The sequence below is a fragment of the Oryzias latipes genome, chromosome 4, assembly GCF_002234675.1.
Source record: "Oryzias latipes chromosome 4, ASM223467v1".
Classification (NCBI taxonomy): domain Eukaryota; kingdom Metazoa; phylum Chordata; class Actinopteri; order Beloniformes; family Adrianichthyidae; genus Oryzias; species Oryzias latipes.
This window is the reverse complement of record NC_019862.2, coordinates 23,021,699-23,310,056: the sequence shown is the minus strand read 5'-3', so window position 1 is coordinate 23,310,056 and position 288,358 is coordinate 23,021,699. Positions and strand designations below refer to the sequence as shown.

The following is a 288,358-nucleotide window of genomic DNA, read 5'->3' as shown; positions in this document are numbered from 1 at the left end:
TTAAAAGTTATACGTACATGTTTACTGTCAAACATCTGCTGTTGTTAAATAAATCTGTTTTTAGTTCATCAAACTTTCTAGTTTCCCTAACTTAAACAACCCTGTTTCATGAACTGAGATTACTCACGGTTCAGAAATAAAAGTTTTGCCTAAAAAATCTTTAAAAGTATAAAAAAGATATTTAAGTAGAAACCAGACAAAAGTACTTTTCAGTGTTTTTGCAATGTAAAAGACTGATTACAATGACCCTCTTGAGTTCCTCTGTTGACTAAACAGTTATTTGTAGAATCTGCGGCATGTCATGACTAATAACTGACCGTTTAGTGCAGGTCACTGTCACAACCAGCTGTTTGATTCGTTTTATTAAGTTTACATTTTTCAATTCTGAGACTTTTTGTCTCAATTTTTTTCCACAATTTGAATATTTTTACCAGCAGAGGCAAGTAAAACTGCAGCTGAACTAGTGCTTTTAGAAATAATCCTCATTTCTAGTGATTCTTTTTCTTTAACATTACTGATATGTTATCATTTCTGATCAGGTGACACACTTCAGCACTTTAAAACAGTTTGGAAATTGAAGTTTCCTTTGCTCATCTTCCTCAATATTAATCTTCAGGTGTAATATTTGTAAATAAAGCCACGCTAAATTAGGAGATGCTTCTTTATTTGAAAATTCAACACTTTAATGCTCTGATTAAAGTTTGATCTTTTGATTTAATTTAAAAGTGTTCCCAGCGGTCTTTTAATGATGATTCCACCATTGAAAACCTGCAGTTTTCTACTGGACATAGTTTCTGCGGAAATTCGTTTCTGCGTTGTGTGCAAGGCTGTTGGTGTGGCGCAACCCCACCTCTCCTTCCTCCACCTATTGGGGAGCGGATAAGGGAGCTTGTGACCCGCCCAGTGTATTTTCTACGTCACAAATGAGCTTTTTTTCCAACAGCATTTTTCCATCTGCTCCTTATTCACACTGATAGGGCTAGAGAAATACTCAGAAATTCATCTCTGAGCTTTAAACTCCTGTGGTTTGGAAAAACTCTGGTTGGATTTGACCCGTTTCCCTTCTTTGTGCAGATTTCTCCTTTGAGGAAACGGACAAAGGCCCGCCAGTGCAGATGCACAGCCTCAGAGAGTTTGAGCAGGTGAGTTTGACTTTTTCTTAGCTGAAGGAACTAATTTACAAAGAGATTGGTTGTGTGGAGTTGTGGTGTAAGTTGCGGCAGGAAAAGAGTTCCACTTTTGTCTAAAAAGCTCCACTAATTTTAGCTTTCAGCTGGGTTGGAGCTGTGCATCTTGCCTCTTGTCTCACTGGTAATCACTATTTTGGTGTGTTTGGGAGAATGATGTGGCGGCTAAGAGAACGCACAGGCCTTTGCTCTGCACTGATGTCCCCTGGTGTACGTACATTTTAGTGCACCCTAAATTCCGGAGTGCCTGTAAATGAATTAATTCTGATTGAGTTCACTGATGTCGCAGCGATTTTGAGAAGTACACGCCGCTCTGTCGAAATGTTTGGTTGGATGTTATTGTGAATATGCTAAAGTGGCTATCATGTAGGACTGTGTATTTTATGTATTACAAACAAGGTGGGGAGTTAGTGTAGTCACAGTGATGTTTGTCTTAGTGTCTGTTTTTTTACGTGTTGCAAACGAGTTAGGGGGTTGTAGGTGTTGTGAATTTGCTAACGTGGCTTATGTGTCGCTTTGACTGTGCCTTTTTTGTCTTTTTATGTGTTACTAACAATGTGGGAATTATAGACCATTCAAACATAGGCCATTCATTGATGGAGAGCCCTATAGTGTGGAAAATACTGTGCACTTATGGTGATTAATCTTCTGAGAAATTATTTGTTTTCAAAATGTTTGGGGGAAACTTTTAACTATTTTGAGCTAACAGAGGACTAAATCACACAGGACTGGAGGCATATCTGAAGACCCTTTAAAAAGATGACCAGAACAGTTTTTTCTGGCCCCCTTTGCTGTACCGGGCTAATGGATTCTGGGAGCTCTGCCAGGTGCATTATGGGTCGACTGTACCTCTGCTTGTGCTTACTGCAATGACCCTTTCTCTCACTCAGTAAAGGCATGAAACAGAGTGGGCGGTGGCGACGTATGCGTCACTACTCAGGGTTCCATGCACCAGGATGTGTTTGCAATGTGAGTTTTCATCAGCTGCAGTCATGACAGCAGATACTGAGAAGTAACTTCTGTTTGTCATGAAATCAGACAAAAATACAAGTGAACTTGTTGACTCAAACAGATTCCGACCAATCCCTGCTTAGTGATTCTGTCTGATTCCAATATGTCGGTGTCCATATTACAAAAAAAAAATGTAACTGAATTGACTTCATTTTGGTCTCAGATATGAACAACAAATGTTCAATTAAGCAATAATACTATGTTTCAGGCTAAGATGGAATATCTTTATTCTAAAGTAAATATTACACAAACAGTTTTTCAACAACAGTATTTCTGTTTTTGGAAAACATGATGTTTTATTTAGTAGGTTTTGATGCTAAGTTTTTCCAATCGACTGGATCCCCCTGAAGTATTTGGTAGTAAAAATGCATACTGATAACAAAGGTGTCAAAACTGCATAGGAAAACAGATGTTTGTTTTTGTTGTGTTGAGCAACAAATAGATTGGATTGTTTCTTCACCATTTGAAACAAACTTCATCTTGTGACACTTTTTTTTTAAGTTCCACTCAGATCATCTTTTGATCTATTTTCAAAGCGTTCCCAGTAGTCTTTTAATTATGTTTATGATGTTTTTAGTCAAAATAAAAAAAAATGTCGTTTTCTATGACAGTTTCTGCGGAGCAGCAGTGGTTAAATAGAAATGTACCTTTGAGTTGGTACGTCTAAACTTACTGCATATTTGCATCTGCTTCTGATTCCCAATGATTTGATTAAAGTTGAACTACAATTTTAAGCTTAATTTTTTTAGTATATTTCCTCCGTCATCAGAGAAATGCCACACGAACATGTTAAAAACGCCAAAAACACTATTTTTTAACAGAGTGGGCCTTTTAGAGTCTGGTTTCCTCTTTTTCTGAAGTTTTCTACTGTGTTGTGAGTCTCATGATTTTATGTTTTGGTTTTACCTGTGTTGGAAAGTCCTATAAAGAATGTACTATTATGGCCTTTTTGTTTCCAGTTTCAGTTTGATAATGGTGGCACAGAAGACGAACTATTTTAAAGATGATCAGTAAATGTTGGTCTAAAATGTTTTGTTTCTGGTCCATTCAAATAAGAGTGTATTGAGAATGGACACATTGGGTTTGATTAAAGTGAACCAGACTTTGTTTTCCCCGATCATCCGGAATAAATGTTCAGTTTCATTACACCCAAGCGGACCCTGGTCTAGGACTAAGAACTGCTCTCTGACCAATCCTTCAAGGCGGTCTCTGTTCATTTTCAGTCAGACTGAGCTTCAGTTGGCTTCGGTTGGCTTCCTCAGTCTAAATAGGCTCTGTGCTCAGAGCGTAACAACTGGACCAAAACGGCCGCCGTAGCTGGGCGTTAACGGATGTAAACAGAGTAGTGGCACAACAACAACACACAGCAACTCATTGAAATGTAGTTGGATGAATGCAGGCTCATTGAAATAACTTTTAACATGATACACATCGCATCTCGCTGTTTTCCCTACAATCTATATGTCATAAACATGGATCAGCAACTTTCATAGCTATCGTCTCCTCGGTTACAACCTTGCAGCATGCCTTCTTGGTACCAAAGTTGTCCCTGACGTTAATACAGACCTTCAAATTTTTGTCCGGGAAATGTATAGTTTGAATGAGTGAACTATCCCGACAAGTATTGTAAAGTACAGGACTTCCATTATTTTTTCCCTCGGTGCTTTAACCCGCCCTCGTAATTCCTGGCCAATGAGTAAAAAGATCTTTGGTCAGATGTTTTTTTCTTACAAGCTTTGGTTCAAAACAAAAAAATCCACATGTCGGCAGGCTGAATATAGACCAAACACAAGGTTGAGGACTCAATTCAGACCAAAGGATTTTTCTAGTCTGAATACATCGTAGGTTTTATTCTGATTCTGTAATGAAATGCAAGTTAAAGCCCACACTCTCTGACACCCCATGGAAGTGTAAGTTTAAGATTTTTTTATAGCTAAAACTCATTAAGTTAAAGATATTTTGAGCTTTATAAAGCCAAAAATATTGAGTACTGTAATGTGCAAGATACATTTTCCTTTTTTCTTTTTTTTTGTCTTCTGGGATTTGTCTAATTTCTCTGGAAATGTTTATAAGGAGTCAAACCCTACAGATTCCCAGCATCTATATTTCCAAATGGAAGAAATCTTTTGTGAATTTAAGTAGACAAGAACTTCTTGACCTTTTCAGCTCTGCTGTGGCATAAACGTGTTGAGCATGAATGAACATTCCCCTACACGTTAGTACAAGAAGAGGGAAAGGTCATAAAATGCCTTTAGATAAAAACATTTAAATGTTGGAGTGTGTGCAGGAAGATTGGACTGCACGCATGTGTTCATCTCTGTGCGGATACATTGTGGTTTAATCCCTTAAACACAAAACCTTCGGAATTTCTTCACATTCACGGGAAGAAAATTGACGCTCTGTTTAATTAAAGAGAATTGGATTAGCTGGAGTTTTGGTTTCAAACTTCACCTTTTCATGCAAAAATGGCATGTGACTGCGAGTCTTGGGTTTTTAGGCTGCATTACGGCTTTTCTTTGAAGCTCTGCTGTGCAGGTCCCATTGGGGGCGGGAGAGATGAGTCACTCTGCATGCAGACATGCAGCATAGAAGGTAGACCGGGAGGCGGCTGAAACAGGGCTCCGTACTGAAGGGGGGGGGGGGGGGACAGAGACTGCAGATGTTTTGTGTCTGTATCCTTGCTGCTACATGCAGAAATGCAAAATTGTCTTTTCAACCGACTTTTCAATGTTTTCACCTTTGAGACGGTTTACTAAATGCTGTGTGGAGGCTGTCATTAGTTAGAATTGCAAAAAGAAATAATATTTAGTGCAAAAAGTTGTTTCCTTTCAATTCATTCATCTTCTTCAGTTTATTCCATTTTGGGGTTTACGGGGCTGCTGAGTCTATCCCGGCCACTTGTGGGCGAAGGCAGGAGGCACCATGTACAGGTCTCCAGTCTGTCGCAGGGTAGAGTCCACAATCACACACCCAGGCACTCTCACATTCACACCTAGGGACAATTCAGATTAACAAATTAACCTGAATAATTTCAATAATTTGTTCATTTTCAATAATTTGTTCATTTTAGGACCAAACTATGGAGTAAGAGCCACTTAAAGGTGTTTTCCACGTTAAGGAGCTCCCAAAACATTCAGTCCAGCTCCCTTAAGAAATCCAAGGTTTTATTCAATTAAGTGAAACTCTTTAAAGTCCCACTCCAATCATCATTTGATCTACTTTAAATGTGTTCCAAGTGGTCTTTGCCATTTTTGACCAAAAAGAAAAAGAAACTGTCATTTTCTAGGACATATTTTCTGGAGAGCGGCAGGAGTTCAGTCTAAAATTCACTTCAAAGTTGTGGGCAGGACTGTCGGCACGGAATAAGTCCACCCCCACTTACCGTCACCTTGGTGAAGGTCACAATAGCCATCAATGGCAATAAATTCAGTTTATTCTGATTTTGATCATCTGAAAAATGCCACAAGAACATGTTTAAAGTTAAAAAAAAAAAGCTTTTACTGCCTTTTTGGTGACATATTTTTAAACTAAAGAGAAAGGATTCTATTTTTTTTTATTGCAAAAAATCAATTTTAAGTGTATTTTCAGCTGTGTTCTTCCAACATGGTCAAGTTTTTAGCATTTTTTGATTGAAAATAATTCTAGAAGAAAAATGTTTAATTTACAAACAATTTTAAAGTTTAACAAAAACAACAAATTTTTTTTTCAAGGTCATGTAAATTGTAAAAAACTAACTGACTACAATAAATGACAAAACATGTAACAACATTTTATACATTTTTTTAAAGTTATTACTCATTTATTGTACTTTCTTTTAACAAAACATTCCAACTCTAAGTAATCGGAACTGTTTTCCAAATAGAGGGGGAAAAGCTAAAAAACTTCCGTTTTAACCCAAATCCAAGGTTAAAAAGGAACTAAGTTTTTCTGGATTATTTCAACTCAGAAAAAAATACATAAATTGGGTTAAATTGAAACCACTGTAACCCAAAAATGTGTGTCACTCAAAAAAGTAACCCACTCCCAACATGACCCAAGAATAGAAGAAATAGCTCAAGTGTTTAAGGGTGCAAAAGGTGCATTTAAAGGCAAAATAAAAAAAAGTAACGCAAGTGACGATAGGCACACCAACACACAAAGTTTAACACAAATGTTCAACTTTTGTTGAACTTTACTGTAAGACATTTTATGAAGGATGGATGGATGGATGGATGGATGGATGGATGGATGGATGGATGGATGGATGGATGGATGGATGGAGAGCTGCTTTCATTCAACATCACTAACAATCAGAGAAAAAAATGAGTAACTAAAACTATAAAAACAAAAATTAATCAAATTTATTAATTAAAAATATTACAAAACCATAAAACTCTAACAAAAAAAGATTCAAATCTGGTAATCAAAAATACGTTCAAACAAAAAAAATTAAACTAAAATTTAATATGTTTTTTTCTTAAATAATGATTTTCTTTTGTCCGTCCTCACAAAATTGTCATTTTTGCTTCCCATTAAAAAGAAAAACAAAAAAATAATCATAATATTTTTCATAAAATTTGGGCTAAAATGTATTTAGGGACAAATTACGGTGGCCCAGAAGGGTCACAACACAACACATTAACTTTACACACAACACACTAACTTTACACACAACACACTAACTTTACACACAACAGATTAACTTTACACACAACACATTAACTTTACACACAACACATTAACTTAACACACAACACATTAACTCACAACACAACACAATAACTCACAACACAACACAATAACTCACAACACAACACATTAACTCACAACACAACACAATAACTCACAACACAACACATTAACTCATGGCCCAGAAGGGTCACAACACAACACATTAACTTACCTCACAACACATTAACTCACAACGGAAGTAAAGCAGCAATTGAAATGCTTTTATTCTGAAATTTCTACTGGGCTGAGCAGCTAACTACCTAACAGAAAGTAATGTCACAGTGAGCTGTGGAGGGAGCTGCACGCGCGCTCCTCTCCTCTCCTTTTTTCCGCTCTGTCCTCTCACACAGGCACGTGCAGTCCCCAACACACACGCACACACAGGACTGAGCGGAAAAAAGGAGAGGAGAGGAGCGCGCGTGCAGCGACAGAGGGGGGTGTCAGAGCGGAGGGAGGAGTGTGTGTTCATATTGTGTGTTTAGAGGAAGGAGAACCGTAGTAAAGACAAAGTTTCTGGCAACACTGCTGCTAGCTTCTCTTGTAGCAATAACATGCTCCCTCCACAGCTCACTGTGACATTACTTTCTGTTAGGTAGTTAGCTGCTCAGCCCAGTAGAAATTTCAGAATAAAAGCACTTCAATTGCTGCTTTACTTCCGTTGTGAGTTAATGTGTTGTGAGGTAAGTTAATGTGTTGTGTTGTGACCCTTCTGGGCCATGAGTTAATGTGTTGTGTTGTGAGTTATTGTGTTGTGTTGTGAGTTATTGTGTTGTGTTGTGAGTTAATGTGTTGTGTTGTGAGTTAATGTGTTGTGTTGTGAGTTATTGTGTTGTGTTGTGAGTTAATGTGTTGTGTTGTGAGTTAATGTGTTGTGTTGTGAGTTAATGTGTTGTGTTGTGAGTTAATGTGTTGTGTTGTGAGTTAATGTGTTGTGTTGTGAGTTAATGTGTTGTGTGTTAAGTTAATGTGTTGTGTGTAAAGTTAATGTGTTGTGTGTAAAGTTAGTGTGTTGTGTGTAAAGTTAGTGTGTTGTGTGTAAAGTTAGTGTGTTGTGTATAAAGTTAATGTGTTGTGTGTAAAGTTAGTGTGTTGTGTATAAAGTTAATGTGTTGTGTTGTGACCCTTCTGGGCCACCGTAACAAATAAATGTTGTGTTCCATCAGGATTTTGCTGCATATTTTGTGACATCATCACAAAGTACATATTTTTGAAATGTACAGAAACTAAATGTACAATAAAAAAGTTCAAGCACAACATAAAGTTAAGCAAAATGACATCTGAGCCTGCGATTCCTGAGAAAAATAAAGATTTCTTACACACTTTGAGACATTTTTGCCTCTCACACATTAAGGCTGCTCGCAATATGGACGATGACAGTTGATGACAGTTTGAAGGTACTGCATGGAAAACAGACAGAAAAACAGTCAAATAATCCAACATCATGGAATACTGTCATTAACTTGAAGAGGAAAAACCTTATGAAGTTAGAGGGAAAAATCTGTCCGATAAATATGACTCCATGCTATTTAGTATTTAGACGTAGTCATGTTTGGCCTTCCAAGTCCCAGCGTACGCTGAGTAATCTGCCAGAGATACTTAAAACTCCTCCAAAGTGTGAGACTTTCAGACACAAGCTCATAGCACGGTTTATCAGATTTACAGAGTATTTACAGAATCTCCAACTGGAACCGGCGGAAACGAGCGATTTTCAATAAAAACCAGAGACAGACCCGTCTGAAAAATGTCCACATTCTGACGGAGCGCATTAAGGTTTGTCCACCTTTTGTGGTCTCTGTAGTTTTACATTAAGCTCTCCTGACAGTGGCAGCGTTTGTTGGCCCCCTCATCTTAATAGAGCAGTCGGGATTATTGGATCCAGGTTCTGTTGGGTTGCGAGCGTGCCTCTGCACGGTTTATCCTCTCCTCACATTTGTGTCAGTTTAAGGAATCAATCCTCCCCCCTGCGCCTCAGAAGAAACGGGAACCTGCCAGAGCAGCGTTTGTAACTGTCAAACATCCCCACTGTTCTGTCCCGATGTTTTCAAAAAGAAAAAAAAAGATAAAAAAATCTCCCAATCAAAGTGCTTCCTTGCTCCCCGCACAAGAGCAATTGAAAGCACATGCTTGCCTACGCATACAGACTGTGGAGACGCTAAGATTGATAGAAAAAGGGGCCGGATTGCATTTAATTTTGGCCATTAAAACCTCAGGACAAATTATGGTTGTTAATCTGTTATTTTTGCCCCTGCTCAGTTTTTTTTTTTTAAAAAGCCCCAAAGATCTGTCAGAGATGGATTAGCTGAGTGGCAGTAATGGGTGGCGCTGGTGAGAGGACCAAACCCAAGAAAACATCCGACCCCAGCGGCCGACAGCAGAGCAGAGCGAGATTTGAACCCCCCCATTTATTTTAGTTTCTTTCATCTCCTTCTCTCTTCTCATTTCGTTGGCGTTTGGAAAAATAGGTCAGAATATTGTTTGCGCACCCTCGAGCTGATTTGCAGCGTTCTGCAGTAACCCATATATGACACTGCGTTGGTGGCACACACACACACACACAAAAGAAAAGAAAACACAACCAGTAGTGTATTATCTTTGATCAAGTAAGGACATATTTAGGTTTGGGAGGAGAGAAAGATTACATTTATGGGCTGAAACTATAAAAAAATTTATGCTGAAGCAAATGTTTTAAAAAGTGATCTGCCCAGTCTCCATTATTGTTGTTTTGTTGGTAATCCTCTAAATCAGCAGCAGATACAGCTGGATTTCTGGTCTATTTACAAAATTATCTAATTTATAAGGCGCACCGAGACAAAAGTCAGAGTGCAATCTGTCTGTCAGACTTTAACTGTGTTCACAGTTACTCTAGAATTTACCTTGATACATAACAGAGTTAGAAGTGTTGGCGTATTCACAGTAATCTGTACTGTGAATACGTTAAATCGCAACCTTGTTGGCAACACGTGAAACACAGCCCTAACTGCTGAACGTCAGCCGCGTTGGCGTATTCCCAAAACACCCAACCAACCATTTTGACAGACCTCTCAAAATAACTTCCACACTAGTAAACACAACCAGAATTAATTCCCATAAAAATTCTCGGGACCATAGGGTGCACTGTCGTTTTTTGATTAAAGTGTACACTTTTAAGTGCACCTTTATAGTAATGATACAGTGATTGTATATTTCCCTTTTATACGATGTAAAGTAGTTTTTTTTTTTATTCCTTTAAATGTTTTGCTCTTGCATACATGATTCATTCTACTAAAACAACCCACATCATGCCTCCCTAATTCAATCTCAACCTCGTATACCTTCACACCTGTAATTGGTTTTGCTGTCTGTCACATTTTCTTTTTTTTTTTTAACGTTTTGGCTTTGTCAACGATTGTTTCAAGCTTCTTCAAGAGATTAAATGGTTTTATTGTTAACTTGTCCAGTTACCACATGGAGCCTGTCTTTGAATTCAATTCAATTTTATTTATATAGCCCAATATTACAATAGTCCTCTCAATGGGCTTCATACCGTTAATTGTAAGAACATGAAATCAGTCATAAAATACAATAATAATTGCTAAACCAAACTGACTTTGAATAAACTTTCTGTTTAGAGGCGTGTCCTGTTCAACCAGTGGCACAGAAACAGCAAAAAAGGCTGCTTGGCTCATTACAAACCAGGATCTTCTGACCTCAGGGGCCTGAGGTCATCCCCCAGGAACATGACAAACTCAGGTTTGTGTAGCATTGTGGCAGGACGTCGATCATTTCCAAATCAGAGTAGCTGGGGGCAAGAACCTAAAAATATAAATTAATTATGAGGTCAACAGTTATTGATGCGTCTGGTTTTTCTTCCTTTTTTATTGTCCAGTTTTAGTTTGTGTTTTTCCTTTTCTCGTCCCTCATTTTTCATGTTCATTTTTTGATACCTTCATCTTTTTACACATTTTTACACATTGCTAAGTTTGTATGGTGGTTTTTGGACTTTTTGCAGCATTTTGCGATATCACACGGTTAATTCACACTACAAGTTTGAAGTTTCCACAACAATAAAATGCAGCCTGCATCACTGCAGGAGATATAAACACATTTTTATGTCTGTAAATCAGAATATTATGGTCTTAAATCCCTAAACAGTGAACAAAGGCAAAATGATTCTGCAATATTCAGAAGCTGAAACAAAATAAAAACAGATTCCAGATTGTTGATATATTACAAACATGCGTTTTTAGGGTGTAAAGTCATGCCTTATTTTTCTCTACAGTTTATCTGGTCAGCAAACTACAATAGCAATGGCAACTATTTCTGACAAAAAAATATCTGGTACATGATATGCAACACTGCAGACATAAGCAAAATAATTAAGCTTTACCTGCTAGAATAGTTGATTTGTTAATGGAAAATTACGAGTTTTGTTTCAATATTAACTGATACAATTTTAGTATGAGTACTCACAGTACTCTCACAACAAAAAGTCCATTTATTATTGCAGCTCCAGAATGCAGAAGAAAGAACGATGCCAAGCAGCTCGAGTAGGGCGTTGCTCGCGGGGCGGTCGGGTTGGGTTGATGCACACTACCAGGCGTTGGACTTTAACTTTGACTCTGACAGATGATGATCCAGGTTTTACTGTTATGCTATGTTCAGTCCGGGCATGCATTCCACATTTGGCATACGGTGTTCACACTGGACTGTCGCTACACGACACTCACGCATGCACCTACAACTGGTAGAGGCTTGGTGCAAAATGTCAAAGGGGTGCAAATCTGGCGAATCTTGCTTCAGTCCTTTTTCTTTTTACAGCTCTATTCTGATATATAAAAGACTTGGTGTCACATAATTCCAGCCGGGCTCAAACCGCAAATATTAATTTCTCTTTCATGGTTGAATTTTCAAACGGTTGGCATTTCTGTTAATAAAAATCCATACATCACTACGAAATCCAAGTCTCTGATTGGTTAAATTTTGATTTGTTTTCATTTTAAATGCGTATTCTACGGCCACGAGTTCTATGATTCTTATCCAAGTTCTAATCCGAAGACTATCATGGAAAGTTTTGAACGCGGAAGGCCAAATGTGCTTTTACATGACTCACTGAAAGTAATTCATTCAACGCACATTTCCGAGGGGATGTGAACGTAGCTTTAGGTTTCCTTCAGTCCTCTGAGCTCATGACCTCATCCTGTCTGAGACCTTTACGCTGTAAAAAATATGTGATCAAATCTTGAAGTTTTATCTTCTGTTGATGCATGAATAGGTCAGGAAATAGTGTCTGAAACTAAAAACTGTTTGCCTTGACCTATTCATTCAAACAGAGATATCTAGACGTTTGCTTTAAGATTATTTTTTCTCTTGCAGCTCTATTATAAAGATGACAGTTTTTCAGCACAAACATGCATTTTTTTTCATATATGATTCAAGAGAAGAGTGTTTCTCTGTGACTTCATCAGAAGAAGCCTTAGAAAATGAAAACCCGGTGCAGCTCACCGGACTCTGTTTCCAGCAGTGGTGGACAGGCTGATGAGCTGGAATGGACGCGCTGACAGCAGGGATGTCGATTACAGAGCAGCAGCAAATCAATAAACAGAGGCTCAGCTTTCAGCTCAGCAAACTCACTGTCCTGCATGGACACACTCACAAAAACCAGTTTCAGCGCATTTTTAAACCTCAAAATGCATCTTTCCATGAAATTTCACCTTGAACTTTACCTTTTGCAGGTCTGCACAGACGGGGCCTGCTCACATGTATTGTCATTAAAGGTGCAATCTTTAGCATAGCTGTACGTGTTTCAACAACGTGTTGGTTGTCAGACCTTTTGTTATTTGTTTTATTTTAAGCCATAGCCTGAAATATTAACAGAGAGCAGGACCGAGTGAGTCTGATGTCACCCATGAAAATGGCTTATTTCAGTGTTATAGAATGAAAACAAACGCAATCAAAGATTTATGTAAATGTGGAAACTGCACAGGAGACACAGGATAGAGAAGATTGATTGACAAGGCCAACAACCAATCAGTAAGCAGAACACTGCAGCGTAAAACAGAAATAAAATATTACACTCAAAGAAAATCTTGCAAACAGCAAAAGGTGAACTGCGGTAAAGCGAGGGACCATTGTTTTGACTGCTTTCAGCAATTATGAAAATTAAGATTTGAACTAAAAAACATGACTTGTTAAATGTAATTCCTGACCCCACTATGATAAAGTGTCTGTTTCTGTTGGTTTTCCTAAATAGTTTTCAGTGCACCCTCACTCATCACATCCCCACACATGCATGCTCAAAGCTTTGTAAATATAGGAACACATGAGTTCATTTGCTCTTCCATTCTTTCCTCCCTGCATTTTTCTGCACACATGTTGGTTTCTGTTCATCTGAATGAAGGACACACATACATGAAGAAGCTATAGATTGCGCATCAGCAAAGAGTTATGACTTCAAGTCCGCCTTTGAGTGAAAAACCGAGCAGAAAACGGAGGATTTTCACGTCCGTCACGTTGATTCAAAGTAACATGAAGACGTCACAAATGCTTCCCAGCATCTGTGCAAAGTCTGGCCCCAGACGCGCTTCTTATTGCACTGCACTGCAGCGCCACCATCTGGAAGGGACACCTGAACGTCTGCACCACAATCTTTGCTTTACTTGTTAATTGACTCCAGGCGTGTGCAGTAAATTTGCACTCCTTTCGACTGGGTCAATGAAGACATATTGACTTGATCACAGGGTCGGTCATGGATGATAATTGTTAAGTTAAAGTGTGCATTAATATGCTCCCAGTGGTAACAACTGTTCAGACAACCTGACTGGCACTTTGTGTGTTTTAGTTTGTTCAAAGTGCGATCGGCAGCGCCTCTGAGGGAGTCTGCGGCTCCTGATGTGTGTGCAGATGACGCTTTTAGCACATTTTCCTCGCCATAAATACCAGAGAAACTGAAAGTGTTTTTCTGTTATTTAGGAAGTATTTATGTGGGATGTCTCAACATCTGACCCCCCTCTGAGCCTACGGATCATATGGAAGCAGTTACAAACTGTATTTCATGTGACTCGGCCTGAGTTGCGTGCCGAATCCTGTAATTACACCAACATTACAGACCATCGTTAATGTCAGGGTCAGGTAATCCGAGTCCACATTTCCTCCACAAATCCAACCAAGGAAAATAAGGGAGTACGGGACGAGCTGTCACATGACTTGGACTGCAATTTCAGCAACAACAAGCATGAAACCTGCAAAGGAGCAGGAGATTAAATCACGTCCAGTACGTTTAAAGATGCGGGGATTTGACAAACACAGGAGCAGTCCCAGAATTTACACATGGCCATGTTTAAAATCATTTGTGGATACGCTCAAATGTGGATTTGATTTACCTCTGATTAGACATGAAATATTTAAATGCATTATTAGGTTAAAGCAAACAATTCAATATCAAAGAGATAATTCTTTGATTATAAGTGAGATTTTTTTTTAAAAAGTGGTATCATTTTTGCTTTGGATTTCTGTTTAGTATTTGCTTTGTTAGTATCACGTTTATTTTTTACGTTTATATGTTTACATGATCTGTTTTTGTGATGTGTATTTTCTTTTTATACAAGTCAGTAAAAAGCAGCTTTTGCATTTTTTTTCCTTTTTTTGAGCTTGTATTATTATTTGTTTCAAATGCTCTCTTCTTCGCGTGCTGTACCTTTAAAATGTATAAGGAAAAAATATATATGTTGTGAAGAAAATAATGTATAACCAAAATATTTCTACAAAAAAAAATGAAGATCAGGTCGCACATTAAAAATTTTAGTAAATTTGAAGCTTTTTTTGACTTTCCTAACTCACATGAATAATAAAAGTTTACAATTGTGTAACTTATAGGTAATTTTTCTACTGTATCAAGTTGATCAGTTAGTTTTGTGATAATCATCATTGGTATTGTTACTGTTAATATCTTTAGGATTAGATTTAAGCATAATTTACATGAACTCAAATTTCTGGAAAAACGTCTTTTTCGGTTACAATTGAAAAGCAAAGTTGTGTAAATACAACATTTCAATTAATCAAACATGATATATAATTATGATTTTTTAACTTTAAAAAAATTGCCAAAATTACCACAAAACACAACTGATTTTCTGTCATCTTACAGATTTTAAAAGTTTGTAAAGTTGATTTTTTAAAGGATAATATACATAAATGTATAATGTTAATTTATTTTTAAAAAATAGCTTTGCCTTAAGCTTGTAAATAGCCACCATAAAAATAGTTCATAAAAATGGCACTTCACAGTTGGAGTGTCTCAGATTTAAACAATAGAAATTTAAAGAATAGAAAAGAATATATATTGTGTATATATATAAATATATAATAAGGTTAAAAAAATCACTAAATCTGTGCAAAAAACGCCACATACATAATATTAAAATATAGATTATGTGCACACAATAATGGAAGAAAAAAATGTATTTTGCAGATTTAAAAAAATAACCAAATAAGTGAAAACAAACCATTTTGTACTGTTTACTGTAACACTTGAGTCATTTTTCTCTGATGTCCTCTAACTTTTGAGTGTAAAGTGCTGCTGTTTGCAGTTTGGAGACGTTTCACTGGATGAGGATTAGCTGTGATAGAATGTGTGTTCTTGTTACTACCTGTGCAGGTGGGGGGAAAAGCCTTTTGGTCCATCTACTAGTGTCTGCTGTCATTGCATCAGGAAAGGGTCATTATTTTTAACTTAAGAAATGGAAAAAAATTGGTTGATGGAAGGCTGTCTCTCTTTTGAATATCTAAATTGTACGGTGGCCCTGAAGTGCAACAAACAGATTCACCATTCACACCATTCACACATGAAAAAACATATTAAAAATCACAGCAGAAGTGAAAAAAAGTATAACAATTAATTAAAAATCAGCATTACTTTGTAAATATTAGCACGAATTTCCAGAAATCTAAATGTTAAAAAAAAGAAGTTCAGAAAATAAAAGTTAAAAATAAAATTAATTTCCAGAAATCAAAACAAAACTACGAAAAAAATCATTTTGATTTATTGGAACTTTGTTTTCTAAAACCTTTCCTTTGTATTTTGTTTCTCTTTTTTTGTATTTACATTCAGTTTTACTTAATATTATGTTTAATATTATGTTTGAAGTATGATTTCTAAAATGTAATGTTGCTTATTTTATATTATTTATTTTGCTTTTTAAATTGTTGTTGTGATCTTAAATCTGCATTGAGTGATTTGTTGATGTAACTGGCACTTATGGGCCACCGTAGCATTGGGGTTAAAACTGCCAGAAAGAGAACAGAATGAGAGCCTTTTCCTTTTCAGTAGAGTGGTGGGGATGTAAATCTTTGTGAGGTTTTTCAGCCTCAGTCAGTGTGTTTCCCATCACTTTTCTGGTTGTAGAGGGTTTTTTTCATGATGTTCTCCATTTGTTTTTGTTTTAAAGAGTCTCTTTGTGGGCCTGTAATGGAGAAGTGTAATCAAAGCCATTTCTGCGTCTCTGCCATCCTTCTCCACTAGAATACATTCAGCAGATCTTCTCCTGTTGTCTCCTCATCCTCCTCCTCATCTTCCTTCTTATTCTTTATCTTAAAAACCCTTTAATTCTCCTTTTTTTTTCTTCAGAAATGGTAAAAGGTTTTTGAAAGAGAAACATGTGTGGAGCAGATTCCTCCCATCTTGACATACCAGAGAAAACTCACCCGGTTGCCAAAAAAATGAAGAAAAAGAAAAGATGTTTAAAAAACTTGGAGCGGCGTTCTGCAGCCATGTGTCATCGTTTATTTCCAACGCGGGGTTCCTGGAATCAGCGTATTAGAGAGGAGTGAGAGGTTTCTGTGCTTTGAGAACAGGTGCTTTCTGGTTAAAAAAAAAAACCTTCTGGCGTTGGTGATTTAAAGACCTCTACATGGAGAAACTGTGAGCAGAGGAGCAGAAACTAAATCTCCCGATTTTCATCGCTTGTTTGCTTTTCTAGTTGACACGCCTCCTTGGTGTTACTCAGCAGCTTCTCCTTCATGTGATCGCTCTGCTGACATGTTTTCGCACCTGATTAAAGCCCTGCTCAGCAGGAATAGGGCCGCACTTTTCTGCTCCTATAAAAGTTTCATCAATGGCTTTTCTTTTAAAACGCAGCAGCTGTTTTCCTCAGAGGTTTGTCCATTTCAGTCCCATTTTTATGTTTTTTTTTTTCTCTGTCTTCAAATCAACTTTAAAGGAGTCTGTAATGTCTACCACCCCTTCCACCCTGGTTTAAAGAAAAATATTTTCCTTTTGGCCGAGAAGCATTTAGAAGTGAACCATCACATTTGAGGCTGCAGAACCTGCAGCTTTCACTGCACGATTCAGCTGAGAGAAGCTTCACCATCCAAGAAAAACCCCACATCTCCAACAAGGTCTCTGCAGAACACGTATGCAGGAGTTTCTACATCAAAAGTTTATATGTTTAGCCCTGGAAACCATACATGTCATCATAATATCAATATATCTGGATTAAACAAAATTTATAGTTGTTTTTAATTGAAAGATCAACACCAAGGTGACATTGGTGACTAGGTGTGTGCATAGTATGTTTAATATGTAAAAATGTATTATAAAACAGTAAGATTAGGGTTGGGAATTAATAAAAAAAATTTTCTATCCTCTCCTTTTTCAAGCACTTTATCACTTTCTGCTTATCTTGTTTATTGAACTATTTTACTTTGTTTGAAAATAAAAGGCAATCAAATGAAAAAATTACACGTTTTTCTAAGTCCCCAATCTTATTAGCATGATCCAAACTTTCCTTGAAAACAAAAAAAGATTGTATCTAACTAGGTCCATGTTTTCTGCCCTGTAGTTCATTTTCATTCCAGTAGGGGCCATAGAGGAGGGCTTTTCCTGCTCATTTCAAAATGGCACTTTTGGGGGGGAAGGGTTTGCAAATTTTTTTATTTCATATGCAAAATGTTGTTGAATAATTCTTTATAATACAATTACAGCATATTAAATATGTGTGGATCAAATTTGAGGCAGTGGGTATGTTGATTTTTTATTTATTTTTTACTATAGTTTGGCGTTTTAAACTAAGATTAGCTGCGCTTCTGTTACACATATGTGTGCAGAACTTTATCAAATTTCTAGAAATGTCTAGAAAACACAATTTCGCAGTTACAATTTTTCCATTAAATTGTGACAGATGTGAACAATACTTTGATTTGAAACCTTCACATTTCTGCCACGGCACTAGCGCTCATCATCTATGAAAGGAGACGTCGGCGTCTTATTCAGGCCATGAAGCGGTGAGCTTCTTGCACGTCGGAGCGGCTACGGATGAAGCCATTTTGGGAAATCATGGCTGGTGAATTTACAGAGGAGCTGTGGATCCAACAACTCCGCATGACAGGCTCAACTGTGCGACACTGTGGGGCCTCTTGTGGCGCAGTGCCATTCGTTGTTGGTCATGCAGTTATGCAAAATATGACAATTTCGATACGCCACAAAAGCTCCCTCCTCCAATTGCAAAAACGTTTTTTCAATATATGCAAGTTTTTTTTTAATTGTCGTGTTTATGTCAGGTGAACTTCTTATTGCAAATCTAATTTGCACAAGTTCATAGTTAATGGAAACGCAGCTAGTGTTGAGAAAAAAAACTAACCAAGTTACCCAACACATGATAATCAATACTATGGAACAGGATATTGCAGAAACCATCTTGATTCTAAAAAAGAAAAATAATTGTCAATTCTTTGTAGTAATATATATATATATATATACATTTTCCCTATATATATATATATATATATAAAATTTTCTTCTCCTAAAATGATTAGCTTGCATCAGAGCGATTGTCTAAACCAGGCGGCTTTTAGTGGCTGTTGAAAACACGCAGCCATGTGAGCAGCTACACAAGAGCAGCCCTCCTGCAGACGACAGCGTTTGAGTTTTTAGTTCTTTACTTGGACCAAACCTGTTGTTTTTAGGCCGTTAGCTGCCAGGTTCTGTGTTTTCCTTCCCATTGTGTGCCAAATAGTTCTCTAAAAGTTCAAGGGAAAATGTTAGTTCAGGAAATAATTGAGCTGTTAAACAAAAGCTGTTTTTTTTAAGTTATTAATGCTCATGGGGAAATGTATCCTTGAAAAGTCATTAAAAAAAATATATAAAAAAAACTTTTTCTGAATCAGAACCAGAAACCCTGATCTCTTATCTGCACTTGAAACAGAATTTACTTTGTCATTATTTAACATGGCTGCACGGTGGTCCCTGGTTCAAGTCCCGGCTGGGGGACCTGAAACAGAACATCACTGGGGGACCTTTCTGTGTGGAGTTTGCATGTTCTCCCTGTGCATGCGTGGGTTTTCTCCTGGGACTCCGGCTTCCTCCCACTGTCCAAAAACATGCTTCATAGGTTAATTGGTTACTTTAAACTGTCCCAAGGAGTAAATGTGGGAGTGGGAGACTGGCGACCTGTCCAGGATGTACTCTGCCTTCGCCTGCAAGTGGCTAGGATAGGCTCCAGCGGCCCCGTGACCTCGAAAGGGAAAAAACGGATTAGAAGATGAATTATGTAACATGGGGTAACTTTAGAAGGGTATAGCTTAGCTCTTGACAATATAGTCAAGAGTATAACAGGAAAGACAATGCCCTTAAACAATGTCTTATTTGTATGGAAAAAAGAAGAAATAATATATTTTAACAAATATAAAAGAGTGACAGTTGTAGACGCAGGACTTTCTTGGCACCTTGGTTACAATGGCCCATCGTAACCCATCGTGACCAGAGATGTCACCTATGATGCCGAAAGAACACACGCTCTTTGACCTACTATAACTCTTTGACTGTTTATGCGATCAACATAAATCCGCTGATTCTGACTTTGCCTGGCTTTGAACAATGCCGCAAATGCTGCAACACAAACTGAAACTATTACATTCTCTTTTGTGATCGATTTTCAAACTGTTGGTATTTCCGTGAATACTATACGTCACTACCTGATACAAAACCCTGAATAGTCAAAGTTCAACTAGTACAGTTTTTCGCGTTCAATTGTTTTATATGTAAAACACAAAAACGGTCATAAAAACTTGCAAAGCAATCCAACAGTTTTGAACGCAAAAGCCCAAAAAGCGCATTTACATACACATTTGATTAAAAGTGGTTGTTTGAACGCATGTTGTCGACCGGCGAGAAAAACCAAAACGTTTTATAGAAACAATACATTTTTTATATCTGAAAAATTCTTGGGTTTTATGTTAATTATCTTGGTGTGAAGCACTTTGTGTTATCAAGTCTGAAAAATGCTAATAAGGGGAAAAATGGCTGGGTTGATTGATTGATTGATTGATTGATTGATTGATTGATTGATTGATTGATTGATTGATTGATTGATTGATTGATTGATTGATTGATTGATTGATTGATTGATTGATTGATTGATTGATTGATTGAACGTGTTTGGGAAACAATAAGACTGCTATGTTTACAGGTTTCCCTAAAAAAAGTAAAATCTTTACATTCTTTTTACTGCTAACAAATAATTATGACTTTGGGAAGAGAACGCTACTCTTAAATAAAGTGAGAACTGTGGTGTCACGGCTAAATTAACAGACTCTACAATGGGGAATATCAATTAGTCCATTTTCGTTTTTTTCAGGATGTTTTGCCAATTTCAGTTTGCTAGTATTTGAAGTTGTAGGAAAAAACCACAGCAGAGAAACGTGTCTTGAATGAAACAAAGGAATTGTTTTGTTTTTGTTTTTTTCTGTGAAAATACAGTAAAAAGAAAAAGGATTTGTGGGAAAAAAAACAGTCAGGGGACTTACAAATTGTGCAAAGTTGACTTTTTTTGTGAATCTGTAGGGTGGACTCGATTGGCAGGTGACTAACAAGCCCAGAAGGCTGAGTGTAGGCCTGGCTCGGATCAGAGCGGCCCAGCCTGCGCCAGCGAGTGCAGAGTAATGCTGTTAGTAAATACCAAGCCAATTACTGCTAACAAGGGCCTAATTGGAGCCAGATGAAAGTTTATTGAATTTGTCAGAGAAAGGTAGAGGGGAGATAGCTAATGAAGTGCAGCCACAGCGAAGGGTGAGGTAGCCAGGCGCTGCAGAGCTCCTCTGGCGTTGCCACAATGTTTTTCCAGGTTTGCATTTTTCCCTATTTAATAGCAGTTTTTTGAGGGATGAAAGAGGGATGAAAAACCAAGTCCTTACTTTGAGTCTGATGTAATGTGTTTTCCTTAAGCTCCAGTCCAACAGAGCTTGACAAAGAAGTTTGGAGAAGGCCGGTATTGTTTCTACGGCAGCCTCTGATCTCCGAAGCCTTTAAAGATTTTATGAAACTCAAAAGCAGCAAAGTCGTCCTTAAACTCACATTTGAACCTTCCATTCAGGCCTCAAAGTTTGAACCAAACCCCAAACCTAACCCTAACATCTATTGATGCATCAGACCAAATCCACACACAACCGCAGAAACTGTGTTTCTGGGCTTATTTGAGCCGAGCTGTGCCTCCAGTGGAAAAATGTCAGTGGATGTTGTACCAGTGCAGATCCCAGTGAGCGGCCAAAAACAGGAAACTGTTTCATCGACTGTCTTTAATTTTTATCAAAGAAAAGCAGGAGAAAAAATGAACACACAGTTTGATTTTGGATTTTCCAGATCACACTCCAACATAGTAATATTTTTTTCATTACTAAAAATTACAATGCAATAATAGATCCAGTTCAACGTGTTTATCTTTTGATACTTAAAAATTTACAAATTCATATCAAAAACTAAAAAAAAAATCAAATTTACAACTATGTAGATTGAAGTCACAATAAACAGCATTTTTGTTCAATATTCTGAAATTACACAACAGATCTACGAAAAGTTAGTAATGTTCAGGTATATGATATCTGCATAAACCACAACTCTGTTTTATTTTGAATTCATATATACTGTCAATAAATAATAAAACATGTCAATTCAAGTATTTAAAAAGTATTAAAACCTGTTTATATAATTAATCAGTCAAAAACTAACATGTTAAAACTTAAATCTGTTTGATTTATAAAGTTCCAATTCACATCCTTTTTTTTAAAAAAGAAACTTAAATTCATAGAACAATCAATTGTTCTATTCCATATAACTTTGTGAAAATCGTGTTAATAAAACACGACACGACATTGCTACACGTTAGCTGCACGTAAGCGTATTCACAGTACCACCCTACTTTGTTTGTAATTTCTTAAAAAAACACTGACAGAGTGCCACAAACCTCTTAAAATCACTTAAACATCAGTAAACTCGGGCCGAAGTAATCCATCTATAGGGCCCATTGTCATTATGAAAGAAATTAAGGTTTTTACATGTGGAAAGCAGAGAATAAAATAAGTTTTTTTTTCATACAAAATAAAGGAAAATTGAAAGTTTAAATACAAGTATTATTATCTGACAGTAAGTCAGTCTCCATAAATGGAACGGTGAAGACCAGTTTGCACAGACCAGTTGTAGATGGCTAGAACAGCACCGCTGTAACGACCAGCGTGTCACACCAATTTTTATATGCTTTGGTCTCAGGATTTTCCAGGAGGAGGCAGTTACGCTGCAACAACCCAACGCTGACACAGCAATATTTCTGCAGTTAAAGAGCATGCAGCAGCAGATTTCTGCCCCAATTAGTAACCACAACTGAAGGAACACAAACTCAAAAGAAAAGATCAGATCTCTTTATTATCAGTTGCTTGAAACAATTTCTTTGGATTTCTTGAATGTCGTTTGTTGATGTGGATCAAATCAAATTAATTCAATTAAATTGTATTTATGTAGCCCAATATTACAGAAATAGTCGTCTTAATGGGCTTCATTATCCATTATCATATCCAGTAATTGGATAAGAAAATAAAGTCAGAGGTCATAAAATATAATAAGCAATTTGAAACTGAACTAAAGAGACTAAGCTAAACTGGGCATCCCTGCCTTTAGAACCTTCTTATTGTAATCAGCGCAGATAATCAAAATGTTTGGAAGTAGAAATATTGGACACTAATTATTAACATTTGAATGTAACATCCTTATCAAATTAGTCCCACAAAGACAAACCAAACCAACAGATTCATCTGGTCTGATTTACAAACGAATTAGGGTTAGACCTTTGCTCTGATTCATGGCTCCTCTCCCTTCTTCTGTCACATCGCGTATTCCTCCCCCCTGACCCCGTTTCCCACCCACCTCCTCCACTTTACCTCTTTTGTGTCATTACACAGTCGTCTCTTATCCTTCCAGCTGATGGTTCACTGCATGGAGGCCTTCGGGCTCCACTGGCTGTTGCTTTGATTTCTACCCACCGACAAAACAGAAAGCGGGGCAGACGTCCAGAGCACACAAAGCAAGGAGTTCTCTGATTTTATTCCTTCATTAGGTCTGTTTAAAAATACATCTCAGAAAGAAGACTTTCCAGCTGGAAATTATATAAAAACAAGCTTTAACCCACATGAATTAAAATAAGTCTGTGTTAAATTTAGCTTTTCAAGCATTAACCTCTGTGAATTTTTATTCTTTCGACAACCGTAACTTCAACTGTTTAAGGTCATTCCAGCAAATTCTGAAGCAGAGGAAAGTAGCTTAGCACAATACACAGATCATCAACATAAATCAGCTGATTCTGTTGTGGAGAAAACCGGCAATCTACATATGAACATAAAGTGTTCGTCCACAAACATAAGGTGCTTCTTAACTGCGCACAACTGCTTCTCTTTGAGGTTTCTTCGTTTTTTCCAGATTCTGGTGTTTTTAGGAGTTTTTTCCTTACCGCGAAGGAGGGTCTGAGGGCAGGAATGTCAGTTTAGTTTAGTCTGTTTAGTTAAAGTTCAGTATTATCCGATTGAATTCGATGCATTTATGATCCTTTTTGATTGTATGTTTACCTTACAATTACCGTTACGAAGCCCATTGAGATGACTGTTGTTTTGAATTTGGGCTATACAAATAAAATTGAATTGAATTGTGTCAGAATTATCTTAATCCCGTTAATCGCATAAACAGTCTGAAAGTTACAGTGCGTTAAAAAGTGTGCTGTATTTAGGTGTTACCGGCGACATCTCGGGTGTTAAAGGGTTAAATTAGCATCGTAGCTCTGTTTAGCATTTCAATGATGTCTTATAATTCCAATTGGGTACAAACTCCAAATATTAATTTCTCCTCTATAATCAATTTTCAAAGGGTTGGCGCTTCCTTGAATTGAAAGGGACGCCATCCGTACGTCACTACCAAATTCAAATGCCTGACTGGTCACAGTTTGAACAGGCTTAACTTTCAACATGCCGTGTTTTTGTGGGTGGATCCCAAAAATGGTCATAGCAACTCTAGAGTTTTGAAGCTCACGCATTAATGAGGACTGTTCATCGGAAGTGGTCGCTTGAACGAGCGTTGCAGAGGGTGGTGTGAACGTAGCTTAAAACAAAACCACCCTTTAGACCAGGGTTTTTTAAAGTTTTTGTAGCGGAGGGTCAAATTAAGAACTCAACATTAGACTGGGGCCAATTTTGGTTGAAAAAAGGTTGTTTTTAATAACTTTATTGACCAAGTGTCATTTGTACAGTTAACGAGGCCCTCCAGATGTTTTCCCAGTTGCTGTCGGAGGATGCTGCGCAGATCTTCTACTCTTCTAGTAATTGTATCTGTGAGGAATTGCGGCCAGGGTGGTTTTTGTTCTGCTTTTATTTTTTTACTTTCAGTTTCTCACATGTTCTCTCATTTCAGGTGTCCTGATTTCTCCCCAGTGTAATTTTCCCTCAGTGTCATCACCTATTCTCCCTGATGTACACACCTGTTTGTAATTGTTAATCTGTCCTCATTTTTATAGTCTGCGTCTCCCCTGCACTTGTTGCCGGATTGTTTTGTGCATTTCTAAGCGTTACGAGTATTTTTGTCATCCGAGCAGGTCTGCCAATTAAAGTTGGACTTTACCTTGAGAAATCAGGAGTCCTGCGTTTGTGTCCACACGGCATCCTTGACAGTATAATTTGATAGACTTGGTTCTTCAACCTTTTGTTTTGCTCTGGACAAACAATGTCAGCTACTTTCAGCTTACATTCTTTTTACAAACTCCCCGTCACTTAAGGGCTTGCTACAGCACCCCTTGCTACAGCATAGCCTCGTTGTAGTTTATGGAGCTTATTGTTGCGCTCCTCGGTGGTAAGTTTGTCATAGTTTTTATGATTTGTAACATAATGACGATTTATAATGAATTCTTTGAGCATTGCATTTACCTGCTTGCAAATCAGGCACCTGACTTTATCCATCCCTTGAGGTACGACAAAGTAAGCAGTTGTCCATTCAGCTTGAATGCGCCTTGTCTTCTCGCCTACACAACGTTTTTCTTCAAAGGAACCTGCTCTGGCTCTCTTTTCCTGCTGGCTGCCATTGGCCCCTGGGCCGCACTTTGAGAACCCCTCCTTTAGACAAAGCTTCAGTTCAAACACAGATCACTGCAGATGATGATTCTGCCATTTCTTTGTTTTAAAAGCTGCTTTTTGTTTGGACTCAAATGCGCACATTTTCAAAAGACCTTAACGTATCCTCTTTTTCTCAGCAGGACTTCATTCATAAAACATTGCTCTGCTGCGTTTTCTATTTTGGGGAAAAATCCAAAGCAAAGCTGTGTTCTAGGGGTCTGTGTGTGTTTTCTCAGTTTTCCCAGGTCTGCCTGCTCATTTTCTCTGCATACGTTAAAAATAAATCCAAGCTTCAAATTCACGCAGGATTAGATTACACGACTTCCCGGAGAATGAAAGCGGCCTGTATTGGAGGGACGGCCGTGATCGTCGGTTGGGTTTTCGGGGGGAATTTGATCCCATAATTTAGATCTGCCATAAACACATGGAATGAGACACAGACCGTGCTCTCCACCGAGCACAATGATGGGAAATCTTGGGCTTCTTGGCAGCAAAAACTCTGCCCCGACTCCAGCATGAATTACATGCTCTTATGATTAGATGTAATGTGTTTATCATTGCTTACATAAACTGATGAAAAGTATTTGCTGGGTCTAGCCGTGTTGCCTGCACGAGTATAGAGCAGAGCTTTGGAGACAGGTATTTTGCGCTGTGCCATGGTTTGTTAATGAGCGGCTGTTTAGACTGCAGACACTCAAGACTCCTTTTGCTTCCTGGTTGTCTCCGAGGTTCAGAACACACGTTTGTCTGAAGATAAATGAACTGTCAGAATCCATCTAACCAACGGTTTGGATGGAGGATGTGTTCTGACTCGACCGCACGCTCATTACCAAATGTGTACGCGTGTTGATGTCTGCTGATTGACTCTAGCACCACAGCAGGGCAGATGGAGGTTGGACAAGGCTGAGCTCAACCGGAGGGTTTCTGGTCAAACGGGTTTTCGGTTGTGTTTGTTGCGCGATGGAGAGCCTGGAAGATGTTCACAAAGATACAGTACTTTCAACTGCCAATAGGGATATTAAGCTAAATGGAAGTAAGCCATTATCAATTGGTGTAAAATCAACCATTGAACACGGCTGACTTCAGGCTCCAACAAAATTAAGTCAGTTCAGTCACCAATTGTTTGCAGTACGGACACCGCCATGTTGGACGTCATTAGTAAGCAGTTATTTGTCTGAGTCAGTCTGTCATCATTTCTATGGCAACCACTCTTGCCAGTCAATATAGTAAGCCTGTTTGAAGGCCACACCCTTACCACTTGAAAGCTGGCCACACAAAATCTGTCAAACCTTTCGAACATTCGACGCAAGACCACCTACTTCTACTGAGGCATCTGATTGGTCAGTTTGTAAATGGAATAACCTGCACCACAGATATAACAGAACATGTCTGACAAATGTAATGACTGAGTAATAGCTGGTTATTCCTCAATATAAGTCTATGGATTATAGCTTCATGAGCAAGCGGGTTCTTCCTGTTTAGAACACGATAGGGGTAGGGGTCACTCAGTCCAAGTGTCGCTTACAGTCAATGTTTGAATATAGATAAAACAAAAATATAGAGTTTTTTGTTGCAAGCTGTGAATTCAAAATAGAAAGGAAAGGATTTCTTTCAAACGGAATTAGAAATTTGGCATCTTAAGTTCACAAAAACTGAAAATTTAAAGTTACTTTTTAAAAAATGTTTTTGTTTTTTGTTGGTTTGTGTCAATTTTGAATGAATATGTCAGTGAATACAAAAAATATTTACCCAGAATTCTACGGTGGCCGAGAAGGGTCACAAAACAACACATTAACTTACCACACAACACAATAACTCACCACACAACACATTAACTCATAACACAACACAATAACTCACAACACAATAACTCACAACACAACACATTAACTCACAACACATTAACTCACAACACAACACATTAACTCACAACACAATATATTAACTCACAACACAACACATTAACTCACAATGGAAGTAAAGCTGCAATGGAAGTGCTTTTATTCTGAAATTTCCACTGGGCTGAGCGGTTAACAGAAAGTAACGTTACAATGAGCTGTGGAGGGAGCATGTTTTTTCTACAAGAGAAGATTGCAGCAGTGTTGCCAGATTGGGCGGTTTTGGTTCTAAATTTGTGGGTAAAAGTGGCTTTAGTATGCATAATTTGGGCGGTTTTAGGGTCGGTTTGGCGGGTTTTTTCCCTCATGAATATATAATAGCTGACTATGTTGGGCCGTGTGGCCGTTGGAGTTCTACTGAAGCTCCGTGAACGGCAGAGACGCTTAATAGACCGGGCTCTGTCATCTAACCTTTTGTTGGGGGTGTGCAACGCCCCGCCCCTTAGAAATTGTGTTCTTAAAAGCCTGACAATGCGGCTGCGTGTGGGCAGAGCTACCAGCTAAAGTAATCGTCTGATCGCTACATGGAGCGGTGTCTTTGTTTATCAATGCACGGTAGACATGGAGAATGTGGAGAGATCGGGTTTATTATTTTTGAAGATTTCTACTTGGTAATCATGTTTCCATGTTTGAGTTCATAAAATTATCCCAGAGAAAGTATCTGCTTCAACTCCCGCAGTGAAAGCTGTGTCTGAATCTGACCCCCGTGTTTCCATCTCTCTGACAGAGTTTGAAGCCAAAGCCCCTCCCTCGCCTCTCTACCTGCTTTTCCTCTCTACCTGTTCACCTGTTCATATCCTCTGCAGCTGAGAGTTGTTTCCCCCCGCGCTCCTCAGTGTATTACACAGAGAACGCAAAATACGGTCATCATCGCAGCAGGTTAACACAAGGATGAAAGAGCCGCACGCAGGTTATAGTGGGTATATAGAGGATTAAGAAAATGAATGGAAGGAGGCTGGTCCGCTGAAGAAATATTCAATACTGTACTCCTTTTATTAATAGTCTGAAGTATATTTTATTTTGAAAAATCATCGGATCGGGTGCTAAATCAGTCCAGTAGGGGAAAAAAATTAACGAAAGCTGTGTAGTCTTGTTTCTCCTGATCTAATACAAGGAGTGCAGTATTTAATATTTCTTCAGCGGACCAGCCTGCTTTCATTCATTTTCTCAACCCGCGAAATTAGAAAATTTGGCATCTTAAGTTCACAAATTTAAAGTTACATTTTAAAAAAAATCTGTTTGTTTTTTGTTGGCTTGTGTCAATTTTGAATGAATACGACTTGTCAGTGAATACAAAGAAATATTTACCCAGATTTCTATTTTTTTTCTTTTTTGTTTTTACATTTAATGTAAAATTCTTATGAAATTATGTATTTAAACATTAAATAGGATGTGTTTTAACTGAAGAGCCAGTCAAAAATATACAAACCGTTGACTGTTTCTTAATAAAACGATTTATTTTGAAGTTTTTAATGCTCTGTTGCATCTTTTCTTTTTCCAAGACTCTTCGGTTTACCCTCTAATGTGCTTCTGACCCCTTTGTGGTGTCAGTTTTACCCCCAGTCCCCCATCCTGCCTCCAATACCTCCTGCTTTTATCTTTTTAATCGATCCCCGTCCCCCTCCCTCGGTCCCTGATGAGGTCATTTCCTGTCTGCCAGAGCTGTGAAGGTTTTTGGTTTCACATTCTGCATCCAGAAAAAGCTTTTTATCATCTCTGCTTTCAGATTCTCTGAGGTCTGCATCCTGTTGGTGAAACGTGCCTCCATTTATACCCGGATATGCACACACACAGGTTAAATGACAGCATGTCTGCAGGCAGTGAAACATACATTCACACCCTTTTTCAGGTATTCTCTATTCATATGGGGACACAAAATAGCCCTGGAAAGGAGCCTGAAGGCACCTCTCTTTTGGCCGCATTAATTTGAGCCCTTACAGAGGCTCCAGAGAACCGCTGATGTTGACATTTCGTCCTCACTGGACCGATCGCAGTTAAAACCTTAAGCAGCAGCTGTGCATCAGCCGCAGGAGCCGCCAGCGTCAGGCCCCTGTTCCCCGCTCTCCTCCTCTCTGGGAGTATCATCAACACGAGCTTTGAGCTGCAAACTCTGAGCCATCCGTCACACCCCGTGCATGCTTTCAGGGGTCAGGTATCTCTGACAGTCCAGGTCAGGAGGGAAACATCTGATCCCGATCCAGCGCCCCTGTAGTCCCAGAGTCGGTTCCAGCCTTTTAAAGTCACTGGTCCGCTGGACCTGTGCAGCTTTGTGTTCCAGCTGGCAGAAAGTGGTCTTTGTGAGTCTGCTCTGTGGGATATAAAATACTAGCTCAGTTTGGAATAGATGTGCCGCCTTGTTGATTACCCTCAGATGGCCTTTCAGTCTCACAGCAGGGATCAAAAGTCCTTTTAGCCTTCATTTGTGCAGAAAAGAGTGCAAGTGATTTTTCCCACCATTTATCAAATTAGAGAAATAAAAATTTTGAATTATTCAATGCTGTTTAAAGGCTCTTCAAACTATTTTTTTAACTATAGTCATTTGAAGTCCCACTCTGATCATCCATCGATCTATTGTAAAGTGATCCCAGTGGTCTTTTAATTATGTCATTTTCTAGGACGAAGCAACCCCACCTACCTTCAACGTTGCTGAGAGCGCTCTGTTTACATACTCTCCCGCTAGCTTACAGCCTCTAATGCTATGTTCACACCAGGCTTGGAAACGCACATTAAAGTCTCCTTTTTCACTGAAAAGTCTATGTGAACATGCGTTTCGGGCTTCTGTGTTCAAAAGCTTCTCGTTTATGCATTGCTACGCACACCTTTAAGCCAGATTTGGGGCTGTATGTACAAAATGCACAGGCATTGAACACGCGTTGGAGATTCAACCGGTTGAACTTTGACCAATCAGGGACTCAGATTTGGTAGTGACATAAGTAGGCATCCTTTTTAATTCACTGAAGTGCCAACTGTTTGAAAATGATGGAGGAATTAATGATTATGCTTTGTGTCCGGCTGGAATTCTATCACACCAGGCCTTCCATATTTCAAAATAAAGCTGTGAAAAGAAACCTAATGTTACCGGTTGCTGAGCAGTAGTGGAGCTATCCAGCTCTACAGTTCTGCTGCAGTTCAGACTAGGAAACCACAGACATATGTATCTATTTGTCCGCAATTGGACGCATCAGAATGGAGCAAAGCAGAATCTAGCCACAGGGGTTGCAAGCCAGTTGCCTCTGTGCCGGTCCCAAGCCCGGATAAATAGAGAGGGTTGCGTCAGGAAGGGCATCCGGCGTAAAAATTGCCAAAATAACCATGCGAATCATCCACAACACTTTAGACATACCGGATCGGTCGAGGCCCGGGTTAACAACGACCGCCACCGATGCTGTTAACCTACAGGGTGTCGGTGGAAATTTGACTACTGTTGGTCGAAGAAAGAGGGGAGGCAGAAGGGCCCGTGGCCAGAGAGAGAAGGGAAAAGGCAGGAACATAGGTTTGAGAATAGGGACTCTTAACGTTGGCACAATGACAGGGAAAGGCAGAGAGCTGGCAGACATGATGGAGAGAAGGAAGGTAGATGTACTGTGTGTGCAGGAGACAAGGTGGAAGGGCAGCAAGGCACGTAGTATTGGAGGAGGATACAAACTGTTCTATCATGGCGTTGATAGGAAGAGAAACGGGGTAGGAGTGATTCTGAAGGGGGAGTTTGTAAACAGTGTTCTAGAGGTGAAAAGAGTCTCAGACAGGATGATGAGCTTAAAGTTAGAAATCGAAGGGGTGATGGTGAATGTAGTCAGTGGGTATGCGCCACAGGTTGGCTGTGAGTTAGAAGTGAAGGAGAGATTCTGGAGTGAGTTGGATGAGGTCATACAGAGTTTCCCCAGAGGAGAGAGAGTTGTTATTGGAGCAGACTTTAATGGGCATGTTGGTGAGGGCAATAGAGGTGATGAGGAGGTGATGGGCAGGTTTGGTGTGAAGGAAAGGAATCTGGAGGGACAGATGGTGGTGGACTTTGCGAAGAGGATGGAAATGGCTGTAGTCAACACTTACTTCCAGAAGAGAGAGGAACATAGAGTGACATACAGAAGTGGAGGTAGGAGTACCCAGGTGGACTACATCCTATGTAGACGAGGTCATTTGAGAGAGGTTATTGACTGCAAAGTGGTGGTAGGAGAGAGTGTAGCCAGACAGCACCGCATGGTGGTGTGTAAGATGACTCTGGAGGTCAGGAAGAAGAAGAGAGGGAAAACAGAAAAGAAGACCAAGTGGTGGAAGCTACAGAATGAAGAAACTTGTGAGGAATTTAGGCAGAAGTTGAGACAGGGTCTGGGTGGTCAGGATGAGCTTCCAGATGACTGGGAAACTACAGCAGAAATTATCAGGGAAACAGGTAGGAAGGTGCTAGGTGTGTCATCTGGAAAGAGGAAAGACGGTAAAGAGACTTGGTGGTGGAATGAGGAAGTACAGGAATGCGTCCAGAGGAAGAGGTTGGCTAAAAAGAAGTGGGATGTAGAAAGGACTGAGGAAGGTAGACAGGAGTACAAGGAAGCGCAGCGTAGAGTGAAGAGAGAGGTGGCAAAGGCCAAACAGAAAGCTTACGATGAGCTATATGACAGGTTAGACACAAAGGAAGGAGAGAAGGACTTGTACAGGCTAGCCAGACAGAGAGACAGAGATGGGAAGGACGTGCAACAGATAAGGGTGATTAAGGACAGAGATGGAAAGGTGCTAACAACCCAGGAGAGTGTACAGAAAAGATGGAAGGAGTATTTTGAGGAGCTGATGAACGTGGAAAATGACAGGGAAAGAAGGGAGGAAGATGTGGTTGTTGTGGAGCAGGAAGTAGCAGAGATTGGAAAGGATGAGGTTAGGAAGGCTCTGAAAAGGATGAAGAGCGGAAAGGCCGTTGGTCCTGATGACGTTCCTGTGGAGGTATGGAAGTGCTTAGGAGAGGCAGCAGTGGAATTTCTAACAAGGTTGTTCAATAGGATTTTAGAGAGTGAGAAGATGCCTGAGGAATGGAGGAGAAGCGTTCTGGTCCCCATCTTTAAGAACAAGGGTGACACGCAGAACTGCAGCAACTATAGAGGAATAAAGTTGATGAGCCACACAATGAAGCTGTGGGAAAGAGTAGTGGAAGCCAGGCTTAGGAAGAAGGTGGAGATCTGTGAGCAGCAGTATGGTTTCATGCCCCGTAAGAGCACCACTGATGCCATTTTTGCTTTGAGAATGTTGATGGAAAAGTACAGAGAAGGTCAGAAGGAGCTGCATTGTGTGTTCGTAGATTTAGAGAAGGCGTATGACAGGGTGCCGAGGGAGGAGCTGTGGTACTGTATGAGGTCGTCTGGAGTGGCAGAGAAGTATGTCAGAGTGGTTCAGGACATGTATGAGAGAAGTATGACGGTGGTGAGATGTGCTGTAGGTCAGACAGAGGAGTTCAAGGTGGAGGTGGGACTACACCAAGGATCAGCTTTGAGTCCTTTTTTGTTTGCTATGCTGATGGACAGGCTGACAGATGAGGTAAGACAGGAATCTCCCTGGACAATGATGTTTGCGGATGACATTGTAATTTGCAGTGAGAGTAGAGAGCAGGTGGAGGAACAGCTAGAGAGGTGGAGGTTTGCTCTGGAAAGAAGAGGCATGAAGGTCAGTCGTAGTAAGACAGAATACATGTGTCTGAACGAGAGGGATCAAGGCAGAAGCGTTAGGTTACAGGGGGCTGAGGTGAAGAAGGTGCAGGAGTTTAAGTACTTGGGGTCAACAGTTCAGTGTGATGGGGATTGTGGAAAAGAGGTGAAGAGGCGAGTGCAGGCAGGTTGGAGCGGTTGGAGGAAAGTGTCAGGAGTGTTGTGTGACAGAAGAGTGCCAGCAAGACTCAAAGGAAAGGTGTACAAGACAGTGGTGAGACCAGCTCTGCTCTATGGGTTAGAGACGGTAGCAGTGAGACAGAGACAAGAGGCTGATATGGAGGTAGCGGAGATGAAGATGTTGAGGTTCTCCTTAGGAGTGACCAGGTTAGACAGGATAAGGAACGAGTACATCAGAGGGACGGCTCATGTTGCCTGTGTTAGCGACAAAGTCAGAGAAGCCAGACTGAGATGGTTTGGACATGTTCAGAGGAGGGATAGTGGATATATTGGTAGAAGGATGTTGGAGATGGAGCTGCCTGGCAGGAGGGCAAGAGGACGGCCAAAGAGGAGATACATGGATGTCTTAACAGAGGACATGAAGTTGGCTAATGTTAGGGTAGAAGATGTCCATGATAGAGTGAGGTGGAAAAGGATGATTCGCTGTGGCGACCCCTGATGGGAAAAGCCGAAAGAGAAAGAAGAGAATGGAGCAAAGCAGGGAGCTTTCTGCCCGCCCATTGTATTTATGACATCACAGATACAAACGCTCTTTTTTCATGTGCTTGTGATTTATAACATTTTGAATAAAGAATTAGTTTTTACATAAATATATGTCCCTATATATGTCCCCCAGCGTGACAAAAATGCCACAAGAACATGTTAAAACACCAAAAACACAATTTTCATCAGTCTTAAGAGAGCCTCAGAAAAGGGAGCTTTTAGCCTCACCTGCTGTAATGAGTTATGTGTGCAGGTTGATGCATTTCAAATCTGTATGAAGATGGGGATGTAGAGGTGAAAAGGTTTGAATCAATGATGAGATGAAGTTCCTGAGTTACAGTTAAAATTGAGCTAGCTACATGAGCTGCAGGGATGCTTGTAAAAACTGGATTCATGTCCCCGTTTGAGCTCGGTTCTCTCCATGGAGCTTTAAGGGGACAAAAATCAATTTTGTTCCTTGTTATTTATGTCCATTGCCTCCTATCAAACTGCCTTTTAATGAGGCTTCATTCCTGTCAGCTGAGAGGATTTGTAGTCTGGATTCAGTTTCATACGACGTGTTTGATCCTGGAAGTTGGCTCCTACTTGTCCCGAGACATGAAGGACAGAAGAAACCGGCTTCCAAGCAGATTTTTTGGAGCATCTGGCTGGAGTGGGGGTAGCCACATATCCTGTGCTTAGCCGGCACTCCTTCCTTGTGATACTGCTATTGCTGCAAGGCAGCATGCATGCACCGCCCTGACATCATCACCACTGTTCAGCATTCGGAGATGCACTAATGGTTTGGAGGAACCAGGCACCTAACAGCCTCCGTGTTTTTGAGGCTGAGGGCCGCTCTCCTGCAGACATAGTTTTGATTGATAATGGGAATGCTGTGAAAGACCGAGCTTCCTGAACTTCGTGTTTGTTTGTCAGCTGGATTGTTTGAGGCCCAAACGGAGGCGGGATAAGGCCTAGTGCTCCCTTCTAATCTAGTTTCAGAGTTCTACTCCGATCCACTTTTCTCTTTGTTGTGTGTGTTTGTTAGGCTATGAAGACACTGTTTCCATGTGTGTAGTTTGACTGTAGTTAATCTTCCTCTTGTGTTGACCTTCTTGACCTTTGGGTCCTGGACTGCAAGGACCATATTGTTTTGGCAATTCTTCTTTCCCATGTGGTTTTGAGCGAATACCACAAGCTTAAGTCTAACCCTAACCCTAACCCTAACCGCAACTGAAGTTTCATTGACCTTTGACCTCGGGAGGAGGTGGCCGTCTTTAATACATAATTAAAAAACACCTTTAGTAGCAGCTACAAATGTAAACTTACTGTGACTCACTTCTATATTTTCAGGTTTAGTCTTGATTGTGACGCACAGTGTTTATTCTTCAAGATAATTTGGCATTTTGTGGCTTTTTTGTTGACTCTAGTCTACAGTTTATTACTTTAGTGTGTCATTTTGTTTTTAGGAAACCCTCTCTGGTCAACAACCGTTTATCCGCAAGATTTTTTAATGAACATGTTACTTAGTGGTCTCCTGGACAAGAGTGCACCAGTTTTGTGGGTATATTTCTATTTACAGCTCTGCTTAAAGTTTTGCACAAAATCTTTTTAGTTTTTTTTAGTTTTTGCAAACAGTGAAGGAATAGTAGCCTGCTGCTGGTCTTGTGTGATGCAACTGAGCTGTGACTTCTGCACTCAGAGGTCAGGGAGGCTGATGCTGAATCGTGTTGCATGCAGGGAATGCAGCATTGAACAGGAAGGTTAAAAGTAATTAAGTAATAAAAGTTAAATTGGGTTTAATAGGAACCACTATGAACCAAAAAAAATTATGTCTCAGAAATGTACCCCAGCATGAATAGCCCAGGAACTGGGTTGAAGAAATAAATGTTGTAAGAGAGCATGATGCTTCTCCTCCTTAAGCCCCTCCCCCTGGCTTTGCATCCACAGCATCACTTCTTCCACTGTGACTCTGCAGGTTGTTACCTGGTGTCACCGCCTGCCTGGGTGTCAGATTATGTGGGCCTTCTCTTCTTTCAAGTTTTGATGATGTAATTAGGTTTGCACGTTGTAATTTTTAAACCGCCTCGTCTACCGTGACAGAACATTAAACCCAATCAGACATCCACCCTGCAGAACGCCATCAGGGGCTTTGGCACCACCAAGGAGTGAGGACTGGAAAATGTTGCATTAGCTGGCATGGAGGAGCTTCTGTTACCAGTAAAGAAGGAAAACTCCAAGCGTTCTGCCAGTTGAAAGTGCTTCTCGTCTCACCGCTGCATGCAAAATCAAAGTCCCCGCTGGAGGCTGCACAGTGGAAAACTGCTACGCCCTGCAAAAATGGGAACTTTGATATTTTAGGTTTCAAAACTTTCCAGGTTTGCTCTACAATAACATAAGACAGAGCAGAATAGAAGAAGAGGGGGCAGCAGGAGCCTGGAAAAATCCTTTTTTGTCTCTTCTCTTTAATGGACTATGAGACAAAGCAGAAATCAGATCTCGGTTGTTTCTCCTTTAGTGACCTCTGGATGAGCCGCTCAGGTTCTCCTCCAACTCTTTGCAGCTGCAGATATATTTTTTTCTGTTCAGTCATGTCTTTGGTCCAAAAATGTCCTTTTCATGTTCGTGTTTGAGGGTGTCCACATGAAGTTCTGACCCATGCTTGCTACACGTCTACCAACACTGACAGCAAGCGTCTCAGAGGGATGCTGTCATCTTTTTTCATGTGGTTTTCAGACTCCATCATAGTGAGACTACAAAGATCTTCAGAATAAAAAAGTGTTCCCTGGAAGAATTGATGCTGCTCAGATTCTTTCTTAATGACAAACAGTGCAGATGAAGTTGCTATCGTTGAGGTTTGGTGGGACAGTCGATCAAAAGATTTTTAGAATCCTATTTTGTGTCTGAACTCCTTCACTTCTCACTACGTAGCGCACTATATAGTGCGTTCGCCATTTCGTAGAGCTGTCCGAATCTTAGATCAAAAACCAGGGCCCTAAAATTTCCCAGAAGTCTCTTCAAAAAACTAGTGTGCTCACTAGATTAGCACATTTAGACCACAACTCATTGTTTGATTTTTTTTTCAGGATAAAGTTGTTTAAATTATTTTTTTTAATAATCCATCCACGTTTTCATCATCAATACACAGTGGATTCATAAAAAAAACATTGTAAAATCGCAGGATTTTAACATTTAAAAAAAGAACTCACTTTTCTACTTAAAGAAGATTAATAAGCCTATATTGATGTAATGCTACTTATTGATGTCAAAAGGACACATATAAACACCTTTGGAAATTAAAAGTTTTACTGATTTAGTTTTTTTGATATATAGAGGGATAAAAATGACATTTTCTCTGTTTTTTTATGAAAATTACACCGATCTGAAGCAGATGTGCCTCATGCTGCAGCACAAACTGACACTAAATGACAAGCTCAGACATATTTACTTGAATGATGCACAGAAACTGACATTTAATGTAGTTTGAATAATGAAATATTAAAAATCTGTTTTTTATTTGTTGCACACAGACTGTTTCACTTAATTTCCCCCTCCTAGGGAAGCCTTTTTTTTTATTTTTTATTTATGCACATACAGATCACTACATGTGTCCTGCGCTCTGTGGGATCCTCCTGGCTCTGTGAATGCCTCCTCAGAATTCTTCAGTGACAGCTACTGGGTGAAGGCTTCCTCATATAGCTGCTGTTCCTCCAACTGTCAACAGACCTTTGGAGCCTCCTGAGCTCCGGTGGAGCTTTAGTGCCTCCATGTGGACACAGATCTTTACCAACTTCTGTTAATAATCTAATGTTAAATGCCTTTTTTTTGCAAAGATTTGAAGAACAGAAAGATTAGCTCAGTGGCCTTTTAGTACAATGTATGCTCTGAGACTGGAAGGTCGTGTGTTCAAATCCGTACAAAAGTAACTAACGTTGGGACCCAATGCCTCCCCTGCTTGACACATTAAGGGATTGTCTTGGGAGGGTTAAACCCCTAAATGTTTCCTGGCTGTTTCTGCAGCTCACCGCTTCCCGAGGGGATGGGTCAAACACAGAAAACAAATTTCACACACTCAGCCAATGTGACTTTAACTTTGAAAACAGCACAATTTCTCCACTTTCACGTGTTCTGTATCCATGGCGTGCACACGAAACATCAATCTGGTAGTAAATGTTATCGAGAGTTCCTTTCTCTTCTGCAAAGGGGAACAGTCAGAGCACGCTCACTTTACAGACTAAACAGGAAATGCGCACTCTGTCTGCTGCGAGTTGTCTCTGAAAACTCTGGTCTGGAGGTGTTGGAGTCTCATCTGGTGGGAACCATCAGATCTCACATCAACACACTCTTCAGCGCTCACACGAGTCTGTTTGGTCAGCCAGTGCGCTGAGAGGCTCCTGGCTCGGCTCAGCACCTGTGCTCCGTCTGGTTTTAGATTCCTGGCGTGGCTTCGTCCTTGTAAAAAAGGAAACACCCTTTGCTTCCAGCTCTCCCACACCCACCCCCCGCCTGTGTGCCATCCCCTCTCTGAGGGGAGCTCACTGTTCATGTTGACCCATCACAAGTCACTGAGCTTGTGTGTCATGAGAACTTCTTGAATCGAACTGCTTTATTCATTAATTTATTTAACCCTGTCTTTACACGAATTATGTCGTCTTAAATGGGGGGCTTCAGGCCCCCCCGTGATACCTTCCCATCATGTCTAACTTTGGTTTCCGTGGTTACCGCACTATGTCGCAGCACCTGAATGACCTGAAGAAAGAGAACTTCAGCCTGAAGCTCAGGATCTACTTCCTGGAGGAGAAGATCCAGCAGAAGTTTGAGGCGAGCAGCGATGACGTTCACAGGAGGGTGAGTGACAACGAGTCAGAATGATCTTTGTCCTTCTTTTACAAAAAATGAATGCATGTACGAGTCTACAAAGTCAAAACAGCTTTTTAAAAATTGCAATTTTGAATCTGCTGCGTCTAAATCTTCACCAAACAAAAGCATGCTCCCAGCATCTTTATCGAAAGGATTTCCTCAAATTTCTTTTCAAAATATTCAGGTTGATAGCATTTCCAAAGACATCTAAGTCAGTGACCTGCTTTCTGTAATTTAAAACTGACTTAAGATGACATCTGTTGGTTTCTGTGCCCAAGATTGAGAGAAATTAAAAAATTGATCCGGGAGGAGATTTCTAGTGTTTCTCCTTGATTCATGGATCAAATAAGCACGTCACAACTGGAGAAACTGACATTTTCTCAGTGCCACTGACCTGATCATAAGCATGCAGATAGCAGCCCTCGAGGTGCAGTTTTATGGAATACGTTTTACTGTTTGACAAAAAGAAAGGTTTCCTCAAAAATATGAGCTTAACAATTTTGGTGAAATCCAGAAAGCTCTGTGTGCAGATTGTGCATCCAAACCAAAAAAGTCACAAGGGAGTCGTTCAAACTGCACATACTCATCTGTCTGACCTGCTTTCTCTCTGCATCCCAATGACCCACATTGTCCTCTGCACTGGTGCAGTTTGCATTCATAAGTTTAATGTGTGCACACGGCAAACTGGTTTTAACGAATGAAAATAAGATTCTGGTTCTGCAGGACCGGCTTTGACCTGCCACCGAATCACCCACCGGAGAGATGTGCAAAGCCCGGTTCAGACAGGTTTGCTGCAAACGGAGCCAGCATCTAAATGTGGAGATGTTTGGGGGGGGGGGGTTAAAGGGTGACAAATGCAGCAGGTGCTCGGATCCCGTCTCCATATTTATAGACCCCGCTGAGATCCAGGTCAGCACGTGAGATCTAGAAGCTGAGTTTAGTTTGGTTGTCCCCCTGTGCTTCCAATGGAGTTAAATGTACAATTAATCACATCACTGACTGAGCCTTAAGGGGGGGAAGGGGGTTGTTTTAACACTGTAACCTTAACCCTTTTATGCCTGAATTTATTTCCAATTAACATATTTTTGTACTATAAGTTGCACCTGAGTATAAGTCGCGTCAACGGCCAAAATATGCAAAAAAACAACTTATATTCCTAAAAATATGGTTTATAAAAAAACATTTTTCAAATTGATTTAAATTAAGTGAAATCCTACATTTAATGGTTCGTTGCAAGTTAGCAAAGCGTCACTTAAAAGTTTTTTACAAAGAACATCAACAGCTACGTCATAATTGTTGTTGAAACCAAAACGTTGTGTTCAATATAATCACGAATCTGTGAAGAGCATAAATATTTATTCATTAAAAACATAATAAATACACTTTTGCATTATGGCATGAAAAATCCAGCAGATGAAAGATAAATCAATGGGCAAAAAACGTCTTTTTTCAGGAAACAAGAAAAATGTTTCAAACATTCCAGTCAGTCCTGATTTTTGTGACCGTATGTGATAAAAAGGGCAGGATTTGCTTGCAGATTCACTAGAAATGTGGAGATATCCTCTGTTCTCACCGTTTAATGGAAAAACTTAAAATTTAAAAGTTTGCAAATAGGAAACTTGTATTTCTGCCATTGATATAAATGCATGGCTGTGATGAATGTGCAGATTAAGTCAGATCCATGAATTGGTCAGTTTAGTGCCAACAGATAAGTGTTATTTTGTTTTATTTTGTTCTTATTTTTCACACTTCAAATACATTTATACAGTTCAGCTGTGGATAAACGTGAGCTTCTGAAGATAAGTTTGAGCTAAATCTGGAACCTAAAACCAGACCGAGCACAGGTGTTGAGCCGAGCCAGGAGCCTCTCAGCACTAAGGCTGACCAAACAAACCCGTGTGAGCGCTGAAGTCTTTTATCTAAAAAATAATCTTGTAATCTGAGTTATGAAACGCTCCTGATGGAACCTTAAGTTGTTCTTATCGTGGGCCAGAAATAGAACACAACAAGATAAAGAGATGCTTTCCACTTGTGGCAACAGTGTTTTTATCTAACGGTGCTTTAAACCTTTCACAATAAAAGTATTTTTAATTGTCCTACTGTGCACTCTAAGTACTACCTTGTTCAATTTATAGTGCAGAAACAAGATGAGTGTTTAGGGCATATACATTTCCATCCATGCACTTTCTAAACCCACTTCACTCCTGTTGTTGCAGGGCCACACACTCGCAAATTTAAACATAAAGACAATGTAGATTCATCAATGAACCTATGATGCTTGCTTTTGGTATGTGGGAGGAAGCTGGAGTGCCCAGAGAAAACCCACACATACGTGGGGAGAACAGGCAAACTCCACACAGAAAGGTCCCATCCGGGATTCAAAACAGGGTTCACTTGATGTGGGTGCTGACCACTACACCACTGTGCAGCTCCAAATATAAACAGAAAAACATCCATTTTTTTCTTTTACTTTATTTGATCTAACACAACATCACACATAGACATCACAACAAAAGTAAAGTTTGATTAGCTCAACTTGACTTTGGTAAACGTCAATTGTTGAGCAACAAAACCTTTTAAAATGGATTTCTGCTCCCCAAAGCTTCTTATGGTTTCTAATCAATCTCTTGCAGAACATTGAGCTGAAGGTTGAAGTTGAAAGTTTGAAGAAGGAGCTGCAGGACAAACAGGAGCTTCTGGATGAAGCTGTGTGAGTAATGAGTCACATCTCCTCATTGAAAGTCTGATCGGAATATTTAGCCGCCTGCCTTTTTTTTGTTTGACTAACTGCTCATTCATTCACAGTTGATGTCATCCTGTGAAAGGTCTACGACAAAAACATAGATTTGTTCAAACCCTTTCCTCTGCGGTGCGTTTCTCATGAGTCTATCAGCATCTGACAGCCTCTCATCAAGCTTCCAGCATCACCTCGCTATCGAAACACAGACTGAGCAGAGAGGAATGCATGGACTCACACTCGTATATCTGTGAGGAGGGTGGCTCAGGGTTGAAAAGAGGCTCCTACTTTGAGGGGTTTTTGTGTGTAGGGGGTAGTATAAAGGGCAGTGTGGTGTGTCGCGTTGCTGACTGGAGGAATATTTAGATCCCAGCACCTGTTTGTAGGGCAGCTGCCTGTCTCTGTGTCGGTCAGGGTTTCTGTAGAAACTAAGTGGGATTGAAAACCTTCAACTCCACAACCTACAGACCTACTCCAATTAAAAAGGTGTTTTTGGAGTTTTCAACCTGATCTTGTGGCATTTTATGATGATGAAGGAAATAATTGAGGAAAATAAGATGAAACTGCATTTTTAAGTATCTCTTTCTGTAAATCATTGTGAATCAGGAGCAGAGGAAAAAATGCAGCTTTAAAAAAACAGAGTTTATGACATAGAAAATACGCTGGGTAGGCCACAAGCTCCCTGCTCCATTCTGATGTAACCACTTGTAGATGGCAAAAATCTACATCTGGCTTGGCATCTGGTTCAAAACTGTACGGCTGGATAGCTCAAATATTGCTCACCATTTTTTTTTGCATATGTAATGTTAGGTTGGGGCTGTAAGCTAGCAGGAGCACTTAGAAACAGGTGGGTGATGTAATTGGGGGCGGGGTTGATTTCTTTGGAATTATTTTCAATGCAAAAACTGAAAGACAGAAAATTGATGAATTGCACACCTCCCCTCATTTCCTAGGATATTCCTCCTCCATCCATCTTCAGTTCTTTCCATTTATCTAACCACCATTGAGGGAAGAGCCTTCAGCTTTTCTGCTCCTAGACTGTGAACCACGTAGCTGCAATTTAGACTTAAAACTTTTAGAATCTAGCCTCAAAACAAATTCATTTAAATCAGCATCTGCCCGTTTGCCAGATGGCATTTGTTGCGATTTTCTTAAAGGGTGCTTATAAATAAAAAGAGTTATTTTTTTGATTGGGAATAATAATTCATATACTCATTATTTGCTTCCATCAGACAGATGCTGGAACAGCTCCATTAGTTTACTCTTGCGGTGTTATTGTGCAGAATCAGCACCAATGAGGCATGTTAGCACTTTGTCAGAATAATGAAAAGTGTGGGAGTGGCGTTTGGGGGTGGGGGTCCTGCCTTTGAGGAGCAAAAACGTTGAACTTTGGAGTCTGAACTGAGATTCCCAGTGCGCCCTGCCGCTTTATAAATAAACTGTGCAGCCACAGTTTATCATCTGAGCTGTTAGCAGAGCTGAGCTGATAGATGTGATGAGGAAACACTGAGGGTGACCTTCTGGCTGTTTGAACCGCCGTGTGCAAGAGCAGAGACAGACCATAATAATCTGACTTCATCATTCAGAGTGCTGTAAGACATATTTCCCCAAGAAATAACTGTTTCTTGTTATCCATATGGAGGCTAAAGCACTATTGTTTTGACTTCTGCATTGGTTTCTGTGAAATGTTCATTTTTAAAATAAAAGCATTTTGTAACCTTCAGTCCATATTTCTGTCTGTGCAGATCAACAGCAGAGAGCCTGTCCAGCCAGAATGAGGCAGAGCTGCAGCGCCGCCTGGCGGAGCGGCAGGAGGAGATCAGCCACGTGCAGCAGGTCCTGCAAACCAAAGTGCAGCTGCTGCAAGAGGTGCACCCTCAGGGGAAAAAAGCCCCGACTGATGGACTTTAAAGATCAACGATCAGAACCAAAAGCCATTTCTTTCCGTGTTGTTTCTGCAGGAGGCTGAGCTGGCCAGAGAACAGGCCCAGCAGATGGCCTCACTGGCAGCCTCTGAGGCCCAGCGCTGTCTGGCTCTGGAAAGAGAGATGGAAGAGATGGGAGACTCAGATGGACCTCGCAACCGCAACACCGGGACTGACACAGACGGGTAACTTCATGTTGGACTTTGCAAAGCAACTCTAACGAAGAAAAAGAAAACTTAAGTATTTTAATACTTAAAAATTTCATTTTGTTGTTGAGATTTAAGGCCATGATCAAAAAACAAAGCTCATCAAGTCCAAGTAGTAAATATACCTTAACTGTGATAACACAGCATTTTTTAATTTTTCTTGAATGTTGCTGAGGCAACCAACATCCAACTCTGTATATTCAGATTTTGAAACAGGGTTGTTGTTCACTTTTTCGCATATACTTTCAGGGGTCGCCATACCCCTTTCAGGAAAAGCTGATTTGCTTAATCCAGGCTGGGGACTGGCACAGGGAGACCCAGACTTGGGCCCCCTTGTGGGCAACATAGATAGCAGGGATGTAGAAAAAATTGATTTGGCGACACATCGTCATATTTCATTTGCGATACTTGCATCGCCTGAAAATGCTTTTAAGGCAATGGTTTTTTTTATTTTTTTATTTATTTATGAGCGTCCTCCAGCATCTGGCTCTTGTTTTCCACTTAAACTCCCAACTGCTAGTTGGCAGCAGAGCACATTGAGCCTCTTTGAGCAGCACTGCACCAGAACAACAAGATCTGACGAGAACCACCTCATGTTAAATGCTAATTGTTAGTCAGCAAAGCAGTTTTTGTTGTTATGGTTGTCATGTACTACTTAGTTTTTGCTTGGGATAGGTACCGAACCAAATCTCTATGATGCCAATACTATATAAAAAAATGCCAATCACTGTGCTTCTTAGTGGCCTCCAGATGAGAACGAGTGACTCTTGTAATGTATCACAATGAATATTATATCGGTAACTGCGTATCGAGATCATATTGCCAGACTCTTGCCAATACTCATCCCTGATAGTTTGGCAGTGGCATGGAGGTAGTTGCCCGGGGACCAAGGTGCCAGTGCTACACACAGACACCTAAACCATCCATGTGTTAAAATAGGGTATAGAGCAAAAAAGTTGATCAAATTATAAAAATTTTTGGAATAGAATTGTTGAGAAGCTAACCATTTAAACCACACAAATGTTTTTGAATAAATGTTCTTTTCCTGTGTTTCTAAATAAAAGGGACAGAAAGGCAAATTCATGGTTTCATTTTGAAAGACAAGTATAGTGTAGACAAGTTTTGTCCCCAAGCATGGTGCCTTCCATTAAAGGGGAATCCTCTTCCCATACAGTTTTTATTTTTCATGTGATGATCATGTGTTGAGATTTTCAGGATTATAGAATGTGAAACACTGAGATCTCTTCTGGTATCAATTTAGCTAGCATGGCTGACATGGCAACAAGCAGTAGAAATGGCGACCCGCCCTGTAAATCTTCTATGTCACATCTATGCTCTTTTTTCCAACTGCATTTTTTTCGTCTGCTCCTGTTTGAATTATGAAATATTCAGAAATGCAATTTTAAGCTTATTTTCTTCATACTTGTCCCCCATCATGAGAAAAAATCCACAAGAACATATTAAAAACAGCCTTTTTATTGGAGTGGGCCTTTAAAAACTTCAAAAATTTCATTTGTTTTTTGAAAAATATACTCCACTGTGTTGCTCGACAAAATTGTAAGTATTGATTTTTCTGGTCTACTGCATGGGCTGAGGTCTTACGTCTTTGACCGACGGACCTCTGCTGAGCCCAGCTCAGGTCTTTGGTCAGGTCTGTGAAGTGCAGTATATGTCACTCTCACCCTCAACCCCTCCTCCTCTGTGTCGTTGTCCACAACAGGCTAATTGAGGAGTTAACGCAGCAGAAACACTCTCTGGGTCTCCAAGTGGAAGAGCTGCAGGTCAAAGTTCATGACCTCTCATCCTCGCTGAAGAAGAGTGAACGAGAAGCGGAGGTATTTTTTACAGATTCCTCTAGATTTATGAGCAATAAACTCAGCAGAAAATGCATACATTTCAAAATTAATGTCTTTCCATTTTCACACAGTCTTGAACAGTTATCTAAAAACAAGTTTCTAAGTCGAAATTAACTTTCTTAAATACATTTGTGTTCTATTAATTACTGTACATTAATCATCTTGCTATCACTAATTTGGAATATTTACGAACATTTTTGATTATTAATTTACCAAACACTTAAACAGATTTAACAAAAATCTAATTTTCCTGTAATTGTTGTTATTATAATTTTATTATTAAAACGTTTAATGAGGATCATTCTGAACACTGAAAAAAAAGATCCTTAAGTTTTCTTGAACATTTTTTACAGTATTTTGTTTAATACTTGATGTGCTGTTGTATATTTAGATTTTTATCTGTCAGCTTGGCATTTTTAGCGGTGGTTTCTTCATAGTTTAATTTCAATCAATTTGATCTATTAGGCATCTGGAATATTTAGCTGTAGTATCTGTAAGTATTTAATTTAGCACTTTTAAATTGTTAAGTATAGTTGTTTTTTTCTTTAAAATGTACTTTGACTCATTTATCACTTAATTTGTAGTGTATAGCATTATAATGATTTCATATTTTATGCATTGATTTCCTAAATAATCTTTTTGTGTGTGTTTAATGCCTTATGCAACTTTTGCAACTTTTTCCTGTTATTTCTCAACCTTTTGCACTTTAAAAAAATGTATTTAGGAATAATTGCTTTTAGTACTGTCCAGTACACTGTTCAAACTATATATTTTCAATTTCTTTTCAATTTCAACAAATCAACAAAAAACAAAAGATCTTGCACAGGTTCTAATACAGGGGAAATTGAAGGAAACAATAGGAAGAAAACTCGTTTATCTCCCCTTTTTAAGTTTTTGGGATAAGCAAATTTAAAGTAAAATAAAGAAAAAAACACATGTAAATAATATATGCAAAAAAAATAAATAAAAGATACTTTAATTTGTATACGATATGTGTGTTTGTACATATACAGTATATACATATAATCCCAATCCCAATATATATATATATATATATATACACACACACATTTCTGCATTATTCCATATGAGTATGTTTGTGGCTTACATTAAAATGTTTTGCTTTTATATAAATCTATAGACATTTTAACAAGGAGGGAGTTTTTCTTTTCTGACAACTCTTACTGCTACTTTGACTGATGGCATTCGCTGCAATTGGTTTACATTTCAAGCCAAGAACAAGTCCTGTTACAATAAGATTTAACAGGCAACATTACAACATTACAATGACAGACAGCAGTGCTGTGTTTGGAAAAGTTCAGAATTCTGCTGTTACAGGAGGACCCCTACATTTTATTTTCACTCAATAACGTTTTTTGACTGGTTCAACTGTTGGGTTGATGGTTTGATTCCTGGTTTCTCTGGTCACATGCAGATGTGTCCTTTGTCATGAAGTCTATGTGGTTTAAAATGTATTTATTTTTTAAAAATCATGTCAACATGGTGGATTGGCAGAAATAAGTGTTGCTTTTTTTGACAAATGTGTTCATAAAATGTGTTCACTTCATGTAATTTTATTAGCTACAATGAGAAACTTGTTACAGTGTTTAGAATTCATTGACTGTATAAAAGAACTGGACTCATTGAGTGTGACGTCATATAGAAAATAGTTTACTTCTGATTCCAGCCAAGTGAAGTCAATTCAGTCGCTATTTTTTCATGAATTGTAATTTCATGTTGGAGCCAAACAATGTCAGTAAGCAGTGATCTGAGTCACCATTTCAATGGCAACAACTCTCACTACACCCCTACCGCTTGAAAGCAAGAACCTGGGAGGCAGCGGGCACCACATACTTTTACTGAGGCATCTGATTGGCCAGTTTTACTTTAAAAAGTTGCACTACAGAAAAACAAAAAAATCATGAAAGATTTGGGATTAGGAAGAACGTGTTAAGAAGGGTTTCAGAGCCAGAAAGGTTATTCTGACAAACAGACTGACTTTGTAATGGCTGTTTATTTCATTACAGAAGTCTATAGATTTGGCTTCTTGGAGCTAGCGGGTACTTCCTGTTTGGACGCCAGGGGGGAAGGGTCACTCAGTCCAGTTCTCATATTCAGCCAATAATAGAATTTTATCTTAATTGGGAATGGGAGTTTTCAGCTGTTTGTGTCCAAACCCACAAGCCTGTGAATTTAAAGAGACAAATCGCCACCCTGTGGCGCCAAAGCAGAACTTCACATCTTTCTTAATGTACTTTATATCTTTTTTTTCTTTTACTACGTCTCATAAGAAATGCCTAAAAAACAAAAAAAACTGAAAAAATAATTTAGTTTGAATTTAGTTTGTTGAAAGTTTACTATCAATAGAGAAAGGTAAACTCATCTGCATTCAGGAGATTTATCAGTGCAGCTTGTACCCCGTCAGCAGATCTCCTTCTGTGCGGACAGCCGTCATAAGTGAGCGTCCGCTGGCCGTTTTTTACGCCCCGGCAAGCACAGAGAGAGGGGAAACGGTAGAAACACCTCATCTGTCGGCCTCAACATTCATTCCCCGCTGTCGCCATGTTGCACTGTTGCTTTGAGTAAAGTAAACAGTGGGTGCAGCTGTTCCGCAGTGTTTGACACCCATCCCTGATTGGGATTAATTGATATTTGATTGCAAGTCGATCTATGTTTGGTGTGGCATCTCCAGGGGCCCCCGAGGTGACAGATGCATTCAGAGTCTGCCGGCACTGCAGAGTAAATCAGATCCCGCCCAGGCTGGTGGGATGGATGCAGGATGGATGTCCATGAGGCAGTGAGGGGGAAAGAAACGAGGTTCTTGGAAAGTGACATCACCTTTTTAAAACTCTGCTCCTTACAAAATGCTGAGATTCACTGGCTCCTCTCTTTTTCATCCTGTGTGACATGCATGTGAAGGCTGCCGCGTTGCCCTGGGAGAGGCATGAACTCATTCCTGACTATTTAGAGAATTTAATGAACCCAACAGAAAGCCTACAGGCCTGTTTTTTACCCTGCTGGCCTGGCACAAGATTTACTTCCCAACAGTGGAAAGTTATTCAACACAAAAGCACAAAAGTGAGCTAAGAGACACGTGTGTGTGCGTCGCTGATGGCAAAATGCCAGCAGGGCTAACGTATAAAAGCCTTATTTAGACAAGGAAAAAGAATGGCTGGAAATATACAAAATACGTCAAATCAAACTTTATTTATAAAGCACTTTCATATATTTCTTCCAATTAAAAAAAAGCAAAAACCTTCAAACATACACATACAAAACCCCCCTGACCCCTACTCACACAACATAATGAAGCAGTAGACACCTGGCTCCACCTGAAGTGGAGATTGGAAGTTTGGGCACCCCAGGTAAGACATTATAGTATTGTCCATAAAGAAGGAAAGATGGAAACATCTTCCAAAGGCATCAGATTACAGAGGAGACATTCTTGTAATATGTAAACGAAAACCTTGCTTTATTTCTATCAATTACCCTTTCAAACTAACAGAAAATAGAATAATGACATGTGCAAAAGTTTGGGCACCCTGCAGAGTTGGTATCTTCTGTGACCCCTTTCAATTATGTTTTATTATTAATGGATTGAATCAATTCAGTATTTTTGATAGAACGTTTTCAATTAAAATACAAAAAGTGACAGATAAAGACAAATGTATTTTTAATAGCACTGAAAAAGTTCCTCCGTAGAAAAGAAAACACAAGACTCACACAAAACTTTTAAATATTTTTTAGACTTTTTGACAAAAATAAAGACTGAACGTTTCTAAAAAGGAAATGTTGAGAAACTGTTGGGTTGATGGTTAGATTCCTGGTTTCTCTGGTCACATGCAGATATGTCCTTTGACAAGACACTAAACATTTGATGGCAGATGGGGGAAAAAAAGTGTGAAGTCACACATGCAGAAAGATTTGTTTAACAAAAAAGAATTAAAGCAAAAAAAAAAATGTTTTTAAATAAAAGACAATTAAGACTCTGTTAGATAGGAAAATATGCCTACATCCTAACTGAAAGGAGTCCAAACTTCACCAATTTTATTAATATTCACAAAACAATCAAACATTAAGAACCAGGCACCACAAAGACCATTTTCAGGGGGGAGAGACGAAAAGAATGTGGAGACTCATATGACAATTGTTAGTATTTTAAAGGGAATTTTGCATTTATAAGTTCACATAAAAAAAATCTCAGATCAAATGCCTTTTTTTTTATCTGGTCGTCCATTTAGATCGAGGCTATTATTAATATTTCAGGAAAGACGTCATTTTGGGCCAGTGAAAGCAGGAGTCTCATGTTTATCTTAACAGGATGACAGTGCAGAGAGAAGCTGACCAATGAGATCAGACTTTCAGTCCCTCCCTGCTTCCTGTTAGTGTTACATTCCAGCTTTAGATAAGACGTCTCACTCCTCCACTAATTTCTGAACAGAAAAAAACGCAGGTTGTTCTGTTTGTGTAGCGACAGTAACCTTTTAGAAGCCAATTAAAACCTATATGTTTTAGTTATGAATACTCGTAAATATTACAGTAAAAACTAAAAAAATTATAATGTCGTAAAAAAACTGAAAAGCTAAATAATGCTTTTATTTTGTGTACTAATTTGTTTGGGTAATACTAAGCAAGAGACAGTGGAATTTCAGGAACTATCAAGTGTATTTATCAAAGCACTTTTTAAAAAATGTATTCTAATTTAAAGTCATACTTTTTGAAAGAGTAAACAAGAAGAACGTTAGCATTTTTGATACGTACTTTTTACAGATACAGAGTGAGGGTTCCTCCTAGAGATAGACGATCTTTGTATACAAGAGCAGAATCTCTGACAGCCTCTCCCTCCATCCGCAACTGATGCGGCCGCTGGCGGACAGCAGAACCGGCACCGGAGCGGGGTCCAAAGGTCCCAAGACCCAAACACACAGTATCGTGTTTGGAGAACGAGCTGCGTTCGTGTCGGCCGGAGACACGCGGCGTGGGGACGTTGACAGGCGGACGGCGCGGCAGATACACAGTGAGGCGCAGGAAGCGGCGCTCTAGTATCTATGGCGGATCTGTGAGGAGAAAAAACAAGGTTCAAGTCTGATGGACTTCTAGAGGAAGCGAAAGGGGAACTGTGGCAGCTCCAGGGAGCGGTTTGAGGAAAAGACTCCGAAAATCATCCACAAATGCAATGCATTAGATGATGCTATTACCCAGAAATCTTTGGGGTTCTGCAGGTTCTGCTCGCCCAAGCCATAAATAGCGAAACTGCTGTTTCCTGATTGTCATTAAGCTCCTGACATCATACCTTCATTCATTTGGGGATCAAAGGTCATTGTCAGATTGAAGGTTCTGGTTGGGTTGGAGATTCAGAACTTGCAAGGATCCGGGATGCTGGACGTGCTAAAGATGAAGGAGTCCTGCAGGATCTGTGCCAGAGAGCTCTGTGGCAACCAGCGCCGCTGGATCTTCCACCCGGGCGCTAAGCTCAACCTGCAGGTCCTGCTCTCCCACGCCCTGGGCCGGGAGTTGACCCGGGACGGGCGAGGCGAGTTCGCCTGCTCCAAGTGCGCCTTCATGCTGGACCGCATGTACCGCTTTGACACGGTGATCGCCCGGGTGGAGGCGCTGTCCCTGGAGCGCCTGCAGAAGCTGCTGCTGGAGAAAGAGCGGCTGCGGCAGTGCATCGGGGGGTTGTACAGGAAGAACAACGCAGAGGACGGGGGCACGGGCCCCCCTGGATCGGGAGCTGGAGCCGGGCCTGACGCCGGCGGTGAGCACTGCCCTGTCGTGGACCTGTCTGCTCTGCACGAGGGCAGATACTCAGACATGGTCCAGGAGGACCTGGCTTACTCTGTGTACGAGTCTTGGGCCGAGAAGGAGGACCCGGCTCTGGACCACCGCCCCCTCCACCAGTGTCCAGGAGCAGACTCCTGCTCCGGCCTGAAGCCGAGGCGCTGCAGGGGTTGTGCCACGCTACGAGTAGCAGACTCCGACTATGAGGCTGTGTGTAAGGTTCCGAGGAGGATTGGACGCAGGAGCACATCATGTGGACCTTCGACTCGCTACTCCGCCGCCACAGGAGTGGAGGAGCCACCGAGAACCTCCACCATGTCAGAAACAACCGGGCTGGAGACGGATAAGACCACGTGTGACCAGCGGAGCCCAAGCCCCGCCTCTTCTGCTGAGTTCCTGGATGCTGGCTACACCTCCCTAAAAGAGACCGAGGAGCAACCTCCTGAAGAAGCAACAGCGAGGGGGGACAAACCCCTAAACGAGAGCATCATCTCCGGGGTGGAGGTGATGCTGGGCCTCCTGCGAGGCTGGGAGTACCGGCCCGTGAAGCCCCTCCGGAGCAGCAAACTGCCAGTTTTAGTCAAAGCCAGCCTGTCTCCGCACTTGACCATCTCAACGCACTGTGAACTCTGCCCCCACCTGACCGTCCCAGAGGTCGTGACCCCTCAGGACCTGCAGGCCGAGCTGGCAGAGATGGAGGAGCAGTGGGAGGACGATTACATTCGGTGCTGCCCCTTTCGCTTCCAGCAGGTAGATTGGCACCTCAGAGGGGCGGGGTGTCCTTCCTGAAGCTGCAGTCAGGGACGTTTGATTGATGGGAATGTTTTTGATAGATTTTGCACAAAAACTTCTCAAATTGAGGGTCTAGAGGTGAAGCAAAAACCTGGACTCGGGCTCTCCCTGCTGCAGACGGAGCTGGATCATCTCTTGCTCATCTCCCTCCTTGCAGACAAAACCTCACACACCCGCTGCTTTGATTGACCCTCCGGGAGAGGAGGGGGAGCATGAATACCGCTCTTCACTGGTATCCTAGCAACCCCAGGCTGCTGTGGCAACAGTCTCTGGAGTTTTGTAGCAGTTGTTCATATCTGCCACTGTCATGTTAATGAGGGAATCCAGTTCAGTGGGTCAGCAGATGTGTTTCTGTTCCAGAACAGGATCAACTTGATGGCAACATATATTTGCTTTAAAGTAAAGAAAATATTGAAATCTGTTGCACAAATTGCACAAGATGAAGAAAAAACCTTAAAGATATACTCTGCTAGAAAAGGTGATTTTAACACGGCCTTTTGGCACTTTTCTGATGAAGGACATATAAAAAAAATGAAAATGGAAATTGCATTTCAGCAGACGAACAAATGTTGTTTTTGTGATGCAGAAAATATTCTGATCCATTCTGATGCATCCACCTGTAGACCAATAGACCCACGAACGTCTTTGTTTTCCTCGTCTGAGCTGGAATCTGCATCAGAACTGTACGGCTGGCTGGATAGCTCCATTTTTTTTAACACCGCTAATGTTAGGTCGGGTTAGTGAGGGGTTGTAAGCTAGCGGGAAGGAATGTAAACAGAGAGCTCTCAGGAGGGGTAGAGGAGGCGGGGGTTCCTCCACGGTGCCGTCCACAACTTAAAGGGGAATTTCTAATGATCTTCTGCAGCTCTGCAGAAAATATGTCCTAGAAAACCTCAGTTTTTCTTTTGTTTTTGGCTAAAAACTGCATAATCATTACTAAAAGACCACTGGAAACGCTTTTACAATAGATCAAAAGATCAGAGTGGAACTTTAACCACTTTTTCTTTTGCATTCAAAATATTCATCAAGTGTGGTTTGGACTTTAAAACACTCCTCCTCCTTTCTATAAAAAAACCTGAAAGCTAAGCAAAACAAAAAAAGTCTGAAAATTTCATAAAGAATGAAAACATTTTCTTGGTTTATTTGACATAACCATCAAAACCAATGAAACAGAAAATGTTTTACTCACTTCTGTGTTAAATGTAAAGCCGGGCAACAGAGAGCTCTCAGGAACGGGGGGGGGGACTGCAAACTCTTTAATGTGATACGATGCTTTGGTTAAGCCTTGTTCGACTACACCTGCATGTAAGGGATTGTTTTGATTTATAAGAGGTAAAGATTCTTTAAAATCATGCATGTCACATTTATTTTCAAAGAAAAGAACTTTTTCTAGCAGACATGAAGTGAATTGTTGGCAGCGACAGTCATGTGAAAACACAAACAAGGAAGTCAACGATTGGCTTCTGTGGCAGCTGGCTTTTCCTGAGGAAGTCATCCAACTCTTTCACTCAGACAGCTGCACAGACACAGGCGACTGTTTATCTGCAGACATGTTGTTTTATCAGGGATTTCATCCAAACACAGTCGTAGAGCCACAAACGGAGCAGATATCTTTGTTCTTGTTTTCCAGCGTGTGGTTGGTGAGCAGCAGGATCAGCTGGGTCAGTATGAGAGCGCCACGGGTCAGTGTGTCGCAGAGCTGCAGAAGGCCCAGAACCAGGTCTGCTCTCTGCACGCAAAAATCCGGGAGAGCGAGAGCAGAAACCAGGTACTGCTGCAGGACGCAATACCCTCTGTCCTTTCCTTTAGTGACACCTTTTTTTATTGTCGTGCACGCAGAAGATGCAGGAGCGTCTCGCTGAGATGGAGCTGGAGCTCCGCTCGGCCCGGGAGGAGGCCCAGCAGCAGGAGCGAAACACCCAGAACCTCAACGATGTGCTCAACTCTAAGGAGGCAGAGGTATAGAAGGGGGTTGAACTGCATAAATGGAGTTTAAAAAAAATGATAGTTTCTAAAGAAATTTGGGTTCTGTATGTTTTTTTTTTTGTGCAGGCTGCAGAGCTGTGCCAAGTCATTGATGAGCAGAACCGGATGCTGTGCTCCCTCAGAGAGCTGGCGGGCCGCAGCCAGCTTCAGCAGCTGCAGGTTTGTCCTCCTCCTCGCTCCCAGCCTCAGACGGCGTTCGTTGGCGATCTGATGAAAGATCGATGTCTTCCGGTTCCGCAGGTGTCCGGCGCAGAGACGGGACGGGGTCAGGCCGAGGTCCTGGCCCTGCAGGCATCCCTCTTCCAGGCTCAGCTGGAGCTGCAGGCCGGCCAGCGCTCGCAGCGGCAGGCGGCTAGAGCTCAGGAGGATCAGAGCCGGGCCCTCCAGAGGCTGGAGAAAGACCTGCAGGGGTCGTTGTTGCACGGTAGGGAAACCGAGAGACACAACCAGGTAAGAAACGCCTTTTTTTTATCTGTCATTTCCGTGCTACCTTATAACTGTCGGGAACGTGTTCAGGAGCTGCAGCTGGCTCTGCAGAGAGTGCAGTCGGCTCTGCAGGAGAAAGAAGAGCAGCTGAGGAAGCGTGACCACGACAGAAGCCAGGCAGATATGGAGAACGAGAGGACCATCAGGGAGTTGAGGACATCTCTGCAGACTAAAGAGCAGCTGCTGGAGGTCAGCTTTGAGAAAGAAAAACACACTCTCTTCATACATTTTCCAAAACTTTTTTTTAAAATTCAGTTATTTAACCTAAATTCTGACAGATAGAGCTGTTTTTTTTTTGCTCTGTTTTCCTGCAGGAGTACAGTGAGATGCTGGAGGACCCGAAGGAGCAGAGGGATTCACTGCTTCAGAAGCTTCGCCAGCGTATTAAAGAGAGAGACCAGGCTTTGGAGGTCTGTGTTGCTGGAAGCTTCACTTTATCGTTTAACATCAGTGGTCCCCAAACCCCAGGCCATGGACCGGTACCAAACTGTGGGACAGTTGGTTCCGGGCTGCAGAAAGGAAGAAAAAACATGACCTGCTTTTTTTAAAATTTTATCTATAATCTTTATTTTGGGAAACTTCTGGTTTCTCTCCACCACATCCGAATCATTCTTGATATAAGTTGCTTGGTCACGTGTGGAAAATCCGTCCGCTACTTTTTTAAAGCGGCTGCACTCACTGCTTAACTGAAACCCCCAAGCTAGCAAAGTTAACAGAAAACAAACATATTTGGAAAGTTTCTTTTTGCAGAGATTGTGAGGAAACAGGAGAAGATCCTTTGACCTCAAAATAAAAGAAATCTGCATTTATTAGACAAAAACCAAAGGTCTTTACTCCAAATATGGTTTTCTTGTCACAGTTGTTCCCACACAATGTAATAATAATGCAGAATATCCTAAACCAACTGTCTTAATGTTGCAAGGATGCTGCTAATAAAGTTGCATAAAGAGTAAATTCACATTTTAATTATTATATTCACAAATATCAGTCTAAGTGACCTTTTTTTTTGTTATTTATTTATCTGTCACTAGGCCTGCACAATATACTGCAAATTTATCGTTATCGCAACATTAAGCTGTGCAATATGCATACCGCACAAGATGGCGAAAATTGCAATAAATGGTTACCTTAAATGTGCTGAAACAAACTCATGGCAGACAAATGAAATTAATCCCTTTATGCATTTAACCAATCGGAAGGACCCGTTTACGTTGTTGATCAATCAGATGAGCCCTTTTATGTTTCATGTTTGCCTCCTACGTCAGCAAGGGTCATTTGGAGTATAATTTTTAAACTATTGCAGTGAAATGGAAATGATGTTTTTGGTTGTTTTGCTATTTGTTTATACACCGCAAATTATATCTTTATCGCAATATTAATCACCAATATCGCATATCGCGAGTTTTCCTCATATCGTGCAGCCCTACTCTGTCACACTTTAAAAGTCAGACGAGGCGGAAGTTGCCATCTGATCTTGTAGCTTTCACGTTGACAGATATGGGTTAAGGGAAAATCTATATCATGGTTTAATGGTTCCTACATGAAATCTATTGAATAAAAATAGTTGAATGCAGCTGCAGATATTTTAAGGAGGATTGAGCTTATCAAGTTTTAATTAAATGAAATAGACTTCACATATTTAGTTTTACGCCCAAATAGGTTAAAAAAACCTTTTTTTTACTAAATCCATGGAAAGTTTTGTGATCCTTTCTGGAAAAAGCTCTGGTGTTGGCTTTGACGATGAGCTTCCCTCTTCTCTACAGAAAGCTGTAGATGACAGGTTTCGCTGCGTGGAGGAGAAGGAGGAGGCGACCCGCCACCTGCAGCTGCTGATCCGAGAGAAAGACAGAGATCTGGAGAGGCAGCGCTGCGTCCTGACCAACAACGAGGAGACCATTGTTGTGAGAGGGCGCGCTCGTACGCCACGCCCACTGCTCTCTGAGGTGTTTTGTCCTGACCGCTGGCTGTTTTGCGTCAGAGCTTGGAGATGCTGGTGCGGGGGAAGGCCCTGCAGCTGGAGCAGGTGAGCGACGCCTGGAGGAGCGCCCAGCAGCAGAGACGGGACCTGGAGGACAGACAAGGCTGCGCTCTGAAAGAGAGGGACGGTGTCATCGAGCAGCTGCAGACGGCGCTGCAGGCGCTCACGCAGGAGGCGCAGGTACGACCAGACAAAACCCTAGAACACTCAAAAGTGCTGGTTTGTCTTTCTCCAAAACTTAAACCCGCTTTGATGAAAATGGTGTTTTCGTGTTCTCGTGGCATTTTTCTGATGATGGAGGGCATATTTAAAGAAAACTACGCTCAAAATAACATAATCATGGTTAAACGACCACTGGGAATGCTTGGAAAATAGATTAAAAAAGGATTGGAGTGGGTCTTTTAGATGAATTTATCACCTGGACTAATTTTAGGTAAAATCGTTAAGGGACACTTGATCTGTTCTGTTTGTTCAGAGTGTGGTTTCATTCAGACTTCCTGTTTTCAGGGTCTTCGCTCCTCCCTGCTGGCTCAGATCCACTCCATTCCAGGAGACATCATGGAGGAGCTGAAGCTCCGCCTCCAGCTGAAAGACCGCCTCCTCAAAGAAGTGCTCGCTGACCGCACCCATCAGGCCCAGCAGCACGAAGAACAAGTCCAGGATCTGCTTAGAACCATTAACTCCAAGGATCAGTACATTCAGGTGGGGCGGAGCAGCCGAGCGGTGAAAGTCGGCCGGTGTCTGAGTGAAATACCAACGCGGTTTCTCCCTGCAGGAGTCGGCGGCTCAGCTGAGTCAAGTCATTGCTGAGCAGACAACCAGGCTCCAGGAGCTCCGCAGACAGCTCGGCTCCGGTTTCGGACCGAATCCCGACTCTGAGGCAGATCTGGGTGTGGAACTCCAGGCGCTGAAGGAGGAGCTGAGTCTGGCTCTGAGAAGGGAGAAGGAGAGCGAGGAGCTGAGCAGGAGTCGGGTTGCCCGGATCGAGTCCCTCTGCAGGACTCTGCATGTCAAGGAGGAGATCATTGGGGTCAGCAGGAGAGATTTTAAAGAAAGATCCTAAAGAAAAAAACATCTTAAATGTCTCTCTGAAACTCAAGGTTCTAAGCAGAACCAATCTGTTGTGTTCACTCATGTTCGGGTTCTCTGATGCCTGCAGGACTTTCAGAGGCAGCTGGCAGATCCATCCCACCTTCCTCTGGTGGAGCAGCTCACCCAGGAGGTCCAGGAGCTCAGGGAGGCTCTGGTCCAGCTTGACTCTCTGTCAGCCAGAGGCTCAGTTCGGGTCAGCGGCGGGCCGGCCGAGTTCGGAGGTGGGGATCAGAGAAGTGGGGGCCAGTTTGCCTAACAGCAGCTTCTTCTGCAGCAGCATCAGTGTGTGTGTGTGTGTGTGTGTGTGTGTGTGTGTGCCTGATGATCCTACTAACAAGGAGTCCTGACGTCTGAACTATATGACATCGTATTAGGGCAACCATGATGGAAAAAAAACAAATACACGAAAAAAAAGACCTTAAGTGTCAAAACTTTACAGTAAAAAATGTGTAAAATTAAGGAAAAAAAGTCAAAAACGTATGTGAATAAAGTCAGAAAATTACCAGAACAAATGAGTAAAATTATGAACAAATGTCAAAACTAAAAGAGAATAAAGTCAGAAAATGATGAGGAAAAAAGTAAACTTTATTAGACGAATTATGTAAAATTATTAAAAAATAAAGTCAAAATTTTCAGGAAAATTTGTAAATTTTTTAGATGAAGTCACAAGAAAACGAGGAAAAAAGAGTCACTTTTCGAAATCTTTTCTGTATACTTTTATAATTTGAAAAAAAAACAATGAATTTCTTAATGTAAAATTGCGACTTTTATATTGTAAAGTTGGGATTTTATTCTCATAAGAATGTTGACTATTCTAAATCATAATTCTCCGACTTTTTATCGCGTAAAATTTATTTTTCTTTCTATAACTCTACAGTTTTACTCTTATAATATTTTGACTGTTTTCTCTTGATTTTACACATTTATTCTCATATACGGTATTCATTTTTAAAATAATTTTTCTTTTATGGGGATCCTTCACCAGACTTCGAGGTAGAACTGTAACTGCCTTACAAAGATAAAACTCCGAGCCTTGAAATTTTTTTTTTTACTATAAAACCTCAAAACAAATATTAATACATTCTTCTTTTCTGAGGTAATTCTGTGTCTATAAGATCAATCAAATTGATTCTGTGGGACGAAATTCCAAATGCAAAGAAGGGGTCAGACAATGGGAGCAGGGTGCGAGGAGGCGGAGCAACATGCATCTAAATTATTTAGATTGAAGCACTTTGAGGAAAAAAATGAAAGGGAAAAAAAAAACCTAACGACTGCCTTTAGATTTATAAAAAAGAACAATATGTTATACTCAAGATAACAGTCAGCCCCATGGGTAGTAGCATAACAAAAAAATGTAACATGCTTAAGTGCATTTCTTAATACGGTGTCACACATATATTGTTTATTTATTTTTTCTGAACCAAATTTATAATTTTAATGTTGTTTTTTCCTGTAAATAAAGTCCAGCTCAATTATAAGGACAATTTAAGAAGAATTCTTAATTAAAATATGTATTTTTTAAAAATCTTTGTCATCAGTGAATTTTGTCCAGCTTTTATTTTGTTAATGTAAAAGCTTCCTTTGTTGTTTTTCAATGTTTCCTCACATGCTTGTTTTAATGCATGTTTCTAAACCTGGTCAGGAAATGTCACTCATCTGCACTCTTGTGCGTTTAGTTCACCAGTTTTAATTGTTTGCTTAACGAAGCTTTGCCCAATCATTAAAAAATGGCTAAATTATTATTATTAGAATGGAGTCACACTGGAACACAGTAAGTATGGAACTTTGTTTTGCTGCTTTTTATCCTGAAAATGAAGACTGTTTTAACATGTTCTGGAGTACTTCATAATAAACGTTAAATTTACTGAGTGCATTTTGTTCTTTTTGGAGTGTTTCCTCTCGGTTTGCACTGGTTTGTATTGTCTCCTCTGATCCGTTACCACATGTGCAGCTTTCCTGCACCGATTTCCCTGCAAAAAAAGTAACTGAAGCACCCTGATTCAAGCAGCCCTGATCACATTATTCTTTTACCTATTAATTGTTTTTATACATTCTGAAAAAAGCAGAGCATGCTTTTTATTTATTTATTTTAGTTAAAATAGAAAAAGTGAACACAATAAAAACTCACAAATGGGCAATCTTAGAAAGAAAATACACCTTTGTATTTCTGTAGAGTTTAAATCCAAAACATAAGTTCAAGTTTAGACGTATATTTAGAAGTTTTATAAACCTAACAAACCTGGTTATAAAAATAAAATAAAAATCACCTAAAAATAAAGAAAAATCACTTAAGTTTTTGCTTCCAAGTAGAAGCTAAATTAAGGTAATTTTGGAATATGATGTGCACTTGCATCAATAGGGATAAAGGGGTTAAAATGCACAAAGGCAACACACGGGGTGGTTCAATTTCACTGCCATGTCCTCCTCCTTTAGCAAACTCCATGCTATTTTTGTTTCCATGGAGACCAGAATTGTGCATTAGATTCTATGATTTGTATTTGAAATCTTTTCTGCAGCTTGAAAGTTTAGAGCAGCTACAGCAGATGTAGTGATGGAGCTGCATCTTTATGTGTAAAATCTGTGCAGCATCACATGGTTCTGCTTTCCAACTCGGCACCTCCACCCGAAAAGCAAAAAATATTAGGACAATTGGTGTTTTATTCCTTTTAGGAATGAGTCCAGATCCATAAAGTTCTCTCATCTTCTGCCCACAGAACTGAGCTCTGAGGGAGATGAGGAGGCAGATGAAGGTCTGAACAGCGAGTACACAGAGAGTGTTGATGAAGAGGAAGCCAACATGGAGGTGTGTATGCACACACTTTTAGTTTGTTACAAAATGACCTGAAATGCTAAAACGTAGTGATAAAGAAAATGTAATGTATCTCTTTAAATTCTGCAGTTGTCAGAAGATTGAAGGTCAAAATCCTAAAGTCCTGATGACTCCATGTTTCTTACTTAGACATCAGCTCAGCAACGTTAATATTATAACAGTTTAATATTTCAAACAGGGGTTGGTGCGTTTTTTTTTTTCCCCCTTTGTTATAAGAAATGCTCCAGAAAAGGAAATTGACAGCCGATCGCCTCATCAAGTTCAACAGTCCTTTAGTTTCCATCACTGGACCAGCAAGAAATTCGTAAATTATTTTTCTAACAAACCAATAGAAGTAGTTAAATTTTTTTAAAAGTTTCTCCGAATTTTTAAGAGTCGAGAAAATAATATGAATATATGGCCCTCGGGCGCCCCTCACCCCATGCTCCTGCCACTCTGCTCAGAGCTGCATGTGACAAATTTAATTAAAAATCAAAACTCAAAATGGCGGGTTTTGTTTTGTTTTTATCTCCATGGCAACCATTTTATTTTTCGGTTGCCTGGGGGTGACGGACAGACCTTTGTAATTTTTAGATGAATCCGCAAAAAATAAATTTTTCGATGTCCTTGGAAACAGAGGTTTTTTGATAGCCACGCCCACATTCCTAATATGTTCCTATCGTATGTCATACTGTTTTGTTAAGCTGGAGTCAGGGAGTCATGTGTAAAATGTTCACAATATTACGGTAAAAACTGTACAAGCAAAAGGGAAACACCGCTTTTAGGAGCGCGCCACACTAAACACCATTTGAAATCTACAAACTTTAAAACCAACATTTGTTTTTCCAAGTTTGCTTCCCAATGATGCTCCAGGAGTTAGGAGGCGAAAGATAGAAATCCCAAGGAGTTTAATTCTATTGAAGTAACTTACTAACCTTTTTGTAAAATTCAAGATGGCTAACTTTCTGAGGTCAAAGGTCAATCAAATGTTAGTTGTGGTTGTAGACTTAGCCCGGTGGTGTGTGTGTGTGAAATTTTGTGAAGGTCACTCGAACAAACGTTTTCTTTTCCCACATGCTAAAATGTGAAAATTGACAAATTTCACACATTTCTACAAAAAACCCCGCAAGCCGTAGGTCGTGTTGCCATCCCATAATAATTTTAAAACTTTATTTTAGACATCTCCGACACGTGTGTTTTGATTTTGAAAACATTATTTGAGCACCATAAGAGATTTTGGCCCTTTTCTTCTTTTTAACTGTACTGTTTCACTCGTTGTGATGTCATCATTTTTGGGGGAGGAGTTGGTCACCGTGCCCAAAATTCATTTTATCAGGTCCCAGGTGAAATTTTTGAAAGTCTTTGCTCAAAAGTGCAGTAAGAAAGAAGAATTAGTCCTTCCAGTCAGTGACTGCCGTAGGTTATGTGAAGGCATGCATATCATGTGTGTGTGTGCATTTGTTTGTGTGTGTCTGTGCATGTTTGTGTATGCACAGAGGTGTGGAAGAAAGGCCTCTTCCTCTGAGCTGCAGCGAGGCGGAGAGGGTCTGTCTGTGGTCAAACTGCTGGTGGAGCAGAAGTTGCAGGTGGAGCGGGAGCTGGGGGAGTTAAGGATGCAGCTGGAGAAGACGGGATTCTCATCTTTGTCTCAGATCAGGTAACCCATTTTTTTACATTTACAGTCTGCCTGAAAATGTTCTTAATGTCTCACTCTGGAACATTGGCGTGTCCCAAGTTTGGCCCCTAGACCACAAACGATTGTTTTAACCTCCCTCTTACCTTCTGTTTTAAAGGAAGGCTTTAATCAACCTTCAAGCAGAGAATGAAGATTTGAAGCATCAAATGCAGCGCGACAGGAGACAGAACGATGAGCACAGGATGCTCGAGAGTGAAGAAGAGGAGGAAGAGTTGGATGTGACGATAGAGGAGGACGACGAAGAGCAGGCCGTATCTGAACTGTGGGACGCCTGGGATGGAGAGCTGACCATGTTACAAGCCAAGATTCAGAACAGCGATGAGCTGAAAAAGAGAAGAGCAAACATGTTAGAATCACAGAGCCTTCCCAGATGCTCTCAGGTAGGAGGTCATTGTGTGTCATTCTGTTCCCGTAAATCTACGGCCATCTTGAAATGAGCGCGTTCCTTCTTTGATCCGTCACCAGGCGGAGCAGCCAGCAGCGATGTGTGAGAAGACTGTTCATCTGCAGCAGAGAAGCAAAGCGCTGCAGGAGAGACTGATGGTGTCAGAGGCCACGGTGCAGGCTCAGGCTGAGCAGCTCAAAGACTACAGAGAGCTGCTGAGTGAGTCAGCTGACCTTTAGAATGTCACACCTTTAATGAAAAGGCAAAAGTACGCAGAAATATTTCAAATGTGAATCCAGGTAGATCAGTGACTTTCACCAAAAAGAGAAAAAAGGAATTGATACATTTGCTGAAAGAAATACAAGTTAGCCAAAAAGAAAAGGTTCAGCGTATTGATGTAGATTAATGCTAAACAGTAATTCTGACTTAATAAAACAAACTGAAAAAGTGATACAACAAAGTACGCCTGATCCAGGGGGGGCCTAACAAAAGGCTAAAAACGCTAACTGAAATGAGAAATGAAAGACAAGAAAAAACGCTTGCAGCCCAACAATGCTAAAAATGCTAAATAACAAATTAGCTTTGCTAATGTGAGCTTTGATTTAACGTGCTGAAAGTTCTACTAAATCTGTTGAGGAACATTTAGGGCAATTTTAGATGATAAACATTTTAAATCAAATGATTTAAATCTTTTTCATGATGGATGGCTAAAAACCCTCTATGATGAAAAATGAACAAATAATGCTGAAATTTATAAAAAGGTAAATACAGTGACTACTGAATTAATCAGAGGAGGAAAGAACATGTAATTTTAATGTCTAATATAAGTATTACTATGCATTTTATTAAAAGTTCAAAATTGATTAAAAACATACTTTTTACACTATTAAATTAAATTAAATTGAATTACAAATACAGCTAGAAGGAGCTGCTTCTCCAGAACAAAATGCAGGGTTGAATGCTAAATTGCTAAATGAAAATGAAACTTAAAGGTTGGCATATATATATATATATATATATATATATATATATATATATATATATATATATATATATATATATATATATATATATATATATATATATATATACACACACACTGTGTATATATATGTACACACACACACAAAGAGATGATCAAAGTTGACCATAAATAAATACTATAATAATAAACTACAAAACTACAATAAAGAAATAAAGAGATACAGGAAAACAATGGGTTGAATAACATTCAATCAACAAAGGAAATTTTTTTTTTAAATTACTTTTGGGTTATTTGGTTTCATCTGCCTTTGTGTGTCACTACAGCAGAAGCAGCTGTGCAGCAGGACAGTAAGCAGGTCCAGGTGGACCAGCAGGACCTGGGCTATGAGACCTGCGGCCGCAGTGAGAACGAAGCGGAGAGGGAAGACGCCAGCAGCCCAGGTACGTCTGACCAGGAAGATCTCCTCAAACCGTGTCAGATTTCTGAGAACTGTGTTTTAATCCATCTGACATGAGTGTATAATAGGGGGTTTTAGTGAGCGTAAATACTTTTAGAATGTATGTGTTCAAGGTTGAAAGTCGCATGTGAAAAAGCTATGAGAGAAACACTAGAGGGCAGCAGAGGCCAACTCTATCACCTCAGTGGAGCTGGTTTTTTCAGGTGTCCTTGTCCTACTTGCTGCCTCCTGTTAGCAGGTGTGTTCCACTAAAAAGAAGTCACAAGCATAGCGTTGTTATGAATAGAAGCAGGACGGTGTCTACAGTAAAACTGAAACCCAAATATGCTAAAGGACTTTCACAGATCTAAAGACCATTCGTTGGATGAACCCATCTGCTTGCTGATCAATTTATTGATGAACCCCTGCTGGTTTTTACCATCAGAGTTTGATGACCTGGAGATGTGCACTTCTCTGGACTGTCGCTCTCAGTGGTGGGCCTCCACTGGCAGCCACAGCTCCACCAAAGCCCCCTCCCAGAGTCATGGAGATGAGGTGTCGTCCCTCCAGCACCTGGTGGAAGACCTTCGCATGCAGCTGTCCCGCTCTCAGGCGGTGATCCACGGGCTGCAGGGCCGCCTCCGCACCCTCTCCACCTCCAGCAACCTCTCCACGCCACGGAAGGTCAACTGGTCCTTCCAGCCCTCTGCTTCACAGAGCGGGGCAGAGGAGGATGAAGGCTGGGGGTCATCTGATGGAGGGGTGCAGGCTTCTCCCTGTCATCCTCGCCAAGAAAAGGGCCTTCAGGAGCTGATGTCCCGTGTGGGCGCACTGGAAGATCAGCTGAGGAAAGATGGAAGGCAGTCTGACGAGAAAAGGTCTCTCACTTGGCCAGGGTGAGTCAGCTGGAAGGATGTGGAGAAAAAAGGTTTCTAAGATTATTAAACTTGGACGGCCTTTGTTAAGGACATAGGAAACTCAAGCAGGCCCCAATTAAAGTGCATTCCGATTAATCAGGCTCTTGCTGATTAAAAGCGGTACATTCTGGTAACAGAACAGTGATCCATTAATCACTGTGGACGTCAGACAGTCTGTCACGGTCTCTGTCAGCATTACGCTGTTCTGTAACCACGCAAGCTTTCATGGAAGCTCAACAGCAAAAGAGTCCGCAGGGGTTTAACTCTTAAAGCCCCAATCGGGTCATCTTTTGTAAAGCCTTCCCACTGGTCTTTTTATTATGGTTATGCCTTTCTTAGGCAAAATCTAAAAAAACTGTGTCATTTTCTATAGGACATAGTTTCTGCAAAGCAGCAAGAGCTCATTAAAAATTCACCTCTGAGTTATGGGTGGAACCATTGGGGTGATTGGACTAAGCCCGCCCCCACTTTCCGTCACCCATTTGTTTACACGCTCTCCTGCCAGCTTCCAGCCCCTCACTCCCAATTTATCAGAATAAAGTTGTAAAACATTGAGCGAAAAACTGAAACTTTACGAGATAAAGTTGTAAAATTTGGGGGGAAAAAGTTCAAAAGGCATTCAATTAGGAGAAAAATGTCAACATTTATTTACATTTATTTGGGGAATTATGAGCAAATACATATTTTACATTAATAGGCATATTTTTGATAAGTACTAAATCGAGAATTTATGGGATTAAATTCATGCTAATTCGGTTTTAGTGAGTCAACTTGTTTTATTGTAAGTTTAGGGACATTGAAAATAATTGGCTGGACACTGGGCTTCCTCGGAAGAAAATTCTTGACCCATAAGGAGTGGATTTCCGGCGCATCCGCTCCTATTTGACACCATTGTCGATACAGTTGCACAGGTCCAAATGCATTATGGCACATGGATTGCTATGATGAACTGAAGTCTTATGGCATCATTAGAAATGGATGCATTGAAGGATGTAGTTGAAACGGAATGTGGATGGAGGCTAACACAACCAACAGCATTTTCAAAAAAGCATGCCTTTTTTTCTTGTACAATTATGCCTTTTTTTCATAATGTCATGACTTAATTCTCATAAAATTACAACTTTTTGTAAAAAATGTTAGGTCTCACTTCTCATAAAATTCCACCTTTTTCCCCATGTTTTGACTTAATTCTAAAATTGTAACTTTTTTTCGAATAACATTTATTTCTCGTAAAATAATTTCTTTCTTAGAAAGTTACGACTTCACCCTTATTAAATTAAGACTTTTTCTTGTAATGGTTTAAATTAATTCTCTTAAATTATGATTTATTCTTGTAATGTTACAACTTCATTCTCATAACATTACGACTCTTTTCTTCGAATGTTACAATTTAATTCTCGTGACCTTACAACTTTTTTATTATAATGTTGCAACTTTATTCTCGTAAAAATAAAACTTTTTCCCCATAATGTTACAACTTGATTCTCATAAACCAAAACTATTTTCTCATAGTGTTCTTTTTATTTTTCCATTCATCTTCTTAACTGTTTTGTCCCTTCCTTGGTCATGGGGCTGCTGGAGCCCACCCATGCACACTCTCATCCAAACCTAGGGACAATCTAGAGCATGTTTTTGGGTTGTGGGAGGAAGCCGGAGTCCCTGGAGAAAACCCACGCGTGAACAGACAGAACACGCAAACTCCACACAGAAGGGTCCCGCATTGATGTTCTGTTGCAGGTCCCCCAGCCGGGACTTGAACCATTCTTGCTGTGGGGCAAGAGCGCTAACCACTGTGCCACCGTGTAGCTCCATTTTTTTATAATATAACGACTTAATTCTCATAAAATGATGCCTTTATTTTTTATAATTTTATGACTTTATTCTCGTATATTATTGTAATTTTTTTCTTTCATGACGGCCTTAATACTCTGTCGTAGAAATGCAATTTGGGGCTTCAGTTTCTTTAAAAACATTCTCTATTACTGTATCAGAAATAAAACATGTTAAAAAACCCAAATGGAAGTGTGCTTCCAATGGAAATTCAGGAAGCATAAAAATACTATTTTGATGGGTCTTTAACTGCACTCAAGCCGTCCCTTTTGGCCCAATTAATCAAAAACCTGTGAAAGATTCAGAAAAATTCAATGTAGTAAAAGTCTATTCATAACCCTGTTATGCTAAAGCACCTGCAGGTAATTCTTCTGACATGGAACTGAGTAGTATTTCTTGCTTTACAGGGAATTCGACACTCTGATCCAGGCTCAGGCCCGAGAACTGTCCCACCTCCGCCAGCGGCTGCGGGACGGGCGGAGCGTCTGCAGCATCCTCACCCAGCACCTGGGGGACACCACCAAATCCTTTGAGGAGCTGCTGAGGGCCAACGACGTTGACTTCTACATGGGCCAGAGCTTCAGGGAGCAGCTGGCTCAGAGCAGCGCTCTGGCTCAAAGAGTCGCCACAAAGATCAGCGGACGTGAGTCGTTTACGGTTTCACCGCTTGAGCATGATAAAAGTGGTGCAAACGTCTTTTTTGTTTGTTTCCTCACAGGAGATCTCTCTGAGGATCCAGAGAAGACGGAGCTGCTCGCCATCCGGTCAGTGTTTCCACCTCCTTTGCGTGTTGACATGCAGTCAGTGGTAATCAGTGGAAAGTATTGGTGCATGACGCTCATCCATGTTTGTTCCCTGGGGCAGAATTATCAGACGCTCGCTTTGTGATGAGTCAGGGTCCCACTAATTAATTAAAGATCTAACTGTTAAGTCAATGGCACCGATGCCTCCTCTTCATCCTTCTGGAGACATTTAAAGATAAAGATCCTAATGTTTTTCCTACTTCTGCCTCATCTCAAGTGCTTTATGTGACTGGTTTTACTCTGTAAGAAGACCAGCAACCCTTTATCCCCTTAAGGCCATGTCACACTATATACATTTTGTGCATAATGTACAGATGAAAATTGGTCATGCATAAATTTACGTGGAAAAAGTGCGCTGTTCATATGCAAATCATTTGTGATTCTTGTGCTAAATATGTACTTTCAATGTGAAATGTGTGCCGTACATGCGACATAAACTGTGGCGCATAGGTGAAAAGTCCTTCAGAAAACGTGGAACGCTCATGGAAAGCCTTTAAAATTGTCTATGCATCTCGCAAAAATCACACACACTTGCTTAAGATTTACGTGATAATTGCATATTAATTACGTAAAATACGCATTGACTGTGTAATTCTCAACTGACTGATAATTTTGAACAGCTTAAAACCGAATTCTAGTAAAGCCTGAAACCCTCAATGGACATCTGTGAACATCGACGAATGACAAACACAAGAAACCCATATGAATTTTAATTTTTTATATATCACGCATGTATTACTAGAGACCAAAACTTCATACATGGAAAATTTGCTCTTTGTACGTAGTGGCTGAGTAACACGGCCTTAAAAATCAGTGACCTGCAGTGAGGTTGGCTGACTCTTTCAAAGTCTGATTTACAAACAGACAAACCCAATAGATCTACCAACAACTGATTGTTTCCTATCTCATATCAGCATCCATCCTTCCATCCATCCATCACAGGTCAATCCTTGGCGCTATATTTACAACAGGCATGTGACACGGGTTTCTTGAACTCACTAAATGCGCATTCTTGAAAAAAAGCTGTGCAGTGCGAGACGATCTAGTGGATTTTAAAAGCATTTCGGTCACCATGCTCACTTTTTCTTTTTTAATCGCTAAAAATGATGTCACAAATTTCCTGAAGTAAAAATCGAATAACTATGAGCACTTTACAAAGACAATTTATGAATTCACTGATGATGAAAACTTGAATAGTTTATAAAAGTAAATTGATGTACCCTTTTTTTTACATGACACAAACACAATCCATTGTGGTCTATAATCAGCAATTTAGTGAGCATCAATGCAGACTAGTTTTTTTCGCAAAGACCTCTGGGAAATGGGCACTGGATTTTGGAATTGCAGATTTGGACAGCTCCACAAAATGGCGAATGCATTTTAGTGTATTGTATAGTGCACTATTTAGTGAGTAGTGAAGGAATTTGGACACAACCAAAATAACAGACTTTTGTTGAACTTTATTAGAAACCACCGAAGAACAAATCCGAGCTCACATGCGCCCTTTTCAGTTGCGACAGAGCTATTGCCTGCCTTTATGTGAGATCCGAACACAAAATAAACAAACGTGAAACTTGTTAACTATTAAATGGAAAATGAAGACATGTAATTTAAATGTCATGTATGAAAATAATTATAAAGCATTACATTTTTGGCACACGCTGAGCAAACTAAAGGCACACAATCAACCCAGTTCACATGGAATTACACCATTTAACATGAGGCAGAGCTCAGTGCTGTTCCACCTCACAGCCTATGATGTAATTGAACAGGAAATACAAAAAATACAGAGATTTTGAGCATTAAAATGAAAATTATGATTATACAAATAAATTGTCATTTGTTTTATTAAGTTTACTATTATTCTATTATGATGGCAGGTGAGGCACTGCCTCACCTGATCTAACATCTATGCTAAAACTAGGTAGAAACAAAGATACATATAGACTCCCTGTTCGTAGGTGTATTATAAATGTTGCAGAGACTTTTCACTGATTTCTGCTGTAACTTTTTTTTAAGCCAAACTTCTTCTATGTGTTGATCCCTTTGGAGTAACTTCCAAAATGAAGGGTCTTTCTGATAACATTAGAAAGACTATATCATAAAATATGCTGTTGTACTATTTTATACAACTTTTAAAAAGAAACGGGAATAAAATTGCTTAAAAAATCCAAGCTGCTCTTGTTTTTTGGGAAATAAATTTTACCACCAAAGATGGTGAATATTTGCTACTACCACCAAGATCTGCCCCCACAGCGGCTCACAGAAATAAAAAAGGTCAAAACGCTGACAAAAAAACAGGTCTGTGGGAATAATTAAACCCACCCCTCAGGGAAATAACGAGACAATTGGGGGCGCTGTGACGTAGTGGTGGTGGGGGGTGCTTGCATATGTGTCAAACATGCGTCACAGATGGGTTGCCAGATGTGAAGGAGAATTAGTGACTTCTTTTGCCACATCCACGTCACTCAGACTGCAGGGACAGTCTACATTAAAGCAAAGGATTGTGGGTAACAGTAACAGTGTTGTTGTTTTTTAAATTATCATTTGAGCTCATGATGCCAGATCAACAGGAACCCTTTTCAGACAGCTCTTCTGAGTCTCACTCCTCTATCTCATACTAAATTTGATGAATAATTGAATCTGGGGCTCTAAAACGGCGAGTGGTGCGGCTGCAGTGCTGGTCAGAAACATCCTCTGGGGCAGAGCGCAAAGCCAGAGTGGACCAAACTGCACAAACGTTTGCCAACATCAAGGAGATCTGGTGAAAAGAAGAACAGGTGATGCACAGAAGCTGAAATAAACAAGGAAAGCAGTAATGTTTTTTCAAAATAAAACTCCCAACCTGTCATTGTTTTTTTTTTTAAAACAAGTAAAATAAAATAAAAATAAAAATCATTTTTCATAGAAAGTGTTTTGATCATTTTGAGCATTTTTTATGGAGCAACAAAAAAATATAAATTTTATATAAAATATAGATTTTATTTTGTCAGGCAGTCTTTTTGTACAGTGTTGAATTTTATGGATTATTGCAGACATGTTGATGTAAAAACATACATTAAACTCCTGCACTCCTGCCATCAAAAAGCTTGCTCTGAAGGTCTGCTCAATGCCCGGCAATGCGGATAAACATGCATGTCGGTGCAGGGGGCGGCCGCTGTAATGCAGCTCAGGCTCTGTGCTGTGCAGGCTCAGGGCATGTCGGTCGGTGCCTCTAATCAGGTTAAGTTATTAAGACCTCCAAGTGGGAGGGAAATGGGTCACGAGGAGAGGAGGAGAGCACAGTAAGGGCGGAGCTCTGCAGAGAGAGCATCTCTTTGCCTCGGCGGATGGGAAGCAGCACATGGGGCCGAACACTCAGCTGCTGTAGAACTCACTTTAAACCTGGATTATGACTCTGAAGGATACATCAGATGATTTAGATCAAGCTACCAGGACGTAAAGTGCTGTTATTTGTAAGAAGCCTCTTATCCCAGCAGCTGCTGGTTTTACTTTACAATCCTAAAAGAAAAAGCAGCTTTGTGGACGATCATTCATCCAGAGCGTCCCACTCTGATGCCTGCTGGAGCGTGAACACACGAGCACCTCGGGGATCTGGACATCCGTCCCTTCTATCTATCCTGTCTTTCGTCACCACATCTCAGCCTGGAGGACTGGTTCTATGCTAGTGGGATGATTGATTGTGTCCAGAATGGCAGAGAGAGGCTTTTCTTTACAGGAAAAAAAACGGATTCAGGAAGCATAAACAAAGATAAATGGCTCTGCAGAGAGGAGGACTCTCCCTTTCCACTCTAGTTGAAGTGCTCGGCTGGTGATTGTCCTGCGTCTGACCGATTTGCACTAGTGGATTTGGGGTTTTTTCCTCCCGCCGCTCTGGCTCAAGCGCTCCATCTGTGCAGGCTGGAAAGAGGGAACCAAAATCTGTCTCCCTGGGAAACCCACACCTAATCTGGATTTGCTGTTCTTTTCACCTGATCTCTGTCAAAACTCCACTCGCACTCAAGGTTCAGGACCTCGGAGCCACAAGGAAATCAAGGACTCACCCTGGAGTTGGAAGCAGGGCAAGGCAGAGATTTAGGTAGGATGAGGGAAGCCGCCAAACAGACGAGGTGAAGTGGACCTGAAAGGACGGCGATGGCTCCCCTGTGGAAGACCATGCTGTCAAAGAGCAGCCCGCTGTACAGAGATGCCCTGTTCTCCTTCTCCCTGTGGGAGTGGAAGGCTCAGGAGAGGGAGCTGCTGCTGCTGAGGAAGCACACTGACAGGGAGAGGAGAGCCATGCTCACACAACTCGACAAGTAAGACCCACAAGAGGCGACAACGCAACAGAGGCCATGGCTGCAGTGTCTTTGCTGCAGCCTCATTAGAAATGTGTGACTTGAAGCTGCAGAAATGTGACCTGAAATGGCATTTTTTTTATCAGTACAGGAAGTATAAACCTAGAAGATTTATAGTTTGGTCTCTACAACTAAAATGATTAGATATTCCCTCAAAAGCTGTCTCAATAGGTCTTCACGACAGGTCTTTAAAAACTGCGTTTAATGCTGACATGACTGGCCAGAAGGCCGTGTAAATCATCTCCACTCAGTACTTTTCTCAGTTTCCGTGCACATCTCATCTCCTAATGGATGCTGGTTTCTGATGCAGTAATTTGTAACAGTTCAAAGATCACAGATGACCTGTTTAGGCTCGCTCCGAAAGGTCCAATCTGCTTTGATTAAGAAAAAATCATTTTTCTACTTTTATTTACAGTCAGAAATCTACTTGGCATCTGTCAGGTTCAAATATATGGATGTTCATACTTTAATTAGAAAATAAAATATTTTAAAAATAAACAATCAACCAATATATTATTTTTTATTAAATCGACATTATTTTGCACAATGTTTATATGAATATATTTTGTTACTTATTCTTATTCCCAAACATCAAAGCAACTTTTTAAATATAAATCATGTAAATGTTGTGACATTATTTATTGATTTGATTTGATTTGATTTGAAATGGTTTATTTCAAGCAATCAAATAGAAATAATACACAAAAACAATATAATCATCAGTTATACATTTATACAGTAACTAATCAAACTTAGGATAATTAGACATAATTAATAAATATTGCTTGAAAGGGAGTGGAAGGAAGCGAACTTATATAATCCCACCCCGTTATACTATAACCATTTTATTACATGATTCATCAATATTTATTCATTTCATTTACTTGGAAACTCTAATTTCATTATAAGCATTTTGAATAACAGTCGTTGACTGTATATAAGAACTGGACTGACCCCCAACCCCCCCCCTGTTCCAAACAGGAAGTACTCGCTGGTTTCAAGAAATGAAGTGAAATTAACAGCTATTACTCAGTCATGCAAATTGTCAGATTAACCATTCTTGCTTTGATACCTTTTTTTTTAAACCTGTTCCTGACAATCTTAATTCTTTTCAGATTTTTTTCTGTACTGCAAAATATTCAAGTGATAAACTGGCCAATCTGATGCATCAATAAAAGTATGTTGAGCCCGCTGGCCCCCATGTTCCAGCATTCAAGTGGGTGTGGACTTCCAACAAGCTCACTCCTAATTGTAAAGAGTGGTTGCGATAAAAACGTTGATGCGGACCAATCAATCTCTTCAATATCAATTTCCATGCGGGAACCTCCCAAATGGATAAATAAAGTTGTCTATCTATCTATCTGTCTATCAGTGCTTACCGATGTCATCTGGCTCTACAACATGGCGACATCCATATTGCGAAAAAAATGTCGACTAAATTAATGTCATTTGGTTAGATAAGGAAGTAAGTTATTTTCTATGGTCCATTTCTATTATACAGTCAATGACTACAATTTTATAACACAATACTTTTTTGTATATATTATATTATATTATATTATATTATATTATATTATATTATATTATATTATATTATATTATATTATATTATATTATATTATATTATATTATATTATTTTTTATAGTGATTTATCATCGGAATGACTTTGCAAATCAGGGGGAATTTTGACAAAAATATTTTAAATGTATTGATAAAATATTACTAGAAAAAGCTGAACCAGCAGACCATAAAATACTTGTTTTTTGATGCTTACCACCATCTGAAGGGCATAAGCTGCTGATAATTAACAAATGTTTGCATAACCACACATGGCATTGATTTTGTGTGACCTGGATTTTTGCCCACCAGCAGATCATTGGTAGTTGAATCCGCTGTTGGTGGGGGTGGTGGTGGGGGGGGCACAACTGTGTACAGAGCTGTACACCGCACGTGTTGTTGCTCCTTTCCGTTTCCTTTATAGAATGTCTTTCTATGGTAATGTCAACGCTGAGGAAGTAAGTGCCCCCCCACCCCCACAGCGACCTGATGTGATGTCACGTGAGCCCCTAAGAGGCTTCCGGCTCATGTCCTGACTCACACACCTGCTGAGGAGCTGCTTATTATCTTTAATGTCACTTGGCTCTGCGACTCTTCCCAGCACTTAATTACTTCCTGAAGAGATTTTAACGTCACACCAGTCTGTTTTTCAAACTTTTTTTTTATATCAGTGGAACCTTAGGTCCGCAAAAAACAAACAAAACAGTTCTCTCTAGAATATCCTTATTATAAACCTTTTACTTAAACATACTCTATATCCATTATTTAGCCTTAGCTATACAAGGGAAGAACAGCATTTTTATGCACTTCACACACGTTTAACATTCTCTGAATGAATTCTATCCATCCATCTATCCATCTTCCAATCAAATCCCTTTTGGGTTTATGGGGTTGCTGGAGCCTATCCCAGCTCCTGTTGGTTGAAGGCGGGGTACACACTATGCAGGACGCCAGTCTGCATATATGTATATATATATGTAAACCTATGAAGCATGTTTTTAGACTGTTGGAGGAACCCGGAGAAAACCCATACATGCAAACTCTACACCAGGGCTGTCAAACTCATTTTCACCGAGGGCCACATCAGTCTAGTGGTTGTCCTCAAAGAGCCGGATATAACTTATACATGTAACTAAATGTAATGAAAAATAAATGTAACTACTCCTTAATGTTAAACAACTAATTATTTATTTATTGTAACTTTTTAAAGTGACAATTACAGTTGCATAGAAAACATCTGTTTGCTTGTAACTCTAGCATAAATCCTTTTAAATTTGATTCTGTCAGGTTAGGTTAGATGGACAGTGTTTAAGTCCTCATGTATAGTTGCCCAATCTGATATTTCAAGTCAGATTCCCTCTAGATATGAATAAATACACACCAATTTTTATTTTTTATTTTAAGAAATGAAAAACTTTTATGCTCTCGGGGGCCACATAAAATGATATGGAGGGCCACATTTGGCCCCCGGGCCTTGAGTTTGACACATGTGCTCTACACAGAAAGGTTCCAGCAGGAATTTAAAACAGTTACAAATCATGAACTTTAACCATTAAACCACCTTGCAGCCCTCCCTTCAAACAATTGTAATTTTAATTAGAGGGAAATAGGTAATGTCACGCTATTAGTAATGACATGTTTTTCAACTCTGTTCTTTATTTCTCAGTTGGTGGTAGAACCTGGTATCTGGTCCAGATAAAACCTAATGTTACTATGAGTCAGAAGACTGACACTAATCATTTCAATCTCATAGACACATATTTTAGTTCCCTAAGAGTATTCATTTCTAGATTGTTCAACCTTTAACACTGGATTTCACTAGATGTATGACAACTGCTCAAAAGCTACAGAATGCTTAAAATCCCTCTCTGATCATATTTTGATTCGTTGTGAAACTGTTCCTAGTTGTCTTTGACCTATGATTATGCAGTTTTTAGCCAGCACAGTGTCCAGCAAAATAAATTATTGTGGCCTTCACCCTAAACCTTAAGCTATGGACACATCGGATATGTGATGCACGTTCAAAAACGCCCTGAACGCAAGTTCTTGAACACGCTTTTAGCATATGGTGTTCACACTGGACAAGCAGGGAGGGGCTTCTTCTGTTTACTAGCACAGTTGGAAGAGACTTAGTGTGAAATGTTGAAGCGGTGCAAATCTCATAAATCTTCCTCCAGGCATTTTCTATTCTGATATACGAAGGACTCAGTGTCATAGAATTCCATGCAGACACAAACTGCAGTTATTCATTTATCCTCCAAGATCAATTTTCAAACAGTTGGCACTTCCGTGAATTGAAAGTCACAACCCAACCCGAGTCCCTGATTTGGTTCAAGTTTGACCTGGTTTAGCTTTCAATGCACGTTCAGTCACTGCGCACGTGTACGTAGTACCCAAAAACTGTTGTAGAAACTTGCATGGCTACGCATGAACTCAAGAGTTTTGAACGCGGAGGCCCAAAATGTGCTTTGCATGCGTTCACATAGACTTTTAGGTAAAAGTGGCCGCTTGAGCACACGTTGCCGAGACCAGTGTGAACGTAGCCCAAAAGATTCTATTTGCTTTTTTATTGCTTTTTACGAAATTAATAGTAAAATTATTTTTTTAAAAGACATTTAAAATTTTGGTTTAGATTAACCAATAATAGAAATTAGACAGAAATTGTGTTTGAAAATCTGATATTTGGAGTTTGTTTCAATGGTTCTGTATTTCAATGGTTTTTGTTTTTTCAGTGTTTAGATTAAAAATCTTTGTAAAAACTGGTTATAAAAATTATGTAAATGTTTTTGAATACTTTTTTTATAATTATTGAAACTTGTAACTCTAAATGTTTGCGCTTTGACGATTGCATTTGTGGCACTGAACACCTTCATTATCTGATGTAACTGATAAACAGCATAACCTGAAGGCTGTTCTTTGTGGGTCCATTTGAACAGGCTCAGTAAGGAGCTGCAGCAGAAAGACAAGGTCATCGAGTCTCTCCGCGCCAAACTCACCCAGCATCATCGCTCTGACACGCCCTGCAGCAGCCACGCCCTCTCTGACATCACAGACCAGTCAGATGGCATCTCCTACGTGTCGGATGAGCATGGATCCACCAACGAGGAGCTGGATTTGGGTTCTGACGGAGCCAGCGAGCCCCTTCAGGAGGAGACTCAGCCATCCTCCAGAATCTGCACAGGTGAGCTCGGTGTGAGGTGCTGCTCTGAAGACTTTTTTTTTTTTTTCATTTTGCTAACATGTAAGCCATTGAGATAATGGGATGAATGTAAAAACCATGTTGAAAAATGCCAAAAGTAAATAAATAAGGCAGTTTCTTTTGAAGTAATGGAATAATTTAGCAGATTAACCCCCATATCCAACCCCTTAATGCTGAGTGTCTAGCAGAGAGGCATTGGGTCCCATTTTAGAGTCTTTGATATGACTCGGCCTGGATTAGAACTCACGACCTTCCGGTCACAGGGCGGACACTCTTCCACAAGGCCACTGAGCACGTGTTTTATGGAGGATTTTAGAAATTGGGGATTTCCATCAGTCATTTCTGCAAAGTTCTCCACTGATCCGAGTTTTTTCCATTTGTGGGTTGTGACTTTCACTGAAATTCTCTGTATTCTAAAACAGTCAAATAAGAGTCTTTGTGATGAAAGTGGCAGCTTTAGGTAAAAATGATCCAAATTAAATTAATCAGAGTTAATCTATACTAAAAAAAGGACAAATATTCTAATTCTTATGCTGAATTTACTCTGCATATCTTCATGTGACACTGTTTGATGATCATTTTATAAATCAGGCCACTTTTTCATCAGTAGTTTGGTTTTACGTCATCTGAAATTCCTCTTATTTCTAGATTGTCACTCTCATGATGGCATCATGTCACGCCATCCGTCTGTCCCTTCATCCATCATCTCCTCCCACCGCACACAGTCCTGCCTCAGTTGTCCCAGCATGCACTGCTTCAGCTCACCTCACAAACCAACAGAAGTGTTGAGTCAGACAGGTATGGGAGGACCTCCAAGACGACCCTCCTCTATTTCTGAATTTCTTCATTTCACCCTCCTTCTCCTTCTGTTCTCCCAGCTCCAGCGTCAGCCTTCCCCTCTGCTCCCTTTCCCCCTCCCCTCCTGTCCTCCTCCTTCCCTTCAAACCCCCGAGCGCGCTGCCACAGCAGCGGCGGGGGTGGTTTCTCTCTGGCGGAGGTGCACCGGGAGCTGCAGATGCTGCAGCGGCAGCTGGCAGACAGTAAAAGTGTGTGACCGAGTGCAAAGCCTAACAAACTAAACATGGCTGTGTTTACGGCTCCACCCACTGACATAATAAAGTAACATTTCAGCTGCAATAAAAGCAATAAAAAGTGTCAAAAAGAAAAAAAAGGCACGAGAGTTACGCATGACCAGCATTTGACGCTCTGTTTTAGAGGTCCTGTACATTTTAACTGATCCAATCATCATCTAATAGAAAGGGGAGTTCTATGATCCAAATGAAGTCTCTTCTGCTCTAAACAGACTGGGTTTTGCTCCCAGTGGATGAACAGGCTGTGCAGCACAGTGACAGATGACCGACTTTAATAATCCTCATCCCTCCAACTGCCTTCACTTCTGTCTTTTTTGCTCGTCTCTTTGCTTCTCTGTTGCAGTCATTCTTCATTAGTTCTTTAAAAACTTTTGCTTGAAGAGGAATGCTCTGGTTGGAGCTTGCAGACTCTGCTTAATTTGCTCAATTATGAGAATGACCTTTACTGTCATCAAACGTCACTGCAGCTTTCCAGAGTCCTCAGGGTTTCTCTAAAGTCCAATCCAGCTGTTTCTGTGGTTTACTTTAGTTTCATTTTTCTGTGTTTGATTCTCTCCTCCTCTGTAGGGTTTTCTACTCCTCAGCCCAAACCTCTTCAGGGTTTCCCGTTCACCCACCAGCAGTCAGCAGACTTCCTGCCTCTGCCTTACCAGGGGCTCCAGCCCTCTCCCTTCAGCAGTGCTGCGAGCAGCAGCAGCCTGGATGCCAGCCTGGCAATGAAGGCTGGGGCCAGCCTGCTGGAGAGCAGTGCATTGTGGGGCATGGCCCACGGCACCCAAACGGCAAGAGTTGCCGCAGATCTGTCGTCAGGATCATCAGGATACCAGTCAGGCGCCAGCCATGGAGGTTAGTGATTGATTTAATGTGAAGATGCTACAAAGGTTGAGGCTTGAAATTCAATTTATATTAAAACAATGAATGAGAAAAAGGTTAAGTTGTTGTCCATAAAGTTTACTTCTTGATATACTTGAGCTGACGGTTAAAAAGATGTATTTTCCTTAAACACTCCCTGCTCTACTGCATCCACTTGCTGACGAACAGATCCATGTACGTCTTTGTTTTCCTCGTCTGAGCTGGGATCTGGCTCCAAACTGCACGGCTGCATGGCTCCAATATTCCTCAGGCATTTTTTGGAAGGGCTGTCAGCTAGTGGGAGAGTGTGGAAACAGATGGGTGACAGGAAGGGGGGCGGGATTGCTCCACTCTAACAGAAATAAAATGTGGAAAATTTAATGATAAAAATAACAAACTAACTTGAATTTGTTATGAAATTGTAAAACTACACAGAGCAACACTAAAAGGATTTCAGAAATTGTTACACAAATGCAAAGATCTTAATCATTTAAAAATAACAAATGAATAACAATAAATTATATTGAAAGTAGCAGTTGTTGAATGTAGGTGGAGTGTAAGACAGCTGAAAATGAGGCTGACTGGTGATGAATAAGTGTAGTTGAGAATATGTTAAAAAATAGGAACTTATTTGATAAGACGGTTAAGTTATTTGAACGGAAGATAATTCAAAATCCTAAAAATTGTGTTGACTTTGCTTTAAATTAATTTCTGTTGAACCCAATTTAATGAGATTAGTGTCAGCTTCTTTCATAGTCAGAGTCCTGACTGAGGACAAGCGGTTTGTCTTTTTTTTCCTTCATCAGACATGATGAAGGAACACCTGAGAGAGATCAGGAGTTTGAGGCAGAGACTGGAGGACTCCATCCAGACCAACGACCGACTAAGGCAGCAGCTGGAGGAGCGGCTGTGCCGTACCGCTGCAGAGAAAGGTAACAAAGCCTCACCTGAGTCTCACCACCATATTAACTCATGAGAAATATATTTTCCTTCAAATAAAAAGTTGGAAAGGGATTTTCTTCTATCTGAACTAAGCTTTGAATGAGTCCTGCTCCTCCATGTCCTCTGCAGGTGCTCCCACCAACATCTACATCCAGGGTCTGGACTCGTTCAGCCAGATTTCCTGTCAGGTTGGACTCCTGAAGGAGGAAAACATCAGTCTGCAGAATCAGCTAAAGCAGGCCAGAGGTAGCTCTCAAAATATATTTTTACACAGAAAAAAGATCTTTTTGAAAGGTGATGAGAAAAAAAAATTGCTTTGTATTGCGTGCCCCCATAGAAGGCAGTAAGGAGGTGGAGCAGCTGAGGGATGCAATGCTGCAGCAGCAGTCCAGGCTAAAGGAGGCGGAGCTAAATGCAGAAACGTGGGCGGAGCAAAGCAGGAAGTTGGAAGCAGAGGCTGAAGCCCACGTTCAGGAGATTCTCCAACTAAAACAGGAGAAGCAGAAAAAGCAGGAAACCATCAACAGGTAATCGCTTTGCACAGGAAAAAAGTAGAGAATGTCAAGAATGGATTAGAAGAAGCTGAAAACAAAGGTGTGCCATGTTTGCAGGCTGCAGCACGAGCTGAGCGTCCTTCAGCAGCAGCTGAGTGAGAGCAGCAGATTGCTGCTTTCTCTCCAAACTGAGGCACAGACTAACAGAAGACCGAACCCCCTTCCTGCAAACACACACTCTGGTGAGACTCATGTTTACCTCACACTGCATCATTTAAAAAAAAAGGTTTTGCTTTACAAATGCCTTAACAACCTGTCTTTATGCACATATTTAGAGTTATGTGCATGTGTGGGGTTTTTTTTAGTTACAAATCCTGAGTTGCACTATTTTTAAATGACAAGAAAACTATCACCTCAACAGGCGAGGCCAGAGACGGCTGCCAGCCAGGATGCACCATGTTGGACCCCAGAGAGCTGCACCTCCAGCTGGAGAAGCTGAGCGGGCCGACAGACGGGCAGCGTGGAGCCAGGAGGTGTCTCTTTGAGGGTCAGCATCGGAGAAACGCTCAGCAGCATATTTAGCTTCCAATTGGGTTTATGATGAAAATGTCTCCCTGCAGATAATGTGGTCTCCCCTCCCGTGAGAGACACCGGGCTTTGCAGTCCCTCCTCCCCTCTACGGCTTTACCGCAAAGAAAACCAGGATAGGACAGCCCATCTGGGTGAGACAGAAGAAAGATAATCCAGTTTTCACTGTGCCTTTATTTTTTCCTAATTCCATTATCTTTCTTCTCCGAAGCTGTGACATCTGATGGACTCTGCGATGTCGGCCGTGCAGCAGACTTCAAAGCTCTGCAGCAGCTGCTTCTTGACAGTAATGCGCTCCTCCTTCAGATGGAGGCGGCCATCTGTTCCCTGAACGCCTCACACGAGGTCCACCTTTACAAGGTGAAGCAGAAACACCACAAGAGGGCAGACTTGGTCCACTCTGTCATGTTTTGAAAGGGCTGCAGTGAAGGAAATAAGTATTTGATCCCCTGCTGACTTTGTTGGTTTGCCCACTTAAGAAGAAATGAACAGTCTGTCATCTTAATGCAGTGCTTCTCAATTATTTTTTGCAAGGCCCCCCCTATAAATCCACTTTCAATAAATATTAACTTTATTTAGCCACAGAAACCCTGTTCTAGTCTAAAACAGAAAAGAAGCTTAAAGTGCCTGAAATAAAGAATCTGTCAGTCATTATTTAAACTAGAAACATTTTGACCAACTGAACCATTTAATGCTGAGAAAAATAATTCATTCAATAAATACTATTAAATGTACCAATATATTTAACGTTTTTAGTCTGAAGAAATAGGTAAAAAACATTGTTTTGATTTTTTTTCTAAATGATGGATTGTTTATTTATGATCTCATAAAGTGCAGCTGTTTTCCTGTATTACCTGCTGTCTTTATGTCAAATACTGACACTAACTAAACTACAGGCAAACAAAGAATTCATTGATGGAAAATGAAGACACGCCATCAAAATGTCTAAAATAGTTCAAAAAGAATGACATAATTAGCATGAGTTGAGTCATCTAAAGGCACACAATTATCTTGGTGTTGCGCAATAGAGGCTGCTCGCGTGCGCGTTCCACCACGCAGCCTGAGACCTCTACCCCTCCCCTTTCATTCCTACACACGCGTGACAGGAGCAGGAAACTGTTACGCCCCTTTTAACAATGCCCCAGAACAAACAGAACCAAATACGGCCACAGCCGTAACAAAACCAACAGTGGCGCAAATTTTTTTCCAAGCACTTAGCCGCTGTGCCCCCCCCCCCCCCCCCGCGCGCGCGTTAAATTTGCGCCCCAGACAATTGCCCGTTTTAGCTGTGCCTAATACCGCTGCTACTGCGTGCCCCCCTGGCATCACATCGGCGCGCCCCACTATTTGAGAAGCACTGTCTTAATGGAAGGTTCATTTCAACACTGAGATGGAAAATCACAAAGAAAATCCAGATATCCACTTTAAAGAATTGATATACATTTATTTGCATTTTATTGAGGGTAAATAAGTATTTGCCCTCAACGAGAAGACAAAAAAAAAGGCAAAACCCTTTCTTCATCATGTAGGTCAGATGTTTTTTGGAGTAACTTAGCTGTATTATTTTTAGCTGGAAATAAGTCAGACAATAATCTCCTTTTTCTGCTCAATTTAACTTCTTATAAATAATTGTACAACTGAATGTCCGTGTCTTCATTCATTAGTCTGCTTGTTATCATCTGGGCTTCTTTTTCCAGCCTTCAGTCTCAGGAATGGTGAGACGGCTGCTGTCGGACACTCAAACTCTGAAGGAGTTTTTGCAGGATGCTGACGCTCTGGCCCGGATGTTCTGGACCGCTGACGTAGAGGAGAGCGCGCAGGTCTGAATCCAAACTCACTCTGTGTACCATCCGAAGATGTTTAGCAGCAGGAGGTGGAATGATGAACAACGAGGAGGAGCAAAACTTTATTAGAACCAAATAGACAAAGCAAAAAAAAACGAATAAACTTGCCAAAGTAAAACAGGAAGTGACATCTGTTTCATTTTTATAATGAAACCATTTGTATGACCAAGGACCACAGCAATCTTTACAATTTTGTTCTTTTGTTTTCTGCTTTAAAACAGCACGTCATAATTTCAGCAAATTAGTTTAATTTAGAAGAAAATTCTTATCTGATGTTTGGATCTATTTTCAAATTGTTCCCAGTGGTCTTTTAATGAGGATTATGTCACTTTTAGCCAAGATCATAAAACCAGGACATAGTTTGTGAAGAGTGGCAGGAGTTCATTAGAAATTCACTTCTGAGATGTGGGCGGGACTTTTAGCTTGGGTTTAATTTTCTTAATATGTGTCTCCAATATTAGAAAAAGTATTATTATTATTTTAAAAAATGGTTATTAGAAAAACGCCACAAGAACATGTTAAAAAAAACACAATTTAGTCATCGCCGTGGGGCTTTAAAAGTGTTCTGCCCTCCCCTGAGTTAGCTGTTTGTTTGTGCAGACCCAGTCCTTGAAGGAAGAGGTGTCGTCGCTCCGCCTGCAGCTCTCAGAGCGAGAGCAGGCTCTAAAGGACGCAACGGAGAGACTGAGGAGCTCCGACCTCACCAAAGACAGCATGGAGCGCTTTATAGTCAGCCAGCGTAAGCCTTTCACTTCTCCATTTGACCCCATTTCAGGCTTTTTCACCACAGAACCACAAACAGCTGTATTTCTGAGTCTGGAGTTAGCTGTCAGGAGAACATGTCTTCTGCGTCGTAATGATAATCTTGCAGAATAAACGTCAGCTTTTGCCTTTGAACTCAGATCCCTGCAGGTACAGGTTTATAGGATTGACCTTTGCTTTGTTTGTTTTCAGTGTCCAGAACTCGAGATGTCCTGCAGCAAGCAAAGACCAACTTACAGGTGAGTTTTGCATCTTCTGGACAGAACCACGGTGTCTCCATCTGCGTTTGATCCTCAAAGTGAAAAGCTTTGTTGTTGTTTTTTTTGTCTCACTTTTGCCATTTCTTCCCCTCTGAGTCTCAGAAGAACCAACTCAGGATCTCTTCCCTTCAACATCTTTCTGTTCCCTCCATTCCCTCCTCCACTGTCACTTCCCTTTCCTCCTCCCCGTCTTCCTCTTCCTCCTCTTCACTCCCTTGGCCTGTCAAAGGTATAGTCTCCCCTGCTTTGCTGTGTCAACTCAGACTTTGTCTGTAAAACAAACACAACTTACCTTAACATGAAGATAGTGTTCTACGTAAACAACAATTTAAATCATTTTGGTTCAGATACAAAAGTTTTGTGCGCAAATTGTGAGACCCCCACTCTTCTAAAATAATTGGGGATTAAAAAACTAAAAGCCTTTTTCCTCTGACCATAACACCTTAAAGTCCCTCTCTGATCATCTGTTTATCTGATTTCAAAGTGTCCCCACTGCTCCTTTAATTATGATTATGCTGTCTTGTGTTTCTTGGACATCTCCAGTAGTTTATTAGAAATTTGCCTCTGAGTTGTTGGCGGGACCATTGGCATGGAGCAACCCCGCCCCCCTTCCCCTCCCCGCTGCTCAGAGCTGGAAGCAGGGAGCTTGTGGCCCGCCCAGCGTATATTCTAAGTCACAAAAATGTATTTTTAGACTGTTTTTTCCGTCGGCTCCTGATTCATAACGATTTGAATAAAGAAATACTCAGAAATACAAATTTGAGCTTAGTTTTCTTCATATATATCTTCCATATCATAAAAATGTTACAAGAACATATCAAAAACACCATTTTAATCGGTTTCATCAGAAAAGTTCCGCCTAACATCCACATTAACCCATTCTTCTGACTTATGTCTGTTTTTGGTTTACTAACAAGATTTTTCTACAAACTGACCTACAGCTGTCCTTTAAAACTCAGTTCATCATTCATCATTCAAAACCTCAGTTCCTCTCCTGGATCTCCACTGGAATTGTGTGTGGCCACGAGTGTCTTCCCTTTTGTTCCACTAATATTTAGGATTTGAGCCTATTTTTAAAAAAGTCCAGACTTTTTCTTTCACAGCTTTAGTCCGATGTATGAAAGACTTGGTGACATAATTCCGACCGTCATGATCAATTTTCACCGGTTGGTACTTCCGTGAGTTGAAGGGGACGTCATCCATATATCACTACCAAATCCAAGTCCCTGACTGGTCATACGTCAACCTGGTTTGCTGTATTCCAGAACATCCATGACAGTTAACAGAAGCTCCTTCAGTTTAGGATCCGGGTTAAAGTTACATGGACTCCTGCTGTCACTAACGTAGCGGGTTATTGGGTAAGCATTTATGCAAGTCAAGTCTCTGAACATCTTTCCTATTTATTTCAGGTAAAAAGGCAGGAAGCTACCATGAACTCGGCTTCTCTCCTGGTTGGAGTGTCATGACGACCCAATCTTCCTCTCCACGTCCCGCTGCCCACAGACCACCTCACTTCCACGCCCCCCTGCGCACAGTTCTCCTGTAGGGACGCTTTTCTCCCGTGGGCTCAAACGGAACAAAAGGGGAGCAGATGCTCAACGGTCTGTGGACGAGGACGATTCTCACAGTCGAAATAAGCAACAACTGGACTGCTCCTGTTTGGCCAAGAGCAGCGTGCTTTTGCCTAGAGACGAGTAAAGCAGTCGTTTTTGAACTTCACTGAAGGTTTGAGTGGTTCAAGTCCTTTCCAGGCAATCGGCCGGAAGCCACATCAGCTCCTCACTAACCAACCAACCCAAAAAGTGCTTCCCAGCAGCCTCTGCTGAGGCGGAATGTGTTTGCGTATGTCTGTGGAATCGAAGCCATGCCCCGACCGCTGCGTCCCGTAGAAAAAAACAAAAGCCGGACGCCAACGTTAAAGGTGATGAAGTACTCTGCATTCAAAGCCTTTTTCTTTTTTTACTTCCACATCTTATCTACACGATGACAAAAAATAAGGACATGTGCTTGTACAAGAACCTCAGCAACTATGCTAAAAAATTCAGGCAAGTTTGATCAAATTCTAGAGAAAAAAAAGTGTTTTTGGGTCAAATATGTTTCCCTGATCAGGAATTCTGTAGTATAGCTCCTTTATTTTGTGCATGAACTGACCTCCTATTACTTTCACTGAAATATGCAATTTTATGGGGTTACCGTGCAATAATACATGTGTTGTTTGTGTGTATTTGAATGGCCTGGGTTTTAAAGTAACAGGTAAACTAGAGGCTAAAGGAACAATCGCAGCTGGATAAAAACCTCCAGCTTTTGACAATCAATTGTGTGGATTTGTTCTGTATTTATTGCTTTATTTGAAAATGTTTCCCAGAGCAGAAATACAGATTTGCACTGAAAAAGTGTCAATTTTGTAGCAATAACAGGAACCAAAGTCCACTGTGTGTTATGTAATCTGGTGTGAAGTGTCCACTGAGTTGGTTAGATTCCCCTCTTAGGCTTTAACGTTGTTTCTCAGAGTCTCAGCTCTTTATTATGCAGGAATCTCTGTGCAGGTTTTTAGATGCTGCAGGAGTTGAGGAACATTTTGGTCCAGTTGAATTTTGATGCATGTCGTCTTTGTTCAAATGGATTTGAGGTCAAAGCAAACAAACCTTTGCAATAAAAGGAAAAAAGACAAAAACATTTGTGCCTTTTTGTTTTTTTGGTTGTTATTAATTATAATAATAATAGATTGGATTTATCTTCGCTTTCCAGACGCTCAAAGTGCTTACACACTTGGTGATGGTAGCTACTGATGTAGCCACAGCTGCCCTGGGGCACACTGGCAGCCCCCCTGACCATCACTGTCCTTTCATGCACATTCACACACCAGTGGAGGCACTGGAGGCAGGGAGGGGGAAGTGTCTTGTCCAAGGACACAACAACAGTTGACTGGGAGGAGGCGGGAATCGAACCGCCGATCATTTTGATCTATTTTAGCAGCTGCTGCTTGCTGCTGCTAAATGGCCTTCTACAATCCCACTAAAATCTACATGATCCAATGGAATTACACTGATCTACAGCCTTCAAGTGCCTAATCTACAAACTCTTAAAATATCTGAAGAATATTCCGAGTTAAAGCTGGATATTCGGTGGAATATTGGGGAATCAATTCACAGGCCTGTTCAGCCTGAAGAACACCTGAACCATCAAGACAAAGCAGCCTCACCAAATCTACCTACTAACTTGGACACATGTGAGTAGTTTGGACTGTAAAAAACAATGGCAACCAAAAAATTGTCAGAAGAGATGGAGGAAATTAAAAAATCACTATCCTTTATGAGTTCTGAGATAAGTAAAGTTGTGACTCAGCAAAAAAGTCTCATGGATCTCCCTGAGGATATCAGGCAACTGAAAGAAATAATTATTCAAAAAGACCACAAGATTGAACTCCTGGAGCAAAGGATTGATGATCTGGAACAACTAGCAAAAAACAAAGATGTTATCATCACTGGATTTGAAACTAAACATCGCAGTTATGCCAAAGTAGCATCTGGAGTGGATGAAGGTGAGGACGCTCCTACAGAGGAATTAAAGTCACTGGAACAACAACTCCTGCAATTTCTGAACACAAAGAATATCACTCTGGAAAAGCAAAACATCTCCAGCTGCTACACGATTCCAAACAAAAATCCTAAAATCAAATCATCTGTTGTTGTGCAGGTAATCTCTGTAAAGCAAAAAATTGAGCTACTGAGACAATCAAAAAAATTAAAAGGCTCTGGAGTTTACATAAACGAAAGTCTTACAAAAAAAAAATGCAGAAATAGCAAGATGTGCTCGACTGCTAAAGAAGCAAAACAAAATTCAAGCAACTTGGACCAGGAATGGGAAAATTTACATCAGACCCAACGGGGTGGAATCTACACGCTCAATGATGATGAGGAACATGAAAGAACTGGACCGTTTCAAATGACTGACATAAGAAGGTATGCTGGGATCGGGTTTGGGACTGTTCAAACTGGACTGGATGCCTGATAATTATGACAGACAATACAATGAAAAATAAAACAAGTTGCAAAGTTAACTCAGCTACAAAGGATCACTTATTGCTGTGTACAGAAAATCAGTCTGATTCATACATCCAAGATCAATCTGAAAACACAAAGCATGACTTTGAAAATGACATTGACCCGGACTCAAACTATTATAATGATCTTGAAATTAGTTGTAATTATTATACAGTGGAACAGTTTAACAGCAATGTGGACATTCAAGAAGGCTTATCAGTTATTCACTTCAACAGCAGAAGTTTATATAAGAATTTTTCTTCTATAGAATTGTTTCTTAAATCTTTAAAAAGATTTAATGTGATTGCTGTATCAGAAACTTGGCTTGATGATAACAAGATGGTGGAAGTCAACCTTGAGGGGTACGAGCTTTATACTACCAATAGAAATAAAAGAAAAGGTGGAGGAGTGGCTCTATACATTGAACATACAATAAATAGCAAAATTGTCAATGAATTATCTTACTCTATTGATAATGTTCTGGAATGTATCACAGTAGAAATAGAAGATGGTCTTTCAAAAAAGATATGGATTAGTTGTGTGTATAGACCACCGGGAACAAATATGGCCAACTTCAATGAAAAAATGTCTGAAGTTTTAAATACTATGGGCACAAATAAAATAAAAATAGTATGTGGTGACTTTAACATAGATTTAATTAATCCAACTGGTTTAAATCAAACAAGAGAGTTCAACTCAATGTATGGCAACTGTTTATGCCCAATAATTAATAAGCCTACACGTATAACCACAGAATCAGCAACGTTGCTAGATAACATATTCACAAATAGAACTGATAAAGAAATGTTGGGAGGCCTTTTGTTTTGTGATATTACTGATCACTTGCCTGTGTTTGCAGTGTTGAAAAATGTGTCTTCAAAGAAAATGTATACACAGACCCAGGGAAAATGGATAAGGTGTTGCAGTTCTGATAACATTGATTCATTTAGGAGGGCTCTATGTAATCAAACATGGAATGAAATCTATGCTTCTACCAATGTGAATGAAGCTTATGATGCCTTTCTGCATCGATACATAGAGCTTTATAATTTAAACTGTCCAAAAATTAAAATTAGTCATAAAAAAAATAACGAAAAGCCTTGGATAACCAAAGGTATTGAAAAGGCTTGTAAAAAGAAAAATGCACTATACAGACAGTTTGTAAAAGAAAAAAGTAAAGAAGCAGAAAATACATATAAAAATTATAAAAATAAATTGGTGAATATAATAAGAAATTCTAAAAAACAGTATTATCATAAGTTAATTGAGCAACACAAATTACACATGCAAGAGACTTGGAAAATAATAAACAAATTAACCAAAAAAAAACAATAAGAAACAAGAGTATCCAAGTTATTTAAAAAAAAATGATATTCAGATCAGAAACCCAATGCTTATTGCAAATGAATTAAATGAATACTTTGCTAATGTTGGAAATAAACTTGTAATGGAAATAAAAGAGCCAATAAAGAAGTTGAAAGAACTTAGTATCCAATCAAACAAGTTCTCAATGTTTCTGTCTGAGGTTAGTTCAAATGAAATACTAGAAATTGTAAGAACATTTCAAAATAAAAGATCCAAAGATTGGAATGACATTGATATGTCGTTAATTAAAAACACAATTGAGTTCATTGTTGAACCATTAACTCATATATTTAACATGTCTTTTAGGGAGGGCATTTTTCCAAATAACATGAAAATAGCAAAAATTATTCCCATTTTTAAAAATGGAGATCGCCATATATTTACAAATTACAGACCAATTTCATTATTATCCCAATTCTCCAAGATATTAGAAAAACTTTTTGTTAAAAGAATGAACAATTTTATTGGAAAGTTTAATTTATTGCATGAGGATCAATATGGTTTTAGGGCTGGTAGATCTACTTCAATGGCGATAATGCATCTAGTTGATCATATTTCTTCCTCGATAGAGAAGAAGAAATTTACTGTAGGCGTTTTTGTTGATCTTCAAAAAGCATTTGATACATTAAATCACACTATGTTACTTAGTAGGTTACAGAAATATGGTTTTAGAGGAATAGCATATTCCTGGTTAGAAAGTTATCTTATTAACAGATGTCAGTATGTTTATTTCAATAACAAAAAATCTGATATGTGTCCTGTTACATGTGGAGTACCCCAGGGGTCCCTATTGGGTCCTATATTATTTATTTTATACATAAATGACCTTTGTAAAGTTTCTGATTTGTTAAATTGTGTTTTATATGCTGACGACACTACTTTGTATTTATCTGGAGATAACCTGGAAAAACTTCTTTCAGACATAACAAAAGAATTATCCATAATCAAACAATGGTTTGATTCAAACAAACTGTCTTTAAATCAAAATAAAACCAAGTACATTATATTTGGCTATAGAAAACGGGAAAACATCTCTGAGTTAAAAATTGAGGTTGTTGTTCTTGAAAGAGTAAATGAAATAAAATTTCTGGGAGTAATCTTGAATCATACATTATCATGGAAACCACACATAACTTATATTCTCTCTAAATTGTCCAAATCATTAGCCATCTTACATAAAGTCAAATATTTTTTAAACACAGCTACATTGTATATTCTATATTGTTCCTTCATGATTCCTTATTTGACCTATTGTTTAGAAATCTGGGGGCATAGTTACAAGTCAAATACAAAACCTATTTTTATTCTGCAAAAAAAAGCAATTAGAATTGTAAACCACTCTTCATACAATCAATCCACAAAACAAATATTTCCATAAAGGGCAATAAAATTTTATGATTTAGTTTATCTTAGTACTGGAATTTTTATGTTTAAAGTTAAAAAACAATGTGTACCTGCCAAAATACTGAGTTTGTTCGAAATAAAAATTGATAATTATGATTTTCGAGGTAAGGATATGTTTAAAAAGAAAGTGGTCAGAACTAACGCATTAAGAAATAGTGTTTTTGTTCAGGGGGTCAACATGTGGAATTTATTATCAGACGAACTGAAAAATGCAAAATCCATACTGCACTTTAAGAAAATGTATAAAGTTAAAATGTTTCAAAAATACCTTCTGGACTGAGAGACTTTGGTGGTTGTGAGGTCATTTTGAGAAGTGTTTGTTTTGTTTTTTGTTTTTTTCATCTTTTTTCTTTTCTGATTTAAGGTTCTAACAGTTTGTAGGTAGATGTAATGTTTGTATTCAGGGTTGGGGAAATAAGCCTTGGCTTCACCCAACACCTTTTTCGGTTAATTTTGTTCAATGTTTATGTTATGTTTATTTATTTATTATTATTATTATTATGTTCAATGTTTATGTTGACATTGATCAGTGTCAATGTTTATGTTGATGTTTTTAAGTTTGTTTGTTTAACATAACCGAAATAAAGTTTCTCACACTTGAAGTATGTGTTCGAACAAACAAATGCACAAGAATGAATGGCAAATGTATTCACATTTTAGTTCAGCTCACTGTCATTTTTTATACATCAAAATAATCCAAATGATTAGATCACTCTACCTGACTATGGTCACATGTCTTTGCTAAATTCAAAGTGTTTCCACACATTGGACTGGAATGATGGACAGATCATTAATTGCTGCATCACATGTGTGTTGTGATGCACTTGGTCGCCTTTATCCATCCATCCATCCATCCATCCGTCTTCTTCCACTTATCCAGGACCGGGTCATGGGGGCAGCAGTCTAAGCAGAGATGCCCAGACTTCCCTCACCCCAGCCACTTCCTCCAGCTCCTCTAGGGGGACCCCAAGGCGTTCCCAGGCCAGCCGACAGACATACTCTATCCAACGTGTCCTGGGTCTTCCCCAGCACCTCCACCAGAGGGACATGCCCGGAACACTTCTCCAGGGAGGCGTCCAGGTCGTTTTTATGTTAGAGTAAAATAAAATCTGCAGTACGTACCTCAATCCAAATGTTATTTTCCAAGATTTCATTTGAAACAATGTCATAATGTGTCAAACTAAAGTGCCTTTTCTTAAAAAGAGAAAAAGCTGAAATGCTCTTTGCTCTGTAGCAAAATGCACCTGATCTTAAAACTGCTTTTGATCAACTGCAAATAGATGAAATTGGTATTAAAAATAGACAGAATAGTGAGATTTTGCTTCAGTTACTTTGATTTTGTGTGGTGGAGCTACTGGGAAAAACAGAACAACAAATGTTTAGCATTGATGTGTTTAAGTAAATCTGGAACTATTTAATGTCATGTAATTTATATATGATGGTTAACTACAAAACAAAATAACATTGTTAAAAAAAAGTTATGTACTTTAAAAGCTTTAAATAATGCAACAAATTAGAACAGTAAAGTGATTGAGGATTTATTAATTGCATATTAAAACAAAACATGCTTGCGCAGTTTTTTTTCCTGTTATTTTTAGTGCTGATATCATTTTAATTGCTAGCGTTAAAAACCTTTGAAAGCTGTTCTAACCTTTGCTCAGCAGGGGGAAGCGGAGCACAAGACAAGTGTCTGTCACACATCTGACACTGACGGCAAGCAAGTCCAGCTTGTTTATATATAAAAAGATATTTTTTTAATGAAAAAAGAACATTTTCAAGAAGACTTTTCCTCCTTTTAAGGGGACAAATGTTTATTTGATTTTATTTATCTATTTATTACATTTGATTTAAGATGAGAGGAGGTGAAGTTAATTCCTTAAAGGAAGTAGATTGATGGTATTTTCAAAATAACCCCCCCCCCCCTTTACTTCAAGGAAGCTTTGTCAGTAAAGTAAAAAAAAACAACTGATTATTAGACGTGTTGTATTTTGTCATACCAAAGACCATAAAGGCAGCTAAAGGGAAGTTTGCATTGGAAAGTATATTTTAGGGTTTTAATGTTGAAAGGGTTTTAAAAATTAAAGAGTCAGACTAGATTGGCCATGTATAGTCATTTAAAAATGTCATTTCAGAGAACAACATACTCAAAAACATCCACACAAAAAAATCAAATTCTGTGGAAAGTTAACCTTCGGAAACTGAAACCTTCTTTGATACAAACATTACACACGTATTCCTGAAATTCTGATAAATAATGAGACCCTTAATGAAAACCCTTATTTTGGTGACTCAGACGATTAGAATATTGTTGGGGGAAGAAAAAAAATCTTAGAAAGAGTGGTTGCCATAGACAAGTTGAATCAGACTGACTTGGACCAATCACTGCTTACTGACATTGTCTGGCTCCAACACGCCAGTGTGTGTATTGTGAAAAAATGGCCACTGAAGTGACTTGAGTTGGTTGGCGCTGGATGCCGGTAAGCCATTTTCTATGGGGGATGTCACACTCACTAGGTTGATTTTTCATGGTCAATCATACCAACAAAAATTTGAGTAAAGTGAAAAGAGTGAGAGAAAAAGATTCAGCAGGAGCGCAGACAACTGCAGCCTCAAGAAACTTTTTAAAAATTCCTTCCTGGAATTTAGGACAGCATCTGAAGGAGTGGATCAAGAGGCACCACAAACAAAAAAATACACAAATCTTCCATTTCCGGTGACAAGCCAATCAGAACTATGTCAATAGTGCCTTAAGGAGAAAATTGTTGCTCAATGGTTCAATGTCCTCTTGTAAGCATTGTATTTTATTTGGAAATTAAGCTCTGGAGGAAAAGTGGCACAGTTTCCATGCTCCTTGAAATACACAGTTGGTGAGGGTTTGTGGTGCATGACTTCTACATGTGTTGGTCCAAAGTGTTATCTGAACTTCATGGTCAATGCATCTACCAGGGAATTCTGGAGCACTTCATGTTGCCCTCTGCTGATAAGCTGCATGGAGATGCTGGTTTCATTTTCCAGCAGGACGTGGCACCTGCACACACTGTCAACAAAGTGTGAACAAAAGCAGGTTCAATGACCATGGTGTTACTGCACTTTACAGAACCGCAAAGTCGTCTGCCCTGTACATGATGAAGAATCTATGGACTGTGGTCAAAAGAAAGATTAGAGACATTTGACCCACAATGCAAATGGCCTGATGGCACCTGTCAAAGCAACCTGAGCTTCTATTATGTCTACCGTACACAAGCTGGTTACATCCAGAACAATAGAGGATGATGCAGTAATTTTGTGCAAGAGGAGGCCAAAACAGGAACTGAAGGGATTGAAAGGTTGTTCCCCTATTGGCATGTCCCTTTAGGGGTCATCCCAGCGTAGGAACATTCACTAGTTTGCACTTTTGGTTTACCACTGGCTGGAAGGTCACAGGTTCGGTTCCCGACTTGTCAACTCCTGGTGGCTACAGGTTAGTGGCAGCAGATTCAGCATCAGTGTGAGATGGTGGGTGAGATTTGTGACTCTTAAGTGCTTTGGGCCTTGATAAAAAATAGAAAATTCTCCATAAATATACAAAAAGCTAAACATTTTAATGATTTGAAATAGTTTTAAAAATACATATTCATGAGAAGATGTAGTAGAAAAAAAACTTTTTCACAATATTTGAATTTTTAAATATACCATTGCGCTAACTTGTAGCAATGTCCCAAAAAGGTTGCTTATTGCAATAAAAATAACAAATTTATAAAAGCCAGTTTCCAAATCTATAACAAAAAATGCATTTTACCATAATTTTAATTTTAAGAAAACATATTTGGCAATGGGAATTTTTTCATTATATGTAACTCAAAATAACATGGCATTTTAATACATTTTATATCAAATGTAAAAGAATTTTAATTTAAGTTTTAAACACATTTTAAGTGACATTAGACACAGCCACTTCAATCAGAAAGACACTGCAAATACTATAGAAAACACTGACCATGTAGAACTTCCATACAAACAACGGATACTTTGACTAATCTTCCATTTATTTAGTAAAAAGGTACGGAGCCATGGAAAGGACGTAAAAAATTGTTCCCATATATTAATAGTCAGGGCTGCGAATGAGAATTTTGTGCACACAAATTAGCATTTTTGGCACAAATTAATAATTTAGTACTTCAATTCCAACTGCAAATTTGTGCCCACTTAATGCTACTTTATGCCACCAAAATGCAAATAAAATGTTAATTTGTGTTCATGAAACATTAATTTGTGCGGCAAAAAATACTAATTTGTGGCCATTAATGATTCCCATTTTTTCCCCTAAATGTCATGTCGGGGGCCTCCTAAAAATGTCCTTCAGTAGTATGGTGAATTGACGTGCTACTGAGGTTTTCCTTGTTTTGTAAAGACAAATGGGTTAATTGCAACTAAGCCTTGTTTTTTTTAAGCCTAAATAACTGAATGTGTTTGGTGTTGGCGCATTTTCCGTTTTTTTGATGGGGGCAACCCACATAGTACACTGCTCCTAATTTTTACGCATTGTCCTTGAGCAGTTTTACCATCCCCGTAAAATATATTGCCCAAAAGGACTTGAAATAACTAATAACAATACAAAGTATTGACTTTATGTGCATAAGAGAAAGACTTTTATTTTGTAAACCACAGACCGGCTGTGGCCCTCTTCCTTCCGCGCGCTTGACGTCACTGTCAGCCTGTCAGAATCAGGAAACGAGCCGAACCGCTCCATACTGCACAGCTGCGCCTCACCCGGTGTTCGCGCTGACCTTAGCCTCTAAGGCTGAAGATGACAGAACAATAGAATAAGATTTTTCAATCTGGGAATCACTGGGAGAATCAAATTCCGCCGGTTTATGGGCGAGAGAATGGAAATATCCATTAAGCTGAACCCGCGTGCCTGGGTGTCACGGGAGGTTCGGCTCAGGTGAACCACAGGCTAACAGCTTGGCTAGCCCCGGCATTCAGCAGACACCAACTAGCAATTACAAAGTAACCAACGATTCAGGCTAACGGAAAGTGTCGCGGGAGAGAAGGCGCGAGCGCGGCATTTGTGACCGTCCCCTCGCACGCGAAAAACTGCCCGCGTGAACACGTCCTCAGTGTTTTGTGTCAGTGGAGGCTCCGGAATTTGACCTGACACTTGGATTAAGTGACTTTCTCCCATCATGAGGAACCTTTTTGAACAGCGGAGCACGGCTCGGGATGGCTGAGCTCGAGGAATCGACGACAAAGAGTGCCGCGGGGAGCCATGAGTTTTCGGTCCGGCAGAGAGGTGTCAGTGAGGAGCACAGCAGCAGCAGCGAACTGAGGCACACGCCGGGACAGCCGCAGCGATGAAGAGGACAGAAAACACAAACAAGAGGAAGCTGTGCTCCGTGGAGCAGCAGAGCAGCTGGGAAGAAGAGAAGGATGCGGTGAGTTGGTCTGGATTTTCTGACTGCCATATATGGAACCACAGGAGTGTCAAAACAAAAACAAAACCACGCGCACGTAACCAAGCATGATGTTCCACTGTTCCTTGATGATGATGTTACTTGATCTTGGATTATGTTTCTGGTATATAGCTGCACAGTTGCTCATTTTAGTTTTGTTTTTATTCTTGCATGGGATTTTGGTAAGAACAGGGCAGATTTCAGTGGAAGGTGATGGAGTGTTTCACAGCTCAGCAGAGCTTTGGCAGCAGCTAAACCTTCACTCCAATCATCAAATGATCTACTTTCAAAGATGCCTTTTAATTAAATTTATGCTGTTTGTAGCTAAAATTAAAAAAAAAAATCCTGTGTTGTTTTCTAGGACATAAGCGGCAGCAGTTAATCAAAACTTCTCCTCTGAGTTGTTGGCACAATGAGAGCTCTCTGTTTACACAACAGACAGTATGAGAACTTGATTGAGTGTTTGTGATGTCTATTGAAAATGGCTTACTTCTGATTCAGTCAGCATTTTTTCCTTATCGGGCCATGTTGGAGCCAGATGACATCAGTAAGCAGTAATTGGTCCAAATCGGTCTGAGTCATTGTATCTATGGCAACCACACTGGCCAGTCAGGAGTGGGCTTGTTGGTGTCCACACCCTACTACTTCAAGGTTCACTTGGAGGAATCTGTCAGATGTTTTGAACGTTGGAGGTGGGGGGCAGCATATTATCATTTGGGTATCTGGTTGGCCAGTTTATACCTTGAATAACTTCCAAAAAATATATATATATATATATCTTGACATAGGGTTGGGCGATGTCCCCTAAATTGGCCGTTGACGATGTTTGCTGTCAACCATCGGGATGGACGATGACATCGTCGGGGGGGGGGGGTATTTTTGCATTTTTCGTTCTTATATAACTGCTATTCGTTATTTTGCTTTTTTCATTTTATTTCCCAACTAATGGTTAATCCGCGATGATCCAGTATAAACTGAGGGAAGTGACTTTAACAGAAAAAGTAACAAGCAAGATAGAAAAGAAGTAGTCTGCTCCCGCACTGAACTGGCGGAGTGGACCGGCGGAGTGCGGATTTACAGCTTTGTGTTTGAAGGGGGGGGGGGGGGGGGTTACATGAGCGGTATGTGTGGGAGATTTAAGACTGCGATCCGTCCCGCAGCTCTAGGGGTAAGAGCTATCAAACTCAGAACCGGGTCTAAAAGTGTGTCTGAGCACAGCACGGATCGTCAGCAGACGCACAGAGGTTTGAGCATCAAAGCAGAAATGTCGCTCAGTCCTTAGAAAACATTCAAACAATCACGTGGATTTGTGTTTCCAGTCGTGTCCCGCCTAAATAAAGGCTGATGTTATTCACAGGATGCAGCGCCACCCAAAGCTTATTAGCCCGTGTTAGCATACTGCTAATCCTGGCTACGTTCAGAAAAAGCACTGACCACACGAATTAAAATTCAAATGATGAGCGAACAGGTGTTTCATAATAACCGTAACATTATTAAAAGCACGTTTAGAAGATCATCTCGTATTTTACCGAGCTGACATGTCAATATATATAGCCGCTCGGCGCTGTTATCGTTTTGTATTGAATTGTTACATTCAATAAAGTTTGGAAAAAAAGCCGCTCGGCGGAAGTTGTAACCCCTTCCGGTTTTCAAACTGCGCATGTGCGAATACTGCGCATGTGCGAATGATTTATTCCGACCGAAATTGTGACCTTAGTGAACGTTTTTATATTCTGAAAACATTTTTCTGGGCCCATCTACACGGTTGGATTCTAATCCGACCATTGATCCCATCAAGATATTTTGTACATGTAACCGCGGCTTATGGTGTCGACGCGCAACGTGGCGGGGGCGTGGCATCACGATGGTGGTCTCTCCATCGGGATGTCAGTCACCCATCACGATGGACGATGATATCGTCCATCGGCACAACCCTATCTTGACAACGTTTTAGGATCAACAAAAACATGTTGGAAAAGAGCAAGAACGGTTATTCGGACAAATCTAATGACTGGGTAATGGCTGTTTATGTCTCTGTAGAGGTCTATGGGATTTTGGCTTTATTGAACCAGCAGGTGCTTCCTAGCTTCCAGCTCAGACGAGGAAAACAAAGACATACATGAATCTATTTGTCTGAAAGCGGATGCATCAGAATGGAGTGGAACAGGGAGCGTAACGTTCACAGAGTGTATTTCTACTTCAGAAATAAGCTTTTTCTGTTAAAGTGCATTTTTTTCTTATCCTCCTGATTCACAACAATTTGAGTAATGTAAAACTTGGAAATGCCTTTTTGAGCTTAATTTTCTTTATATGTCCTCCATCCTTAGAAACACCAAAAACCCAATTTTTATTGGAGTGGGTCTTTAAAGACTATAAGACCAGTCATGAGTATCAGGCTTCAGGAGCTCTCACACAGCCCACGATCACACTTTCTTGCTTTGTCATGGTGGCTGCAGTGCTCTGGATGATGCTGCAGCTGCTGTTGGGTCAAGATGAAAGTGAATGGATGCAGGCACTGCCTTGCTAAAGGGAAATGATGGAAAATCAAAAGGGCTCAATAATGAAGCCTTAAGGTTTCCTGTGCTGAACGTTTTTTCCTCTGTTTAAATTCCAAGTGAACTGAGTTGGTAGTTTTGTTAGGACTCAGTTTACTGCAGTCTGCTGTTTTGGTTTGTTTTGTGCCTGTTTTTATTTGGGCTGGATTAGAGGAAAAATACACACTTGTAATAAAAAAAAAAGTGTGGCTCGGTTGAAAAAAAGAGAACCATCTTTGATTTCCTTGAAGTGAATCCATGATTTGAATTTAAGCTCTAGCTTTGCAATCATCTATATCTTCTAAGAATTATGTTATTTTAGTATCATGAGACACAAACAGTTTGAAAAAGAAAACTCTTTCAAAACTAAGTAGTTGTTTGCACAGTTATAGATAGAAACTCTCTGTGCAATAAAGCAAAACGAAAAAACAAAAAGCAAAAGCCTCAATAGGCATTTGTTGGTTTTATTGAAACTAGCAACATTTTGGGGGCAACCATCAGGAAACTGGAGTGTCGCCAATTAAATTACAAATATGTCCTAATTTTTCAGTTGTGTGATTGAGTAAAACATCAGTGACCTCAGCAGTTTGAGGTATAAAAAGAGTCTCCCTGTGGTCTAACCCTTTAATACCAGAGCTTTAGCTGCACTGTTGACATTCTATCCACTATTGTAGCTGTTTAACCGTTTATGCAATGAATGTAATTCCAGTGTGTAGCTTAACAGTGCAAAGCCACTTTTTTTTGCGACAGAATCAGATGATTCACATTGATTGCATGAACGCTACTGTCAAGTGTTGCATGTCAGCACACGTGGAATCACGTTAACCGTGTAAACGAATAGAATGTTAACACTGGGACTGAATCTCCGGTGTTAAAGGGTTAAGAACAAAACGTCTCCATATCAAGCTTTCTATGGAACAACAAACCTGCAAGAATTAGTCTAAAAACTTTAAAATCTGCAAAAAGCTGTGGAGGATTAGAACTACCTAATTTCCACAAATACTTTCTTGCAAATAGATTACAATATATCTTAAAATGGTTAAAAAATAATCCAGAAACCAACTCATGGTTAGACTTGGAACAGGTGTTATGTGGAAAGATCAACCTGTCACAGCTACCATTTATTAGCCAAACAGTTAAAAAACAGGATTGTTTCAAAAGCATTAATATAAATGCCACCTTAACAGCCTGGTGGGAATTTCTCAAAATATCAAAATCATCAATTCAACCGTGCAAAATGACACCCATCTGGAACAACCCGGACATCCTTATTAACAAAAAAATGATTCACTTCCCAGCTTGGCAAGCAGGGGGCATAAAACAACTAGAGCACGTAATTATTGATAGAAGATTCATAACCCCCCAGGAACTTCAAGACAAACATGGAATAAATAACTTCTTGGAATATCAGCAACTTAAATCAAGTATTACTAAAAAGTATAAAATTAAAGACGACGATTTAAAGCTACCAGATGTAGTTACCACTCTGATTAATTTTTCAATGAATAGAACTCTCTCCAAAATATACAAACTTTTATGTAATTTAGATAACAATATTGCCCTTCCAACAAAAAAATGGGATGCAGATTTGAGCATCAGCACAGATGAAAGCTTCTGGTCAGAACTTTGTCTAAACACCTTTAAACTGACAAAAAGTCCAAATCTGCAGCTAATCCATCTCAAAACTCTTCACAGAATTTACTACACTGGACAGAGGATGTTCAAGATGGGTCTCAGTAACTCAGACATTTGCGAGCACTGTGATAATAATCTACCCGACAGCTACATGCACGCACTGTGGTTCTGCACTCCTGTCAGGGCTCTCTGGCAGCAGGTATGTGCCGATTTATCAGTCTGGCTTAAGGTTTCAATCACTGCCTCACCGTCACTTTGTGTGCTTGGTGACATGAGTGCCATCGATATAGAAGAAGGATTAGCATCTATCATTTTCATAACTCTTTGTATTGCCAAAAAAACTATTTTAATAAATTGGAAAAACAAGAAAAATATAAACATAAGTCAACACAGAAATCTGCTGTTTGATCATATCAGCTTGGAAAAAATGTCAGCCCAAAGCTCAAGTAACTTTGAAAGAATTCAGTCTCTCTGGTCTCCTGTGGTTGACTCCATGACTTAGGGGGTGGAGGGCCTGGTCGTCGCTGCTCCTTGCCCTTCTGCCGTGGTTTGGGGTGGGGGTCGGGGCTTCCGGTGCCTGGCGGGGGCGGTGGGGGGCTCCGTTGGTCGGGGGGTCGGGTCCGGTGCCTGGGTGGGGCGGGCTGGGGCGCTGCGTGGTCCTCTGGGCTTGGGTGTGGGGGTGCGTGGTGGGGGGGTGGGGTGGTGGTCTGGCTTGGCTTGGGGGGGTGGTCCCTTTGCCTGTGCTGGGGGGGGTTGGCGGGGGGCCCTGCTCGGGTGGGGGGGGCCCAGCGGCGCCGGATGGGCTGCCCATCTGCACCTGGGGCTGGGATCGGCCCTTCCCTGGCTCTGGGACGGGACGGGACAACCCTCTCGGGGCCCCCGGTCGCTCTGGGTGTCACCCGCTTCGGCTGCGGGGTCTGGGGTGGGGTGGGGTGGGGGGCTTGTCGGCCCTGTCCTGTGGGGGGGCGTTCTGGGGGGGAGGGGGGGCCCATTATTAGTACGGGTCGGGGGGGCTAGCGGGTCGGGGTCTCCGCTGAGGCAATCAGTGGTTGCCTCGGCCGGTTGGCCTCCTCGGTCCCGTCGAGGCCTGACCAGAGCTCTTCTAGGGCCGGCGTCTGGGGGTGGGGGCCTGGGCTTGCTCCGGGGGGGGGGACGCTTTCTGGCTCCTCTCTCTCTGTGTGGGGTGGGTGGTGCCGGGCCTGGGGTGTCGGCGCCTCCGGGGGTGGGCCCCTGGGCTGGGTGGCCCTGGCCCCTTTGCTGGGGGTGGGCTGGGGGACGGCTGTTTGACCACCGGGGGACAGTCTACCAGCTGTCCCCAACTTACCCCCTTCCTTATATAACCTCATATTAGGGTGAGGGGGTGGGGGGTTTAGCCTGCGATGCGCCTTGGGGGGGGCTACTTGGGAGTGGCCCCCCTCCTATGGTTGCCGTATGGAGTGGGCCCCCCCTCTTTCGGTTTTATTTGCACCTTAGACACGTAGGGTCCTTGGTAGGGGGGTGCTTGGACATCACTGCCAGCAAGCAGCAGATGTCCTCCTGGCACCCTACCCGCCAATTTTAACCGCACCTTAGACATTTAGGGCCCCTTGGTGTGGAGGGTGAGGGGACATCACTGTGAGTAATCAGGAGATGTCCCCTTAGTGCCCTACTCGCCAATTTTAACTGCACCCCCCTTAGTACACACACCCCTCCCCCTTCAATATATACATTCAAACATAAACACACACACATGCACACAAACACCCTCTCAAACACCCATACACGCACACACATTTTACAAGGAAGGTGGGACCTGGGTCCATCTGTCCCCTACCCCGTCCCTGGTGGGGGGTGTGGGCCCCTTGGCGATGGCGGCCGTGTCCCTTGGGTGCCGGCTCCCTGGGCCCGGCGGTGCTCTCTCCGCACGGTGGGGGGGTTCATATTACACCTGAGCCGGGGGTGTTCGTGTCCCTGGGGGGTGGGTCCTGGTCCTTGCCCCTGGGCGCTGGGCCCCGCCAAACTTCCAACATGGCCGAGCCTGGTCGGGCCATATTTATAACATCCCTTATGGGCCGCCCTTTTTTCCCCGGGGTTCCCCCCTCCTGGGCGGGGGCGGCGGGCCCCTGCCTTGCTCCTACCTGGACCAACCGTGGGCCGGGTGGGTGGCTGCCTGGAGTGCGGAGCGGGTCTCCCTTGGGGGGTCCTGGCTCGTACCTGGGGTCGGGGCGGGGGGATGCCCGGAACTCCTGGGTGGTGGTGGGGTGCTCGTCTGGGGCTGTGGGCGTCCCTCTCCGGTGGGGCCCTGCGTTGGGCTCTTCCGGCGCGGCGGGGGGCTGCTTTCCTGGCTGGGCTGGGGCGGCGCTCTCTTTCCCTCTGCGCCTCCCTGCTCTCTGGCTCTGGGGGCCTCGCGGCGGTCCTGCTGGCCCTGGCCTGGGTGGCGGTCTTGGTCGCCCGGGGGGCGGTTGTTCCCTGCCTGTTCCCGTGTGGCGCTGGGGGAATTCCGGCTGCCGCTGCTGCTGCGGTGGGGGTATGGGTGTGGGGGTGGCTGGGCGCTCCTCCTCCTTCTTTTCACATTCCACCATCCATTTTAGAAGAACATAAACACTCACCTGAGCACAGGTGTTAGCTCACCTTTGCACTAATAGTTTGCATGATTGAATGAATGAAAGATTTCACACTAGTTGGTTTAAAGGCATAAGTATGCGTTCGTGAACACTATCTGTTTTGTGTGCATGTTGACATGTGGACATTTCTGCGGCTAGCAGGTGTGTTGATAATATTTGAGTGTGTGTGAACAGGCCCCGCCCTTTTTGTACTACATTTGAACCGTACCGTAACGATAAACAACCAGTAAACCTGCCTGCTCTATGCTGCTTCATGGTCTTACCCCCCTTCCCCTCCTATTATCACCCTCCTACCCCCCCCTCTCTCTAACGTCCCTCTCTCTTGTTCCCCTCTTTCCTTTTCCGTCCGGTCCAACACCAAAGATTTTCAAACATGATTGAAATTAATAAAGTTTGGCCTCAATTACAAAAGGGGTTTATTCAGACATACCTTTGGTTTGTCTGAAGATGAATAACCCCTCTTGTTAGAATAAAATATGTCCAACACAAGAGGCCCTCAGCTCTCATCTGTTTGCCTAGCTGTTGGACAGGACAAGTTAAAAAAAAAAAATAAGAACAACACGTCAACGTGTAAAACTGAGCTGTAAAATGCAATGAAAATGTCACTGCATTGAACAGTTTTTTAAACTGGTGCACCTGAGAAAAAACTAAAGTTGGATCACACCGGTGCAAAGATGTAGCCTCAGAGTCCTGGGAAATCTTGTTGTTTAGGTCACCGACAGAACATTTGTTTCCGCTTTCCCACTGAAGACTCAGCACAGGACCCGCTGCAATGAGAAATCACTTTCTGATGGTAAAAGTCTAGAACGTTAAACAGGACAGCATGTTGCTATTGTAGAATTGGAAAAAAAATAAGATAAGTCAATTCTTCTGAGCATCATTTGACACTAAAGCGTGATGTCATGTTTCTTTACACTGGGAAGATTTCTACAACACACTCGCCTATGGGATTTTACCGCACCACCCTGTCACATGGGAGAAGTTGCTTTTACTTGGAAAGTTAGGGCTTTTAATATGTAATTGTTGCAGCACCTTCTCATTAGGTCATTTTCAGCCAGTTTTGAATTGGGGGAGGGACGTGTTGAGTCAGAATGAGAGCTTTATAGTGTCATGAGGGAGGCAGACAGACAGATGGTTTTGTAATTTTGGTGTGAAACCCAGGGAAAAAGAGAAACAAAGAGGCTTTTTCATCCACTCTGACATGTTTCAATTCAAATAAAACACAGATTTAGGAGTTGTGACACTGTTGCTGAACTCCATGACTCAAATGTCCATTTATTTTGTTGAAAGTTGTTGTAATGATTCATATTTGGACTTTTTTTAAACATCCTGTTCAGAAAAAACAGCAAATCCTCTCATACAATCCATTGTCATACTCAAAATTATGCTTTTGAGCTTTTGCCTTTAAACAACCACTACAACATTAAAGTTTTTTATTTTAATTAAAACTGTAAACAACATAGACTTCTACAATGCGCACTGGCCTTTTCTATGCTTACGTGTCATGAGTGTTTGATCATGTAAGATCTGAGTTTGAGTCTCAAGAATGAGGTTTTCTGTAAGAACACTACCTTTCTGCCACTTTGAAGTATTAAGCTACACGAGCCATGTGACCCGCGTTCGAGAATGTGATTTTAGCTCATGGTGTTCCCGCCAGACGAGCAGGGAAGGGCGTCTTCTTTTTCTGTTTTTACTGTTTTACTAGCACATGTCTGCCACTTACAGTTGGAAGAGGCTTGGTTGAAGCCGTGCAAATCTTCCTCCAGGCTTTTTCTTTCACAGCTCTATTGCAAAATATGAAAGACTTTGTATCAAGTGATTCTAGCTGGGCTCGAACCGCAATTAATGATTTCTCCTTCGTGATCAATTGACATTGCGGTGAATTAAAGGTGATGTCATTCATTCGTCACCACCCAATTCCAGTCCCTGACTGGTTAAGGTTCGACTCGGTTTAACTTTCAACATGTGCTAATTTGCCGAACGTTTTGTACGTAGAGCCCGAAAACAGTCTTAAAAATGTGCGTAGCTTCGCTTGAACGTGAGAGTTTTGGACACGGACGCCCGAAACGCGCACATATGTGTGTTTACATAGACTATTTATTGGAAGTGGTTGCTTGATAGCGTTGCAGAGGGTGGTATGAACGTAGTACTAGTCAGCTCTGGATGGACCGGTTGGCTCTGCTTTTTCTGGCTCCTCCAACTTGCTGATGTCCTCTCACTCTCTAAGGTTGTGCCTGTTTTTTGTGTGTTGGTTTCTTTCGGTGTATGTAAATGAATTGTACAGCCATCTTCACCCTTTTAAGCTGTGATTGTTTTTCTGACATTGGACTTCAGTAATACCTGCTTGACGTCCGCTGGATGAGAGTGGAGGAAATTCTCTGCAGACTTTACAAAGTAGAAGGTCAAAATGTTTTTCTATAGCTGAGTTTTAAAATGACCAAAAATGCTAAAAACAAAGCCCCAACTTTTTGCTTCACTGTGGTTAAAGATACTTGCCAGTGATGGAAATATAAGTTTAGTTGAGATAAAGTTTTGTGGTCTAAGAGAATACTTTAACTGTTTCATTTTTATTGCTTTAAAAAAATCAAATCTTAAACTTCATTAAGGTTTTTTTTGGGTTTTAAGTTTCCTATAGTTTTCTTGACACCCCTCTGTATATTTTACAAACAAAAATCACTTGCTAAGCATTTGAACTTGACAAAGCACTTTAAAAAATACTCCTTAGATCCCACTTCAGCATCTGACTTTTCCCTTACACACAGCATCCTCTGTCGTTTATCCATTTTGGGGTCAGTTGTGTAGCTTTTGTTAAGAGGCTGGTTTCTCTTTGGGTAGAGTTATGACACTGGGATGTGAATGAGTCACTTTCCAGCATGAGTGCTGCTCTGGAAGCGTGTTAATGCGTTGCCAGGGACAGAAACTAAACACAGACAAATCTGCAGCAGAGTTTGTCAGCTGTTTGGTTTGTGGGATTACAAAGCTGACCCTGATGGAGACTCCATGTGCACAATACCTCCAGGAGGTTCATGACAAAGTCGCACTTTAGTGCAGTCTTGTTGGAAGCCCGGTAACATTTTCAGAATTAAGTCCTGATTTTCATGTATTAATTGATAGCTATTTGTGGGGACGTTTATTGTACTTTTGATGTTTTATCAGCCCTCTAGATTACCAGAGGGGAAAAAAAAAAGATTTTAAAAACCATCAAAACTGCAAGAGCACCACCCCTTTGCATTTGGTATCATTGGAAATCACCAAATGTCCTCTGTAGATACCAAATACAGTGGTATGCAATAGATGGGACATATTCAGCTTCAAAAATGTCCTCTATAATATGATGCTTGACAACTAAGTTTACCATTATGAAAACAAATGTTTTGAATGTTTAAACATTATGATGGAAATGCAGGCAAATGCATTTGACATCAGTGTTATGCTGTTGTTTATCAGACAAATATTTCTTTGAGAGGTTTTGCTAAACTGTGTGCTGTCTCTTTTGAAGGCAAGCAAATGATGGCAGACAGGACTATACTATTATAAGTATACATTCATTTGTAAAAACAAGTATTTAAAGTTTGGATTTACGCCTTTATTTGATTGGGAAGCAGGTGGACCCATTGGAGTTTTTAACGTTTCTTTGCCTTTGCTGGTTTTCAAAATCTTTTTGTGGTTGAAGAAGCTAAATATGGTCAACGTTCCCATTCCACTGCAGGCTTTTTTTCACAGCATAGAATTTTGACCAGTTGGCGTTACTAAAGACAGGATTGCATGTAAATATTCTTCCTCTGGAAGCAGCCTAAAGGAACCCAGTTTACTGTTTGTCCTGTGCAGCCCTGTAGGATCCAACTAGGGTTGGGCGATGTCCCTTAAATCTGCCGTTGACGATGTTTGCTATCAACCATCGGGATGGACGATGACATCGTCGGGGGTGGGGGGGGGTTGGGTATTTTTACATTTTTCGTTCTTATATAACTGCTATTCGTTTTTTTGCTTTTTTCATTTTATTTCCCAACTAATGACTAATCCACGATGATCCAGTATAAACTGAGGGAAGTGACTTTAACAAAAAAAGTAACAAACAAAATAGAAAAGAAGTGGTCCGCTCCCGCACTTCACTAGTGAAGTGGACCGGCGGAGCGCGGACTTACAGCTTTGTGTTTGAGGGGAAGGGGGGGGGGGTGCTTTGCTACATGAGCGGTATGTGGGAGATTTAAGACTGCGATCCGTCCCGCAGCTCTAGGGGTACAAACAACCGAACTCAGAACCGGGTCTAAAAGTGTGTGTGTGAGCACAGCACGGATCGTCAGCAGACACACAGCGGTTTGAGCTTCAAAGCAGAAATGTCGCTCAGTCCTTAGAAAGCATTCAAACAATCACGCGGATTTGTGTTTCCAGTCGTGTCCCGACTAAATAAAGGCTGATGTTATTCTTACATGTTTACGTGCAGCCAGCAAGGAGCACCACCCAAAGCTAATGTTGTTAGCCCGTGTTAGCATACTGCTAATCCTGGCTTCGTTCAGAAAAAGCACTGACCACACGGATTAAAATTCAAATGATGAGCGAACAGGTGTTTCATAATAACCGTAACATTATTAAAAGCACGTTTAGAAGATCATCTCGTATTTTACCGAGCTGACATGTCAATGTATATAGCCGCTCGGCGCTGTTTAACATTGTTTTGTATTGAATTGTTACATTCAATAAAGTTTGAAAAAAAAAAGCCGCTTGGCGGAATTTATATCCTTCCGTTTTCAAACCCTACTGCGCATGTGCGAATGATTTATTCCGACGGAAAGTGTGACCTTAGTGAACGTTTTTATATTCTGAAAACATTTTTCTGGGCCCATGTACACGGTTGGATTCTAATCCGACCATTGATCCCATCAAGATATTTTGTACATGTAACCACGGCTTATGGTGTCGACGCGCAACGTGGCGGGGGCGTGGCATCACGATGGTGGTCTTTCCATCGGGATGTCAGTCACCCATCACGATGGACGATGATATCGTCCATCGGCACAACCCTAGATCCAACCATCCAGTTCTTCTTATAAAACTAGTTTTGCCTAATTTAAAACATTAAATTTGTTCTAAAGGTTAGTTCTATTATTGAGCCCAATGTTATTAGTCAGAGCCATTTTCAGGAGAAACAAAGATACCCTTTTCCTTCAAACATTAAACGTTGTCTAATGCAGCCTCATGTTTGACTTTAACATATCGCTGGTGTGGTCTCTTGAATTTACTTTTATTGGGCTCCCTATGGTCCAAAAGCAGGGCCCGAGTTCGCGTTTGCACTTTAACTGTGCGGGAAAACAGCTGGAAAACGACAGTAAAAGCTTAGTTAAGGGTTGTCTTGGGAAATCGCTCTTCCTGGGCTGAGTTCTTTGGATTGCGGCCTTTCAGGGAGAGCATTTTTGTGGGACTGAGTGATCCCTGTTTCTTTTTCTTTAGAAGTCTATGGGATTTTGGCTTGTTGTAGCCAGCTGGTACTTCCTACCTGAGTGGGGAGGGGTCAGTATGTTCTGAGATATATTAGTCTATGGAGAAGATACAGGTTCATTTATGGTCACATCCGCCCATTTACCTGTGGATTTACCTGTACGGGTGCTGCAGGTTTTTAGATGTTGTCTTGGGAAATTGTCTGGGCCCGTGGAGGGTTGTAGAGAGGAGTGGCTGGTTCAAGGCGCATCTTACAGATGGGTCTTGCAGTTCCCTTGAGGCTATTTGTAAGGCTAACGGAAGTTGTACAGACCTGCAACATGCAGATGATGCAGTAGTAATATGGTCATATGCCACACTCTACTGATTAGTAAAGCATCAGTAATAACATTAAAGAACATCAGTAAAGCATTTTTGAGTGGCAGTTTAGCTCAGGCGGTAGAGCAGGTCGTCTAATAACCGAAGGGTTGAAGGATCAATCCCCGCTCTCCCCAGCCATCTGTCGCCCCCCGAGCGCGGCTAGTCTGCTGCTCACCGCTCCCCCTAGGGGATGGGTTAACGTCCGGAGAATAATTTCTCCATTGTGGGATAAATTAGAGTCACAAGTGCACTTATAGCTAGATAAAGGGTTTCTGCAGGTGAAAGATGGGAAAACCTTTACGGAATGCGCAAGGAGAATGCACCTATCCTGTGAACAGAACTTACAAGACCCTTGGACAGTGTGCTTTTCTTGATATGCACAGCAATGTTGTGTAACTAAAGTGTTGTGTTTCTGGCATTCATTAGGATACATCCCAATGGCGACAGGCATGTTTTTTTAAAGCCTGTTGCAGTTTCTAAAGTAGCTGTAAAAAGGAAATTATAAAAAGTTTGGCTGCAGTACCATAAATGACTTCAGCCTCAGGTTTGGGTTCTTTAACAGGTTTGTTTCCAGTCTTTTTGGAGACAGAGCAAAGAAATTATAGTTTCTTAGTATTGTTTCACTGCCCTTGTCATTTCTCAAATATGATCAAAGTTTCTCATGTCTTTTCGACCTAAATGTTACTGTGACGGGGTTCTTCTCAGCAGCAGAAAATAAATAACTCGGAAATAAGATGGCCAAGCCAGCAGACTCAAAATTTCAAAAAATGGGATTTTATTGATCCCCAAAACAAAAATAATCATACAAAGAATTCAGCTGACTCTGGGAGAGCTTGTTGCCACCACTGCAACCAAGACTGCTCTTCCCAACTGAGAAAAGTTCACCCCTTATAAAGGCTTAGCCCCTCCCACAGGCCAATTATCCAAACAATTCCTTAAAACAACTTATTAGAAGATTCATCAACAGCATTCCAAACTCACAGATATGTAACAGAAAAAGCAACAACAGTTGAAATACAAAAATAGTTTTGAAACAATATTAATTAGACAAGAAGGGGAACAATGCAAAAAAAAACAATTCTGACATGTGAAGTCACTTCCTGTTTCCTGTGGATATAAATGCTGATGTGTCCATTGCTCTGGTTTGGCTGTTTGGTGTCGGAAAACTTTGATGGTGAGTGATATTCTGTTTAAAACCAAGTGTGCACCCTTAGAATTAAACAAAACATGAAATGTGAATGATTTGTCCCACAAAACTATAAACTGTTACTGGGCTGGGAGAAAAAAAAAACAAACAAACAAACTAAGGCTCATGTTCAGGCTCTGTCCTGCAACCTGTGACGCTACTTCGTCACATCATCCCCCTCCTCTCCAAGGTTGGCGCTGTATGGCAACCTGGAAAGATAATCAGCCACCAGGTTCATCTTGCCGGATCGATGACGAACATTGAACCTAAATGGTTGCAGGGACAGGTACCAACGGGTGATTCGACTGTTGCGGTCCTTCATAGAGTTGATCCATGTCAGGGCTCTGTGATCAGTCTCTAGGTCAAACTCTCTTCCTACAAGGTAATACCGCAGACGTTCCAATGCCCACTTGATGGCAAGGGCTTCTTTCTCCACTACAGAATACCTTGTTTCCCTTGGAAGCAGTTTCCGACTTAGGTACAGGACAGGATGTTCTTGACCTGGATCCCCTTGTACCAAGACAGCTCCAAGACCCACTGCAGAGGCATCCACCTGAACCAGGAATCGCTTGTTGAAGTCTGGGCTTCTGAGGACTGGAGTAGAGCATAAACAGGCTTTTAATGCATTGAAGGCTCTCTCACATTCCTCAGTCCAACAAAGTGGATTTTTCTGGCCTTTAGCTGTTAATGCAGTCAGTGGTGCTGCAATTGTAGCAAAATCTGGCACAAACCGACGGTACCAACCAGCTAGCCCAAGAAAAGACCGGATCTCCTTCTTGGTTTTAGGCCGAGGGCAATTTCGGATCCTTCACATCCCTAGCTGAGACTGACTCATCAAAGTATGAGAGAAGACGATAAATGTGAATTTCCTAATAAAAAGTTGTGCTTGTTTGATCGTCAGAATGAAATGCTGTCGGCAGAAGCCTGTCTTAGACGCTCAGCAGTGCGGCAGGAAAATGACCTCAGCGGATTTATTTCTAACATTTCATATTCTCGTCATCATTCAAATTGATTTGGGCTTTACAGCTAATGGGATCAGCGGCCCCTCTTGGATTTGTCGGATGTCAGCTGGAACACCAAGGATTTTAGGGAGCAGCAAAGGAGTCTTTATGCTTCAGCAGATTTAGGTGTGGCTCTGTGCACAATTCACATCCTCCCTGCTTGATCATCATAAGTCATGCGGCTATATATCACCAGCAGGGTGTGTGTGTGTGTGCTTTTGTTTATTCCCCAAGCCATTGTAATCCAAAGAAGACGGACAAGATTTGTGTTTTTAGCTGTACTTGTGCGTTATCCCACTGTTTCCACATATTTGTTCAGTGATTAAAGATACTTTAAGTATTGTCTACGACCATACAGTTTAATCCACCACTGGTGTCCTTCCTTCACAGCAAACCAGTGAGGATGTAGTAAAAACCAAAATAAAGGGTGTTATTGTGGTGTTGTTAGGGTGCGGTGATGTCCTGAAACAGAAATGTTTATCATAGGATTATGCAAATAATAAAGAAAAATGTCCACAAATAAAACAAAGGTATTTGTTTTTAGTTTTGTAGCAAATGAAAGATATTGAAAATATTTACACTTTTCTCTGTTTTTACATTATGGAAGTGTTTTCTGCTACTCATTCTGTTCACAGAAAAAAAAATTCAGATTGTTTTTTTTTGTCATATCCTAGGTTTACAGAGTTCCCTCGCTATAGCGCGGTTCACCTTTGATGACAAATCTGCATCGCATTTTTTTTCAGTGAGAGAGCTGAAGGCCTCTTGTGTTGGACAGATTTTACTGTTACAACAGGGGGTTATGAATCTTTTAACACACAAGGTGTATATTTGTATAAACCTCTTTTGTAATTTAGGGGGTTAGAATCCTAAAGCAACAAGCAGCAAGTTGCTGGAAGTTTATCACCATTACTGTCAGTCAGATGTAAATCTGACACCTGACACCTAAGTTAGTCTGAAAAGAGCAGGTCTGTCCACTCAAACACTCAAATGTTACAATTAGGCCTGCACAATATACCGCAAATTTATCGTTATCGCAATATCAAGCAGTGCAATATCCATATCGCAAAAGTCAGCAAAAATCGCAATAAATGGTTACCTTAAATGTGCTAATACAATCCTATGGCAGCTTGAAACATTTAACGAATCAAATAAATCCATTTATGCATTTGACCAATTGGATGGACCTTTTCCGATGTTGACCAATCAGATGAGCCCTTTTATGTTAGATGTTTGCTTCCTACGTCAACAAGGGTCATTTGGAGTATCATTTTTTTAAACTGTTGCAATGAGATGGTAATGATGTTTTTGGTTGTTTTGCTATTTGTTTATATACCGCAAATTATATCGTTATCGCAAAATTGATCACTAATATCGCACATCGCAAGTTTTGCTCATATAGTGCAGCCCTAGTACTGTCATATCTGTCGTTTCCAAAAATCTTCACATATAAACATGTCAACATGTACACAATACAACAACGGCTCCTATGCATGCAAACCAGCACATATAAAGCATTTCATTCAGTCACTCTTACTATTTGTGCAAAGGTGAGCTGACTCCTGTGCTTGAGTGACTGTTTATGTTCTTTTGGGGTGAGTGATGAAATGTAAAATAAAAGACGGAGAATGCCCAGTCAACCGCACACCAAGAACCCTGCCGAAGCACCAGTGGGAGCCAGGACCCCTGACACCCGAATGGTATAGCAGATAGAGGAAGTCTGACCGCTGGGCAATCACGCTTGCCAGGGTCAGTAGGACCGCCACAGGGGCCCCCAAAGCCAGAGGGCAGGGAGGCACAGGAGCACAGAGTGTTCCAGCCCAGCCATAGGAATAGCGATCCTGCCTCGCCCGGGGGCCTAGCACAGGGCCCCACACCCAGAGGGAGACCTGCCCCATGCTCCGGCAGCCACACACACAGCCCACAGGAGGTCCGGCAGGGGCCACCAATCCCCTGCCCATGAAGGGGTCAACCAAGTGAATTGGGGGTCCCCAAAGAACGTTGTGTGCTCTGTGCTGCTGCTCAAGTCTGCATCCCATTTTGTTATCGGAATTGAAATGTTATTATCTAGATTGCATAAGAGTTTGTATTTTTTGGAGAGAGTTTTATTCATTAATAAATATTCAGAGAGGAAACTAGTTCTAGTAGTTTTAAGTCATTGTCAATGTATTTAAACTTTGTAGTAATTATAGTTCAAAGTTGCTGATATTCCAAAAAAAAGATTATTCCATGTTTTTCTTGTGGTTCTGGGGATGTTAGTAGTGTTATGCCCCCTGCTTGCATAGCTGGGAAGTGTAACATTTTTTTTTCAAATCTTCAAGAACACGCGGTTCTCGAGCCGCATGCGTCTTTTGGCCAATAAGCATTCGGCTCTTTGCGTCTCATCATTGTTTCGTATATATTGTGCCTCATTTAATAGTTTTTCCCCTCTTAAACCAAACTCAAATCCATCAGAGGGTATTAAAAATAAATTATAAATAATAGTTAAAGTAACTTGGCAGTGTGTGTGTTTTATGCTTCTCCCGACACAAAAGTGACCGCCAATCATTTTGGCGAGTTACGCCCAATGCCGGTAAAAATAAGTAAGCATTTCATGTGCGTGCAGACTGTTACCCTCATGGTCAAAATGGCGAAATTCAGAGTATTAAGATAAACACACGATGGGAAGGTTTTTTACTTTTTTACTGAACAGAATGGCAAGTCACGATGTTTATCATTGTGAGCTTTTGGAAGCAGTAAAATTATTCATGGCAGAAAAGAACAAAACGCATCCCAGGGAAAATTAAAAACTCTTCCTGATCTGACACAAATTGCCTCCTTTATGAACAAGTTGAAGCTTTTCAAAGTGCACATTCAAAACACCCATCATCCCACTTTCCTTCTTTGCGGAGCTGACAGCAGAAGGATGCAATCCAAATGAATGACACTGCTTCCACAACTGGACGGAAACTTTACTTTGCGGTTTGAGGACCTGCAGCAGAAACGACCGCAGATCACTTTTCTCATCGACCCTTCTAATGCAGAGACTGACTGCCTGAGATCCCCGCTTGTCACTGATGAGGCAGCGAGTTGATTGAGCTGAAATCTCTTTGAAAGAAGGCGTGTGTTATGGAATATAATATGGCTTTAATTGCGTGTTTGCGTGTGTACGTCTTGGCAGGTCAGTGTGTGGTGTGGCTCTTTCACTCTCAGTTAAAAACTTCGGCTCTTGGTGTCAAACTTGTTCGCCACCTCTGTCCTAGAATATGTCCCTGTGTAGAAGCAGCCTTCAGAGTTTTTCCTTTTTTTTTGTACAGCGCATTGTGTTCTGCAAACCGACCATGTCAATCCATCTCCTTGCCGTGTCTCCTGTGGAGAATATGCTCAGTTTTCCACATTTACATCAATCTCTAAACATGAGCAGATCTTTGTTTTCATTCTATAATACTGGAGTTATTTTTCTATGAAGTTTTGAACTTTGAAAGTTTAAATAAGAGAAAAGTTTGAAAATGTTCATGTCTGTCTGAGAAATGTGTATACAGTGATCCCTTGCTATAACGCGGTTTACTTTTCACGGTTTCGCTACTTAACGGATTTGCATCGTGCATTGTGTTCTGCATTCTGATTGGCTAAAAAGTCACTCCGCTTCTTCTCTACCTGTGCGTCAATGACGTTGCAGTTTAATATGTACAAATACGTAAAACAGCGCGCCAAATTTACATTACATACGTGCAAATTCTCTTGCAATTTCGAGTTTCTCTAAAAGCCAGAGAAAAAGAGCGACAACAACTGCCTATCACTATGTTCTTCCCCCGAACAAACACAGCTGCACCACGGGCTTCAAAAGAAGAAAACACTGCAGAGCGGAGTCAGGATGCAGCGGCTCAGTCTGAACAGCAGTGAAATACACCTGAGTCACTATTTGTCCCACTGTACTTTGAATTTTTTACATAATTTACAATTTACAATTTTCTCCCGTTTAATCCAATTCTTCGGGTCGCGGTGGGCGGGGCTAATCTCCGCGATTTGAAGCCTTCTGTTCACATCGATGATTAAAATTATTATTTGACTGTACAGTAGAGAAGTTATTTGTTGAAAAAACTTTACTAGTACTTTTATTTGTGAAACAAATGCTTGAGCCTGTAAAATGGTTTGTTCTCTCTTTTCAATGTATAATGGAGTATTTAATTGTATAATAATTGTTAAAAAAATAAAGGTTTCTACTTCACGGATTTTGCCTATCACGGGTTCTTTTTGGAACGTAACTCCCGCGAAAAACAAGGGTTTACTGTAGTGAGGGGTTTACATACTTAAAACATCTATAATCCTACTTTACAAATTTCACCCATCACAGATTATTCATGGAATGCATCTCTAGATAAAACAAGGCACATTTGTTGTGGAGCACTCAGACATCAACTGTTGTTTGTGTCAAGGACCTACCAGTATGTCGCAAGGACCTTTGTTTTTCATCTTTGGTGCCTCCAAAGTTTTTTCTTTTCTAGTTAGAAGGGTCTAGATGATTATTGCCATTGCAATTCCATTGGGTTGTGGCAGAACAGAGCAAAATCAAGAATGTTGAAAATCTGTTAAGAAAGAAGAGAAGTAGAGTTATTGGACCACAAAGTCTTTAAGCCGTTCAAAGACGGACAAACTAACAGCCAAATACAACAGTGAAAGCTCGCGCTAAAAATGTTCAAGTTGTCAAAATAAATGAATCAATTATCTTCACAAGCTCAGCTAGAACAAGGCAAAACAGTCCAAATAATGTCATTGTGTATCGTCTAAATCATTTCCATATTTACAGATCAGAGTCGGCAAACGGCACACAATTTAAAAAAACATAGGATTTGCAACATGACAGTAGGGTTTTTATGTCCCCCAGATAGTATAACAATGACATGCCTTTTGAGACGGATAGGAGCTACACACATCTGCACTGCAAAGAGAAACCAGATTTCTGAAAGAGAAACCCTATGAGGAGCATATATAATTAAAACAGTGTGGGACCTAGAATGGGTCCTTGGGGAACACCGCAGGAAAGGAGGAGGAGTAAGCAGAAAGCTGTTGTTTGGTGAGACTTGGTCTTTGTTTAGAAGATTAAAATATGTTGGATAATATTAGAAATAGGAAATTCTTTTATATGAACTCAAAAGACATTTGTTGTACAGATTGCTGTACTTGATAAATTAAAGTAGTACATTTGTTTTTTTCTTTTCTTTTTAGAAGTGATCTTATTGTTACACAATAAGAGAATAGGAGAAATGGCTTAAAAGAAATCTGTTTAATGTACACTATAGGGCGTACTAAATAACAAGGCGCACCGTCAATGATCTATAAGGCACATTAAGCGAAACAAGAGACTGAGATAAGTCAGTCAGTCAGACTTTATTAACTGTGTTCACAGTAACTCTAAAAGTTGTGTGTAACACCGCTACATGTTAACCACATTTGCTTATTTACAATAACAGGCAACCTTGTTTGCAACTCATAAATAAAAACAAACTGACATTTTGTAAGAGCGCCTTTTACCTTCTCAAAATCAATATATAAGGTGCTCCTGATTATAAGACACACTGTTTTAAAAAAATAAATAAATTAAGGCTTATAAATGCACTTTAATGTGTGGAAAATACAGTAAAGGCAAAATGTGGTGTTTTTGATTTTTGTGATTTCTTTTTATAGGGAAAAAATTAATACATAAAGAGTTTATGCTGCTGAGTTTACAACAAGTTTATGTGGAAAGAGTGGGAAAAAAACCAAGCAATACTTTCAGGTCAGATCTGACATCACATCCCAGGCTTGTTTTTATTCCTTCCCCCAGTCTGTTGGATGATTGTCGGTTATCCCTGAAAACGTCTGCCTTCACTTGCAGTCATGCAGGACAGCGACTTCTCTGCTGTCTTTTAATCAGCTCTAGTCCCTTACTACAACTGGAAAACAGTTGAGCCAGAACAACCTCCGGTAATCCAGCTGATTGTTGCCCCCGTGCTGCACGGGTCGAAGGGCTGATTAATGAGGCTTAAATAGCTAATGTTTACCCCAGAAGGTGCATGGAAGTGGATCAGTGGGGGTACACAGATGCTGCTGGGGAAGCTGTATTCATGAAAAGGGCTCATTTACCAGAATTGCAGCCTTTCAGAAGGTTATAAATCAATGGATCCACATGGTTTTTGGTAATGAGCAGCATTTTGGATTTTTGGAGGAGTTTGTGCATGTAAATGACATGGAATTAGTTTTATTTCAAAGGGTTGGTCAGTATTTGACTGACTTTGGTTGCGTATGCTTGCCTTTTCTCTCACAAACAAACAAAGCAAAACACTGTTTTTGAAATGTGCTGCATCTTAGCAGCTCATTGCTTAAAAAACAGAAGCTTTGGTGGGTTAAATGCTACAAACATGAGCTTGGTTAAGCTTGCAGAACAGCATTCTTAATAAAGCAAATCCAGGACTCTGCGCTGAACGCTGCGTCAAGCCTTTCCGTTTCCCCCCTCGTCCCTGCTCCAGCCACTGGAACCGAGGGCCGTGCTGATTTCACACTTCGTAAAGTTCCCAATCAGAAAACCCCCACCCTCTCATTCATTTATTTTCAGAAAAAATTCATTTTATTTTTAAAGAAAGTTTTTAGGTTGTGTTTTTTTTGTAAAACCTTTGTGACTTTTCATGCACACTGGTCACTTCCAGTTTAACTTAAAGTTACAGAACGTCTTGATGCTGATTCACTTCTTACTTCGATGAGTCACTGATGTGAAGAGCTAATATGTACTATTTTTGAGAAATGGAGGACATTTGTCGATATATCGTTCTTCACTTTATGCATACTAAACCTCATTCTTGAAATAAAATGTTAAATCTTTATTTAGCAAAAGTTTATAGAAGCTCACTCCTTTGACAGCTTCTCCTTGTTTAATGCCTCCTCACTATGCACTAATGTCAGTTTAGATTAATCAGATTATAATAGTGCAAACTCAAGCTTTATACTGTGAGAATATTGGGAAAGCTTTCACTAAATATTGTGAATTTCAATTTTTTCCTGTGTGTAAATGTGAATTTCACACACATCTACTTGTGGGGAGAAGACTTTTGACCACTTTTCCTCCTAGTTTTAATAAGATGTTAAGTATTAGCCACTTGCCTTAATGGCTGGATGTTTGCAGGCATAAAAAGGGACAAACCTGTACGGGGCACACAGGTGGCCCACAAGAAATATCAAGGTTGTGAGCTTGTAGAGTGAAAATGTTTCTGCACATTTTTTTTCTACGGTTAGACTGCGAGTGACCGGTCGTAGGGAACACGTTTACAACATGCAGTAGTAAACAAAGAGTGAAGTAGGTGAGACACAGTCCAAATTATGGGGAGTGTGTAAGGGGCTCGAAATGTGGCCACTCCCCCCTATGAACTTCTACGGACAACCCAAAACCTGCAGCATCATTAAGGGTCAACCTCATGTGACTTTAAGGCCTAAGTCAGGTCTTGACCGGGTTATAATAGTTTTCTTAATCTCATTAGCTTGTTCTGCTAGGTGCAGACCAACATTATGGATGCAAAATTATGATTTTTTTTTAAAAGTTATTTTTACAACAACAGATCTTTCTCAAAAACAACTTAAGACTTTAGTGTTCAGCTCAGGAATGCTAAACATAAATCTTCAAACAGGGGACTAAAGACTTAGAATCTCATTCCTGCTGGTTGTCAGAGGTTTAAACTGAATACATTAAAGATGAAATTTTTAAAAATGTATTCATTTTTGAATATTGTTTTTAGTTTGTGCTGACCAATAATATTCATGTTTTAAAGATTATCCATAAATTATTTATAGAAAAAAGGAAAACTACTGATCATTTAGGTGCAGTTTTTCTGTGACAAATTCTGAGTAGAAACACACAATGTCAACTTGAACCAGTCTGAATCCAAGCTTGGAAAACAGTAAAACATCTGCTCACAGTAAACGGCTGTTTTACAGGCTGTAACACATCCACGGCCTGTGTGTGCCCTGTTAAGCTCAACAACACACTTCCTTTCTTGCTACATCTCTCCGCTTTTAGGTCTGCTACCTGTAGGGTTTACCACAGCGGTTGACATAAACGGTTGTCAGGGCAACTACATTCTTTGTTTAGGTAGGTCAAAAGTAAAAACAAAGGTTAGACTTTCGACTGTCTTTCTGCTCCAAATTTCTTTGTTTTCTGTTATCCATCCACTGGCTGCATATAATGCTTTACACATGTTTTCATAAGAGTAGATGGAAAAAAGCAATAATCGCACGGCTGAGAAATGTCTGTTTGCTGCAAGCACTGAAGTGCGAGTGAGAGTTATGAGTTGTAGAGGGGCCACGGGGTCATTATGAAAATGACCATGTGCTGCAGACAAGGAAATTCAGAAGTTTCTGTGATCAAACTGATTTACTCAGGGATTTAACACTTCTATTTTGCTGTTTTCATAGCATAGAAACCACTGATATTTAAAAACCCACTCTGATAAAAATCATGTTTTTGGTGTTTTTAACATGTTCTTGTGGCATTTTTCTGATGATTTAGTACATATATAAAGAAAATTACGATTATAAATAGCATTTCTGAATATTTCTTAATTCAAATGTTTAGGGGCAAACAGAAAAATGTTGGAAAAAGCTTGTTGCTGTGGTGTAGAACCTACAACAGCAAGCCAGCTGTCTGAGCTGGAATCTGGCTCTAAACTGTGCAGCTATATAGCTCCAGTATTCCTCGCCATTTTAGTTGCACCTCTAATGTTATTTTGGGGGTGTGAGGGGCTGTAAGCTAGTGGTAGAGCACATAAACAGATGAATGATGGAAAGTGGGGGCTGGGTTACTCCACGCCTACTGTCCGACCAAGAACTCAGAGGTGAATTTCTAACTAACTCCTGCCGCTCTGCAAAAACTGTGTTCTAGGAAGCAACAGTTTTTTTGTGTGCGGCTAAAAAAGGCATAATCATAATTAAAAGACCACTGGGAACACTTTAAAAGTAGGTCAAATACAGTCAGGACCATAAATATTTGGACAGAGACACATTCTTTCTAATTTTGTTTCTGTACATTAACACAGTGCATTTTAAATAAAACAACTCAGATGACATTGAAGTGCAGACTTTCATGGTCGAACAATAGATTGCATAAAATGTGAAAAACTAAAGCATTTTTTAAACACAATCCCTTCATTTCATGGGCTCGTAAGTAATTGGACAAATGACTTCCATGCTATTGCATGGGCAGGTGTAGGCAATTCCCTTGTTAAGTCATTATGAGTGAAGCAGATAAAAGGCCTGAAAACGACGTTCGGAATACTCTGCCCCGATCAGACTTACTCAGATCAGAATTTCTTTCCGAATGAGATAGGTGGGTTATGTTAAACTCTTTTTTATGTGTTCCCAGTCGTGTCCGGACTAAATAAAGGCTGATGTCATTCCCACATATCTATGTGCAGCCAAGATGCAGGTTGCGGCATTACCTGCACGGATTTTAACAGCATCCAGAGCTGTGACGGTGTAAGATCTTGGATCACCGCGGTGATGAAGCAGTAGGGTGTCATGGTTAACCACACCCCGCAGCCAACCCCCCTGCCGAACACAAGATCCCCCTCATAATTACAATGCAGTACTCTTTATTGACAAATAACAGTAACAACTAATTACTAACTATCTAACTAATGAACTAACTATATAGGTGTAGAATGAGTATGTCGATGTGTGTCAGCGTGCTGCATGTGTAAGAGGAAGGAGCGTGTAAGGGAGAACTATAATAAAAGGTTTCCCCCAGAAGAACGGTGATTGATTCTTTGTTAAAGCGCTCTGGAGTACAGCTGTGACGGTGAGGGATTTTGATCACCGCTGTGAGAAGCAGCAAGAGTCGCGGTGTCGGGACTCTTGCAACCCCCCAATCACAAAATCCTCAGTCGGGCAGCTGCGTCGCGCATTCAAGAACGCACGCAGCTGGTAATGGAAATGAATACAATGGAAATTCCCCCAGAAGCCCTTGAAGTTTGAACACAGGTCTCGCAGACAAAGTAAATTATTAGAAAAGACGAGTGTGTTTATTATAGTTCAAATCACGCACTATATGCAAAACGTAAAAAAAAAATGAGAGGAACGTGTGGTGATGAGTCATCAACGCGGTGATGTGTTTATCGTCCCACCACTAACTGCATCCGAAGCTATGTGTTGTTGGCATGTATTAGCCTAATCCTAACACTTCTTTTGGGTCTGTTTGGCCAAGAATAAAGGACTGGCCGCACATATTTAGAACATTATGACCGAACAGGTACTTAATAATTAAATCAACAATAAAAGCACGTTACGAAGATCATTTGGCTCTATGTCGGGGCTTTATTTGTTTACAACGGAACTCGGTATTTCTTCTATTACGGTCGTTTCCGGTATTTTAGATAGTCCTGCGCATGTCAAAAGGATTTGTTCCGATCGACAGTGTGGCATATGTAAACGTTTGTTTTCTGAGCCCATGTACACAGTTCAATTGTAATCTGATCGTTGATCCGATCCAAGACAATTTGCACATGTAACCGCAGCTATTGCTTAAATAAATGGCTATAAATATTTTTTTCCCACTTCCAGCATGTGGGGTGATGTCAGGCGGGTTTTGTTTGTAATTTTACAGTTATCAGCTAAGCTGAGGAAGCAGGATGTTTTGCTAAAAGCTTCTTAGGTTGCTTCAGTTTCGAGGTTAATGACTTCTAATTAGGACAGAAAGAAAGCTGACGGCAGAGGCCTTCATGGGAATTCCTTAAAACAGAGAGGACTTGCGTGTCCTTTTAAAGTTGATTTGCTTGTTGTTTGTTTTGCTGGACTCTACTTAACTGTCACATCCACTCAAACACAAAGCAAACATTACATGAGATGTGTACTGACACACTTTTAGTGGACATGAACAGACAGCCTGCTTCGAATTCAATTAGGAGGCGTGTTACAGACATTTCTCCTGCTGGATTGCAGGTCTTTAACCTGGTCCTCCCTGTCACTGCATCTGGCGCCAAACCAAACTCTTCTCAAATGTTGCTGGCTACATGACCTCCTTTCACCAAGACCCGCTGATAGTGTTGACACTCTTCCTTCCAGCTGTAGATTCAGAAGAATTCGCAACTTCTGTATCGAGCGCCCGTTAGAAAAACATTGATGACAGCTTAAAGGGTTAAGCGCGGTTCATCTGCAGTTTTGGCCTGTAGATGCGGACGAGCTTAAGCTTGTAATGATGGTAGATTCCCGCATTTCATCACAGCGAGGACAGCGAGGGATTTAAGTGTTCATGTTCTGCTATCACTTTAATCTGAACAGGGTTGAACAGGCGAGCAGGGAGTGGAATCAAGAGTTCTATGTGTTCTGTCACGGGGCGGTGGATGCTGACGTGTTGCTGTCAGCTGAAGACCTGTCCAATATTTAGAATGTCACCAGGCAGGTGATATTTTTCCATCATACGATGGATCCTCCATTAGCATAAATGTTGCAATCAACCTTACAGTTAGACCTGTGTAGTGGTCCTCTGATTCGTCTGGGTATTTTAAAGATTCTGTTAATTCTTTTACTTCTTGAGCTGTATCTCCAGTTCTGACATTCTTTCGACTACCATAAGTCTGAAACCATTTAGGCATTTAATATAATTCCAGCAAAATCTGCGGCAGAGAAAAGCTGCTATTTGTAATGCAACTTTTAATATCTTTTCGATATGAAGAGAAGCGTTTCTCTGGGTCAGAGTCAGAGGATTCACGTTGAACAAGTAAACAGTCAAGGATTTGCGGTAGGCTAGAGAGAGTGTGCTATTTAGACTTGGTCTTGGTGGTAAAGGGTAAAGTCAGGTATCTTATAAGTTTTTAGGGTAGACCTGTGCATTCAAGTCAGTTAGCTGGAAATTGCACCAATCAATCAGCCAAAGTTTAAAATTTGCAGATCACACTTGGAAAAAACAAAGAATGAACTAAATCAAAACCTTCCTGGAAACTTCTAGCAGTTCTAATAGCTTTTCATGTGAGATTTTTAAGACAACCCCCCCCAAAAAAGGAAATAAGAAAATAATGCAAGTTTCCGTATTCTGTTCACTTCCGTTCTTGCTTTTTCATACCTGCCACATGAATCCCACAATCGAGGGTTCACGATACTTGTGTGAATTTGCCTAATGCTATGTCCACACCAGTTTGGAAACACACGTTCAGGTGCATATGCGCGTATATACGTTACGGGCTTCTGCCTTCAAAACTCTTGCGTTCATGTGTCGCCATGCATGTTTTTAAGTCAGTTTTCAGGCTCTACGTAAAAAATGTGCATTAAAAGTTAAACCAGCTGAACTTTGACCAATCAGAGACTTGGATGTGGTAGCAATGTAAAAGTGTCAATATTACGCTTTTCCTACAGTTAATGGCTTTTTTGTTTGGTTTAAATTAGTATTAGGAAGTATTAATACAGTACTTTAATATGAATTTCAAATATCAGCATGTTTGCTGTGCTGTCTTGTGATTTAACTGTAGCTAGCCTTTCCTGACCTGCGGTTTCAACCTGTAACCGCTTTTTCTGTGATTGGTGCTCACAAATCAAACGGGACAAAGTGTTGTTAGTCATATTGACAGGTGCCCGGGGCAGTCATGGGGGTGGGGGTGTGAACATTGAAAAGGGAAGGGCTTTGCATCAGGGCTCTTGAACATGTCAGAGCAGGGTTAGCGCCTAAAAAAAGTTTCTGGTGTGTAGAAATGAATAAAACGTAGACATATATGAATTTTTAGTTATGAATACAAAAATACAGTTTATGTAGTTATTTCAAGATGTTTGTTATCAAGTTTATATTGATTTTTCCTTTTTTTTATATAGAAGGAAATAAAAGACTGAGTCTCAAAAGCTGAGTTTTTGCTTCTGGTTCTGGTTCATTGAGTTACCTGCAGATCAGTTTACTTGATCTTCGTTCATGATGTTTGCCCAAATTCTTCTTTTCTTGACAAATATCTGTTAATGCGCATCAAAGTGATGTGCACGAGAGCTTGAATAAAATACAAAAGCAGACAGACGCGGCTTTCATGCTGCAAACGTGTGTGCTGGCATTGACATCTTCTTTTGGCTGCAGAGACGAGGCAAATGCTAATTATTTACCTGCCAAGGCATCAAACAGCTGGCAGCCCGCATGGTGGTTACTGATTTACTTAAATGTCCTCATAAAAAAGGTGTTCATATCAGAGAGACCATCTGCTATGAAAGCATGAACTTATAGTAGAAAAAGGGGGCCGTGAATAAAGCTTCTGTCTGTTCAAGGAGATCATTGATAGTCTCACTCGCTGCTGCTGTTCAGGAAAATTACACCTCTGAAACTGGTGCATGGTGCTTTCTCTTCCTGCCAAACACAAGTGTTCACAAAGCAACACGTGCACACACACACTACACAAAACATACCTAAAGCCGTACACATGCTCTGGATTCTATCCCGGGACTCAGGTGGAGATTTTGGCACGGTTTTGTGCTCAGGCTGGATTATACAGCAGTTGTGTGTGTGTGTGTGAGTGTGTGTTCTGGATTGGTATCAGGCATTTGCTATTAAAAGACTTTGAGATGAAGGAAACCTGATCAGAACATCCTGTTTTGGAGGAAACAACACTGCAGCACTGATCATATTCAGTGGTGATGCATAAGCCAGCACAGGAAGCAGTGCAGAGAAATGTCTGGATATCCTATTTACGAGGAAAAAAAAGAAGAAGAAGTTACAACAGTGGACACAGCGGCCTCTAATCTCTATGAACCTCAGCAGGAAGATTCTTTTTCTTCAACTTTTTTGCATTCACACCCCAATCAGAGAGCGCTATGATAGATGGTGTTCCAGGAATGCCGAGAAGCTTGGAGGGCATTAGTGTAACTCTATAGGGGAATATATAGCTGCACCCAAATTCAGATGACTGCTTGTATATCAAATACACTTGAAGTCCCTTTTGACGAGTACCGAAATGTCAAAAGAGCTGTTTGTGATTCAAGAACTTGAAAGAAGCAAATCAAGTTTAGGCCTTAGTCACATGCATCCTGTGTATTTAGGGGCTGCAAGCTTTTGGGTTTTGAAGGGTCGTCGACAGGAGTGGCAGCACCTTAAATGGAGCGCAGGTGTGTTTTGCCGTTCCCTTGAGGCTCATGCACCCAACTCAAGGAATACCTTTGTTAAGCGTGCGGTATAGGGAAGTATTTGTTGGTGTACACACTTGTGTCGTACAGGTGAAGCTGTCATACAGTGCCCTTAGACCACACTTTAGTCATTAGTAAGGTACAAGTACTTGCCCCTAACAAACCTTGCGTGAATTGCACATGCACACCCTGTGCATGTGATAGGATGCACACACAAACTACACTTTGATTGTCACTCTGATTGTCTAATTTAACTAAGGCCTGAACTCTCAGGGATTCTTACTGTTCAGGCATTTTTGCTGCTGCAGGAATTCATACCATTCATTCATTCATCTTTTAAACTCGTTTTGTCCGTTTCGGGGGCTGCCGGAGCCAATCATGGCCCCTCCTGGGGGAAAGCAGGTCGCCAGTCTGCAGGGCCACAAATCACAGCCATGCACATTCACATTCACATCTAGGGACAATTTAGAGTAACTAATTAACCTATGAGCACGTTTTTGGACTGTGCAATGAAGCCGGACTCCCTGGAGAAAACCCACACATGCATGGGGAGAACATGCAAACTCCACACAGAAAGGTCCCCCATTGGTGTTCTGGTTCAGGTCCCCCAGCCGGGACTTGAACCGAGGTCTTCTTGCTCTGAGGCAAGAGCTCCAACCACTGGAATTAAGACCAAATACTTACATTCCTGGATTATGCGGAATGTATTCTATGTTTGTGTTCATACAACTAACTGTCTAGACCTTGATACAGTTTATGCTAATCACCACAAGAGAGCTTCTACTCTGGATTATTCTTCAATCAGTGCAGTTGCAGAATGTAAAATGAGCCTTTATTGTGAGTGCAAACAGCTGTCATTTAACTTTGTGAGTGTTGCTGCCACCGATCACATCTGTATAATTGTTTTGTCTCCAGGCAGCCGAGACAACCAGACTATTTTATTCATTTCATCATCGTGGAAGACACATATTTTGTCTGTACAAGTGGCTAACGGTCTGTCTAAATAATACTCTCATGCCTTCTCTTTTCGCCTTATTTAACATTTTTGTTGTTTTTATACCTTACCTTTTTATTGTTTGATCTCTGGAAAAGAAAAGGTGTTCCTCATCAAGTGAAAAGGTGGTTGCATTTCATTAGATGAATAAAAAAACAGGAGCCAAGTCTTCCAAAAATAGTTAGAATGATAGGCCTCAGTCACACGTAGAAAGGTTGGTCGACCCGTGTGAGATTTTGGGTTGTCTGGGTCAATGTAGGGTAGTTTAGAGGAGCGGACGATTCAAGGAGCATCTTAAAGGGGGTGCAGGCGTGACTTGCAGTTCCTTTGAAGCTCGTTGAAAATGGAACTAAAGGTTGTCATGTGTGGTAAGTGTATCATAAAGTATTACTTAAGATATATGGATGATGTTGTCGTACAGTGACTTTATGCCACACTTTGGTCATTAGTATGGTACATGTACTGGCCCCTAAGAAACTTTGGGTGACACTAGTTTGATTTATAAACTTAAACAGGGCTTTAGATGAGAAAAAGCCTTCTCTTTCTATTTTTTCCATTATCTTTTAGAGATTATTTCTGAATTCTCTGGGCTTTAAACCGGAATGAAACCTTCAAAGCCTTTTCGTTCAGCCTCTGCGGTGAACTTCTGTCCTGCCAAAGGCCACTGCATTATTCTGATTTCATGGCATTGATCCCAAGAGATTATTCTAAACCTCTGCTCGAGATATGAAATGTTTTTAAATGAGCTTTGGTGTAATTCCTTTCATTGCCTGGAGAATCACTCAGCAGCTAAAGCGTCTGTAGAACAAAATGAGGAGATGAAAGGATTGTACGGAAGTAACATTTGATTTGTTTTTGACCTGCATGATTCTGGGTATGATTCTGCTGCTCGTAATGTGTTTTGCATCAAATATTGAAAAGCTTTAGATGTGAAATGATTGAATTGTTTATTGACATGTGCATTATTCTGACAGAAACCATTAAAAATGAAAGCCAGCTCTGTGTAGTTGATGCAGTAAAATACTCAGACATCTCCCTGCACATGAGAAGATAAACCGTTTGAGTTTGATTTTAACTTCATCTGCAGATCAATGAATTGATTTCTGCCCCCATCCTGCTGCCACCACTTCCTTCAGCTTCTACTTCACTTTATTCTTTACCTCACTTTTATGTTAAGAATTTGTATGGCGCCGACAGAACAGATTTTCTGTGAAAAACCTTTTATATTTCTGCTCCATTAACCCTGTGGGTCATCGTAAACTGCTCTTTGTCCCTTGAGATGAACTTTTTGCAATATATATATATAAAAACATGTTTTATTTAAACAAAAAAAAAGATGAGTGATATATTTTCAAGTGACACCTTTGCAAAATTCCTAATTTATTTAAAAGAAAACAACAAAAAAGGCATTTTTTTGTGTTTTCCAGCCTGAAGCCCTGAATGCTGTGTCATTCTTTGTGAGCTCTCAGAGTTTTAATGGACTTTATCTGTCTGCCAGAGCAGTGCAGCAATATGAAAATTCATGTGACGTCCCAAACCACTTTGTTATTCCTGCTGTGCTTTTTTGGGTTGGCTAAAATGCTAATGAGTGCTGCGGACGTGTCTGCCAATGTCTTCTGTCTCCAAAGAGTTCCATCCATTTGCGTTTGATGGCAGCTGATTATGCAGAAGACATGAAATAAAGCGGAAGCGTTTGTTACGCTTTAACAGAGTTACAGGATAAGGAAGGAGACATTTTCAAGTGTAACCTGCAGTTCTACCAGGAACTTTCCTCATGTAAGATTTTTACTCCCCCCTGTTTTTGTGTCCACTCCACTCGTCTCTCTAATGAAGAGCTCCACAGCAACCCGTCAATATCTGGAATGAGGTTCAGCAGAGGTTTGTTTGCCTTGAACCCCCCACTACCCCATGAGTTTGCCAAAGGCTGGTGAAGGTCACCCCCTGCAGGGAGAGGAATCACTAAGGCAGATGGACTGGAGAGTTGCAGAATCTCATCTCATGTTGTATCTTTGTCATCATCCTTATTATTAATTTTTGGTTTTCTATCTCTGTCGGCTTTTTCTGCCTCATCATGTCTGCTTTTCCACTTTCGCAGCAGCTTGCATTTGAGTTTTCATACATTGTTGTGGAAAGGGAAAAGAGTTGGACGGTGATAAAGTTAATGATATGATTGAACTGATGTTTCAGATGTGATAAATTGTTAAACAGTCTTTTCTAGACTTCAGTCCTGTTATCTATTTCTGTTTGTTTAACCTTTTAGCTCCAGTGTTGACAATTCTTTGGACTAGTGTTTCACCAATAATGTTTCCAACAGTATCTGAAGCTGAAGCTTTTCTCAGTTTCAGAATCCCTTGGAATTGCGTCAGATGCGTAAACGGTCAGTTACAGTTATTCAGAGATTGTGTGTTATTTCCTGTCACCTGTGACAAATCTTTTACTAAAGCTATTAAAGGTCAGGTATCCACTCATTTGTCAAATTTCCATTCTAAAATACAGTAAATTAATAAAGGGTATTTGACAGTAAAAACGAACAGAAAGCTGATTTCTGCTGTTTCTATGTGATTTAATCATTCTTTTAAACACAGCCACAAAAGCGGGTTTAGACATTCGACATACATAATTGCTACATGGCGGGTCACTTAAGATTTTTTTCAGAAAATCCAAGTAAATAAGTGTGTAGAGAACTGTAACAGGTCTGGTCCCATTCAGCCCAATGGCAATTGGCTTAACTTAAATACAAAAAACACACTTAGTTTGGTTCCAGACCTTTAGTTCACCTCTGTGGTTAGATTTATATTTTAGGAGGTTGAAATATTATGAATCATGTCATGTTTTTTCAATTTTAAGGTAGACATGACTGTGGAGCCGGGACCTTCAGAACAATTTTATCGGGAATGTACCAATTGACAGGTGTTTCCATACTTTTTTAAACCAATTTAAGAAAAAGTACGAGTTTGTTGATGACATTTCTGGCCAAAAATTATAGAGCTGAAAATAAAATTTTGGCTGCAGATGAGTCTGAACAAACCAAAAGGTCCCACCACACACTGTCAGTCCATTTTATACAGCCTGTGGTTTTGTTATGAGTTCCAGATAAGATCTAATGCCAAACTTGACTTTCTGCTGCTGTTTGAGGAACAATCCTCAGCCAAAAGAAACTGCATCCAACTGCCTTGCTTATAGGTTTCTATCTTTACAAATGCTATTTTAGAGTTTTCTTTAGTTTGCTTTCAGTTGGTTCTCTGTTTTAAAAAAGAAACTTGAGCATGAAGTGCCTTGAGTTTTGTAATGTTCTTGTTCAGCGTGTCAAAACTGCTTACTAAACATCCAGCTAAACCACGTTGAATGAAGAGAAAGTCGTCGTAAGATTTACCATTTACTTCCACAGTTCTTCAACAACTTTCGGTGAAAACTGCAACAAACATTACAAAATAACATTCAGTATGTAACTTCAAAACATGTTTCTATGTGCAGTTATCAATAAAGCTTTATATTTTAGTAAGTATCTCTTTACAGACTAAAATATAACTTTAAATATAAAACTTCTCCAAATTATCTCAAACTCACAACAAAACACATTATATAATTCTTTAACTTCTACTGGATAAACTTACAGCATTGCCTCAATGATGATGACAGTGGATGATCATGGATTAAGCTCACAAGAGTCTGTCATGCTTGCGGGAAGAGCCAAGAAGAGACCGAAAGATTTTAACAGGAAATGATGTAAACTAAAGGCTCTTTCAAAATAAACTTTTTATCTAGGAAAACTTACATTTCAGTTTAATATAAACTCTTTGCTTTAAATAATTTTAAACTTTACACTCCCCGTCTGGCCTCTGTGAGGTCACTATAACTGTAATGAAATCTAAACATCAGTCTGTAGGGAGAAGCAGAACAACTTCTGTGACAGGCCTCTGAAAAGTCTTTGGGGTTCCCTGATCAACTGTTGTCACTTCGACCTTCCGTACAAGGTCATCTTGTCCAGGAAACGTAGCAGTAATTCTAGCCATTGGCCAGCAGTTCCGAACAGTTTGCTTATCTCGGAGCAGGACTAAGTCTCCAACTTGAAGATTCCTACGTGGTGTTGTCCATTTTTGTCTGCTTTGCAGAGTGGGTAAGTATTCTCGGCTCCATCTGCTCCAAAACTGATTTGCAAGGGCCTGCACCCGTCTCCACTGGTTTGTGTAAAGGTCCTTGTTGTTAAAGTCTCCAGGAGGAGGGGGGACTCCTGACTTCTGTGTAAGGAGCATTGATGGTGAGAGGATAAAAGGTTGCTGTGGATCTGCTGATACAGGTAAGAGTGGTCGAGCATTCATAATGGCGGTTACTTCTGCCATAAATGTGCAAAGCACTTCATGAGTTAGATTACTCTTTTGCTGTAGTAACATAGAGTCAAGAATCTTCCTGGCAACGCCAATCATGCGCTCCCAGCAGCCTCCCATGTGTGATGCACGTGGCGGGTTAAACTTCCAGCTGCATCCCTGTTCACTCAGGTACTTCTGCACAGTTTTGTCCATGCCAAGCTCTTTACATGCTCCAATGAAGTTTGTACCACAATCGGACTGGAGTTGCTTTGCAGGGCCTCTGAGTGCAAAGAAGCGTCTAAGAGCATTTATGCAGCTGGAGGAGTCCATTGACTCAATCACTTCAATATGAACAGCCCTCGAACTAAGACAGCTGAACATAATGGCCCATCGCTTACTCTCTGCTTGCCCACCTCTGGTACGTCTAGCTGTGACAGACCAGGGCCCAAAGACATCAAGTCCCACGTATGTAAATGGAGGACAAGCTGTAAGGCGCTCTGAAGGTAAGTCAGCCATGCATTGTTCCTCTGGTTTCCTTCGCAGCCTGCGACAGGTCACGCACTTGTGGATAACTGAATTAATTAGTGCTTTTCCTCCCAGAATCCATAGGCCTGCAGCTCTGATTGCTCCTTCTGTCAGATGACGGCCTTGATGTTTCACCTGAACATGGTAATGCCGTGTGAGTAGCAGAGAGATGTGGCTGTCCTTAGGAAGGATTATTGGGTTCTTTTCCACAGATGTCAGTTCAGAATTATTGAGTCTACCTCCAACACATAACAATCCACCATCCAAGGTTGGACTTAGTTTTTGTAAGGGGCTGTTTTTAGCCATTGCTTGGTTGGATTGCAGCGCCGATAACTCCTTTGAGAAGGCTGTCTTCTGAACCGCTTTCAATACAACATCTCTTGCTTGAGCCATTTCATCAGCAGTGCGAGGTAGATGGCATTTGTGCCATCCACTGCACTTGCTTTTTGGGTTTGACTGTTTGTGGGCTCGTGCCATGTGGATGAGGAAGGCAAGTCCTCTAACAATGGAAGCAAAAGTGGAGAAGCGGTTGAAACGATCAACATTAAACATTGTTTCTTCAACGTAAGTAGCACATGTTTGCACTTGTTGACGGATCTCAGAGTCTTTCTCAGGTTCAACAAGCTGAAACCTCCCTGTAGATTGTGTTGTGGCTGTTGATGTCTTATGCAGGAAGGAAGGACCAGTAAACCAAGATGTTTGGGAAAGGCGAGATGCTGATAAGGATCTTGATGCGTGGTCTGCAGGGTTCTCCTCTGTGCGAACATAATTCCACTGCTCTGGAGTTGAAGACTGGCGTATACGTTGGACTCTATTATGGACATACGTATAAAAACGCTTTGTCTCATTACAAATATATCCAAGGACGACTTTGCTGTCTGTGTAAAACTGAACAGCATCAAACTTTAGATCAAGCTCATCCTGGATAAGATCTGCCATTTCAACTGCGAGAACAGCACCACAGAGCTCAAGCCTAGGGATGGTTGGCTCTGACTGAGGAGCTAGCTTAGCCTTGCCCATTACAAATCCCACCTCAGCTTTTCCACCTTCCTGAACAGTCTTTAGGTAAGCCACGGCGCCAATAGCTTTGTTTGAGGCGTCTGAAAAGACATGCAATTCTGTGTGCACTGCTTCCATTGAGGAAGATGTATATGCCCGTGGAACATGAATCTCTCTTAAATCTTGAAGGGAGTCTCTCCAACTCTCCCAGATCCTGAACTTATCGTCTGAAAGTGGCGTATCCCAATCTGACAGCTGCATTGTAAGTTCTCTGAGAAGGGCTCTTCCCTGGATGGTGACGGGTGCCAACAAGCCCAGGGGGTCAAAGACACTGTTCACAGTGGAAAGAATTCCACGGCGAGTGTATGGTTTTCTCATGTTTGATACAGCGTAGGTGAAGGTGTCTGTTTGGATTTCCCAGAGCAGTCCCAAACTTCTTTGCATGGGTACTTCCTCTCCACTTAGATCTAGCTCTTTGACTACAGCAGCACAGTCATCAGGGGAGAATGCTTCCGTGACTGCCTTGGAATTTGACACAAACTTGTGCAATCGAAGGTTGGATTCTGCGAGTGAAGTCTGTGTTCGTTGGAGAAGGTTGATGGCTCCTGCTTCTGAGGAGACAGATATTAAACCGTCATCCATGTAAAAGTGTCTTTCAACAAACAGGACTGTGTCATCACCATGTTTCTGAGCACTTTCTCTGATGGCCCTCCGCAGCCCGTAGATAGCAACTGCAGGTGATGGTGTGTTGCCAAAGACGTGGACTTTCATCCGGTACTCAATGACAGGCTCTCTGAGATCATTGTTCTTGTACCACAAAAAGCGGAGGAAGTTGCGGTGGTCTTTATGCACTAAGAAACAGTGGAACATTTGTTGAACGTCTGCAAGGATAGCAATTTTTTCTTTCCGAAAACGTAGAAGGACACCAAGAAGAGAGTTGTTAAGGTCGGGTCCTGTGAGGAGCACATCATTGAGAGAGATTCCACAATGTTTGGCGCTGGAGTCAAACACAACTCTGATTTGGTCTGGCTTTTGTGGATGGTATACGCCGAAAGATGGTAAGTACCAGCATTCTTCATTCTGGTTCAGAGGTGGAGCTACCTCAGCATGACCATTGGCTAATATTTTTCCCATGAACGCTAAATGTAATGTTCTTGTATCACAGGCTTCCTTTTTAACGTTTGCTGGAGAGAGGTAAATCGATTAACAGCCAGCTGTTTGTTATTTGGAAGTCGCTGACGTGGTTCTTTAAATGGGAGTGGTGCAACCCAATTGTTGGCGTCATCCCTGTATACAGCTGTGTCCATGATCTTTAAAAAGAGTGCATCTTCCCTTGACAGAGCGAGTTTATTGTCATGATCTGTGCAACTGAAGACAGAGTGTCCTAGCATCTTCTCTGGTGATTTGCCAGGTCTGTTGAAATCTTCTTCCGTTTCTTTTATACACATTGAGCTGGAGCAGGGTTCAAAGATTGAATGGCGATTGGTCTGCCATATGCTGGTCTTGAACGTATTGACTGTGGGTTTATGTGCTTTGCCTAAGCAGACCTCACCAATCACTGTCCAACCCAAATCCAGACGCTGAGCAAAGGGGGCATTGTTTGGTCCATTGATCTGCTCTCTGACTTTATGTACTCTAAGTACATCTCTTCCAAGCAACAGGAGTATTTCTGCTTTTGGATCTAATTCTGGAATACACTGGGAAATGTGCTGGAGATGTGGTTGATGCAGAACTGAGTCTGGGGTTGGGATTTCAGCCCGGTTGTTTGGGATGGATTGACACTCCAGGAGAGGTGGAAGAGAAATTAGAGTTTTGCCATCCAGTGACTCAATTTGGAACCCTTCTGCCTGCTTGCCATACGTCTTCACCGTTCCAGAGCAAGTTGTAAGGTGGTAAGGGAATGGCTCACTTTCTACACAAAACTGGTCAAAAAACTCTGGCCGAGCCAGAGATCGGTTGCTTTGATCATCAATAATTACATAAGCTTTGACAGTTTTCATCTTATTGCTTTTGTGGAAAATCTTAGCAAGACAGATCTTGGAACATGAGCGACCCCATTGACCTGAACCACAAACTTCTGTGCAACTGGTGCTAACATCATACATGTTAGACTGTTCTTCCTCCCCGCCGTTCTCTTGCGGTGGTGGAGAGATCTTGGCATTTTGAAGTACTTGTCCAGGATGCATGGCTACATCATGATTGTTGCTTCCACATTCAGAGCATTTCACAGACATTTTGCAGTCTCTGGCAAGGTGGGAGGTTGAGGAGCAACATTTGAAGCATATTCGTTTCTCCTTGAGGAAGGCTATTCTGTCACCAATGAGTTTTTTCCTAAATGTTCTGCATTTTTTGAGAGGGTGTGGCTTGTCATGCAGAGGGCAGTTCTTATTGAGATCTATGCTGGCAGAAGAGACATCTGTTTTATGGACTGTAATGGGTTTGTTTGGATTGAAATTCTTTACAAACCATTTCTCAGGTTTAGTGCTTGGTGTTATGCCTTGATACATAAAGCTAGGATCATTTCTCTTTTTTGCTTCGTGACAGATGAAGTCACAAAAAAAAACAAAGGGGGGAAAGCGACCATTGTTTTCTGCTTTGTACGATGATCCTGAAGACATCCATTTTTCCTGCAGTCCATATGGAAGTTTATCCACAATTGGTGCGATTCCACGCGATGTGTCCAAATATGACAAGCCAGTCAGGTATCCATCCTCTTTAGCTCCTTGGATTTCCATGAGAAGATCTCCCAGTTCACGTAATTTAGTGTTATCTTTGGCTGAGATCTTGGGAAAACTGTCCAGTCGTTGAAAGAGCGACTTTTCGATTATTTCCGGAGCAGCGTAGCAGTCGCATAATCTTTCCCATGCCTTTTTCAGGGCCAGATCAATATTGTTTATGTAGACGGAGCGGACACGCCTGATCTGCTCACCAGATTCTTTTCCAAGCCACTTAATCATGAGGTCTAGCTCCTGACTAGCTGTAAGATTGACATCAGCAGCTGCGTTATTGAATGATGACTGCCATGCTCGGAAATTTTCTGGTTTGTCGTCGAACTGGTAAAGGCTAGAGGTGACAAGGTCTCGCCGTGCCAAGTATTGTGCTAGCGGCTCAGCTTGGTGCAGCATCATGGCAGAGGTATCATGTGGGGGTACATATGATGGAGCATGTACATTCATGATGGCATTTGTTTTTTCCGCTTTAAATTGTCTTTCTGATTCGATTTGCTTACTTGCATTTGGTGTTTGCAAGCCAACATTATCTTCTCTTCTTGAGCTTAGTCTTTCACCAATGGGTTGTAACCATGAAGGGTTTGGTGGCGGGTCCCATGTTACAAAGCTATTTTGTGACTCTGCCTTTCTTGCTGATTTTGATTGTGGATCTTTTGAAGAGGAACTTGAAGATGATTTCTTGAACTCAATCTGCGACTGAACATAGTCCTTTGTTCGCTGAATTTTTATATTTTCTGATTTATCCTTTTCATCATCAACCACAAACTCCATTGCTGCAGCTTCCTCTAAAACCTGAGCCTCCACAATAGCTGCCTCTGCTTCTCTTTTTAGTGTTAATACTTCTAATTCGGTGTCAATCCGAATTGCTTCCAGTTGATTTTGTGCTTCTCTTGTTTTTCTTTCTGCTTCTCTTGCAGCCTTTTCGAACTTAAGTTTTGCTTCATCACCAGCATATGATGCTCTTACTTTTGCAGCTTCAGCTTTGGCTCTGGCATGCACCACACTTGCTGATGACGTTGAGCTTTTGGTGCTCCTAACACTGCGTGAGGATGATCTGTGACTTGATGCCATGTTGCTCACTCTCAATCATCAAATAATGCTTTTTCACTGTAATGTTCTTGTTCAGCGTGTCAAAACTGCTTACTAAACATCCAGCTAAACCACGTTGAATGAAGAGAAAGTCGTCGTAAGATTTACCATTTACTTCCACAGTTCTTCAACAACTTTCGGTGAAAACTGCAACAAACATTACAAAATAACATTCAGTATGTAACTTCAAAACATGTTTCTATGTGCAGTTATCAATAAAGCTTTATATTTTAGTAAGTATCTCTTTACAGACTAAAATATAACTTTAAATATAAAACTTCTCCAAATTATCTCAAACTCACAACAAAACACATTATATAATTCTTTAACTTCTACTGGATAAACTTACAGCATTGCCTCAATGATGATGACAGTGGATGATCATGGATTAAGCTCACAAGAGTCTGTCATGCTTGCGGGAAGAGCCAAGAAGAGACCGAAAGATTTTAACAGGAAATGATGTAAACTAAAGGCTCTTTCAAAATAAACTTTTTATCTAGGAAAACTTACATTTCAGTTTAATATAAACTCTTTGCTTTAAATAATTTTAAACTTTACAAGTTTTCTTGCCAAGTTTCAAAGCAACTAATTTGCTGTAAATCAGCAATTTCTTTTCCAAATAAAAAAGTACATGTGGTTTTTTTCGTGCCATGTTTTTTTGTGCTTTGGAAACATTTGGTTTGTTCTTTTAGGTGGTGTTTTATTAATACGGTGATCATTGAAGAACCTCAAAATCATTTTAATATAAAAAAACAAAAAAACTTTAACATTTAAAAAAACAAAAAATGATTATGGGGAAATGTAGAAGAGATCTGAGTTAGATGTCGGTGTTTCACTCTGTGTTGGAGACACTTCTCTTTCTTCGTCTGCTGATCATACAAAGAGCAGACGTTAGCTCATCTTTAACCAGCCATGACGTCGTCTCAGAGGGCGTCTTATCTCTCCTGGCCTTGCGTGTTCCTTTATGGGTGTATCTCCACTCAAACATTCTCGCCGCTGAACGTATTTTGATCCTACAAGCGCGGAGGTCACAGAGAGGTCAAAGAGCATTTTTAAAGAAACCAAACTTTAAATTGAGCAGAAACCATTTATACTGACTTTTTCACTTACTGCTGATAGTTTTCAAAAAATAACTGCCACTTTAATCTGATTTGTTCTGTGACTTCTGCAACAACATGTTATCTGTGTTCAGTGATACTTTAAGAGGTTGGATGATGAACCTCTGCTATATAGGGATGTTTGACAAGAACATAGATTTTAGGATTCCACTTTAAATGTTGCACATCCAGGTCATGTGATCACAACATTCTGTTTTTCAGTGCAGCTGGACTTTGAAGGTTAATTTAGAAGACGTGTGGCTGCTCATATTAGATGTTTAAGCAAATGCAAATGCCAACATTCCAGTGCTCAGTAGAATAGTCGAATATTGTCCTGTTACTTGGTTGCAGTCTTGCAAGTTCTCCTTTTGTAGACTTTCATCAAAGTCCACCTGGAATCACTGCAGTTCCTTAGGGTAGTGTTAAGGTGTCTCTTTTCTCTATTAGTTCCCTCTGAGTGTGCAAATCTGGTTTCTGCCCAGTGTTTTAATGGTGGTGGGAGTCAAACATGAGATACTGGTCGGTGTAAGTGGATTTCCTGTGCACCAGATTCCTGCCTTCCTCGATCTGTATACAGCATTCCAAAAAGGATTTTTTTTAAAAACTATCCCTGGAATTTTCCAGAGTGAATATAATGTATCTGCCCACTGCAACAATGTGGCAAACTTGCAGACCTGAGTCCAAAAAAAGGTCAGAAACAGAGAACAACATTTTTCTACATTAAGTGCCAGGTGTTTTTTATTGGAATGTCAGAGGGATCTACACAACACTCATGATTTCCCTGTTGAGACAAAAACAGTTCCACCCTGGAGAGAAAACAGAAGGAGAAGCTGATCTTAGCTATCCATGAAATCTAGCTATTTTACTACTTATCACACCACTTTAGTATTCAACACATAAATAACCTGAATTCAACATTAGGAGATATGACAAAAGAAGCCAATTGGATGAAATGTTTTCTAGAAGAACCTTTTATGATCCAGTAGCTTTGAGGAATAGAATTCATCTCTTACAAAGGTCATAGATATTCTTCTAAAACATTGTGTGTTTAAATGTTGCTCCCTTAGATGATAAGTGTAAATATTTAAATGAAACCTACAAAGAAAAAGATCTACATACTAGATGCTGAAATCTTTTATGTTGCATAATCAACAAAGGGGTTTGTGTAGGTGGACATTGTTGCGATATTAAAAATAGAGAGATTAGAATCGCAGACTGAACTGCACTTTACAGCCCTTCTGTTAATAAGTAACAGCACATCACAGTGAATGCGCCTTTCCGTATAAACAAAGGAAGAAGCCAAGCTGGCCAACGAGATCAAACACATTCAAGTCAATGGAACAACACAGTCAAAGTAACCAGCTGGACCCAAACCAGCCTGGATTTTCCCAATGTGCTAATGGCAGAATTGGTTTAATGTTCCGATTCTTTCTCTATCATTGTATATTTTTTGTGTGTGGCTATTTTGAGTCAGTGTAGAGCTTCTAGTACTCTCAGCTGTGACATATCATGCAGGTGAAGTTTCTATTAACAGTACAAGAGACAAAGGACACTGTTAGCTGGGACTCACTGACCCTTTAACATGAATCCATATTGACGGTCTTTGAATTATCGTAACTATTCGACCATTTGCGCGATGAACGTAACTGATTGATTCTGAAAGCTGAGAATGCAAATATACGCTTTAAGCCTATTTTTGGATATGTCACACTTTACAGTGTTTAAGCTGGTTTTCTCCACTTTCAGCATCCGTTGGAATCACATTAATTGTGCAAACGGGTGAAGAGTTATGATAATTAAAAGACCTTGTACTATTTCCTGTTGCAATAGCCTCAGCGTTATTAAAGGGTTACCAGCTGAGTTTTTTTTCCTTCTGCTTGAAAAGCAACCAGTGACTTTACCAAAGATGTGTTTAAACCATTGACTTGCATTTGACCAATTTAATCGTCAGTTTGCTTGAAGACAGAGGAGATCATTAACTGCAACAGAGAGAGAAGAAAGTCACAGAAAAACAAAAAACAAAAACACCTTTTATGAAACTATAAAAATAAAAAAGAGGTATATGAAGACTATAACAAATGCAGCAGTCTAAATCTATAGTAGCATTACTAAAAGCATGACTAAAGGTCATCCAGGACAACCTAAACTGTTCCATTTATCCAAAAGTTCCCCCTCCGAAACCATGTAGTTGGCTCCGTTTTAAGTCAATTTTCTTCACATTATCCCTCCTTTCTTAACACGGGCAAACTTTCAAGGCTATCACACCAATCAGTTTTTGGAATCTTGCCAGTAAAGCTGTTTTAGTGCTGAAGATTTCAACATCACCTGTCAATCAACAGAGGCCATCACATCGGTGAATCTTGGAACTGCTTCATAGCTGTCAGCTTCCATGAGCGTTAAAGGCCGATGTAGTCATGTGAAGTGAAAAGGGACTGAATTGCTTGTGCCAGAGGCCATCTAGTGTTATTTTGGTGAAAAAAAAGATTTTTGTCTTTTTTTTTTTTTGGTTTAAAAATTCTTCGGCTTTAAGTTATAAGTTTGCCCCTTAAAAATTCTACAATTGTATTTACATAAAAAGGAAAGGTAAACCTGAAATGGGATTTCTTTCTAGAACGATTTGCCAAAAGTCCTTGTTTTACCTAATTCCCTAAAAGGAGATTTTTTTCAATTGGAGAAGTCATTTATAATATTTTTTAGTGAACTATTTGATTTGTTCTTGTTTATGTGGTCAAACCGTTTAGTTTTAACTATCAGCCCACTTCCCCTTTTCTTCCTCTGCTTTCATTGTAATTCCTCCCTGCCATGGTTCATTGCACCTTTTTCTTGCCTGATCACCTTTCATTGCCAGGACACATGGAACACATCAACGCAGATGAACAAAAATACAGTATATTCACACAAAAACACACCCAAGCACCGGTACAGCCAGCATCCCACCATGTAACCAGGATTACATGTTGCAATGTAATCCTGCTCACCCACATGTGATTTGTGCTCTGATGCAATAGTTGGAGTTCCCGTGACAGGATAAACTCCGGAAGCACTGTGAAGCTGCAAACTCACAAACACACGCACACATACACACAACACCCCACACCTACACACACACCTACACGCACGCACACACACACACACGCGCAAAGCTTCTTTTATCAGGATGGTATATTGACAGTTTGATTTTATGCAACCAGGCTTTAACCTTGAACCCAGCGCTAGATAAGGCTGTGTGAAATGACCCAAAAATGATCCATTACGATATGGCTTATTGATTAATGAATGTGTCATGATTTAAAAAAGCTGCAGTTTCCCTTTTGTGGGATCAGTTAAAGTTCTATCTTCTCCTTGTATTTATATAAATCATGCCATGTTGCTGACTGCTCTAGATCGAAGTAGCTTTTTTCTTCACACGGCTGCTGCCTTTCTTCTTCTCATAAACACACAGAAACAAAGAAAAATAAAACATATTTATTTGAATAAAGTATATACTTGAAATTGATGTATAGTTTAGCTAAGCAAATATAGACATTGGTGTTCATTTTTTGTCCTGGTTCTTTTTTAATGTTTGGATAAAGTCATGGCTTTAGTTCTAAAAGTCAACAATACAGTGTTTGTCAATGTGTCTGTTTGATACTTATACACAGGTGCAAATACTTACAGACCAGTTAGCTTAAGTTTGCCTTTTGTTCAGTCAATATTGACTGAGACTGCAGTTAAGATGGTGGTTTCGCAAATCATGATGGCTCCAAAACAACCATGCGTCTTTGGATTAGGTTGTCTCTTAAAAGTTGAAGAAAATCGTTTTTTTTTTTTAGCGTGTTTCTAACAAGTGGCATTTTTCGGAGGCAGGTTTCTGACTGGAGGAATTAAAGCTCAAAATCTATCGACAAAAAGAATTCCCATTATTGATTTATTTTGTTTTTTTTAAAAGACTGAAATCAGGAATCAGAAATCACGTTTTGGACGGTTTTGCATCGTTTGGCGCCAGATAAATGATTCAGAAGATTGATGTTTGGCTCTGTTTTGCTGCGTGGGCTTTACAGAGTAATACAATTAGGCCAGTAGGAGAGCAGTTTTATCACCTCACCGTCTCTCATAGAGAAAGCGGCTGAGCTGCAGTGCTCTGTGTCCACTGCATCTCTGCATTTGCAGAATTTTTAGCCCTTCATCACACTGCACCGGCTGCTGATGAACCCCCCGTTTTGACAGTGATTCTGCATTTGGGTCACGTACCTCTGCGGTGCTGGAAGTAGTCTGACACATCTGACTGATTACAGGGAGGCAGCACAGTGTAGGAACTCTCCAGCAACATGACAAAACACAAACAGCGGAGGTCTAAAGGGAAGCTATGAGGCGGAGGAGGAAGTGAGACGAGACGAATGGATAGGGTTTAAAAACTTGGCTTAACGTCCTTCTCATTGGGTCTTTGGGTTCTAGACCACATACTTTTATGAGGGATCTGATTGGTTGGGGGGGGGGGGGGGGTGAAAAAGAAGATGTTGACACGAAATGTAAATAAAGACAAGTCATGTAAGCAACATGTCACATAAAATAAGTCAGTTTGCACCATGTCATTTTCTAAAGTTCTGCTGCTGTGGAAGCCGTCAGTACAGCTGGTTATTTATGCATAACGGTTGTTTTAGAGGGAAAAGTCTCTCTCTTGTGAGCCTAACACTCCTCTAGTAAAATGAAGGGAAGAGAAGAAGCAGCTTCTGTGCTCCATGTGGAGCTGCACTCTTTGCTCAGCACAGGATCACATAGTAGCTGTCTTCCAGCCAACTTGTTGAATGTCACGAGAAATTGTGAGCGGCTTTTATCTAAAGTTCAGTACTTCGCTGCTGAAGAAGAGTCAGAACCTGGAGAACAGCAGAAAATGTGGTATCATTAAACCAGCATTTAATGTGAACCGGCTGCCCCTGAACTCTGTCAGTGTCTGGAGTTTGTTTTATTTATCCAGGTGACATTGTCTTGAAGTTGAATTGTAGAGGTGGGTGCCATGACTCCACTTCAAGACGACATGAGGAGGGAGTGAGGAAGAGGAGTGATGAGGAGGCTTTCATTTAGCAGAGGGAAAATCCTTAGACTGTCACCTTAGTGATGGAGACAGCCCTCAGAAGCTTCTGTAACATAACAGCCCCAGTCTCTGAGAGTGAAGAGCAGCAAAAAGGAGATCGTAGTTTAAAAGAGAAATAAACTAAAGCACTTACTCTCTGGGTTCTCGTTGGCACCCGCCCTCCTCCCCGCTTTTTACTTGCATATTAGACACTCTGATTCATCTAGGGCCTTGTGGAGAGGGTCTGGTGGAGGGGGGCACGGTGAAACATCCGTGCTCACCTTTCGCTGGCCCCCCCCACAATTTTAACTTCCTCTGTAGACACACACACTGCATGCTAGCAGCACACACACAGCAAATACACACCACTCACAGAGGGACTCCGGAGTGGGGGGCTTTGCGGCTTGGCAGCGGTGGAGCCCCCCACACTGGTGACCTCCTATTTTACCTGCAGCACACACACAGCACTCCCACACCTCCATACATGGGTGGGGTCGGGGGGGGGGGGGGGGCGGTCTTCACCCGCCTGGTCCTCTCAGGGCGGCCGGGCTTATGGGTATCCTGTCGGCTGCGGGAAGGGTCGGGCATGCGGCGCTGGGGGTCGGCCGGCTGGGGGGGGGGTTACTGCGTGGCGGCGGGGGTAGGGAGGGTAACCAGATGATTGTGAGTATGTGTGTGTGAGTGCATGGGTAGGACCGACCTGGGGGCTGGCTCGCTGGGTCCCTCTGGGGCTTTCCCTCCCCATCACAGAGAGGGGAGGGCACTGAGAGGGTTGGGGAGGGGGGGGGCAGATATTATGGCGGGGGGGGGGGGGGGGGTTGTAGTGCGTAGGGTTTTAGGGGGGTGGCTGTGGCTGTGGGTGCGTGCCGATCCCTGGGTTGCTAAGGTCGCGTGCCTGGGCTGGCTTGCGGGGACGGGGCGCCGGTCTGGTGGTGGCTGGCTCATGGGTTCCGGGGGCCCTGGCTTCGTCCCTGGCCTTTGTCTCGGTGTCCGGCGCCCGGTGGCCCCCATGGCTGCCGCCTGGTACGGCTAAGCGCTCCTGTCTTGTGGCCTGGGGGCCGGACACTGGGTTCGCTTGTGCCTCTGGGCATTGGGGGGGCCCCTGTAGGGGGGCCCTCTCTGTGCCTGGCTGGTGGGGTGGGCGGTCCCCTCCTCCTCCCCTCCCGGGCTGCCTGGGTCCGGATGCTGGGGGGGCTTCTGGCCTGGGGGGCTCTCCTCCCCTTTCCTGGTCTGGCTGGTCTGGCTGGGTAGGTTCTGGCTCCCTTTATGAACACACGGTTCACGTCGGCAGCATGCATGTATCTCCACCCCCACGTGCACACTGCCACACTCCCTGTCTGCTTCATCCCTCCTCCTTACCTACAGTGTATTGATCGACAGATTTTTTTCCGCTCATCTTAGTGTCAGATTTTCACCTTTGATGTAACATTCGTCTTTCCAGCAGATCTGGTATAATTGTTACAGCTTAAATTAATAACTTAGTCAAATCAGTGCTTGTATCCCCCACCTTTTCACCTTTCTTCCTTTTACTCTCTTCCACCCTCCCCTCACATTCTTCCCCTCTCCCTCCCCACACACACTAAATGTAAATAATAAATAAAAAATAATACGACAAAAAGGGGTTTATACAAATCTACACTCTAGTTTCTTGAAGCTATATAACCTCTTTTTGTGATAGTAAAACCTGTCCAACACAAAAAGCCTTCAGCTCTAATCTGTTTGCTCAGCTGTTGGACAGAACAAGTTAAAAAAAAAAAAAAAAAAAAAAGAGAAATAAACTAAAGCACATTTGATGTAAATTGTGGATGTGGACTTTAAAAAGGTACTTTGCTGAATCAGCTGCAGGATTTTATTACTATAGTTATATTAATAACACAATAATTTGTCTGTCAAATATTTCCCATTTGCTTGTTATTTGTTGTAAACATTTTTCATTGCATTTTTGTATTTGGTGTACATTCAATTTTAAGATGTCCTGTAATGGCTCGCCCTCCACTGTTTTTAAGCATTATTTTCTAAAACATGGGTGTCTTGACTTCCTTTAACGCTGGAGAATTTGTACTTATAGAGGCCTCCATTCTGATTAGCTGGTCTCTTATTTTTCTTAGGAAACTTTAAAAATAGTAATACTTTACAAAAGAACTTCCTCTACTGCCTTAAATATATATTTTTTAACCAAAAAGTCCATGGAAAACATTTAAACTTAGCGTCACAACATAGTGTTTCTACAGGCTGACTTCATTTGTGAAGTAAAGTGTTTACATTTGTGACGTGTCTCTCTATACTTTTGTAGAGCTGCAGGTGTAGTTGTGTATTTGCAGTCATACATCACAACCTGCAGAAACACATTCTGACCTCTTCGTAAATGTCCCTGTCACTGCATTTCACCATCAGCCTCTGCAAGAAGCATACATCAGTGAGAGTCCAGCAGTGGCTCTGATTCAGTGCACTGCACTCACTCTGCCACCTGCTGGTTGACCTGCAAATAGCAACCATTGAAATGTCTTCAGGTGATGCCTGAATTTACTGTCATTTACATGACAATGATTTGTACTTTATTTGTTTCAGTACAGACACACAATCATAAATGTTGTAATAATAAAAAGGAACAGGAAGAACTGATTCCAGTCTTAACTGTGGTTTAGCTGATGTACAATAAAACAAAAAGGTGGTAGTTGACATTCAGGGGAAGTTCATTTGTTTTGCTTGTTAAGGCGTCTGAAAATGTTGAGGGAGTTGAGAGAATAGATTATTTTTTTAATCAGTAGTTTAGGATAAAGCTAAAACTAGAAAATGTATCGCAAGAGTCTGCAGATACGATATGTATCCTGATACACGCCCCACAATACGATACATATCCCGATATTGTACAGGAACACATTTTTTCTCTTTTAAAAAAAAAAAAAATGACTTAGAAAAAACTCTACCTGAATTTCAGTACGTCTTTCATTGTAATAAAAATGTCAAATTCAGTTTATTAAAGAGTAATGAACACAATGTAAAGCACTGCAACTGTATCTGATATATAAGTTGCTTTAACCCAGGCAAATTTGTAGAGCTTTTCGTTTAACTTAAAATATAGAAAGGGAACAGTCAACATTGTCTGATTTCCACCACAAAATATATTTCAGTAAATGAAAACAAAATGGAATGAATGTCCCTTAACCAATAAGGTTCTAAAAGTATGATTAAGTTAATAAAGTGCTGTTTATTTTCGATATTGATTAATGTAGCTTCTCCAGAACTTTTAAACGGTTCAGGAAGGGTTCCTGAAAGGTTTTTCCAAAATACTGATTCTTTCCAGGAATAATAAAATGTGATGATGAGGCAGCATGACGGGGTGAAGGAAAGTTCCTTTAATGTGACAAAGATGCTTTGTTTACATGTCTGCCCCGCCACGCTTTCTCACGCGGATGTAAACTAACGCTGATTGCGAGGATGTTTCAGAGCGCTGTACACATCAGTTTGATCGATCAGGCTGCTGAACTAAAATCCCTTGCTTGGAGGTTCTGCAGAACTTTGCCGATAGCATTTTGGTTTATGCTAAGTGCATTAGCTGCTGTGAAGCTGCAGTGCTTCACTCGTTTTTATCTGAGCCGCTAAAAAGCACTGGGAATCCCCACTCGCCTCGCAAACGCTGTTCAAAATCTGCAAACTTTGAAAAACAAACACATTTCTCCCAATGATGCCTGAGGAGTTATGAAGCAATAGATTCAAACCAACAGGAGGAGTTTAAATGTGTAAATGTGTTTAAATGTGATTTTTTTTTTCTTTCTTTCAGAAATTCAAGACAGTGGCCTCTTCTTGAGGTCAAAGGTTAATGAAACCTTGTATGTAGTTGTAGACTCAACCTGATGGCATGTCATCATTTTTTGGGGGGAGTCCCTCAATATGTCAAAAATTCATTTATACCGGGTAGTAAGTGTGCACATTTTGGTGATTCTTTTTTTTAAAATCTCTTTTGTGGGGGGCATCTGGCAGAAGGGACATTTTCGCTCAAATGCGCAGTAAGAAAGAAGAATTGGAAGAACAATCTGGTCTATCATAAAAAGAAATGCTCATTTAGCCTCTGGAGCCACAGCTGCTGGAATGTTCCACAAAGGTCCATTAGTGTCAAATGTCGCTATGGAGGTTTACTAATGTGACGCTGCGGCTCGGCTTTACCGCAGCTTGTTAACGGTTGTGCGTTTGTTGCTGTTTGTCTGTGTCTTCCAGGTTTGAGGTGAACAGATGGCTTATGGGTAAAGGCAAACGGAAGCTTTTACTGGTTCATTCATGCAGCCATCTGGGAACAGTGTGTGTGTTTTGTGTGTCAGTGTGGGGCATCCAGATGCTTCTGAAAGCGCCTCCTTGCAGGTCGCTCAAAGAGGCTACGAGTGTGTGTTCTTGTGTGTGTGTGTGTGTGTTGGCGGTACCTGGATAGACCAGCAGCTCAGCAGATGTCTGCCGCAGCGGCTTAAAGTTAATGATGAAGCGACATTGTGTCAAATCTCCTGCCCTGTGTGGAAAGCAGGTGTAATGTTCTATCAGATCCACAGAATGTTTCTACTCGCCTGTGTGCGTTTGTGGGTTGTTGAAGGTTTGTGGTAGAAAACGATTGGTTTTGTGTTTTGCACCTTTTCTCAGTTCCTTTGTGAGGCTCTTGTGTGTTAGACTTTCCTTTATTTGTCCTATTAGCAGGACTGTTTTGTGTATTTTTCTGTTGTTAAGTCATTTCCTGGTTTGTCATGTTGCTGTTAATCATATATTTCGTTTGTACTCCATCTGGACAGAAACTTCTGACACAACTGATATGATTTGTGGCATCGCTACAAATCTTTAAATGTTTCTTGACCTAAATAAAAGCTGAAAAACAAAACTTTAAATTCAGATGTTAACACCCGATCATTTCTGTCCATCTTCTTTCCGCAGAAGGAGTTCGCGACTCCTCCTCCTCTGTTGTTCAGAAAGCTAAGTAACCCAGACTTGTCGCCAGCGGCAACGGCGGCAACAAAATCCAAACTGCACCGGCAGCTGAGCCAGGATGAGAGCCGGGCCCGACGCAGCAGCATGGCCATGACCGGTACCGACCCGTGAATTTTTACCTCTGTTTAAGTTTTTGGTTTTTGACAAAAAATATTTCATTTTGGTTAAATGAAAGCAGACTTAACTGGTGTTAAAAAAAAATCCCTTCTGTTGCGAATGTTCCAGTTTGGAACAACAGATTGATACAACGTCCAGGAAAAAAGGGGAATGATTGTGTTTCACTAAATGTTTTCCAATTCATGTGACTCGATATTTTTGCAGTTAAAATTCCTGCTTTGCCGCTGCATTGGTTGCACCTGCAGCAGGAGCAGCTCCCATGAACATGGCCGGGGGGGTTTAGAGTAGATTAGATTAGATTAGATGACTTTATTTATCCCACGATGGGGAAATTCACTTATCTGTGGCAGCGAAAACAACATTCGTAAATAACAGCAAAAAAAGGACATAAAAAATGACATTCTTATTATAAATAAATACAGCTATGAAAGTGGCGTGTGAATCCACTGCAAACATGAGATACCATTTTTTTATATATCCAAAAATAAATAAGTAAAAAAGTACACACCAATCAAACAACCGTTTAGGAACAAGAACATTTGAAAAACAACAACAACTACAACAAAAGTAACTAAATAAATGAGTGAATGAAAAACACCCGTGGTACTGTCGTGTGTCACTGCAACACGGTGTTGTACAGTCTGATGGCTGTGGGGAGGAATGACCCGCAGAAGCTCCTTCTTGCACTGTGGGTGTAACAGTCTTGTGATGAAGGAGCTGGTCAGCGCCTCTACAGTTTGGTGCAGGGGGTGGGAGGGGTTATCCATGATGACCGCCACCTCCTCCATGGACTCTGGTGTGCAGCCCAGGACAGAACCGGCTTTCTTAACCAGTTAAGCCTCCTCATGTCTCTGTCTGTACTGCCCCCCGCCCAGCGCACCACTCCATAAAGGACCACTGAGGCCACCACAGTGTTGTAAAAGGTCCTCAGCAGCTGTCTGCACACGCCAAACGACCTCAGTCTCCTCAGCAGGTGAAGGCGACTCTGGCCCCTCCTGTACAGAGCATCCGTATTATTGGTCCAGTCCAGTCTGTTGTTCAGGTGAACACCCAGGTATTTAAAAGTGTCCACAACCTCAATGTCTAAACCCTGGATGTTCCCCGGTGAGTGAGTGTAGAGGACCTCCTAAAGTCCAGGACCAGCTCCTTCTTCTTGCTGGTGTTTAGCAGCAGGTGGTTATTTTCACACCAGCCAACAAAGGCAGACATGACCCCCCTGTACTCCTGCACTGTCATCTGAGAACTTCTGCAGGTGACAGTGGTGGGAGTTGTAGGTGAAGTCTGATGTGTACAGTTCATCTGAACTGTTAGTTATTTGTCTTTCCAGGTAAGCAGCTGCTCCCGCTGTCCTGCAGTCTGCACGCCGGCGTGAGCCAGCTGGCCGGTCAGGGGCTCTCTGGAGGGATCGGAGCTGGCATGGCCGGGACGTCTGCAGATGTCAACAACCTGATCCGGATGAGGGGCCAGGCTCTGGGACAGTCTGCTCCATCGCTCACTGGCCTGGTCAGTAAACACAAAAAACACAGTTCAGTGCTCATTCTGTCCGTGCTCTAAAGTTAACATACATGCAGCTACAATGTGAAACTCTGACGGTTTGAGTCGTGGATGAGTTATTGAACCTCTGCAGGAGCACAGAGGGCCATATGGGTTAGATGTTGTGTCTGTTGGACTGAAGCTCTGCAGAGTGAAGGGAAACACCCCGCCAAAGATGACTCAGGCTGTTTTAGATCCATTCACACTCAACCAAAATGCCTGCAGAACTTATATCATGGAAGACCCCTGCTGGTCAGTGAAAGGATTACCGGATGAGACTGAAGGCTTGACGATGGTCACAGTAAACAGGGCATGATTGTCTTTGCAAAGAAAGCTCTTTCAGTTTTTGTTGGACCTTAAATAGAAATGATTTGCTTCTATTTATTCATCTTTTGCATTGAGCTGATTTGGCATCAACTTGCTTTCGATAAAATTATTTTGCTTTAAAATTTGATTTCAGATGCATTTGTTACAAATATTCTGTTTTAATTTTTGGAGAATGACCTCCAGAGATATGTATGGAAAAAAATAGATATGTTTTTTTTTTATTGTGAATGACAGATGTAGGAAACTCAGTGTTATTCAATTTAAACCAAACATCAAAATATTTCCATAAAAAAGAACTCTCACCTCAGTAGTGGGACAACAGTCTCACTTTTGTTTTTTTCAGTTTGAGTAAATTGCAAAGTAATTTTCATAGATAGCAGTCATGATTATGAAAGATAAAAGATTACTTTTTAATTTTTTACAAGCATCTTTAAAAAAACTCACTTGAAAATAGATGTTGTGTCTTTTTAACCCCTTTACAACGACACATATTTATGCACACAATGCTGTTTTATCATGCTTCATATATTTTGTCATATTCCTACCTCTTAAAGTCCCCAGGGCTCCAGACTAACTTTTTTCACTAGGAGCACAGTGGCCCCCAACTGAAAATTTTAGGGGCACAACCAGAAAATTTAGGGGCGCATACCGTAAATCAACATTCTAACCAAATCTACTAATTTCCACTGTATTACTAATAAATACTTTAATAATAGATGCAGAAATTAAAATGTGCTGTTCCAAATTCATTGTCACATTTTATTCTGCACTTTTGAAGATGCAACAACAAGGTAAACCGACAGCACCATCGCTGTCATGACAGTACAAATAGTAAACAAAATACCATTTATTTAGAATTTAAAAAATGTTTTTAATAACAAAGTGATTATTGTAGTAACCTTTCGGTCATTTCACAGTTTCAAACAATACTTAAATGTATGTAAACATTAGGGGATGGAAATACATGTTGGCTACACCAAATAGGTGCAGCCAAGATGCACAATAAGCGTGTTTGAGATCACCCAGATGGACGCAACGCTGTGCAGATCACCTGGTGTGAGACATATATTTTTGTTTTTGCTCCAACATCACCTGTCAATCATCACAAAAATATCAGGAGAAAGGGGTGGGAGCAGCAAGGCGCCAACCTACGCGAACACAGCTGGAAATTTAGTACTTCACTGACTGAAAGCTGCCCTACAAACTACAAAACAATGCATTATGGGACATGTGTCCTGATGGTTTTTTTGTAGTTCAGTGATCAATTAAAATAAATTAATATGCCAACTGATTAAAAATAAGCTACATCCATTACAGAACATTAAAATAATTATAAAAGATATAATATCACAAATCACAGATCATACTAAGGGGAAGAGGCATATTAAAACTAAATTGAATTTTAAGGACAACAACTTCCTGTTCTCCTTAAGTCTCGCTTTAGCTTCGCCTTCATCCCCCCCCGGTCACCCCAACTATCCAGGCGCCGCGCTGGTTCATCTCAAACACGTCTATCGTTGCATTTTCCCCACGTGTTTTAAATGTGACTAAAACAAAATCGTGTTGTTGCTCGCACGTGTTTAATGCTAGAGCCCCGTTAGCTGTCACGCATTTAGGTGTGGGACATTTATGCTCCTCAGCTGACCATCTCCCGCAGGAGCGATGTGCTGCAGTGACAGCCGCGCATGAGAGCCGTGGTTTGCTTCGCGAGTTTGAGACCCCCTGCTGTACACTCTGGCACTGGTACACTAGCTGCAAGTCGGAAGAACGAATAAAAAGTTCGCTTATTCATAGCTCAGAAGCACATATCAGGTTGTGATGATTTTTGTCTCCGTTTCCTTCCAACGCGCGCTCGATTATCTCTAGGCCCCGCCCCCTCCACGCATTTAGGCTTTCCCTATTCTTCTCACACGCAGTGGCCGCCTCACAGAGAGGCATCACGCGAGTGTGTGCTCGCGTTTCATGAGTATGTATGCGAGTTTGTGTGTTTGCGTGCGTGTGCGCTCGCGTCTCATTGATTATTTCATTGATCATTGACGTGCCCCTTCCATGTTTAATGTATAAAAAATACGGAGGGTGGGGGAGGCAAATTGACTGGTAGCACGTGTGCGACTGGATGTAAAAGGCAAGGCAAGGCAAGTTTATTTGTATAGCACAATTCGTACACAAAGTAATTCAAGGTGCTTCACAAAACAGAAAAATGCATTAAAATCACAATACATCATAGAAATAATCAACGTAAAATTTACTTTAAAAGAAAAGAAAAAATTTGAAAATTGATTTAAGAATAAAGGAAGGAAAGGAAAGAAAAGTGTAGATAGGACCAGATAGGACCTTTCAGTCATATACACGGCTAAACAGAAATGTTTTAAGTCTAGATTTGAACATGAACACAGAAGAGGCCTGTCTTACGACTTCAGGGAGGCTGTTCCAGATTTTAGCTGCAGAATATTGAAACGCTGATTCCCCTTGTTTAGTTTTGACTCTGGGAATCAACAGGAGGCCGGCCCCTGAGGTCCTCAAAGTACGAGATGGTTCATATGGCACTAACATGTCAGAGATGTACTTTGGTGCTCGGCCATGGAGAGACTTGTACACAAGCAGAGCTGCTTTGAAGTCTATTCTTTGAGGTACAGGGAGCCAGTGCAGTGACCTGAGCACAGGACTAATGTGATCATACTTCCTGGTTCTGGTCAGGACTCGAGCAGCAGCATTCTGGATGTACTGAAGCTGTTTTACAGCTCGTTTGGAGAGGCCGGTGAGCAGGCCGTTACAGTAGTCTAACCTACTGGAGACAAATGCATGAATAAGTATCTCCAGGTCTGGCTTTGACACTATGTTTTTGATTTTGGCAATGTTTTTCAGATGGTAAAATGGCACTCATGTTACTGACTTGATAAAATTCAGTCGCACACTCACAAATTTTGGTCGCAAAATGCGACGTTTCCAGTGGTCTTTTAATTATAATTATGCTGTTTTAGCCCAACTGCGTTATGGATGCATCAGAATGGAGCACAGCAGGGAGCTTGTGGCCTGCCCAGTGTATTTTCGACTTAACAAATAGGATTTTTTTTTCCCCAACAGCATTTTTTGTAATCGGTTCCTGATTCACAACGATTTCGAAGAAAGAAATGCCCAAAAATTCCACTCGAAGCTTAATTTTCTTTATATATGTCCTCTATCACCAGAAAAATGCCACAAGAGCATGTTAAAAACACCAAAAACAACCACAATTTTCATCAGAGGAGGTCATTTCAGTATTTAAAGCTGTAGCTATGAGCTGCCAGCAGATGGCAGCAGAGATTAAAGTGCTTTTTCGAATGACAACCTTTTGTTTTCTCCTCCTTTGCCATCTCAGCCAAGAACATTGTGTACCAACAGGTCTGTGTCACCCTCAGTGTTGATCACTTACGTTTTCATGCTCTTTGTGTTCACGGCCTGTAAACCCTCATAAACCAGGAGCAGATTTAAACCGGTGGAGAGCAGCCTGTAACTCATACAGAGGACACATATTACTCATCTGTGCTCAGTTCGTTTTGGAGCTCCATCTGTTGGCTTTTGATGTAAAGCCCTTGAGCTAAAACGAATAGTGTTCCTGATTTAATCTACTCTGTTTAAATAACCGCATAATTAGCTTTTCCATCGCCGTTTTCTGTGGGTGGGATTGGTCAAAGCAGAATAACTGAAGCCTTATTTTGAATGTGGAAAATCTGATCTTCAGTTATTGTAGTTGAGCAAATAATCAAAGATTATTATGTTCCTCAGGGGTGACTTTCTGAATGTTTTTTCTTTCTTTTTCCTGGGCAGACTCCTTCCTCCCAGCTGCATGTCACCCTTCATCATGTTTCATCGCAGAGTCGGGGTCACGGCTGTCCGAGTTTTTATATAAACAGGGTTTGAGGCTCCATCTTGTGGTTTAGATTGAGTCGCATTAGGATTTAGAAGGAACACCTGAGCCCCTTCAGCCTCATTTTTCATGGTTGTCACAGGTTTTCCACAGAAACACCTTTAAATTCAACTGCACAGTGACACAAGCTCTTTATGTTGAGTTTTTTTTTTTTTTTATTGGATATTCTTAATCCACTAATTGAGGGATATACATAGAACTGAATTATCAAACATCTCTGGAGATTTAGATGTAAAACAACACCTTAACTTAATGATCCCTGCGATGAAAATTGCCTTTTTGGTGTTTATAAAATGCTCTTTTTGGCATTTTTCTGATGATGGAAGACGGATATAAAGAAAATTAAGCCTATAATTGAATTTAGGAGTTTTTCTTGATTCAAATAGTTTTAAATAAGAATCAGACAAAAATACAGTTTGAAAAAGCTTTTAAGTGTGATGTACTATGGCAAAGCATAAGCTCCCCGCTCTGCTCCATTCTGATGCAACCGCTTGTAAACTCTAGATTCATGTACGTCTCTGTTTTCCTCGTCTGAGTTGGCATGTGATTCAAAACTGTACGGCTGGAAAGCTCCAATGTAGCACCAGTAATGGTAGATTGGAGGTGTGAAAACTAGCGGGAGAGTGTGTAGATAGATGATGGGGAAGGGGGCAGGGTTACTCCGCGCCAACAGTCCCGCCCACAACTCAGAGGTGAATTTCTGATGAACTGTTGCTGCTCTGCAGAAACTATGTTCTAGGAAATAGCACAGGTATTATGATTTTGGCTAAAAGCGACATAATACGAGAAAATAAAAAGGGTGGAGGCGTTTCTGCACTGTTTAGAGATAATATTGCAACCCGCAGACTATCATTTGGTGTGTTTTCATCATTTGAGTATGTGTCCTTTAAGATTGAGTTAAAACAAACTCCTCCCTTACTCTGCATAGTCATGTACAAACCTCCTCAGCACAGCCAAAGTTTCATTGATGATTTCACTGAAATGCTCTCAGTTGTGTGCACAGACTTTGATGGTCTAGTCATTACAGGTGATTTTAATGTTCATGTTGATAATTTCAATGACAGAAATGCAAAAGAGCTCAATGCTGTCCTTGAAACCTTTGATCTAATTCAGCATGTAAGTTGCCCCACCCACAGCAGAGGGCACACTCTGGACCTGCTCATCACAAAGGGGGTTAATATTTACAATGTCAATGTGGTTGATGTCGCCCTCTCTGATCATTTCTGTGTATTTTTTTACCTGTCTTTTATTGTTTTACCTGTCTGTTGCTCCCAATCCACCGCCTGGCCCTGCAGTTGTCCAAAGGAGACAAATAAATGAGAGCACTAGGGCACAGTTTGTAGAAATGATAAACCCTGAAAACGCCTCTGGTGCCAATGTTGATGAAATGCTGAATTCTGTTACTTCTAGCATCTTGAATGTTCTGGATGCCATTGCCCCTATGAAGGTTAAATTGAGAAAACATAGACAGAAAGCTCCCTGGAGGAACGATGATCTAGTCAGGGCACAGAAACAACAGTGCCGCAGAGCTGAGCGAAAGTGGCGCAAGTCAAAACTCCAGGTTCATTATGAAATGTATAAGGGGGAGTTGTACGCTTACAACCAGATCTTATGCAGAACAAGGGAAAGGTACTTCTCTGAAATCATTGGAAGTTGCAGCAACAACTCTCGTGTCCTGTTCACAACAGTAAACAGATTAACTAACCCTCCAACCCAGCTACCAATAGAACTGGTTTGCACACCTAAATGTAATGAGTTTGCTGTATTTTTTAATGACAAGGTTCAGGGCATTAAAAAAGCCATCAACTCCACAACACATATAACTATCGAACGGCCACCTACTCACTCTAAGCTGACTGACTTTGTACCTGTCACTGACCAAATTGTCCAAGAGACCATCACCCGTCTGAGCTCGTCTACATGCTGCCTTGATGTGTTACCCACTAGATTTCTAAAGTCTGTCCTGAACAGTGTGTTGCCATCAATTACTCAAATAGTTAACATGTCTCTTCAATCTGGAATATTTCCAGAGGCATTAAAAACTGCAGTCATTAAACCTCTCCTGAAGAAAAACAGTCTTGATCCCACTGTACTGAATAATTACAGACCTATCTCTAATCTGCCATTTTTAGGAAAAGTCCTTGAAAAAGTTGTCTACCAACAGCTCACTGATTTTCTCTTATTAAACAATTCATTTGATGTTTTCCAGTCAGGTTTTAGAACCCATCATAGCACAGAAACTGCTCTTATCAAGGTAACCAACGACATCCGCCTGAACACTGATGATGGCAAAGTCACTGTCTTAATCCTGCTAGACCTGAGCGCTGCCTTTGATACTGTTGATCATGGGATCCTTTTGCACAGACTCCAAGACTGGGTTGGCATCTCTGGATCTGCCCTAAGTTGGCTCAAGTCTTATCTAGAAGACAGGAAATATTTTGTTGAAATTGGGAGTTGTGTCTCAGACTACATGGCCTTGACTTGTGGTGTGCCCCAGGGATCGATCCTGGGACCCCTTCTGTTCAACCTCTACATGCTGCCACTAGGGCAGTTAATACGCAGTAATAACATATCTTATCACAACTATGCAGATGATACTCAGATCTATGTGTCACTGACAACAGGTGAATATGGGCCGGTGGATTCACTCAGCCACTGCCTCCAACAGATCAGTGCGTGGATGCAGAACAACTTTCTCCAGCTAAACTCAAACAAGACCGAAGTTATTATTTTTGGCCCACAGAAACAAAGAGAAAGTCTCAGCAGCTACCTTCATTCTCTGTCTCTTAAACCCTCAAATCAAGTCAGAAATCTAGGGGTAATCATGGACTCTGACCTGAACTTTAACAGCCATATCAAGTCAGTAACATCAGCGGCATTTTATCATCTGAAAAACATTGCCAAAATCAAAAACATAGTGTCAAAGCCAGACCTGGAGATACTTATCCATGCATTTGTCTCCAGTAGGTTAGACTACTGTAACGGCCTGCTCACCGGCCTCTCCAAACGAGCTGTAAAACAGCTTCAGTACATCCAGAATGCTGCTGCTCGAGTCCTGACCAGAACCAGGAAGTATGATCACATTAGTCCTGTGCTCAGGTCTCTGCACTGGCTCCCTGTACCTGAAAGAATAGACTTCAAAGCAGCTCTGCTTGTGTACAAGTCTCTCCATGGCCGAGCACCAAAGTACATCTCTGACATGTTAGTGCCATATGAACCATCTCGTACTCTGAGGACCTCAGGGGCCGGCCTCCTGTTGATTCCCAGAGTCAGAACTAAACAAGGGGAATCAGCGTTTCAATATTCTGCAGCTAAAATCTGGAACAGCCTCCCTGAAGTCGTAAGACAGGCCTCTTCTGTGTTCATGTTCAAATCTAGACTTAAAACATTTCTGTTTAGCCGTGTATATGACTGAGAGGTCCTATCTGCACTTTTCTTTCCTTTCCTTCCTTTATTTTTAAATCAGTTTTCAAATTTTTTTTTCTTTTCTTTTAAAGTAAATTTTATGTTGATTATTTCTATGATGTATTGTGATTTTAATGCATTTTTCTGTTTTGTGAAGCACCTTGAATTACTTTGTGTATGAATTGTGCTATACAAATAAACTTGCCTTGCCTTGCCTAATCAGAATTCAAAGAGCACAGGGAACACTTTGAAAGTAGATCGTAGGATGATGGACTGGAACTGTAATCTAATCTGTCCGAAGCAGTTTCAACTTGTTTATTTTCCAGTCTAGTTTATTTGATGCAGTCATCTAAAATATGTGTCTAAAGTGTTATTGACTAAATTTGTAGATGTTCCCTTAAGAGACCAAAGACACTTTAAGCAGAGACATTTTTTGTGCTTCTGAAGTTTTCCTTGTTTGGGTTTTTTCCTCTCTACATCTCCTGGTTTAACTGAAGATGTGACTGTCTACATTCCTTGCAGACTGTCTTACTGCTTTGTACTGGTTGAAAACCAAAGCAGTTTGTGGAACCTTAAAGGCATAAATCTCAGCCAAATGAACATTAATGCTTTTGAATTGAATAGTTCAGCAGGTAAAAGAATTTAATACAGTTTAACTTTCATGAAAAACTACAATTTTAGCAATAACTATTTGCTCCTTACACCGACTGCTTTTCATAAAATTGAAGTGGATTTTATGTGAGAATGATCTGACAGAAGGATTAGGCTTTAAGTCTATTTGTTCCATTGACTGTATATCAGAACTGGACTGAGTGACCCCCTCCCCCCTCGCTTTCCAAACAGGAAATGACCACTGGCTCCAAGAAGTGAACACCTTTTACTCCGTCATGTTTGTCTGGTCCTGAACACCTGCGTTGTTACTGTTGTTGTGTTGGAAAAGAAGCTTGTGAGTGTCCAGATGGTGTTTACCTCTACACTGATGGACGAGGGCGTGCTCGCTCCTTCCTTGTTTCTCTGACACACTTCAGTTTTACGAGTTTAGTCTGTTAAACACCCAAAAGTGCCAGGTGGTGTGTGTGTGTGTGTGTGTGTTTGTGCGAGCGCAGCACACGCACAGCAAATGAACTCTTGTGTTTCAGACGGAGCCGGAGTGACCCTCTTTGTCAGGGTTTGCCTAGACCGCAGCTCCTTCAGAGAACCGTTTTTTCTTCACTTCAGAAAAGGAAAACTTCACAGCTACACACCACATTAGCATATCATTAGCCTTTGTTTTTTTGGGGCGGGGGAAACGAGTCTGCTAGAAGGGGAAAACAGGGCTTCACATGAAAGTGCAGCGCTGCTTTATTTCTGGCAACGTGTCTTCAAACACAGGCTGTCTGTGGCAGGAAAGGAGAGCACAACACAACACAACCCGATTCTGAAGGATAAATACGGGATCGTCTGCTTGTTTGTGTTTACTTTTCCGTAGATGAGAGTTTGCTTTTACTCTTTCACTCGTCACACAGCGAGAGACAGCTTCTGCACACTGTTTAGAAGAAATAGTAAAATTACAAACTAACTGCAAGCTTTTTTTTTTCTGGCATGTCACCAACAAATCAAAACAAACAAAAAAGGTAGCATACAGTAGGACTTGCACACGATACTATAAGAATTTGGGATGTAGTTACTTTGATAATGTAGGAAAAGATAAAAACACTTTCTTAATGACCAAAATGTCTGAAAGATAAACTAGAACTGAATTTAAGGCGGTGTCACACAACCACGTACAGTTTGCGTTGATTGCGCAGATGAAAAATTTTCATACGTGAATAAATGTAGAAAAAGTGAGAAAAATTCTGGTTTTTATGTGAAACTTTTACAGATGTTTTACGAATAAACCATGTATATAATAAACCACGGAAGAAATATGAATAAACAACTCAAAGATCACATAAATTAACCTAGAACATGAACCGTGCGTGATTGTTGCACTGCTTTTAGGAAATTCATTAATGATTCATGCATCAATCATTTCAATTATTTTATCTTAATGTGATACATAATACAAAAGTTTACAGTGGAACATGCGTAAAAAGTCCACTAGACGTATGTGGAACGGTCATGGAAGGCTACAAAATTGTGTATATCTCCTGCAAAAATCCCGCACAATTGTTTAAGATTGACATACTAATTGTGTAAAAACAATGTAAAATATGAGTAAACTGCATAACTGTCAAACCAATCAAAAATATTGAAAAGCTCAAACTGAATGATGAACGCAAGAGCCACTTATCAGTTACGTATATCACTCGTGCATCGTGACAGATCGACATTTTAAAGAGCCAACAAGTATTTTGGCTTCACTTGATCTAAAATAATCATATTTTTTGGGTGGTTTGATCAAATTCATTGGGTAATAATACAATGCACAAACTCGACTCGGGTCATTTTCTTGTGGTCAGAGTTAATGCTAAAAATGAAGACAAAGGAACATCATTGAACGCTGACAGTATGTAAATAGATTAAGCTGCCAGTGGCATTGAATAGCCTGTCCTTTGTGTTATCCATGCAACAAATATCATATTTTTCATCTGGTCCTGTTTCATAATAAGATAAAGAAAAACTCAGAAATGCTATTTTAGACTTATATTTTTTTATTAATGTCCACCAAAAACAAAATTTTCCTCAGATTGGGTCTTTAAATATTAAATCCTCCCAATTACCATATACCCAGTTTGAAGATTGATAATGAAAAAAAAAAAAGCTTTCAAGAAGTGACTAATGCCCCTAAATGTTTTGGGCCTACTGGAGTCATGCATCTGATACAAACGGGGACAAACCCATAAATGTTTAACATGACTGTAGGGAATTAACTGGTGTTTTGCATGTTAGTCTTTTTTTTTCCTTTTAGCAAAAACCTGAGAGATATCCAACATTTAAATAACCAAAGCCATGATTTCTAACTTTAAACTCCACCAAAAAAATCTTCTGATAGACTTCCTCCTTCAACTTCCACATCCTCTTCGCTGCTTAGTTGATGCAATCACTGACAAGTTGACTTGCTGTCAAATGACAGACTTTGGGAGACCTCCAATCTTCAGCAGAGTTTAAACCAGAACTTTGTTTACATTATGCAATTTTGACCTCTCATAACTTTAAACCAAACGTTAGTCTTCTGCTTCCAATGAAAACATGAACAATATTTCTTTTTTGTTTGTGGACTTCAGTGACAAATTCACTAAAACATTTCGACAGAGGAAAATAAAAACATTTGTGTATTTCACAGACATTTTCTGAGCTATTCTTTGCCGATGATACATGCATAGAGGCAAAAGAATAAATAAAATCTTGAATAAACAGTGCAGACATTTGTCTGTGCAGCACACCTGCTGTCTGCTGGAGTTGCGCCTCGTCTTTACTGCCCTCACCCACACTCGAGTGTCGGGGCGGCTGGGGAAGCGGCTGACCCAGCTTCTGCTTAAATATACATGGGAACAAGCTAAATAATTGCTGCACAAGTGCCCTGCCTTCTCCTCTTACTTTGAAACTAACTGAAGCAGTGACAAGTTCATCTGTTAATCCAGATTTATCAGTGTTTTCCTCTGGATGGGTGTTTCATTGAGGTTTAAACTAAAATGCTTCAGATGCCTCTGTTCAGAAGATTCTAAAATACTAAAAACAATCTTACACAAGTATACTTAGTGAAATTGTACATTATAATAAGTAAACACATTTCTTGGCTAAGATGAAGTGTTCATAAAGGCTCCTAAGAAAAAATGCTTTCAAGGCTAAAACCACTTTTTTAGTTTGTAGACAGTCAAAAAAACGGCACCAGTATGTCAGCAACTGTGAAAACCTCAAGTGTTGAGAATTTTTTATTTATTTATAAAGACAAATGATAAAAACTTTAACATCTTACTTAAAACACTTTTAGATACTGTGGTAGGGTGCAAAGTAGCTGTGGTAGTCCGAAAACGTTCTCATTAGTCTGTCTTGTTGTTTGTTGATGAGAGAACGCAGATGAAAACAATAATATTTTGTGCGCTCTTGTTCCCTCAGCTGGTCGCTTTGATATACTTTGTTAAAGATGACACAGGCGAGCGGTGATGATGTTACAAGCAGACACATTGTTTCGTACCGACAGACTTATTGACTGAAGCTGAGTGCATAAAGCCAAGTGTCCAAGTCAATTCTCAGGAAGCTGGTGGTGTGTCTGCCTCGCACAGATAATGAGTTTTGTCAGCATCCACTTCAGCTAAAGGTGGGCTTCATTTTCTACACCACAGTAACGCCACGCTTCCACGGCATCATGGGTTTTTATTTAGACCCTCTGTAGCCTATTGCGGCAATTTTAGTCACATGTCGCACATTGCTTGTTTCCAAAGCAACCGTTCTGTTCAGCTCAACAGTGTTCAGTCAAAGCCAATAACAAAGGGGAAAAATGAAAGATATTGTGTTGATCTGAAGTTCCTCGACATCCCACACATGAGGGTGACCAAAACTAGTGCTTAAACTTCTAGCATGGTGGTGTGAAGGTTTGTTTTCACAGCATAAGAAATCCTGTAGTAACTAATGAAGCACCGTCTTACCCTTTAAAAAACGATTGTAGTGTAAAAACAAGCCTTCTCAGTCACAGTTTCCATTGCATGAAGCAGTCTGCTCAGGCTCACATTAACGAGCAAAAACTCCTGTAATGCTGCATTCACACCAAATGCCATTTGTGTGGTAATTTTGCATCCTCTGTTTAGACGTTCCTGAAATTTGCTGCTTGACGGACGCTTGTCAGAGGCATCAATGGAAAGTGACTTGCAAGTGTGCCTCAGAACAAGGAAAGCAGAGTCAGAAGCAACAGGATTTATTGCTGTGGAAGGATATGTGTCACAGCAGCATGAAATGCCAAGGGTTACACCAAAAAGATTCAGCATTTCTTTTAAGCTGAGAAAGAGTTTAGTCTTTAAAAGTTTGAGAGATATTGGGAGTGTGTGAAGATGAAGAGCTCTTTCCATCATCATGGATCACAGAGGTAAAAGGGAAGCTTGTGATCTTTTGGAGAAATCATCACAAAGAAAAAAGAAGAGCAGGAACAGTTGACTCCCACAGCATGGGCGAGGATCAGTGCAATTCCATGCTTTTCTTAGGCAATCTGATGAGGGTGTGAGACAGAACTAATAATTCAAAAATGTACTTTTAAGATTTTAAACTAATAAATGTGATTAAAATGGTTATTTAGGTCATTCCATCCAAGTTCAACACATTTCTTCTACATAATCTCTTCCTATGCGGCTGAACTTCTTTGTCCTGTAAGCACAACACAGAATTAATCCACTGAAAACTCACAAGCAAACCTTATGCTCCTTTAAAATGTATTTTTCAATAAATCATTTACAGTACATAGCATTATATTGTGAATGTTCAGCTGTCATACTAAATGAACATTTATCATTAATCACTTTGTGGTACAAGCACCAAATTTGGCATGGAAGTGTTTTAAAATCCCCTCCTTCAGAAGGGGTTAGCCGCAGTAAAAATCCATAATAGAAGCCATTTTTAAAGCCATACACTCAATTGTTAGGAAAATATTTAATGACTACTTGCCCCAGTCTCAACATATATATGGGCTGTTCATGCACAAAATGCTGTATTTAAACTTGATTGGTACCTACACAATACTATTATATGCATATTATATATTTGGATTTTCTCCTGGCTTAAGTGCTTTTCTGAAAAAGAGGATCATAAGGTACAAATTTGGTGTTTGTACTACAAAATGCATGATTATTTTAATAACCAGCTCCACCAAGTATTTGCGTCCGAAGGAGGGGAGCTGCAGGCTCACAGCACTGAAATCTGAATGCTGTTGAGACGTTTTCTGAAGGTTAGAAGGTTTTGTTTTCTGTCAGGTGTGGAAGCAGAGATGAGGATTTGAGGCGGGAGGGGGGTCACATGATTACGTTCCTATACTTCACAGCTCAGCAGACACACTCGAGTCGACATCTCGAGCGGTGCAGCTTGTAATGGGATGAAAGGTATCATGCAGAAAGGAGGAGGAAGCGGGGGCAAAAGCAGGGCCGTGATGGACGGGATAAATAAGTCAATAATAACAAAAGTTACACAGACGGAGAATGAGGTGGAAAAATGGAAGAGTGCATGTGTGGATCTTTGTCTGCTCTGGTTCATGTTGTCTCAGAGAAAAGAGGAACATTCTTTTTTTCCTTGCAGATCTTGAAATGCTTGCACGCTTTCTCCTATTATTTTAGAGTCACTATAAGTTTTTGTGGCTGTCAGTCATTTAATCCCGAATGCAAGCTTTTCACCTTCTGTCATTGTTACTTGTTATGACAGATGCTGTTAAAATCTATAACCATTAAAAACCACTAAAAAACTTTGCATGGAGACCATTGACTGTATATTACAACTGGAATGAGTGACTCCTCCATCGTCAGGACGCTGGATCCAAGAAGCCAAAATCCCATAGACCTCTGTTGAGAAATAAAACAGTTTTTACTCAGTCATTCTATCTGTCAGAATAACAATTTTTGCTCTGATACCTTTTTCTAACATGCTCTTAATAATCATAATTGTTTTTCACATTTTCAAACATTTGAAAGAGAGCCTGCTTTCAAGTGCTATGGATGTGTCCTTCCAATAAGCTCAGTCTTGATTGGTGAGAGTGGTTGCCATAGAATGCTGACTCAGACCAACTCGGACCAATCCCTGCTTTCTGGCTACGTCTACAGAGTCCAACATGGCGGTGTTGGTGTTGCGAAAACATGGCGACTGCATTGACTTCCTTTTGTTGGATTTGGAAGTAAACCATTTTCTATTGGTGATGTCACACTCACTCAGTCCGGTTTATCATTCACAGACATATTTAAAAACCTAGAAAGACCTGTGCCACTGCAACCTGCTGCCACAAGGGCGTTATTTTTCTAGTCCACTTTGGACTGTTTGGACTAAATGTAGCTATAGTATGTTCTGTTGATAAGTGTGTAGGTCATTTACAGCACAGCATCTATACCAAACTGCCAAAAACAGTTGATTACCTCAGTTTAAGACAAAATTGACCCCTTTCTGTTCCTGTTTGTAGGTTTTGTGCCAATTCAAATGGTTGGAAAGGTTCCAAAAATAGGACTGAAAGTTTGTGGGTCATAGGTCACAGAGTATTGTTGAGAAGGAGTTGTGCACATGAAGACGCCCTGACTTATTCATAGTAAAAGCCTGCTCAGATGAAAAATAACTTAAATTGAGCTAGAATTAGGGTTTGTGCCTTTTCTTTAAACATATATTTACAATTATTGTTTATCAGTGTAGTCTGTAGAAGTAGCCTGAAGTTCTTTTGCTCCTAATGGTTTTTTAATTGCAAAATTCAAATTAGTTGTTAAATATTTAATGAATGCAAGCTTGTGTGGAAAAAGCTTTCTGTATGGCCCAGCAGGAGCCGATTTCATATCAATTGAATTTATCGGACTAACGCGGGGGCGTCTGTCCCCCGGCTCTGTCCCCCGCTCAGACTCCTCAGTTGTCGTCTCTCCAGCGGTCGCAGGTTTTTTCTCACACTGACGGACTTTTATTGGCTGTGAATGTACGGAGTTCTCTCAGGGTTTTTAGTCAGCGGTCTCTCAGAGCCTAACATGTAATCACAGCTGGCCTCGTCTGCCCACAGGCTCTGGTTAGGTCAAATTTCTGTAGTGCTCACCTGTTCTATCCTACACGATTTCTTCTTTCCCTGCTCAAATGTGAATGGGTGTCATTTTTCCACATCCTTCCCTTCATCTTGAAGTTTTTTTTCTCCACTTCCTCTGTAGGGAAGCTTTCAGAAGCACACACTGTAGGTGAGGCTTTTATTTTGTAAGATGAAGCTTCCTCAAACATTACTGGTACACCATAACATATAACATATACAGATACCCATTGGGCAATATCTATCAGATAATTAATATAAATATATGGCAGGTGTCCACTGGACATCTCAGACAACAGTTTTGTTGCTACATTAGAGGTCTACTAATAGTGTTCTGAAAGATATCTGCATATAGAGGTCACTTCTGCTAGTGGCCGTCTAATCTTGGGATATTTTCAATGTCTATTAGAGTACTTTTTTAAAGCCCCCTATGACATGACAACTTGGAACAATAAAATGTTCCAAGTTGTATTTTAATTTGTGGTTATGAAGTTTTTGACCAAAAGCCCACAACCCAAATGTCTTAAAAAGCCATATTTCGTCCTGAGTGATTGCCTTTGAAGGAGGGGTTCTTGACTTGATGTGATTTTTTTGATGAACTTGTCTTGCTTTCATGAAGCCTTAACCTTTTGATACCACAGATGTCGCTGACGACACCTACAACATATGCTATTTTAATACTGTGAGTCTTCGACGGTTTACATTAACGACCTAAATGATCGGATCCTGATGCGGAGATCTGTACCATTCTGTAGCACGTTACTAACGAAAAGTTGTGCATATCGACGCAAAGCCACTTTTTTACACAACAAAATTGTCTGATTTTTGTCAATTGCGTAAGCACTTCACTACTGTGAGGTGTGACACATCAGCGCAAAGCTGCTTTTCTCCAGTTAAGAATCCTCTGAGATTACATTTATTCCATAAAGTTAGAGAATAGGTCGTCTAAAGAATGTCAACAATGGAGCTAAAGCTTTGGTGTTTAAGAGTTAAACTTGATTAACAGTGAGATAAAAGTTGTGAAAAAGATCCCCAGCCCTATTTAACATCTTATCTTGAGGAAAAAAACTTAACAAAACATTTCTATAGTAACTTTGTGTTGCAACAATTGTGCAACAGAAAATCTTTTGGAACTTTTAGTACAAACTGTTTGTTTGGTTCCAAACTCAGACATAGTCTGGGTCCTACAGTCTGAAATGCAGCTCCAAGGTAGTCTGACCGTCTTTGAGCATCCTACCGTCTGACCTCAGACTGAACTTTACCTCGCCTCGTGGCCTGACTGGCAGATCGCCTGATCTCGCCAGCGTCAGCTTTTGTGTGGAGTTTGAGCAACTTTGTGACCTTGTTCTAGTTCTGCAGCCAGACTCATCTCCCACTCAGCCCTGGACTCCACACAAACAGCTCATCACCCACAAACCCAATTTGTGTCAAGAAATTTCCATGGAAACCGTTGTGGGTTTGTTTATCTCAAGAGGTCAGTCGGTCCATAGTGTTAAGGTTTCTTCATTTCATTTCAGTCTCTTTATTATGGAGAGAAATTAGACTCAGTCGGATTTGTGCGTGCGTAATTCTTGATTTGTGCGTAAATTAGGATTTGTGTATGCATATTCTTGCTTTGTGCGTGCGTAAATTAGGATTTGTGCATAAATTTGGATTTGTGCGTGATTTATTACTCACATAATACGTTTTGTGTATAAGTTAAAAAAATATAAAATGAAAAAAATACAAAATGCAATTTGCGTATGCACAAATTAAGATTACAACAGCTTGAAACTACTTACACACACACATCTTTAAAAACACGCACGAATCCCTTGTTACGCACACACAAAGCCAAAGTTACGCACGGATCTACCGTGAGACTGTTTTCACGTCTCACAATTTCGTCCGTAAGTGCTGCGTTTAAATACCAGTGGAATGCTCGGTCATTAGAATTTTCCTATCAGCCTTCCCTTCTAAACGTATTTCCTTCAGTGGGTGTAGCAGGGCTTAAAAAAACTTTAAAGGAAAATAAAAATTATTATCTGAGAATATGACGTTCACTTTTAAACGCTAATATATATGTTAAAAGTATATTATTCTCAGAGACACCGAATTGATACAAAATGCGTAACAGGAACGACCAGTAGGGGGCACTGTTTTTTTCTTCCGGAAAAATCAAAGGCAGTCAGACTAAGAGAGTCACGGGAAGAATGGCGGCCCATCTCGGTGGTCAGCGCCCCGAAGTAAGTAGCCTCTATGTTCAACACTAACATCTACTGTCTTCATGTTTTGATTGAGTCATTGTCTGGATACGTTTAGAAGGGAAGGCTGATAGGAAAATTCTAATGACCGAGCATTCCACTGGTATTTAAACGCAGCACTTACGGACGGATTTGTGAGACGTGAAAACAGTCTCACGGTAGATCCGTGCGTAACTTTGGCTTTGTGTGTGCGTAACAAGGGATTCGTGCGTGTTTTTTAAAGATGTGTGTGTGTAAGTAGTTTCAAGCTGTTGTAATCTTAATTTGTGCATACGTAAATTGCATTTTGTATTTTTTTCATTTTATATTTTTTTAACTTATACACAAAACGTATTATGTGAGTAATAAATCACGCACAAATCCAAATTTATGCACAAATCCTAATTTACGCACGAACAAAGCAAGAATATGCAAACACAAATCCTAATTTACGCACAAATCAAGAATTACGCATGCACAAATCCGACTGAGTCTAATTTCTCTCCATACTTTATCAACTCCTAGTATTTTTCTTTTGATTAACTTTGTTTAAAAAAAAAAAAAACGTTAGTCGCCCTGAAAGCACTTTGCGTTTGTGTGTTACTGTTATGTGTGTAGCAAGCTGGATTTGGTAGTAATTCAGTCTTTATTTATTCCCATGCAGCAGATAAAAGCAGTGGGGATGAAAAATGGCTCATCTCTGTGGATCCCTACAGACCCCAGCTTTGCTCCCAGCACTGTTTACAGCAGCACAGCTCAGAGGGCTCGTGCATAACAACACCAGCTTCAAATGACCTCCCCAGAGTTACTGTGGGTTCACATGTAAGGCTGCACTTTGAAAACAAGTTTGTCTTCAACATTTCCACCCCCCCAATGTTGAAACTTCTACAAAGAAAAGGGACGCACACAGATGGACGTTTCATTTCTTTTCTCTTTATGCTTTGCCGTCACTGCCGGTCTGGCTGTGTTTGGTTGACTTTTAATAATATTTTTATACCCTCTCCAAAGAAAATTGTGTTAAAGGTGTTTTCAAAATGTTTTTCATGATAGAGGACATTTATAAAGAAAATTGAGAATAAAGGATGACTAAACAGTAGTCAACTTTTTTGGCTGCTTACAAATGGGGCTTTAAAAGTGTTTTGACTGTTGGTCCTTGTCAAATGTTTACAATTTAAATTAAACTTGTTTTATTCCTGAAATGATAGCCTAAAACTACATTTGTGCTGCCCCCTAGAGGTTGAAAGGAGGTAGTAAAGTTGAATTTCGTTATTCATCATTTGATGAAATTTTAGAAGTTTCACGTTATGATCTGCAGCTCCAACATAAAAGCCCAGCACATCTTTGATTGCGGAACGGTCAGTGACTCCTATTCCCCAGCCCCGCCCTATTGACTATTAGTATTTACTGTACAGACATTGGTTCTTTTATTTGATCTGACATTGCTCACAACTTTTGTTTCATTGGTAATGCCGGGTTGTGAAACAAACATGGCGAGCAATATTGGAGCTATCCAGCCATGCAGTTGTGAGCCAGATTCCAGCTCAGACGAGGAATATGAAGGCGTTAATGGATCTGTCTGTCTGCAAGCGGATGAATCAGAGTAGATCAGGGAGTCTGTAGCCCACCCACTGCAGTTTCTACGTCACAACTACAAGCTTTTTCTAACGGCATTTTTTTGTCTGCTCCTGATTCACAACAATTTGAATATAAAAATCCTTTGAATTTTCTTTATATGTCCTCCATTATCAGAAAAATGCCACAAGAACATGTTAAAAATACCAAAAACACAATTTTCTTCGGAGTCGGTTTTTGAAGTAATATTATTTTCAGGCAAAAAAACCTCTTTCCATTAGTTTCATGGTAATAGTAATTTTATCAATCAAGGTTACACCTTTTTTAGTTAACATCACACATTTTCTGTCTATTTTTTGTCCACAACATAGTAAAATTGATTTTTCTAAAAACATAATTTAAAAAAATCTGTAGTTCTCTGGGTTCTTTGTTGAAAGCCGTTCAGAAACCAACTTTGGCTTTTGTCGGCAGGTTCATCTTTGTATGTTTTGTAACCTTCAGCCATAGCAGAAACTTTTCCCTGTTAGGGAGTTATGCAGGCTGGAAGAAAACGCCGTGCGTGCCTGGACTTCAAATTTGACTGAAATGTGTGTTTGTTAAACGCCTTTGTTAAGATGCAGCTCAGTCTGTGGCCTTCGTCAGAGTCTGCCTCTTTATGTTTGCTTTCTCTTTCTTCAGGTAATTGAATCTCAGAGAGAGCAAAGTGCAGCCAGCTCAACACACGCATACACAAACAACACACTTATTGATCCCCCCCCCCAAAAAAAGGATTTTCTCATAATGACAGCTTTCAGACATTAGTGTTATTTTTTTCCAAACTGGCAATATTTGACATGCCACAAAGCACACATTTTGATCCACACACACACACACACACACACACACACACACACACACACACACACACACACACACACACACACACACACACACACACACACACACACACACACACACACACACACACACACACACTCTCTCTCTTTTGCCACACTCCCACATAAATACAGCTGACCCTGATTGACAGGTGGACTGATTGCTTGCGAGGATTGATTAGTAAGCTCTGGTGAGGCAGAACTTCCTTCTGTCAGTCAGAACTGCAGCTGTAATTACAAAGGATTTTTTGTCTGTCTCAATAGTTTTCAGCTAAATATCACAGTAAGCAGATACTACAGAGACTTTTATTTGCTCCAAAGATTTCTGTTGTTGCAATGATTTGAGGTGAATGGATTCCCCTCTGTTTTCTCATCAATTACGCCTTTTTCACAACTGCCCTTACGGATGGATATGGGCAAAATATTGGCAAAGCTGGACGGTACACGTAGGTGGCCGGCACAAAACTTTAAGATTCCTGCTAGGAGTGACAGGTTGTAGTTAAAACGTAACACATAAGGGTAAGTGAGTGTGGGCAGGTGAGATGCAGACACTGTTTATGAGAACTGGAATGAGTAACCACTTCTCTGTTGTGTTCCAATTTAGAGGTACCTGATTTTTTTGAAAATTATGAACTTACCTTTTAACTCCTTGCACTTATGGATTTAAATTTCGTGAAGAAAGGTATACTCCTTAGTTCGGTTGTGCAAGCATGGGGTGGCCAAGGACACTGTGCAGGGGTAGTGTACTGAGCATGTGCAACACCCATCACACTATTGTACAAGTTGGCCAAAGAAAAACTTTGAAGTAGATTGTACAAATTGTTTTGTTGGAGGGATCAAAACATAAAATTTCTTGTTGAATCCACTTTTTAGTTGACCTGATGCACAAAATAAAGAAAGAACTAAAAGCCAAAAATCTTTTTTACAGTGTGCTGGTTCCAAGAAGCCAAAATGAGACATAAACAGCTATTATTCAGTCATTCTATTTGTCAGAATAATTATTTTTGCCCCACTACCAGTTTTTAACATGTTCTTGCTAATCCTAATTTTTTTCCATATTTTTTCTGTAGCGCAATTTATTCAGATTATGAACTGGCCTATCAGATGCCTCAGTGAAAGTATGTGGTCTCACGTCAAATGTTTGAAACGTTTGATTGATAGATTTTGTGTAGCCCGCTTTCAAGTAGTAAGGGTGTGGACTTCCAACAAGCTCATTCTTAATTGGTGAGAGTGGTTACCATAGAAATGTTGACTGACTCGGATCAATCACTGCTAACTGATGCCGTCCGGCTCCAACATGGCAGCATCCGCATCAGTGACTAAATTGACTTTATTCCGCTGGAGCCAGGAGTAAGTCATTGACGTCACACTCACTCGGTCCAGTTATCACATACAACCAATCGTTCATACATGTCGAAGGGAGCAGCTTGACTCGTTTCCCTGATACAATAAAGCCTATAATATATTGAACCGTGTTCAAAAGGCAGACTGTGGGAAGACGATGGCTGGCAATAGTTCATTTGTCTAATCCATTTAGAAGTAAAACACTAAAAAAGATGAAAGCTTCTGTAAAACACATTTCATGCTGTCATAAAAGCTCTGCCCAACGTGTCCCCTCCTCCTTTCAGCACCAGCAAATGGATAGAAAAAGTGACTCTGTAAAACTACATAGTTAAATGCAATTCTGAATGAGATGAAAATGTGGCTACACCTAACATTTTTCAGACGCACCGCACCATGCAGGGCAAAGATGTGGTCTAGAGGCCTGTGTTTATTTACACTTAGGTACACACAGTGTTAGATCAGGAAATGTAATTGATTTGTTTTTTTAATTTTAAAGTTCTCGTAGCTCATTATTAGGTCAACGTTTCCAACAGCAAACTGTGGAACTTTCATGTATTCACATGCAGACTCCTGGCCTGTTTCAGTTGTGTTCTGCTAGAGGAATGGAGTTGGACCTGGAAGGAGCTGCTTTGGCAGGAGCCTGTGAACTCTCATTTTATGCATGATGGCAGAAGTTGGCTCAAGTATAGGAGCCAACTGTGTAGATTTTTTCTTTCTTTCATGTATTTATTAAAAATACAAACAAGTGTTGTTTGAAGGAAGAGTGACTTGGATTTTAAGGCTGTGGTGTCTATACTAATAAATCCAGATTAAATCCATGTTTTCCTCCCAGGTTTCAGTCGCTTTCACATAAACAGCACCTCCGTTTTTCGACCTCAGCTGTTTTTGCATTTATGTTTCATTGAGTGTTTTTAATGGGTCTGAACAGATTTACAACGGGTGAGGTAAATTATTGATAGTGTAGGGGCTCACACGGAGACGTCTTTTCTCAGTTTTATGACCTCCCTTCTGCCTTGTAAGCACTCACACATGAATTGCCGTCAATTAGTGGGTGACTTACTCCTCTTTCGGTGCAGCAGGGTGGGGCTGATCTGTGCAGGTGGAAGCTGACCCACTTGCCTCTTCGAGTCTGATGTCTATCATCAATCAGGTTAACAGGGTTACAGTAGGGCTGTTTAGCTCCAGTGTTTTGTCCTCCTGTCTTCCTCTTTGTGTCCATCTTCATCTCAAAGTTGCTTCTCGTTTCCTGTAGCTTTTGTCTGATTAGTTCTTTAGTTTGAATAAAAAAAAAAACACTTTTTGAGATTTGAATCCTGCTCATCTGGCTCCAGGCAGATTCAGTTGATATGAATCATTATCGACCCAATCCCATTACTGCTTCTTTTCTCCCCTCATCTCACACTCCCTTCCACCTCCCATGTTTCTCCTTCTTTCTCTAAAATTTCTTTTCTCTCAGTGTATTATGTTAGTAGCCATCCATCACTCTGTAGGCTATTGATTCTGCTACCAGCTTCAAGTGTTGGAGAAAATCGGCTCTGGTCCTTGGAGTGAAGTGGGAGATTCTTATTGGACATGTGCAGCCGAATCCCTACCGATTATCACAAAGTGAGAACTGTAGAACTATCTGCATTACTGTTTGAATCTGTGCAGAAGTCAATCAAATATTTGTAATTTTATCACATGAAATTACTTTCAATGCATCTTTTTAAAACTCCGCAACAATATAAAATCAGTATGGGCGCTGGATACACCTTAGTCTCAACTGCCCTTACTGCGGTTATGAAATTTAAAGATCGCAGACCCCTTGGTGAGTCCGTAGAGCCAAAATGTTTGTGCACATTAGGGTTGCACTATATGAGGAAAACTTGTGATTTACAATACTAATGACCCATATTGCAATAAGGATATAACTTGCGATACATGAACAAACCAAAAACATCATTTCCATTTTACTGCAATAGTTGAGTTTAAATAAGAGTCAACATAACTTAAATTATACTCTAAATTTCCCTCATCTACCTCGCCTCGAGCATCTAACATAAAAGGGCTCCATCCGATTGGTCAACAACGTGAAGGGGTCCATGCGATTGGTCAAATGCATAAAGGAATTAATTTGATTTGCTAAATACTTCAAGCTGCCATAAGATGGTTTTAGCACATTTAAGGTACCGGTTACCATTTATCGCATTTTTTGCTGTCTTTTGCGATATACATATTCCACAGCTTGATATCGCAATAACGCTACATTTGCAGACAACAGGCTGTAGTAAACTCTTTAAGAACATATAAAGGTACATGTAGAAGTAGAAGTTGGTAAGTCACAGGCATCTTGGACACATTTTTCATTTTTTTCCAACCCCCATCCCACCCATAAACCCTGTGCGCTTCTCAAGGGGCCCATTAGTGTTGTTCAACTGATAAGTGCGCACTCCTTGGGTGTCCGCTGAGCGCTCCTTGTGGTGCACACTGACCATTAGTAATTAGGAAATTAGACAATCAGAGTGTAGTACATGTAGGCATCCTACTGACATGTATCATCTGTACTCTCGCATTCACAGTCAGTACAAGCACCTCACTAATCACTAGAGTGTGGGATAAAGGCCCCATGCCACAGCACCACCCATACATCATATGTGTGTGGTTATCCTTACAAATACTTCACAATATTCTTATCACGGGCATTATGGCTTTGACCCATACGGGTGTATGTGACTAAGATTCAGGTTCAGCTTGACCTCATGAAAGAAGCTTCTTCATCCTCCAGGTCATCCAGGAGTTCAGGGTTCCAATTTAGATTATGAATTCAGTCAGAAACTGTGACTTAATCTCACATCATACGTAAATGTTATGCTGATTATTTTTGAGGATAAAACCTTCAAAAATCAAGATTTAAAGAGCTGGTTCAATCTCTACAGCATGTTTCATTGGGAAGGAAGATGAGGGAGGGTTTGTTAGACGAAACACTTCTTAACATGAAAGACTCATTTAATCAGGGACAGTAGAAAATTATTTAAGTAAAAAACTGCTGTTATCTGTGCATATAGTGCAGACATACAGTCTACTCTTTACTCCTCACCTAGTGGGACGTTTACTTTGAAGTGTTAAAGGACTCTATCTATTGGGAAAGCAAATGTGCATGAACTCTTAAAGACCACTCATCCTCCAGTCTTTGTGCAGTGTTTGCTGTTTTTCTCACACGGCTTTTCTGTTCCCGCTCTTTATCAGACAGACGTAAAGGTTACAAGTTCAAATGTGGTGAACTTGTAATTTCTTCTCTCCTTATCACAGGCATTGCTCATGTTTGCGATCAGTGCTTGTCTTTGTTTTTTTTATTTATTTTTGAACCACTGAGTCCTTCTTTCGATCAGACGATTGCATTGAAGATCCATTCCGCTAAAAATTACGGTCAAAATGTTATCACTGATTATCTCTGTGATCAAATCGTTGTCAATCAGGAATTATCAGGAGATGATAAAATGCTGTGCCAATGGTCCCGCCCACAACCTGGAGGCAAATTTCTAAAGAACCACTGCCGCTCTGCAGAAACTATGTCCTAGAAAAAAACTCAGGTTTTTTTATTTTGGCTAAAAACAACATAATCAGAATTAAAAGACCACTGGGAACACTTTGAAAATAGATCAAAAGACGATCGGAGTGGGACTTTAAGAGAAGGAAAAACAAGCTGTTTTGGTCTCATTCCAGTTGTTCAGTCACATGTGAGGAGGATAGGGTTATAAATCAAACAACCCCAATCTGTCAGGTATTGATTTTCCTTTTTAGTTCTGCTTTTATTATTATTTTTGTTTACTGTCAAAAGAGGGAAAGATATAAATAATTATGACATAGTGCCAGCTCTCCCTGATGTCCAGCAAAAGCAGCAAACATTATTTAGTGACGTTGTGTTTATTCTTCCTGTTTGTTTTCCTGAAAAAGCTCAAATCTGGGGTCCAGCTCCTTTGTCATGGTGAAGTGTTCTATGCGTCACACAGGCTCACTTCTTCTTCACATCATCTGCGCCTTTAGAAGTTGCAGTTGACAGGATTCCTGTCTATGTGGTGTCTTTGGATGCACATTTACGTCTAACAGCAAATATGATTGATTTCAAGCTTACTACTTAGTACAGCAAGCTGCTTTAGTCAAATGAGATGCAGTTGTGACTGCTTTTCACTACCACATCTGGTTGAACCTACTTTCTTTTTTCTAAAATGAACTGCTGCTGCAGTTTAGACATTTCCCATCACTTTTATAACTTCTCTTAGGAATAATTTGTATTCCTCAGGATTGAAAACAATAGAAAATTTACCCAATTTGTCTCCGTTTGTTTTAGAGTATTTATATTTATTTTATTGCTGGAACCATCCCTGTTTTCTAGTTTTAGCAGGTATTGATTTTCCTTTTTAGTTCTGCTTTTATTATTATTTTTGTTTACTGTCAAAAGAGGGAAAGATATAAATAATTATGACATAGTGCCAGCTCTCCCTGATGTCCAGCAAAAGCAGCAAACATTATTTAGTGACGTTGTGTTTATTCTTCCTGTTTGTTTTCCTGAAAAAGCTCAAATCTGGGGTCCAGCTCCTGTGTCATGGTGAAGTGTTCTATGCGTCACACAGGCTCACTTCTTCTTCACATCATCTGCGCCTTTAGAAGTTGCAGTTGACAGGATTCCTGTCAATGTGGTGTCTTTGGATGCACATTTACCTTTTCATTCAGCTTTTAAAAAACAAACAAACACCGAAGCCATCTTTTAAATTAAAGCCTCAACAGCCATTGCAATAACAGAACATCGTTTTTAGTTCTGTGCGCTGAAAATCCAAAAATAAAGAATCAAAGAAAAAAAACAAGAATAAACCTTGCAAATTGTTGTAAAATTGTATTTTTGAACATAAGATAATGATGTTTTGCCAAACGCTGAGAGACTCTTGAGTGGATATTTCTTTGTTAATGCAGTTTTTCAGTGTCCATTTCGCTCTAATGGTCATCTATTTTCCTCTCATCGTCATTGCCACTGGCTTTTATTGCATTCAAAAACTGGAATCCATTAAGGGAGGGAAAAATGCAGTTCTCCGTCAAATCTGTTGTGCTTTTTCTGCTGCGATCGTAGACGTCATTAATTCTTCCATTAGTTTGATTATAAACAGAGAAGTTTCTAAAACATATTAATACATTGAATTAATTCTTAAATCAAGTGGCCGCGTTACTGCAGAGATTTTTTAAATTAGAAATCAGAATCATTAGAGCATACTATTTAACAAAAAGTAATTGGAGTTAATAATAACAGCCTCTCCTGGCATTGTCAATCATCAGGATGATGACGTAACATCTGGACTGAGACACACTGGTACCACGTCTAACAGCAAATATGATTGATTTCAAGCTTACTACTTAGTACAGCAAGCTGCTTTAGTCAAATGAGATGCAGTTGTGACTGCTTTTCACTACCACATCTGGTTGAACCTACTTTCTTTTTTCTAAAATGAACTGCTGCTGCAGTTTAGACATTTCCCATCACTTTTATAACTTCTCTTAGGAATAATTTGTATTCCTCAGGATTGAAAACAATAGAAAATTTACCCAATTTGTCTCCGTTTGTTTTAGAGTATTTATATTTATTTTATTGCTGGAACCATCCCTGTTTTCTAGTTTTACCTGAAAGACCAGATCACTTTGGATTGATGGGACAAACAACAATATCTGAGTGAGTTCAAATTAGGAAAAGCTACATTCAGTTTGTCAAAGTATTTCAGCTTTTTAACTGCTGTGTTAGATAAACAATCAGATGAGAACTGGAGCAAGTGTGTGTGACATCACCCATTATAAATGGATTACTTCCAGCTCCAATGAAAAGAAACCAATTCAGTCGCCACTATTTTGTCATACAGAGAAGCCGCCATGATGGAACCAGAAATTGTCAGTAAGCAGTGATTGGTCTGAGTAATCTTTTCTATGGCAGCCAATCAGGAGTGAGCTTACTGGAAGTCCACACTCCTACCACTTGAAAGCGGCTACACAAAATCTGTCAGTCAAATGTTTCGAACGTTGGACGTGAGACCACATGCTTTTATTGAGGCAGCTGATTGGTCATGACAAATATCATGACTAAAATTGGGATTACTAAGAACATTTCCAGGAAAAAAGAATCTGATTAAGAATGGTTAGTCTGTTGTTTCTCTAGAGATTTTGGCTCTCTACGGGATTTTGGCTTCATGAAGCCAGCAGGTACTTCCTGTTTGGAACGCCCAAGGGGAGGGGTCACTCAGTCCAGGTCTCATATTCAGACGGTGGATCAGACGATGTGTTTTTCTTATTGCTGGGACGCTTGGCTGCAAAACTGTTAGTTTTTTATGTCCTGGCTAAGGAATCTCAGAAGTACGATGGAGTGTTAGGGCCACCGTAATAGAAAAAATAAAACTTATTGGAATAAAGTCATAAAATCCCAACAGAAAAGTCATAAAGTTATAGAAAAGTCACATTTTGAGAAAAAATTGTACAATTATGCTTCAGAAAGTTGTAATTTTTCTAGGAAAAGGCTTTTAAAATGTTTCAACAAAGATAATAAAAATATTTCATGTTAGGTGTTTTTTTGCATTTAAAAAATGCTCAAAAATCCTGCTAAATCTGCTTAAGTTTTTTTTAAATATATATATTTTTTAAATATTTTCACAAAATTATGACTTTTCAGAAGACTGTGATTTTTTTTCTTGTAAAATTTAAACACATGTAAGATTTAATACTCGAAAATTGTTGCCTTATTCCTCAATTTTACGACTTTATTCTTGTAAAATATGTTGGCTTTATCTCATAATTTTATGACTTTCTTTTCAAATGCTTTTTTTCCCCGTTTATGGTGGCCCTAATACTCTGTCGTACAGAAAAAAAACATTTATTTTTTTTCCCTGACTGAACAATACATCCTCTGCATGAAACGTGTAAAGTTTGTGAGTCAGTTAGAAATTTTCCGAGCTTCTGTCATCCACTCCATCCATCTTCGTCTTTGTCATCCTGTCTCTTAGGTTTATGTACGTCACTGACATCTCTGATTTATTTAAACCTTCTGCTTTTCTGGGCCGCCCCTCTTACATTACATTATCCGTTGACATTTACTAAATCACATTTAGACATTTGTGAATGAATTTTGAATCTTCTGCATCCAATGGACCTTAAGAGTTTCCTCCACAACCCTGACATGTTTATTCAGTAGATGGAATTTTTTTTTTTATTTTTTTTTAGGAAAGCTAATGCAGTTTGTTTCCTAATGTCTGACAACAAAATTTGAATTTGAAGCTTCCATCAGTCGTACATTACCTGAGATGTCATTGCAGTACATTACCCAGAATAGGAGACTTCCTGCTCCTCACTTACACCAGCAAATGTATTCAAGGTCCTCTTCTGTTTGGGAGGGGGGTAATTTAGTTTCCCACAAATCTCCCTCCTCCAAGGGGGAAGTGGAAATTCAATTGTGTTTCCATCTTTTATGTACTCTCCCCCCTCCCGTCTGCTTCTGCTTATCTTCAATTTCTTCTTCATTTTCATCCCTTCTGTTTGTTTGTCTCAGAAAACCGCCTTTACTTCTTTATTAGCTGAATAAATGTGTAGTTTAGTCCGCTCATACCATCTTCAGTTCCTACAAATTTAGACTTTTAAGTGATGAATTCACACAGACATGCTGTTCCTGTAGCTTTCAAGCAACTGTGTTTTTCACCAAACTTTACTCATTTGTGTTTGGGATTCAGCCTTAGCCTCTCACCCTTTCCACACAAACAATGTGATGAAGGATGAAGCTCTGCAGTCTGACACCAGCATGATGGAGAGACTCCTCCAATCCTGCAGTTAGAGCACAAACTGCCTCTCCCAGTTTCTCAAATTTCATCAATCAGTTAAAAACGACACCAGTTTCTAGGGGAAAAAGGAAAAAAAATGAGTCTGTTTATTTTTAATATGCTGTGGGATTAAAAGATGTTACATCAGATCTGTTTAGAAGCTTAAATAGACAAAAACAAGGTTCAATAACTGACGGAGAAAAACTCCTCTTCATCATGTAAAACCAAACATATTGCTATACCAGAGACGCATCAGCAGCAAAAACAACAAAGCAGGAGCCCACCCACCTTCATAACTTTTGTTTTCTGTGACTATACTGTTAGGAATGCTGAACCATGAGGTAATGATCAGATATTCGGGTGAAGTGAGTCCCCATGCTGGGCTTTGTTTGATCAGATTCACCTCTGTAAGCGTTACCTGCTGCAAGTCCACCTCAGTTCCTGCTTCTACTTTTCATTTCCGCTGAACAGACGGCTGGTTTGGTTCTTCACGGTCACTCCTGCTGCAAGGCACAGTAACAGATGGAGACCAGAGCAACAAAAGCCTGTCGCCCTGTAGGAAGTCGCTGCGCCTGCATGCAGGCGACATTGTTTGTTGTTGCTGCTAAAAAATGTCTCGTGTCGGTCCACTGTACGCTCAGTGAACAAACAATGAAGCACACACACACACCCAAACACACACACACACACACACCCACACACACACACACACGTTGTTAACTCCAGTGTGAACTCCCTGACCTGCTGATAAAACACGAATGCACAAATAATGAGATAGAGTTCAGCTCCAAATAGTGAAAGGAACCACAGAATTTTCCACAAGCTCAGATTGTGTGTTTGTGTGTGCATGCGTTTGTGGGACTTTTGTATTGTCTGGAGATTGTTTCCCAGTGTGCCGTCTCTCCCCTGACAGCCGATCACCCTCCTCTGTAATCAGATCCCGCTTTGGCCATGCACTTCTGGCTCTCGGGGACAGATTTAATAAACATCATGTGGCAGCAGATCATAAACGTGGTTTCCAGTTCTGTGGTTTATGTCGGGAATCTGGGCTGATCTGCAGCGACACCAGAAATCTGATTCTTTTCCTGTGCTGGTCAGAAAGCATCAGATTTTAAGACTATTTCTCAAAATAATGGATTCATGGGTTTAGATTCATGTCTAAAGTCTATAGTTCTATTTAATCTGAAGGGATTCTTTTTTTTTTTTGTAGCTCTTTTTGGGACATTTGTAATAAAAATGGGGAAAAATGTAGTTACCTTCACTTGGCATTTAGAACATATTACATTTTTATTAGATAAAGGTTTATTAAAGTCCTGCTTAAATTTAAGTAAAAAGTAATTCAATCATCAAAGTAATTTGATTACATGTCAGTTAATTTGTAAAAATTATTATTTTTTTACTGTCTCAGCAGTGCTTTAGCAGCTCACACCCGTTTTTCTTTTTTTAAATTCTGGTTTTATTGTTCAATTTTTTGCAATACCACCTCTACAACAAGCTGCTGTATCAAGAACTGTGCAATTTTGTGAAGATTTGTATTTTTGAAATTTTGAAATTTAAAGCAACCAAATGGAAATGGAGGTGGTTTACTGGCATTCAGTCACACAAGATCACAGTCAGGCCTCTCCAGGTGTCCTAAAAGAAATATAACTCATACCTTGAAATGTTGAGAGATTTCTAAGTTCAGCCACAAAACAAAATGTAACATTGCAGTTGTCATGAATTATTAGATCCCTTACAGTATATTGTTGTTTGGTCATCTCATAAGCAGCTATAGGTCCAGTAACATTATGGCTTTTTTATGTACATAACTAACAAGATCAAAATGTCTTGAACAGATGAATGTCATTAAAACATCTGAATAGCTAAAGCAGATAGAATACAAACTGAGACGGCATGTCAGATGTGGGAAGACCAAACCGGTCTCGTTTAGAGCTGGTTCTTATATCTAACATATACACAGACTGGCATCTGTGCTTTACAGCTATAAAAGAATGGAGATGGCATTGACTATCAAAGCCTGTCGTCTACTGTCATGAACAGATGAGAAACCACAGCGGGGGGTTTGTTTGGGCTGCATATAGTTCACTGTAAAGTCTGTGCAAACAACATTTTCCTCACCTAATTGGTCTGAAAGGGACTCTGCAGCAGGAGGGGGGGTTTGAACCTCGCTTCATTTGATAAGTTATGATCAAATGGAAAATATTTTCACAGAAGTGAAAGCAGCCCCACAGAAAAAACATCTTCACTGCACAGGGGGAAAAAGTCAACGTTTTTATCTGACATCTGGAGCACAGCCCAAATAATTAGACTTTTAACTCCAGTGACAAATAAATCCTTTCTTAATAAAAACACAGGAATTTTTAAGAATAAAATCTTTCAGTGGGCTTCATGACAGGAAAACACACCTTGGGGTTGAACTTTTATACTTTATAAACCAAAGGCTAAGAAACAAATGTGGTACTTTGATACACCTGATATCTTTTTACTTGCACTGTTCTGTAAATAGCTTTTTAAATTATAATACCTTGATGTCTGTATTAATGCTACATTTTCTTGTTTTTGCTTTTTTTTTAAACTTAATTCTAAGTCTTTTTTCCCTCTGCTGTCAGTTGCTATGGTGACAAACAAATTTCCCACGTGTGGGATCAATAAAGTATCTCTGATTCTGATTCTGATTGAGGATTTCTGAAGAAGGATTATAAATATTGTTGCTTACCAGATATTTTTTCCCCAGTCCAAAACAAAGGTTTATTTTCCTCTTTGAAATTCGTCCGGCAGAAAATCATTATTAGTTTCCTTCCCGGTTGTGCTGTTAAAGATTGTTTGGCATCAGGATTTCTTTGGCTGATGCTCAGTTTATGCAAAAGTTGAGCTTCCTTTGAAGACCACAGATTGATTTTAGAGTTCAGAAATCTGACTTTTATGTGTCGTGTCTCAGTTCTGACCTGAGGCCTTTTAGCTGGGATTTGACAGGAATCTTAATCAAACAGGATAAATCAAACACTTGCTGTTTTTAAATATACTAACTAAATCTTTCCAAAGCGGTTTACAAACTTTGCTGCAAGAAGACATCCTAGTATCCTGCAAAACTCTAGTATTTATCTGTACATTTTAAATACAGGCTGATAAGGTAAGTCAAGAATAAGATAGACACATGTTTTTTGGTAAGATCTAGAGGAATTGGAGTACATGAAGTTCATGAGCTTAGCTGTGAGAAGTCCACATTTTCCTACACTAAGTCACCGGAACTTAAATGATTAAAGCCTTAGTCCCAACTGCCCTTACGGGTGGATTTCAGCTGTCTGCAGGCAAACCTGCACGGGGCAACAAGGTAGCCTGCACGAAATCTCAAGGTGGAAGACCACTTGATGAGCTTGTAGAGCGAAAATGTTCATGTACTTTTTTTGTATGGGCATGGTGGGGTTACAGGTTGCAGCGAACACTTGTACAACACCTAAGGGTAAGTAAGAGGGACGCTAGAGAGACGCAGGCGAGTCAACGTATTTTCAAAAAAAAAAAAATTCAGCTCTCCAAAGCCCTGCACACTGCACAAGGGGCCCCTTGCGAGCAGCCTGATTGTTAGAAATGAGGAATTTAGACAATGTGGTTTGTGTGTGCGTCCTACGAATGATGTATTATCTCTTAGGTATTAAGACCCTGTGCATGAGGCATTTGGGCATTTGCTCACATCTCACTAATGACTAAAGTGCTGCTTTAGGGCACCGTACAACAGCATCTCAAGCGTGTGCAACTCACATTACAAATACTTAACGATACTCTTACCACACAGACGTTCCATTTTCATGAAATCTCTTAAGGTGGCCAGACGAGCCTCAAGTAAACTGCAAGAGACACCTGCAGTCATCCTATTAAAGCCAACAAGGTCAAATTGAACCACTTTCATTGACATACAAATTCTTTCAAGTGTTTAAATGGGAAAGGAAAGCTGTGGTTTTCGTTACAAGTCAGATTGGTGCAAATATTTCACAATATGATGAAGACTGTGCGCTTCAGGACGTGTTACTCTGCATAGACTGGTTGGAGAAGCGAGGCTAAATGAGAATTTTTATCTCTGCCTTTGCCAACAGCAAAATGAAAGCTGTTGCAATAATGTTTTGTATTCTGAAAATGTGTCTAGTTCTGCTCAAGATTTAGTTGAGTTGAAAAGTTGAGTTTTCTGCTGCAGCAGCAAACAGCTCAGTTTGTGGACGTCAGCTGGAGGAGGCTCCTGCTGGGACTGATGCTGCGGCAAATTAACTTCTAACCCAACACCAATTTATAATCTGCAGAATGCTTTATTTTCTTTTACACCACAGTTGGGAATTAAAGTGGCAAACTACAACAGTCATGTTGTTTCTCTCTTTTGCCCAGTTTTTTTTCAGGTTATCCTCTTTTTTTTCTTATCTTCTCTCATCTCTCTGTCAAGCTTTTTCAGACTTACTCAGCATTTTCTTATCACCCTCCCCTCCAGTGGGGATAAAAGCTTATGCAACACCACCTTCCTCTCTTCTCATTACTAAAAATGGAAGAACCTCTACTTATGTGCCTTTCAGTCGGTTGGAACGACAGTGAACCTTTCAGGGACGTTTAGGGGAAATGTCTTTACACATTTGTTTTCAAAATTGGTCAAAAATGTGTAGTAGTTTTGTTGTCGACTAAATCAAACAGATAAATAGACAGGTGAGCTCATGTTAAGGCTATTCCAGAGGAATCTTTGTTTGTTTGTTTTACTGTCACTTTGACAAAGCTGTTTCTTTACAGAAATGCTCTCACAAAAATAGAAAATGTTTCAGGAAATTTTATTTTTTGGTGCTAAACTATAAAGACCCACTCTGATTAAACCTTTGTAGTTTTGGTTGTTGTAACTAGTTCTTGTTGCATTTTTCTCATGGTGGAGGACATATATGAAGAAAATTAAGCTTAGAATTGCATTTCTTAGTATTTCTTAATTCAAATTGTTGTGTGTCAGGAGCAGACAAAAAATACCGTTGGAAAAAGCTTTTAGCTGTGATGTTGGTGCTACAGTCAGCAAGTCATAAACTCCCTGCTGCTGTCCATGCTGATGCACCCAATTGCAGATCAATAAATCCATGTACGTCTTTGTTTTCTTTGTCCAAACTGGTACCTGACTCAAAACTGTACCGCTGGATGGCTCCAATGTTGCTCACCATTTCTGTTGCACCGCTACTGTTGGGTTGGGGTGTGAGGGGCTGTAAGCTAGCGGGTGAGAGTGTAAACAGAACGATCAGTTATGGCTGATAGGAATGGGGGGCGGGGTTGCTCCACGCCAGCAGTCTCATCCACAATGCAAAGTAGAATTTGCTACTACTTTCTAACTTTAGCTGCTTTGCAGAAACCGTGTCCTAGAAAATAGTCATAATCAGAATTAAAAGATCACTGTGAAACTTTTTACAAAGATGATCGAAGAGAGGTTTCAATTTTTGCTGGTTATCTTCTGTGTGTTTTTAGGCAGTTTTAGGGAAGATGTCGGCCTTAGACGCTCTCATCTCTGATCTGTGGTCTGTAACAAACGTCTTCATGTTTAATTCAGGTTCAGCTTTTCTCCTGCTGTGTTGAAGCTCACTCTCTCTTTCTCACAGCTGATGGTGACCAGTGCTCACACACACACACGCATACACGCGTGCGCACTCACACACAGGGCCCCCACGCACTCTTCTGGGAGCCCCACCCCTTAGCTTGGCTGTTGTTTGGGGCCCTGGTGACTTCTGTCCAGGCAATGTAGCAAACTTACATTTTTTATAAGTTGCATCTAAACTGTTCTTATTCTGGCTTGGATCTGTTTGACATGGGAGCCCCTACCAGGGGCAGCAGTAGGGCTGGGTCTGAATCCAAAGTTTTCATTATTCAGACTTTAAAGTCAATCCCAGTCCTTAAGTGATACTTTTTTCAACACAAATCTTAAGAAAACACATTATCTTGTAGGTTTTATCGTTGAAGCTTTCCTAGTTTTCTCTTAAAGTAATACATGAAGACATAAAGCACCAAAGTGTTATTAACACAACATAATGTTGTGTTATAAATGCTGTTATTCACCTGCTGCAACGTGCTCACTCTCACCTGGATGGAGGGGGACACACTGTGAGGGTCACATTCTTTGATTTCTCCAGTGCGTTCAACACCATCCAGCCCTGGTTATTGGGTGAGAAGCTGCAGCGGATGGGTGTGGGCGGCGCCTTAGTCTCCTGGATCATTGACTACTTGTCAGACAGGCCGCAGTTTGTCCGGCTGGGTGGTGTCCTGTCTGACGTGGTGACAAGCAGTGTGGGGGCCCCACAAGGAACTGTGCTCTCTCCCTTCCTGTTCACTTTATACACCAGTGACTTCCAGTACAACTCAGAGTCTTGCCATCTTCAGAAGTTCTCTGATGACTCTGCTGTTGTTGGCTGCATTAATGGTGGGCGGGAGGAGGAGTACAGGGATCTTGTGGATGAATTTGTGAGATGGTCTGGAGAAAACAACCTGCAGCTGAATGTGGAAAAGACCAGAGAGATGGTGATGGACTTCAGGAAGAAACCACCAGCTTCCCAGCCTCTCAGCATCCTTGGCAGAGAGGTGGCAGAGGTAGAGGAGTACAAGTACTTGGGAGTAATCATCGACAACAGACTGAGCTGGAAGAGCAACAGCACTGCTGTGTATAAGAAGGCCAGCAGCAGACTCCATTTCCTGAGGAGGCTGAATTCCTTCAACGTGTGCAGCAAGATGCTTGAAATAATCTACCAGTCTGTTGTGGCCAGCACTCTGTTCTTCTCGGTGGTCTGCTGGGGGGGCAGCATATCTGCTAGGGACAGCAATAGACTGAACAAACTGATCCGAAGAGCTGGCTCTGTAATTGGTTGCAAAATGGACACGTTTGAATCTGTGATGGAGAGGAGGACTTTAAATAAACTGGTATCCATCATGGATAATCCTGAGCATCCTCTCCATCCTGTACTGGACGGTCAGCGGAGCTCCTTCTCCAACAGACTAAGGCAGCTTCGCTGTCACACAAACCGCTTCAGGAGATCTTTCATTCCTCACTCCATTGGACTCTATAACTTGTCATCCATGTGCAATAGATAAAGTCATTTATGGTCCGTCTATTTTCTCTCTCCTGATGTGGCATGCAATACGACTGTGCTAATTCACTGATGTTTCTTTCCGATTGATTGTTTTGGTTCTCTGTCATCTATTGTGTGTAAGTTTGTATCTTGAGCCTAACGCCGACGCTGCAACAACTGAATTTCCCAAGCTGGGATCAATAAAGTATCTTTATCTTATCTTTATCTTATCTTTAATAAACACACATTCTTAATGAAGTTAAGAATGTCAAAACTATACTAAGTGATTAAACTGCTGGGCATTAAAAACTCTTTTAACTATAGAATAGACTAGGAAATATATTTGTAAAAACTGTCATTTCAGGATCTTTACCTCATGTAATCTGTGCTTTAGAGTTCATCCAACTTCACCCAGCCATCCATGAAGCACCACGATAAAGCCACATACAGTATATCTGGGGACCGTTTATAGTGTCCATCTCCTTTTACTGTATGTGGTGTGAAGCTGCTGCTCAGAGTAAAAGTATCCCACACTTTCAGATTTAATTTATAAACTATGACAAAACATAGGATGGTAATAAATCCAGAAAAAAAACCCAGAAACCCTCCAGAGTTGTATTTTTTTACCAGCTCCACTTATCTCCCTCCTGTCAGCCCACAGACTCACAGATTAGGTGTATGGCTCTCAGAAAGCCTGACCCTGATTGCTAAAAGTGGTTCTACCCTGAGAAACGGACATGTGAGGACGTCTGGGAAGACAAGGGAAGGAAAATGCTGTTTTAGCAGTTCTGTGTCATTGACAAAGAGGCCCCACTTTAATTAACCCTCAATCCAGCAGAGACGAAGCTGAGCACCACCAAGCTCTTGCTTTAATTAGTTGTGTTTGGAACTGAAGAAAACACAGTCCTGCTTTCATCATCTGTCTGTCAGTCATCCTCCAACTGACCTCGTTTTATCAACCATACAGCTGTGAGGAACCAAGGTTTTAAAACAAAATGCAACACCAACTTCTGGAAAAAGATCTAACTCTTTGTTACAAATGCATTTTCTTTAGTCAATTTAGCCTTTTTTTAAAAACCTAATAATGTCTTTACTTTTCTCTCCTTTATCAGGCACATTTATTTTATGGATTTGACTCTAAACCTGACTGATCCCATCATCCACCTTCTGATTTCTCACCTTCTGTGTTTGAGTTCTCTTTTGTGCATTTTTCAAAAGGGAAAACTGAGTGTGTTTACAAGAAAGAAAATACAAATAACAGGGGAAAAAATGGTATTAAGCTGTAAATAAAGGGCACTGATTGGCTAGTTTAAGGTCAGGGTTAGAAATTTGAAAATCAAACATTCCTGACTGATTATTCTGTGCCTCTCTGGTGTTTTTGTTGGGTTTTTGCTGAGATATGAATACTTCAAAAATCTGAATCCTCAGACAGCTTTGTGTGAAATGTTATCTATTCCAACATTACACATCTTAATAAATGGGAAATATTTCAAAAGGAAAGAAGAGGATTTCCAATAAGCTGCTGATAAAAACACGAGTCAAACAAGTTCACCGAGTGGCCTGAAAATGGAAACTGAAAACGTCAGGAGGGGCTGCATGATTGTTGCAGAGGGTCCACTTGAAAATGGAAATCTTTCAAAAAGGGGTCTGCAGCCTCAATACTGGCAGGAAGTATACATGAGTTGATAATTCAAACACAACGGCAGCAGCAGCTTTTTTAGTGTTCTGGATTTTAGAAGCAGGCAGTCAGACAGCATCTATTGAGTGAGTTGGTGTGGGTCAGCCTCTTTGTGTCCGTGTGAACATTCCTCTTTGAGGCCTTTTTGACCTCTGCTCTCATTAATGCAGGGGCTCCAACCAGAAGCCGGTTGGCTCCTTCTCACAACCGCAGACAGCAGAAGAGCCGCTCTGAACGCCTCAGTCTGTCACTTCAGCTTGCTGCTCAACTTCCAAATGGTCCGTTCATCCTCATCAGATTTCTTACCTCACAGCTCTGTGAGTGTCGGTACAAAAAGCGTAGGAGGACACCAGACAACCAGGCCTCCGTCTATCTTTTCATTTGTCAGCCCTCGCTCATGCTTTCTAGGTCTCGGTCTGTTTGTTGCGGAGGAGTCTGAGCCGTTAAAAACGACTGATCAACTTCTCACTGAATCAAGGCTGTTTCACCTCTCAGACAGATTGTAAAATGACGACGACTTCACACACTAATAATCCTCCCTTCACTTTTAATTCATTTGAAGGAATTTACATTTTTCACGCTCTGAATGTGTTCAGGTTTGTGTTTGGACCAAACATGTAAATATTCCCTGGAGCCTCAGCAATTCAAAGGACAGGAGCAGATTTCCCGCACATTCCTTATGAAAGTCTCACTTGAACTATATTTTATCTATTTTAAAGGCATTCCCAGTGGTCTTCTAATCATGATTGTGATGTCTTTAATCAAAAAGCCTGTGCCATTATTTCAGCTTAAAACGTGAGAAGCGTCAAAGTTGAATGGGCGCTTTGAAATAGCTCAGAAATGATCAGAGTGGCTATTTAATGCTTTTTTTTAAAGTAAAAAAAACTTATTTTAACTAATTCTGAAGAGTAACAGGCCTAAATCCCTTCCTCTTGTACACTTTTGGAACTCTCAATATCATAGAAATCCTTTGAGTTGATATATTTCCTTTTTAAACAGTAATGATTGTTCTCTACTGCTGCTGAAACTGCTGCTTTCAGCTCAAGTGTTCTCAAACTTTGACAGTCATCAGGAGGCAGCAGCTCTGCTTAAATCCATCTGCTTGAATAATTAATCGACCAAAGCTTCTGATCTCCGCATGATTAATTCATCCATTAGGAAGTTAAAACGCAGCAACCACACATTGTGTGTCTGCACTGCTTTGTGGCTGGGGAGTGAAAGGGGGAGAGGGGGAACGGAGGAGGAGGCGGGGTGATCTTCTTCTCCCATTCATTGCGAGCCGTCTCTCGGCTACTCGTGCCCGATTGGTCGAATCTGCGGAGAGAGAGGAAGAGAGAGTGTGAGGAAGAGCATGCGATGAAAGAAAGGGGGAGGAGCCAGAGCATGTGAGAACAGACTGACACATCTGAACCAGTGAAGAAAAGCAACAACTGAGGCAGATTCGTGAAGCAAGGGATTTTCTCAGTTTCCCGTCAGCTGTGGGAAGAAGAAGAGTGCCGCCTTCGCTGGTTCTTCGTCGCGTGTCGTTGCTCTCAGCTGTGTTCGATCTTCCTTCCTCCCTCCCTCCCTCCCTCAGCCTATTGGGGTAACACCGGAGACTGGAAAATGCAGGAGACGGCGCGTGAAAGGATGAAAAGATGACCGGTGACGGGACTGCATGTGAGGTCGGCTCTCGTGTTTTCGTGCGTGTAGGAGGACCAGAGCTCATGCTGACAGATGGAATCAGGTCGGGCCCGTTGGCATGGAGATGGATGCAAAGTGCCTTCTGGTGCCGTAGACGGCTGCTAGTCCACAAACAGCATCTTGAATCTTGTGGTCCTCCGAGTCCTGCTGCCCCGGGCGCAGGCAGGCTGCTTTTTTGGGTTCCTGTTGTTCCCAAATGAGTGATTTTCTCACTCTGCTGAGCAAAGTTTCTTCATTGTCGCCTCCACACAGGCACATGTAAATGCCCTGTAGATAATCTTGCTGCCTTCTTCAGACATTATTTCAACTCTGCTTTCACCAAGCTGCTGCTGTTTACGTTTTGCCTTCCTTTAGTTTTTCTCCATCCAGCCCTGGAGGCCCCATTGTCATTATTCATTTTCATGCAAGCGGACTATGAATAATAGAAAGAGTGGAGTCTGAACCTGAACCTTAAGGCATGACAGATGCACAAACAGGAAGAAAGGAGAAAAGCGGACGGATAATTGAAGGAGAAGCTAACGAAGACCAAGCTCTGGAACCAAGCAATCCTACGACGACAGAGAGTGAAGCTTCTCGTGTTTTCACAAGCTACACAGGAGTGTTGGTGTAAACCTCAAACTTCCGTTGTGTGATTTCCACCAGGAAAGCCCCGTGTTATTCTCTCACAGGCCTCACTGAACTGAAGTGTGCTCAGAAATCCTCTGAGGAAGCATCCCAGGGAGAAGCCGAAGTCCTTCACGGTGTTGGGTTGGCCTGATACAAGAGCAGAGAACAATCTGTCAAGAAGGAGACCGCTTTAGTGTCTGACAGCTGAGGGACAGAGAAAGGAGAGGCTGTGATGTAGCTTCTCTCATGTGGAAAGACTTAAAAGAAAAGCAGAAAGCGCCTGAGCTTTTGTAGGTCTGTAAACAAACTGCAGACAAGAAAAGATACCAAGCTCACGTGTTGCCATGGATGACTCAAGTATTCTGCGGCGCAGAGGTCTACAGGTAAAAGCGTCTTCTTTTGCAGGACTCCATTGTTCTTCAGAGGTTAAGCCTTAAACCCAAAAGGGCTCAAATGTAGAACGCAGTTTTTGTTTTTACTCGTTTTTTTGTGGTCTCTTGGCTCTAACATCCGCCCTCGCCAAACATATCACTTTTCCAGCAGTTTAGAAGAGCTCTCCTCATGCCTCCCTACAGGCAGATGTATCTGATTTCTTTCTGCTGGTAATCAGTAAATGACGCTGCACTCTGCTGTGCAGAAAGCAGGTGATGCTTTCAGAGTACTGGAGCGGTGTCTTGTAGCATCTAATCTGGGACGCTTTCCTCTCGTAGCCTGCAGCTTAAGCCGCATAAATTCAGTTTAATCAGATCCACTTTGAAGCCGAACTGAAGCAGAAAGGACTTGAAGATCATTTTCAGCTATAACGCTACATTCCCTCCGCCTCCGGCAACGCATGTTTTAGCGTCCACTTTTAATGGAAAAAGTCGATGTAAATGCACATTTATACACGTTTCACAGATGGCTATCCAAGTTTCTATGACTGTTATTGGGCCCTATGTACAAAATGCACGGCCAGTGAAGGTTGAACTTTGACCAATCAGGGACTTGCATTTGGTTGTGAGTTATGGGTAGCTTCCCTTATCATTCAGGGAAGTACTAACCGTTTGAAAAGTGATCATGGCGGAAAAAAATAATAATTGTGGTTTGTGGCCGGCCGGAGTTATATGACATCGAGTCTTTATCGGAATGCTGTGGGGAAAAAAAACCTGGAAAAGATTCACAAGATTGTCACTGTTTCGACCTAACTTTTTCCAATAATTTGCACTAGTATCGGGTTCAAGAATGTGCATGTATTGTGTTCTTGAAAGTGCGTCACATGCCCGGCGTAAGCATAAGGATTCTTCCAATATTCAGTTTGAACGTCTTTGTTTGAAAACAACTTCATTATCTTCACTCCATCCTTTACAGTGTTTTTGAACACTGTACAGCTTCAGACCTCAGCCAGCGGTGTTGATGGAAACACTCCTAGAGATGTTGAGTCAGCATCCCCCAACTCCAGCACCATCCGCCTCCTCCCCTTTTCCTGAGAGGCTCGCACGTCGGAGTCAGTTTTAGCCGGCGGCCCTGCATTACCTCCATCTCTTCAGGGTACAGAAACCTGCGCGCTGAGTGTTAAAGCACAGTGTTCAGCATTGGGTATTTATAGTGTTTAAATAGACTTGTGAGCAGAGGAAGTAGGCCTTGTTTGAGGACACTGTGCTCAGGCAGCTGACCTGGATATGTTCAAGTTCCACATTTTCAGTGCATCTTTTAATAGCCAAGACATTATGTTTTAGTGTGTAAAAAGGAAAAAAAGGTTGCGCGTTTTGCCAGGCTGTATGGGCTGAAAGACAACTCAAAACATTTCCAAGAAATGAGATTTTACTCACCTACCTTCACGTTAACCGGTGTTTTTCAGCTTTTTTGACCCAATGATACGTTTTTCTTGACAAAAATCTTGCAGCACACAAACAACCAAAAATGTAAAAAAAAAAGTGAAACTCTATAGTCTGTATTGATCCACAGTCGCTCCATGATCTTGTGTGCATTTTTTTGTAATCACTGAGGCACAAAAAATTTGAATTTGCAGCTTTTTTCCCAAAGTGTTGCAGTAGTTTTTATTAACAGTTTTCAGCTAAATCAATTAAAACTTTGCCCAGGTTGTTATTTTTCCCTCCTGTTTATTAAAAAAAAATTTCTTGTAGACCTCACAACAACCAAATAAAATGACATTCTTTCTAAACTGTAATTTATTTTTAATAATTTTTGTTAATGTTTGCGCTAGAGAAACTGTCATTTTTGAACAAATATATAATCACATGTTTAATAAATTTTAGACAAAAAAGACCAACATTATATTCATGCTTATACGTTTATATGTAACTACACAAAAGATCAATACGTCGCATAATTCAATTTTTTTATAAATCAACATTCACACATCAAGGACTAAAGCTGTTTAATCCAAAAAGAAACCTAACAGACGTTGATGGAACCCATTTCTTTTTCATTTCTGCCATAGCAGCTTTGTGCACCTAAACTCACTTACCCGAGTGTTTGGCTAATATCTTGTCATTTTTTTGTGGATTGTGAAGCAACAATTATATTGAGTTGTGACTTGTTTTCTTTGGGCATGCTGTTTTCTTGTAGGAAAAGGGCAGACACACAGGTTGACAGTTGCTCATTTGTCTGCTAACAGCTGTCCTGTGTGCAGGCTGTGGGTTTGTTTGTGGTAATGCTCTCTCGTTCTGACTGTAAATCCCTTTTTGTGGCTCGACGCCCACAGTTGGCCACAGATGCATTTGGCTGGACAGATTAAAAACACAACTGTCCGTCTGAAACCCCCCCCCAAAAAATCTCTCAAAGGCTCTGAATATCACAAGTTTTGAAGCCAATTAAGACTTTTGAAAGGATTTAATAAAGAAAAAAGTATAATTGCATCATCAAAGTTGGCAGATTTCCTCCTCTGGATTTTAGGAAGCCTCTCTGACATTCATAGAGGGTTGCTTTGGATTACGTATTTTAGATTATTTTATTTAAGATGAAAAAATGTAAATCTATTAACAGACAAAATTTAATAAACAAAACAGCCAAATGTTATTAATATAAAAACTGATTTTGTAAATTAATACAAGTCAAAAACCCTACTACAGTTATAAATAAAACAAATATTATCAGATCTTCAGCACTATAAGACACAATTTCTTTTTCAAAAGAAAATGACGGTGCACCTTTTAATCTGGAGAGCCTTATATATGAACGAATGTCTAAATTTTATCTGAATTATTACATATGGTTGAGTGTCATTGTGAATTTGTGAACACGGCTAACGTGTAGAGGTGTCGGATTGTGTTTTGTTTGTGTTACTAACAACGTTTAGAGTAAGCGTAGTAACAGTAATGTTAGCTTTAGCGGTATCAAGCTGTTTTTTACATTTTGCAAACAAGTTTAGGAACAAACGACAGGTTCTGTAAATATGCTAACACAGCTGACACCGTAGCTAGCTAACAAGTAGCAGTGTAGAAAATCACCTTGTATGTCATGACTTTTCAGTTTGTGTATTTACCAAATATCTCAAATATTGCTTACATTACTTGTAAACATTTTTTTCATATCTACCTAACCAAAACAATATATCTGTAAAAGAAAGCTGTCCTGTAATTTTCTTTATAATATTAGCATTTTGAGTGACAACTGTAAACACATTTAGCAGTTTAGTAGCTACAACTTTTCAAACACCTTTTGTGTTTTTAACAAATACTTTAATTAAAAGAGTTTAACCTAATTCATAGTTGCTGATTCCAGAAGTAGCTTTTTCAAAGGCCTTAATGTTTCTGGGCTGTAATCATTGTGTGTTTTCATAGAGGTGGGAGTACGAGGTCAGGGGCTGCCACTCTATCAGGTGTCTGACATACTTTGGGGGGAGGAGGTGGAGGTGTTTAGAGAGCAAACACAGAGCAAAGAGGACAAGGGTGGGGGGGTCATGGTGAAAGGTCAACCAGATGAGAGATCAGGAAGCGTTCTGGTTTATCCTTTTTGACTGAAGAGGGTCATTGTTTTCTATATGTAGGCCTGTGATGGTTTATTTGCAGGATGTGATACGTCCGGAAGGGGCAAAGGCAGGTTTAGTGATAACAAAGGGCTCTGGTCAAAGCAGGTTGAACCAGTATTTTGGGAATAACCCTTCCCCTCAACCGGAACTTTAAAACTACTTTTCAGACCTTCAATAATCCAGAAAGCTCTCACCTTCAAGACCAAAGCATATGATGAATGGTAGGGGTGTGTGTCTTTCCCATATGATTCAGTACGTATGTGTATACATGGTCCTTGAATCGATACATAAAAGATTCAGCTGATTTTGTGGGGATATGATACAGTCCAATTCTTTCACCTAAATAAATCGAATCTTTATTATTCATTTGGCATTTAGGCTAGTTCACACAACCGACATCCTTAGGTGGGGTTTACCGTCAGCCAACTGAAACTGACCCAACTTGGTAAAAGTAAGCTTGTAATGAGACGCTTTTCTTTTTTGCATGTACATGAAAAGACAAAGACAGTAGAGACACCACAGGAAGAGAAAAAGACAGTTAGCCAGAGATTGATTATTTCCTTCCTGATCCATTTTATACTTTTTTTAGCTGAATAATCCTATTGGTATCTGTGGTTTTCAATTAAGAATGCTTTTTTAAATATATATATATATATATATATATATATATATATATATATATATATATATATATATATATATATATATATATATATATATCTGTATCCCTTACATCCTTAGTTAATGGCAGAATCACTCTGGGATCAGTGTCCTCAGCGCCACAAAAAACAGGATTATTCTCACTGTTTGTGATTCTACTATATGATGCTTTTTAAATATGTTTCATGTGTTTTTTTTTATTTAACTAGAAATAATTTATATGATTTTTGTCGTTTAGTTAATATTGGTTTTTATTTTAGTGTTTAGCATCAAAGGTTTTTAACCCTTTAACACCAGAGCTTTAGCTCTAGTGTTGACATTCTTTCGACTACCATAACTCTTTAACTGTTTAGGCAATTACTGTAATTCCAGTGCATTCTGAAGCAGAGACAAGCAGCCTTGCTTTACAGCAGGGAAGTAATCAGGCGATCAAATTGATTGTGTCAACGGTTGAAGAGTTACGATATGTCAAAGAGCGTGCATTATTTAGGTATGGCCGGCAACATTTTGGGTGTTAAAAGGCCAACCTGTTAGAATATTTGTAATTATTTATTTTATTATAAAGAACAAATGGATGACAAAAAATAATGTCAAATTATTTAGTTTTAGCTGTCCTTTTTCACATTTCTGTAATGTCCCAAAGCTAGATGTTAATGTGCCTGATGCTTCAACCTTCTCTATGTTAACTGCAGCTTCATAGTGTTAAAGAACCTGTCACACGCTTTATTGTTACTTAGCATCTGCCTTTAAATAGCTGTTAGCCTGTTGTCCTCTGATATAACACTGTACATACATAACCAGACAAATATCAGATCCAATCAGCATCTGTGCTGCATTACTCTAGTCTTTGTTTCAGTGCTCATGTCATTTGCAGAATAGTCTAATATAACTTGGCAATTAGTGAAGCAATTATCTTTTTTTTTTTCAAACATACAAGCTTACCACTTACTAATTAATAATCCTGTCTCCACCCACTGTCTGATTAGCTGTGACAGTGTACATGTGGTTGTGCCCTTGAGCAAGATGTTTAGCCCCACTTTGGCCTAGATTCACACAGTGGAGTGTGACAAACGAGCACCTTGTGGGTGATTGAAAAACCACAACCTAGACTGAGGTCATCTACATAAGTGGTTCCTAAACATATATTATTATATTTCTAAATAAATGATTATTTCAAAATAGTTCAAGAAAACTCTTCATGAAATAATTTAAAAAAAAACATAGCTTGCGCTAAAATACACTGTTTTGCTCTTTTGAGAAAGCTGTTATTTATTTTAATGTTTTATTATTTTTTTAGATAAAACCATAGTCCTGTTGTCTTGTAAAATTAATAAAAATAAAAGACAGAGGTTGCTAAAAAAAAAGAAATAAAGGCTAAAAATTGCTGATTGACACAACCAGGCTTTTAGACCATACATTTACATTTACCTCTGAACAGTGCTTTTGATCATTTCCTTCTTATTCATACGCACCAGATGAATTTTCATGCGTCATCACCGCTCCGCTGGGCTCCTGCAGCAGTGTCAGCATGTGTGAGGATCAGGATTAGAGCTGCCATTCAGAGCTTCAACAGCAGCCATTGCTTTTCTTTTCCCTGAAACAAAAGCCTGTCTGTTCCTGCCGAATCCAGGCTGACATCAGCCTGTCTGCTCCTATGGAGAGGCGTCTGCCGCCACCCCAAACTGCCGTCAGTCTGATGTTTTCTGATCGAGGCCCATTCTTGTTCAGTGTTGCTTTTAAAACCATGGTTTTGTAAAGAGGCTCAGTTTCAGCCTAATAAACATCTTAAATTTGCTTCCTGGAATCACAGAAGAGTGTCTGTTCTAGTTAACCTGATCTCAGTGTGAAAGCTTCTATTGGATCATCATAGACAGAACATTTATGCTTATTTTATTTAAGATAAAAACTAGTTTGTTCAGCCTTGAACAAGCTAGTTCTTAGAACACCACCAGGAAAGATGTTCCCTGAATTATCTGGCTGGCTGCAGCAATACTTAAATAAAACCCCTTTTCAATCCATTTCAGGACACTCTTGTTGTAAACAAGTTACAAGCCAGGAGCGGTATCTACTGAATCCGCATGTTTCAGTCACATGGATGAAGAAAATCGAATCAGAGTTAGATTCACATTTCATCTGCATTTTTGTTGCACCAATGGCCTGACGGGACTGTGGTTTGTGGCCCCGGATTCTGACTTATTTGCTTGTTTGTTGGCGTGTTTGCTGCTCTGCTGCGTGTTTGTACAGTCATTAGTGGGGAAAAAAAGTCTGTCAGCTCAGCTTGCTAGTCTTTTAGCTGCTCTCAAAGTGGTGCAGTACGGTCGCTCACGTCATCTGATAAGCACTACTTAGTACTTCCTTTATTTTGCTGATTTGAATGGTTATCAGAGTAATGTCTCCTGTGCTCATATCGCAATGTAGTGACATTTGGTTTCTGAGCCACGTCACGTCAAAACGTTTGGGTGTTGAACGTAATTAGCACTCATTTCTTTTATGATAAACAAACTGATTACAAACATGGTTATTCCAGACTGTTTTTTTTTAATATATTTAGCTCTGCAGAATCCATAGGCTCAAATCTGGCTGAGGTTCTCTTATATTTTTTAAAATTGTATTTTATTATTATTTTTTTAAGTTTTTATCAGCATTTTAATTACTCTTTTCCCTATGTTTTCCCCCCAAGGTTTTTCATTACTTTTACATATTTTGGCTGCCGTTATTCACTGCTATCCAAAATAAGCTAACAAGACATTTTCAAATTCACTTTAAAAGTTCATAAGAAAATTGTTCTAACCCTGTTTTCAAGGTTACAAAGCACTGTGAAATGCAGTAAAGGCATTTCATTTATTAACATTTGTAGTAATAAGAAAACTACTCTTTGTCATTTTTACATTTCACAGCTAACTTTGAAGTATTTTGTTATTTTTAAAGACATTTTTCTTTTGTCAGAAAATCCCAGTGTGTTCAGTAATTTTGTTACATTATTTAAAAAATAAAATCAAAAATTAGAGTTCTGTCTGCTTAAAACTATACATCAGAAAAGTGAACACTTCAGTCTTCAAATGTGTGAATAGAACCAGGCTGTGCTGGTTTGAATAGTTCAGGGTAATGAGTAAATAAAAACGATGCAATATGCAGATAGTCCTGTGTGTTTTACACACTTCAGCATATAAGGACTTTTTTCCCCCACAATAAAACAGGTTCAGTTTAAGTGTTACTGCCCTTGACTGTATAGGAGAACTGGACCTTGTCAGTGTGACGTCACAAAAATGGCTTACTCTCTGCTTCAACCAAATGAAGTCAAGTCAGTCGCCATTTTTGCCTCAGTGTGGACGTTGCTAATTTGAAACCAGACATCGCCACAAAGCAGTGATTGGTTCGGAGTCAACATTTCTATGGCAACCACTTGCCAATCAGAAGTGAGATTGTTGGACGTTCACACCCCTACCACTTGAGAGCGGGCTTGGAAGAATCTGTCAATCAGACGTTTCAAATCTTCAACCAAAGGCCACATACCTTTATTTTGGCGTCTGATTGGTCAGTTTATAACTTGAAAACCTTGCAATAAAGAAAAAAATCATAATTAAAAATTAAGATTATCAAGAACATGTTAAAGAAATGTATCAGAGCACGAATGGTTATTCTGGCAAACATAACGACAACATCCTCGCTACTTGGAATGCAAAATCGACGAGTTATTGTTTGAGATGTTCTCTTGGCGCTCCACATGTCACAGGAGGTCAAGGGTGATTTTTCCTAAAATGATCAGTAAGTTTAGACATAATACCCGGAGCCAGCGGGTACTTCCTGTTTGGAATCCAAGGGGGGAGGGGTCACTCAGTCCACTTCTCATATACAGTCAATGCCTACTGCATGGGAACAGCACTTTTTTGCCAAGTTTGTGATTTTTTTGAGTGTGAAGTTGTAGATTCCATATCTGTACACATCAGCATGCCAATATTTGTTTATGCATTATTCTATATTTTATTCTCAAAAAACAGATTCCTTTAGCATACCAGTTTGTTTGGAATCACTAGTACAGGAAGCTCCAAGTAAAGTGTTTAGTAGAAGAAAATTGTGGTGGAAGAATTACTTCATGAGTGCAAAAAATTTAGAGATTGAGCTTCACTTAAAATGAGCAGTACAACAACTCCATTTATGCCAGAAAGCTTCCAAGAACATTGTGGCCCTCTTTGTGTGTTGAACGGAGCTTTAATACGTCCTATAAATCACTGTGACGCACTCTGCTGCCTGCAGGGCTGCCTAATATGTCCAACCTTCACCTGTTTTCTTTCTTCCTGCCCAGCTCTTCCTTTTATTTTTTTCTGTTTTCTCCTCCTGCTCATTAGCCTCATTAATATTCCCTCTGACTTTTACTTCCTTCTATTGATCTTTTTCCCTGCCTGCTCTCTTTTAATCATACACACTATTGATTGCTAGATATAATGGCGCCCTGCGGAGGCCAGTGGTTCTCCACATGAAGGAGAGATGCTGTTCTTTCCTTCTCCTCCTCCTCTGGCTGCAGTTGACTGAGCACGCCGCCCTCTCTTTCTCAGCCTTGTAAAATATTGATAACCCTATGGTTTCCGAACAGAAGGTGGGTGGCAGAATTTGTGCTGCTCCAATCTTCTGTATTGATGGTGAAACTGTCAAAGTACACGATTCAAGCATCTTCTGATTAGTGTGTCAACAAAGTCGATAAAGACAGAAAACTGCAGCTGTACACGACAGAATCCAGCCAATAAAACAAAAACATGCAAATCTTCTTTTTGGATTAGCAGGCATTAAAAGTTTTCCAGTGGGACTGGGCCACAGTCCTGCAGGAGCGCCTGCTGTGCTGTGTTGCCCGGGTTTGGGGATGGGGCAGACTGGTAAAGACGCGGGTCAGAACCGGAGGTCTCCGGCCTGTGGGCGCTCGCTCAGCTGGTACAGTTTAAGGGAGAATATCGTCAAGGAGAGCAACATGGCAGCTTCAGGGATCTGCAAGGTACAGTTAGTCCAGATGCTTGTGCGGCTCTAGCATTAGCAGAACCATTCACTGCCGCACGTTTCCATGGTGACCTTCATGAAGCTTTTTGTTCACATTGTTTTTCCTTGCAAATTGGAGACAGAAAGCCTTGTATAGAAGCTAGTATGTAAGTTTATGTCTGACAACATCCCCGAATGTAGATTTAAATCGACGAGTCGTTGTTTTATCCGTTCTCTCGCCGCTCCACGTGTCACAGGAGGTTAGAAGTGATTCTTCCTTTTTAAGATAAAATGATCAATAAGTTCAGACAGACAGAGGCCTCTTATCGACCACACATCAATTCTGACTTCCTCCATTTCTATCTGTGTCGAAGCTGATGATTAAACTCAGCTCTTCCAGCTGTAAAGTTTCATCGTAATGTTCTCTACAAGTGATTTAAAAATTCCCTAAAATAGAAGTTTTACTTTCCTTCCTTCCGCTAAAGGAAGCTAAAGTTTTTCTTAAAACTTTAGCTTCCTTTTTTTGCTGCTGTTGTTGATAAAATTAAGAAATTGTCTGTGGAAAAATGTCAGCAAATGTAATCAGATCTATTGTCAGGTAAGACTGAAATGTGCTTTGACTTAGTGATATTTACACTCTGATCATCTTCTGATCTATTTCCAGTGTTCCCAGTGGTCTTTTAATGATGATTATGCCGTTTTTGGCCAAAATCAAAAACGTTGTCGAGGACATAGTTTCTGCAGAGCACCAGTAGTTGATTAGATAACAGATTAACAGGTTTTGATAAATGTTTTAAATTTTCTGAATATCAATTACGGTACACACATTTATCTTCTTTTATCATCATTTTTTCTCTGATAACAAACAAATCACTTACTGTAATAATGACCTTCTTTGACCGTTTGCAATATGTAATATGTGACAAATAGAAGTAATGCCTCAGTGTGCAGAGCTTTACAATGTTTGAAGAGATGCTGAACCTGACCTGGAAACTGTTACACCTCTAAATTCTTTTGGACAATTTTAACAGGACTGGTTTTCATGAAAATCATCCCAAGATAAACTTTGTTTTAATACCTTTCAGTGAAATGTATACCAAAAATACTAATACTAGTAATACTTGATCAATTATTCTAACAAATACTTATTTCAGAGAGTTCAGCCAAAATTCCAGTGAAACTAGAATAACATGTTTTTCCCTCCACTCATGTCTCTGCTTTCTGTTATTCTCTTGTCTTTCTGCCCTCTCCGGATAAATCGATATAGCTCTTCTATTAAGCAGGGCAATAACCGGAGACCTGAACCACTTTTCAGCAGAAATCATTGCAGCTGCTGCTTATCGAGAGCCCAGAAAATCAGCTGCTCTGCTCTATATGGCAGCACACAGAGCTATTAGCAGAGAGGGCTGTGAAAAATCGCTGTCATTTGTGCCAGCTTCCTGTTAGCCTTTCAATTAGCTAGATAAATGTGGGAAGCCAAGAGTGACATAGTTTTGAGCTCTGAGAATCTTTCTATAGTGACTGATTGTGATTGCCGGAGCTGCATTGTGCCACATGAAATTCATTTAAACTGAGTAATTACACTCACTTGTTTGGATTTAGATCGATAAGATCAACCAAATGGAGCCTAAATTGATTTCACCTGGATTTAGAATCATCCGATTGGCCGACTAACACTAAAGTCAGCCAAAAATGTCTTTTCTGGAAGTAGCAAATGGGAATGTTTTAGGTACCACAAAAAACGTTTTTTTCCAGTTTTAGCTAAAAAAAAAAGAGTCTAAGTTTCCATCAGTGCTGGATTGATTTTTGCCGAACTTTTAGGCACAAATATATTTAAATATCTTTAGAAGATGCAAAACAGCTAATACATCAAGCCTGAAGTTTACTTTTACTCTGGCGCTTTAAATATGACGAAGCTCCTGGTGATGGACTTTCTGATCATTTCAGAGATGTAGATGCTTATTTAGGAGCTTTGAAAAATGGTGTATCTTCTTAATTTTTCTCCCCCTATCCTTCTCAATGTTTACATTTTTATTTTTTAATCGTTTTCAATGGCTATTGATCATGCAGATTATTATTTTGCCAACAATTACAAAAGGAAGAGAACTGGTTTTTGTAGTCTCTTAGTTTACACCTAACTATAAATTGCATTTTCATCACAACATTCGTCTTTTCTCTTTTGTCTGTTGACAGAATGTTTTAACACAATAAAAGCAAAAATCCAAAAGGCGACAAAGTCACTTTAGCCACTTGGAGAGAAGAGAAAGTCTTAGATTTAAAAAAAAGCAGTAACCAATATTTAATTTACACTGTTTAGAAATATTCTTACTATGTAGTCAACACAAGCTCAAGCAAGTGTTTTGACAATTATAATTTTTAAAAATAATGTAAATTATTTTCTTTCACGAAATTTGAGAACTGAACTGAAAGTCAGAGTAAAAAGGTTGACTGTACAGATGTCCCTCCCTTAAAACTAAACTTATTTCGGTCCATGTTCTGGACCTAGATTCCTCTCCAGTTCTGTCAAAGGTTATCTAGTTATTAGTTATTTCAGAGTTTGTAAGCCTTGTTTTGCATATAAACTGTTGTCCTTTACAAAGCATTTGATCGTCAACTCAATTCTTAAGCATTCAGTAATTTATATAGACGTTCACACCGAACACGATTTGCATGTCAAATTCACGTCTACCGCCTTTCTTTCTTTAGGCCGAGGAAGGAATAAATGAATATGAGAATGCAATTAGAGGATCATTGTATATAAGTGTGAAATGAGAAAAATATCATAAAGTTCAGAAGGAGAACAAAGGAGAACGCTCCGATGTTCCTCCATGGTTGTTTGAAACTGCACCCGCTGATTGCATCACCAACACATCAGGGGCCCAAGCTGAGGTCCTGATTGATGGTGTCCAGTCAGATAGTTAGCTTTGGCAACTCATAAAATGAGTTATAGTCTCTCCGTGTGATCAGAAGTTCTTCTGAGGTCACTGTTGCTGGTTGAGGTTACTGTTACCGTCCAAAGGTTATCTTTGTTTCACCAAAACCTCATGCAAATTATCCGTTGAATAGTTTGTCCCCTCTGTGTTCTCTGCTTCTTCTCAAGGCTGATCGGGTTCATTCTGGTGCCTGAGCTGTCATACTTTCTGAAATGTTTCCTCCCACACGTGTTTATGTAACACCCCCCTCCCCGTTCCTGGTATGCATCACAAATCTGTTAATTAACTACCCAGGGTGCAACTCATGAGCTCAGCAGATGTACCCCTCTTTGTGCCCGGGCCTGTGAGTGTGGTCAATCAGTGAAAGAGTAGCTGATGCAGCTGGAAGAGCAGGAGCTCGTCTGGGGAGCCGTTCTCCGGTGTAAAAATGTGCCGTGGAAGTCTCTCACTGCTAACGCCAGCAGATGGGTCCTCCTAGCTGAGTGTGGGTGGATTCGGCTTACGTGGAGCACACAGAGGCCTTATTGTTGGAGGAATATGCTGCATGCCAGGATGAAAGTGCATGGGCTGCTAGGGAATGTCTGTCACATTCTCCCAACACCAGCTGTTTCTGGCCTGTTCATCATCATCAGCTGGTTTTAATTCTCTAGAACCATCTGACAAACACAGATGAATTAAACCAAACGTGTTTCTCAGATGAAAGCGGCATCTCTAGGATAGAAATGATGGAAGTATTGGTGAAGGTTTATTTTGGTCAAAAAGCAAGCTGAGGCAGCAGAAAAAACTTGCAGTCTTCTGATTCAATTTGTGTTTCTATACTCACCAGTGAGCTACGACTGAATGGTTACGATCACAACGGGAGTTGACCCGTACAGATGCTGCAGGTTTTTGGGTTGCCCGGCCCGTAAAGGGTCCTAGACAGGAGGGGCTGATTCTTCACCCTTGTGGCGTTAATGTGCCTTGGCACGTTAACGTTGGGAGTTGGGTCATCTAGACCCACTTGACAGTGCTCTGAACCTTTTTTCTTCAATGATTTGTGATCTTCACTGGTGTCCATGGATTACATGAAATCTTTCCACCTTTATCCACCTTTGTCATGGTAGGGAGAACACGTCAATGTAAGGGTGGGGTCATCTGGACCCCACAAGATAGCACAGGCTTTTTCCCCCAGAAGCCCTTTAAGTTTGAACATAGGAATCGCAGGAAAAGTAAATTATTAGCAAAGATGAATGTGTTTATTATAGTTCAAATCACACACCATATGCAGTCCTGTAACTTTCAAAACGCAAAAATAAATAAATAAATAAATAAAAATGTGTGGTTATCGTCACACCCCTAGTTATGACACATTATTTAGAAACATTTACTTTTATGACCAATTATTTTCCATGAATTCTTCCCTGAAGAAAAAATATTAATAAACTCCACTGAGAATGTTGATAATCAAATTTTAGTTTCAGTGTCTGAGAAAAACAAAACACAACAACAATATCTGAAGCTCAGAGGCTTTATCATTTGATATAGTAAATATACTTTCAAAATTCAGGTGAGGAAAGTAGCCATGAAGACCTTTCTAAACTCTTTTGAACCACTTTGTCATGCAGCAAATTTTCAGAAAAAAAAAAAAAAAGAAAGGGTTTTCTTAAAGGAATTTATGATGGTTCAAAAGTGCCTTATCGTTATAGAAGTTGTGAATAACTGCAGGCAAAGCCACTAATCTGCACTTTAAAGTCCGACTTCAACCACTACAATGGAGCTGGAAGACATTGGCCCGCCTATCTCAGTTGCTGCGTCACAAATATGAACTTTTTTTTCCCTTTCTGTGTCTTCTATCATGACAAAAATGCCAAAACACCAAAAACACCATTTCTTTTAATATACTTTTTTTGTTCCCCCCATTTAGGACAAACGGCACATCATTAGCTTGTATGAATGGGTTTTAACATTTTCCCGTAAATATTGTTCTGTTTGGTAATATGTCTGTTGCTAGACTGAAACTGCGGCACCTGCAGCTTGTTAGTGTCTTATGTTGACATCTGACATGGAAGTGAACAGATGCTTGTGTCTCCTCTGTCCTTCTTCTGGCCCTAATTCAGGTTGTTGTGGTTTGCTCTGCATTATGATCCTGCCCTGATGGTTTGTTGCAATGATTTCCTCTACTTATATCTAACATTTTCTGCCTGATTTGCATTTATAAGTTGAGAACCTTTGATTTTATTGTGCTGATTTGGTGTTTGGTTAAATCAGAGTATCTTTAAATAAATTAAATGAAAAATGGTTTACTGGCTAGGGCTACACTCCAAATGACCCTCATCTACATAGAAGGTGAACATCTAACATAAAAGGGGTCCATCCGATTGGTCAACAACGTAAAGGGATTCATTTGATACGTTAAATACTTCAAGCTGCCAGAAAGATTGTTTTAGCACATGTAAGGTAACCATTTATCGCTATTTTTACCGACTTTCGCTATATACGGATTGCACAGCTTGATACCGTGATAACGATAAATTTGCGATTTATTGTGCAGGGCTACTACTGGCCAACATATTTAAAAAATTCCAGTCTGTCAGATACTGTCAAAGATGTCAGTATTGTGCAGTAAAACGACTGCATAAAATCATGTTTGATTTAATATTATGAGGAGATGAGCAAAAAAAAATTTTTTTTATTTTGTAGTTTTCTATCCCTGATGTCTGTCAGTCAAAGGCTACAGCCATTTTAAGACTACCGATACTACCGCTACACTACCGGTACTACAAAACTACACAGTGCTGACTTTCTAGTGCCCTGGATTTTAAAAACAATGTGGACACCGTTTCTGTTTCAATGACTTAGTATGTTTCTTTTTTACTAATGTCATTGAATAATAATGGAAAGTACATCGCTTTTCCTTCAGATGTTATTTTTTTGTTGTTGTTTTTTTGACATTTGACAGTAAATATATTTGGGAAGAGGTGGTTTCTTATGGACATTAGCAAAATGCTCCATACTTTATAGTTTTTTAACCTAATAAAATTCCAAACCTCTAAGGATTTAGGTCCAGAAACATCTCCAAATGTTTCAGGAATCTTTCTTTGTATTCATTTTTTTAAATTTTACCTTTGAATATTTTCTTTTTTTCTTTTAATCTGACAGTTTGTATTTATCACAGGAATAATTAATGATGTGTACGTCTTCAAGAACAATAAAACTAATCAATGGTTAACGACTGAAGAAGCCGAAACAAAATCGACCTCGCTTATCCTCATGGACCTGCCGGGGCTAAGAGCCGACAGGATGCAGATGCTGCAGTCCTGAGGATGCAAAAACACTCCACTGCTTTGGGATTGAATTCTGCTCTTCATCCTTTTGCTCCTGCTTGTCGTCTCATCCTGTTAAGTTGACGCGCGGCCACCTCCTACCGGCGGGTAGCAAACTTCAAAAGGTGAAATTGAATGTCTAGACGTTTTGCTGCTCAGAACCCAAATGCAACACAATTACCTTCAGGCTACAACAAACATTGTCGTGTACAGTATTTATACTAAAACAACATTTTCTGGCCTTTTTATTTCTTTTGCTGTCGGAGAGCTCTTTTCTTCTCTGGCATGTACAAAGAAAACTCACTGGATTAAAATGCCTAATTATTGTTAGTAAATCTGCAGTCCTGTGAAAGTCAGTGATGACGTGTTTTCCTTGAGAATGTAACCACACCTTAGGAAAACAACGCTCCATAATTAGGTCTTTTAAAGTCCCTCCTTGATCATCTTTTGATCAATTGTAAAAGCGTTCCCAGTGGCCTTTTAATAATGATTATGTCATTTTGAAACAAAATAAAAAAAGAGTCATTTATTAGGACATAGTTTCTGCAGAGCAGCAGGAGTTAATTAAGCCACGCACACACCAGGCATTTGATGCAGATTTTTGAACGCATGTTTAGCCCATGCTGTTCACATTGGAAAAGCAGGGAGGGGCTTCTTCTTCTTTTTTTTTTTTTCTTTACCAGCCCCTATCCGCCACCTACAGTAGGAAGAGGCTCAGTGTGAAAAGGCGAAGCCCTCTGAGCTCGGCGAGTTTCACTGCTTCACTGCCAAAACGGAGAGTCCCTGGTCAAAGGTTAACCTGGTTTATGTAGACTTTTTATTGGAAGTTAGTGCTTATATGTGTGTTGCCATAGGCACTGCTTTAAAAATTTGTCTCTAAGTTGTGGGCGGGGCTATTGAGGTGTAGCAACCTCATCCCGATTTCCCTTCCTGGTGCTGAGAACTCTCTTTTGAAGCGGAACAAGGAGCTTGTTGCCTGCCCAGCGTATTTTTTACGTCCCAGATATTCTCTTTTTTAAACAGCATTTTTTCGTCTGCTCCTGATTCACAGCTATTTGAATGAAGAGATACTCAGAAACAAAATTTCAAGCTTAAATTCCTTGTTGTATGTCTTCCATCATCAGAAGAACATGCTAAAAACACCAAGAACATTTTCATTTGAGTAGATCTTACGTTAATCATGAAGTTTCTAAAGTTCCTGAAAGTTTTCTTCCAGCCGGCTGAGCCGGTTTCCTAGATCCCTAACTTTTGTGGAGAGCAAAAATCTCTGACGGAGGGTGATAATTACCGAGGTCCTCAGTGGCGGATAGGTCCTGAGTGTCTGTGAAAATCCGCACCGATCACATGATCTCACAGCACCTTCTTCAGAATTTGTCTTACAGAATCCTCTCATATTCCCTCCCAGATTTAAGTCATCCTCTTCATCACTCAGTGCGATTGATGCAATTACAGGAAGTTCCCTTCCTGCTTTGTTGCCTCAGCATTTCATCATTTCCTTTTTTTCCTCTTCAGAGCAGAGGTTTCCTACAATGCAGACATCAAAGTGTTAGACGTGACTGTTTTGAGTTTAAGAATTTTTCAGTTTCTCCTGCTTCTGATGTGAACCTACAGTTTTCTTGCCTCCTGCTGAATGCCTTTGTTCCTCATTCAGGTGAATTTTAAGAAGCTGAATTGGAGAAGTTACAGCTGCGTGCGCCTGCCAGCATTTTATCAAAAAAAAACAAAACATTAAAACCTGATTTAAAGGTAGATGAAATGTGAAATCTGGGTGTTGATTGTGGTGTGAACACAAGCAGCACGACAGCTACTCTTTGGAAGGCATAAGGGACTTTTACAGCAGAAAGGTGCAAATTGAAGTATTTTTCTGTTGAATGAAGACGTAATGACCGGTAGAGCAAACTTTTTCTGATTATGAACTGAAACTGCAGGAGCGGGGAGGGCCGCGGCGGAGAAAAAACAAACATGCACAAAAGAACAGAAAATGACTTCAATTCTCTTCCTCTGTGCAGAACGCTTGTTATTGCAAAATTTATGTGAACACTGCCTGCTGGATTCACGAAAGCAGAGAGGTTCACGACGGCTGAGAGCTCAGCAGAAAACTGGGTCGCGCACATCACACCCCCTTTCTTTTCAAAAGCACTTTTCACCTTTTCATGAAGCTGCTCCCTGCCTGCACGCGTTTGTGTTATTTCTCTCAAATAGGCCTCTGAAGTGCCACACATCAGAGCGTGGCACTCCTGAAAAGTGAGGATGCCTCAGAGGGGTGCAGGGTACTTAAAAATATGAAAAAGAAAAAAAAAGAAAAGCTGATATTTTACAGAAGTTCTACTCTCCCACTTTAACGTAAAACCCTGTATAACATTTATGGGAGATAAAATATTTTCAAATCTTTGTCTGAGGCCTTTTTGAGCATTTTTTTCACTACTTTACAATTTGCTTCATAACGGGAATTTTTTTGTAGCAATGCTTGACATCCAACTTTTACTACAACCCTAGCCCCTTTTTCTTAACATATTGTTCATTATGTCAAACAGTAATTCCACAGTATACCTGAAAGTGTGCAAACACTCAATTCTACCTTGTAATTGTCACTTTTTTTAACTTCAAAAATCACTAAAACGCAGGTGAACCTCCACTTGAGTCTTTACAAATACCCTTCAAATAAAAAAAAACGTTTTTTAGACTGAGCTGTCCTGAACCAACCGCTTTGTCTGTCTAGACATTATGCAGGGAGTAGAGGGGAGGTGCTGTCTCACCCTGTCTGTCTGGGTGAATTCCCATCAGGCCATTAGTGAAGGCAGTCGCTGCAGTGCTGCCACAATCATCCAATCTCTTCTTCCTTTTCATTTTTATCTAATAATTGCCTCATTTCTGGGACAACCTGCATCTCTTATCCTTTAATATATTCCATAGGTTGAACTTTTTAACTGATACCAATCCATTAGCATAGAATTTATCATTTGTTTGGACGAATGCCATGCAGGTTAAAATCTTGGAAAATTTGGTTGATTGGAAGAAAAAAGTTTTAGATATTTAAAAAGTGAAAAGTTGCTGTGTCCGGAGAAAACCCATACATGCAGGAAGAGAACATGCAAACTCTACACAAAAAGGTCTCAGTCGGGATCCCAACCTGAACCTTTTTACTGTGATGCAGGAGTGCAAACCACTACACCACTAGCAAAATGGAAATCCATTTATGGTTGTTTAGATCAAATACTGTTAATAAACATCACTATTAGGTCTGCACAATGTATCGAAAAATTATCGTTAACGCGATATCAAGCTGTGCAATATGCATGTCGCAAAAGATGGCAAAGTTCGCAATAAATGGTTACTTTAAATGTGCAAAAACAATCTTATGATAGCTTAAAAAATTTAGTGAATCAAATACATTTCTTAAAGCATTTGACCAATCAGATAAAGCCCTTCTATATTAAAATGCTCGCCTCCCATGTAGACTAGTTTCATTTGGAGTATAATTTAAGTTATGTTGACTCTTATATTTAAATTAAACTACAGTGAAATGGAATTGATGTTTTTGGTTGTTTCGCTATTTGTTCATGTATTGCAAGTTAGACTGTCATCGCAATATTGATCATTAGTATTGGAAATCGCGAGTTTTCCTCATATCGTGCAGCCCTAATCACTATTATTAAATCACTTTACAAAAAATAAGTTGTATCTTTAAGTTCTAGAAAAGCTGGAAAGGCTCTTTTAAAAGGGGTGGAGTGCGTTTGCTAAGAACAAGTGCAAACCCTATAGATTTGTACTGCCATTAAGAAAAGCAGTTTGAGTGTTTTATTTATGCTCGGATCTACAGGAGTGCTTTTTTAACTGTTCTGTTCAGCTTTGGGAGAACATCAGCTCTGGATTATTAACTAGGATAATTAGGCTAATTCTCAAAGTCCCAGAGGCCCCCTCCCAAAAAACCCAGAGGGTGTTTTTAATGGGGCCTAAAACACAATGTGATGATGGGCATGAGTGCACGAGTGTCGTAATGGAGTCTCTTCAGGCGGACTTATTTCTTCTTAACTGGTGACAGCGTTCAATCTGGACATAAGGTGGGATCATATGATGACCTGAGTAGGAACAGCCTCTCAGGCTTGTTCTCCTCCCTGTTTTCCAGCAGGTTAATCCATCCGCAGTGCTCAGCAGGCCCATATGGCTGCCTTTTATGTCTTCTGGTAGCAGAGAGTTTGGTTGGGAATTTCTGGAGTTTCAGCTGAAGGTGATGATGGAAGAAGAGACATTAGAATAAAATGTTCAGGATTCAAGTCTCTATTGTTAAACCTTAAGACGTACTCACAGCTGCAGTTGACGGTGGATAGTGGTTGTCTGCGGGTGAAAAAAGGGCAAACCTTTATGGGTAAGGCAGGTTTAAGATAAACCACTCAGTAAACCTGTAGAGCAAAAAAGCTGATGAGCGGGTCGTAGAGAATACTTATGCAACACACACGGGTATTTAAGGGTGAAGTAGCGGTACGCAGATTTTTCATTTTTTCCCTGCATCGGTGTGCCTGGCCCGTGCTGTGTGACTGTTAGAATTTAGGGAAATTAGACAGTGTACTTTGTGAGGGTATCCTAGGAGCATCCTATGGGTACTTACGGATCACCTGCATACTCCGTGTGTGCAGCATTTGTGCTCGATCAATAGGGAGCCAATGCGGCCTGGAAAACCTGCAGCACCCTGTGCCGGTGCATGTGACTAAGGATTTAGTTGACCTCTAAGCAAATTCCACAAGAGTTGTATGTTCAAACCTACTAGTGAATGTTTAATAGATCAGTTTTTGGACTTAGTTGCTCAGAAAGTTGTCTTCAGAAAGAAAGAGGACATCATTATTGCTTATAAAGAGACTCAAATGATGAGCATCACTTTCCTCTGACGCTCAAACAAGGAGGTGGCAAATTAAAAATAACTAATTAATTAGTCCCATGTTGGGAGAACAAATTGATTTACCTAAAACAAAACCAGGAGGTGGAGAAATGTTTTACATTTCCAGCTTTTTTTTTTTTTTTTTATCTCTGAAGCTGAGCTTCATCCACCATTCTGCTGATTCACTATCTCAGGGGAATGCGTCCAAAATGCCAGGAGTCTCAGCAGCCGGAGTCCTTTATGATAATTCTTTCATTAGGGTGCACATAGTGGCTGCTGGGCTCTAAGTACAAGCTTAGATTGGAAAGCAGAAGCTGTGATTGGTCAGTTCAAGAATAGGTTCCAATAACATCTCTGTCACCGACCCAAGCTCACCTTGTCATAACAGACACCCGACTGCTCTTTTGTTTCAGCTGTTGTCACAAAACCCGTTTTTAATCCCCCTGCCAGTCTGCAACACTCCCTCCCCCCCCCCCCCCCCCCCCCCCCACGCTGCCGCTCCCTCAGCGTATTATGTACTGATAAAACCCTTCCAGTGAGGCGTTGCAGATTTCATTTGAATGTGTAAATTCTAATTAGGATTAGCGTGTTTTCTCTGCCGGCACTGATAGCAGCTTCAGTGGCTCGGTGGAGGACGCTCGCACCAGTCAGCGTCTCGCGATAGGCGAGCTGAGGAGGCCACATTTGCCTTTTTTTTATTTCCTTCATTGGGGGTGCGCGCTGATGTTCCTCACAGCTGAAACTAATTAGCAGGTTGTCTTTTCTGTGGAGGGGCGAGCACAGACATGCTGCCCCAGATAATTGTACATTTCTGGGCATCCATTTGTCTGTTTGATAGAGCGTCAAAGGAAGCATGAGCAGCTAACAGTGCAGCTGGAGGAAAATGGGACATGAAGGCCTATCTTTAGGAGAGACAAAAATATCTGTTAACATCATCTACTCAAAAGCACAGACTTGATTTAACCATCATTTTGGTGAATTGGGTATATAGTTGGTTAAACTATTAAGCAAGTTTATAGCGCCTCAATGCTGAGAAAACAGAAAACCCAGAAGAAACTCAGGACAAGGCAGGTTACTACCATGTTTTTTAGACTACAAGTCACTCCGGAGTTGAAGTCACAGATGCCAAAAAATGCATAATAAAGAAGAAATAAGTCGTATATTTCCTCGCTTCACTACCGTAACACATTGATGCTTACTTAGCTTCATGAAACATAAGTGGACATTGTATATATATATATATATATATATATATATATATATATATATATACATACACACACACACACACACACACACACAGACACACACACTTAGACACCAAAAAATATGGTGCTAAAGACCCATCAATAAATTTGAATGGTGGGGGTAGAATGTTGTTTTTTCCTAAAGGGGACAGTGAAAGAAGTCATGGAACTTGAGGAAGAAACCAAGCAGGGGGTAGGAAGTGTATCTGTGTAACTGTATAATCTGTATAACTTGTGGGTTTGTTGTTGGTAAAACAGCAGAGGTGCACAGAGAGCCGTAAAACGTAAAGAGGCTGGGGGACCAGCGTGGGAACTCTGGAAAACTTCATCGAGGACGTGAACTGGAGGAATAAACAGAGGCTTCTTAGGAGCTTGGTGAATGATGGAAACTTAGTTGACAACAGTGAGATTGACGCTAACTCGGTCCAACAGCTGAGATAGCAGATCAGAGCTGAAGGCCTCTTGTGTTGGTTTTACTGTTACAATAGGGGTTTACGGATCTTCAGACAAACGTAGTGTATATTTGTATAATCCCCTTTTGTTATTGAGGCTTTATTTATAATAATTCTGTTTATACGCATCCCTTGTTGGACCGGACGGAGAACAAAATGAGAAGGACAGAGTGGGATGTTGGAGATGCGGGATAAGGGGTTAAAATGGGGGAGATGGGTGGGGTTGGGGGTGGGAGTTGATAATAAAGTGTCATAACATAAGTGTGTCATAAGTAAATTGCATGACTTAGTTCTCACATGCACACCTACACACACCAACAACTAGTCTGCACACAGCTATTGACAGGTTTTAAGAGATTGACGATGACTTGATTGAAGGCTGACCAATGACGAGGCAGAGACGTGGTCGGGGGCGTAGCTTGGTCAGAAACATGAACTTGACAAAACCTGAAGGTTTGCTGGAATTTAAACAAACGACTACAAACTGGCAATGGAGACAGAATGCAGCAGAATTCACAGGAGATAAAGGAGCTTGATAACGATTCATGAGGAACTGCAGGTGAACAGTTCTAGCGTGTGGCTGCAGACAGCTTTCATCAAGACACAGGTGAGCTTTAGCGGGCACAGGTGTCAGCGGCGTTGCCTTTAAAAAGTGAAAAAGCTGTTTAACCTCCTCTGACATTTTTGTGTTTTTTACCCAGAACAAATTCTGTCACATCATCTTTATTTAGTCAATAAAACTTTAAAAATCTGCTGTGGAAGTTAAAAAAAAACTTCAAATGTGTCTTTTTAGCTTAGCTTTTAAGTATATTTACACCTCGTTCTGTTGCTATTGAGCCCTGTTAGCTTTGTGTTGGATTTTTAGTGTTTCTTTTAACTTTTTCTTCTGTTTCTGTTGGTTTGATGTGTCCATGTGTGGTGTTTTTTGAGATTATGATCTATTATAATATATTTTTTCTTTTTGATGTAAAACACTGCAAGGTGTTGTGCAACAGGAAATGTGCTCGATAAATAAAGTTAAATTTGAATTTAAAATGAAACAAAGATGGTATGAACAATTTTTAGAAATATTTGGACTTCTTTGTTGGCTCCATAAGTGTAAAAAAGAATGAAGCAATTGAGTTTATTCATGTGTCATAAAAATATCTTGATTCTAAATAATGCTACATTCATGATTCCTTTGGATCCTGGAACAATACTTTGGTTTAAAGTCTTTGAAGTTTTTTAATAAGCTCCTATTTAATGGTGTTTTTATGTTGTTACCTTCAGGCTTTCTAATGGATGGGTCACAAATAAGCCCCCCCCATTCTCTACACACAGAGACATTGTACAATAACACAGCATATGCAAATGCTGATAATGACTGTGTAGCTGCACAACACATTCCTAGTGATTGGACACACAAACTGCCTGTTATTAGTGTTTGAGGCAGAACAATAAAAGCTTCCTAAATGGATGTCTTTGCCCCCTGGTGACGCACGCTCACGCACACTTTTCTTAGCCAGTAATGGAGATTAGTTGCGTTAACGTGTCAGTGCAGGACTCAAGTGAATTATAATGCACTTCGATCGTAAAGTGTGTTAGCGGGGACGCTTCCACCCCCATTGGCCTCCCGCTAACACCCCCATTGTTAGAGCCTCAGAGGTCCCAGCGGGTCTGAACCGGCAACTGCGAGCCTCTCCTGGAGACCGCCCAGCAGACTTCAGTAGGACGCAGCAGCTCGTGTCCTTAAAACAATTAGTTCATTCCCCTACGGAAGCTTTATTGTCCCGTGAAGCCCTGTCTTCATTAAAGTGGGCGTATTGTTTTTTGCAGCCTCACTGTCAATCTGAAAACGTTAACCTTTGCAGCTCAACAGAGGATGTGGCCGCTAGCTTTGTCTTAACTGGATCTTAAGAGAATGATGATTAAAAAAGTGACGCAGCACAGATTTTTTTGGTTATTATTGCATTTATCAACCTTCTGCTGTAGTTTAAATTTGAGGCTTTTGAATGATATATGCAGAAATCGATGTATTCAAGTTTTTCTGTTGGTTAGAATAGCTTCAAAACAGAAAAAGATGTTTATTTTTTGGAACACCAGAAAAGCAAAGAAGTATGTCTTTGTGACCCATAAGTCATTTATTTGAAAAGAAGAGTTGTTGTTTCTAACTTGACCACAGGATGTCAGTGCGTGTCAGACAGGTTTCCTTTTACTAAACATTGTGCAACAGCTCTGTTTGGTAATCTGCTGATCCACATTGCACTCTGGGATTTGCAGCATTAAAATTGTGAAAGTAAAACAAATTTCAGTCCAGTTGACCTGTACGTCCCAAACAAAAGTCTCAAACAGGTCTTCTCATTGAGTTAGGCTTTTGTTCCTGTTGTGAAAAGTGTTACGCAGGAATAAGCTCCTCTGCACCTCTGGATCTTCGTCCACATTCACCAGCTACTGTCTCAGTTACACTATATTACAGCTGTCTGCTCTGAGTGAAGCTTCTATCAGGAAGTCTGTTTCCTTACTTTTCTTTATGTAGGTGTTTGTTATGCAGCTAAACATAAGCAGTCCACTGTTGTTGGGTCACTTTTGGCATTTATTTCTGATAATCTGAGGTCAATCTGGGTCAGTTTGCTGCCAGCAGCTGAGCTGGTTAGATTGCACAACCTGATATTAAGCCACTATGTAGACAGACAGGTGATGAGCGATTAATGTGTTGGAATGAAAACCAAACCAAATTTCTTTAGTGTTTTATTACATATTTGAGTTGTTTTTAGCCCTGTCTTAAACCGTAGTCACATGCACTTGTGCAGATGTCTGTTGAGGGTTTCAGCTGACGGGTCTTTACATTATTTCGGTTTGGAGCTGGTTTAACTTTTTTGTCAGTTGAGAATTACACAGTTCATGCATAGTTCACGCAGTTTATATGCAATTATTTTATAAATCTAACACAATAATGCATGATTTTTACAAGATGCATACTGAAGTTTGTGGCTTTCCATGACCGGTCTACATATGTCTAATGGACGTTTTTACGCATGTACACCGATGTATAACTTTAATATCGCGCATACGGCACACATATCACATTCAAATTACGTAATTGAGTGGCCGGGATAGGCTCCAGCAGTCCGTGACCCTGAGAAGGGCAAAACAGGTTTAGAAGATGAATGAATGAATAATCACGCACAATTCATGTTCTACGTTGATTTACTTGTTCTTTGCCTGATTTTTTTATCTCTATCGCAGATCTTTTTCCTGAGACCTTATCACTGTTTCTGTGTCATCATTAAATAAACATTTCTGTGAGTGGGTTTTGTGTAGATGCCGGATGTGTGTTACCCCGGAGTCTTTGTTGTCACTGTCGTCTCATCAATATTCACAGTGTTGATAGTAAATTCTTGCAGCTGCTCTTACTGTCTCCGGTGGATCTTGGCATCCTTCTGCTAATTGCATGTTTTTAGCTCAACTCAAATCTGTCATTACCATCAAGCCCTTTCTTGGCGTGACCACACACTGCTCATTTAGAAACCGCACACAGAGACTGAAGTGAGTCAAACACACAGTTACCCACAGAAGTGTGGTCTTTTGTTGCATGAGAGCAACTGAAAGTTTTCTGACTAAAACTACCCTGTTTTTATTTGTGATCAAGATGAAAGAGTTGTGCAGCCAGAGTCTGATTCCCATTTTTCTTCACATAACCTTTTGAAAAAATCTTGGTTGAACGTTTGAGTTCTGCAACAATTAAATCATTTTTGATTAACACCATTGTCTAAATTGGCACCTGTGGCTAAATGAATATCCACTCTGTTCTCCTACGAAGACTTCCTTTTTTTTAAAGGAGATGAGGACAATTTTATTGTACAAGAAATCTTTTATAATTATACCTTAGGAATGGAAAGGCTGAAGCACAGCCCCAAGCACACCTTAAAATAAACACAAGTCACATTAAGCAATAAACTTTGTAACTTTAGTACTTTTATGCCCAGGATTTGTTAGCTTTTCTGACTGGGTTTGATTTTAATGTGCATTTGGCTCGTCTATCACTTTGTCAGGCAGCTACGTATAAAGTCAAAACAACCAAACATGACACAATCCTCTAAATCAGGGCTTCCCACACTTTTTTGGCACACGATCCACTTTTGAAACAACCATATATACAGTATACATATGTTGGAGCCAGACGACGTCGATAAGCAGTGATTAGCCTGAGTCTGTCTGAGTCAACATTTCTATGGCAACCACCTTCACCAATCAGGAGTGAGCTTGCAGTCGCTCACTCCTACCATTTAAAAGCGGGCTACACAAAAATCTGTCGATCCAACGTTTCGACTGTTCGGCGTGAGTCCACATACTTTTATTGAGTCAGTCAGTTTATAACTTGAATAACTTCCACTACAGCAAAATATAATTGAAATAATGAGTAGAGCAAAACGGTTCTTCTGGCAAATAGAATGGCTGAGTAATAGCTTTTTATTTCTGTATAGAAGTCTATCGGATTTTGGCTTTTTGGAGCCAGCGGGTACTTCCTGTTTGGAATGCTGGGGGAAGGGGTCACTCAGTCCAGTTCTCATATATAGTCATAAACAGACACGCATGTGCAGTGTTAGGATCTTTGTTGGTCCGTTCTGCATGCCTATCAAGGGATGTTTATTTGCCTCTGTTGGATTCCAGAATTTTTCTTGGGATTGCTACAAGACCAGCTAATAGCTACGGTAATTTAAGGCTTTATGTTTTATTGTTTTTGGCAACATTAAGTTTCTAATTTTTTCTTGGGTTGGGCTTAAAACACAAATTGTCAAATTAAATCAGTTTAAGCTTAAAATATTGCAAAATCTATTTATTGAAATCAATTTATTTTATACTGTTTTTCACAGTAAAAACCAGCTTGTATTCAACAATTTATCATGTTAGTCGAACGTTCTGTCTTTGTTCCATTTAAATCAATGGAAATGTGAAATGTATATTTCAAAGCATATAAAATGGGTTTATAATGGACATGTCACATAAATAGATTTTCTGGGTAAAAATCAAATCGATTCAGGAGTTTGAGGCTGGTGCAGTACTACTCTGAACTCTTCTAATGAAAAAAAAAAAGGTAAAACTAAAACAAGACTTTAATTTTGATGATCTTTTTTTCTAGAAAACAACTTTAGTGATTCTTTGAATGTACATTATTCTATAAAAAATATATTTGTGAATGAAAAACTTTTACACATTTTAGATAGATTAAACTTAGATATCAGAAGCACAGACAAATCCACCAACATATGACAGTTTCTGGTTTGACCCGATGAAAGAGAAGAGCAACTAAGATGTTTCTTTGGGTGACTTCTCATCACATAAAACTGCACGATTTTTCTTGTTCTTTAGATTTTTTTAGCTAATCTACAGCCTTCGCAGCCATCCTCCTCATTTCTTTCCCCTCCCTATCTTCTCTCTCAGCTTTAGAGCGAATCATCAGCTCCTGTTCTCCAATGGGCTGAAAGCTTCAGGCTTGTGTTGCGATGATACTCTCCATCACCACGGATAATTTCATCACAGCTCTCGGTTTGGTTCGTTTACCAGAGCCTGGCTGTTGAGCCTGTTTTGACCCCCCTCTGGTTATTTTTTAGTAGCATGGCTTTGGGGCCATCCCCCCTTAGGGCTCAACACTCAGATAGCAGTGACAGCACACAGAAAAACAGGCCGTAATGCAATAAGCTGTCAGACGAGGGTTTCAGATGAGCCTCATTTTACGTGTGCGGAGCTCTGCGGGGGCGAATGGACGTTGAGAGCAGAGGGTGATTAAACCGCAACGCTCTTCTTCTGCTCGTCTTATATTGATGCTGCAAAGACACACAGCAGAGTCCAGCTGGGGGGGATATAAAAGCCTTCTCTGCATTAAAGCGTTTACAGATGAATTACATGTTGCAACATAAAAAAAAAAATATTGAAGGCTATCACTGTTGTGTTTAATTAATGAGCAGCACATGTTGCGATAATTGTCCATCCATTCTAGATAAAAGTTTCTACATGATCTAAAAGTGAAAATAAGATTTAGATTTTAAAATCATCAAACAGGAAGTAAAAGAAAAAGACGCTGCTGCAGAATTTGATATTTCATGTCAGTATTTGAAGACCCACTCAGATGACAACGGTGTTTTTAACATGTTTTGTGACATTTTTCTCACTAAGGAGGACATAATGAAAGCTAAGATTAAAACTTCTCAGTACTCCTTTATTCAAATCGTTGTGAATCAGGTGCAAATGGAAAAATGCTGTGTGGCTACAAGCTCCCTGCTCCTCTCCATTCTGAATCATCTACTTGCAGACAAATAGATCCGTGTACGCCTTTGTTTTCCTCCTCTTAGCTGGCATCTGGCTCTAAACTGTACAGCTGGATACTTCCAATGTTGCTTGCCATTGCACCGGTCATGTTAGGTTGGGGTTGTGAGGGGCTGGAAGCTAGGAGAGCAGTAAACAGAGCTCACCTGGCACTCTGCAGAAACTATGTCCTAGAATCCAACACAGATTTTTGAAATTATGGCCAAGCATAGTCATAATTAATAGACAACTGGGAACACTTTGAACACAGATCAAAAGATGATCGTAGCGGGGCTTATCATGTTTAACTATGAAAACACAGAAACTACCACAGGTCTCGTTTAACCAGTTTAGAAAATAATACAATATTTGAGTGGGTTTGGAATCTGGATGACAACATTCACAGGACTAACTGAGGCAACAACAGTGGTTTGTAAAACAAAAGCACACACGCTCATTTTTTACTTTTTTTTTTTTTCCTCTGTTCCATTTAAAACTTGAAAAGCAGCGCTTGGACGGATGTCATCGCAGCTCAGCAACTCTCTGCAGCAGACCTCCGCTGTGCACCCACTCACTCTTCTCCACCCAGACTCCATTATGCCCATTAGCATTCTGCACAGAGATATGAAGCGATAGAGGGGGCTTATCTGCCGCCTCACACAGGAACACTGTGTGCGTTTGCTTTTGTGAGTGTTACGAGACGAGAAGTGTGACAGAGTCAAAACAGGTGCGCCAGTTCTCATCATCATCACATGCTAAGTCTAGACGTCTCTGGGAAAACCAAGAAATCTGTTTCTCTTAAGTGTAATGAGGAATTCGCTATTTTTGTTAGTGTTGGAAATAGTTTCTTTTTAAAGGAGGAAAATGTTAAGTGGGTCATTTTGGAAGTGTTTTTTTGCTGAGAGTTTGTTCTTCCTACTTGAGGATTTCTCCGCCATTCATGCCGTTTGATGCTTGTCTAGGTGTTAACAGGGATTTTCTATGTCAAACCAGATGTTGACCTACTTTATGAGCCAGGCAGCACGCTGTGTAAACTTCTCAAAACCGCACAGACTGACTCACAGGTTGTCATCCAGGTGCCGCTCTCCAGGAAAGGCTGTAATTCAGGAGGTCAGGTTGCAGCTCATAAGTGGATCAGGGCTCTATGTCAATCTGATCCATCCGGACCAGTCTCCCCCCTGTGAGAATAATTGGTAGCTGTCGCTTCTCCCACGTCTGCAGCTTTTCACTCATCTGTTAATCAATAAAGCTGTGAGCCATGCAGCTCTGCTGTGTCCTTCATATACTTGTTACTACCATAGTAACACCCTCGAGTGCTCAGACTGCAGTGCTCTCTTCATGCACTACAATTAAACATTCAGGTGCAGAAAACAGGGTGTTGGTCCTCATGTTGCATCTTGAGTAATCTCACAGTGACACCTGCTGGCCGAACAGCTTCACTGATGTTCTGTTCTGTCATATCTACACTGTCTGTATGCTGAAAATTCAGAAATATTAGCACTCCCAAAGACTTTGAATAATCAAACCAGTGAGTTAAGAGTGTCTTTCTTTGTGTCTGTGTTTCAGAAGGAGCTGAGCCTTCCAAGAAGAGGCAGTTTGTAAGTACCCATAATCCCTTCTGTCTGATTCAGCCATGTTTGTCTGCACTGCTTTCCAGAGCTGTCATCTGGAAATGTTTGGGAAGCTTTAAAGCTGAATACAATGAGCAGAACAGACATGTATGTTGAAAGGAGCAACACAACGTGGTGGGAAGACTTCTGTTGAACTGCCAGCGACTTTCTGCTTCCACCTGAGCCAAGTTTGCTATCATGTGCAAACAGAGAATCCGTGTCGCTCTGTCTCTGCTGCTGATGGGTGTTAGGATGTGTGCTGGGAGCTCCCATCAGTGGGTTGAAGGATAAATCCTAAAGGCCACACGGTGTGTTTGTGGGCACACAGGAACAGCTGAGCATCCCTCTGTGAATAGATGAAGATCTAATTTTATCGCTGTGTGTTTTCCTGTGTGGTTGGGCTAATGTGTGTTTGGATTTGGTGGGACGGGGGTGGGTGGGGTGTCTCAGTATGGGTGGCAGGTTAACCTTCATGCTTGTAGGTTTTTGAGGATCTCTTTCAGCTGTAAATGACCTAGGTGAAACTGGTTGGGTTTGTTTGGGTTTCAGAACACTGCTGTAGATGGATGGAAGAATAAACCTGAGACCACCATTCTTATTAAGAGAAGGTTTATCTTTCTTGACAAAAATGGCTTCTTTCACTCCTCGCTCAAACCATCCTTTCTGTCTGGCTAAAATTCGGACTTCGCTATCCTCGAACAAGTGGTTTGTGGCCTTCAGGTGGAGATGTACTGCAGACTCAGGTCCACTTGAGTTGGCTCTGCGATGTTGGTAAAGCCGCTTGTGTAGAGGTTGTTTGGTTTCTCCTATGTACTGGTCATTGCAGTTCTCTTTGCAGTGGATAGAGTACACAACGTTGCTCTGTTTGTAGCTGGGAATTTTGTCCTTATGAAGCAGTTTTTGTCTGAGAGTATTAACAGGTTTGAGATGAACTGAGCTGTTATGTTATCTGAAAATCCTTTTTAGTTTTTCAGACAGGCCTGAGATTTAAGGAATGGAAATAATGTTCCCTTTAGGCTCTTGCTCCTTCTTGTCTTGTTTTCTTGTATGTTGGGATTTGGTGAATGCCCAGTTGGGATATCCACAGGTTCGGAGGGCTTGACGGATATGTTGCTCTTCTTTCTTCTTTCTGTCAGAGCTTGTTGGCACGTCCTGGGCGGTCTGTGTTGTAAAGTCCTGATAACACCTAGTTTGTGCTGTAAAGGGTGGTTTGAAGTGTGTGATCAGTGTGAGTATGCGTCCTGTACACTTCAACCTTGAGCTGTCTGTCCTCTCCAATGATCACTGCACAGATTTAGAAGGGCTAGCGTGTTCTCCTTTGCATCTTCCCTGGTGAACTTGATGTTCTTGTCGACCATGTTGATATGATCTGTGAAAGCCTCCACTTCCTGGATTTTGATCTTGACCCAAGTGTCGTCCACGTATCTGAACCAGTGACTTGGAGTAGTACCTGGGAACGAGTCCAAGTGTATCATTTCAGTGTTAAATGATAAAAGAAAGTGAATAAAATTGAAATAGACAGCCTCTATTTTAAATTTAAATGTATTCAGTTTTTTCTACTGTGTTATGAAAGTATCATATCTGGACTCAGTATTGGCAGATGTTCAAAATCAAATGACTCAGAAATGAATCTAGGCCAAAAAACCTGATTAGGACATCCCTAATACTAAAATAAAAGCCAACTTTTAACAAAGAAACTGCAATTGAGAATATCTGCTAGCTATGTTCTTTAGCTTTATCAGGTTTGTGGAAGTGCGGTTTCTCAAAAATATCTTGGCGGATTGATGTTTATAAGCACATATCTGAGCTATCTAACAAAAGAAAGCCTCTTCTTCATCAGTCTGGGTTTGGAGATGAAGCAGCAAGCCCTCCTATGGCTCATCTGTTGCTACAGCAACAGGAGATAGAACGACTTCTACCTCATCCCACCTCGCAAGCCCCCCCCCTAATATGAACAACACAGCTAAGCTACAACTTGATGTCAACAATGTCAGCATGGAGCATTGCAGTAAATGTCTGTGCATGACTGCTGCTCTGCACATTCATGCTGAGCAGCTCGGGAGGTTCCAGCCTGTGCTATTTTGGTCTTTGAGGAAACTTTCTCAGACCTGTTCAGTTGTTCCCAGTGCAGCGACCCTAAGGAGTCACAAAGGCAGAAAACACAGGTGGCTGCAGCTTGAGCTCTAAGAAAAACAACACTCTTTTATACCTTCCATAACTTCTATAGAAAACAGAAATGCATCATCAATTTCTTGATGTCATACTGGAACCAAAGGGCTTGTGTGTGTGTGTGTGTGTGTGTGTGTGTGCTGTTGTATGCTTATGCACAAACTCAGTGCTAGTTTGTGTTGTTCTGAAACCTGACTGTTGATTATGTTGACTATACTTTATAACAGTCTCTTTTTTTGCACGTATTTTGTTTTTTCATTTACTTTTCATTTACATAGTTTTGATCTTTTGTAAATATTCATTCGCCACTTTAGTTTTAGTTAACCTTTTCTGTTCTGTCAACTAAAGCTGGTCTCTTTTGGAACTTTTGTGGAGAATATTCTAACGCCAAATCCATTTTTCTAATCAGCTACATTTATAATGTTTTGAGAGTGTACAACACTTTATCTTATTGTCCACTGTGATCTTCTTCCACTTCTCTAAGAGAACAATTTGGCATGTTCCGACCAAGGGGAGCCCACTGACTTCCAGAGTGAAGCTTGTCTAAAGAACTAAACCCAGATGTCAGAAGTTCATACTTGCACGTTTTTCTCTAACCTGGTTCAACAAAAGTCAAATGCATCATTATACACAGGGACTGTATAAATACAGAAAAAAAATGACAAACTTCCAAATTAAAATACAAACTGGGGATGTAGTCCTTGATTGATGAGGTAGTATCAAATCTATAGGTCTTTAAATGGCTTACTAACTATATTTCAAGTACCGGTATATCCATTTAGTTCTTCCCACCAATGTTCCCATTTTCAAACATAGTTTAGTGATTAAATCAAGTACTCCGCCTAACTTAGAGTCACCTCAAATGGAAACTACATCGAAGAAAACCTTTTTCTATGATTGTAAATTAAGTCAGGCACAAATACGGTAGGTTAACTAGATTTTAAAAATGTTATGTATAAAAACCCTCTTTGAATAAGGTTCGGGTTGTAGTCATTGGTCTTTCCATCTTTACTTTAAGTGGAAATACGTCTATGAAATTAAACCCAGCAATATTATGAAGCAATGAATGAAGTTTGCTTAGAAAGAAGTTTTGCTTGAAGATGACATTTGCAGGTAAAAGTGGTGAAGTGTAATGTTGGTCTCGTGTCTTGCAGCTACTTCCACGTCAGGCCAGTAATCACTCTAGATTTACAGAACCCCGCGGGTGCATGTCAGTGTTCCAGTCAAAGCCATCTGTGTTTCAGTCCATTGTTTGTTAGTTAGCTGGCTGACATGTGAGCTGCATTTAGCTGTGCAGCGTCAGCAGTGGCCTCGGGCTTCTCAGAAAGAAGAAGAGAGCTGGAGTGACAGCTGGACCCGGCCGGGTCAACGAAACCTTACCTTTATTGAGTTTGTCCCTCGCTTCTACTCGTCAAACAGGCTTTGCGCAAGTTTTTCTTCATTTTCCTACAGAAAACGAATTATTTATAATTATGTAGATTTTTTTAAAGTGAGCAACATCAATCTGTACAAATCTTGATAACTTCATCAAGTTGTGTTAAATCAGAATGCGAATAGAATTAAGAACTCAAAGTTAAATTCAAGCTATTCAAAGCAAACAGTATAAAACAAATCAAACTGCAGAAAAACAAACAATGGAAACCAACTACAGTTTCATTCTGAAATAAACTTGTCTGCTAACTTGATGAATGAGAAGTAAAGAGCCATTTCATTGGAAATTGTGTTCTTGGTGTGTATAACATGTTCTTTAGGCATCTTTTTGATGGTAGTGGACATAAATATATAAAGAAAATTCAGCTTTAAAATACTTTTCTGAGTATTTCTTTTTTCAAATTGTTGTAAATCAAGAGCAGACGAATAAAAAGTCATTTGAAATGGCTTCTAGAAATGACACAGGACCTACAATCGTAGGCCACAAGTTCCCTGCTCCTCTCTTATCTGATGCACTTGTAGATAAATAGATCCATGTACGTCTGAGCTGCATCTGGCTCTAAACTGTACGGCTAGATAGCTCCAATATTGCTCACCATTTTTGTTGCACCGCTAATGTTAGGTTTGGGGTGTGAGCTTGTTTGAGAGCACGTAAAACAAGGGATGATGGAAAATGGGGGCCGGCTTACTCTATACCAACGGTATACTCAGGAGTTTTTGACAAACTGCTGCTGCTCTGCAGAAACTATGTCCTTGACAAGGCACAACTTTTTAGATTTTGGCTTAAAATGGCATAATATTAATGAAAAGACCACTGGGAAGACTTAAAGATCAAAAGATGAAAAGGTGGAGTTTTTAAAAAATATTTTCAGTGAAATCACACATAACAAATGAAAGATTTGTATAAATATTTGACCCCCCCCCCTCCCCCAAACTGTCAGAATGATTTATACCTATTGATCAATGTAAATGGCCATTCCTCTCAGTGCACTCGAGTCAACTATGGAGTCCCACAGGGCTCAGTCTTGGGACCGATCCTGTTTATGCTTTATATGTTACCCCTAGGAAACATAATCAGGAAACACAGCATTAATTTTCATTGTTATGCCGACGATACGCAGTTGTATTTATCCATGAAGCCTGACCAGAATGACCAGATAGAGAAACTGAACGCCTGCATCAGTGACATCAAGACCTGGATGACAATTAATTACCTCCTCTTGAACCCAGAAAAAACTGAGGTCATTATACTTGGTCCTAAAAACCTCAGAGATGCTCTGTCTGCTCAGATAGTCTCCCTGGATGGCATAAGTATAGCCCCTAATTCCACAGTTAGAAACCTTGGGGTTTTACTTGACCAGGATTTATCATTTAAGGCTCACATATCTCAGGCATGTAGAACTGCCTTTTTTCACCTGCGAAATATTGCTAAGATCAGAAATATACTTTCTAAGAGTGATGCTGAAAAACTCATCCATGCATTTGTTACGTCGAGGCTGGATTACTGTAACTCCTTGTTAGCAGCGTGTCCTAAGAGTTCCTTAAGAAGTCTCCAGCTTGTTCAGAACGCAGCTGCTAGATTGTTAGCTGGAACCAGCAGAAGAGATCACATCACTCCTGTGTTAGTTTCGCTCCATTGGCTCCCAGTTGATTCTAGAATTAAGTTCAAGATCCTCCTGTTAACCTATAAGGCCTTACATGGAATGGCCCCGTCCTATATTAAGGACCTCATAGTCCCTTACCAACCAATCAGAACACTTCGCTCGCAAAATGCAGGACTGCTTGTGGTTCCTAGAATTAGTAAAAGTACGGTTGGAGGTAGAGCGTTTAGCCACCAAGCCCCTGTCTTATGGAATAAACTCCCAGCTCATGTAAGAGAGGCCGACTCAGTTTCTACATTCAAAGCTAGACTGAAAACATTCCTCTTTGGACAGGCTTATTGTCAGACTAGCTAGTATTCAGAGATTATTTAACTTAATGTTAGTTTGTTTAAATTAAACTTAATAATAACTATTTCTTTTAAAAGGCTGCTAGAAGTTGAAGCTGGGGTAACTATGGTGCACTGGGGTTCTGTCCTCTTTCCTTTTTTACTTCTACCCTTCCTCTCCTCTATTCTTGATCATAATTTATCATTTAGTTCTCCATGCCTCTGTTTGGTGCAGTGCGATTCATGTATTGTCCCTCTTTTCCTCTCCCCTCCTGGGGAGTGGGAGTGCTTCCAGACTCCAGTTGGCTCATCCGTGCTCCAGTTCCTGACCGTTTACCTCGCCTTTGCTCCTGCTCCTACACCTGGCTGTGGATCCTGCCTCTGGCTCATCTCTGGCTCGTCTCTGCTCTGTACCTGACCGAGTACCTCGTCTCTGCTCCTGCTCCTACACCTGGCTGTGGTTCCTGTCTCCGGCTCGACTCGCGCCTTTGACTGTCCCCACAACCACGGCTGGATGAAGCTCGTCTGCTGGACTTTTATATATGTAGTTGTAGATTTAGATAAGTTAATTCTTCTCTAAGATTTCTGGTAAATCGCCTGTCCGTCCTGGGGGAGGATCCCTCCTTCATGTGGGCACCCCTGAGGTTTCTTCGTTTTTTCCGGAATCCGTTTTTTTTGGGAGTTTTTCCTTACCGCGAAGGGGGGTCTAAGGGCAGGGATGCCAGTATAGCTTAGTCAGTTTGTTAGTTCATTTTAGTATTTTTCTATTGAACTCTTTGTATTCGTGATCCTTTTGATTTCATGTTTTACTTCGAAGCCCATCGAGACGACTGTTGTCGTGATTTTGGGCTATACAAATAAAATTGAATTGAATTGAATTGAATCAAGGGTTTGCAATAAAATATATAAATAAAATATAATTTTTATACATCATAAATGTATGTGTACAATTACGAGAACTAAATCCAATTCATTCAGCTTTTTTAAAGAAACTTGTGGACTTGATGACTTTTTAATTGCATGTTTCTCCTCATTTTAGCAAAGAGTTACAACAATACAGAAGTATTTTGTAAACATTTCACCAAGCTGTGCTGTTTACACATTGAGAGCATCTCAGGTTTCCTCTATCCGGAGTTGTCCTCCCCTCCTCCTCGCCCTTCTGTCCCTTGCCGCTGTCTGCCGAGTTCTCAGTGCTGTCTGTGGCGGCCGACAGCCAGATCGCGGGTGAGCTGACTCTGGCAGGAGTACAGGGGGATTAACTGGACCGGCTGCTCCCGTCTGCGGGGTGACAGGAGCGATCCTTTTGAGTTTTGTACCGTGACCAGCGACCTGGTCTCAGCTGGAACTTCTGCGATCTTCACCGTTTCATGTTATGGATTCGTTTTCTTGTCTCGGTCGGAGGACTCCACTCAAACGGATTTACCCTGGTGAACTTTGTGTTGAACTCTGGAGTTGGTGATCTCACGTCTGTTTGCGTCGTTTCTCCGAACAATGCTGTGGCACTCTCAGTTTTGGACTCTGCAAGCCCATGCTTGCTGCTGGATGAACACTGTAGCCCAGATACCTCACATAGCTGTGTTTGTGTGTGAGTGGAGATAAGAGTAACACTCATTCGCACACAGATCTGGGCTCTTTTATACACTGAAGCTCAGACAGGGCAGCGACTCCTGGCTGGCTGAGTCAGTTTCAGTGTTTTTAAGGGTTGCTCGGCCATGAGAATGCGTTTGCCGGTCAGATGAACCAACAGACTTTGCTGGATTATTACAGATTACAGTTGATCCCTCTGTCCCAGAACACAAAATGAAAAGAAGGAAGGAGCGAGCAGGAGCGCCGCATCTTCGCCTCCAGTAAGAGCGTGTGTGCTCATGCAAGTTTGTGTTCATGTGTGTGTGGAAGGCCACAAGTTGCGTGCATTTGTTTATCTCGAGCGATAAATTGAGCAGAAGAAAAGAATAATTCATAACGATCGCATTGTGTCGTCTTGGTTAAAGAGGGATTAAATGCTGAATCACAGTTCATTCATCCCCCAATGCTTCTGTAAAAAGTGACCAGACTGAGTCAGCGGAAATGGAAATGAATAGGAATAAACATCAGAAACAGAAACATCAGTTCACAATGACAGCTTGTGGCCTGATTAGCTTCAATTGACCTGAATAGGAGTGGCAAAAAAATGGCGTTACACTGTTCCCTTGTTTACGGCAGGGGGTAGGTTGCATGAATAACCTTTGAAAGAGGAAACCCACAGACTTGGATAAGAGATGTTTAAGGTCAGTAAAACCCTCACTAAACAACTTCTACACCTTTCTCTCTTGTTTAAACTCTCAAAGTTCAAAACTTTGTAGAAAAAAAAAGTCCAGTTTGATAGAATGAAAACAAAAATCTGTTCACAATTGATGATTTTTTTCTTTTGGAAAACTGATCGCATTCTGTACAGGAGACACGGCACCGATCAAATTGATTGACAAAGTCGACAGTCAATCAGAATGCAGGACACAGTGCACTGTGAACAAAAAAGTAAAAAAACAACAACATTTAATCAGAAAAAATTCTGTGAAACAGTGAGACTGCGAAAGATGAATAACGATGTATCAAAGCACCAGTGTACAACAAAAAACACTGCAGCTGTTTGGGATGAGTTGTGCCTTTAAATGTCTGTAACGAAAGGACAAAGGTGAACAAAAACAATGACTTTTTACAGCCTGTTAAACTTGCTCTGAATAAGACGTTACAACATAGATAAACCATCTTATCTGATGACAAAGGAAGTTCTCTGCTCATTTCTCACATCGTTTTTATCAGGACTTCTTAGAAAACATCTTGTTCTCCTCAGGTCTCTGATGAGGTCACTACAGCCTCAGATAATTAAAAACTCAACATTTTAGACCCATTTGAATACGGAACTAAACTGAGTTGAACTTGAAGACTTATTTGCTGAAATGAGGAACTCTTCCCTGGTTGATGTCATTTGTCTTTGGCTCCAGTTTCTTGACAGACAATAAATATGCAGCTTCAACCACACAAACTCCGAAGGTTTGGTGCTACTGTGCTAAAGGGGGAATATGTGTGAAGGACTGCTGGGCTCATGCTTGGCTAAATGGAAACTGTGTTTGTCTTAGTTGCTAGGGAACAAGCCCACATCATCACATCTGTTTTCATGCTGTTTTATGGCGAAACAGCTCCACTTTGAGCCCAGCCATCCAAAGAGGATTCTTCTAGAAAATCTGTTGTCATGACATTCCACTTCACTTAAGTAAGCTGTGAGAAATAGTTTTAAACAATTCGCAAAGTAGTCATTTTGTCAAGGTTGTTCCTAACAGACAGAATAAGAAATGGCTTATAGGGATTAATATATTTTTCCAAATTCAATTTAATTCACCTCAGTTTTATCTATTTCTTGATTTATTTAGCCCAACATTACAACACAGGTGTCACAACGGGCTTCACTAATTGTACAAAACATAAAATCCGTTATAAAATATGATAGCTGATCACTAAACTAAACAGACTAAACTAAACTGGCCATTCCTGCCCTTAGACCCTCCTTATGAGTGCAGGGTCTGAGCTAAGAATTCAGTCATTTTATTAAACAACATTGTCTAAATTCAAAGCTGCATGTTTTAGAGAAGAAAAGGGAGAAAACGTTGGCTATTAAAGTTTTAAACCTGTGCTGCTGATGATGTTAAAATTCCACGGGTTTACTGATACATTTAAAATTCTTAGAATTTTGTTATACAATTTTTTTTTCATTTTTAAATTCAGTCAATTTTAGGTTAAAAAAGAACTTTAGCAAGTTCAAAGTGTTGTTTGCATCTTTACTATAATTGGCATGATGCTAGCAGAACCTTTTTATAAACTTAATGATTAACTTTTCACAAACCACAAACATCCAATGAATAAGTAGATGGAACTGAAGCACATTAAATGTTTTTGTACATACATTTTAATGTAAGAAAGCTAAAGATTTCCTAAATCAAATGTATTTCTCTGTTTTAGCTAGGCATTGTAATATGAAGCAGAGGGCTGCTAAAAACATAAAATGTAAAGCACCTACAACTTTATTAAAAATAAACAAGATTTTATTTACTCCATAAGAATTCTGACTGTTGAGTCCCTCTGCATAGCTTTTTTTAATGTAACTTAGAGACTCTCTCAGCCTCATTGTTCAAACTAATGTGCATGAATGAACGAAGAAATTCATTATTTTAAAATAACTGACATTTAGACTAACAAAAAGCAAATAACTCATTGGCAGCCAAAGTAATTCTTATCAGGGAACTGCTAAACCTTTCGTAGGTATTTTATCTGTAGCTTTAATATCATAAACAGTGATTTATGTTTTTTCTAAGAAATAAAGACAGCTGTATTAAAATCCTGCAAAAATGCGGACCGCCTGCAGATATTTTTGCAAATTTGCCCATGCTGACAGCAGGTTAGTCTTTCAGCTGATGAGCCATTAGACTAATCTCGTTTCTCAGTCCATTATTTCATGATGCGTTTGTGTTTGATTTTGCTAAAACTGTTGAGCTGCACCACAGATGGTCCTGCTGCATGGTGGGTAAACACTTTGCATACTAAAGTATGCGGAGATCTACATCTACCAGCAGGGAAGCTCACCCGCGGGGGTCTCTCCCACCCGTTGGGGGGAGGGTTGGGACTCTGAGACTACCGCCATACGGTCCGCCTGCCCCGCAGGTCAGCACTGAGTACCAGTTGAACTCTGAGGAGCCGAGAAGGACTTGTCTGGCCTCTGTTCTGTTGCAGAGTGGGATTATTTGGAAACAAAGGGACTGAAACTGATTTGCACTTAAACACTTCCCCTCTCAGTTTTTGGACTTGATCACTTGGTGATCTTTGAAGATCAGTGAATTTGAATCTGGGCTTTCTGTCCAACTGTGATCAGTTTATGAGCTTTAGTCTCTCTGTGAAAGCTAAAAATCTAAAGGAAGCACCCTCTCTATTTACTTAACTTTACAGTAAAATCTCTCATAAAATGTCATACAAGAGCCCAGATAATTGCGAGCAGATTGACCTAATAATCAGTTTGACCATCTTTCTTTCTTTTCTTTTCCTTTCTTTCAGCTTTTCATTTTAAATTTAATGATACAACTAAAACCAAGAATCTGCAGAAAGACAAAACCTATAAACCACTTGATAATTCAGGGGATGTAACAACATCCTATAAAACAAACATGCTATGCATACATACATTTATTTATCAATAGACAGAAAAAGACGGACAGAAAAAAGTCAGATTTGAATTGAACTTCCACTTTTCATTTGTTAGTTTGGTCATATTTTAGTATAGGTCTAAAGCCATATTAAATGTGATAAGTCAAATTAGGCTGTTAGTACACAACCTCAAACTTAAACATTTAGGTATAGTATTTTTTTTATTCTCCTCCACTTCACATCTACCTCACCATGAAGGGAGACCGTCAGTTGTCAATTTCTATTGTTGGTTATTTTTTATTTTTCCGGTTTCTGATTTTTTTTTTCTGGCAATTATATGTATATATATATATATATATATATATATATATTAGGGCTGCACGATATGAGGAAAACTTGCGATATGCGATATTAGTGATCAATATTGCGATAACGATAAATTTGCGGTAAATAAACAAATAGAAAAATAAACAAAAACATCATTCCCATTTCATTGCAACAGTTTAAAAATTATACTCCAAATGACCCTCATCGACATGGGGGACAAACGTCAGGGTGGCTAACCCTGGTCCTCAAGAGCCTCAACCCTGTCTGTTTTCCAATTCTCCCTAGACTGCTCGATAATGATAACCAAAATCAGGTGTGTTCAGTCAATCAGGATGTGAAATCACTTGAGTCAGCCAATCAACAGCAAGCTGGTTAAGGAGAGCTGGAAAACAGGCAGGGTTGAGGCTCTTCAGGACCAGGGTTAACATAATAGGCCTCCATCTGATTGGTCAACAATGGGAAGGCGTCCATCTGATTGGTCAAAGCATAAAGGGATTTATTTGATTCGTTAAATGCTTCAAGCTGCTAGAAGATTGTTTTAACATATTTTGGGTTTGCGATTTATTGCGATATTCGCCGTCTTTTGCGATATGCATATTGCAGAGCTGGATATTGCGATAACGATAAATTTGCGGTATATTGTGCAGGCCTAATATATATATGTTCCTATATAGTTATAGTTTGACACCTGTAGCGTAAACGGTTGAGGAGTTGCGGTATGTCAAAGAGCCTGTTATTTAGGTGTCACCAGTGACATCTCAGATGTTAACGGGTTAAAAACATTTTAACTAGCAACTTTATAAACGCCAATGGACATACCAGTTCATACGCCCTCGTCAGCCACTTCTCTTCTCGTCCTTCTTCATCCTTTCTTCCTTCCTTCCCTCCTCTGTTGGCAGAATCTGGTCCCCGGCTCAGCTGTGTTGCCAAGGCAACAGCAGCCTCCTCCTCCTCCAGCACCTGTTGTCCCCCACTTCCTTTCATCCGTCTGTCCATCAGCTCTCTGCACTCTCCCTCTCTCCCTCTTCTCCCTCACTCTTCTCGTGCGACGGCCCTTTGTCTGCCCCCGTTTACCATCGAGGAAACCCCTTCCTCTGGAGGTAAGAGCCTCATAATGAGTAATCCCCTAACACATGTTTCAGGGTGTTTTCCTGGGCTTGTGCAGGAAACGGCACTAATAAGGTTTGGATTGTCCAGGGGCTCTAACCAACTCTCGTAATGATTATTAACCAGAACAGCTCATTTTATTAATTACAACCTTTAATTAAAAACGAGTGAAGTTATAGAGGAGACCCAACACTGCTTTTGTAAAACATTGAATAGTCATTAAAAAACAAAAATATCAGTAATCACTTTCACTTTTATTTTAAAGACACTGTTCACATGTTTGTTTTTCCTGGTTGTGGAGGCGTAGTTTTTGTTTTCTATGAAAATTGACTCGTTGGATAACTTTAGATCCAACAATCCAGTCCTTTTAAGTTAATCTCACTTTTATTTAAAAAAAAAAAATTCCTTCACAATTTGTTATTTTAAGATGTTCTCAATAAGTGTAAATGAGAACTGGACTGAGTGACTCCTCCCCCTCACGTTCTAAACAGGAAGTAACTGCTAGTCCCAAGAAGCCAAAATCCCGTAGACTTCTATGAAGAAATAAACAGCTATTACTCAGTCATTCCATTTGTCAGACTTACTTTTCTTGCTCTGATACCTCAAGCATGGTCTTGATACTCCGAGTTTTTTTTGTCATGTTTTTTCTGTAGTGCAAGTTGTTCAAGTTATAAACTGACCTATCAGATGCCTCAGTAAAAGTATGTGGTACGAATTGGTCCCTATGTTGAACGTTCAAAATATTTGATCGACAGATCCTCCTGAGTGCGCTTTCAGATGGTAAGGATGTAAACGTCCAAGTGGCTCATTCCTAATTGATTAGAGTAGTTGCCAGTCAGTCTGGTTCCAACATGGCGGCGTATGAATTGCAAATAAATGGCGACTGAATTGACTTCATTTGGTTGGAGCCAGAAGTAAGTCATTTTCTATGGTGACGTCACACTCACCCAGTCAGTCCAGTTCTCATATACAGTCAATGGTTTTTCCCTGATTTCAATTCTTAAATATATTTCTTCTTTCTCTTTCGGCTTTTCCCATCAGGGGTCGCCACAGCGAATCATCCTTTTCCACCTCGCTCTATCATGAACATCTTCTACCCTAACGTTAGCCAACTTCATGTCCTCTGTTAAGACATCCATGTATCTCCTCTTTGGCCGTCCTCTTGCCCTCCTGCCAGGCAGCTCCATCTCCAACATCCTTCTACCAATATATCCACTATCCCTCCTCTGAACATGTCCAAACCATCTCAGTCTGGCTTCTCTGACTTTGTCGCTAACACAGGCAACATGAGCCGTCCCTCTGATGTACTCGTTCCTTATCCTGTCTAACCTGGTCACTCCTAAGGAGAACCTCAACATCTTCATCTCCGCTACCTCCATATCAGCCTCTTGTCTCTGTCTCACTGCTACCGTCTCTAACCCATAGAGCAGAGCTGGTCTCACCACTGTCTTGTACACCTTTCCTTTGAGTCTTGCTGGCACTCTTCTGTCACACAACACTCCTGACACTTTCCTCCAACCGCTCCAACCTGCCTGCACTCGCCTCTTCACCTCTTTTCCACAATCCCCATCACACTGAACTGTTGACCCCAAGTACTTAAACTCCTGCACCTTCTTCACCTCAGTCCCCTGTAACCTAACGCTTCTACCTTGATCCCTCTCGTTCAGACACATGTATTCTGTCTTACTACGACTGACCTTCATGCCTCTTCTTTCCAGAGCAAACCTCCACCTCTCTAGCTGTTCCTCCACCTGCTCTCTACTCTCACTGCAAATTAAAATGTCATCCGCAAACATCATTGTCCAGGGAGATTCCTGTCTTACCTCGTCTGTCAGCCTGTCCATCAGCATAGCAAACAAAAAAGGACTCAAAGCTGATCCTTGGTGTAGTCCCACCTCCACCTTGAACTCCTCTGTCTGACCTACAGCACATCTCACCACCGTCATACTTCTCTCATACATGTCCTGAACTACTCTGACATACTTCTCTGCCACTCCAGACGACCTCATACAGTACCACAGCTCCTCCCTCGGCACCCTGTCATACGCCTTCTCTAAATCTACGAACACACAATGCAGCTCCTTCTGACCTTCTCTGTACTTTTCCATCAACATTCTCAAAGCAAAAATGGCATCAGTGGTGCTCTTACGGGGCATGAAACCATACTGCTGCTCACAAATCTCCACCTCTTTCCTAAGCCTGGCTTCCACTACTCTTTCCCACAGCTTCATTGTGTGGCTCATCAACTTTATTCCTCTATAGTTGCTGCAGTTCTGCGTGTCACCCTTGTTCTTAAAGATCGGAACCAGAACGCTTCTCCTCCATTCCTCAGGCATCTTCTCACTCTCTAGAATCCTATTGAAAAAACTCGTTAGAAATTCCACTGCTGTCTCTCCTAAGCACTTCCATACCTCCACAGGTAGGTCATCAGGACCAACGGCCTTTCCGCTCTTCATCCTTTTCAGAGCCTTCCTAACCTCCTCCTTTCCAATCTCTGCTACTTCCTGCTCCACAACAACCACATCTTCCTCCCTTCTTTCCCTGTCATTTTCCACGTTCATCAGCTCCTCAAAATACTCCTTCCATCTTTTCTGTACACTCTCCTGGGTTGTTAGCACCTTTCCGTCTCTGTCCTTAATCACCCTTATCTGTTGCACGTCCTTCCCATCTCTGTCTCTCTGTCTGGCTAGCCTGAACAAGTCCTTTTCTCCTTCCTTTGTGTCTAACCTGTCATATAGCTCATCGTAAGCTTTCTGTTTGGCCTTTGCCACCTCTCTCTTCACTCTACGCTGCGCTTCCTTGTACTCCTGTCTACCTTCCTCAGTCCTTTCTACATCCCACTTCCTTTTAGCCAACCTCTTCCTCTGGACGCATTCCTGTACTTCCTCATTCTACCACCAAGTCTCTTTACCGTCTTTCCTCTTTCCAGATGACAGACCTAGCACTTTCCTACCTGTTTCCCTGATAATCTCTGCTGTAGTTTCCCAGTCATCTGGAAGCTCATCCTGACCACCCAGGACCTGTCTCAACTTCTGCCTAAATTCCTCACAAGTTTCTTCATTCTGTAGCTTCCACCACTTGGTCTTCTTTTCTGTTTTCCCTCTCTTCTTCTTCCTGACCTCCAGAGTCATCTTACACACCAACATGCGGTGCTGTTTGGCTACACTCTCTCCTACCACCACTTTGCAGTCATTAACCTCTCTCAAATGACCTCGTCTACACAGGATGTAGTCCACCTGAGTACTCTTACCTCCACTTCTGTATGTCACTCTATGTTCCTCTCTCTTCTGGAAGTAAGTGTTGACTACAGCCATTTCCATCCTCTTCGCAAAGTCCACCACCATCTGTCCCTCCAGATTCCTTTCCTTCACACCAAACCTGCCCATCACCTCCTCATCACCTCTGTTGCCCTCACCAACATGCCCATTAAAGTCTGCTCCAATAACAACTCTCTCTCCTCTGGGGATACCCTCTATGACCTCATCCAACTCACTCCAGAATCTCTCCTTCACTTCTAACTCACAGCCAACCTGTGGCGCATACCCACTGACTACATTCACCATCACCCCTTCAATTTCTAACTTTAGGCTCATCATCCTGTCTGAGACTCTTTTCACCTCTAGAACACTGTTTACAAACTCCCCCTTCAGAATCACTCCTACCCCGTTTCTCTTCCTATCAACACCATGATAGAAAAGTTTGTATCCTCCTCCAATACTACGTGCCTTGCTGCCCTTCCACCTTGTCTCCTGCACACACAGTACATCTACCTTCCTTCTCTCCATCATGTCTGCCAGCTCTCTGCCTTTCCCTGTCATTGTGCCAACGTTAAGAGTCCCTATTCTCAAACTTATGTTCCTGCCTTTTCCCTTCTCTCTCTGGCCACGGACCCTTCTGCCTCCCCTCTTTCTTCGACCTCTTTCTTAAATATATTTGGACTCACATAAATCTCTCTGGCACATTTTCTTGTGAAGTTTGCTAAACTACAAAATCAATTTCAAATCACACCCATTTAGTCTCACTACGACACGTTAAATTGATTATTTTGACTTTTTTTTTATTTGATGAACTGCATGTGGCAAATCAAATGGTCAATGGTGTTTACTTTTATAGCACTTTACTTCCTTATCAGAAGACCTAAAGCGCTTTACAGTCACAGTCCCATTCTTCCATTCACTCCGCTGCTGAACACTGGTGCCAACCTATAACCATCAGCAGCAATGTGGGGTTCAATGTCTTGCCTCAGAACAAAACTGGTAATGACCAACATATTGTCCCTTCCCTCCTTGTTTACCCTACGAGCTCAAAGGTGTGGCTCCTTCAGCTTTGAGAGACACACCTAGTGTGTCAGAAGATCCACAACCCCTTGTTGTAACAAGAAGATTTCAGATCCTATCCGTCTGCTCAGCTGTTGGACAGGACAAGTTAAAAAAAAAAAAAACTTTGAGAGACAAAAATCTTCAACAAAAAACAATTTGTTCCTGATGAGGAATCTGGATTTTCCTGTTTAAATAACAGACACAGCGGCTGACGTATAGTTCTGTAACAAGTGTCATACGGTTGGAGTTTGACTAATAATTGAGTGTCCTCGTGTGCACTGCTTCTCTTTGACCAATCCTTTGCCTTTCTGAAGTGCAGCATGCATGTTTAGTCAAATTCTAAGCTTTCTTCAAATATTTTATTGATCTTTGACTTTTAGTAAAACATATTTTGTTGCTGCTTAATTTCCTGTCTTAACATTCTGATCATGTGATTCATATCAAGCTGTAGAGCTTCATCACAATACCTCCTTAAGGCTCAGTTGGGTTTCCTTGGGCCTGTACCGCTGTGCTCATACCGAACGTGATTCGCCTATCAAATTTGTATCCTTCGCCTCTATTTAGAAACAGATGGAAATTGCTGCTTGTCCAAAAATGTCTTTAATCTGATGCTCTCCTCCTGTGTGAAGGAGGAGCTACTGTCCAAAGTTTTCAGCCTCGTCGCTACACGGAAGCACTGACTGTATATCTGTAAAACTCATATGCAGTCATTGCATGAAAGACATGGATCATCCATGTCTTTCATGCAATTGAGAAATCAGATTTATTTATTTTGAAGAGCTCTAACAACAGGGAAACGGGAAGTACATGCATCAGAACATGTTCTGGATGAGAGCCGATGTCCTTTCAGACAGAGAGGTGAGCTTTGGGAGAGGGAGGGTGGAGGGAGGCGCTGTTGAGGGGAGAAGTAGCATCAGTTGAGGGAGGGGAGTCACAGCACCAGCAAGCTCGCACATTCGATGCCGTCGGTATGACAGGTGGAAGCCGGCGTCTGTTGAGTGTCAGGTCGGAGTGATGCGGGCTCTGAATCGCCGTCAGCATGTCTGATTCCTGGACTGTGCTCTCCAATTTCTCCCTCCCTGAGAGGAGCATGCTGCGGCGCTCCAAGAGGTACGTGCTTACTTCAAATGCAGCCCTTTTTTTTTTAAATTTTGCTGTATCTCACAATTTGCCCTCTAATTTTCGGACAGTCTTCGGTTTGCTCCCCTCCCGGAATGTCTTGGAGCTCAGCAGGAGATCTGGCATGAAGGTCAGCCGCCTGGGTTTGTGATCTAGCGGCTAAGCAGCAGGCTTATTGAAACTCAACAGGAGTTTCGTGGCATTTCCTCGTGTTAGCGAGGCAATTGATTGAAGCTGCGATTTGATATTAATGGATGCAGCGGTGCATCATCATCATGTCTCACTTCCCTTCCCTCAGTTGACCTCTTCTTCCCACCCTTCTCCCTCCTCTTCCTCCCTGTCTGTCAGAGCTGGAATAGTCTCCTCCAGCAGGGAGTCAGAGCGGCTTTTATCACTGTGGAGCAGCATCACCCGCCTCCGCCCTGTAATAACAGGGTTGCAGACATGCTGACACATGTTTAGGGCACATTTCATCTTCTCCGCTCCTGTTCAGTGTGTGTGTTTGTCTCCCTCCCCCCTTTTTTAAGGAGTCAGGGGTTGTGACTTCTGCATAGCAACACGAGGCAGCACTTCTCAGGTTTATAAAGTCTACATTGAAGTGGTTCATGTCAAACAGAATCTATGTGACCTGACAGCTTCACTTAATACTACGTACACGCCGGGGATGTGACATACAGTGTTTACATTGGACTGTCGCTACCTGATACTGGCCACGTATCTACAGTTGGAAGAGGCTTGGTGTGAAATGTAAAAGCCTGGTGAATCTTGCTCCAGGTTTTATTTCTTTCACATTTATATTCCAATATACAAAAGATTTGATGTCATAGAATTCCAGCCGGGCACAAGCTGTAATCATTAATTTCTCCTTTGTGATCAATTTTCAGGGATCAGTGAATTGAGGATGGCGTCCTTTTCTGTTCACATACATTGCTACCAAATCTGAGTCCCTAATTGGTCAAAGTTGAACTGGTTTAACTTTCAATGCGCATTCATTGACGAAAGATGATTGGAGTGAGACTTTAAGAGTCTTTGGTCCAATCGTAGATTTGAACCTATCTCCCTGTGTCAGGTTGGACTAGAGCTGGGAGACGAATCGATTTTGTCAATTAATTTGAATTTGTTGTTTTAGATCATTTATTTTGGGGAAATTCAAGATGTTATTTTGCCAGCTCTCTGCTCTCTTAGGCTTCCGTTGTTTGGACTAAAATGAAGCCGCCTATCGCAACGAACAGCCATGAAAACGGCAGCAACCAAATTGGAATTTCTTCCGGGTGGCCGTGAAAAAAAAAAAAAAAAAAAAGATTGTTGCGCAATATGAACAAATGCATGCTACGCACAAAGCCTTTTTTGATGGGGGGCACAGGGGGGCTTCCTCTCTCTTTGCATTCAACATAATATATATATATATATATATATATATATATATATATATATATATATATATATATATATATATATATATATAAAATAACCTATAGGTTTTCTTTGTAAAATAATGTAATAGTTTGTCCAAGAAAAATGTGCCTATTTGTTAGATTTGTTTCATCTACCAGCTAATTTGACTGGTTAATAAAAAATGAAATGTTGACCACTGGGAGTGTGACTTTCAATTCGGAGAATCAAACACGCAGCAAAATCTGTTTGAAGGTTGTAGCTGCTAAAAGTAGGAGTACGGAAAATGTGTTTCAACACCTGGAACAGACACACTGTCGAGTTTGTAAAGCATTTCTAAATTTATGAGAGCTCAAATTAGTGGAAACTCATAAAACATCTGCTGCATTGATCTGCAAACATTTTACAGCTTGTATGTAGCAGAAATTTGAGTTTGAGCATATTTCTAAAGGAGATGTTAAAATAAAATAGTTTTGTTAAATGTATTCTGTTATTTGCATTTTTTGTTGAAGGAGGGAGAAAAAAATCCATTAAAATTGAAAATCGAATTTGGACTGAAGAAAATCTGAGATTTTATTTTTTGGCCTTATTGCCCAACTCTAGGATGGACGCTCTACCACTAGGCTGCTCAGCGTATTTTATGGGGAAAAAAATAATCAACTTTGAATCAGCATCTATTTCACAATTTTTTTTTTTTTTGATTTCAATGAGTAAATGATGTGTAAAAGCTCAAATGTGCCAGTATGCACTTAAAAGAGACTCAGACTCCCCTAGAACAACTGAATTCACCACTTCAAGATCACGTTTGGCTGGTCCGATTGCACAATGATTGGAGGAGTAATTATTTTAGTTCTAGTGATATATATATATATATATATATATATATATATATATATATATATATATATATATATATATATATATATATATATATATATATATATTAGGGGTGCACGATATGAGGAAAACTTGCGATATTAGAAATTAATATTGCGATAGCGATATAATTTGCGGTACATAAACAAATAGAAAAATAACCAAAAACATCATTCCCATTTCATTGCAACAGTTTAAAATTATATTCCAAATGACCCTCATAGACATAGGTGACAAACATCTAACATAATAGGCCTCCATCTGATTGTTAAACAATGGGAAGGCGTCCATCTGATTGGTCAAAGCATAAAGGGATTTATTTGATTCGTTAAATGCGTCAAGCTGGCATAAGATTGTTTTAACACATTTTGGGTTTACGATTCATTGCGATATTCGCAATATATATATATATATAAAGATTAGATATTTTATACATTTGTTTTAACATTCCCAATTTTGTGTCTATGATTTATTCTCTATCTAGTGTGATATCATTAAATATTGGATTTGGAAATAGTTACGGTTCAAATTAAACCAAAAAAAAACAACAACAAAAACCAGATGTGAGTAAAATCGTGGTATTGCTTTCCTGTTGGGGTCTCTGGATCAAATGATCTTCTTCACACTTTTCCCAGAGTTAGTTTGCTTTCTATGCTGGAAAAGAAATAGTCTCAGAGTTTGTAGCCTCAGCCTGCTCAGCCTGAGAAGTGCTGTTACCTGGCATGCTGATACTTTGATGGTGTCAGAATCCTCACGAAAGCTCTCTTCATGTACAAGCACACAGTTGTGGCAGAATGCAGCCTTGAGCCACTTCTGCATAATGGATACATGCTTCCCAGGGGACATGCGGAGAGCTTGCAATGGAAGAAAAGTCAAAACTTGTCTGTTCTTTGACATTTTTTGGGAAGCAGCCGCCTGAGTGAGGAAGAGGCAGAAAGTAGGTCCTCTTAGTGGAGCTGTCTCTTTCTCTCCAGCAGTCAGCCAGAATCTAAAGGCTGTTGTATGTTTGGAAAATTCTCTCACACATATTCACTGTACCGCGGTTTGCCCCAGCGGCCTGCATCCCAGCCGCTCACGCGTCTCTCCATCACCCCTCCGTCTCCCCCTCTGGCTTTGGCAGGTGAAGCCTGGATTGGCTCAGCCCTTAATCCATATTTATGAAGCTGCCTCTGTTCATTAGCCTGCAAGCAAGCAGCCGGATGAGTGACAGTCGCTCCTAATGAATCAACGCTAACTGAGCACTGGTTTTGTCTCAGTGGGATTCTGTGTGTGCTGCAGGCTCGTTGTCATCTTCTGCCGTCTTCTCTTGTCTGCACTTAATTTGTTTCTCTTTGTTCCTCCATTGTTCTCCACTGTGGGTTTGGCTTAGTTGCAGCAAAGTAGACATTTGTTAACCCAACTACAGTTACAGCTATTCGATAGATACAAAGATACAAAACACACAAAGAACATTTGCCTAGTATGCACATAATGTCTTAAATCTTTGTTAAAGTAGTTTGTTAAAGAAAATATTTTAATATTGTACTTATTTTTTGGACGTTATTTGTATAATTTCATAAAGTTCTATAGTTAAGTTCCAAATTTGATGATATCCTGGCATGTGTGCTGCAGGAAACTGCCTCTCCACATTTATTAGAGGCAGAATCAGAAAACAAAAAGAGCCCTGGAAAGAAAAGGGAAGATGGAATGGAATGGAACACAAAAATGTTAGGTTTTAAAAATGAGAACATTCTAATGCAAAATGTGTCAATGTTTGTACATCTTCATGAAGCACAAAAGTATTTTTAACAGTTTTGAAAAATATACTAACCAACCAGATTTTTAAGAATCAATATCTAACCATATTCCAACATCGATCAGATTCTTGATTAAATTCAGATGAATCTGTTTATTTGTGTTAATAAATATGTTTTTAACCTAAGATTTTCCCACAAAAAAAGTCCACACCAACATTCAGTAATTTTATATTTGAATACATGAATTCATGTCATATCAATCACGGATATCTGCGGTTAAGGCTGTGGTTATTTTTTATGATGTTTGTGAAATGATCACAAGCATAATTATGCTTATTTGTCATTTTACACATTGAGCTCACATTTAGATACATTTAACAATAATGAAATATTTAAGAATTGAAGTGTCCTGAAATTTTTATCTATTGGCTGATTAAAAAGTGTTTTTCCAAAATAAAAAAGCAAATTTAAGTAGTTTCCCCCAGGCTTCTTCTAATGGTTGTTATATTTCCAATTAGCTGAAAAAATGCAAAAATATTGGTGTTGGAAAATCCTACTTTTATTCTGTCTAACATGAATTTTTAGGGCGATTATATTAGGGTTTGGTGCTGGGCTTACAAAACATAAACAATAGCCTTTATTTTACCAATTTTCTTTTTAATTCAACATTTTTTAAATTATTCTAAAAATGAATAATTTCAGTAATTTCGTTTTGCACACTCAAAGTGGTGTTTACACAGATATTTTTCATTTAGTATAAGAGTGTTTTTAGGATAGGAGTCACAAATTGGCGTGCATGTTTGAACATCAATCAATTTTCAGTTTCCGATTATCCTTATTTATAAAAGAAAAAGGTTTTGGTTTCAACAAATATCTCAAATGTCCGTCATAATTTCTCATTTTCAGGAAATCTATAATAAACTCCCGAAACGTTTCTCTTTTAACAATTTTTTTTTAACTGTAGCTCTCTTTAGTCTGTGAGTTTTCTCTGAAGAGCAGGATAAATGAAGTCATCATATTTGCTTTTAGCAGTTAGGTCACACAATGAGTGAAGCTGTCAGCCTCCACAAAGAGTTTTATTTGTTGCAAACAGCCGTAAATGTCAAAATCTGCTTACGAAACAAATGACCTTTTAGGTCCTTTGCCTCTTTTTCTGTCCTCTGCACAGAAAACTGCTGGTTTTCACCTCCATCCATCCATTTTTCATATCAAGCTGTCAGACTCTCCTGGATGAAAACTCTGGAGTCTTCATCTGGCTGACCCCCACAGCTTCTGGTCATTCATGGCCCCCCTTCCCTCTCCTCTTCCTCTGCCCTGCAGCTTTTCAGAGCGCTTTAAGAGTTCACAGAAAGTACAAAGTGCTGCTGCACTTCCCAGGAAAATTGAGGAAAGAGTGTGTGCTGTCTGTGTGTGTGTGTCTGTGTGTGTGAGGGCAAAATTCCCCAAACACGCATCACCAAATCTCCGATTTGGCAGCTCATCCCTCATAAAGTGCGTGCGCTCGTGTGCGTTTGTGTGCATCAGATCTCCCGCTGCCACAAACTGCTGATGCTGCACATCTCAGCAGATGGTAGAGGACACACACAAACAAACACAGCACGCCGTGCGCGTTTCATTCATCACACATGAGCAGTTCCCCAACCTCAGTCGACACAGGCCGCTCCTTCACCTTAACCTTCTAGTGTCAAAACCTGTGAAAACGACTTTTCTTTTAAAAGAAAATGCAGATTAGAAACATGAAGAAAGATCCACTGATGACTTGACTGCAGAAAAGACCTCAGCTCTAATCCCTTGCTGTCTGCCGTGAATGCATTCAGAGAGCCGGCGGCGCAAAACAGCCTCATAATTACAGCCTGCAGATGTGACGGGCCGTTTAACATGAAACCGGCGTGCCGTTAGCGTCTGTCGCCTGCTGGTTCTGTCAGAACACTTCCTGTTGGTGTGCTCGCGCCGCTTCAGATGCTTTTCCCGGTCAAATAACCTCCTTTTGGGATTCGTAAAATCCCAAAAGGAGAAAACAGCAAACAAAGCTGCATCCTTTTTTTAATTTAATCTTAATGGGGATTAATGAAAATAACTTTGGTCATTTTGGTTCGTTTGGACTTCAGAGGCGGTCGCAGAACAAATGGGCTGCTTTACAAAAACATCATGCCGGTGCACCAGGAGGCCTCATTATGGTCTCCATCTGTAATTTCCTGCTACGCCTTTTGTCATCGCAGGATCAGTCAGCGGCGAGCTTCAAGTAAAAAACAAAGATGAAAATTCATCTGAGCCTGACTTGCTGGTGTGTCTGAAGTGTGAAGACCTTCATTTCCTCTCTTTCCCATTCTTCTGGGGACTGATGTCACACTTCCAGAGCAAATGACTCTCATCTCTTTTTCGGCGTGGCGTCAACCTCCTGAAGACTTAATGATGCCGACTCAACTGATTAGTTTTTTAATCTTCATTAAAAAAAAAACTGCTAATTTTTTGAAAACAAGCTCCTATGCTAATGTCTCCAAATCTTCTCGCTGAGAGATGGATATCTCAGCGTAAAAAATGTTCTCAAAAATGTTTCCAAAAAATCTCTTAACTTCTTCATCAAAAACCGTCAAAGAAGCAAAATCATGTTCTACATTCATGACTTTTTGAATAGCCTTCGGTGTTTTTTTGCTTATAGTAACTTTCCATCAAGCATGTTGTTTCAAAAATTGTTTAAATGTGCACAGATTATAAGTATTTGATTAAAAAAAACTGAGAAATGAAAACCTGGTAGTTGCTGAACCTGATGTAAATCTAAAGTGAAACATTTAAAGGCTAAAAGCCATTACAGCCACATTATGGCGTGAAGCAAAGTGATGAGGTTCAAAAATGAAACCCTCACCAACTTCCTGTCGGGTTATAGCCTGAAACCAGAATGCTAAAAAGAGTTAATCCTGTACTGAGTAGATACTCTCTTGGTTAATTGGACATGACTCTCGTTTTCACCTTGTCTCACCACAAATTAGCTTCAATCAAGAAAGTGACAGGTTGCTGCTGGGTCAGGTTTAGTGAAGATGAATAGGTTCTGTTAGGTTCTGTGACTGTTGTTTTTAATGAATATCTAGCAGACTTTCTCTTTTTATTGATCTGATAATTATTTACTGTAAGTGACCACTTTAACAGAATCTGTCTCATTTGCAGCTATATTTAAGAACTGACGCGTGCTTTAAGACAGGGTGTTTTGGGTGTTTTAACATGTTCTTGTTCCACCTCTTTGTTTTCCTCTTCCGAGCTGGGATCTGGATCCAAACTGTACAGCTGGATAGTTCTGATATCGCTCACCATTTTTGTTGCACCGGTAATGTTAGGTTGGGGATGTGAGGGGCTGTAAGCTAGAGTGTGTAAACAGAGGGATGACGGAAAGTTAGGGTGGGCTTACTCTGCGCCAACAGTCCTGCCCACAACTCTGAGGTGAATTTCCAATGAGCTACAGCCGCTCTGCAGAAACTAAGTCCTAGAAAAAACACAGGTTTTTTTATTTTGAAAAAAAGAAAAGGCTTAATCAGCATTGAAAGACCAATGGAAGGCTTTAAAAATAGATCAAAAGATGATTGGAGTGGGGCCTTTGTTAGTCCTCTATATAGAGCTGCTATATGTATTTTTATGAATTATGTTACAGGTGAACAGAAATATTAATTTTTGAGTTGATGAAAGTGTTGCTGCTTCTGTGGAGGGTTGTCATAAACTATTGTTTACATATGAACCTTAAACATATAGTAGAACATTTTGGCATGTAGCCTTTTTGAAGGAAACTTCCAAGATTTTGGCAAAATGATTGTTGTGGATTAGTGAACCTTTTTTGCAGGAAGGAGGAGCTATGCAATGTTGAAGTGGCTTTTCACACACATCAGTCTCCTGTGGTGCATATGTGTGTGCATGCGTTATGTAGCAGCTGCCATGTAAAAGTGGATGCACGAATCCCACGCTCATGCATGGCGCGTGAGCACAGATGTGCGATGCAGTAGCGGCGCTGCTGGGGACTTGTGTCATTCCTGGAAACAGCAGAGTTGACGTTTGTGATCGTGAGCCCAGCTGTGATGGACGCAGCTCCTTGCAGATGAACATCTGCACATGTGTTTAGCGGTGTGTGCGGTTCCCTGCAGCACTCCTGTCACATGATGGCGAGTCACTGATTTGAGTTTGTTTGTGTCCTCAGCTGCAGAGCCAGCAACAGGAAGAGCCTGATTGTGACGTCCAGCACCTCCCCCACCCTGCCGCGGCCACACTCACCTCTGCACGGACACACAGGTAACACAAACTTACACACAACACAATCCTATCTGGCATTTGAGACCTGTATAGATTTCTTGTGAAAAGGTTTGACAGTTTCAGCATGAGGGACACTGAATGCGACTCATCACCTGGAAGCAGCTTTTTTCTGGTTTTCATTATTGGAAATCTATCAAGTTTTTATCTGTGTGACAGCATCACTCTGACATCTGGGAAATGAGAACATTAAAAATGGATAGAGAGAGATGTTTAATCCATAGTCTTGAAAATAATCCATATTAAATGAAATGGTTTTATTTAATTTTTTTTGCTCACACTGAACTGGAGATGGAAAAGCGCGTAGTGACAAAAATCTGACATAAATCCCTCAAGCTCCAGCAAGCCCTCACATCCAGCTGTCAACATGAACATGGAGGGAAGAGGAGGACCACAAATCAGGCAGAAATGGACAAATAACATTGATTCAAAAAAATATGAGTGTGAGGGACCATCTAACAATATTAGTTTATTGAAATGGTGACGGTGCAATTAAAAAAAAGAAAAAGAACTACTTGTATACATGGTTAAAAAAGGCAGAATTAACCAAAGGTAGTATTTAGCCCCTGGTCATGATGTAAACAACATACATACATATACAATATAAAACAAAAATACAAACACTTGGTATACAATTAAAATAAAATTTGACATCACAACATCACAACAGGTTTTTATTTGCATATTTTTATCTGTAGAGGTGCACAAACTATTGTTTATTGTGTATTTTTTATTACTGTCTTTAAACCTTAGGCACTCATACTGGGGTTGGCCTGCACAAGGTGCTACAGGTTTTTATCATTTAAGTTGCACGCACTTATGCAATGAGTCACGTGGTTGTATGGCGCCCTAACGCCACACGCTAGTCGTTCGTAAGGTACTGCCTCGTTAGTGACCATGCTCAAAGGCCACATTCGTGTATAGGTGTAAGTGCCAGTAGGATGCTCACATAAACTTTACTCTGATTGTCTAATTTGGAGGGATTGAAAAAATGAAAAATCTGTATGACACGCCTGTGTGTCACCTACTTCAACCTTACCCTTTTGTTTTGTTCACTATGACAAATATGTGCATGAACATTTTTTCTCTGATGGCTCACCGGACGGTTTACAATCTTGATATTTCGTGCGAGCCGCCTGTGTATCCTGTACAGACGGGCTTTCCATTTTTTGCCCACAGACAGCCCATATCCACCCTTAAGGGTAGTTGGGACTAATGCTCAAAGATGTGGTAAGATTAGTTCACTCCAAAGCTGACGTGTGATTCTCTCATGTCTTCATTTATACCTAAGTGTGCACGGAAGTCTAGTCTGAACTTCATAAACAAACATGTGAATTTGATTATTTTCATACCCAACATCAACAAAATGAACAAATACAAATCATTAATGATTAACTTGCTGCAAATTAAATCCTGACTTTAAAATTGTCTGGTGAGAAAATGTCCAGAAGTTTTAATGTTTAGTGGACTTGTTAGAGTCTGTCATGTCTTTTATGAGCTTTATGTAGTCTTCTAATGCAGACGAGCTCTGTTCTCACAGTACATCAAATCTGCTTGTAAATCAGCACAGGAACACCTTAGATGTTTATTTGTAGAATATTTAACAGACGGTAGTTTTGGCAGCCGACTCAGAGGATGGATAAAACATGTTATCATTATTTGAAGATGCCGTTCCCTCTAAACCTCAATAAGGCTCTTAGAATAGAGCTGCTATTTAAATCTCTGAAAACAGTTCCTTCACTAAATTTCAAAAGAACTGCTTTAAAGTTGCTTCATCAGCTCCTCCTGTCTTTCTATTTCCAGTTACTGATGGGAGACTGCTTTGTTACCACGGTAGCAATTGTCTCTCTGTTTTCAAGACGCCTCTGGGAACCTTAATGTACTAAATATGATAAATGAAAATGCTTGCAGAGGTAAAGTTCTTTTGTTTGGGCCCAAGTATTTAGGTTTTACCCCAAAGCAAGCTGGATGTCATCAGCACTCTCTCTTCTGGAGCTGCTTAAAATGCACCAGTGGGAGCTGATTCTTTCCAAAGCTATTTTCCTTTTGCTCCCAGCGCCCTCAGGTCCTGAATATAATCATACTTTCAATCACTCAACCATTTATCACTAATCAAACAGCTATTCCTCAAAGCCTAAAATCCCAGCTGGCTGATGAAGGCCATTCCTCTTAAAAGCGGCTTTCATTAAATGTTGAAATTTCTCATTTTCTCTTTATGTTTGTTTTAATGTTTTATTTTTTTCCCCTTTTCCTCCATGATGCGGCAACACTTTCTGTTCCTCTCTGCTCGGCCCAAACGTTCTCCTCTTGACAGACAGGCCTGTCTTTCTGGGAAAAGGTCATCCGTTTGCAGATGAATTCTGTCAAACAAATCTGCCTCTCATCTTTATAATTGCACCGAGGGGCAGACACAAAGATGGCTGCTTTTCTGCTCACTATCCTGTCACAGCCTCACTTTCTCTCTGTGCCTTTCCCAATTATAGCTGAAAATTTCTCATCCCGGCCTCACCTTACCCGAAGGGAGCGAGCTACAAAGCACATATTACATTTTCATGTTGCTCGTGGTGGAGCTGGAGCATTTCTTAGTTTTTTTTGCCAAAGTAGGTCACTGTAGTCTAGAGCATGGAGAAATCTAAAAGCAAGCTTTCTTCTGTTTGAGACTCCACAACAACACTTACCAGACAGTCCCAGCTGGAAATGTAGCATAAATCTGTTGGCTTCATTTTTCTGGCTAACAACACAAAACCCACCATGTTTGGGGAAGGAAGTTTTACCAAAGCTTTAGCTATAGCATTAAAGCCCTGACAGTGTAAACAGTAGGATAAATATTAGTGTTATGACTAAATTGGGTTTTACTCATGTTAAGATAAATATTTCTCCAGGAGATGTTTTAAATGTTGGGTTTGTAAAAGATGTAAACTTATTCATTTGAAATTTGCAGCCTTTAAACATTTGAAAACTACAGAGCCTTGGACATGACCTTCAAAAAAGAAATTAAAAAAAGAAATGGTCCTCAAATTAGTATTTTATCAGAATCTTGTGGGCATAAATTAGCATTTTGTGCACACAACTTAGCATTTCATATGCCGTCTTTAGTTAAAATCAAATAAATCTTTATCCTCCCGCAGAGTAGCTGGAGTTGATTGGAAAATTGCCTCTGGGTTGTGGGTGACTGTTGGTGTGGAGTAAGCCTGTCCTTACTTCCTAACATCCATCTGTTTACACTCTCTCCCACTAGCTCACAGCCCCTCACACCCCCAACCTAACATTACCGATGACAAAAAAGAGGTGAGCAATTTTGGAGCAATCCCGCCACACAGTTTTGAGCCAGATGCCAGCTCGGATGAGGAAAATGAAGATGTACATGGGTCTTGTAGTCTTTTAGTGGATGCATCAGAATGGAGCAGAGCAGGGAGCTTGCAGCTTGCCCAGTGTTTTTTTTCTGTCACAAATAGCCTTTTTTCCAATGACATTTTTTCATCTGCTCCTGATTCACAATGATTTAAATAAAGAAAAACTCAGAAATGAAAATATTAGCTTAGTTTTATATACGTCCTCCATATCAGAAAAAAGCCACAAGAACGTGTTTAAAACATCAAAACCACTTTTTTTCAATGGAGTGGGTCTTTAGTAGTTGAAGCCATTTTTACTTTTTAATTGTCCACTCTTAGGTTTAATGTTTAGTATCATTTCCTTGTTTAGGTTCACTTTAGGTGAGGACAATTGCTTTGTTTCATATAAGTCACAAAATGCATATCTCAGTTAAGTTTTTTGTTTATTTTTGTTTATTCATGCATTATGTTTATGCAAGTTTAATTGCCCTGAAGTTTCTTAAAAACAGGTCAAACTGCACCAAACAGGGCTTACCTTTAGCCTGTTAGTTTTATTGGGTTCTTTCAAAATTCCCTCAAGGCTTTTAACATCATTTGTTTGTGTAACATATGAGAGTGCTTTTGTGGAAAAGATGATCAAAAGTTTACACTAAGCTTGTGCGCACAGTGGAACAATCAGACCTTGGTGTTGCTTTTTTCTCATCCTCATGTATGTGGCAGAAAACTGGTTGTGAGACAACCCTGACTAACAAGTAGCGTGTTTGACTAATGACACACGTGTTCACTGGAGTGTATGCATTCCTGGTCTTCACTGCCAGCCTTTGAGGCACAAGCTCCCATCCCAATGAACGCAGACGCTCCTATTAATATTTGAGTCTGTGCTCTTTCCAGGCGCACTGCTGACAAAAATGCATAATTGATGCAGAAATCTCCCTGTTATTCAGCCCTCAAACCTTCCTCCAAACATTTATTAGTCCCACATCCCCAAGCATCCACTTTCACTGCAAAGCCTGGCCTTGAGTGTCACACAACTCTATATTTACAGCCTGTTTATCAAAAAAACCTTTGATTTATTCATCTGGGAGCAGCTCCCAACTCTGCTGTAAATCCCCTCACCTGTCCATCAGCATCATTTTAAGCTGACCATCCAGGGCAGCGGCTCAGTTGGAAATGATGCATCAAAGCCAACAGATGTTTGACCTGCACTGTCTCCCAACCACTTTTTTGAAGTTTTTTAAGGTTTGCAGTCAGTCTACTCCAATGCTGACATGTAGGGAGCCTGCACAATAAAGACAAAAGTATATAAGTTATTAATGATATAAAATTCAAAACACAAGAAGTGATAAAACCTTTGTTGACTCTAGATTTCGGTTGATGCACGGCACAGACTCCGGCTCTGCTGACACTTTAGTTTGGTGATGTGGTTGGAAAAAAATGTCAGATTTGATTGTAGTTTATAGTAGTCTACTGGAAATTGCAAGTATGAACAGTTTTTAAAACACAGGAGAGACTTTTATTATTGATTAATTAACCTTTTATAGTATACAAACAAGGCTCCTAACGTAGTTTATTTTATTTTGTGTTTTTGTTCCTTATTTGTCCCTAATAAACCCTTTATCCTTTCACTTAAAAAACAAAGTGCACAATGTGCCAAAATGTCTAAAAAAGGCTTTCAAGTTTACTTACTTTTACGGACCTATAACATGCTTTGCTTTTCTTAAACCTTTTAGAGTAAACTATATGCATATATATGATAACATACCGTACATATCTTTGGCATACTAAAGAACCATTTTTTTAATGAAATATGAGTTATTTTTGCAGTTCATTTTCAAACCCAAAGTAAGACGACTTGATCTCTGAGGCACCACCTTTCACTCCATGTGGGTGCCGTCTATTTCATGACAACAACCTAGAGCCGCCCTCGGCAGTGTGTCTGCATTTCACGCACCAAAACAAACATCTGAACTTTTGCAAAGATGGATGTGTCTATTGTGCATATAAAAAGAAAAGTGTTTTAGCCGATCACCGTGGTGCTGGCAGCGCAGACTCTTCCTGAACGAGGCTGTTCTCACTTTGTGACATCACAATGTGAGAACCCACTCGTTTTCATCGCAGGTTTTTAGCAGCATACTCGGATATGCCTGAATGGCAAGCTCTCAGCGGCGGGGGGGGGGGTCTCTTCTGCAGAAACTATGTTCTAAAAATAACACAGTTTCAGTTTCTTTTTTTATTTTCTTTGCTAAAAACAACATAATCGTTGGGAACCACTGGGAAGACTTACAATTGCCAAACAGATGATCGTAGTGGGACTTTGAATACATTTGACTACAGATTCATCTTCCTCTTTTGAGTCACTCATGTCTGTAGCAGGTCTCCTTTTGTAGCTGTCATTTGTCTTAACGGCCACACCCATGAGTAGAATGCATTGACTGAAAATGAGAACTGGACTGAGGGACCCCTCCCTCTTGGGGGGGGGGAACAGTAATAAACCCCCCCAACACAAAATCCTTCGGCGGGTGGCCGTGTCGCGCACTCAAGAACGCAGGCAGCTTGTAATGGAAATGAATAATTAGAACGCAGGAAATTTGTCGTATTTCCTCGCCAGACGGAAATTCTGTTGTAGAATGAGGATGTGTGTGTGCTGCTGATACCGCACAAGTGTGTGTAAGAGGCAGCGTGTGCAGCGAAAGAGGGGGTGAGAGTTGCGGTGCAGGGAGTGAAGGAGAACAGTAATGAAAGGTTTCCCCCAGAAACCCTTGAAGTCTGAACACAGGACTAGCAGAAAAAGTAAATTATCAGCAAAGATGAATGTGTTTAAAGGAAGCATTAAATCCATGTTTTTCACAAAGTTTGCTTTGTTTGTCCATTCATTAGAAAAGCTCCAACCCCAGACAAATACTTTTTTTTTGGAAAAACCTAACCCGCATTGCATCCCGAAGTAAATATTCTTCCCTCCTATTTGTCTTGCAGGCACCAGCCCACTGGACAGCCCTCGCAACTTCTCCCCGAACACAGCCGCTCACTTCTCCTTTGTCCCTGCACGCAGGTGAGACCACCCACCTTTCCCGTAGACTCACCTGAAAACTGTCAATGACTGAATGAATGAATGAATGGCTAAAAGTCAAAAACGTTTCATCGCAGCGAGGATAGCAGCACGTGCCACCCTGTTCCTACTGTCTTCACAGCGACATAGCTGATACGTTTCTGTTAAATTATGAGCTAACAGTGAGAATTAAAGCTCAAGTAGATGAGCTTTTCTGCAGCTTTTCAAATGGAAATGTTGAAGAGATCTGAGCTGCTGCTGATAAGGAGGTGGTTGATCACTCTGAAGCTGCCACTCAAACTGGGATTAATAAAGCTCCCGTGGGTCTGGCCTCTCGGCTCAGATTACTTGAGAAGAGTGAGTGTGTGGGTCTCTTTCTTTTGAACATTGCTGTTTGTGTGAGTTTTGTTCTGCCCACCTGAAACACACGTGTGTATTTTAAAGCCCACACCAAGATTAAGAAGTATTAATATAAACTCATTTTGATGGTGCGGAGAAGAAAATCTGTCAGCTCGTCTCTTAAGTCTTCATTTGACAGGATGATGTTTCCATGGTAACACATCCTCTTTTGTGCTGAACCTCTCAGCTATTTTCATGACAACATTGTCAAACATTGTTTGGTGCAGCAAGAAAAAAGGAGCATTAGTGCTGGTTGGAATTGGAAATCCACCACTGTCCTTCTGACGACCTCAGAGCTGCAGCAGCTCAAAGCTGTGGGAACACTGACACCACATGGTGGGACGTGGGATAACAAGCCCAAGTTCGTCTGTCTCCACTGAAATTCTCTGAAATCAGAAGTCAGATTTGCTCTAATGGGTGAACATTTAATTTTAAATTTTTAGAAGAACTATTACATGTTTTTCTTGTACTATTAAAGTTATAAGATGAAAAAAGTAAATTTCATCAAGCAGAGAATTTAAAGATAAGGAAAAATCTCAAGCAGATTTAAAGACTTATGTATTTCTCTGCTTAAATATGATGCAGATGTGTTCAATTAAACATAAATAGCTGGTTTTCTGTTTGTCTTTTTTCTGATTTCTTCTTTTTTTCTAAATGTGGGTTTATTTAGAATTATAAAATCAATGGTTTTCAGTTTAAAATGTTAGATGAACAAATGAAGCACATTTTTGCTTCAAGTTTGAAGCGATTTTTGCAGCATTTTTTTGTTTTTGATTGCCCTCCATATGTTTTTGACCTATGAGAACCCATGGTGACAGCAGTGTAACAGAAAAATATCAGAAATGTATTCCGTGCTCCACTTGGTATATGGTAAAACACACAATTTCATTATAAGAAAAATTAGATCTAAGTTCTAATGGGTTAAAGTCTCAGTTTAAGACCAATTCTTCAGGATTCAGTGAGGTGTGGGTTTTTTTTTGAAGTTATGGGGATTTTGGGTAGTAGCCAGACACCTTAAGTATGCTTTAACAGCCTTCAGTGGTATGTGAGTTGCTTCTTTGTACTTTGAAAAGCTTGATTTATAGTAATTTTGTTTGAAATTCATTTCCCTCCTAATTTCTGTGGCTTATTGATCAGAATGTGTGTCTGGTCTCCTGTTTGTTACATCCTAATGCTCCTGACTGTTGTCTTGTAGGTAAAGACCCACTCCGATGAAAATGTTGTCGTCGATGTTTTTAACATGTTCTTGTGGCTTTCTTTTCTATGATGGAGGACATATCGAAAGAAAATTAAGCCTAAAGTTGAATTTCTAAATATTGTGGGGGGGGTTTCGGAGTATTAGTCGTGATTTTTGCCAATTTGGCCGGGGGTGTGACTTATATATAGGTGCGACTTTTTAAGGTGACTCACATTAGTTTTTTATTTTCTTTTTTTCAACACGTAGCGACAACCACTAGAGGGCACTGTAGGTGTGTTTATCAGTGTTTTCGACTGACAACAACGCAGAATAAGCACCACCAGGTTTGGCAGAATTGTTCAAAAGCGACACAGAGGATGAAAAATTAACAAAATTTGGGGATTTTAAGGGATATAAAGAGGTTAGTTGACTTGTTAGCATGCTTTTTTTTCTAGTCATCTTACTATTTGTTCATATTTTGCGCCAGTATAGATTTTTCCAATGTTCCGAATACGACAATATAGTTTATATAGTTACAGTGTTTCTTTATTCAAATTGTTGTGAATCAGGAGCAGATTGGAAGAATGCAGTTTAAAATGTGAGTGAATGAATAATGGCCACAATGTAAGCGCTTTGAGCGTCTGGAAAAGCGCAGATAAATCTAATCCATTATTTTAAAAAAAATGTATTTGTGATGTAGAAAATATGCTGGGTGGGCCGCAATCTCCCTGCTCCGCAACAATGGGGAGGAAAGGGGGGGGGGGGTCCACGCCAGCGATCCCACCCACAACAAAGGGGCAAATTTCTAATCAACCAGTTCTCTGCAAAAAATATGTCCTAGAAAACAACACGTTTTTTGCCTAAAAACTGCATAATTATATTTACAGTACCACTGAGAAATCTTAAGATAGCTCAAAGATGATCGGAGTGGGTTTTGAACAAGTAGGACAGTGCCACAGCATAATGCTCCCACCACCATGCTTCAGGAAACTGTGATTCTTACCTTTCAATCCAAACAAAAGGAAATCTAGTATGAGGGTGACTAACACAAGCTGTGCTCACTGATGTCCTTTAAGTGAGATTAGCTTATTGATTTAGCAGGTGATCTTTGTTCCTCTTATCCCATTTCTAATGGATTGAGCTTCTCCGTGATTGTAAACAGTATTAAAATGGGGGAAAAAAACATTCAAGTTTTGATGCAAATGTACTGGCTGCAAATATCGGGCGCTTTATTCTGCTTTTCCTTTGCTGGAAAAGTCAGAAATTCAAGGATAGATGGGGATAATGGTCGTGTGTGTGACAGTTGCTAACAGAAATAAAAGCAAACCCTGTCTTGTCTCCCTTACAGTCATGGACACAGAGCCGACAGGTAACTCCCCAGACCTTCTCCCTCCTCCTCCTCCTCCCTGTTGCCTCCTCTGTCCTGCATGGCTGAGCACACACATCAGCTCATCGCTTTGCACACATCACTTGCTGACCTGAAGACAGCCTGTTTGAGTGCAAAACGGGTCACAAGAGCTGCTTTTCAAAAGGCAGCTTTTGACTAAACCTTCTCACATTTGTCCTCCTAACTTTCAAAAATACTTTCAGAATTCATTGCCTGTAAGAACTTAGTTTATTGCAACACAGTAAACTAAGTTGTCACCACCAGACGACTGAAGTGGTTGGACACGTTCACAATTCCATTGCAATTCCAATTCCATTATCCATGTAGATAAGGACGAAGTAGGTGAGACGCAGGCACGTCATACAGATTTTTCATTTCAATTTCTGTGCACTGTGTGTGCAAGGAGCCCGCTAGTTCTGTTCAAGTTATCTGTGCGCGCTCCTTGAGTGGAGATTTTGTGGGCTTCCTACAGGTGTCCTACGGGCGCTTACGTATCACCTGCAGGTCCCTTGCGTGTGGCATTAGGAGTATGCGCACCTCACTGATGACTAGAGTGCAGCGTGCAGGCACCTTGCAAGAGCATCACCTACATGCAACTTACATTAGCCTTACAAATACTTCATGACATGCTTACCACACCCAAAACAATTGTATGTTCCATTTTCATGACGTCCCTTTACGATGGTCGTACGAGCCGTAGGGGAATTGCAAAACACACCTGCACTCACCTTAAGATGCAGCCACACCTGTCTACAACCTGGACAACCCAAAAACCTGCACCACCTATGCAGGTCAACTCCCAGACAGGTGCATGTGACTTAGAGTTAAGCAGTTAGAACCCCATCTCGTCGTTTTTTTTTTCTTGTCAAGGAAACTTTGTAATGTATGTCTAACCCAACAATTCATAGAATTATGAATATAAAGAATTATGGACTTTTCAATAAGATTTTCTTGCACCCCTTTAGAATTAGATTTGGAGGTATCTTTCTGTCGTCGTGAGGAGGCATATTATTATTATTTTTATTTATGTATCATTTTAATCCAAAGAAGCTGCATTAAAAATGAATAACTCTTTGGCCCTATGTTTGTGTTGATACTTTGTGTGTGTGTGTGTGTGTGGGGGGGGGGCATTGTTGGCTGAGCTTCCTCATGCTTCATTGAAGCTCAGCTTAGCCTCAAAGGACGCCTCTCCTGGTCGTTTTTTCACCTTTGACTCCACATTCTCCCCTTTTTCTCCCCTTCGTCCTGCTTGTTTCTGCTGAATTGCATTTTTTTTTATGTGAATGGCGCTTCATCTTGTTTATAACTGCTCTCAGGTGATTATAATACTTCTGAGCTCTGCTTCATTTTCAAGTCTGGAATGTCTGTTTTTAGGACGGATGGCAGGCGCTGGTCTCTGGCCTCATTGCCCTCCTCTGGATATGGCACCAACACCCCCAGCTCCACCGTCTCGGTAAATGTCTTTGCTCTATTCATACGTATGTCTTTTATTATGAGCTAAGGGTCCCCAAACGTTAGAAATTAATTACCTCTGTTCCAACCGGCTTTGCTGCAAAGCTCCTAAAGCTCCCCACACCACAGTAATAGCTTCTCGGCGTTCTCCTGCTTCTGCTCCTTCCCTTTCCTTTTATTTATTTATTTATTTATTTTAGATTCCAGCAGTTTCTGTCATCTGAAGCCCAACTTTATTTCTTCATACTGCTTTAGGGTTAAAATCTAAATGAAAATCAGTTGAGATTAGTTTATTAATGAGATGCAGTTGGGAGAATATTTTGTGCTTTTGCAGGAAATTTACCACACAAACACAATAATATCACAATACATTTTGACATTTAGGAGACAACGTCTCTTATGAAAATACTTTGCTGTTTTTTTCCAGTGTATTTTCAATAAAGTTGAGAAATTGAATTACTGTCATTATTGTGCCTTAGATTGTCGTTTATTCCATCTGCTGTGAGTAAAATAAGAAGTTTTTAAATGGCGTATACTTATTTAGCGCTTTTCTACGTCCTACAAGGCCCAAAGCGCTTTACAGTCACAGTCCCATTCACCCAGTCGCACACACACATTCACACACACAGTCACACACAATAGAAGCAGTGGCGGCTTTCCTTTTTTTGCAAAACAAGCTCTAGACTTCTTGCCTGCTTAGAGACCATCTTTCTTTGTGTTTTCCTCATCTTCTCCAGCCCTCAATCCTTTTTTAAGATTTTATATATCCCTTTTTTTCCCCAAACGTTTGGATCAGTATTTCTTATTTATTCTGAAAGCGTGGATGTGTGGTCCACTTGAAAATGTTACTTTCCCCCACGCTGCTCCTCCTCCTCAGACCCCAGCTTCACCCCAGCAGTAGCTCCTGAGCTGGTTGTAATCTGTGCTCCCTCTGTGCTCCTCCTCTCACAGTCCTCCTGTTCATCTCAGGAGAAGCTGCATCAGCTGCCCTTCCAGCCCACGCCGGATGAGCTGCACTTCCTCACCAAGCACTTCAGCTCGGAGAGCATCACCGATGAGGAGGGCCACTGCTCCCCCGCCATGAGACCGCGCTCCCGCAGCCTAAGGTAAGAACTCCACAGTAAAAGCACTCCAGAGTGAAATCTTTCTGGTAGTTGGTTTGGATGCACAAAAATGAAAAAAGTAATAGTTGAAGTGAAGGAGGCCATTGTGGTGGTTCATGTGAGAAAAGAGGGTGCAGAGGGAGGAGCTGAACAAAAAGAAATAGGAGGAGGTTTTTTGGAATCCTGCCTTCTGAAAGTGAAGCCTTCACTTGGGCTTTGTGAAACGTCCCGTCTCTGATTTAAAAACAAAAAAATGTCTTCAACTTGATGAAGATCAAACCTACTTACGGTTCATTCAACCCCAGTCAATGGTGGAGGCTCTTGGCCTGAATACTCCAACTCTCTCTACTAGCAGGACCGCCAGGCGGCAGAATCAAATGTTCACAGACCTATAATCCAGAATGTTCCTCGATGTTCAAAAAAAGAAGACATTGTCAGATCTCTGGACTGGCTTCCTGTGACTGTCTTCATCAGATTCAAACCCCTGACATTTGCCTACAGCATGGTTAGCTCAAAAGGACCTTCTTAAAGAGCTGATCCAGGTTCCACAGCCCTTTCTGTTCCTGCTGTGGTTGGCCGTTGACAGGTGACTGGTGGTCTCTGTGCAACACAAAAAAGATGAAGAGCCACCCAAGCATCAGTGAACCCACAGAACTACACAACTCTGTGTGGGAAGAACTTTATGTTAAGGACAAATTTAAAGGTTTGACCCATTTATTATGGGGGATACATTTAATAAATGACCCACCATAGTTGAAATTACTACACACTTTATACACTTTTCTCTAAAGTTCAAACTTAGAAAACTAAGTCCAGGTCATCATAGAATAAAAAACAAAGATCTGATCCCGATGATGATTTATGTCACTCTGGCAACCTGCAGGTGCTGCTTCTTTTCACAGGGGACACAGCACATAAGAGGTTGATTGACACGATCAACAGCCAGTTAGTAAGCAGTGATTGGTCCGAGTATGTCTGAGTCATGGTTGCTATGGCAAACACTCTTACCAATCTGGAGGGTGCTTTTTGGAAGACCACATCCCAAGCAGGCTCAGGAGAATCAATCAAATGGTTTAAACCTTCAAAGTGAGACCACAAATTGTCATTGAGGCATCTGATTGAAACTTGAAAAACCTGCGCTACAGAATAATATAATTTGAAAAAATCTATGTCTATGGGATTTTGGATTCTTGGAGCCAGCAGGTACTTCCTATTTGGAATGTGAGGGGTGAGGGGTCACTCGGTCCAGTTCTTGTATATATTCAATGAGAGCCACCAAACATGGACATATAGAAATTGGGTCCTATCTGTCCTTCTCTATGCAGAAATATCACTGCAGCCCCTCTTTCCATGTTTGTAAAAGTGCTGAGAATATCTAACCCTGGATCTCGGGAATTTCACTGAAATCCTTAACTGTTCTTGAACAAAAGTAGCTTCTAATTCTTTGGCTTTGAGCTCTTCGCCTCCAGCATAAAGCTGTTTCCTCATCAATCCAATCAATGGAGCTTCACTGCCTTTTCTGGAGTTCCTTCACTGAAACTTTAAAGAATCACCTCAGAGCTCAAATGGTTTTCACCCTGCAGTTCCAGCATGAATCCTGTTGAATATCTGCATTGCTTCTTTGACTTTTAACCCATTTTAAACTTTGTTCATCCAGAAAGCAGATATTACCATGCTGCCTGTGTCTGTCTGAGCTTGTCAGTCTCCAAAAAGGTCAGCCTTTCTTCCTGTGACTTTTCCCTTGACAGGAGGCGTTTAGTTGTCCACCTGTGGACGTCTTTCAGTCCATCACTCCATCTGCAGCTCAAACATTTGCACTCATCAAAAGCAGTTTATTTGACCTCCCCTTTTCGTCTCAGGCTCTGATTGTTCAACTCATCTCCTCCTCTCTGTCGTTTTTGTTCCCTCCACTCACACACTGGGTCTTTCTCCTTCATCTCTCGCCTCCTTATCTCCACTGCTGCTCCTCTGCAGACTGATACAGAGTTCTTTTATCCTATGAGATGAAAGCAGGCGAGCTGGAGCTGCGTGGCATAGATCTGGCCAGAGTCCTGCTGTGTCTCCTGATTGAAGTCAGGCTCGGCGTGTAGAGCTTCGGCTTCCCAGTTAAAGCCTGAAATAAACCTGTTAAAAGGCAGAATGAAAGGAAAACGATCACCAGGGCCGTTTAAATAATGAATCCTCAAATGTCTTTATAATTTAAACAACCAGCAGTAGCAGCGGGGGTGATTAAAACACTCTGCGTGTCTGCAGAGCTTCTACCAGATCTGATAGACCGTGGGGAACTGCTGCCAACAGAGCACCTCTAACTGTAGAGATACATTACATAGGAGGAGCTGTGCAGATGAGAGGACGATCCACAAAGAAAGAAATGAGTCAGGAAGAGAGAAAAAATGATCATGGTGCTTGGACTCTGGAGAAGAAGAAGGTGTGCAGCTAAGTTCACACCTTCCTCGACATGTCGAACCAGGTCGAATTTTGACCAATCAGGAACTTGGATTCGGTAGTGACATATTGATGGCGTACCTTTTTATTTACAGAAGTGCCAAACATTTGTAAACTGATCATGGGGGAGAAATTAATAATTATGGTTTGTTTCCGGCAGGAATTATATGACACCAAGTCTTTAGTATATCGGAATAGAGCAGTGAAAGAATATGCCTGGGGCAAGATTCATCAGATTTACACCTCTTTGACATTTCACACCAAGCCTCTTCCAACTGTAGGTGTTGGAGATTCGCTAGTTAACAGTAGAAAAGGAAGAAGCCCCTCCCTGCTGGTCCAGTGTGAAAACCATGGGCTAAACACATGCTCAAGAATGCAAGTTTAGCACGTTCAAGAACGTGCGTCACTTGCAAGGTGTGAACAGAGCTTGACAGTCACCTTCTTCTTGAGTTTGGTTAGTTCTCTTCGCTCATCATCTTCATCAGGACAACTTTACTCAGTCACAATTCCTAACAGTATATTCTTCACTTTTGACTTTAATGAGTGGACTTCTTAAAATCCTTCAGCTCCACTTCCACTGCTGGGAGAATGCTCTTCTGCTCTCCAGCTCCAGCCTGAGAGCTCAGCTGGGGGCTGATGAGGAGGGTCATTTCATATGAGGCAGCCTTCATCACTCTACTCTCAGGCAGTATTCTGATCGGGCATCAGATGACACTGATGTACGGTAGTCCTTTTAGAAGAGGGTTTGATAAAGAATATATTATTAATATTCCTATGTCTGTTTTGGTTTGTTAGTTATCATTTAACCAACAAATGATCAGAGATCTGCCAAGTAAAGAAAAGCAAGTTCATTTTTGTTCTCTTGAGAGAATAGCTGCTGAATGGATATGAAGCTATCAAACATTATCAGCTCTTAAGTCCCGAAAAGGGGATTTTTGAGAAGCTGAAAATATTTAAAGACATCATTATGCCCCTTGATGTGCCTTTGCATAATTTAAGTCTATGAGAAGATGAGCAGGTAGAAAGATGAAGAAGTTATGATGACTAATTTACCAGAAAAAAAAACCCAAAGCATGAAGGATTTAAATTGTGCCAAAAAGCTTGATCTGTGAGTACCAGGCATAGTGGATTTCCCCACACCACTGCCGGCATCGTACCATGCAAATGTTGTCTACGGCTGCATTTAATTGAACTGATCCCAAAAAACAAACAAGCAAAGGATGTTTGTTTGTTTTTTTGTTTTTTTACATGTATGAGAACACGAGCTGAAAATGAGTTCATGCTTCTACTTTTGTCTCAAGATATAAAACTCTTAAAGCTGAAATTGTCTTTTTTCCCTCAGTATTGAACGCATTTTTTTGCAGCCTTTTCAGTGAGATCATAAATGTGAAGGAAGTAATGCTCTCACCCCCCTGCTGTCCGGTTCTCTGTCATGCTCAATTAGGCCTCTCATTCCCTGAGCCTGCTGCCTCAGATGGGAAGAATCAATGTTATTTTACCATCACACATACACACCTGAGTTCCTCGCCAGCCTCCCCATCTGACCGACTGTCTACACTGATTTACTTCAATTAAGGCTCTTACCAATCAGTGCTTTGTGTGCCGGGCCCTGTGGTCACATGCGTCTCCCCCTCTCAGACAGAAACGTGTTCATCATCCAGAATGAAGGAGCAGATCGTGTCTTTCTCCAAACTTTCTAGATTGCAGCAGAAGAAAATCAAAAGAATCCCTCACAACTTCTTTCAGAGTGATCATTTCTCAAAATAATGAGCAAGATGTTTTTCACGGAGAGTGCCGCCAGGCGATTTTTATCTCCCATTACAGCAAAAATATAGCCATGTTCTAATTAGCCTTTGTCTGAGAGGCTCATGTTATTCATCCTGGGGATTCCTCTACGACCTCCACTGGAGCCCCCCCACACCTCCCTGCCAAACGGGAGATGTATTTCAATAAAGACTTGCGCAGAGGAGAAGAATAAGAAAGCAAAGAAGATCTCATGTGAAAATTAAAGAATGTACAAAACAGCCTGAGGCTCTGAATCCATCTGTGCCGAGCCTCTGCTGCACTTTCTAAAGCTGCTGGCCAGGATCTGATTGATTTTCTCCTCCCAGACATGAAAGAAGACTTTCACCGTCTATGAACGACATTCATCTGTTGCAGTAGATGCTGTGTGAGCTTTGGAGTCTGCTCTTTGTGCTCCACATCAGTTCATCAAGCCAATTCATGGTCACAGTCAGGAGGATCTTTCATAACGTCTTCTTGGAAATCATTTCCCTTGAAAATTTTGCTACTTTTGTCTTTGTTTTACAATTATCCAGAAGTAAGATTAGAGCACCAGCGGTAGCATTTTTTTATGTTGTCTTTATGAAAATAACAAGGACAAATACCATCATCACTTGGAGCACTTAAAAAAATTAAATAAAAGATAAAGCCTGAAAAGAAGTTTTACCCTAAACCTTGGTGTCATGTGGTAATAAATATGTTCTGCTGCAAAACCGTCCAACACAGCCTTCAAAACATGATTGTCTGTGATGAATGAATTCTAAGAAATGCCCTTCCAGAAAGGCAGCCTGGCAAAGGAAACTAATAAACCATGTTCAATCTTCTTAAAGAACATGTATAATGTTGGCAATTATTTTCTTTCTATTACAGACAACAGAATGGCTAGAAAAAGATTTCTCGAAATATATGAACCTGATGCTGCTATTTTTTTGCTTTTTTTAACCAAACTTTTTCAAACCGGAAATTTGTTTTTGTCAAATCAAAAATGTTATATATTTGCAGGAACAAAGCTAAAGCATTATCTGATATGTTTTTGAAAAAACACTGGCACAAAGAATCCGTTTGCGTAAAAACAACAGCAACAAAAAGACGTTTTTTTGTAACTCAGTGTGTTATGCAGACAACTGTAGGACTGCAGCAGGTTCCATGTTTAGAGTGAACCCCAGAATTCACCAGGCAGAACAATGCAACCTCTAACAAAAGAGACAGTAGCTTGAGTGTGTGTGTTCGTTCTCACCTATGTGTGCCTTTACCTGTCACCGGAACTGCTGCCGCAATGACAAACTGCCTGCATGATGTTGGCTCGTGTGTCACGTTCAGACTCTTATTAAGCAGTTAATTGGAGTCTGAGGTGCCGATGGATGACTTAAAGAATGACCTCATCGCGCAGGTCATGTGATCGGGGTGTGTGCGCCATGTGATTGTGTGTACAGATGACTCATTCTGGAAAGGCAAAGTCTGGAAAGTTTAGAAGATTATCTCTTTAGACAATCTTAATGAAAGATTTATTAAATGTGTTCAAAGAAAAAAGGAGTTAGCCGATAAAAAAATAACATCTTGCAGGTTTGCTGCTAAAGAAAATAAGATTGTCATCTTGTTAGGTAGAATAAACCAGGACAGAAAAATAGATATGGTAAGGATGTGTGTGTGTGTGTGGGGGGGGGGGGGTGTCACCGTCCTAAATTGATGGAATAAATAATGCAGCAGCGACCTGCATCTCCGTGGATTACCTCCATTCTGGTAGAATTTTACACAGGCACTCACCTGTCATCATCTCCCGTTTTCCTGGAGGTGAGATATGGAAAGGTCAAGGATACTGCTGCTGCTGCTGTTTTGTCTTTCTGCAGAGAAAGGTCGAAACTGTTTGGCGGGGGGGGGGGGGGGGGGGGGTCCCAGGAGAAGGAATTTCTGAGAAAGGAAGTCTGCTGAGTGAAAGATGGATTTATATCATGGTGAAGCTGGTCTGGACTGAAGGAGACATCACTGTCCATCTGTCAGAGGCTGAAAACCCCCTGAGACTTGAGACAGTTGCTGCACTGAGGCAGAGAGAGGCTTCAGCTTGTTACGTACAGACACACACTCCCTCGAGCCGGCGGACTCTTACTATCTCCAGTTTAAACTGTCCGACCCGCTTTCGTGCCCGTCTTTCTCACTGTCCTGGTCAGCCTGATTCCTGAACTCTGAAACGGTTCGGCTACCATGCATGAAAGAACAGCTGTGCCACACTCAGCATTTGTAATGTTCAGACCCACTCCATTGAAAATCGTGTTTTTGGTGTTTTCAACATGTTCTTGTAGCATTTTTCTCTTGATGGAGGACATTGTAAAATAGATTCAGATTAAAACTGAGTTTCTGAGTATTTCTTTGTTCAAATCCTTTCTAATCAGGACCAGAAAAAAAAGCTGTTAAAAAAACTTGTAGGTGTGACCTAGAAGCTACTACGGTAAGCCACAAGCCCCAGCAGCCACTTGTAGTCAAATAGATCCATCCACGTCTTTGTTTTCCTCGTCTGAGCTGTTATCTGGCTCAGAACTGTACAATTGGATACCTATCCATTATTGGATTATTGGAGTTATCCATTATCGGATAACTCCAACAATGTTGGCATTTTTGTTTGCACCGTTAATGTTAGATTGAGTTGGAGAGGGGCTTTCCCTCTCTCAGTAATGGGGAGGGAAAGGGGGGCGGGCTTACTCCACGCCAACGCTCTCATACGCAACTTTGAGGAGAATTTCTAAAGGGGCAACAGCTGCTATGCAGAAAATATGTCCAAGAGAACAACACAAGTCTTTTGATTTTGATCATATTTAGAAGACCACTAAGAACACTTTCATAATAGATTAAGACAAAACAGAGTGGATCTTTAAAGGTGAAGGTTTATGATAAAGTGTAGTGTAGCACCTAAATACAAAAGAACAAAAAAAACTGATACAAAGTGTTTCCTGCATTTGGCCTGATCTACCTGCATTTAAAACAAAACAATTATCGTATATGTTTTAGGGGCAGAACATTTAATAAACTTTAGATCAAAATGAGACGTTCCTGACGCAGGTCATGTTAATACGGATTTATTTTTTTTAAAACCAATTAAAATGTCTCGGTGTGAATCTCCTTTTTGGCCCATTTTTGATGTAACCGTAGTGACATAAAAACTCCCGGAAGCACAGCTAGCATGCTGATGATATGAAGTGCCGTGAGTTTACCTCACTTTTCCAGCCACACTGCCTATGAACACTTGAACACTTGTGGATTTGTATCTCACTGTTTTTATCACCTTTGTGTGTTTTCAGCCCCGGGCGCTCACCTGTGTCCTTCGACCATGAGATCATGATGATGAACCATGTGTACAAGGAGAGGTTTCCCAAGGTTAGTCCAAAACAAACAGATTAAGCATGCATTAATGATCTTCTTAGCGTTTCACCTGAGAGTACTTTTATTCTTAATTATCGGTGAGAAGCAGGAAGTCTTTTTTTTTTGTGCATTTCCTGCACACCATCCTGTCAAGACATTGTTTGTACTTTATTGTGGTTTACCAACATTAGAGTATTGATTTAAATGAATAAAATATATTCAGGCTTTTAGTTTCTGTTTAATAGAATAGCTTTAGTTTTTTGGTTAATGCTTTGGTCCCATATCGACCCCCCACATGCACCTCCTTTATGACTCATCCCGCTACCCCCTTTATTTCTGTCCCCTCAGGCGACGGCTCAAATGGAGGAGCGTCTGGCCGAACTGCTCGCTTCGTCAGCCCCGGAAAAGGTCTGCCCGTTGGCTGATGGGGTCCTAAGCTTCATTCACCACCAGCTGATAGAGCTGTCCAGAGACTGCCTGGAGAAAAGCAGAGAGGACCTCATCACCTCCCGCTACTTCTACGAACTCCAGGAGAATCTGGAGAAGCTGCTGCAGGACGTAAGTCGCTTTGTTTGTCTAATTTATAGACATTTCCATGACAGTATGAATATATTTACTTTAACCTTTTATATCTTTAGAAATAAAAATAAAAAAGAGAATGGGTTACAAACAAGGAAAAAAACTTGCTTAAGTTGGTTAAGTTGCTTTTAAAATTAGGTAAGACCAAATAGAAGACACACAAAAGAAGATTAAACACCACAAATGAGAAAAAAGGGTGAGATAAGGTTTTTTAATATCTTATCCTTGATCTGAAAAAATAGTTTAACAGGAAAAAGCAACCCTAGAACTGTTGGACTTCCTTTTTTAGGTAAAGATTTTTTCAATAGTCAAACTTAATAAAAAAAGGCTGCACGGTGGCGCAGTGGTTAGCGCTCTTGCCTCACAGCAAGAAGGCCCCCGGTTCAAGTCCCAGCTGGGGGACATGAAAAACACAACATCAATGGGGGACCTTTCTTTCTGTGTGGAGTTTGCATGGTCTCCCCATGCATGTGTGGGGTTTCTCCGGGATCTCCGGCTTCCTCCCACTGTCCAAAAACATGCTTCATAGGTTGATTGGTAACTCTAAATTGTCCGTAGGTGTGTGTGTGAGAGTGAATGGATGTGTGATTGAGGATATTCCACCCTGCGACAGACTGGCGACCAGTCCAGGGCATCCCTTGCCTACGCCCAAGTGGCCGGGATAGGCTCCGGCGACCCCGTGACCCCGAAAGGGAATAAACGGTTAAGAAGATGAATGAATGAAAAAAAAAAAAAAATGAATGAATGAAAAACTTAATAAAAACACACACAAAAAAGAAAAAAAAAAAGAAAAAGATTTTCAGCATAAAACACTTTGCATTGTGTATTAAATATAAATATTTACTGTAAGTTTAAAAAGTTACAATAACTTATTCAATAATTACATTGTGACGACCTCTTTGAAAGGCTGCAGACTCCTGCTCTTCCAGCCCAAATGTCAGTCTTCTTAGCCTCATGTTAAAAACCCACTCCTATGAAAATCATGTTTTTAACAGGTCCTTGTGGCTTTTTTCTGATGATGGAGGACATATGTCAGCAAAATTGGGCTTAAGTATGTGCATTTCTGAGGATTTCTTTAGTCAAATTGTTGGGAATCTGGAGCGATGGCTCCAATATTGCTCCCCATTTTTGTCACACCGCATGTGTTAAATTGGGGTGTGAGGGGCTGTAAGCTAGTAGGAGAGCAAGAAATCAGATAGGTAACGGGAAGTGTGGGCGGGCTTGCTTTGCGGCAAATCAGAGGCAAATTTCTAATGAACTCCTACTGCTCTGCACAAACTTTGACCTAGAAAACTAAAGTTTTTAAAATTGTATTTTGACCAAAAACAGCAAATTAAATTTAAAGACCACTTGGAACGCTTTGAAAATAGATCAAACGATTACTTTAAAGCATCCTTGGGCAAAGCACTAAACCACATAGCTCCTGGTGGTCTAGCTAGCACGTTGCACGGCAGGTCTGCCACCATCAATGTGCTACTGGGACTTATACATGTAAACCGCTTTGGGCTTGATAAGTGTTCCCCATTACTTCTATCGGTGTAGTACCTCGCCGACAGCACATCTCATCTTCTAAAATATCAACAACTTTGCTGAGCTTATAGCTAGCAGTAAATGTTAATGTTATGTTTTAGAACGAATCCCCCACTATAAATGAGGGAACACGGTTTTTTACTTTTTTGTTGATCAGTTGAAGACGCGGTCAACTACCATGGTCTAGCAATGTGTTTAGTGGGCGAGTGATGTCATCCACATGCGCAGACATTTCTCCACACACACCTGCTGTCCTGCTCTGACTGATCTGTTATTGGCAGTGAGGGGAGGGGCCTGGTTCTGAGCGTTTTGGGTGATTTCATGCAGGGAAATACAGATGTGTTTACACTTGAGTGCCGCGCTGACGTCTCTATTAGCTCAGGTTTTCAGTCCTTCAGGGGAACTTTATGGCCCCCAAAGGCCTCTTGTTGACCTTCTGTTCTCCTGGGACACACAAACAAAAAATATCTCATTCATAGACTCACACGTATAAGCCGGAGCGGCGCACACACATTTCCCAGATTTTAATTTCACGCCTGAGCGATCAGTGGGGCTTGACGGATGAGCCTCGAGATGAACGTGGAGGGGGAGGAGGCGCAGTCTGAGGGTTTTGGGGATGGGCGTGGATTTCAGGGGATTCCTTTGCTTTTTATTGGCTGACATTTTCAGTTGGGAGGAGGATGAAGAGGGCTGTGCAAATGCTTTCAGGGTGAGAAAAACCCATGAGCTAAACATCTGGAGAGGGGTCTCCAGTCCCCACTCCACGACAGTGAAACTGCAATGCGGCCTGGAGAATGACATCACCACAAGGGCGGCGTTAGTTTGGTGGGTGGGTGTGTGGCCAAGAGCAGCAGCAGGTGGAGCAGACCCTCAGAGGAGAGGATGTGAGCAGGTACACAGAGGTGTGGAAGCAGCCTCCCTCCCCACTGCAATCGTGGACAAAGCTTTGTGGCGGACATGTCTCGCATGTCGTGGCAGAGAAGGCTGGAAGAGGAGGAGGTGCTGAAGGAGGTGATGAGGAGGAGTGAGTGGAAGGTCTTGAGACAGCACTGGGAGGAGGAGGAGGAGGCGGACTTTACAGTTGAGTGGGGTTTTTATTTCCTGTAACGACAATTCAGATGAGAGCTTGCTTTCATCCTGAGCTGAACTTCATAGGTTTGACTCTTTTTATGTGGAGCTTCAGCTGTTTTGACTTTTCTGCATCATTTTTTCAGCTTAAATTCTGCGAAGAACTGAAGTATTTGTTGTTTTTTTCCTCAAAGACAATAGAATGGCTCACACTCAGGATCCTGGAGAAGTTTTCTTGTATTTAAAATGTCTTTCTAAAGTAGAGCGCCTCGCTGACAGACTGATCAATTATATCCTCAGCTTCTTGGGAAGCAGCTAATGAGTCCCGACTACCTGTCCAGAATTTACCCAGCATCTCCACTAATGCCGTTCCTCCAGCCATCCAGGTGTAAAAAATGATCAATGCATGAGTCTGTGGACAGGGGCGTATTAAACTGTGCATAGTCCTGATCTACTTTGACTTTTTTTAACATCTTCCTCATTATTGCTGGACTTTAGAATCACTTAAGATGATATTAGGCTCCTTTATATTTTTACAATTTCAGCCCCCTCTTGGTTTTCAGTGGCAACATGCTCTTTGGAAAGCAGGTTTTAGAGATTAGTACAGATAAAATATAAACTGAAATTGACTTATTAAAAATTGCTGATTTGTGAAAAAACATTCGGCCAGCTTTAGTTTTGAAACATTTGAAATGAAGACTTTTAGATTTTTTTTAAAGAGTGTTTTGAGGTTATTTGCTAATCCCAATGAAGGGTGAAGTTAAATGAGAGCATAAGCAACTGCAAAACTGACCCTTTAGAAATAGTCAAAAAGTCTTAAAATATAAACATTTGTCTTTAAAAAATCTGCCAGTAGGGTAAAAAAATTGTCTTATGAGGAATTCCTGTTTGAGGAAAAATTCTAGCCACCAAGACACGTTTTCTCAAGCTACAGACTCACCAGGCATGTGATGCAGGTTCAAGAGCACTAAATGCAGGTTCACACTGGACAAGCAGAGAGGGGCTTCTTCTTCTCTTTCTACTGTTTACTGGCGCATGTCAAATGCCACCTACTGTTGGAAAAAGCTTGGTGTGAAATGTCAAAGCGGTGTAAAACACTCATTAATTTTCATCTACACTCGTTCACATTGACATTTCTTTGAGCTTGAAAAACTTTCTTGATGAGATTATTTTTCTTGCTTGACAAACAATAAGACAGTTTTTCTTGAAACAATGGACTCCTTACTTTCTTATGATTCAGTTTTTCAGTGTTTGGACACTTTTTCAGGTTTCAAAAAGTTGTTAAAAACAAATGAACAAAAAATGTGGCATGTTAATAAAAAATTTAGTTTAAGCTACTCTTATATAAAAGCTTCTTCTTTCTTATCACACTGGCAGATCTCTCAGACAAGTTCAGAAGAATAGAAAGCTGTTTAGTTTGCTGACATTGCACAGACAATTCTGCAGGAACATCTTTGAATTTATCAGATACACTCATCCGTTTTCGTCTGGAGCGTCTTCAAGCATCAGTCATTTGCCCTTGCTCCCCTTGCCTAGCTATCCCCTCCTTCATCTATCTATTCCTACTCCTTTTTTCATGTCGTGACCCCATTACCAACCTGGCAGGAGGCCGACCCACCTCTCCTCCTCTTACCTTTTATCTCTCCTCCACCTCTACACCTCTCCTCACCCCCATCACTGTTTGTCCCTGCTGTCCTCTATCCTTCATCCATCCTCGCTGTGGTTTCTCGGTGACCCGCCGGGCGGTTGCCACAGCAACATGCATCCAGGCCGTCCTTAGCCGAAACCCCCGGGATACCCAGTTAGACTCCTGCAGGTCATCAGGGGCGACAGCAAAGGCGGAGTGCGCTAACTCAGCGCTGGCGGTGTGCGTCTCAGAAAAGTTCATCCGCCCTGAACTCTCTCCACGGTCACAGTGTGTCAGATGCAGCTGCTCACATCTGGGTGTAATTGGCTGCCTGTGAACTGAGCTGGAAACATTAGCTGCTGACACTCGGAGGCCTCAGTTGACTAAAAATCCATTTGATTCAAAGATACTTTATCAGGTCAAAAACAGAAAATCCTACACAGACAGGACAGACAATCAGATTTGTTAATCACCAAAGTAATCCCGATTCCTTTTCCTGTCTAACAAAGGCAGAGACAACTCAAAACAATCTCTTTTCCTTCTTTTTATTTTTACACAATATGTACTATTTGTTTACCAATGTTGCACTAACTTAATTTGTTGGTCTCACCTCATATTATCATTACAGTTTTAGCTGCAGTGCATTCTGGGATTACTTTGAAGGAGTTGTCTGTTGTCTCATGACCGGTCTGCTTGTTTTAGGTCCAGTTTGTTCTAATGAAGATTTCTGCTATTTCTTTTCATACCATTTAAAAAGTCTACCAAATTAAACTTTTACTTAAGTATCCTTTGTTTTTTTTAAGGTGCCAAAACAACCAACCTGTACTTAACCACCCATATGCTTTGTTAAGTTTATCAGAGGGTTGGGAGCCTTTCATTGAGGGGGATCCCAATTTGATAACCATCAACTGAGTATTAGATTTTATCTTCTGTGTTATGAGGAAAGAAGGGATTGTTTCAACCTTGAAAATAAGTATTGGGAAGTAAAATCATCACCTATTAACAGCAGTATTTATTTAAAACGCAAAGTTTGGGTTATTTTTTTTATTTTTATTTAAAGTTTAGGCCAAAAGAGTTTTGTCAATCTGAACTAACCCTGACAGTTGAGGTCAAAATGTATTGAGGTGAAATTTATTTATTTATTTTTACTTAAACATCAACATGCAATCAAAAAGAAACATTAGAACTGAATATTTTAGAGAAAAAATCTTTTGCTGATTTTTTTTTCTTTCTAGAAATTATTTGACAAAAGTCCCCCAGATATGATGACGCAATCAACCGATGCAGCTTTTGCAATCTGTTTTGTTTCTGTCAAGACCTACAATACTGAGAACATCAAGACACTGAGGAGTTGAACAAAAGAGCCTCCTCCTTTTTTCACTCTTCTTACAAAAAACAAATCAACATGTTTTAGTGCAATAAAAATCAAATTCATATGTGAGCATATCTGGGTCCTTTCAGAACTGGTTCTGTCTGTTAACGCTCAATAGCCAAACTAGATTGAGCGACTTTATAGAAAAACCTCTAAAACAGGAATCGTCTTAGCTAAGGAATGCAAAAGTGTGGCTCGAGGCCACGATTCAGAATTTCGCTCAAAATATATACACTTTTCATTTTAAAATGAATTAATAATAACTTTCAACAATTTGGCTGATATTCATGTCATTTTTATGGTTTAAAGGAACCTGGAAAGCAACGGTTCGCCCCTCAGCAATATCACATTATTAAATTGGGCTCATCTGAAATAAGTGTAGACATATTATTCTAGACACCGGGAAAAAATGTAACCAAAGATTAAAATGATTGTTTATGGTACACTGAAAATGGGTTCCTTCTAGTTAGGATGAGGTTGTTTGTACTATTTTAAAATATTGTTAAAATATGGTTTCTATTTGTAGATTTGCTGTTTTTTCCACTAATTTCTGGTACATTTATCTGCTAAGGTTACTGTGGGTGGATGGAGGAGTTATAGTGTTAGTGGTTTGATTCTCAGCACGTCCAATCATATCTGCTTAAAGTCTCTGGAAAAGATCATTGACTGTAGAAGAGAACAGGACTGCATGACCCCTTCTTCCTCGCGTTGACAGATTTTGTGTAGTCTGGTTTCAAGTGGTCGGGGTGTGACCTTCCAACAAGCTTACTTCTGATTGGCGAGGGTGCCATAGAACGACTAACTGAGACTGACTAGAGCCAGTTTCTGCTTACTGACAATGTCTGACTCCAACATGGCAGCTGAATTGACTTAGTTGGAGAAGGAAGTAAGGCATTTTCAGTGGGTGACATCCTCATTTGGAGTCAGTGGTGAAGATACTGGACTAGAATACACAAATGAACCATGGTTTACCTTTTGACATAGTTGCCTCATAAACTGCAAGACCATTTAAAAGTAAAGGAACACTTTTTTTTTTGTTAAATCTGGACAGTATCTCATTTATATTTGAAAAATGTTTTTGTATATAGAAAATATTTTTATTTTTATGCTACTATTTGGTGATGAAATTTGCTTCATAAATAAGCCAAATGAACATGGGGGAGTCATGTTGACACGTCCACTGTTAATAAATGGCTCTGCCTTGAGTCCGTCCCCCAGCTGTCCATTACTCACCGCTTAAACACAGCCCGCTAGATGTTTACAGTGCTTGCCCATGCACAGTCCTCCCCTCCGGCCCTTATTACATTCATAAATAATTTATGGACGGAGGGTAACGGGGCCCCCGGGCCCCCGCCTCTGTCAGCACGGCCCTGTCAACCAAACATGGCCACACCACACGTTTTGGTTACGAATGGCCTTTCTTTTATGTGTTACTTCTCCTGACACAAACATACATTATAAATACATGTGTGCCTACTGCAGTCATAAATTCAGACGGGACCACATGTACACACATGGAGACCCCTCCTACCCACCCCCCACAAGAGTGAAACACGTTTCACACTGCGCTCTTTGTATCTGTCACACACAAACACAATTCTACGGCGGGGTCAGTCACTGTTGCGGCGAGCGTCTGAGTAAATTGCCTCGTCTCCACGCTGACAGTTATTTCATGGTGAATATCAGGGAGACATGGAGGTCGCCTTGATTTAGATTTGCTCTCAGGAGTCACAAAGACTCGGCTGTCCTAGAACTGACTGTTGTGCTTGGTTTGTGAAGGACAAACACAATCTGCAGCGTCTCTGCTCCATTTCATACAAAAAAGGGAAAAGAACTGAGTGATGAACTAACTTACATATGATTCTAAATGATTCTTGACATAAAATAAAACAGTTATTTTCAACAAAATTAGTTCAGTTAAAACCTCACTTATTTTTGCAGGTTCAATCTTTTAAGAAAAGAAAATAGGAGAACTTGAACGTCTGACCTGGTGTTGTGTGTGTTTCTGTTCTCAGGCCCACGAGCGCTCAGAGAGCGTGGAAGTGACCTTCGTCACTCAGCTCATCAAGAAGCTGATGATCATCATCGCCCGGCCGGCACGTCTCCTGGAATGTCTGGTAAGAAAAGACAGAATTGCAGCTGGGGCTGCATGATATGAGGAAAACTTGTGATATGCGATATTAGTGATCAATCTTGCGATGACGATATAACTTGTGATACTTGAACAAATAGCAAAACAACAAAAAAATTTCGATTTCACTGCAACAGTTTAATTTAAATAAGAGTCAAAATACCTTAAATTATTCTCCAAATGACCCTCGTCTACATAGCAGCAGAGCAGCCCCCCCCATTACCGTTGTAGAGTGAAGGGTTCTCTGTTTTCTGTTTTTGCGCTCTCCCGCTAGCTTACAAGCCCAACCTAACATTACTTGTGCAGCAAAAATGGCGAGTCATTTTGGAGCAACCGTACAGTTTTGAGCGAGATACCAGCTCAGACGAGAAAAACAAAGAATCACATGGATTTAGTCATCTACAAATAGATGCTGGAGCTTGCAACTTGCCGTAGTCGCATTTAATGGACACCTACAAGCTTTTTCAAGCAGCCTTTTTTTTTGCTCCTGATTGACAACAATTTAAATAAACAAAATACTCAGTAATGCAATTTTAAGCTTGATTTTCTTTATATATGTCCTCCACCAGAAGAAAAATGCTACAAGAACATGTTAATCAATGTATATAAAGTGTAATATAAAGTTGGTGGGAAAGCTTAAGCAAAGTATTCAACAGCTTTTAACAGCTTGTTATAAACTTGCTATAAACTTCATACTGGATCATACAAATTAGACCCCGAATGGATTTTGTTGCTCATACAAGTCTCCCTGCTTACCATTTCTTAATTATTGTTTTATTTCAAATATTTCTGTTACTTAATGTTATAGGGACTTATATAAAAGGTTTTTGTAAACATAGACCTAATAATTCAGCTGAAACATTTTATTTCAAGTTTCCTTTCTAGACAACTCTCATACATGCCACAATTCCACGTAAGGTTTTAAACTGAAGTCAGTTTGGTCTGAAGCTTCTCTGCTCTTCACACCCTCACAGCACAGAGCAGCTTTGGTTCAGACGCTCCACACCTTAGGCTGAATAAGAGCCTGGAAACGGGGCAGTTCAAGTGAAAAGAGAAAAAGCAAAACAAGAGAGAGTGAGGAGGACAGAGGTGTAATTGGAGGAGCAGTGAAGGGTGAGGAAGATGAGGACAAGCAGACAGAGGAAGCTGTCCCAGGGCTCACATCGCTGGTTTTGACTAATCACATGCAGGGGAGCTGTGACACCTTACACTGTGGCTTTTTACAAATGGAAGCTCGCAGATCAAATAGGAGGTTTTTGCAAGGAGACAGCCGGAAAAAACAAAACAGTCTCTGTTTTACATGATCTATGCATGTCTGCATCTGCTTGGAATTCATGTTTGTTATCAAGTTTTTCATGAGTTTGTGGAAAAGGTTTGATGTCCACAGGTGGGACCACACTTTCCCCACTCATGTTAATTGACTGGAGTTGTTTTTTTTTGTTGTCAGTTCAATTTTTTTTCAAGCATTTTTTTTTTCTTGGCTGTGGAACCGCCATGTTCCCCACAAGCTGTAACCCATCCATCCTTCTGTGTAGGAATTTGACCCCGAGGAATTTTACCACTTGTTGGAGGCAGCTGAAGGTCATGCGAAGGAAGGTCAGGGCATCAAGTCTGACATCCCTCGATACATCATCAGCCAGCTGGGTCTCACCAGGGATCCTCTGGAAGGTAAATCCACCATTGTTTACATCAGGAATGCCTTTATTTTTGTTCCTCTTGAACCTTTTTATCCACTGATGATGGTTTGTCTGTCCTCAGAAATGACTCAGCTGAGCAGTTACGACAGCGGAAACCCAGAAACCCCAGAAACAGACGACTCAACTGATGTGAGTGAAACCAAAACATAAATGAGAACTTGTAAAATCTACAGCACAACATCTTCTACTTCCTCAATAGAATCCAATCAGACTTACAACTTGTGTAAATTGTAGATGTGATTGATTTAATTTAATTTAATTCCTTTTTTTGTATTACTTACCGGTAATAAAGCATTTTTGATTATATAGTTTAAAACAAACAAAGGTGGATTTTTCATTCAAAACAATAAATAGTCTAACATTATAAACTAAAATGCAAGCAATGTTTGCCCAAATAAAAAAAATGGCTTAAAAAAAAAGATTAAATTCTATATTTCAAATTGTCTGTTGTCAATGGAGATCAATTCAATTCAATCAATCTGTGCTGGGTGTTTTAGAGTCGAGGGACCACAGTGCCTGCAGCGCCACCACAGACCAAAATCAAAACCCCCCGAGAAGAAGACTTTGAAAACATCAAGCTCATCAGTAACGGAGCATACGGGTACGAGTGCAACACCCCCCCCCCCCAGCTAGGTTTAATGGGGTGTTCAGCTCTAACTCCCTCTCTGTTTTCCTTTTGTAGGGCTGTTTATCTCGTCCGACACAAAGAAACAAGGCAGCGGTTTGCCATGAAGAAAATCAACAAGCAGAACCTGATCCTGAGGAACCAGATCCAGCAGGCCTTTGTGGAGCGAGACATCCTAACGTTTGCAGAAAACCCCTTTGTAGTCTCCATGTTCTGCTCCTTTGAGACCAGAAGACATCTCTGCATGGTGATGGAGTACGTGGAGGGTAAGACATTATCCTGCTGGAGACTTTTTTTGAGAACTGGACCCAGAGTGTGACGTCCCCATAGAAAACGACTTGCTTCAACAAAACAAGGTCAATTCAGTCGCCATTTTTACGTGATGTGGACACCAACAGGTTGGAGCCAAACAACGTCTATGGGCAATGATTGGTATAAGTTTGTTCTTCTCCACGTTTCTATGGCAACCACTCTCACTAATAACAAGTCAGTTGTTGGTAGGCCACACCCCTACCACTTGAACACTAGTTTATAACTTGAATAACCTGCAATACAGAAAAAATCTCATGAAAAAAAATTGAATAACCAAGAACCTGGAGCAGAACGGTAGCAGAGAAAGAATGGGTATTCCTACAAATAGAATAGCTGTTTATTTCTGTATGGATGGGATTTGGCTTTTTGAGGCCAGCAGGTACTTCCTGTATGGAACACCAGGGGGAGGGGCCACTCAGTCCAGTTCTCATCTACAGTCAGTTGTTGCCAGGATCAGTGTAGCAGCACTAAGCTCTGTTTGTTTGCAGGTGGAGACTGTGCGACGCTGCTGAAGAATATCGGAGCGCTGCCAGTCGACATGGCCCGGATGTACTTTGCTGAGACCGTCCTCGCATTGGAGTATCTTCACAATTACGGCATTGTACACAGAGACCTTAAACCTGACAAGTAAGACAAAGAAAACGGGGAGCTTTTGCATTTACCTTTAGAAAAACTCAAGGAAAAACTCCACAGAGGAAACTTGGCAAAGTGTTATGTTTGATGGGAATTGTTTATTCTCTTTTTTCTTTTTCTTTTTAGATTCACACTTATTTTATACAAGTTATATGTATCTAAACTAAAATAAAAACAAAATCAGTAATAAAAATATTAACATGTATACATATGTATACATGTTGGAGGCAGCTGCCTCCAACTGTATATATGATTAAACTATATAATATATCCTGGCAATAGCAACTATTTCTGCACAGATTCTTCATACAAATTCAATCTTTGTTTTTTGTTTTTTCCTGCAGTCTCCTCATCACCTCTATGGGACACATCAAACTGACCGACTTTGGCCTCTCTAAGATTGGTCTGATGAGTTTGACCACAAACCTTTATGAAGGCCACATTGAGAAAGACACCAGAGAGTTTCTGGATAAACAGGTGCTGCCTCACACATAAAGGCTGATATAAATGTATGCTGGCTTTATCTCTTTATATGGATCCTTTTTGTGATCCAAGGTATTCTTTTTTCCCTGAAGGTTTGTGGAACTCCAGAGTACATCGCCCCGGAGGTGATCCTCCGTCAGGGTTATGGGAAGCCAGTGGACTGGTGGGCCATGGGGGTTATCCTCTATGAATTTCTGGTGGGCTGCGCTCCTTTCTTTGGCGACACACCTGAAGAGCTGTTTGGTCAGGTGATCAGTGGTGAGTACATTTTTTGTTTGCTGCTGTTATTCAGCCTGAGCTGGGTTCACTGTGTCAAAAATTCATTTTTACCAGGTAGCGGGTGTGTGCAAGTTTTGGTGAGTTCTTGAGTGTTTTTGCTTAAAGGAACAGTAAGAAAGAATGATTGTGAAAACAATCTGGACTGTCCAGGACTGCTGCGGGGCATAACAAACAGACCGGGATCTCCACAGGGTTTGTCCATCGGTAGATCCCCACAAACTGCAGGAGAAAAAAAGGGAATATCTGGGAACAATCTTGTTTTCACCCCGAAACCTTCACTTGTCACTCCAATCAATTAGGTCTAAGTCCAGGAGCCTCATATATAAAGGTTTTTACTCACAAAAAAGTTTCATAACACAAGTGGAAACGTGTGTTTTTTTATCACAAACATCCGTATTTATAAAGCAAGACGCCTGCAGTAAACTTAAATAAATCATTTGTGGATTTACAGCAGACTCAGGTTCAACTTTCATGGAATAAATCCCCTTTGATTTTTTCCTTTAAATTCCCTCTGATGTCAGGCCAGGTCCATGATCCTATTGATCTCTGTGTGTCTCCAAGGACATACAGTATGTGCCTCCAGTGTGTACTGTGTTCTCATCTGTTTCATGCTGTGAGGGGCTGGGATGGTGGTCTTGTAGACGGGGCACAAATAATAACTACAAGCTCATAAAAACAACATCACTGCAGGTTTTATAGATAGATCTAAAAAAAAAAAAACAGTGAACATGTCAGAGTCGACATGAAGCTCAACAGCCTGAGGATCAAACAGGAGGATTATTTTTTAGTCTGAACCAACTGATGTGTGTTTCAGATGAGATCGTGTGGCCAGAAGAGGACGAAGCTCTGCCTCATGACGCTCAGGACCTCATCTCAAAGCTGCTGAGGCAGAATCCGCTGGAAAGACTGGGCACAGGTAAGAAAAAAAAAAGGTTAAGGGGGTTGAAAGTACCTTAACTGTTCGATCTCAAAATTCCATTTACTCCCCTTGTCCTACAGGTCAAAGGTTACCAAATCCCTAATAAAGAGGCTTATTTTTAAAATCTATTGTGCACGCTGAAGCATAACCTTACTAATGAATTCAACTCAATTTTAATCAGATTTCTGTGTTACACAAAACAAAATGACGATCACCAGTCAATATTTTTCTCAGCACAAGCCAACTATCATAACTGTTTTTTTACACACTAAAGGTTTATTATAACTATTATAATAATGTGAAATTATAACCTCTGAAATAGATTTAGTGAAATGGAAAAAAAACCCTCAACAATCTGGAATTTCTTTGTCAACAGCATATTCTTTTATATTTTTTAAGAAGTGAATTATGAAAGTACATTTTCTCATAACACATCAAAAAAACAAATCGCTGCTTTGACTGTGAAAAATGTTCAATATCAGGTATTTAGCACATGTAGGACTCATTGAGTAAATATGAAAATAGGCTTTGCCGATATAATTCTCACATGTGCAGCACACAGATTTAGTTTTACGGTCCTTCTTCCAGAGACAGAACTGCCACTTTTTTCTTTTGACTGACCCAGCTGCAGGTTTGGGTGGATCTGGTGTGTGTGTCTGTCTTCATGTAGGTGTGTATCTGTGAATTAGAGGGAGTTTGGTTTTCAAATGCTGTCATAGTTCACGGCTCAAAAGTGACTCTATTGGATAATCTTAGTCCCCTAGTGGTGTAAACATAAACAAAAACAAAGTATCACTTTTTCTAATAAAGGAGTCACTTTAGGAAAAGTCATCAAATTTAAAGCTGGAAAAGGATAGTTCACAGTATTTTTGGTATGATTGAACATGACAGTGGGTCACTTTTTACCTGCAGGGCAGCACAAGGGTTAAAAGGCTTGATTCCTAAGGGTTTGAAAGCTGTGAGGTTTTTTTTTTGTGGTTAAATTTAAGTTAGGTAAAACAATGAAAAGAAGCCTAAATTATAGGGTGAATAATAGTCTTTCCTATAATATAATTCTTTTGTTGTAGTAATCACAAACCACAAATTCAGCTCTTTAAAACCTTAATGTCATCATTTTTTGTATCATTTTGTTGGTTATACAGCTGTGTTGTAATTAGCATCATTAATGACCCTCAAAGTGCTTAAATTTGATAAGTAGGCTACTTATTGTTGTTTTTTTAAATCGTCTCACATTAAACTTGAAAGCGCTCAGAGCAGCTTCTCAGCTCTCACTTTTACACCATGACAGTATCCATGTTGTTTTCTTCTCTCAGAATTTGAGCTTGACCCTGTTTCTGCCGTCTCTGTGCACAGGAGGAGCGTTTGAGGTGAAGCAGCACGCGTTCTTCACAGATCTGGACTGGAACGGCCTGCTGAGGCAGAAAGCAGAGTTTATTCCTCAGCTGGAGTCCGAGGACGACACCAGTTACTTTGACAGTGAGTTTCAGAGTTCAGTATAGGTGTCTGTGAAGCCAAAGTACAGTCTGAACTGTGTTTGTGTCCTTCAGCCCGTTCTGATCGGTACCACCATGTGGACTCGGAGGAGGAAGAAGACACCAATGACGATGAGCACGTGGAGCTCCGGCAGTTCTCTTCCTGCTCGCCTCGCTTCAGCAAGGTACCGACAAAACTCCACGACCTCTTCTATCCTGACCCGGGAAATGTGGAGCTCCTCCATTGATGTGAGCGTTCTGTTCAGGTTTACAGCAGTATGGAGCGTCTGTCTTTGCATGAGGAGAAGAGGACTCCTCCTCCCACCAAACGCAGCCTTAGCGAGGAAGGAGGAGACCGTGTGGACAGTCTGAGTGGACTCAAGTCCAGAGATCGGTCCTGGCTGGTGGGATCTCCAGAGATGTGAGTCTATTTCCTTCAAAATATTCTCTGCGTGGATGATGTCAGACTGATCCTGAGGTTCCGCCTATGTCTGGTTGTGTCTTCAGTCTGAGGAAACGCCTGTCAGTATCAGAATCCTCACACACGGAGAGTGACTCGAGTCCACCGCTGACAGTCAGGAGACGCTGTTGCTCCGCCATCATTGAGATGCCGCGCTTCGCTATCTCCTCCGAGGAGGAAGGAGGGTCAGGTAAAGCCAAAATAACCGCTTGTCTCTTTCCACACTAACTTTGAATCTCAGAAGAGTCTGACAAGAAAGCAGGATTTACATTTAATAGTTTTCTGTTTCTGTTAGAATATTTGTCACATCTTTGGGTTGGTTTCTTGCTCCTTGCAGCAGATAATCTGTACCAAAAGAGCCATTTAAATTGCATTTTTAATTGGTTTTGAAATTCTGACCTTTGGTGTTTTAGGCGGAGCTGGAAATCGTAAAAGTCTCAGCCTGCTGGGCCCGAATGCAGTGAGAGGCCCACGAAGCGAGGAGCTGCCGCTCGCCATCCCAGAGCTGCCAGTGGAGAGAGAGCTGAAACTGGAGGAGTCGCCCACCACACCGAGCAGCCATCAGAGCAAAGCCACACTCACACGTCAGTGCACAGACACACACACCTTACACACACAGGAAACAAAACAAAGGTTCAACTTCTCTGCCTGTGTCTCAGGTGATATTCTTTCATATTCTTTCTTCTGAATCAGGCTTTTAATTGTTCATACGCGACAAAGATGTGAAAACTCGAAAACACTTATTTTTATAGAGATCATCTGTTCCGTGTAATGTAAAAAAAATTTCTCCTTTTTTTTCATTTTTGTTTATGGACTGAAAGGTGACGTTAGCTTTAAATCCCACATACTTGCAGGTGTAAATATTTCAGCCTACTTTACTCTCACTTTTGTCATGCAGCGAGCAGCTCAAGTGAGGTGACTGATCGAGCCAACGGGGGAAGCGGCGCTGCAAGCGGAGGTGCCAAGGCTTCAGCAGAGAGCGACTCTCCTTCTACCCCAAGGGCCATCAGCGATCTGGCCGCTCGCAGAGCTCGCCACCGTCTGCTTTCTGGAGATTCAGACAAGCACACCGCCCCAAGCTCCAGACCGCTTAACAAGGTCATCAAATCTGCTTCTGCCACCACGCTGTCGCTGATGATCCCTGCAGGTTAGTGCAATTGAGCTTAAGAGCAAAGAATCTAAAGTGCAAATTGATTTAACTTTTGCATGTTTTCAGACCATCACGGAGCTTCGCCATTGGCCAGCCCAATGTCTCCGCACTCGCAGTCATCCAATCCTTCCTCCCGGGACTCCTCTCCGAGCCGCGACTTGTCTCCAGCAGTGATCAGCGTTAAACCCGCCATCACCATCCACAGAGCGGGGAAGAAGTACGGATTCACCCTCAGAGCCATTCGGGTCTACATGGGAGACACTGACATCTACACTGTGCACCACATGGTCTGGGTGAGTTAGCAGCACAGCAGAAGAGATGTTTTATATAAGTGATCACACACCTGGGGGTGAATTTTCTTCCCTGCATTTGACCCATGCGCTGGGTGGAGGAATGAACAGCAGAGACAGCTGTGCTTGGGAACCAAACACTCATGCTGAGTGTCAAGAAGGGAGGCATTGGGTCTCATTTTATGACTCCGCAGTAGACTCAAACTGACTACCTTACCCTCTCTGGGAGGAAAGTCTTCCACAACGCCACTAAGTTGGTAATAAAATGAAGTTATTTGATGTGGTGACCCTCAGGGTTCTATGTCAGACCTTTTTCTATTTTACAAGTTCTATCAGTGTTTTAAGAAAGTAGGTCTAACTAACCACACCCTGCACTTGCAGCTAAATGTCAGTTCTGTGCAACTGGTTTCATTTCATTTTATTGGTTTGTCTTGTTTAAAGCATTTTTATTTATCTTTGTTTTATTTTGATTCTCTGCTCACTTTCAGCATGTGGAGGAGGGGGGACCTGCACATGAAGCAGGACTCAGGGAGGGGGACCTGATCACTCACGTCAATGGGGAGCCGGTCCACGGTCTGGTTCACACAGAAGTGGTGGAGCTCATTCTGAAGGTATGGAAACAATGAGGCTGTAAAGATATTGTCTTTTCACGGGGGGTTGAAGGGGGCCTACATGTACCTCAGAACTGCAGTAAAACCCTGGTTGTTTCTCTCTGGACTCAGAGCGGAGCCAAAGTGTCCATCTCTGCCACCCCGTTTGAAAACACCTCAATCAAAGTCGGTCCCGCTCGGAAAACGAGCCACAAGTCAAAGATGGCGCGGCGCAACAAGAAGACCAAGAACAAGGAGGGACAGGACAGGTGGGTGAGAGTCCACATGGGCCCTGTGCACCTGTGCAGGGGTCTCCAGTGTTAACCAATCATTTCGCCTTGCAGCAAGAAGAGGACGTCTCTGTTCAGGAAAATCACCAAGCAGGCGTCTCTGCTGCACACCAGCCGCAGTCTGTCGTCCCTAAACCGCTCACTGTCGTCGGGGGAGAGCGGCCCTGGGTCACCAACCCACAATCTGTCTCCACGGAGCCCAACTCAAGGCTACAGGTCAACACCTGACTCCGCCCACTCAGGTGAGACAGGTCATTTTAAATTTTTAAAAAGCTTTTGTTTGATTCTCTTATTCTGAAAAGCTCATAAATATAAAATTCTGCATTCTTCAGTTGGAGGAAACTCATCACAGAGCAGCTCCCCGAGCTCCAGTGTACCTAACTCCCCAGCAAGCTCTGGCCACATCCGGCCCAGCTCCCTTCACGGGCTCGCCCCAAAGCTCCAGCGCCAGTACCGCTCCCCTCGACGCAAGTCAGCTGGCAACATTCCTCTCTCCCCGCTGGCCCGAACACCGTCACCGACCCCTCAGAGCAGCTCGCCCCAGCGCTCGCCTTCGCCCCTCCCCAACCACGCTCTGGGCCAGTCCGCCACAGGGTCGTCCTTCCCCGTGAAGCTCCACTCCTCCCCCCCTCTGGTGAGGCAAATATCCAGGCCCAAGAGTGCTGAGCCTCCACGCTCTCCGCTCCTCAAGAGAGTGCAGTCGGCCGAGAAGCTCGCCACCTCCCTTTCCAGCTCCCCTTCGTCTCCTGCCGGGGTGGGGGCTGCGGTGGGGAGCCGCAAACACAGTCTGGACATCTCCCATTCCGACTTCAAGAAGGAGATTCTGCAGAGAGAACCAAGTCTACAGAGCCTTCAGGCGAGCCTCCCACACATCTGTCCCACACAGAAAGCACACTGTAAACAACTCTAAATGTTTCCTACCATCATTGTGTCTGAGACACAATGACATCACAGGTCACAGTATCTCCTAAATTCTCCAAATTAGCTTAGTATAATAGAAAATGATTCTTTAAGATGTATTATCTAAAGTGAACAAGAGAAAAAAATCTTCATGTTTATCTCTTAGCCTTGTGGGGGGAACTTAAGCCTCAGAACTTAAGCTGTGTACACAGTGGCCATCTGAAACAGGGAACCTGTGGCCCTCCCAGCATATTTTCGATCACAAATACGATCCACAATTCACTATTTTCATCAAATAGGTTCCTTTAAACTTGCAAGAAAAAGAATTTGTCATGAATGAATTTGGTCATCAGAAATAATCCAGTTCTTTATTCTGAGTGTTTTCTGTCGTTGGTCCTCAGGAGTCTGCCGGTGAGGCTCTGTTGTCCTCTACGGGACGCTGCATAGAGAAGGGCAGCCTGCAAAAGCACTCCTCCTCCAGGAAGTTAGGCCGCCAGGAAGGGGACTCCGCTCTGGGCTCGGTTTCCGGCGCGCTCGGCCTGGCGTCCGGAAAGAGCAAGCTGAAGGACAAGCTGTCCGCCATTCGACAGGACAGAGCCGAGCGCAGGGAGTCGCTGCAGAAGCAGGACGCCATCCACGAGGTCGACTCCTCTGAGGATGAGACGGACGAGGGCTCAGAGGACAGCCAAGACGGACGCAGGGGGACCACCTTCACCCCTCCCCCACTGCTGAGGCCCACTACTGTTAGGACGGGTCCTGGGGGCACTCTGCCCTCCCTTTGCCTCTCCCCCTCCACTTCGCACGCCACCTTCTCCCACACCGGGCCCTCATCAGTCAGCAGGCCCGCCCCCTCGCTTGCAGAGGTGAAACCCAGCCAGAGCCCCCTCTTTGCTGGAGATAAAGATAGAGGTTTTGCTTCGTCTGTGGCTGGATGGGCACTGCAGGAAAAGAAGGGTCCAGAACCGGGCGGTTCCACAAAACCTGGTCAGGGTCCCATCTCTTTCTCTACTCCTGGTAGTGCTTTCATCTCAGTCAGCAAGGACTCCCTCAGACCCAGCCCCCCACTGGACTCAAAGAGCACCAACCCCAAAGCAGACGAGCAAGACCAGGACAGCTCCAGAGCCACGCCCCCTTGCACGATGACTGACTCTAAAGCCTCTGGCAGCGCTGAGGGCCGGGACGCCTCCCGTTCCTCCTGCTCCTCCCCAGGAATCCCCAAAGAGAAGAAAGAAGCAGACAACCGGAGACTTTGTGCCGCTGCTGCAACTCAGAGCAGCTCCTCTCCATCTGGCTCCGCCTCAAACTCCCCTGCTCCGCCCACTGAGGGCAGCGTTGACAAAGTTGTGTCCCAACTTGCGACAGTAGCAAAGAGCGTTCTGAGCCCTGTCAAGCTGGGCTCGTCTGTGGACAAAAGCCTGAAAGACCAGAAAACCAGAGGAGGCCCTGCTGGCGCTCCTCCTTCTCATCCCCTCCTTGCCGTCCAACCGGTGCATGCTTCTCCGTTGCCTCACAATTCCCCGACTCGGCAGAGGACTGAGCGTGTCGCGTCTGTGAACAAATCCCCTAGCAGCAGTGAGTCCTCTGGCTTCGCACTGCCCGCCCTCAGCACAGGCCCCGCCCCCTCCCCAGCACCTCAGTCACTGCACGGGCGGTCAGACCCCCCGACAGCATCCACCGCCTCTAACGCCGCGTCTGCCTCCTCTCAGCCGGGAAAAGCGACCAGCAAGAAGACATAACAGACTCTGTCCCGACCTCATGTAGAGAAGATGCGGCTCAGTGCTGTCCAGACACCAAACTCACACAAGCTGCATGTTCAGAAGAAAGCCACTCGTGCTTCACACTTCAATCAGCCGGCAGAGCGCCAGCACGAGGGCTGCAGCCACTTCTTGTCTCAGACAAAACATTCACCTTCTTTGCTGCAAACGCGTGAGGGGCTGCAAACACAAAGAGCTCAGAAATCCACCGCTGAACCCTCAGCACAAAGCCTTCCTCATGGGGGTCAGAAGTGTCCTAATATACGCACTTCTCCTCCTCACTGCAGATTCCAGGTGTTTTCCCTGAGCGCAGACTGCAGGTGTGGTGCAGGCATGAAGGTTGGTTGTAGTTTTTGGAAGAAACCCTTCATCTGCAGGATGAGTAATACTTAAATTCTATTGGTTCATTTGAGAGTAGTGTCTGTGTATAACTTCAAAGAGATAAAGCCTCGTTTTCCTCAAAGGTCTGACTATGAAAGGCTCAAAAATTACAGACCTCCTGCGCCAACGCTAGGTGTACACCGAACATTTAAAAAAAAATGTTAAAATCAAAACATTGCAATTATCTTTAGTTTCCACCAGGGGGCAGCTCTTCCCTTCATTTCATTTCATTTAGGTAAAATTAAACATTTATTCTAAATTCAGCTCCATTTAGTAGTGAGGATTAAATCAAGGAGGAGCTACACTGTGATTGACAGACTTTGAACCAATAGGAAAAGAGAAGTTGCTCCTCCTAAGGGACCTCTATCCAGGATAGTTTGCAGGTTCATATCAATAGAATGAATGGTGTCAGCTCTATTATCAGCTGACGAAGTAGAGAATCGTCGTTCTGACCTGCTTTCATCTCAGCTGCGGGTCTTCTCCTTCCTTCACGTCACTTAAAAACATCCAAACGGATCAGAGTTTGAAGCACCGATGAAGCGGAGGCTTCAGGAAGCTCTGTTTGTGTTTGCAGCCCTCCGCCAGCCTCTGCTGCAGCTCAAGTTTGGACCAACTAGCTGTGTTTTTATCAGTGAAGTTTTCACTTTACTTTGTGTGTTTAGAAGAGAGCAACTGTGTGGTCATCTGTGTGCTTGTGTGTGTGTGTGTGTGTGTGTGTGTGCAGGACAGTGATAAAAACATCACGTGATCCCTTTCTCTATACTTGTCCTCCACAGATCCAGACTCTGTTGTCATCTGCTAAAGTCTGGTTGTTTAAAGACAGATCAACCCTTTGTCACAGGACTGTGTTTAAGTGTCGCTGTGTATCTGTTTTATACCCAGAGTGTGCGTGCGTGTGCGTGTTTTTGGGGTTTTAGGCGCTCTCCTCCTGCCTGTGTCAAACTTCTGCACAAACGGGGATCTCCTCTGTGTCGTTCTACATTTTTGTTTGCTCGGTTTTTGTCCCGACTGCTGCTCCTCCCCGAAGGAAATGCCGTTTTCTGCAGTTTAGAGTTCAGCTTCTTGTCGACCTTCCGACGAGAGAGGAAAGAGTTTACGAGTTTGAATGGAAGCTCGCTAATTCCAAAACGACTTTGAAACGAACTCAGCTTCAAGTTTACAGTTGATCTCTGTTTGTGTCTCATTGTCAGTGGGTCTTGTTGTTGCCTGTAGCTGCCGCGGCTCCTCCAGCGGGTTGTTAGTCAGCGAGGATGATGAGGAAGACTTGATTGTCAGTGGAGGAAGTGTGCCTCCCCCTCCTCTAAACAGGTTGTTGTAGATCCTCACAGCCAACATTGCATGGAAGAAGACAGATGGACTCTCATCTCCAAAGAGGATGTCAGGAGCTCACGCCATGATCAGACGTTCAGGTAAAGTCGACTCGCTTAGGTACCGCGGTCACACAAAGTTCTTTTTCTCCGTAGTGTAAATACACCACTGTGTGTTTTGTGTTTACCTTACAAAAAGGAGTCCATAGATTAGTCATGATGTCCTCAAGTTTTCCTGTCAGTCCAGAGAGATCCATCCATGTGTGCTTCTAAACAACTCCAAACCCGAGTTGTGCTCACTTCAAAATGAACCACAAGCCAAAGGTTGTTTCTCACTCGTCTGTTTTGGGGCGGAAATCTTCCTGTAACAAGTCAAACGTCTGTTCCTCCACTAAAAAAGGAAGACTTTTTATTACATTTATCACATTAAAAAACAAAACTGAGGCAAATGGGTAAAAAGATCCCTGGATTCAGTTAAAATGCGTCAAAAATGGAGTATTAGAATCAGTGCAGATGTGAACACAGATGATCACGAAAATAATCTTCGATTATAATCCTGGAAAGTCGTTCGGTGAAGGCAAACCAGCTCTGCAATCTGTTCTTTAGCTGGATTTTAGAGAAACGCGTCAGGGCTTTTTCAGGAGGAGGGAGCCGCCGTCTGTGAGGCACAAACATGATGGGGTCATGTGACCTGAAGGTGCGGCCAGGTACGAGTCTCGGCGAGCGTGACCGGACTTTTAAACCGACTTTGAACCGACTCTGCCCCTGCAGGCGAGTCAGGGGTTCTGAGTGAGGAAGAGGAGGAAGAAGGCTGAGAAGCGAGGAAACATGGTCAGAGTTAAACCAGTGCAATATCTTTTTATTGTGGTAAAGCATGTTGTTGTCAATCTTACCTTACAACAAGAATAAAGTGTTTTTTTATCAATGTGTTGTCTCTCTTTTATTTTTAGGAGCCAATTTAAAGTGTTTTTAAAACCTACAAAAATGTTTTTGCCTCCAAGCTTATAACTTGAAGTCTTACAAATAAATAAATTGGACAATATTGGAATTTCAAGTTCATTTATTTATAAAGCTTGAACAACTAAGAACATTTTAAAACCTTCATTTAGATGTTTGATCCACATGAACTTGCTGCTACATTTCAGCCAATTCAAAAAGTAAAACTCAACTCTTTTGAAGAATAAATACACAAAGAGTAAGATTTGGTTCATCTTTTCATTTAGCTAATGATGGCTTCTGGAACATGAAAGCCTAAATTTGATGTCTTTCAGAAAAATATGGTATCTCCACAGACCGCTTTAAGCACTAATGTCAGGCTGTGTTTTGGCCTCCGTATGCATGAATTTCTGCATCTCTGGTGTCTCTCATCTCCTTGACAACAGCCATAGATTTTCTTTCAGGTTCACATCAGAGGAGTTTCCTGTTCTATCAAGCAGGTTTAGAAGCAGCCTTTGGTCCCTTTCATATTAAGATGTATTTCTGTTCTTTTTGAAAAAGTCTGACACCCCTGCTTTAGACCATTAAGCTCCAGTCCCATTTTTTTTCTTCTTAGCCTACCATTGGTCAGAGGTTCCTGATAATATGTGGGGCCTAGCAGTGGTTTAACACAAAGGAATGCAACACTTCTAGGCCCTGTATTTGTCTGTCTGGTGGCTGTTGATGCACTGATTCCAGCCTCAGTCCACTCTTAGTGATGCTGTCCCAAAGTCTCAAATGGATTTCACCTAACAATCCTAAAGTTAAAATAGTTCAAGTCCCATTTTCTGTCACACACCTAGGTGTTTGTTCTCCGCATTTGGCCCATCCCCTGAGGAAGCGCTGAGTTGCAGACACAGCCGTGCTCAGGTTTAACCCCCCAATCCAACCCCTTAATGCTGAGTGTCGAGCAGTCTTTGGTATGACTCAGACACTCCACAGGGCCACTGAGCTGGTCATCATCTCCAGGCTGCAGTGACCTGAACCTTTTCCTTCAGCTCAATTTACTCCTAAAACACTTGAACACAACACTGTGAACAACCAGCTCATTTAACTTTCATTACTTTCAGGGTTTGTCCTCATTGTGAAGGGTTCCAATGACTTCGTGGACATCGGACAAGTCTTAATCACAAATCCTACTGACCCAGACCATTTGACAACTCGGCAAACCTTTGCCGGGGTTCTAAGGTCCTTAGCTGATCTTCCCCAATATTCTGAGACTATATTATCACTTTTGTTTATCCAAAAGGCAAGAAAAAGAGGTCTGAAATATTTTAATCTTTGCACAACAATTGAATCAAAATTATATGTTTTACTTTTTGTGATGCACCTGTGTACTTCCTCTTTACTTTTTAATGTTTCCTTCGCGAATCATCTGACCTTTTGGTCTAATTTTATTACTTTCGTAGCTTTGAGAAGGAGCGTCAGGTCGTCTTCATATGGAGAGGTCTTCCGTCGTCATGGTTGCTCATAATGGAAGTTGCAGTAAGAATTTGTACAACTTTGGGTTTACCAAAAACAATAAAAATGATGCTCATTTAGAGCCATAATGTTTGCAAGAAAAGTTAATGCTATTGTTAATTGTTATTTCTATTAAAACTGAACTTGTTCATTGTGAAATGTAGATGTTTAATTTCGGCTGTTCAAAGAAACCAGCATGTATCTGTGAGCAGAGGCTGAGAGAAGTTTGCCAAAAAGAAAAAGACCTGAGGCCAAGAAATGACATCAGTAAAAGCTTTGCCTCAGCAGATGTGATGTTAAATGGCCCCCTCCTCACCATTTTCCAGTCCTTGCCAAGCGTTTGATCCTTAGTCATTTGTCCTCATCATGTCCTGCTGCACTTCCAGGGAGTAAGAGCCGATAAGTAGCAGTAAATTACCTGTAAACTCATTTTCTCACCAGCTCTGCGCAGAATCACCACAGTGGCCTCATCCAGTCAGTGAAGTTGTGGTTTTGCAGCATCGAGCTCCTTAATGGGCCTTCAAATGGGCCGGCGGGCTGCTGAATGAGAGCCTCTTGCTTCACTCTGTCTCCTCGGGAGATTTCAGTCATTTTAATGGTGTGGAGAAGCAGCTTCAGCCGGCCTTGTGAGGCGTTTATGAAGGTAATAGGTAATCTGTGCGGCTCTGCAGGATGACATGGCTGTAAAATGAAGCTCCATTAGCTTTCAACATTGCTGCCTGTGCACCAGGGGAGCATTGCTCTCCTTCCTCTGGACGGCTGGGGTTAAAGGTCGTAGCGGCTGATTTAAACACTGA

General features: G+C 40.8%; 3 protein-coding genes across 18 annotated transcripts in view; 2 read left to right on the top strand and 1 right to left on the bottom strand.

The window, feature by feature from the left end:
- The window catches only part of LOC101171155 (myomegalin), a 90,986-nt gene extending 5,301 nt beyond the window's left edge, over positions 1-85,685 (top strand). Inside the window, exons 3-43 of one of the 6 annotated variants that reach the window (XM_020702572.2) lie at positions 1,075-1,142; positions 38,260-38,370; positions 41,016-41,092; positions 42,865-42,988; positions 43,081-43,229; positions 44,971-45,085; positions 53,310-53,447; positions 53,519-53,638; positions 53,732-53,824; positions 53,906-54,115; positions 54,182-54,340; positions 54,466-54,561; positions 55,915-56,052; positions 56,130-56,309; positions 56,637-56,831; positions 56,905-57,159; positions 57,289-57,442; positions 59,936-60,024; positions 61,527-61,687; positions 61,824-62,106; positions 62,192-62,330; positions 63,420-63,536; positions 63,978-64,428; positions 66,687-66,922; positions 66,998-67,043; positions 75,914-76,158; positions 76,825-76,974; positions 77,055-77,222; positions 77,835-78,113; positions 78,926-79,051; positions 79,191-79,304; positions 79,393-79,588; positions 79,673-79,797; positions 79,977-80,102; positions 80,176-80,277; positions 80,355-80,503; positions 81,841-81,963; positions 82,588-82,726; positions 82,942-82,988; positions 83,112-83,238; positions 84,419-85,685. In XM_020702572.2, the coding sequence (XP_020558231.2) occupies positions 1,075-1,142; positions 38,260-38,370; positions 41,016-41,092; positions 42,865-42,988; positions 43,081-43,229; positions 44,971-45,085; positions 53,310-53,447; positions 53,519-53,638; positions 53,732-53,824; positions 53,906-54,115; positions 54,182-54,340; positions 54,466-54,561; positions 55,915-56,052; positions 56,130-56,309; positions 56,637-56,831; positions 56,905-57,159; positions 57,289-57,442; positions 59,936-60,024; positions 61,527-61,687; positions 61,824-62,106; positions 62,192-62,330; positions 63,420-63,536; positions 63,978-64,428; positions 66,687-66,922; positions 66,998-67,043; positions 75,914-76,158; positions 76,825-76,974; positions 77,055-77,222; positions 77,835-78,113; positions 78,926-79,051; positions 79,191-79,304; positions 79,393-79,588; positions 79,673-79,797; positions 79,977-80,102; positions 80,176-80,277; positions 80,355-80,503; positions 81,841-81,963; positions 82,588-82,726; positions 82,942-82,988; positions 83,112-83,238; positions 84,419-84,555 (6,257 nt within the window). In that variant the 3' untranslated portion in view covers positions 84,556-85,685. Of the gene's footprint in view, positions 1-1,074; positions 1,143-38,259; positions 38,371-41,015; positions 41,093-42,864; positions 42,989-43,080; positions 43,230-44,970; positions 45,086-49,928; positions 51,638-53,309; positions 53,448-53,518; positions 53,639-53,731; positions 53,825-53,905; positions 54,116-54,181; positions 54,341-54,465; positions 54,562-55,914; positions 56,053-56,129; positions 56,310-56,636; positions 56,832-56,904; positions 57,160-57,288; positions 57,443-59,935; positions 60,025-61,526; positions 61,688-61,823; positions 62,107-62,191; positions 62,331-63,419; positions 63,537-63,977; positions 64,429-66,686; positions 66,923-66,997; positions 67,044-75,913; positions 76,159-76,824; positions 76,975-77,054; positions 77,223-77,834; positions 78,114-78,925; positions 79,052-79,190; positions 79,308-79,392; positions 79,589-79,672; positions 79,798-79,976; positions 80,103-80,175; positions 80,278-80,354; positions 80,504-81,840; positions 81,964-82,587; positions 82,727-82,941; positions 82,989-83,111; positions 83,239-84,418 lie in introns of those variants that run through there. The other 5 variants (XM_020702568.2, XM_011474294.3, XM_020702570.2 and 2 more) reach the window with 5 other exon arrangements.
- Positions 85,686-94,515: 8,830 nt separating this feature from the next.
- On the top strand, positions 94,516-286,052 carry mast2 (microtubule associated serine/threonine kinase 2). Of its 11 annotated transcripts, none has more exons than XM_023954409.1 (33): positions 94,516-95,235; positions 145,792-145,942; positions 147,290-147,465; positions 217,900-217,931; positions 229,866-230,066; positions 243,693-243,784; positions 250,108-250,183; positions 253,105-253,125; positions 254,518-254,596; positions 255,565-255,701; positions 263,216-263,291; positions 263,625-263,834; positions 271,468-271,569; positions 273,119-273,251; positions 273,342-273,409; positions 273,778-273,881; positions 273,963-274,171; positions 274,706-274,844; positions 275,195-275,327; positions 275,426-275,591; positions 276,427-276,528; positions 277,885-278,007; positions 278,079-278,188; positions 278,270-278,424; positions 278,511-278,653; positions 278,877-279,047; positions 279,362-279,610; positions 279,680-279,906; positions 280,392-280,514; positions 280,626-280,762; positions 280,838-281,025; positions 281,116-281,639; positions 282,085-286,052. In XM_023954409.1, the coding sequence occupies exons 1-33, from the start codon at positions 95,155-95,157 to the stop codon at positions 283,417-283,419; spliced, it is 5,973 nt and encodes a 1,990-aa protein (XP_023810177.1). In that variant the 5' UTR covers positions 94,516-95,154; the 3' UTR covers positions 283,420-286,052. The 11 variants fall into 11 exon arrangements, with proteins under 11 accessions (XP_023810177.1, XP_023810176.1, XP_023810178.1 ...); XM_023954408.1 differs by having other exon boundaries at positions 255,547-255,701; XM_023954410.1 differs by lacking the exon at positions 253,105-253,125 and having other exon boundaries at positions 255,547-255,701.
- LOC111947382 lies at positions 127,861-134,726 on the bottom strand. The gene is made up of 2 exons (XM_023954414.1): positions 128,699-134,726; positions 127,861-128,496 (listed from the first exon to the last, which is right to left on the bottom strand). The coding sequence occupies exon 1, from the start codon at positions 132,047-132,049 to the stop codon at positions 128,960-128,962; it is 3,090 nt and encodes a 1,029-aa protein (XP_023810182.1). The 5' UTR covers positions 132,050-134,726; the 3' UTR covers positions 127,861-128,496; positions 128,699-128,959.
- Positions 286,053-288,358: the final 2,306 nt, after the last annotated feature.

Excerpts from the sequence above, each read along its gene's own strand:
- mast2 (XM_023954408.1), top strand. The coding sequence starts at position 95,155 with ATGAAGAGGACAGAAAACACAAACAAGAGGAAGCTGTGCTCCGTGGAG. Across the intron at positions 278,189-278,269 it reads GCTCGCCTCGCTTCAGCAAG|GTTTACAGCAGTATGGAGCG; the intron begins GTACCGACAAAA and ends CGTTCTGTTCAG. Across the intron at positions 281,026-281,115 it reads ACCTGACTCCGCCCACTCAG|TTGGAGGAAACTCATCACAG; the intron begins GTGAGACAGGTC and ends TGCATTCTTCAG.
- LOC111947382 (XM_023954414.1), bottom strand. The coding sequence starts at position 132,049 with ATGGGAAAAATATTAGCCAATGGTCATGCTGAGGTAGCTCCACCTCTG.